General features: G+C 42.5%; 14 protein-coding genes and 2 non-coding genes across 39 annotated transcripts; 6 read left to right on the forward strand and 10 right to left on the reverse strand.

Moving 5' to 3' along the window:
- Positions 1-741: 741 nt before the first annotated feature.
- LOC128757794 (zinc finger homeobox protein 2-like) lies at positions 742-7,862 on the reverse strand. Its single transcript, XM_053863324.1, has 9 exons — positions 7,698-7,862; positions 5,900-6,459; positions 4,871-5,024; positions 4,689-4,795; positions 3,272-3,390; positions 2,870-3,003; positions 2,559-2,796; positions 1,925-2,181; positions 742-1,820 (listed from the first exon to the last, which is right to left on the reverse strand). The coding sequence occupies exons 1-9, from the start codon at positions 7,723-7,725 to the stop codon at positions 1,489-1,491; spliced, it is 1,929 nt and encodes a 642-aa protein (XP_053719299.1). The 5' UTR covers positions 7,726-7,862; the 3' UTR covers positions 742-1,488.
- A 3,818-nt stretch (positions 7,863-11,680) lies between these two features.
- On the reverse strand, positions 11,681-57,166 carry sdc3 (syndecan 3). 2 transcript variants are annotated; one of them, XM_053864188.1, is made up of 6 exons: positions 56,770-57,166; positions 25,411-25,501; positions 19,200-19,996; positions 17,576-17,777; positions 15,924-15,977; positions 11,681-14,019 (listed from the first exon to the last, which is right to left on the reverse strand). In XM_053864188.1, the coding sequence occupies exons 1-6, from the start codon at positions 56,821-56,823 to the stop codon at positions 13,853-13,855; spliced, it is 1,365 nt and encodes a 454-aa protein (XP_053720163.1). In that variant the 5' UTR covers positions 56,824-57,166; the 3' UTR covers positions 11,681-13,852. The 2 variants fall into 2 exon arrangements, with proteins under 2 accessions (XP_053720163.1, XP_053720164.1); XM_053864189.1 differs by lacking the exon at positions 15,924-15,977 and having other exon boundaries at positions 56,770-57,162.
- Positions 57,167-57,623: 457 nt separating this feature from the next.
- Positions 57,624-77,169, reverse strand: pum1 (pumilio RNA-binding family member 1). Of its 2 annotated transcripts, none has more exons than XM_053864187.1 (24): positions 77,078-77,169; positions 73,760-73,892; positions 72,309-72,481; positions 72,035-72,157; positions 71,813-71,881; positions 70,537-70,639; positions 70,018-70,211; positions 69,363-69,535; positions 69,023-69,284; positions 68,790-68,883; positions 68,612-68,710; positions 68,397-68,539; positions 67,984-68,122; positions 67,532-67,666; positions 67,157-67,456; positions 66,807-67,049; positions 66,242-66,512; positions 63,353-63,482; positions 63,138-63,272; positions 62,462-62,599; positions 61,388-61,513; positions 60,895-61,016; positions 60,616-60,808; positions 57,624-59,128 (listed from the first exon to the last, which is right to left on the reverse strand). In XM_053864187.1, the coding sequence occupies exons 3-24, from the start codon at positions 72,468-72,470 to the stop codon at positions 59,006-59,008; spliced, it is 3,477 nt and encodes a 1,158-aa protein (XP_053720162.1). In that variant the 5' UTR covers positions 72,471-72,481; positions 73,760-73,892; positions 77,078-77,169; the 3' UTR covers positions 57,624-59,005. The 2 variants fall into 2 exon arrangements, with proteins under 2 accessions (XP_053720162.1, XP_053720161.1); XM_053864186.1 differs by having other exon boundaries at positions 70,537-70,642.
- A 1,755-nt stretch (positions 77,170-78,924) lies between these two features.
- On the reverse strand, positions 78,925-86,445 carry nkain1 (sodium/potassium transporting ATPase interacting 1). Its single transcript, XM_053863967.1, has 8 exons — positions 86,280-86,445; positions 85,598-85,993; positions 83,948-84,085; positions 83,798-83,878; positions 82,642-82,839; positions 82,502-82,562; positions 80,970-81,051; positions 78,925-80,327 (listed from the first exon to the last, which is right to left on the reverse strand). The coding sequence occupies exons 2-8, from the start codon at positions 85,649-85,651 to the stop codon at positions 80,318-80,320; spliced, it is 624 nt and encodes a 207-aa protein (XP_053719942.1). The 5' UTR covers positions 85,652-85,993; positions 86,280-86,445; the 3' UTR covers positions 78,925-80,317.
- An 802-nt stretch (positions 86,446-87,247) lies between these two features.
- Positions 87,248-92,029, reverse strand: snrnp40 (small nuclear ribonucleoprotein 40 (U5)). Its single transcript, XM_053863966.1, has 10 exons — positions 91,815-92,029; positions 91,012-91,141; positions 90,710-90,803; positions 89,864-90,029; positions 89,671-89,793; positions 89,012-89,132; positions 88,652-88,734; positions 88,459-88,520; positions 88,096-88,199; positions 87,248-87,921 (listed from the first exon to the last, which is right to left on the reverse strand). Exons 1-10 carry the CDS (start codon positions 91,923-91,925, stop codon positions 87,872-87,874), a joined length of 1,044 nt encoding a protein of 347 aa, XP_053719941.1. The 5' UTR covers positions 91,926-92,029; the 3' UTR covers positions 87,248-87,871.
- Positions 92,030-92,145: 116 nt separating this feature from the next.
- zcchc17 (zinc finger, CCHC domain containing 17) lies at positions 92,146-95,216 on the forward strand. The gene is made up of 7 exons (XM_053862811.1): positions 92,146-92,179; positions 93,143-93,284; positions 94,163-94,263; positions 94,330-94,421; positions 94,493-94,593; positions 94,661-94,809; positions 94,888-95,216. Exons 2-7 carry the CDS (start codon positions 93,146-93,148, stop codon positions 95,056-95,058), a joined length of 753 nt encoding a protein of 250 aa, XP_053718786.1. The 5' UTR covers positions 92,146-92,179; positions 93,143-93,145; the 3' UTR covers positions 95,059-95,216.
- A 3,813-nt stretch (positions 95,217-99,029) lies between these two features.
- fabp3 (fatty acid binding protein 3, muscle and heart) lies at positions 99,030-101,525 on the reverse strand. Its single transcript, XM_053861985.1, has 4 exons — positions 101,347-101,525; positions 100,074-100,246; positions 99,459-99,560; positions 99,030-99,380 (listed from the first exon to the last, which is right to left on the reverse strand). Exons 1-4 carry the CDS (start codon positions 101,417-101,419, stop codon positions 99,327-99,329), a joined length of 402 nt encoding a protein of 133 aa, XP_053717960.1. The 5' UTR covers positions 101,420-101,525; the 3' UTR covers positions 99,030-99,326.
- Positions 101,526-108,531: 7,006 nt separating this feature from the next.
- Positions 108,532-114,600, forward strand: dclk3 (doublecortin-like kinase 3). Its single transcript, XM_053862292.1, has 7 exons — positions 108,532-108,671; positions 109,754-109,956; positions 110,249-110,380; positions 111,761-112,960; positions 113,078-113,210; positions 113,763-113,930; positions 114,008-114,600. The coding sequence occupies exons 1-7, from the start codon at positions 108,611-108,613 to the stop codon at positions 114,598-114,600; spliced, it is 2,490 nt and encodes an 829-aa protein (XP_053718267.1). The 5' UTR covers positions 108,532-108,610.
- A 3,334-nt stretch (positions 114,601-117,934) lies between these two features.
- zftraf1 (zinc finger TRAF-type containing 1) lies at positions 117,935-128,870 on the forward strand. 2 transcript variants are annotated; one of them, XM_053863942.1, is made up of 7 exons: positions 117,935-118,654; positions 118,887-119,164; positions 121,264-121,358; positions 121,990-122,133; positions 124,740-124,951; positions 125,056-125,234; positions 126,706-128,870. In XM_053863942.1, exons 2-7 carry the CDS (start codon positions 118,895-118,897, stop codon positions 126,916-126,918), a joined length of 1,113 nt encoding a protein of 370 aa, XP_053719917.1. In that variant the 5' UTR covers positions 117,935-118,654; positions 118,887-118,894; the 3' UTR covers positions 126,919-128,870. The 2 variants fall into 2 exon arrangements, with proteins under 2 accessions (XP_053719917.1, XP_053719915.1); XM_053863940.1 differs by having other exon boundaries at positions 117,936-118,654; positions 118,883-119,164; positions 126,706-128,868.
- A 713-nt stretch (positions 128,871-129,583) lies between these two features.
- On the reverse strand, positions 129,584-141,141 carry arpp21 (cAMP-regulated phosphoprotein, 21). Of its 6 annotated transcripts, XM_053863994.1 has the most exons (20): positions 141,042-141,141; positions 135,391-135,532; positions 134,705-134,849; positions 134,558-134,596; positions 134,415-134,480; positions 134,241-134,346; positions 134,024-134,162; positions 133,371-133,508; positions 133,196-133,295; positions 132,994-133,119; positions 132,637-132,671; positions 132,463-132,537; positions 131,814-132,004; positions 131,026-131,160; positions 130,887-130,969; positions 130,755-130,829; positions 130,522-130,683; positions 130,357-130,447; positions 130,043-130,137; positions 129,584-129,951 (listed from the first exon to the last, which is right to left on the reverse strand). In XM_053863994.1, the coding sequence occupies exons 3-20, from the start codon at positions 134,840-134,842 to the stop codon at positions 129,796-129,798; spliced, it is 1,950 nt and encodes a 649-aa protein (XP_053719969.1). In that variant the 5' UTR covers positions 134,843-134,849; positions 135,391-135,532; positions 141,042-141,141; the 3' UTR covers positions 129,584-129,795. The 6 variants fall into 6 exon arrangements, with proteins under 6 accessions (XP_053719969.1, XP_053719968.1, XP_053719966.1 ...); XM_053863993.1 differs by having other exon boundaries at positions 130,755-130,969; positions 133,024-133,119; XM_053863991.1 differs by having other exon boundaries at positions 130,043-130,134; positions 130,755-130,969.
- Positions 141,142-162,962: 21,821 nt separating this feature from the next.
- Positions 162,963-183,011, forward strand: dennd3a (DENN/MADD domain containing 3a). 2 transcript variants are annotated; one of them, XM_053863657.1, is made up of 30 exons: positions 162,963-163,128; positions 167,692-167,782; positions 167,884-168,042; positions 168,286-168,421; positions 168,651-168,766; positions 168,829-168,959; positions 169,051-169,156; positions 170,065-170,184; positions 170,449-170,547; positions 170,618-170,737; positions 170,857-170,972; positions 172,405-172,560; positions 172,640-172,736; positions 172,810-172,913; positions 174,252-174,454; positions 174,519-174,678; positions 174,874-175,030; positions 175,108-175,330; positions 175,760-175,839; positions 176,740-176,919; positions 176,993-177,163; positions 178,085-178,214; positions 178,426-178,533; positions 179,736-179,833; positions 180,292-180,446; positions 180,523-180,589; positions 180,698-180,770; positions 180,832-180,950; positions 181,424-181,561; positions 181,632-183,011. In XM_053863657.1, the coding sequence occupies exons 2-30, from the start codon at positions 167,702-167,704 to the stop codon at positions 181,824-181,826; spliced, it is 3,798 nt and encodes a 1,265-aa protein (XP_053719632.1). In that variant the 5' UTR covers positions 162,963-163,128; positions 167,692-167,701; the 3' UTR covers positions 181,827-183,011. The 2 variants fall into 2 exon arrangements, with proteins under 2 accessions (XP_053719632.1, XP_053719633.1); XM_053863658.1 differs by lacking the exon at positions 162,963-163,128 and adding an exon at positions 167,122-167,293.
- Positions 183,012-183,173: 162 nt separating this feature from the next.
- Positions 183,174-183,245, forward strand: trnah-gug (transfer RNA histidin (anticodon GUG)). The gene has a single exon. It is a non-coding gene; the product is annotated as a tRNA-His (tRNA).
- An 830-nt stretch (positions 183,246-184,075) lies between these two features.
- LOC128756812 (focal adhesion kinase 1-like) lies at positions 184,076-220,292 on the forward strand. 15 transcript variants are annotated; one of them, XM_053861510.1, is made up of 37 exons: positions 184,108-184,256; positions 188,401-188,519; positions 197,217-197,243; positions 199,776-200,020; positions 200,155-200,324; positions 200,946-201,033; positions 201,136-201,215; positions 201,615-201,677; positions 203,033-203,087; positions 206,361-206,501; positions 206,612-206,689; positions 206,761-206,868; positions 207,306-207,423; positions 207,687-207,717; positions 208,905-208,969; positions 209,184-209,270; positions 211,073-211,090; positions 212,487-212,543; positions 214,560-214,580; positions 215,041-215,138; positions 215,216-215,300; positions 215,372-215,472; positions 215,569-215,684; positions 215,826-215,926; positions 216,298-216,387; positions 216,450-216,654; positions 216,740-216,851; positions 216,929-217,003; positions 217,072-217,170; positions 217,246-217,350; positions 217,420-217,482; positions 217,570-217,609; positions 218,204-218,307; positions 218,980-219,135; positions 219,203-219,283; positions 219,378-219,463; positions 219,530-220,292. In XM_053861510.1, exons 4-37 carry the CDS (start codon positions 199,820-199,822, stop codon positions 219,648-219,650), a joined length of 3,219 nt encoding a protein of 1,072 aa, XP_053717485.1. In that variant the 5' UTR covers positions 184,108-184,256; positions 188,401-188,519; positions 197,217-197,243; positions 199,776-199,819; the 3' UTR covers positions 219,651-220,292. The 15 variants fall into 15 exon arrangements, with proteins under 15 accessions (XP_053717474.1, XP_053717476.1, XP_053717478.1 ...); XM_053861507.1 differs by lacking the exon at positions 188,401-188,519 and adding an exon at positions 190,941-191,155 and having other exon boundaries at positions 184,120-184,256; XM_053861513.1 differs by lacking the exon at positions 188,401-188,519 and adding an exon at positions 189,098-189,183 and having other exon boundaries at positions 184,238-184,256.
- A 190-nt stretch (positions 220,293-220,482) lies between these two features.
- Positions 220,483-220,555, reverse strand: trnav-cac (transfer RNA valine (anticodon CAC)). The gene has a single exon. It is a non-coding gene; the product is annotated as a tRNA-Val (tRNA).
- Positions 220,556-221,309: 754 nt separating this feature from the next.
- Positions 221,310-223,175, reverse strand: rplp1 (ribosomal protein, large, P1). Its single transcript, XM_053863268.1, has 4 exons — positions 222,966-223,175; positions 222,617-222,691; positions 221,510-221,621; positions 221,310-221,434 (listed from the first exon to the last, which is right to left on the reverse strand). The coding sequence occupies exons 1-4, from the start codon at positions 223,035-223,037 to the stop codon at positions 221,352-221,354; spliced, it is 342 nt and encodes a 113-aa protein (XP_053719243.1). The 5' UTR covers positions 223,038-223,175; the 3' UTR covers positions 221,310-221,351.
- A 239-nt stretch (positions 223,176-223,414) lies between these two features.
- clptm1l (CLPTM1 like) lies at positions 223,415-230,758 on the reverse strand. Its single transcript, XM_053862471.1, has 18 exons — positions 230,563-230,758; positions 229,633-229,848; positions 229,461-229,555; positions 228,694-228,883; positions 228,414-228,601; positions 228,163-228,241; positions 227,915-228,032; positions 227,750-227,844; positions 227,424-227,508; positions 227,018-227,121; positions 226,228-226,293; positions 226,016-226,066; positions 225,240-225,322; positions 225,137-225,171; positions 224,983-225,038; positions 224,598-224,642; positions 224,390-224,505; positions 223,415-224,315 (listed from the first exon to the last, which is right to left on the reverse strand). The coding sequence occupies exons 2-18, from the start codon at positions 229,795-229,797 to the stop codon at positions 224,231-224,233; spliced, it is 1,656 nt and encodes a 551-aa protein (XP_053718446.1). The 5' UTR covers positions 229,798-229,848; positions 230,563-230,758; the 3' UTR covers positions 223,415-224,230.
- Between the last annotated feature and the right edge of the window lie 55,368 nt (positions 230,759-286,126).

Raw genomic sequence — 286,126 nt, forward strand, 5'->3', positions numbered from 1 at the left:
GGTCATAAAAATCTGTAGTCAAAGGAATGTATGGAACATATTGTGTATAATGGATAAACGTGGTTGCTTCACAGCCCAGTGTGTCAAGGTGACGCTTGCTCTTGCTAATACAGTAGCTAGTAACTAAAAGCATAACAGAGCCCCTTTAATATGCAAGCAAAACAAACTATTTACTTCTGTTTAGTCTCATATTTTATGTCTTCGTAGTTCAGGCTGTACATTCAAAAGACGCCATTATTCATTATTCTGTCCGATGAGTAAGAAATGCTTAAACCTCATTCATCTACAGTGGATTTGTTTTCAGTAAACCTTAACAGCAGTGGCTGCCGTCACAACTTGACTCTGATTTTCTTCCCTCAGTCCCGTCCTGTCAGCAGGTATTGGTCCTTGTCAGCCTCCTGCTGAAACGTACCAAGAAAGGTTGGGCCGGTTTCAGCCATTGAGAACAATGGAAATGCCTTTATGTGGGTAACTGTCCCAAAATGCACTCTGAAACGTGCTGGTGTTTCATTTGGTGGTCTGCCTCTGCAACCCCTCCCACACGCTAGTTACCCCATATGGATGGTCCCACCATAGCGCTTCCTCTGGGGATAAGGCTGATGAGGCTACATGAAACAGAGTCCACATTTTCAGGTGCTGCTCATGGACTTTAGAGCAGGGGGTGTCATCTGCTGGAATCTCAAAATGAGGATACGCTTTCATGAAGCTTCACCAGCCCATCACCATCTTCCTCTACTTTATTGTGCTCCAGCTCATCAGTGAGCCAACTGTGACTTTCTACACTTTTGCTAATTTATCAGCCTTCATCATTCATTCTTCTGCTCACACCTAGTTAGCCCATCATCTCCGTCCAAGAAAGAACCATGGCGTCAGATTTAGACAAGCAGTAGTTTGCTACACATCTGCTGCATGCGTGGCCTCATTCATGATCTACTCCTGGATTGCTTTTCTCAACCGTACTTCAGTTTTGTAAAAAAGACTTTTGCTGTCTCCTCCGCCTTCATCACTCCCAGAATGAAGTTTAAATACCCAGTGGTGGTCAGTTCACTACACTGATGCAGCAGCTCCCTCTAGTGGCCGGTGTCAGAGAAAAGCCAACCCTTTCAACACTTCCACAAACATTTAATTGTTACCACGAAAACGTTTGGGATGGAGGGAAAGCTCTAGCACAGCAAAACTCAAACGACACGCACCAACACTGGAGTCATGTCTTCAACTCAAGACTCATCGATCATGATCACTTCTCTTGCTTCTAAAAATGTCCATGACCATTACGGTGTTACAGTTGGGAGAAACCTGCCAACTGTAGGGAGCGTTTAGGACTGTTGGAGTAGTGCTAAATAAAAGCACAAGACATAACATCCTGTTTAAGTCATCAGAAACAAATGAAAAAAAACAGTTCAACACAAACATTTGTGCAAAAGCAAACTGAACATGCGTGAACACGAACCAACACTTCTGTCTGTGAGACTCAGGACAGACATACATTCAAAAATGTATGTTGGACAACTCGCTCTGGAAGTGGCTGACGTACTCCATGTTGATGAAAGACGACGGAGACCCAGACAGGCTGACAGAATCGGCTGGAGTGAGAGGCAGCTCGGGGAGGAGGGGAGGCGTGTGCAGTGGCTTCGGGCTGGTGGGGCAGTCAGGGGGCAAGTCTGTCTGCATTTGTGAAGGAGCAACAGCTACACTGCCCAAGGTCAGCTGGAGATCCGGAGCCGCTCCAAAGTTGGCAGCGAAATTTGGTTGGTACTGTGAAGACTGCTGCATGTGGGGTTGACTCACCACACTTGAAAAGGTCTCTGTTGCGGGGTTACCTGAAAAGAGTTACTCACTTATCCATTGAACCAAGTACTAAACTGCTGCGACTGGCATCCATGTTTTTACGAATGTGGTCAAACCTACTGCTTCAGATACTTGCCTTGCTCTCCGGTTGGCTGCAGAGACATGGGGACCACTCTCTGGTTCTGGGCGCTTTCAATAGTGGACCCCTCGCTGCAGTATGTCATGTAAGTGCGGGGGCTGGCTGACGCTGGATTGAGGCACTGGTACTGAGATGCTGGAGGGTTTTCGTAAATCGGCCCGTTGGGGAAGAACATGGGCGGTGGGTAGAAGAGATTGTTGTTTTGCTGGCTGGGCACCACGGAGATGAAATTCTCCATGAAGTTAAATGGAAAACTGACAAGAAATGTTGAAGAGTTGGTAGAAAGATCAGCTCTGGCAATAAGGAAAATACTTTACGTTGAAAAATACAGGAGAAAACCGCAATGCTGCTTTATTATATTATGATAAACTCCTAGACTGAACATGATTTTAGTGTAGGGATTGTAGCTTAGAATACATATATAAAAGTCAGTATCATTTCATTGAATGTACTGAGGCACCTCTTCTCATTTGACTTCAAACATCAGGTCAAATTTGAGCTCAGTCAGAGCACAAAACAGGCCAGTCATGATAGTACGTTTTTGACATGCTGTTCCAGCTCAGGCTGCTGCCAAAGAAGATGCTAAATAAAGCAGCACAGGCCCAAAGCACTGGTGTAAGCGTGAGCTTACCTGGAGTATGCCTGCATGGTGAGCTCGTCGTGGTTATCTTTGGTGAACATGCCATCAGTAGGGTCCCCCACAAAAGGAGGGGTGAATTCTGCTGTGTTGAACGGAGGCGGAGGATTGTAAGAGGATGTGAGAAGTTGCAGAGCATTGGCTCTTCTGAGTGGCGGAGGGCTAATCCAGTTGCAGTGGTTGAACTTGGGCAAAATCTTAGGGCTAAAAGTGGGTGTGGACGTAGAGGGTGCTGTGAGAGCAAAATCATAGGTAAGAGACCGAAGTCAAGCGCTCAAAAACAACAGGCACAAATCGGGGGGAACCTGGATTGTTGAGGTCTGCTTGCATGTTGGGGTCAGAGAAGAACAGCTCAGCAGACTGGGCTGGAACAGAAGCTACTTCAGGGGAGGACTGGGGCAGAATCAGAGCGTAGGGACCAGAGAAGCTAGAGTTTGGCCTTAACAGTCAGGAGGAAACTATTATACACCCAGTTTACATATTAATAAAAACAAACACGTAGCTGGAGTAAGGGATGTGGAAAACCAGAAGAAAACAATCTTATAATATTCCAGGGCTCAACATTTACCCTCAAAGTATAGTTTTGCTGGCAACAATTCCTAAAACACACATTTTCGAAATGGCATACTGGAGTAGAGTTCGAGTCTTTGATTTGAAGTTTGCTAGAATAATAAATAGTAAACTGCCATGGTGGTGTGTTTACTGACCTTTGAGATGGAATTTCTGATCTCAGACTCGCTGCTGGCTGAGACCGTCTGCGCCGACCATCACCTCCATTTAAAGAATTGATCTTCTTATACTTGGCTCTGCGGTTCTGAAACCAAACCTGAAAAACAACACGAAATGATGCCCAACTATTCATTTAATAATAGTCTAACAATTGAACAATGAAATATGCTGTATTGCATTTACGTTTTATCAAGTAATATTACAGCTGGTGCCTGTCAGTGATCAAAAATGTCTGCAGTGAAACTATTACTATAGTTATAACTAATATGAATCTTCATGCACAACTGAACTATACCAACTATATAAAAAGACATTTTTCTCTTTGTGGATCACATCAGTGACACCTGTAACGTTTCAAAATGAGTAACCGTTTTCTTTGCTTTTCGCTCAGGACAGTAATTTTAGACTTAACTCAGGTACAGGTTAAATGGGGAAATGTGAAAGTTTGTTTGCTAAGATTATTACTGAATATATAAAAAACAGTGGCTCTCCAAAATCGCAACAAGACTTCACTGCAGATGAATGGAAATGTGCTCAACTGATGATGAACTTTCTGAAAGTCACCCTAAACCAGGGGAGGTCAATTGCTCATAAAAAAAAATAATTTCGAAGAATAGTTGTGAGGGAAGGAAAATGGGGGATGTAATGTGATGAACATCCGACTTACGACCTGCTCGACTTGCGTCCACCCGTACTTAAGACCAAGGCCAGCAGATGCTTTTTTTTTTTTTTTAATTCAATGTCTGGCACCGCAGCACGTAGCAGCTTGGCAACGCGTACGACAGTTACGGCAGCACAGTATCCCAGCATCTCACTCTCACACAGTGATCTACCACTACAGAAGCACCTATAACCCTCGCCTTGGCTATTTTGAGTGGCATTCGATTTACGTCCAATCTGACTTACGACCGGTTGGTTGGAACCGATCCCGATCGCAAGTCGGATGTTACCTGACAATTTAAATAGCAATGAAAAATGTAAAACTACCTTTAGTTTCGCTTTGACTTCATGGCAGCCACAAGTGGCCCTCAGGCCACACATTGCTCATGTCAGCCTGAGACCAATGACTCATATGGATATATATGGATAATTAGGTAAAATGAGTTTAAGCCAGAGGCTAAAAGGGCCTTGTACTGTTCTCTGATGTTGCAATCTCAGCCAATGGGCCACAATAGGCTACAGAGATCACAGGAATGGTCACGTGTTAGAGGGCAAAGATCACGAGTGGAGAAGCTACTATTATCATCAGTATTCTCAAAACACTACGAGGCAATTTTATTTTCATACGCAGTCAAGGTCGAGATGACAAATGAAAAGCAAGAAAATAAGTCAAGGCACCAAGGTGAAGGCATTTTGTTGTCAGTTTACTTTGAATTCTGGAGGTCAAAATCTCACCAAGACGCGTTGAGGAGTGACGCCGACTAACTGAGCCATGGCTTTCCTCCTCTCTGTGTCAGGGTACCGCTCCACCTCGAACATGGCCTCCAGCAACTCCAGCTGATCTGTGCAAACAAGCAGCGTGTCGTCAGGTCAAGTGAGTGAGACGTGCCGAGTGTTTACAGACGCTGCTCCCTCACCAGGGTTGTAAAGAGTGCGACACCGCTTTGGCGGCGGCGCCAGTTCCCCGAAGTCAATCGTGTCAAACTCCAGTTGCTGAGCCCCATTAATACCGGCGCCTTGATCGCCGGTGCAGTTGGTGCAGCTTTTAGTGAAGGTCCTGCTTCTCTTCGCCTGAAATGAAACGTTGCAGTGAATGATGTTAAAGCAGAGACAAATTATTCAGTTGAAATGGAGTGAGTGACACGTCATTTAGCTGTACTCCAAGACTGAACATCCTCAATACTCTGCCCTCTTCGGTCTCAGACCCATTTGAGACATGGACATCTGTGGCAACAGCACACTTACAGCAACTTTTTAATGCCGAGCCAACAATGCAAGTGAAGCAATGAGCTGTCCTGCACACAAAAACTGGAAAGAATGGGTGGAGAAGACCCTAAAAAAAGTGTAGCCAGCGAACGCAGCACAGTCTTACTCACTTTCTGCCTCAAAGTGGAAAGGTAAACTAGCATACTTCACCTTCATTTTTCATGTTCTTTAACTCGGCAAACATCAGACCTTTTCGATGTTTTGATTTTATTTTTGTGAGTCATGAAACACAATTGAAATGAAGCCACCAGACATTTTGACGCTTGTTGTGCGGTGCAACAACTCAAAGGAGGATTCATTAATTCACCACAACATGGGCAAACAGTTGAAAGCAAGTTTACCAAACAATTATTTCCAGGTCTTCTCAGAGTCGTGGAAATCATTAGTGATGAATCGGTCTAATTTCTAAAACGTTCTCTTCGAGATCAACCAAAAGGCTGCTGTTTGTGGGTACACAAAATCAGGAAATGAGTGAAGACCTTGGGATCATTCAGGAAATGAAGCAGTTATGAACAGACCACTGTATTGAGATGGAAGACATAAAACTAGTGAACAACAGTGAGAGATTATCTGTGTTTCCTTGTTGATTTGTGACATGATGGCAGCCTAACATATAAAATAAAAATAAATGCCTTGTAAATTTGAGACACTTAACATATAGTTCCAACAGTATTTCTTACCTTTGGTTGGGGGCAGTGCTGAGACCCGCTACAAGCTAAAATGGGTACTTTCCTTTTGGTCACATGACTGTGCGATGCTGGTGCCTGAGTGGGGGCCAAAGATGATAGATGGGCAGGTTGCTGGCAGGTGGAACAGATATGGTCCTCACTTGGGTTCATGTCGGGTCTGTTCACCAGGGCAGACTTGGAGAGACACGTGCTCTCCAAGCACAGGTGCTGACACTTGTCATTGCGGACTTCTGTGTGCTTCTCTTTCCTCATCCTCTTCCCACTTCTTTTAGGCTTCTCTTTCTGTTCCAAACTTTTCACTTGGTTCTCCTCTGTGGGTCTGACATTGTTCTCAGTCCTGCTCAACTCCTGAGGTCGCTCCAGCTGGTCATCCGCTGCATCACCCATCCTCTCTTCCTTTTCTGACCGGGCCAACAGCAAAGGCGAGGAGGACAGTGGGGCCTCACACCATCCTGAGCAGTCTCCAGCATTTTCATCCTCAACAGCAGACCGTTCTTCTTCTTGTCTTTTGTTTGGGTCACGCTCCAACTTGTTCGAGGAGTTTTGGTGGGCTAGAACAGGACAAGAAACGAGGACAATTCCAAGCACATCAATTTGTAAAACAAGTGAGATGATGTGTTGGGCACCAGCAGAGAATAGCAACTCAAAGTTTACATCAATTTGAAGGACATCAAAATAAAATTGAAGACTTTGTATGAAACTGTTGCATAATTTATCTGAAGGCTAAGTGCAGAAATATTTCCAAACAGCACGCAGGCAGCCCATTTTTAATGATTAATTATTGACCACAATTATTTCAGCAGGACGGTTGAGAGACTTACCTGAGTATGGAGAGTACCTTTTTGTTATCTATCACCAAATTAAAACTTTTGATTTTTACCACTGTTTGAAAAATAAGGAGCAAAATTCTAAATGGATTTCAAGTAAATTTCCAGGAAGCAGTATTTTTTTTAATTGTTGTTCTGAATAATTGTGTTTTTTAACAGTGATTGAAACTACACAGACTCAGGTCATGAACTTGGGGTTCACGGAGGTCGCCATCTTTGTTTTTCTAGTCCTGTACTTACAGTACCTGTTTTATTCGTCACTCTTCATACATAAGAGTACGGGTTTGTTTGTTTTTTAAGAATTATATTTATGTGCATGTTTGCAAATACAATGACAACCAACTATACCTAAACTGTGTCGTGAACTTCTGAAACACTAGAACAATATGGCTCGAAGGTGAAATGGTTTGCTCGTTGTTTCAGCAGCGACTTACAAAGGTTACCCACCGACAGCAAAAAAAATAATGCTGGTTAAAAAAAAAAATGGCTTCAACACCCAAACTACTGTTCCGTGAACAAAACACAGTCAGTCTCGCTTCAAGTCGCTGCACTTGTTCTTGCGCCGCCATTAGCATCATCCTGTTCCCAGCGAACTTTGGCCCAGACGAACGAAGAAAGTTTTGGAACATGACGCGGCAGTGTTGCGTTTATATATATATATATAAATATTAGAACACACTGGTGGGCCCATTAATCTCCGTCCACCGACGCACCTGACTGCTTATTAACCCAAACACGGGCCGCAGCTCACCTTTGAAAACACTTTGTCGCGAGCGTTAATTATAAACGTGAATCGTGTGGAGGAGGCTCGTCTCTCGAGGGAAACAGCGCTCTGCACAGGGATGGACGCGTCCAGATACAGTGGCGAGGCCGCCGCCACGGCTCCAACTCGGGCCCAGAGACGCTAATAAACTCATTATAAACACAATTACCGAGGCGATTAAGCTTAATTGTGGACCTACCCGAAGTGTCCGGCAACTGTTCGCTCATGGTTCGTTGCTACCGCCAGCAAAAGCGCCCTAATAGGGTGATTTAGTCGCTGATTACTGCGTTGTTCGCAGCTGCTGGAATTAAAAGGTGGAAAAAAGTCGATTCCTCCGAGAGATTCTGCTGCAGAGTGACAGCCAATTGGATGTGGCGGGACATTGCTGACTAGAAACGAGAGTTGTGTGTGTCACTTGACCAATCCTTGAGGATAATATTTGTGCTTAGATTCACTTTTTAGACACTTTTGTTCTACACAAAGTTGGTCAAACCTCTGTTATTACGAGTTGCACGTTTGTAAATAGCTAACTTCTCCGATATGTTGCAGGTTTCCGCACAATTTAAGGCTTTAAAATGGAACCAACCTGCGACTCGAACCTGTTACAGTACAGTTTCTGGTCATAATGCTGGGGGGAGATTAAGAAACTAACCTGCTTCTGTTACGCTTATTGTTTGATCGTGCAGAGGCAAATTCATGGCATATAAAAGATGCAAATAATAAGGTCACTGGGAAGGCGGATGCTGCTGCTGCTGCATGTGCTCAAACGGACCAGCAGGGGGCATCAGGGGCCAGTTATTTCAGTCACCTGGGAGGACAGCGCGTCATGTGAGGGCAGCTTCTTGTACCTGAAGTATGAGCGCAGGTTGAGCACATATTGTTGGTGAAGCATTTCATGACGCGTCATGACGCCAGGTTTAGCCTTAGATTGACTCCTTCTTTTCCGCCTCACTTTATGGACCAATTCAACTTCCCTTTTATCAACAAAAAATACACAAATAGCTCAGTTTGCTCAGCCTCACACCACTTGACATACATGAAGTTAATATTTATATACATTTGACCTTTAAAACTAGTCTTTCCTGTAGTCGTGTTCTCATGGTCCCCCAGCAGATGGTGCACTTACTTGATCCCCTGCTCTCCTTCTCCCTGCTCCCACACATTGTCCTCTTATTATGAGCCACATCAGCAGCCAGGGACGGCCTGTCTGAGCCTCCATGATCCAGCAAGAGACGTCTGCGGCTTCCTCCTCCAGCAGATCTCTTCCTCCTCCAGCAGATCTAAACAGCCATTTTAAATGGTTTCCCTCAAAATGACTTATGATCCATCATTGTGTGAGCGCTCAGATTTGTTTCCCTGGAGAGTGTGAAGAGTTCAGCCATGGCAGCTTCAGTCACATGTGTACAGTAGCAGCCTCTGATGTTGCACGGAGGAGAGTGGGCTGGAGTGTAATGTCCCCTGGTTAGAGTCGGTATGTAGGTCAAGCTCATGCTGGTGTGCGTGTGTGTGTGTGTTAACGCCACACTGAGACTCTGTGTCTGCATGTCTTTTCAACGTATGTTACTGAGGTGTATTCTATTTCGGTGTGCTGCTGCTGAGCTTGCAGAAAGGCTGTGAATGATTCCTGAGCATCAACGTTGCGCCCAACACCACTGGGGGAGATCAGTCGCGGGCCAGACTCAACATTTGGTTGCTCTGTTTAGCAGCACCATTAGTCAAGAAATCATCATTAATCCACAGGCTGGTGATGTTTCAGTGCTTTTCCTGGCTCGAAATGGAGCTATGATCAGGGTTCCAAAAAACAAGAGAGCAAATGGACTGTGACTTGTGATGCTTGAGGCTTAAAAAAAATAAATGTAAATAATTTAGCAGGGGAGTCTGGCTGCACAAGATCCACAGAAGTCACGGTGAACATCGGCTTCTGGACAGCTCCTGCATGGTGACGGCAGAGCAATGAACCATGTTCATCTCGACAGTGTAACAATCATTTTTAGGCACCTGCTTGTAACTTATGACTTTTTTAAATAATGTCCTCATGAGCGAGCAGCCTTTAGCTCTTCACTCACACCACAATGTTGGAGGCCGTGGTTTTGAATTGCAGAAGACTAACTCCTCCATCAAGTGGACAATTTAGGGAACCACAAGTGAGTAAACCATCCAGGACACTCAAGCCAATAAGCATCATAATAAAGTTCTCTCGCTCATGAACAAGACCTTGAGAATCTTGAACTCCTCTGTCCCCAGATACCTTCCTCTCCAACACTCTTTGTCCACTGTTGCTCCTCTGCTTCTGTCCTAACCTGTCAACGTTCATCTCCAAACTCCTCCACACACAGATATACTCTCTCAGACTCACTGCCAGTCCTTATGGCAGGCCTCATGACTATAAAGCTTCCTTTTCTCTCTACTCTTCAGTCGCAGCTCACCCACGTCAGTCGTCTCCACCACTCTGGCCTGCACCCTCCTCTTCACCTCCCTCACTAGAAGTCTATTGCTATGGATTAGTCACCAAGAGGACAAAATATTAAGGAAGTGAGAGAAACATTTTCATTTGCATCATAATGGAGGGGTTTAAATTCATGCACTTCCTGTTGGTCCAGGCACAGTTTATGTGTTTGGTCATTATATAAGATACTCTGCAAGAGTAGTCTTCAACTGTAAGTCAGAGTGTGGTGTATTTATAATGTAACAGCTGACAAAAAAACACATGTTCTCACAGGTCATGCAGCTATATCTAACATGTATATGATCGAATATGGCCATGGTTGTGTTTGCTGGCACATCATGTGTTGTTGCTTGAAGGTTGTCCGTGACATGCTTGTGCAACATAAGCGCAAAGGCGGTGCCTTCCTCGGACTAAAGCAATTATATCGCTGTTCTGAGCTTTGCCTTATGTCCTCCTCAGGCCACCATAGTTGGGAGAATTCTGACTGGAATACACATGATAAAAGGAACATAGTTCACAGAGTAAATTGTCCTCATATAGTGACTAAAGCAAGTGACATCAAATAGATACAGTATGCAGTTTGACTACATGTAGTTACTCCAACACTGCATATTATTGAGTTTTTTACCATGGAAAGTAGTGAATGTTTTCCGATTGTGCTCGAAGATCAGCCTTGTCCTCTTGTGATTAAACACAGTGAAAAGTCCTGCTGGCTGTACTCACGTGATCAAACCATGTGATCAACCTATTTACAGTCTGAAAGCAAGAAACTGTCTCACCACAGTGAATGTGAGGATCTAAAACAAAAAAAAAAACCACAAGAGAGTTTCATCCAATCAGGATTTCTTTTTAATTTGGAACAGAGTGGCAGATTAGTGACAGGGCGGTGGCGTGGAGGATCTGCCTCCCCTCACTCACTCAGCCGATGACAAAAACTCAGCCTTAAAAAATGCAAATGTATAAAAACAGGAATGGGAACAGCAAACATAGAGTAGTGTAGCCACCGATGGGCTTCACAGACTCACACATGTACAAATACTCTCTCTCAAACACACACACACACACACACACATCTTATTTGGCTACGCAGGCTTGAATGGGTACAAACGCACATGTTTATGCTTTTGACAGTCACTTTAGAAAAGACAGTACGTGTTGAGATCATTCCTGCCTGTGAGAAAGTGTCGGTCTGTCCTGCGGCACAGAGACAGACATGCAGACAGTGAGGAGACACAGTCAGTGTGTGTGAGAGCCACAGAGTGGGAGCGGATGCCCCACATTCAGCAGCCGACAGACGAAACACACGTCGACAGTCAGTGTACACAAGAGTCTGCTGTGAAATACCAAGATAAAGCACGCACACGCACACACACACACACACAGGTGATGGGTTTAGATGAGACACACACACACTTGCCCTTGCGAGGGGCCCGGCGACACACACACACACACAACAAGCACACACACACACAAGAGTGGAAGAGGTGTGTTACCCGTCTGTGGAAGAGCGTGAGAACTGCTGGAGGAGGTAAACACACACTCGACCACAGTACATTCCGACTTTAACTCACTTTCTCTCAAACACACACACACACACGGACGAGTATAATTTTGACTCCCATGCATTTTGATCTACAGTACTCAGTATAATAGACGCTACTAGCCCAGTCGCACTAGTGTGGTTATTGTTACAATCTTTTAGATAGAAGCACAGACACCCCACCCCCCACCCCAGGTCTAAACCCCACCCCAAATGAGTGTGACAATCGACCCCACAGGCTCCAAATTGAAGATAACCAATCAGAGTCAAATATTACGGACACAAATGACCATATCAACCAAATTAAGGCATATGGGATCCACATCCAGTTCAGATTCACACTCCTTTTTTTTGTGTTGGAGCCCCTCTCGCTCGCCAGAGGCCCCTTTTCTAGCAATCATGGTGGGATGGAAAAGAAAGCGAGGCATGCAACAAGTGTCCGGGGGAGACGCTGAGGACGATGGCTGGACACACGCTTGTGCTTTTACATAAACAGACCCAACTCTTAACCCACCACCAGCTGATCCATCAGCTCGCTGCTAACATGGACTGGACGGCAACTGAAGATGCGATTCACATTATAAAAAGTCTGTTGATCGTGTGTGTTGGTATGGAGTTGTCTTATTGACCCGGATTATTCCAAACTGCTCTAGAAACTCACACATTCTGTCCACACTGAAGACTTGCGTACACATTTCCTGACCAGCACAGGCTTAGCGCTGAAATGTTTTTTTGATAGCGATGAGGTGAACAATCTACTGACTTGAGACACAACCTCATTCAAGTACAAAAATCATTGTATTGTTTTGTACGCTCTCTTTTGTTTATTGCATGTAACGCTAGCAAAACGCTTGTTCAATGTAGCATTCTCCTCACGCGACCATCGTGTAAATTCTCATCAACATAAGGTGTTGCTTATAGCGATTTAAAAATAGAGTAATAAGAAACAAAGCCAAAATAAGAATTTAAAAGAGATTGACATAAAGTTGTAAAATCCCTAGCGCTAACTGCTAGCTCTTTACTTCTTGCTACATTATTCATCGTGTTCTTTAAGGTGAGCTCGGCTCGAAACAAACTTTTGTTGGATGAAATGTGAGTTCAGTCACTGGTGCCGAGACTGAAACGCAAAGGATTTCAGGAGCGAAGACAAACGTGTGGGCAGACAGCTGAGAGTACAAACTACAAACAAGGAACTGGCAATATAGCAATGTAGCACAGAGCCATGATCGCACAGTCATTAAAACAACTCCATATGTTTGAGTGTGTGTCGCTGGCGAGAGCGCAGCTCATCAGACGTGATGACAGATGTGACGAATAAAAACTCGGTCTCATGGTCATGCAGGTTAGTGACGCCAGAAAGAATATGCTGATATTTACATATAAACTTTTTTTTAAACTGCTAAATACACATCCTCCTTTATTATTATTATTATTATCATCATCATGGCATTATTATTATTATTCACCATCCAGCTGAACACATTGATATATTATTGATTATTATTACTATCGGTAACTAGTCTTTGTACAGCTGAGAGGAGCAGACGGCCGCCGGCTGTGTGTTTGAAGGGTCGAGCACCGTTTTCTGGTTGGCCGAGCACAGAGAGAGAGGTCAGAGCCACCGCCGGACAGCCGTATGTGTGTGTGTGTGTGTGTGTGTGCGCACGTCGGCATGACTGTGTGATTTCTCTGTGGGCGTGTGAATGTGTGTCTGTGAGCACCAGAGGGACGGAAGGCACAAAAGAGACCTTTCCTCTCACCTTTGACCCTGGGCTCTGTGTGACCAACCAGACGCTCTTTGTTTTCTTTTTTTTTTTTTAGATGGAGAGGAGGGGGGGCTGGTGAGGAATCAGCCCACCAACTTTTTGTGTTTGGCCCAGCCTGCCCCGCCCCCCTCCTCACCTCTTCCTTTTGTCACTCGCTCCATAAAACCAAGAAAAAAAAAAAAAAAATGTGCTGGAAAACTCAGGTTACGAGCTCGTGTTTTGTTTTGCTTAATTTTCTCTTTTTTTTCATTTTTTTTTTTACAAAATAACGTCATCACGTACAGAACAGGAGAATCTGTATTATATTAATAACAACATTTACTTTAAAAACAGCTCGTGTGTATGTGTTATTTTTTCTGAATATATTTGCTTGTTTTTTCTTTTTTTTGTCCTCTTTTTGTTTTCTTTGAAAAGACAGTTCCGAGTCCGCAGAGAGGAAGTCGCTCTCAAGTGTTTTGGAGACTAGAAGAGACAGGGATGAGGAGAGGAGAGCAGATGAAGGGGGGAGCGATGAGGAGGACGGGTTTTCGAGGCCTCTCTCTTCTCGCTCTCACTCTTTCTTGCCCTCTGGGTGCGCGTGGCGTCTCTCTGGCGATCGAGTATTACGCGTAGAACTCTTCCTGCTTGTCTGGTTTCTGGTAGGTGACGGTGGCCTGTTTGGGTTCCTCCAACGTATAGCTCCCCTCGTCCTTCTTCTTCATCCTGTAGACCAGCAGCATCACCAGGAAGGCGGCAAAGAGGGCGCCGACCACCCCGCCGACGATCACCGCTGAGGAAACACCGAGAAAATAATTGAAAAACTGATACAAAAGTGGACTGTAAAGCGGTTTGCATTGATAAATGAACTGGAAATTAAAATTAATTTAATTGACTGAAAATAAACTGAAAAAAAACATACAGGACAAACTAATAATCAGGGAACATTGCATGTTAGTGCCACTTAAATATAAAAAAAATAATTTAAAAAGATTTATAAAAAAAAAAAAGCTTTATCATTAAAAAAAAAAAGTGCAGCACAAGTTATTTTTCAAAGTTTGAAAGGTAACAAGACCAAATGGTACTTGTCTGTTAATGTTTGTGGTACACTAAAGTGTTATTGCCTTTTCACCAGATGGCTAACACCCAGACTTTTGTGGAGGTTGATGAGCTCGAATTCACATGACAGAATTGGCCTGGAATATTTGGTGCAATCGTCATCGTTTCACTCTTTATCATCATTGTTGCCGGTGAGCTCTGAGCTGATCACCACCGCTGGAGGTCAGGACAGAGGTTCCTCAAGCTGAATATAGACTTGGTATTTTGTCACCTTCCTCTGCTCATGAACCCCACGACACCATTTGTTTGTGTTCATCCAACAGCCAAAAACAAGGAGTATACGGTGCCAACAGCACAATTGAAGTTATTCCAAACTCTTGAGAAACATTTTGTTTGCATTCACTGAGTGGGAGGTGTTTGCTTTGTTCCAATTTTAGAGAGAAATTCTACAGCGAGCACTATTTGTTTCATGAGTTTCTCTTGCAGTTATAACCCTGTTTGAAATCAGTGCATCCACAACATGATAAGAAGGTTTTGCTGTAGCAGGAGTCACTGTGACGTTCGTATGGAAAACGCTAATTACAGTTCCCCCTGTTTTCCTCAGGCTGGATTCTAACTGGGGACTGGCTTTGAGGCAGCAGCACTAACCACTGCTCCACCTTCTGTCCTCACCATTACCGTAAATAAGAACTGTGGTGAGATGATTCCTTCCGTACGAAGCTTTGCTTTTAATTGGGAACATATGGGGAACGCAGCTTTCCTTCATCAGCGTTTGGAAAACAATAATTACGTGATAACAGCTCCAATGTAGAGCAAAACCTGTTGTTGTAAGATGACGACATCACACTTTATGATACAATGCATAGAGTTTATTAGAGATCTGAGTCCTTCACTGAGTAATATGTGGGGCGCCATATCTGAGAGTGAGGTTCCCCACTGGGGAATGTTTGAAACGTAAGCTGAGGTGACAGGTTCATGTCAATTTCACTCTTTTAGAATAGGTTTTGTTGTTGCAGGCTCCTTGCAAAGAAACACAGTTTACGTCTGTCAAGGAGGTTATTGAAATTTTTGTGGAATTTTTAGATAATAATTTTGGTGGGTGCTGTAAAATCTGAGTTCTGATTGGCAAATGCAACGCAGTTCTATTTTTTTTAAAACTTCAGCTTTTGCTGTGAGAAATGTGTCCTGAAACATGCACTTATCGCCCCAAACATGCTGCGCCCCCTGCTCCCATCTTGTGGCGCCACGGCTTGTCGCTCGTATTCGCAGCTGTGCTTTGACTTTATGTGTGCACGGCCTATACAACTCAGTGCTATTCCAAATGCTGTCGACATTTATAGATAAAATAAATGTTGGGCGATAACACAAATCACAATATGGTCGGCGCCATCTGAGGGCTTTTCCAGTACTGCAATTTAAATTGCTTTTCAGAGGGTGTGCAGGAGAGCAAGATAAACAAAGAGAGGCTGTAAAAACCCCAGCATTGTGCACTGAAAATAGCAACTTCAATTATCAGCCTGTCACCACACAGAGGGGACGTCTAAAGAAATATACGTGATTAATTAGTCAATACAATGACACGACTAGTTGGTCTCTATCACACATTCTAGTCTAAAATCTGTTGCCTCCTGCTTTTACCGATGACCAGGAAATCGGCGAAAACCAGGGCCAGTAGTCCACCAATGAGAACAGCTGAAGGAGAGACAGAGAGCCAGTCAGGTCAGACAAGTTGGCTGCTCCTTCACTTTCTACAACAGCTTTTTGGGAGGAGGAAAGAGGAAGGGTGCACTTGAGAGGAAATTGGATTCACCCGAAAGTGAAGAACATCGAAGGAGGGGCTGGAGAACCTAAGGAGAGGATTTCTCGTTCTCAGCGGGTCAGACTAGGCTAAGTAGTACATTCAGTTACCACGATAAAGGCAGGGTCAAGCTGGTTTATCTTTGCTATTCGGGAAAAATAGCAGGGAGTGAAACAGGAGGCAACCGGGGAATGTAATCTGCCGATCTACCAGGCGATTACCAGGGGTTTCATTAAAAAGAACAGCAGCGGGACACCATGGCGTATTGCATGGACACAGAGCTGGCTGACCACTAGGAATCCGTGTACCTGTCGTTCATTCTTTTTTTTTGTTTCAAAATAAAATCAAATAAACAAAGTATTGATTTGTTTTTTCGTTTTTCTGTTTTGAAAAAATATGGACAACAAAAACGTTATGTTTACAAGTTGAAACAGAAAAATGGAGTACGAAAAAAAAGCGAAATTATTTTAGTTTGTTCTGGTAATACTTCGCTCATGAATCGATCCGGAAACACAATCCAGGGACTCCTGCGGTGTTCTGTGATTTCCTGTGGAGTTGGTTAGCTTCTCGTCGGGAACAAACTGGAGTTGCGAGTGTGGATTAGTTCAGTCGACCATGGAGACATACATTCTGTTTAGAGGGAGTTTTCCCATTTTAAAAAGATTGTCTATCAGCTCATAGTATAGATGAAGTGTGGACGCCATAATGTTGCATTATTCAGGCTCACTTTCTCACTCCCTTTTCTACTTCCAGGTAAGTTGCAGCAATGGCCAAAATGTAGAAACAAATCAAAACTATTTCATGCTTTCGTTTTCTGTTCTTGAGTGCAAAACTGTTTTTTTTTAATTTTTTGTTTCAAAACGGAAAAACAAATCAAATTTTATTAGATTTTATTTTGAACCAAAAAAATGAATGAACGAAAGGTACTCGGATTACTAAGCACCATGTTTAAGTGAAACAGAACTACGAACTACAAAGATTGTAAATTGCAGCAGTAAAGAAATAAATAAACATTTCTAATCAACAGAACATTTTTTCAACTTTCAATTCAGACGCATCACAAGGTTCAACATCTGCTAAATCTTCTGAAACTGACCATGTTCAAGGGGGACTGACTTTTTTTTCTCCTCAAGGATTATCGGTTAGAATCCCTTTGGCGCCTCTTGATTGACACCTACTGTACAGTGCTGTAATAACACTGTCCAGTCATTTTGTCAGACCCAACCAAATGATGGTGATATAGCAGTCAAATTCATCTGTCATTTGCCGTGAGTCTCACAACAGTGAGTTATTCTTATGAATCCACAATTCCAGTTCCAGGGAGAGTCTGAAGGATGTGGCCTGGACTTATGATTTCATATAGTTGTCAGATCTGGACTGAAGTGGACTACACTACAATCCACACGTTAGTTGAGAAGACTATAAATATTTAAGATGTGATGTGACGCGCTAATGAGAAATAAGTGACATCCATAAATCATAAAAGACTCACCTATTAAAACCTCTTTCCTCTCCAGGATGTTCTTCTGTGGTAGCTGAGCAGCAGAACTTCCTCCGTCCACCGTGTTGCCAATCAGATCAGGATCCGCCGGCACCATTCCACGGCCCAGATCATTGCGCTGATCATCACGGATCTCGAAATCACCGCTTGGCCCGGAGGCTCCCACCTCATTGTTGGCTTCCTCTGCGCGACCCTGCAGAAGAGAGGGAGAAGGGACGATGTCAGAGCCAACACAAACCAAAACTTTCCACTTCACATTCACAACAATGAGCCTCTGTGAGTCCCGATCTGGAGAAGCGGAATTTTATCCATGACACACACTCATTTTTGTAAAAACTGCCAGCATAATTACACCGTGGAAAACCAGACAAACCTAAATGTTTGGAAGTGGTGCTGCAGCAAATAAACAAAAATCTTTCTTATGTGTGTAAATAATTAAAGTCTGGGAAAAGTAGGGCTGGAATTAAAACTCAGTATGAAACTGGTAGCAAACGAAATGTGAGCTTTAGCACCAAGATAGTGTGTCGCTGCCAAATTTGTTCTTTTGGAATTGTTCCCATTATGAATTGCACTTTCCCATGATATAAAGTTTATTTTTTATTTAGCCAGCAGTCTTGAGGGACTGCTTTTGTTTAGAAAACACACAGTCACGGAGCTGCTTCGATGTTATAATTAAAGTGGGCTCTCTATTTTAAACCAATACCACGTTCACCAGCCTGCTGCTGGAAACTGTGTGTGGAGGAAAGATTCTGGGTCCAAGGAACCCGCTTCAATGAAATCTCTGCCAGATGAAAAGTGCAGTAGTAACCGTGAGCAGCACAAAGACAAGACTGTTCGGAGAATGGGCCAAAACGGAAAGTAAGACAATAACTTTGTCTCTGGGTGAAATTTTCTTCATTATCTGAGTCTACTTTTGGGCGCAGTAGTCTTAGCACAAACTTCTACACTACACTGCGGGAAAACTGTTCCCGAAACAAACGAGGAACATAATCCCCCCCCAATCGTGTCCTGGGTCAGGGTCTCCTCGTGAATTGGACATGCCTGAGGTACCAAGGGAACAATCAACAATGTCTGGAAGTGGGTCACTGGAGCCTTGGAAGCAGGCCTGGGCAAGGGACTGGAGGGCAAGCTCCTTGTTTCTGTGGCCCAAACACCTTGTGGGGCATCAGTGACCCCATTTATGCTCAATGTTAGGTGCAGAGCCGGAAACGGACAGTGTCCGTGCTATGCGTTAATTTCAGTTCTAACACCATGTTATGTAAAGCCCTCACAAAGAGGCGTGAATAAAAGGCATAAGCTGGTGAAGGAGAGAGGAAACAGGTGACAACATATCTCTCCATGATGAACTGTGGCAGATGGACCTTCACCCAGAGACTCAGCACCCACAGGATCGAGACGAAGCGATTCAGCTGCGTCTCTGTTTACAAGCGTCAAGCCCTGTTCACCTTATGAGCCCATGTAACCTGTTTATCCAACTCTTTAACATCAAGTGAGGACACGATGAACTTTCAACATCAACTTGTAGGTATATTAATATATTTATCATAAACCTCCCAAAATGTAGTCTGTTTTCAAAGAAGTTTGCCATAGATATGTTCAGAGTTACGCAACTCACCTGTGTGGTCGTGGCCAGCTTCGTAGATGTGGGCTTCTCTGGTGGTGGTGTCTGAGTGGCTGTTGTCATGGGAACCCTCGGTCTGAACGGAACCCTGGGCTTGACCGGGGTAGTGACTACAGTGGTGGTGGTAGCTGGGGGTGTCGTAGGTCTTGTGGTGGGCTCTGTTGTCGTGGGTACGTCTTCCTTTGTTGTGGTCTCCATGTCAAAGCCCGGGTAGAAGGGTGAGGGTTCGGGCGATAGGTAGACGTCATCGTCTTCCTCTGTGGTGCTCAGGTCATCCGAGCCACCAGGGGGCTCTGTGGTCTCTACACCGCTACCTGAAGGGTAGGTGGTCAGGGAAGGAAGTGCAGTTGAGGTCCGGGGAGCAGCGGTGGTTTGGGCCGCAGCTGCAGCCCTGATTCTCTCCAGCTCCCGTTCTCTCTCTCTGACCCTCTCTCGCTCCCTTTCTTTCTCTCGTTCTCTCTCCCGTTCCCTCTCTCGTTCCCGCTCCTTCTCCCGCTCCCTCTCCATCTCTCGGACCCTCTCCCTCTCTCTTTCCCTCTCCAACTGCCTCTCTACCTCTCTCTGCCGGTCCCTCTCCTTCTCCCTTTCTCTTTCCCAGTACGCGCCGCTCTCTCCATCGGCTTCTGTCGGCAGGACGGTGGTGGAGGTGGTGGGGTCCGGGCTGGGTCTCGGCTCGGCTGCTGGTGAGGCAGAGGGGGCGGGGCCAGTGGCCTGGGTGGTAGAAAGGATCAGGGCTTCCTCTGTGGTGAATCTGACGACCACTGATGTCGGTCTCACACCAATATCTGGAACTAGAGAACACAGGATTCTAAATTAAAATCCAGCAACAGCATATCACCCTAAACCTATTCAAAATAAAGACCTGAGAATTCACTTCAAAAACTAAAAACCTTGACACTTTTCATCTCACTGGATGCACAAAGACTGCAACATATGGGCCACAGTTGGTGCACTATGGACATTACAATGTTAACTGGCCAGACCGACCTATAGTGCACAAGTTAGCTCTTTCACCTGACAACTTAGTGCCCATGCCACGGGTCTTTTCTGTCTAGAAAACTGACTGGATCCACTTCCTAGACTGACAAGGTGTCCGAGTGGCAACAATTATACCGCCACATACTTTATAGGTTGCGTTTAGAAGTGTAAATTTGCAATAAATTAAAATATAGTGATACTTGTTTGTGTGATGCCACATCGATATTTTGACTTCCCTACATCAATATGTGTTTTTAAGTTGTGTTAAGGCTTACTAACACTGGTTGGCAACAAACACTCAACAAACAGACAACAAGCTCTTGCAAGCATTTAAGCCTTTGTTGGAATGTCACCTTCAACTAACCGCTATGATGGCTGCATCTAAAGAACCAAGACTGACATGTGCGGCATTAAAAGGATAGCAATGACAGGAGACACTTTGTTTCCTGATGTTCCACGCCGGAGACCAATTCTCATGGAACACAATAAACTAGCTACCTCAGTGCTTCACCACTGTAGCATCACAGCTAACGGAAAGAGTAGGTGCAACTCAGACAACTATGTAATGAATATTGTTACTTTTCTGTATTGTATTTTCCCCCAAAAAACGAACACTCTTATTAGCTAATATGAAAATAGATTGCTAGGTAACGTGAGGCTGGCATTTTTGGTGGAACTATGGGATGGATTTTGCGGTGTGTGATGTAAAAAATGTTGGTTTTTACAGTGTTACGTGAAGGTCGAACAAGCTACTTACCAAGAAGCTATGGAGGACTAGGGTTCAATGCCAGATCAAGGCCAGACACTAGGGAGGCCTATGATCAACGAGAGGTGACAATGTTGTGTGATGGACAACTAAGGAAGTACTAGGGAGGAAGGCTTCCTGAGAGGAGAGTGGACGCAACCTGGATGAAACATTGCTGTGTACCTGCTCATCCACACACTATCAACCGAGGAGCTAAAAATATTGCACTATAAACCGTGACTCCAAAGAAATCAGCACAGAGACATTTGAAGAACACGAACACTCCCTTGGCAGGCTGCGTATACAGTATATTTATATTCATCCCCACACATCATTTGTTCTGTGGCGGCGTAATTATCATAAAACTTGTATTTGTTGACATCTCGGCGCTGCAATCTGAGTCTCAATCAGGCTTTTTTTTCTGCTCAATTAGCTCTCTGACAACAAAAAAAAACAAATATGTAAATCCAGTTTAATCTGTGTGAGACCATGACGAGGAGCGAGAAGGGGATCAAAAAGAACAACTGAGCCTCGTTTCGTAAAAGGTTCAAGTCAGTCGGTTCTACAGGGACGGCTTCAGCGAAATGAAGGGGACCATTAAAAAACGAACGATGAAACAGAATCCTATTTGATGGTTTTGAATTGGAAACCCAAGGTCAGATTACCGTTGAGGAACATGGTTTAGACAAGACAAACCTCTCAGAGCACTATATATATATATATATAAGAACAATATTCAGATGAGAAGATATCAAACACAACACCCAACGTTATCTATATTTTTCTGTTTCTCTAAAAATATCTTGGTTACAGTGAAATGAGAAAAAAAAAATTGGGTCATACTTCATGTTCTCTGTGGTGTACCAGGTCATTTCAGACAGTTATTTTACATTTTTAACATACAGTATTAGCCATTGCTTTCTCACACGATATGTACATGACAGTGGAAGTGCCAGCGAGTGTGTGTGTGTGTGTGTGTACTCTTGTCTGTTGGGACCACCATCGGGTCTTAATTGAAAATTAGCAGTCAATCAATAACCTGTTGTAACTGGACACAAAGCATGCGAGAACCTTGAAACTGGTTTACAATACCCCAGACAGGTCAACCCAAATACTCAACAGCCTTTGTGTGTTCCTAGCAGTCACCACGGCTGCCATGACTAGTGACCCAAATCAATAGTTTTGAAGTCATTTGGTTGACCTAGTTCAGTTGGCATGATCATTATGGTCGGGATCTGAAAATGCCCTCGAAGATAGTGCACAGAAACATTTGAAAAAGACGCTTTTGGAGGGAACCATGTAGCTTCTGGACTGGTTAGGTTAAATATAAAAACAGCAGCAGCCTTTCATAAAATATAAAATAATAAAATAAAGACTTTAATAAATTATTTGTTGACTGGTATTTTTCCTTTTATTAAAATTTATTAAAATGTTAGGCATCTTGAGTGTTCTCTATTGATTCGAAGACTTTGGATCTCAATTCTAGCAGCGGAGAACCCGTGTAGTTCGAAACAACAGGACATATATTCCTCTTAGGGGACGAGGGACGGCACCTAAAATGACATGAGGAAAATAAAAAAGGCCACTAACTAGTGCTCACTAGATTGTAGCGTTCTGTTCATCATCATGTTGAATTGTCTTGTTGAGGAAACAGTTACACAACAGAGTCAATTAAATGTACTATCCTCGTGTCGACAAGCCACTGCTTCATTCTAATTTTGGTTATGCTAAAACCAATTTGCATTACAAACTAACAGAATACATTGTGAGAATACATTTAGCCAACAACAGAATACATTTTGAATTTCAGCATTTCATTTTGTTTCTGCAAATTGCACATTCATTTTCGGCCGCTTCTTAATTTTACTGGGTCACGACTTGAGTCTGTCGCAGCACCAGATGCCGGGAGACGACCCAGACAGGCACATTAAGACACCCATTGGCACCTTATCATTTCTGTCGGGGCGATGCTGTTTTTGTATTGGTGACTCTATCTTGCCTCATTATGGAATAGTAGTTGTTTTCACAATTGCGCTTTGTTGTCGGCCACTCATTTACTCACATCAGATTTGAGTCACAGGTTGGCTGAGTCTGTATATTGGCTGATTCAACAGTTCCGATCCTGGCTGCGTCCCTTGGTGAGAATTCATACCTGACTTGTAAATGCCTATCTAAACAGCATCAGCATAAACTATGAATGGCTTCTCGGGCAATGCTGTGTCATGGTTAGACAGGAGGAGGAGGAGAAGAATTTAGATCAATGGATGTTTCCGCTCTTGTTTTTGCCCATGCAGCAATTACAATATTGTTTTTGTACTTAAATATGATGAATGGCAGGAAGGTAATGAGTTTCTTTCTCTTCTACGATAGTCCGCCTCTTCCCTTAAACCTGGCAATGGTTTTATTCCACCTTTTCCTTTGTTGCTGCGGTGAAGGTTGAAAGAGAAACAAATTGAATTTATAACGCTGAGTCTTGCGAGGAGACAACTGGAGCAGATTCATTTCATAACAGGGCCTTCAGAACAATGCAGCGGCTGTCGGAGACATGACGCTAAACTCTCAGGCAATAGCGAACATCTGTCTGCAGAAAAGGAAGCCTGTCCTTCACAATCTCAAAGATCCATATCACTGTTTGAGATAAAGCAATTTGCCAAGATGCAGCCGTAACCGCAGGAGGTCCTTCTGCTGCACCGACTTGCTCTGAATGGTAATTTACTGGGCGAGCGAGTCTCCTCCAGCGCTGAGCCTGAACTGAGGGCAGCCCTCAATGAGTCATGCCTAATAAGGAGTGCCCTGCTGAAGCATCGACAGCCAGATCAGAAAATTACGCCAAGGTGGTTTACGGTAAGTAGGTAATTCCTCCACACGCCAGACAGCCAGCTTCCTCACGAGCAGACAGGTGCACACCACTGCCGGTGTGCATGTGGCCATCTAATCTGTGTGGACGCTAATCTCATTACACTTAATACGGTTTTTGAGCTGGGTTACCTCTTGTTTGTGAGGCTGTGTGTCCGTGTTTAAAGGAGTTTTCTGCAGATCTGGATCACAGCAGTGTTCTCGGCCCCTTTGAGTGCTTTCAAGTCATGTGTTGTAACGCGTGTGAGGACGGGGCGAGGGGGCAGAGCGAGGTTTGGGGGTCTTCTGGGTGAGCAGATTGAAACTGAACAGCTGTCAAGGTTTTTAAGAGCACGGCATGCTCGCTCTCTTTCTATTGCAGATAAACAACTATTGTGTCACCAAGCGCCAATAACAGTTTTGCTAGACAGCTACCAAATACCATCATAATCGCTGCGTTTACATGGACCGCTCTTATCAGACAGAAAAGGCGGATTGGAATGAAACGCTGGCAATGGTCGCGCCATCGCTTAAATATGTGCTGCCACGCCATCAGAAAAATGATCTCTTTTTAAAGACAGAATCTCTTTCAGCAAAGTGGAAACATCAAAACAAATGCGTAACACATAACACATCATGGAAGTGGATGACGGATGTATGTTTTCCATGGAAAATTCCAGAAAGAAACATCACACTGACTGAAGTCTGTTGCTTGTGGAACTCAAGTCATGCATTCTGGCCAAAATATGAAGAGAGCGTGAGGATTTATTCTTCATAATATTATACCAGCATTTTTTTTATCGTCACCTATTCTTTCCCCTTTGCTCCATTTTTTCACTATGGCTTGTTGATTGGTGGTCAATAATGTAATACTATTATTTTTCTATTAATATTATTAAGAAGGGGCATGCTGCTAAGTAATGATTTGTTTCTTATTTTTATTTTATTTTATGATGTTTTTGTTCATGTTGGCACGTTATTCCAAAGCACTTTCCTAGTTGGTGGGATCCTCACTGACCATGGCAATAAAGTGGATTCTGATTCGGATTCTGAATGGATCAAGGAAGTGATGGAAGATTCTCATCTGAAGTGGATGGTATCGCTTAGTGTCAAGGAGACAACAACGGTATAATGTCCGTTCCCACTACATTCATTCGATTGACATTATCTCATGACATTATGTGGCTTTGTGAAAAATCAAGGTAAAAAAATCTATTTTCTGCAGGCGGAGGAGAGAGCAAAATATTTTCCTGAACAGCCAGCACATTAAAAATGTGAATTTTTGCTTTTAAGATTTGTTTCAATTAAACACCAACTGTTGTCTTTGTTTTCTGTTCACTCTTTGGAAGCCATTCATTTGGAGCTAATGGTTTCATTAATTACAAACTACTTCCACAGATTCCGTGAGCTAAATTCATGAAAAGATCATTTCCGGTGCCAATTTTATTCAGTTCAAATGGGCTGGAGAATATCCCAGCCATCGAGGGGGAAGGCCGGGGGACACCCTGGAAAGGTCACCAGTCCATCCTAACATCCTAGCACCTACCCAAAGACACTGACAGGACTGAAACTGTGTCCTAGCAATTCATTTCTTGTTATCGCTAGGTCATGGAGGTCAACGCTCCATCATGTTCTTCTTTCACTTACATCCAGAACCGGATCCAGAGTAGAGGTCGTCGTCATCAAAGTCATCTCTCGTCGAGCCTTCGTCATCGATGGGCGGCGACCAATTCTGTCCCTGAGAGAAGAGACAAACATGATTACTATTCCGGTCGGCATCTGTCTAATGCTTCATTGCAGAGACAAACCACTTTGACAGATTTTTGGGAAACGCCAGCATGCTAACCAGGAGCAGACAGCCAGAGAGCATTAATGTGGACAGAGGAACATCTGTCTGTCTCAAACTTCATGAAGAAGCATAATTAATGAACTGGTCAATGGCAGGGATTTTAGGCGAATGAGATCAAAGGCAGTTTTGTTTAGTCTCTGCATACGTGGAAATCATAAGTGATGAGAAGCTCCAAGAGATCTGCTTAACTTTTGAAGACAGAACCACAGAGCTAAACAATGGAGATTTATAATGGGACACTCTACCAACCCCCACCAAGCGCCCTGGCCTAGGGACAGAGCCACCCCCATACTTTTAAGTGGTAATAATTCACAGGAAATTCATTGTTCCTCAGAAGAATTGAGAGCAAGAGCGAAGCAGACCTCACGAATGTCCTCCGAGCTACACAACAGTGCTTTGTGAGGACCCTTGTGATCAGCATCATGAACTGATTAAGAGCAATTTCGTGGTCAATACAGTCAACAGCAGCCTTGTTTAGGCCGGATATTGACAAAACTGTAGCATCCTCAAATCATATTTTCCATCAATATAAACTTGACAACACAAAAGTAAAACATTGTACATAACCTACTACTCTCTACTACTCTCAACTGCTCAACTTTCCTCATGCTCATGGGAGTCAAACTCAATCACACAAGGGGCTGAAATGACAGCACACTTTTTTACAGTTTATCAACAGTATTTCTCCGATTATCAGAGCCAGGACGACATCAGTCTCTCGGTTGATCATTGTCCAACTTAAAGCTATGGTTCACCACAACACTGACTCGTAGCACGAGAGACATGGCATCCATGCTTGTTTTTTTTAAGTCTCCAAATTAGTTGTTGGTGGTCATAATCTCCACAAAAGCACGTCTTCAACACCTAAATATAGCACGGCAACTGGCATTTGACTAGGATTTTTATCATTGAGTGGCCCCTTCTTTTGCTGAGACACTGATGCCGCTAGTGCTGTTGGAGGCAAATTTTCACTCAACAAATGCAATATTCAACTTCACCATATTTACAAAGTGGCTGCTAATGCTTCTAAGCCACAAATGGTAAAAGTCCAGTGAGACGCAGGGGGAAACGTTGAGAGATTTCTATAAACTGACGACCATTCAGACGTCCAGAACTGATCATTTCTGTACTTCAGAATGACACTGGAAATGGCAATAAAATGGCAAACAGGTCCAGTTGTCAGAGTGAGTGCCAAACATATTTATTCTCCTTCTGATGATCAAAAACACTAGCATTGTTCCAGTCCAAACGACACTGCAACATAAATGTTTAAAGCCAATATTCCTTGTTGAAAATCACAATAGTATTTGGCTGATCTGCTGCAGCCTGTGTGCATAATTCCTGCACATAAGTCTGCAGAAATGTGGACTTATCCAAAGTGGACATAAGTCTTTAAGTGCGTTTTGTGCTCCACAGCACTAAGCCCCCAGAATTAGCGGGAACGTGCCTCAAATCTCAGACTGGAAACCAGCCTGCTCAGGGAAATACTGTAGGAGTGACCTCCATCTCTCCTGTATATCCTCATGCTGTAAAACGCTTTGGATGGTGTCACAGGGAGCCACAACCTGCCACAGTCCCACCAGCAGATGATGAGAGGGTCCAGGGGGATGAATCTAAACCCTAGTGTGGGATGTGAAACTCCCAACAGACGACATCATACCTCTGCAGAGGCAAAAGCCAGCGGAGCGGCAAATGTAGCATGATATGAATGTCATTATGTACTGCAACAATTGAAACAATAAAACATTGCAAGACGACAACAAGTTATAGTGGTAAAAACTGAGCAGAGGAAACTGAATAGTTGCGTGAGGTCGCATTGAGATGAGAATTTAGATTCTGTGTTTCTTATCTCACTCTGTCCTCACAAGTTGACACCATCCGCCTGACTCTTAAACTGAGAGCCAGAATGATAAAATAGAAGGAATAGCTAAATGTGCTCTGAAAACCTCCAGCGGTGGTCTCTGGGGCTCCCTTCCCTTGATCAGGAGTCCCCTTTAATCCTGGCCTTTTTAATGTATGTCTGTGAGAGGAAAGTGTCAGCGCCTCCGCTGACCTCTGTCAGGTAAGAGATTAGTCACGAGGGGTCGACGCTCTGAAGTGGATGACCTCAGTCTCCGGTCACTTAGCGGCTCATCTCTTCATTCGTCTCTGTCTTTCACTTGACCTAAATCCCACATCGCTGTGATGTTTAAACTCACACTTTAACACTCAGGAGGGGGTTTCCCAGAAAACAGCGTCAAGTACTCAACACAACCGCTCACATCAGCATACGCTCCGGGCGCTGAAGAGTTTACGCTGCTGACCGACATCAACGTGGCCGAAGGATGATGTTTTTAGATGACAGGACTTAAACTCTACAGAATATACATTTCAGATTCATTGGGTGGAAATTAGACTCACCCGAATTATGGTGAGGTTGGAAGTACAAGAACAATAATGTCTGCTAAAGCTACAAGGTCACAAGACACTAGGGGTGGAACATTCTCAAGACAGACAAATGTCTTACAAAATAGGATAATTTATTTATTTATAATTCTATCAGCGTTTCCATGACGAGAGCTGTACATGGAATTTTCCATTCTACAATTTGCTTGTACTATTTCACACCGCCTTTTAAAATTTTACTGGACAGTTTGTCATTTTAAATGGACCTTTTTACTCAATATATATCAACTAATAGAAATCACTTTGTCTCTCCCAAAACAAACACTATTCCAAATCTTTTAAAATGTTTGTTTTGTTTTACTTTAAATGTCCTCCTTCAAAATACATACCTCCATACTATGAGCAATATTAGGAGCAATATTAAAAAGCTAATATTGCTCTCAAGTGCAAGAGATAAAGTGCTTACTTTTATTCAGGATATTACAAGGGCATGACCAAACACGCCCTTAAAATGATTTGGATGCATAATCTTCTTCTGTTCTTGGTAAAAGCATGTGAGCCGCTCAGCATATCAAACTCACCCTATGACTTGTGCTAAGTCAACTTCCTCAGCACGCACTTCTCCATAAGTACCACAGTAAACAACTTAATCAAAAATGCTGTGAGAATTATGATGTGTTTACTGTAATGTCTTTCATGTTAAACACGTGAAGCCTTATTGATAAAGAGGCTGACGCTAGTTGCTAAAGGGCAAATATTTATTTATCAGTCAGTACTTTATTTATCAGACACTTGAACTGTAGATAAGGGCGCTAATGTAGCAGAGACTATATATATATATATATATATATATATATATATATATATACATTGTTGCTCTGTAGTACTGAAGAAATGTGAGCGAAAGCACCTAGTATTTTATATAAAGACAATGATTTGACGTCTTTGATCTTATTCCACAACTGTTCACTAAAAGTTTTAGCTGCACAGCATGAAAAGGTTCAGTTGCATATTGATATATTGAAGCTCAGAAAAATGTAGTGTGTTGCTTCGGAGAAACAGCTCACTGTAGATTATTTAAAAGTTGATAGAGTTGTTATGACCTCATTTTTCACACTAATACAAGTGTTGATTTTTCACAGTCCACCCTCTGGAGCGTCACCTAAGGTGTGGGGAAACAAAGCAGACCTATCTCCCGATCTAAATCTGGTCCTGGGGGCTGATGTAGCGAGTGGCTTCGCCCGGCTGTGAGATGCAAATGGCGCAGTCATGAAACAGAAGCTCCTCCCCGGCTCCAGACTGAGGAAACCTGATTCCTTTAAAAGCCAATAAAAGCATAATGGAATCTAGAAACCTGAGCAGCACAGTCCATCACATCCCAGCATGAGGTAGATCTGAAAGGCTATATGTTCCTTCTGAAATGCAATTGCCTCCGTTCGGAAGCGCGTAGCTTATAGACCTCACAAAGTGGGGGGACTTGAAAATGTAAATGTGTGTGGGCTGTGTGATGTGAAAACCTGAAAGTGTCTTAAAGTACTGAAAAGACATCTCAGTTCACTGCGTGTGAGGGTGTGTGTATTCCGAGGGTTTTACAATGGAGGCTGTTGCCATGGGCAACCTATGCCTTTCACAGAAATTCCAGTCACCCTGGGAGAAGCTAGCAGACACACACACAACTCCAAACCCTTAAAACACGCACGTTAGGAACGGAACTTCGTGAGGAAAGGTGTTACATAAACAACCTTAGAAAAACCATCAAAACAGTCTTCTCCTCCGACCCTCCGATATCGAGCCCCCTCGCTGGCTCTCTTCATCTCCCCTCACTGGATCCTAAAAACCTCCGCCAGTGTATCCCCATCCTTGCCCCATTTTCCTTTCATCTCCAACTCTGTTTCTTATCTTTAGGCTAGCCTCGCGCTCAATTCAACGCGACTCCAAAAAACAACACGCACTTAAATAAACACGACGCCCCCGGGGTGGATCTGACACCCACCTCGGGGGACACACATTTAAAACATTCAGGAGCTGCAGTTTGGGTGAGGTCATGTAACTGTATGACCATTTGTCTGCGTAGTACCACAGCAATTGCAGTGTATTACAGTATGGACGAGGAAAGCAATGACTGCTAGTTACATGTATTATCTTATTTAGGTATGAGCTCAGAGTTGTACGTCTCTTTAATTGCACGCTGCACATCTCGAAGGCTGTAATCGGGAATTTTAATTGCTGCGTTCAGCCACCGATACCCTTATCTGTGCGTTTTAGGTGAGTGGAATCCAGCCAGCTTTGCGTTTCGCTTCTGTTTCGGCAGCCACAGGAAGGCTTCTCCACATAGCTAACTAACCACAACGAGCTACCGCACGCATAACCGGGGGCCAAAATCATCTGTGTTGCCCTCAATTTCCCTGCACCGCTGCATTTTGTTTCCATTCGTTATAAAAGGAAGCGGCTGGATTTCATGCAGAGTCTATAAAGGAAACGCGATCCTGCTTTTTGGCAACATATGAATCCCAGTCATTGTGGTGCCAATTGGAGTCATTTTAAAAAGAAACAATCTGCCTGTGACTTTATAATTAGGTCTGACAAAATGAGAATGGGGGACATGACTGTTGGTCAGAGGGATTAAGATGTTGGGAAAAATACAGTCTGGAACATGTGAACAAAAAACAGATGACTACAGTGCGGTGGTATCGACATACCCACACAAACCAAACGCTGAGTCGCTGAGCAGGTATGAAATGGCTATGCAGCATTTCAGCTCTACTTCCTAAGAAAAAAAGACAAAACAATTTAACACATTTCATATTGAATGTGGCTGCCCTTCTTGTTAAGCCTTTGTTGATGATTTGACATTTAAAATGACCGTAACTCCGTGAATGCAATTGAGAAGACTCAAACACCAACAGAAGGCAGAGAACCCAGCTTTAGCACACAGATAACCGTCGTTCTGCTAGGAAGTTCTGCAAACAAAGAAGCCACTCGTGCTTCTCAGTACAATGAATCCTGGTTTCTGAAAGCAAAAAACAAAACCCACCATATGCTTGCAAGGACTACTGAGTTATGACGTCATTGCTGTCTGCACGTGCCTCTCCCAATTCACAGTGATGGGAGAAATGGTTGAGGGTCTGGGGCCACCTGAACCCAAAACGTCAAAAGAAGATTTTACGATGGACACATCAAAGACAAAAGACAGATGCAAAATTGGTATCTTAGATTTTGAGTAAATGAATATCAAATAAAAAGACAATTCAAATCAACACTGAACACTATACTGTGCAGCAAGAAGGCTATGGGTTTGACTCCCGGGTACCGGGAACCTTCTGCATGGAGATTGCATGTACGTTGGGTTTCTCTGGGTGCTTCATGTGGCCGTGTTTGTTCAAACATGTACCGGACAAATGCCAACCAGTTGACCAATCAAGGCGGTGATTTGACAGAGAAACATGGAAACACTAGTTTCTAATCATGAGAAGTAAATCGAATCTGCAGCCGTCCTCACTCGGTCCGTCTCTTCAGACGTCTGATGCGCGACTCAAGTTTAGCGAGCAAGAGACTTCTTCCAGTCATGTGTTTCTTTTTCAGGATATTTTAGGTTAAAACACCATCATGTCCATGTGTTGTGCTTTCCTTTTGATTCCATTATTCTGCATCATTTTGTCAGGCATGATCACCTTAGACAATTCTGAAGGCATGGTGCCTGTGGTGGTGCGCCACGATCGAAAACCTACGCTGGCTCATCGACTCCTCAAGGTGTCAATATCTCAAACAGACCTGATCAAGTCAGACCCTCAGGTCATGAGCGTTGGTAACGACTGCCGACACAAGGGGCTGAAATGGGTCTCCGCAGCACGAGTGAGAAACGGAGCCATTGGAGCGAGGCTGGAAGTAGAACGGCTGCTGAAGAGGCGGTTCAGGAATGCCTCCTCATGATTCCCCAACAAGAGCTGCAGGGGCTTTCTGGGGAAGTATTTGGGCCACTTCTCTTGAACTGCAGCTGCGGTGACACAAACTCAGACAAAGGAAGACAACAGATGGAAGGATGTGTCACATTGCTCCACGCTTCCAAGGAAGACTATTGCGTTTTGAAATCTGGTTCAGAATTTAGGAAACTTTTTCAGGTAAAATCACGGCAAGAGTTTCACAGATAGCCTGTCATTATTGTTTGATGGTTATGTTTCGCAGAATTCAGAAAGCATCTTAACTGGTTTGGATAGTTGGTTGGAAGGGATGGGAATATAATCCAACTGTATGAGGCAAGTTTGAACAACGACTGCCATGTTAAAACATGATTTCACAATGATATCACACCATTAGCTCAACAATAGCACATCACACACTTAACCTGTTAACAGTGATGCTAATACTGTACATAATATTAATTTCTGACTCCATAAGAAGTCAGGAACCTGTTTCCTCCCTGAACAAGTAGCAGCTTGTCGTGAAATCCAGCAATTGTGTCAGTTAAAGACATGAAAACAAAGCGTGTGCCCGAATGCACAATCATGGCGCAGTGGATAAAGACGGAGAAGAACACAAACACTGCTGGAAAATAAATAGTGTTTGTCGTTTCAAGTGGTGTCATGTTGTGACACAGCCGGCGCAGGTGCGTCCTGTAACATTTCCAATGACTCAGGTAGAAACCTGATATGAGCCTGACGCCACGCTGATCTCTGAGCGGGTAAACAGGCAGCAGCTCATTTCACAGATGCATGAAACCACGCACTAGACAGAAATTTAAATAAACACATGAGCTTGTCTCTGCTTATAAAGTGTAGCTGTATCTGGCATTACACTGACGTCAATGCACAAGTGCGATTATAGAAAGGCGTGTGGGTTCGGTTTGTGCGACAGTTAGCAGGACGTGGGAAAGAGGGGATATAACATGCAATATTTGCATTGATTTGTGTGTTTTGCCAGCAGGAGCCACTTGTGTGTGTGCAGGCTAGATAACAATGAGCGAGAGGAAGTAATACAGACACACAATACAGCGCGCACACACACACAGGGCCAGTAAAGGATTAGCGCGCAGATGTGTGTGATCCTCTGATTATTTTATTGCTGTCCTTTATTTTACGTTGATTATCTTAGCGGTCCAGTCGTGCTGTGAGGACGACCCCATTAGGAGGTAGAAGATATAAAGCTTCATTGTGAACAACTTCAAATGCCTTCCTGGGTAACAGCGAGTCGCTGAAACGATACTCTGATATGGAGGAAGAATCATTAACTAGGCTTCATAATAATCCAGATTTTTATCAGAGCCGATGTCCGCGACTGCTGCAGCACTTGTAGGCTCTCAAACTGTGAAGAATAATTTGGATACTGGCACCATCTGTGAGCCCAGAGCCTCCATTTACTGCATCAGTAGCACTGGGGGACGGAGGAAGGAGACGGAGGATAAGACGCCCAAAGAATCTTTCGTTTTTTTTTGGACATTTTTAGCGTTTTTTAAGATGGCAAACGGTCAATGCACTGCAGGATTTTGTGTACTGCAGTAAACTGAAAGTGGACAACTGGAAATGAAAGTGAAAATGGAGAAACAAGAAAATAACTAGAGTCTTCGGAAGTTCGCGATTATGCGAATCAACAAACAAACCCGTACAAACGCAACTCATTTTACTGCAGTTTCTATTGTGTCTCACAAGGTTGGCTTACTAGATGTTTTTGCCACTTCAATGGAGGACTTTACGAACAACAATGCATCGCAATAGTGGCAGTGAATTCTATTTAACTCTTTGATGAGTAACTTGTGAACAACTTGACGCGACCTCTGCCACTGAGGCGTGCAAGAGGCTCGGCGTGCAAATCTAGACGGACATGAACGATAATTGTGTGTTACAACTACATAGACTAGGAAGCAAAATGAGGACACTCTGTTGTGTTAGACACGACAAAATAATGAATAAGGAGATATTAATGCGAGCAAAATGTGAACTAGTCCAGCGATGATGATATTAAGCAACGCTAGGGGGAGGGCTATAATAATGTGGACAACTCCAATGAAGTTTAGGATGAGCGTCATTGTGAAAAAACAGCTGAGCTACAGCTCTAATATGGAGCTGGACTGTTAAAAATTGAAGGCGTCTATTCACCTGAAGCAGTGTTGTGCTGTGTAACTCAGCCTCAAACTACTGCCCAGATGTCAAACTCAAGGCCAGAGGGACAAATGCAGCCAGCCAAAGTCATTTTACAATTTTCAGGTTTCAATGTGTATTTCTTGGCTCAGATCGACTTTCAATAGTAACCTCAAAAGCCTCAAAAACTGGATCGCCTCCAAAGCATGTCGATATCGGGACCTACCAGGATTACTGTTCTGCAGCAGATATTCCACGTAAGAAACAAGTCTGAAATATCTGATGCAGATGGATGGAAATTTGTTGAAAGATAGGAACACAGTTTGTACTTCATGATGACACTAACCATGGACAAGAAAGAGGGGTGTCACATTCTTGTGTGAATGAGTTTGACCAACCATCTTGCCCATCACAGTCACCTGTTAAACCAGCCTGACATCAAACCAGCCACTAACCTCGAGAGGCTGTTTGAGTATGATTCAGAAACATGTGAAGCACCACTGATATATTACTCAAATACAGCAGCCCTATAAGCAAATGCCTTAACTATGATTTGCATTTCCAACGGTGCTGTGGATCAAATGACATGACAAAGGCTGAAGCTTTGATTGAGGTTATTGTTTGTGATGCAACCTCTCATCACCTCCTACCTGCCTCCTATCAAAACCGGACACACTTTCAGACATATAGAGTTGAACATTAGCTCGTATTTCTTCCTAGACTTGCAACTAATATCAGTGGATAAATCATCCTCTCCACAGGTAAACGCTGTCTTGTACTGCCTGCTGAGTCACACCATTTCTGCCTCCCTACAGAAACCTGTCTGACCCACGCAGATAAGACCGGAGCCGTTTCAGGCACCTGGCTCGCCAGCAGAGCTGCGACATTTTTGATCGGCACGATTACACTTCTCTGTTTATATTCCACACCCTTGCTTCTTTCCGAGGTAGATGCCGACCCTGTCAGTAGTGGGCTCTGATCTGCATCCAGCTGTGACTGTTCTGCTTGGTTTGGGTCACCACCCTGCTCTGTTGTGTTCTTGGACGGACGCTAACACGACTGCAGCCCGTCGAACAAGAAGGATGAAGAGTGTGTGAGTAGGTTAACAGGTGACGGCCTGGTTAGGACACCTGCCACAATCAGCCGAGATTAGCACAGAAAGCCGACACGCAGCACCTCACTCCTCTCGGTTACAGACGTTGTCGGGACAGGCGGGTGACGTCGGACACAGTCCTAACACCTGCAGATGACAGCCACTACAGTCTCCCTGTCATCTGCTGGTATCACAGTACACTCTGCCTTCAAGCCACAGATTCTCTTGGTCTTTGATCTCGGTCCTCTATAACCAGATAGTCTGGGGGGCACAAGTTCATCCAACATGAAAAATCAATGTGGGCCGACTCGCAACATTTCAGAAAACGAAAAATATGTTCATAAATGGAGTCTATCTTAAGTATGACATGTAAAACGGACAAAGAATTTTGTTACAGAAACCCAGTAGTTAAACATGATGTGGTGCAATAACAGATTTTACAGCGGGAGGGGGACGAAGTTACGGGCACAAGGGGCTCTTATTTATCCCTAGTCAAGGTGCAACAGACCGTGTCAGTTTCGTATCCACTTCATTAAATGGATGACAGCTTATAGAGGTAATTTATAGATCAAATACTGTCTGGGTTTTACAGATCTCAAGGCATTTCACGGTTGAAAAAGGCTCTAAAAGGGAAGGTCGCAGACCCCTGCTGAGGGAGTAGACTTAAATATTTTCTACAATTCAAAAGTACTGGAAGCATTGTGGCTCAAAAGTCCATCCAAGAAATAAAAAAAGTAAGTAAAATTCTGTTCTTAATTTGGAACACATGTTAAGAATCCAGTTTCTGCAAATTATATCCACAACTGAAGCGTTAAACACTAAACATGCATGTTCTCTAAATAGAGGGAGCCTTTCTCTCTTCACTATATTTAGGCTGATCAGTTTCCTGGTAGTGCTTTCCTGGCTGATCCGAATTCCCAGTGCAGAACCTGTGGGAGGATGGCATTTCACCGGCTCAAGCATGTTATTCCAGCTCACTCGGGGGCTAAAGTTGTCTCAGAGAAACCGCAGCTGACCAGAACTAATATTATCATACTAGTATTACAGCGCAAGTTAGAAGGACCCGGATAATCTCATTTGTCCTTCATCGTATTGTTCTGTGACACTGCTCCAGCGTAGGACAGGAAAATGTGACATGAAAGAGGTTCTCATAATGTAGTGACCTGTCATAGTGTTTCATATCAACAATGCAAACAAGCAATTGAATTATTTCCTGCCAGTGTGATCATCATCTATGACCTGGACACGCTTCAAAGGGGTTTGTTGTTAAGGACAGTCAAGTCAATCTCTACAATTTAAGAAAACTTTATTGGCAAACGCATTTTCATTTTCTTCCAGTTGGATTTTTCTATCCTGCAGTTTTTCTGAGCATAGGTCGGGTCTCTCTCCACCGGGGAAGATGTGACCCCAGAGCGCATCATACAACTTTAACAGACCTCCTTAACAAGGCAGCCCATCAGAAAACTCCCCCAAACTCAGTTTCTTGTTTGTAGATCCATGATATCAACATCCACTGTATGTGACCTAGTCCTTGGCGACACATTCTCACTCCTACGGTGCACCATGTTGACGATCATCAAGTGGACTGACCCAGTAGGCTTTTCAGTTCAATCTGTTTCCCCTCCCGCTGCATTTCCTGACCATAGAAAGCATTTCAAGGGCCTGTCCACACGTTAAAAGAATTATTGGAGTGAGGCTTCTTGGCTCTTGGAATATGATTTCGTGGCATCATGGTCACCTAATGTACTTGTTATTTCCATACAAGTTGGAAACCAAAATGCAAAAAGTACATTGATAGCAGCTTGTTTCGGTACCGGCAGTACTGAATATACGTGTTGATTGTTTGCCGAACCAACGGGGGCAGCATACATAGTGAATGGAATTACTACATTGGGGCGCATCTGACCCCTAGACCTTGAGTTTGACATACAATATGTGGGTTAATGTAGACTTGGAGGCAGTGGAAACTGTAGCATGTGACGACAAAAATATGATTTTATTCATTTTATTATGTTTAGGAAATGATCTATTGAGATTTTAAATATGATTCTTCTTTGTTATCAACTACAATTGTGATTTCAACTACTATTCTAGTGTATTTAAAGTGTAACTGATGATTCTGATAAAATCTATAGTGTAACTTGAGCATGATTCACACTGTAATGGAGAAACTTTGGGCTAATTATAAATCTGTTCAGGGCGACTCCTACATTACCAGTGACGCCAGCGCGGTCTGACTGACTTGAAGGTCATTAGCAGCCATATCTGAAAAACGCCAGCTTGGGGAGTCCGCGGCTGTTCGGCCAACAATAGCGTGATTCCCCAGTTAGACCATTTTAAACAACAAAGACAACCTTTGCTGAGTGATAGATTCCTGCTTTGGGTCCACAATATATCATGTACGTCGCTGTCTGAATCCCTACACGAATCACTAACTGAGCACTGAGCTCATGTTGTCTGAGCCCCTCAGTTATTCACCACCATCCTTCAATACCAGGGAAGAGTTGGCTGTGTTCAGCAACTCCACAAAACCCCTGATGGGAACTGCTGAAAGAAGAACCCTAGAAATACAAACAGAAATATATCTAGTGAGACAGTGATTTTAATGGACGAACAACAACTTGATTTGTATATCTGGTACATAACTTTTTTTAAACATAGTCTCAGTTTGTGCGTCGTTTGATTTTATAAACAATAAAAATGGCTTCCAACTATCCAGATGCAAGAATACAGATTTCTTTCGGTCTAAATGTCAGCCATTTCATCATACACCCTAAGAATATTGGACTTTGTGCAACAAACGCCTGGATACCACAACACATCAACCACTTTAGTAACATCAAAGTCACATGGACAGAAATGGTTTGACCACAAATAACAGATTTCAGCTCATTTTCTCGGCAGATTCCTCTATCAAGCAGGAACAAAGTTAATAAATAAATCCACAGAGTAGTGAAAGAAATAAACATTAAGTCAGTTCCTCTTATACATTTAAATCCAGTGCAAGTATGGCCACTTTTTAAAACCAGTGAAGCGCCCCCGAGCCAGCTCTGTGTGCAAAAATGGATTAATGGGAGGCAGAACGCACATCAGAAATACAGTGTGAAGCTCTTCTGTCAGGCTAAAGGTGCCGCTCTTCTGAGAGAAATCCATTCAAATGTGGATCTGTTGATACGGAAAATGTTCTCCTTCTACTGTGTCTGGCGAGAGCATGCAGCAATGCATCCGGAATTGGACCATAAAACAGACTTCGGAACCTCAGTGGCATCTTTAATGACTTGCTGGGACGCTGAGATTTTGCACATTTCCTTGCAATTCCGCTCATGTTTCCGAACAACATCAGACACACCAAAAAGGAAATATAAGAACCAGCATGAACTCTTGTCTGTGCGATCAAACATGTGACGGTGGTCACACACCAGCAGACTGATGGACCAAAGCTGACCACCGACGTCTCCAGCGCCTCGAGTACAGTAGTATGACAAGACTAGACGATGGAGGAGGGGTGACAGAGATGTATGTCTGCATGTAGCACCCAGCTGTTACTCTAATCTGACAATCCAACAGGATTATGGGCCACAAGTGAGGGCTGACAAACACACACACACACACACACACAAGCATGGATCTGTGCTCCATAATACATGATCTTATGAAACATAGATCTCCAAGTGTGTGTGTGTGTGTTGCTGTCCTTCACCCTGGCTGGAGAGTTTGACACAAATGCCTCTCCCACACTCCACAATAGACATTTGTGCGCATGTGCGTTTCACAAGTCTCGTTGGTGGAGATTAAGGCATATGCCGGTGGGTGTGTTGGTATTGGTATTTGCTTGGTGGGGAGGGGAACGATGCTGTTTGGCTCGTGGGTCAATGGCTGTGTGGCTCGGAAAAGAGAAGCGAAAGCTGTTTTTTTTTAGCTGAATGAGCCCGTTTCTGCCGGGCCAGTGGGAGGGCGTGGTGCCTGTGGCTGGGACTTTTGGGCCGTATCTAAGGAACTTTTATAACGGCCTGAGAAATGTGGCAGCGTGTGAGAGCAGGCGCCCCGCAGGTCCATGATGGCTTTGTATGGCGCAGAGAGCCCCGCGCTCAGACGCTAATCAGCGGTTCCGTCTCCACACACACACACACACACACACAAAAAACACACACAAACAGATGAGAATCACGTCTAAATCACATGGCGGCATCTGCGCGTGTGTTCCAATAATTATAGGTTCCATAAACAGGCTAATGACAATCAGGCGACTTTCGGGAATTCTTGAGAACGACAAGGAACAGAGAAGACGGAGAGAAAGAGGCGAACCGTCAAAATCAGTTTGCAGGCGAACACTGGGAGCCACAAGTCGAGTGCGATTCTAAGCAGAAGACACTGTGTTGCAACCTGCAACCCTCCACAGGAAAACCATTTGGCATTATCAACGCTTGTTGGGATTATTTATTCACTCGCATCCACTTTACACCTGAGAGACCTATGTTCTAAAGTATAACTGATCTAATCTCTTCGTGAAACAAAACCATGTAGACAATCTATTTTATGGGATTATACAATAATCCACTTGTGGTTAAAGATTATCATTGGTGAGAAATGGCTTATTGGGATAAGAAAGTTTGTTCATCGGATATTAATTAACATTTCCTTTTCTTAATTCCTTTTCATCCGCTTTGCTACCGCACGCTCATGTTTTGGGAGTTTCAAAGGCAGTGAACAAAACGGACGGACTCTTTTACACCCAACAAGCACCTGAGATGAGGGTTGCTTTTGTCGTAAATATTACGTATCCAGGAAAGAATATATGAGAAGTAAGAATTGTTGTTCACCTTACCGTCAAGTTTTTGTTGTATAGAGGACTGGACAAGTCAGAATAAAACCGTTACACTCTTGGGTAAGTTAGTTAGTGTGTTAGTTAGTGTTTTCATTGAGGAGCCGCAAAATAAAAGATAATAACAGGAGGATAAAAGTTAAATGTAATAGACAGTCAGTGAATCCACTTTTTGACGTTATCAACAGAATTTTTTTGTGGCTACAATTTTGATGTTATTTTAGAAGGTCTTGTTGTATTTAAATACCTTTTTAATTTGAATAAATAATAATATAATATATTTTTAAACTCAAATAAAAACTTAAAACCTAAAACCTGCCTCTCCATTCATCAAATCGCAGCTAACTCATGTGATTTGTTTACGATGAGTGCACTGGCAAACCAGTCATCTGAAAACTAGATGGGAAAGGCACGTTCCACCACAACCGAGAGAGAAACAAGCGGAGTGCAGCATCAAGAGCAAAGTGTTTTTGTCTTCAATCTGCTGCACAAAAATCCAATCACTCTTGACTAATTCAATCTGAAATAGAAAGATGCACCTTCGCGACTGTGTGCGCGGAGCATAATGCATATTATTATCATTTCAGACCTGGCAATAGACACACACACACCCACACTGAGGTAAACAAATTGCTGCTCCAGGGGCACCTGGATCCGCTGACCTTCCGCCCGCCCGCCCGCTCGCTTCGCACCTCCGATTGGCCAAAACCGATCGGCAGCCCAGCCAACACTTGGAGGCTGTTTTACTCCGTGTCGCCGGCCAACGGCTGCAGTCCAAGAAAGTGTCAGCACAAGCAGATAACTGATTGATCCCTAATGCATCATAACATCCCAGAATTACAAAGACACACGCTCAGATAAGCGTATGGTGGCTGCCTCAGTGGCCTGCGGAGAGAAAAGCTCGTGGCCAAATCAGATATTTATCACAAGACGCTGATGAACTAATAAGTCAGTGTCAGAAGACTGTGAATAATGAGCCAACGCTATAAAGCAACGACCCACTGTCCACATTTGTCTTCATTTCCCGCCCGATTGTTGCATTCACTCAAGAGAACTCATCGTAGTGTACATCCTCTTGGAAGTCTTTTGGGAGTCCAGCGGAGTGTTAACAAGACTCCTTCCCTAACTAATCCAAAATATTATTGGGCGATTAGAGATGCACAATTGATCCTCAAATCATTATCATAAAAGCTGCGACTAAGTTTACATTAGCGTAACCACATGTGAAACCCGCTGTGGCGCCTGATGGGGCGAGGGAAAGGAGATGAATAAAGCCCATAAACACGTTTAACTGGCATTTCATTTTACATACTTTCAGAGGGCCGTCAGTTTTTTTTTAAGGATCGGCACTGTTCACGTTAAAAACACAACAAAGCACTGACTCATCTTATTTTTATGATTTAACTAAAGTCATCCCACTGACGTCTGGGGCTTCTTTTCGCCAGTCATTCCCAACAGTGCATTGCACCTCAACGGTGATTTGTCATGTCAAACAGATGACTATAAGAGTCTGCTAAATGTGGTTGCAGCAACTCATTTTTGGGAGTTCTGGGCCGCTACTTATAGACACACACGCTCTACCCAACTGTACATGATAATTATCACATTAAAAGTCTATATTGTGAGGCATACATTCAAAATAAAAGCATAAAATAATGTGAAAAATAAATTTGAAGATTAGACAAAAGGTCAGGACTGTGATGGATTAAAAATCTTTTCAGAATAATTAAAAAAAAAAAGAGTAAGTAAGAGGATACTATTTTATTACATTCAAACAACATTCTGTAATGACTGTTCTAAGACGAAAATCATTACAGTTACAACAGTTACAATTCAAAACAGGAAACCAAACCAAAAAAATGTGAAAAGGACAACATGTCATGGCCAGTACTGAGTCGTTCTCAGTTGGAATAAGTGAAGCTAAATACCAAGAGTCCAACAGTAAGCTGCAAGTACAGACACTCACCAGGGTCTAAATGAGTCAAGGACAATGTGAATTCCAGAGGTCAAACCCATTTATTTAACTGTCTTTGATTGAGCCACAGTGTAGGAGTGATGCATCGGAATACAATTAAGCGGATATTTAGTGAAAAATAAATACGTGTTTTCAAGCAAACAATAAAAGCATCGCACGACTAAAACAAAATGTAACTAGAGCTAAAATCCCTAGCTCTGTAGAGGCACAGGAATCATATCTTAAATATACTTTCAGTGACATGTTAATGTTTGAATATAAATTTCTTATTCATATCATCTTATTTTGTCTCACATTTATACTACTTTACTACTTATATTGGCCTCACCATATTTCGCCCTCTTCAATGACTCACATAATTCCTAATAAATATTTCAGCAATTATGTCCTAAAATAAAACTTCTTAGCAGCTTACCATGAAACAAAAATTGTCTTTTTGTCTGCAAGTAGTTTGTTTCCCTCTCACAAATCGGATGATAGAACTATTATTTTACAGAACACAGTTCACCAATTTACCGTAATTGAACCGCAGCTAATAATTTTCGGTCTGCAGCTGGAGCCGCGTCCTCAGCGGCGAAGCCCGGTGTTTTGACTAACCTTACATTAGTCGTGCCGATGTGGCCTCCGCAGCGCCTCCCTCAGCGGAAGACTTGCTATTTAATTAAGAGGTGGATTTAAGTAACAAATGGCTGAAGAAATAATTGTCTAACACACAGATTAGTCCCTGAGTGCTTTGCATAACAATCGGAGAGCATTAGCCTGTTGGGTTGGTGTTTAATCAAAGCGGCAAAGTGGCTGAAGTGCCGCTCATTCAGCGCGAGCAGCCACAGTGGCAGGAGGGGAAATATATGGGCGATGATACAATCTTGCCCAGCTCTCCTCTTGTCTCGTGTAATCCTGTCCAGGTTGTTCTCCCCATCCAATCCGTCTCAGCTGTCCTAAGCTCTTTACAAGGCTGCACTAACCACCCGTCTCCCTCTCTTCTCTTCTTTACTGCTGCCGGCACAGCAAACCCACCATCCATCTCCTTTTCATTTTCTCCTTTTCGCCCTCATCAGCTGCTTTGCTCTCTCACGATTCTCCACCTAAAGCCAGTCCCTCCCTGTTCATTTCCTTTTTCTGATGAGCTATATTCTTTTACCTGCTTTGCATATTAAGAAAATCCATTCTCAATCTTAACTTCCTTTTGGACTTTTTAGTTTGATCCACCTCTTTCTTCTCTGCAGCCTCTCCTCCTAGAACATTACTTTTCGGATTGCTTCTGACCTTTTAGCCCCCCTTTCACTCGCCTTAAATTTCCTCTCCAACATCCCCGCTCAATATCTAATCGCCGTCATATCCTTCGCCACGCCTTTTTGCACCGAGCAATGTTGGATGGCAACAAACGATCCGAATTCGCTTAAGCTGAAATATGCTCCGCTTAAGCCGCGGGACAAACTCCATCACGGGAGGTATTTTAGGGACAGTCAGTGCTGCAGTCGACGTCACACTCGCCCTACGTGACACGTCATCTGTGCTCAACTTGATGTAGGCGACGTGCTAGCCATGGTTCTGCTAGTCTTTAAGACATTTTTCTCTTTCGAATTTCCCCATGGTTTCTTGCTGTGGCCTTGACTATGTCAACAAAATCATGCGACAAATGGTATTTTCTCATTATAGGAAATCTTCAACACCTCTTTAGTTAGCCAACACAATGCTAACAGAAACCAAAATAATACACTCGCACAGTCACAATTTGACCCCACGTTAAAGTAAATGCAGTGTGACGTCACAAAGTGAAAACTTCACTCCCAAATGCTCAACACAACCATCTGACATTTTCAGCGGAAAATCCTTCTTCTATGTTTTATAATTTCGCTACAATGTTAACAACAGAACAACATACAAAGACATAACAGTAGAATTAGTCAACGCAAATCAAATAATTTGAAGCAACAACAACTTCAGTGTCACTGACTGTGGGACGTTGAATGAGCCTCAGTGCTAGCGTTGGCGTAATTAGCATGAAGTGCTAACAGTGTGACCAGCTATGACGGCGAAACAAGACGCCACGAGCTAAACAATTGATCGCTATCCAACCATGCTTCAAACGCCTGGTATCTGATCATCTGGATCATCACACAGTGGCACGCTACAACAGTCAGAACAACTGCAATCGCCTCTCTATTTTTGCTTCTGCTTGGATGACAGGAAATCCGACAGCCTTTACAGTCGCCTCATGGAAGGCCTCATGTGTTCACCATTGCTTCCTTGACAATGTCCGGAAACCCAAGTGGAAGATAAGGTCACTGCTATCTCATCATCATGAGGTGGAATCGAGTGGAGTTCCTGGAATATGGCCGCCATCTGAAGGACTTCACAGGAAGAGATAACGCGTTTAATTTGATCACTGTTTATCTGGACACAAAGCTGGAATTTCTTTGATGTCGCTGCCCCAAAACAGACTGCTGTTCAGAAACTGCAGTATAGAATAAGAGATCACACTCCTGACTGGATAACACTTGCCCAAGGTGTTCATGATCAAAAAAAAAACTCTCTTGAGAGGTATAAAGTGATGAAGGACGAGCAAGCCACCTTTATAATCGATTTGATATCTCATTCAATCCCTGAATGGAGAGTTTGTGAATAAAACTACCCTGTGAAAACACAAGGTTTTACTCCAGCGTGCAGCACAAGATACTTTTTGTCAGGATGTCTTCTGGCTTGGCGTCATCGCGTTACATTAAAAAGCTCATTGCGAGGAAGATATGCAGGTCGCCAGGCTAGTGTTCGCAGAAGTTGATACCAAGGCGAAAACATAATAAGCACGGAACAGATTGAAACATATCACGTGTCGCGGTGAAGGTGGGCAAGCTAATTTGTAAATGTCACAGCAACAAATAGCACGAAGAGCGAGGAGAGTCGGGGTCTATCGGAGGCTCCTCCACCTGCTGCTGAGTATCATGTTTCTGTCAATCTGTCATCTGCCTCGGTCCGAGCCGCCGTCTCTGTGACAGAACCCCACACAAACAATTACCACACTGGCCACAAAACAATGCACCAAGAGGCTTTTCACAAACACACTCAAGTGTGTCAGTCATCCTTTCAGACCTGGGTCTCTGTTGGGCTGAGATTAGCGCTAATCCACAACTGTTGGAATGAAAGATTAAGAATGAATCACCTGCTGCTGCTGACGTGTGTTTGAGCGCCGGTGCGAGGCGGCGTTTGGAGAGAGGACCTATGGGACCTGGGGAACTCCTGCGCTCCCTCAGCAATATCATCCACACCTCATTAGCGTCAGCGACCGCTTCAGAGAGTCTGGGTTCAAATGTTTTCTGGAGAGGTTCCACACATCCCTGCACATGCACACAGAGGGTGTCAGCCTCTGTCTTTAATTGGATCAATGCTCCGGCCTCTGCCAATAACTGAGGGGACGTGAGTAACATGTGGGAAGCCTTTTGTTACACAGTTCCTGTTTATGAAGACACTGGGAATAAACGCTCTGCTGTGCCAGCGGAGCAGGACGAGCAGCGCACGGAGGAGGAGGAGGAAGAAGAGATGGATGGATGGAGAGAGGAAAAACGTTGCAGCAATGAGCTCCTGACCTCGTTCGCTCCTCTGTCGGGACGCTGGATAAATAATTCACGCGCAGTCACATGCCTTTCACACAGTGCTTCTTTGGTGTGCCGCTCCTTCTCCTCCTCCCTTTCACATGTAAACACACACACCTATATAAACCCTGCTCTGCGCGGCACTCAGGAAGTTCCTCGGATATGAAGCTGGCCGGACGGATCTATAAATACTTTACATCCAGAGTCCCTTCCTTCACCTCAACGCCAATTACACTCACAAGCTGTGTGCATCACTCATACACACTGCTGCGTGAGTTGATTTGAATAGAACCATAAATCATGTTTTGGCAAGAGGAAAACTCAGTTTTCTAAATGAAGACAACAGGAAATGGAAATTTGAGCGACAGAACTCGATTATATTTTTTTTTACCTCGGAAGTCAGTTCACCAAACGCTGTGCTTATGCAGAGTGTCGAACTCAAGGCCCGAGGGCTGACTCCAGATCACCACATCATTTTATGTGACAAGTGGGAGCAGAAAGTATGAATATCATAATACAGTTCTCTTCTCAGTTAAAGCAGTCATTGCCAGCTAGGCCTGTCGAGGTACTGACCCATGAGGTGAAACCCTACCTTCAACAGTCCCTTCATCCTTTTTGAATGTGGAAAGTCAAGAGAAAAAGAGATGCAAATGGAAAGCTAAATCTTTTTGTTACCATAAAACACGGAGACAACAAATCATACAAGAATTGAGAAAGACAAAATGATTTTGCACGTGATAGTTCATTCAATAAATATGAATTATCTTTCACGATGCATCGGTAGTTCAGCCAGTTCTTTTATAAGAAACCGATCTTCTCCACAGATCGCAACTTTCTCCAATAGATCTGAACGTCCGTCACTGACCCCAGGTGCTTGACAGTGAGAAGGAGCCCTGAGAGACCTACCGACCATGTTGTGTCTCTCTGCAGGCGCATGTTTCGATCACAATTTGCAATTCATCGACGGCTAAAACAAGATGTAGAAGGGCCAGAATGAAACCTCATTCACCATTCAAGAAACCACCAGCAGCGTTTGAAGTTAGGCTCAGGCTAAAGCTCAAGCTAACGTAAGCTGGAGGAAATTGCTAGCCTGCAATCTAGTTCTCTCTTTTAGCTTTGAAAGCGAGCGCCTGTTGGATCGGTATTAGCCAAACGTGGAATTTGCAGGTCAAGCTATAATAAAATCCGTGACTGGCCAGAAGATTGCGATCGACCCCGTTCTTCTCTCAGACCTGACTTGGCCAGCATCTACAGATCAAAATTTCCCTTCCCGTCCCATTTTGTTGGCAAGCAGTCTTTTTACAGTTGGTTAAAGAGTTTCATTCTGTTTTTCTCCCATCCCGAGGTATTCTTGTTCACGCAGATAAGTCAAATTAACTGAGCAGGAAATTCAATTTACGAAATTGGTATGACATGATGGCTGGAATGACTGTGGCCTGAGGAATGAAGCAAACTGGAGCCACTGGAAATGCTGCGCTGATTTGTCGGGCCCAGTCCATGTTTGGAAATTTCATTTATTTGAAGGTCATTTATTTGATCCCAATCACCATAGCGACGAGTCAGATGTCAGCGAGGCTAACCACACAAAAAAGACAGATTTTCAAAAGTCCGTTCTCTCAAACGGTGCAGCCCTAATGTGAATTAGACAAACAAATGAGCCGACAGATGGAGAGGGCACTCGGTGCTAGAGGTCAGGAGCAAACAAGTGACACGCAGGGCTAAGTCCAGACTTTCAATGACGACCTCAGCCTGACCCGACACCGTTCTTATCGGGCACTTGCCAGGAACTTCATCTTTGTTAACTCAATTATCATGTCTTCACTGGAAAAACCACGAGACACACACCAATATGCCAAAGTGAAGCATTAGGAAACACGCGCAGAGTGATGAAAATCCATTCTTAGATTCGATCTCGGACGGAAGTGTGGCCTTCTATCTGGGTTTCCCCCAGCCTTAAAGCAGCATGAGGCCACTCGCGCTGAGACTGTTCGGTGCTTGTGCAAAGATATGAATGACGCCAAACCACGTAGAGATGAGAGGAGAAGAAGATGGCCATGCCTTCGTCCCTGATGGTGTCAGACCCAGCCAGTAAGAAGCGACAGGCAGGACGACACAAGCCAATCCACTATTAGGCAGAAGGCAAAAACACCCATGGAAGATTTGCAATTACAGATAAACCAAACCCCCTTGAACAATGTTTTAAAGCTACTTTCGTCACACACAGAAAAAAAACATTTTTCCCTATTCAAGGTAAACGCAATATGCTTCAGCAGGTAGACGCACACAGGACTGAGCCACCGTCTCAAGCTGCCTCCACTCTGTACTTCAGTGTAGTGGAACAGATGGACACGAGGAGGAGGAGGAGGAGGAGGAGGAGGAGGGGAAGGAGGAGGAAAAGAAGAAGAAAGAGCCCAAGATAGGAAAAGTGAAGAGTCAGAAAATAGAGATGGAGCTATAAAAAGCAGTGAATGAGCAGCGACTGGGAGAACGACACAAACCAGTCTGGGAGATTTAGAGAGAGAGAGAGCGAGGGGCGATGAAGCTGTGACAGAGGCAGCCATGCTGGTTGTCATGACGACGGCCATGGAGAGCAGGTAGAGCACAGTCTCCTGGGACTGAGAGTGGGGAGCGCCTCCCTCCCCCACACGCTCTTTACTCTGCCTCGCTCCATCCCTTCCCTGTCATCCCCATCATCCGACACTCTCTCCCCGTCGACTCTGATCGCTCTCCATGCACCCAATCATCTTCTTTCCTCTCACTTTCTGGATCTCCCTCCGTCCTTCCCGGCCGTCTGCCTCACGCACGCTCCTCGTCCGGCATCTCACCGTCAGCTGAACTCTTTTTCCATCCTTACCTCTCTCCATTTTATCCCCTCCACTGCTTCTCCCCTCTTTCTCATTATCTTGTGGTCTCTCTTTTTCCATCGCTCTCGCCTCCCTCCCTCCTCTTGTCTCTATATTCATCTTACCCCCCCTCTTCCTCCAGAGACTACGCAAGTCTGCGCAGAGCTTCCCAATTACTGTGAGGGAAGCTGTGTGTGTTTAGAATCTGCTGGAGCTGAGTTTTGACCTACCTAAAACACCTCCAAGCGTTCTCCGTCTCCCTCTGACTCACAGAATCAACAAAAACGCTGCACACCATCACACTTCTCAGACAATGTGTTTAACAGCATCACTGTGTACAATAATAATATGGTAATGTTCATAATGGCGGCCTACATGTGCGGACTGCTACTGCACTGGCCCGCGGTGCCGATCGTGCCGTCTCCTTCTTTCATTACGGAGCCAGAGAAGTGTTCGTAATTATAGCGCCATTCTGTGATCATGGGGCCAGATTCTTTGATTCCAACAAGACGTGAACAGCGTTCACGCTCGCAGCCAAAGTCGTGAAACGTGAAAGGACAGGCAGAACGTGCTAGGTGAACCTTTTATGTAATATTAACTATTTAAAACAGGAAGCTGAAGAAGAACTTGATGTGACAGTACACCACTGGAAAGTACTATCCCTATGTGACTAGTTCAACAAACCTCAAGACTGCATCCATCTGGAACCTCCTGAAGCACATGTCAACATATCAAACTTCAGGTCCGAGGGCCACACCTGACCCACTAAAGAACTCTATATGGCTCATGACACAACCGACAATTTCTATTATTAATGCGGCACCAGACTACAAGTACCATAATGCACTGCAAAAGTGCACTAATAACAAGTGACAATATAAAAGGCATAACTAAAGCTAAGCTGTGTTGCTTGTTTAGCATCAGCTTCAGAAAACTTACTTGTGTGTGGACGACTTCTCCTCTTTAACAACATAGTATCGTCAACAGTTGCCATTTTCACCTGACATTTGCATTAGCAACTTCAAAGCTTCACTAGTCCCCGCCTCTTAAGCTACAGTAGCGTTTACCATTGACAGCGGGGCATTCTCACGCTAGTGTGAAGGTCTGGATCCATGCTTACATGGCAACAAACTCACTTAAATTGACTGTGGTGAGAAAATTCACAGGCCATTAAACTACACTGCGGCAGCATTGATCCACTCAGGTCGCAGTAGTTAGTTGCAATTTCACCTTTGAAGCATTTTCATTAAGAAGTCAAGAGAAATCACGCCTTTAAGTGTATCCACTTTACTTTTGTGTAAGGGCCACAACTAAAGGCTATTCATATGGCGCATATGGGTTGTAGCGTAGTAAATAGTAAATTGCTGAAAACACATGTTAAGTGAATGTTATTATATTTCAATTTTAATTCCTCATAATGGGATGATGAAAGGTAAAAGTCCTTGTTCAGGGCGGCGATGGTCACATGGCTTCTGCATATTGCGTCTTCACTGGTCGACTCATGAACCTGTTGGCGACTTATTTAATAGTCGATTACAGTCAACTATTTGTTGCAGCTCCACTTATGCATGCAGCACTCTCGAGAGTGCAGCATGAATGACACATTGGAGCTTGATTTATTCACTACAGCCACTGATGCAGCTCCAGCTAGTGTCTGTCAAGACCGGATTCGAGAGCACATTTTCAAGCTGTTGGTCTTGTCTCGGAATCGGCTGCATTCAGACTGTCGCGTCTCAGTTGCGGCCATGCTGGATTTCTTGACATTCTCTCGACATTGTGAGTGGGAGATATTGAGAGTCAAGTTAGCGCTAAACGCAACTTCAATGAAATGAGTGAGTGAAATTCAGTGTAACAGAATAACTCTATAAGGTATTTCAATAAAGCTTGAACCTTGAACTTTGACTGGGTGTCGCCCCCTCTAACTCGTGGTCTCATCTCGGCCTAGACACGGTTTTTGTCTGACAGGGGCACAGGTTGGGTGGCACCCCTTACAACTTTAGGTCGAACAATTTCTCTTACACATCTTGTTTACGCACTTGTATTGTTTTGAAATCTTTAAAACAAGCAAACATCACGGCACAAAATGGTCTACTGTCGTAAACAGGGTCTAACGCTCCATGCATTTGAGGCTGACCTCCCAACTGGCAGCAACTTGCCATCAGCAATGTCTCGCCGCTACAGTTCTAACTAGTTCTTGAACGCAGAGACGCTGATCCTCATGCCTCTCTCTACACTGATGTCAAACATTAAGTGAACACTTGATGGCCAAGCGAAGCAGACGGATGGCCAAGAGGATGTGATACTCTGGTTCTTCTGAGGCTCATGAACAAGTTGAGCTCAGGCATTTTGTTATAAATTAACTCAAAATAACACGGCAGGGTTATGAGTCTCGACAGCGTGGACTGGGCCCACAGCCAACCGTCAGGTCTCCCCGAGACGGATCACATTGCTGATCTGACTGGATTCATGCCTGAAGCTTGTTTTCCTGCGAGCGCGCGAGGTCAGGGAGCACAGCGCTCCGAATCAAACGGCTGGTTCTTCCACCAAGACCATCCGGAGATTACTTTTCAATATTGGCATCCACAAAATCAGCTTTTTACTTTGATAATAGCATTAGTTCTTCAATAGATTTGTCTAAATACAAGGCTTCACCCAACTGCGAATCAGGGTTGGGTGAGAAGAACCAGTCCAAACCTGTCCTGATCCGTTTCTAAAAGAGCATGTCGATGCCCCGCTTCCGTCCAATACTTGTGAAGCTCACTTCCGAGTGAAGTGAGAGGTTCTCAGTCTTGTCTTTTAAGCGACTGCCAGGACCTGCAACGGACCTTATGCAAGCGCTGAATTAGCCACACGGCATGCCAGCAAACCAGGAAGAGGTGATGCTCTGGTGTTCAGGATGGGCAGCGGCTGAAAGTGGAGTCCAATCTGGTGACGCATTTGTTTCATCACGATCAGTCTGGGATTTTTTTTCAAGGTTCTCTATTAGCACGACTGAGCAGAGAAAGTTAAAGATGGCTTTAACTGTAAAACTTTAATAGTCCAGCATATGGAGCACTGTGTCACAGAGTGGATTACCCTATTTTACCTCCACCGATTACCAAAACAACTTAGCAGAAAGTGATTTAAACATTGAACTTACGGCCTCAAGCCTTCGTAGCATTCGCTTCTTTGCTGCCTTGTTCCTTTCCCGATCCCATTTCATTGGTCAACATAAGGTAAGGTAAGGTAAGGTAAGTAAACACCGCTATCAATGGTGCCAATATCTGCATGCTACAGCCAGTCGAACAGCTAGTTTTCAGTAGCCTTTAAATTAGTATAGAATTTTGAAGCAACTATTTGGATGAACAGAACTTATGTGGACCACAACTATTTGGTGGGTCGGATGAGACTCCCAGTCCAAGAGTGTGACAATTGTTCTAATAAAAACGTGGTTTAATATTCAAAGTATCAGATGCTGTTTTTTTTGAAAACTCGCTACCCCTTATCAATGACAGCTCCTGTAATAATCCACCATATCGGACAACTTGATAGAAGCGTGTCGTCATCTTAAAGCAAACGTCGGGTGTAAAGCCATAAAGTGCTCTTTATTGAAGTGCAAAGATATGTTAGGATTGTTACTGAAGTGACATGGTGTGACTCATTCCCTTCTTTGAAATGCATTTCGCAATTGCTGCTTTCACTTTTCCCTCAAAAACAAAATGTTTTCCTGAGTTAAAGGTTTGTCTCGGTGCCACGCGAACATTTGGTTACTTTTAATAGCAAAGCTGAAGAACAGATGAGGCCGGACGAGGACACCAGATTGTCCTCATATTAAAGCTTGTCAACTTGCTAACAATACTTTGGGAGAACAACATCATATCCTGTAGAAGCAGAAATCCCCCTGTGTCTCCGACGACGCCAACTTTCTTCTAATGCCAGGCCTGTTCTTCCTCTGTAATGTGAAATGACTTGCAGAGATAAGTGTAAACATCCGGTGCTAATATTAAAAACTAAAGGGAGGAGATGTCTTCTTCTTCTTCCTGAAAGCGATCATTATTCTCTTAGGAACTCCGGATATGAACAGGGATCCCTTTCATTTCCTCTGCCCACAGTTAGCTGACCTGACGGCTGCACCCACATCTTCACACACACCTGAAATACCTCGGCTAGCCCCGCACTTCTACCTGCCAGCATGTTTGTGAAGGGACTTTGTCCTCCGGCCTGCTGAGAAAGACCCACTTCCTGTGTCAGATTGCCTCTCGCATTCCTCCCTCTGCTTATTTTGTCCACTTTCTTGCCCCTTCATCTCACCATGGGCGGCTTTGTCTGTGTCACAAAACCCTGATTCATTCCACCAGTTGAACGTGATCCTCAAAGAGCTCAAGACTTTTTCTCCCTCTCACGAGGAGCGAGGGCTGGTGAGAACAGTTTTTGGCTGCAAAGATTCACTATTCCGGAGCCCACACACAGACAGATGGACAGTCAATGCTCTGGTGAAGGCACATACATAGACACGCACGGGACACAACAGATGTCTGTGGGAAAATTAGTATCCAGCGAGGAATACACTCAGCCGGATGTGATGTCAAAGCAGGATGAGCAGGAAGTGCACACAGTCATCAGAGACCTCTTATCAGGACACGCAGGTCAGGAGATATGAGGCGGGGGTCACTTGGAGGGGCAGCGGGAATCAGAGCGTGATTAAAATTTACATTAAAATAAGCAAAGCAGTGTAAAAGTGGCATCAGCTGCTGAGCAAGAAGGTCCCAGAGTGAGGGCCAGAGGTCATTATGTGACGCTACGTCGTCTAGACATGCAAATGCGCGGGTTAGCTACGTAACGCCTAACTTCCTCTTGCCCTTGCTAGCTGTGACAGACACTACCCTCGCACAACCCTGCGACGATGACAGAGAACGACATTTCATTTGACACTAAGAGGAAATGATAAATAGAAGTGTTGTCTCTGGGAGGGAACTTGACATTGTGTTGTGATCAGTTGGCAGTTGTTGATAAATACTAAGGGCGTGACAGCACACGCAGGGGACAAGAGGAGATCACGAGAGAGTTTGGTATTCATTCATTCTCTCGTCACACCTCTAATAAATACACACTGGATTAGGAAGAGTCTTGTCCATGATGTTTAGTGACAACTTCTGACTGACAGCAGTTTAACAAGACTTCATCTGCTCACTGCTGTTTTCAAAGACTCTTGGCTCAGTCTTTCAGGTGTCCCACATCCACACCTTTAAGATCTGGCCAGCATGGCTTAGTTCACTAAATCCCTTAATGCACATGAGTCAAACTCAAGGCCTGGGGGCCAAATCTGGCCCGCCAAGTCACTTTATGTGCCCTGCATCAGCTAGGAAGCTGATTCAAAATTAAAAATGAATCACCTCCAATAGGAGGCAGAAATAGAACTTTATCGTCCGCACAGAGACAACTTCATTCGTAACAGCGCAAGTTCTGTATTGGACAGATCATTTCAGTCATGGATACTATGCTATGCTTTCAAATATAAAACACTCTGTCCGAGAAATGGCGCATCTTTGGACCTTTACGTTCTCTCGTTGTAGGCTAGTTATATAATCTTCAATTCGGTTCAACCCGTGACTTGGATTGTGTTTAAAACTTAGGCCCTTTGCTCGTGTGAGTCAGACTCCCCAGGCTTAACATACTAGTGTGGAACTTAGATTTCTACGTTGGAGTCGCGACACCACGGTGACTCAATGGTGACCTTAAAATACTGTTTTGTTTTTTTATTTTATTTTACTTCAGCCTAGGCTCAAGTACAGGCTACACTGGCCAATGATGAGGGCGTGTGCACATGTTCAAGAGTAAGACGCTAGAAGTGTGCAATTATACCTGTGTTGACGTGCAAGATATCCACAGCAGAAGAGTGTGTTTATGCTCCCTATGTGTGTCACACCTGCCTCCATCTGCACGGTTAGATCAAGTCAGCTCAGGGCCGATGATGTTTGGCAAGCGACTGACCCGCTAATAATCCAGTGTGAGTCTGCGAGCGCCGTTGAAAACCATCATCAGAGGGGAAGCAGCAAAGAGGTTAGACACTCAAAAGAAGTGGGCAGTTCAAACACCAGTGACGGAACGAAAGCGGACACTTTGCCGCAGGGCTCTGCGAAACTCTATTACTTCTAAGTTGATTTGGCTTCAGATTAAATTTGGATTATTTGATCATTTCTCATCAGATGTTTACCAGGATGTGCAGCCATTTAATACATGAAAGGATGCTAGATCAAACCCAGCGCCCTTGAGCTCAAACTCAAACCTTTAATTGTTGGGGACGAGCATGTCAGATGTGTCACTCTGGCGGAGGCGCACCAAGGCGAACCAGTGGTGCAAACTCTCAGACGATATATTGCCAAGTATTTACACTATTTTGATCTGCATTACAGAACAAATTCTTCAATACTGTTCAGTCATTTCTTTCACTCCTCTACTTCCTGAAGGGGCCTCCTCAGGATTTTTCCCAACAACCTATCAGTTGCCTTGAATCAAACCTACAACCCTCATGCTGTGGAGCAGCAGCACCAACCACCACTGAGCTGCCCAGAAGTGGTGACTTTCTAAACAATGTCTTCCATTCTGTCAAGAGAAGAAGCAGATGTACATGTCCTTGGGAATAAGATAAACACTATTGATGATTTTGTCTCTTTTAAATGTGAATGCTTTACATTTATATTCAAATTCCTGGAAGTTTCATTTCCTCACTCCTTTTCAGGTTTATTCTAATCTCATTCGTTGGCATTTACCTCTGTCGCACACAACGTGCACCCGCCATCGCATTTTATAGAGCAGAGCAGAGAGGGAAGAACAGTTCTTCAGAGTGCTGCTCCTTATCATCGTTTTTTCTTTTCTTTTTTCTTTTTTGACTTCCTTTATGTATTCATGTGCTGACATTCATGCTTTCCAGGCCTTTGAGGGTGTTTCTCTGCCCCAGTCTAGGAAGGTTTTGAATACCCTCACAACAGTCAGCTTTTTGATTTACACCTTGAAAACCCTGTGTAATTCAAACACACAGTCAAAATAATTTCCCTCTTCTTCTATGTTCCTCTTCATCCGACGCAACTTCAAATTGTATCCACGGTGCCCTGGTTTCTTCTAGCTCTACTACCTTATGATAGTTTGCACTCAAAAGACTTGAGAAATGTTCTCTTTGCTTTTACTTTTCCATAAAATAATGGAAGTTATAGCACTCCTGACTGAACTGAAGCCGTGTGGAGACCTAGGCTTGTGAACAAAAGGAAACTTCTGATTAATTTGACTCCGTCCCACTATGGTTTTTAAACTTACAAAAGGTCAATGTGACAGTTACAGATGGCCGATTTGTGATTCATCTTATAGTGCATAGTGAGATCATGGGTTCACCCACGTTCAGATGGTCTGATGAGATTCCAGTATGCAGATTAATGAAATGCACGCGACACACTCTGTAGCTTTTGCTGAAGACACTCGTATTCTGTCATAGAAATGAAGAGTCAAGTACACAACTCCAAGTGTCTGGCTGGGATTTGGTGTTGGATTGTGCCATTATTTTTGTCAGCAGCACCACAATCTCTCACGGAGAGCTCAGATACTGGAGTGAAACACACCTGAGCTAAAAATAGACCAACTATTGCCACCGTGTGCCAAGAGACTTAAAACCCTCAGCTCACTTCAAGACACGTGAAGATAAAAAAAAAACGACACACATCACAACTTTTTTTAAATTCTAATTTTAACCTAAGGTGAGTGTGTGTGTGTTTCCTTTTCTCTCAATGATGGTCCTCTCTCCTCCTCTTCATCACCTCCCTGGATCTATCAGGATTCATCGGTGGCGGAGGCGTGTGTTGGGGGGTGAGGTGTGTGTGCGCGCATCTCTAATCATCTCCACCAGCGGCGCGATTCCCGATGACATCATTCAACCGAACCTTCCGCATCGCCGTTAACCCCCCCACCGCCTCCCCCTCTCCCGTCACCCCACCCACCCACACACACCTCCACCGCTCACAGCATCTGGTGATGAGGCGAGTGTGCGTCCCAGGCTCGAGGTCGGAACCACGCGCGCATGATAAAGTGGTTCAAGCCGCAGTGAGGCTCGCGGACCCGGAATGCACGGCAGGATGTGACACCACACGCCGGGACACCCCGTCATCAAGCGCTATTAGAGCGCACCCGCTAATTACCCGCACACACACACACGCGCGCGCACACACCTCCTGACTCCGGGGGCTACAGAGGGATAAACCCCGAGACACAAAGGACTGAGCGCGTGAGGAGGGGCTGATATGTAGGTCGGGCGCAGGGTTTCCTTCCGATATCACTGTCGCACGCGCGCGCGCACACGCACACGCACAAAACAGCATGTCTGGAAGTCGCGTGAACAAAGAAGCGGCTCCTACCGTGGCGACGTGCGCCACCAACGCCGTCAGCGCGAACAGCCAGGGCAGCTTCATGGTCTGCGGTGGTGGCGGGCAACAGCCTCCCGGTGCCGCCGCTGCCTTCACGGGGGTTCGGGGAGCTGCGTTCGGAGGCGGGAGGTGGAAGCTCTCGGAGTCTCGCGCAGGTCCGTCCAACTTTAGAGCGCGCCGCCCGTCCCGACCATCCGGTGGTTAAATCCAAGTGACCACGCGGCTCCGGAGATGAGCTTCTCCTCTGAGAGTGTTCGCGTCAGTACCGGGAGCCGCCGGAGATGGTCTCACCCTCTCTCTGTTCTCTCTCTCTCCTCCCCCTCTCTGTTAAGGGCAGGATGTTCCGTATGGCGACGCTGTTTGGCCTGGGAGTCTGGCAGGAGGAGGTGTGTGTGTGTGTGTGTGGGGATCTCCAGGAGCAAAGAGGGGAAGCATTGCCCCCTGCAGCTCGCTTAGGCAGCCGCAGACGCAGACACCGCGGGGCGTTCACGGCCGCCAGTCACCTGGCTGGAGTCGCCGTCAGCACGTTTCTCATATGATAATCCGGCGATTACAATCAACATTCACCGACGACTCGATCAACAATTTAGGTCGCCTAGCAACCAGATTAGATTGAGTCGCAGATTATACACGGACAAACTGCTCCAAGCAGGGAGATGACCTCCAAAGCCTCCCGCTTAAATGTTTTGTTTTTTTTAAATATGATTATGTTTTTCTATTTACTTTCAGGATCAATTGTTGCCAGTGGGTCAAGAGGACAACATCATTGATCCACACAGCCTGCGTTAAACTGTGTCTCTATCTTCTGACTGCAACAGAAGAAAAAAGTCAGTCACATCGGCGATGTTTATGTTTTTTATTCTGTTTAATTTCAAAATAAAGGTCACACAATTGTTGAGACAATCTACAACAGTTGTTACAAAAAATAGTTGCCCAGGCAATAAGCATACACAGGTTCTGTTACCTATACACATATGGTTACAGGTGTGCTCGTAGTAAATATACACAAGGCTGTCTTAATGTACACCGCACTGTGGCGGGCGGCTTCTCTCACCGTAAAATAAAAAAAAAAAAAGGACAGAAACATTATGATACAGCACTTACAGCACAAGAGAAAATGCCAAATAATTTCAGCTGTACAATTCGCGGCAGTACCCCTTCGAAAGCGGCGAGCAGGACAAGTCCGGCCGGCGTGACTTTGAGAGGGTAAACATGAGTCCATAGAAAAGAGGTGAAATGAAACAGAAGTCAGGAGGGAACTTAAGATAAACGTCACTTAAGCAAAGTTGAGATAAAACTTGGCTGTAAGAGAAAAAAAAAAAACAAAAAAAAAAACGGACATTTGGGAGCAGAACACTTCCAGAGAGACTTAAGTTAAGCAGTGACGACATAAAACCCAGTGTGGCAAAACTTTGTACAAGCACTACGTTGTATAGAAAGGGCATTTTTAAACAAAACTTTTGATATTACAATTTACAATATACAACAACTCATGTCACAACCAAGTAGGTGAGAATATACACTGAAATAAAGATTGTTTTTTCCTAAAGAATTTTAAATTCAAAGTGAGAATTTCTTTGACTTTTTTTTTTCTTTCCTCATAATAAAAGGGTGGTAAAGCACATTTACATTACAAGGGTTTACAAATATACAATTATACAATCAAAGTATGTGGTCACTACTAGGATACATTATAGATACAGATTCAACATCAAAACCCAGAAAACTACAAAGTTTTATACACATATATATATGTATATTTATATATATGCAAGGTCTACACCAAGTATACACGTTATATTTATAGAAGCAAGACCAGAAAACAAATCTCATGCTAAATGATCCGTCTGCTGGTTAGCTGAAGCATGAGTGGGTCCATCTACAAGTGTGCGGCAGACTTCTCGTAGTGGTGAACGGCGGCGGGTGGAAGAAGCGGCTGTGGCCGGCATGAAAAATGATTCAACTTAAATAAAGAGGGTGAAATGCAGAAAAAGGCGAGTGTGAGGCGGTGAGTGGACTCTGAACAGGAGCTGTCCCAGGTAGGGGGAGGGGTGACCAAATTTTCAACTAAGGCTGCCTTGTAGCAACAGGCTCCTCCTGAAGGGTTGTCATGGAAACAGGGGTACAGGGGGTGCAGGGTGGCTTCCCAGCAAAAGACATTCAGTCAAATGAGGCCTTCAGAAGGGTCAGGGGGGTAAACATGTCTTGAGGGAGGAAGGGCTTCATTTCACATGATGCCATTCGGTGGGCCGCACAGAGGGCTCAGATCAACGCCGTAGAATTTCTCCAGCTTGGCCAGGATGTGTTTCCCATACGTGTACTTCCTCAGGGTGGAGATGTGAGGCCGGATCTGAAGAGGGGGAGGAGAGAAATGCATTTTCTAATCAATCAGCCATCCCTTTCAATATCAACGATCGCTCCAGCAGCTGCTCATGATGTTGCCTGGGAGATGGAGCTCACCAGCCTCCACTGTGACGGAGCCTCTTAGAGGCAGGAGGACAAAGAAATGCTGAGTCATGGTCACAAGACGAGGACAGCCCATTTCTGTCCTTGGAAACATTCATTTTGTTAACATTGGTTTACATTACTTCTTTTCCAAAATCAAACGGAGCAGACTGATATCAGTCACAACCCTCTCAGGGCCATCGATGTCCACTTCCTGCTGACTAACACAGGTGCAGCGCAAGTGTGGCCTCTCCCAGAACTGCGTCTGCATCGAGAGTACAGTCCACAGCAGGTCAACTAAGGACTGAAGTGGCTTGACTGAGAGTATGCTTTGTCGGACAGTGATCTTACAGTGGCTCTAGCAGTAGTAGTAGAAGCAGCAGCAAATACTTGTACACAGCTGTACTCGGGTTTAGATTACTTGCTCAAAACACCACGTAAAAACAGAGGTGTGAATTAGCGCAGCGAAACAAAGCCATCACATGCTCTAAAGACAGTGGTTGGTACCTGAGCTCTACTTTTGGAATCGATGGAAATAAAACAGCAACACACGCACTCCAGGTCCACTGCTGCACAATGAATCAAAGTTTCTTCACGATTTTGGTGTCTACGATTAAACTCCACAACCAATTTTGTGACCAAATATCGCGACATGCATGTAAACCTCAAACCTACTCATGCACGGTTGAACAGTCGCCCTGAGTTTTGATCATCATATTGCGGAAGAGTCTGGCTGACACCTGGCAATCACTGATCGTGTGACGTGTAAGTCGCAGCCTTCTAAAAATGCATCATGAAGAAGAACAAAACCTACTGACATACTGGACTATAAAGTCCTAAGTAGTTCCCCATTCCCCATTGGTCCCCACTTGTACTGTGACGAGGAGCAGAACCTCGCCAAGAAGCAAGCCGACTGAGAAACGAGGACGCCACAGGGGGAATACTTGACATTTACTTCACGGATGACAGTAAAAATACCAGCTTTAAATCATGAGAGGACAATAAATATCACTCATCTGAAGCTGCTCTCACCCGCTCTGTCACTTCCAGTGTCCAGGGCTTCACATGCGACACATTACTGTCATCTTATTAATGTTCCTTTCAGGATGGTCTTCCATTTAAAAGAACTTAAAACCACCATTATCATGTCCATTTTTATAGTGTTGTGCTGACACTTTATCATGCGTGACTACACGGAGAACATCCTTCTCTATCAGTGGTGGAACAGAATCCAAAGTAAGCTCCTTGGTCATGTCGGTCAGCGTGAAATAACAGTTAAAAACATGAAATTATATATGATGAGTTATACAAGATGCATGCTCAGTGGAAAAAACCTGCCACTTGTAGTCTGGAGAAACCAGATATTACGCTAGTAGATTTTGGTTGACTCACTTTGTGCATCACTATCTTCCGCTGCGTCGGCTCGGCCACGTCGATCATCTTCTGCACCACGTAGTTGGCGTACTGGTCCTTCATCATGGTGAATAAGGCACTGTGGGGGCCCTCAGTCAGGCTGCACACTTCCTCGATAAGTATCGCCCGCTCTCCCCTGGAAGCTCGCGTCACGCACTTCTCCACCACATTACTGGAAGACAGGAGCGAGAAAGAAGAGAAACAGTGAGACGACCAGCCGATTTTGAGGAGCAGGAGAGAAAAGAAAGGGGTTTGAACCTGGCAAACTTGTGCTGGCTCAGGCCCAGAACATTGCCCCTGATCTCCGCCACTATCTTGCTCTTGTCCTCTGCTCGGCCGTGCTCCAGCACGTGCTGGATCACGTAGTTGCCATATTGGTCCTGAGGAATTAAGAAACTTGTGAGCATTTGAGAAGAAAAAACACCAGAACATGAGGGTTCTGAGGAGTGGTGAAAGTAGAAACATGTCAAACAAAATAACATAAAATATGCTCTTACTTTGTATTATTCAATTTGGAATGTATGATTAATAGATTTTTGGCATGTTCCTTTTTCATACATAACGAAAATAAACCTTGAACAATTCAAGAACTAAGGGGGAACAACTGATTCAAAATCTAGTGTTTAGCACCTCAAACTTGGTGTACGGTCACGGGAGTGCTGAGGAAAGAACTTTGTGATCATTTGAGGGTTTCTGTTTATAAAAGTTAGTTATTCGTAAGTTATTTCTTTCAGGGACCACCTTTGAGTACCTGCACAAGCTGCTCGGTGTGTTGATGCAGCTCTTCGAGGATAGGCAGCGTCTGTTCAGGAAGGCAGTGTTCAAGAATGCGCTGGATGACTCGACAGCCGTAAGGGTGAGTGGAGAGGGCGAAGACCTGCAGGCCACACATAATTATTACTCATTAGTGACGAATGCTGAGCAGAACTCCCCCACCTCTCCTTAGTCACTTTTTTTTTGTTTTTAAACGGCACCGTTATCTAAACCAGAAACAAATGGTTTGTGGCACAACAGGCTTCACTATGATGCACTTCTGAAAGGTACAGGTCACACAGGAACTGCATACAAGTTCACGTCTGAGCAGCTGACTAACACACAGACAAGTGGAAAAGTCATGCAGACGCCTCAACAATATGTGCATCAGAAGTACTTGCAGAGGTGCTTCGGCTTCAGCTAAATCATCCCCAACATTCTTCCTCTCTTTTGATGACAAGTGTGAAAGTAACTGTCGTCATCATCAGTTTCATTCAAGACTGCATCAGCACAGACGTCAGAAATAATCAAAGATGCAACCAAGAACTAAAAAAAAAAAAAAGGATAGCGTTGATATACATTTTCACCGCCCTGCTCATTGCTCGGAAAGTGCCGTTAACAAGGCAACACTTTTTGTTGTTCGCTTCATTGCAGACAGACTTGGAAACACCAGGTCCACACCTGCAGGGAAGGTGAGATCAAATTCCTGACATGCTTTCAGCGCACGAACACCATGAGCTGAGCAAACTGTGAAGCAATTCTGATGCGGAGACAAAACGGAGCACATGTGTTTGCTTTGTTTTCAATTAAAGGTGTGTTCATACAGAGAGCAAAACCTCTAACACCTCATGTTAATGTGACATTTGGCGTTCAGGATAGAAGACGGCTGATTGTGACCGGCTAAAGTTTCTGTTGCCCTGGTGACACACAGCACCCTTGGAAAGGACAATGAACATGTGTCTGGTGACAATATCTGGTGTTAATGTGGATGTCGACCAAACACCGGCAGCCTTCATTGATCGGCGGGGGACATTTGTCATGAGTGCACAGAGGAGGGGGGGAGGGGGCCCACCTGTCCCTTAAAGGCGTCGATGATGAAGTGAAGCGCGTGAGGTTGGACGCACTCGATACACTTCTGCACTACATGGTTCCCGTTCTGATCCTTGACGCATTTCAGCACGTGGCCGTCCAGCTCTCGGACCATCTCGCTCTGCCGGGGGACAGGGGTGAGGTGGATGAGAGACAGAAATAGGAAGTGAGCGTGGAGTAACTGAGAAATCAAATATTGCCTGAAAGCATTTTTTCATACTCTGCCTCATTTTTCAAAGGAGCTCACTGTAACACAAGAGTTGCCTTGGAGAAATCTATTGCCGGCTATTAAAGAGAGATGGATGGATGCACACGCCCGCACACACACATCTTTAAATTTGTCTCAGCACCTGCTGATAGAATTATACATATTACATTTATGTATCACCATCATTACCTGCTGCGACACGCAGCAGCTCGACTATAAAAGCGTAATGCAAACGAAAATAACCATTACACAGCCACAGTAGAATCTTTTTATCATAGCTGTGATCATCCAGAGACCCTCATTTAGAGCCAAATAATACTTGAGGAATTGGAACACTGGGATGTTTTGTTTTTCGCAGTCCCAGCATTGAAATTACAGAGCCGTTTATTTGAACCTTCTCAGAGAATATAGGGCAGCGGATTGAGGGTGCAGGATGAACTCATGTACTCACTATGATCTGCTGGTCTGAGGGGATGAACTCCAGAGCTTTCTGAATGACCCTGCAGCCGTACATCTGTAGGGCCAGAGACAAAACATGGCCTCTGATCCTCTCGGCAAGTGCTAGCTTCTGGTCCAGACTGCCAAACTACAAAGCAAAAGAAGGGAAACCAGCTTGAGAATCCACTGAAAACTAAAGTGAAACTTCAAAAACCGACAGGTCCGAACCTCAAAAAACTTCTGGATGACGTAGTTTCCGAAGACGTCCACCATGAGCTGGTACGCAGCCTGCAGAATCTCACTGAACACGAGCTGGCGTTCGGCAGAAGTGGCTCGCTCCAACTTCAACTGAATGAACCTTTTGAGAGACAGCGGTAAATGAATCATCAGTGTGCGGAAAAGGTGATCGCTGTTGTCTCACAATAGGTTTGTTCCATTAGCGGTTCATTAGACCGGGTACTCCACTTTGAGAGGAGGACAAAGTGCCAGATCTGGACTATTGTCAGCAGTTATGAGGTTCTCGGGCCACATGTGACCCTGGGCCTGTAACTACCTCACACACATGACGTCAGTCGGAGACACTTGACACGCTATACTATATTCTGTTGTGACATTTATGCCGTTTAGGATTCAGAAATCATATTCATTCAACAGCTCAATTGCCTGGCAGCAGTTCAGAGCCTGCCCTGAATCACTTGCAAAGCTTTGTGGACATCTCACAGCTTCAATCTGCCTTCAGGGGTTAAACATTTGGCCACAGACAGACAAGAAGTGATGAAGCGCAATAGCAAAGACAGAGATGCTGTTGACAGAAGTGGACTTCTGAAGTGATAAACAAAACCATGAGATAAAAGAGACCGGAAGAGAGAATGTCTGGTATGTGCAGACTGAATATCACACAGTAAAAATAGATGTTTTTAGTGGAAAAGTCTTAGAGACAGCTGGCCCAATTTGATTTCTGCTAATAACGCTGGCTGACAACTCAACACCAACAAGAGTCCACAGAGCCGAGGACAGATTTGTTTGCATTAGAACTTTAATTTGTTTCTTGATATAGAGTTCTTGACTCACAGGAATTTTGCTCAAACTGGGGATGATAATGGAGAAAATGCATCTCCAAATATTTAGTCTGAATCGCTTAATGTTCAGAGGGTTTGGATATTCAAGTCCAACCTAATTACTGACTTGTTTACAATCTAATTTGACAAGAGAAAAAGCTTGACTTTATTTTGGGAACAAAGTGACAGAGATATAAAGAGAGGTTACAGTGTTGTCACCAAACAGGAGCACCAAAAGTTTTGGAAAGCCCAGTGGAGTAAATTCAAATATACATGCAGCATCATACTGACTTCATACTGAAGTTTCCACATGCAGTTTCTAAATGAATGTCCTCTCAACCAACTGAAGTTTAAGCTTTGCCACAGAGGGTGAACCAAATCCCCTACCATTAAAAAAATAACTTCTATTTTTTTCTAGTTCATAACACTAACCAGTGAGAAAGAAAACAAAGAGAAAAAATAAATCAAAAGAAAATGACAGCGTATTTTGAGGCGCGACGATTTTACCATTGCTAAAGAAACCTCTAATTTCTGCCACATAATTTTGAAACAGGACCGGAGAACGTCAACCTCATTAAGGAAAGATTAAATAAACTTGCTCACAAGCTTTACTCAGAAATTGATGACTGGTTCAGCAGTGATAGCGACAAATTAAAGTTTATGAGATGGCTCTGATAAGCCTGTCCAATAAGTAAACTTAGTATTCTTGTTTTAATTATAATCAGTCTCAGCTTGTGATGAACACTAAAAAAAACAATAGCCTCATAATTTAATGAAAAAAAAACCCCATCAAAAATGCTTTCCACATTCGGCCATATTTTCATTTTAATCTTGCAGGATGCGGCCCATTCATGCAGTTGTTAAAAGCATCTGACAGACAAAACAGATCAAGCCAGTCTCAACCTCTCTGTGAAATGTCACAGCAGCTCATACCGTTACTGCCCAATCCCTCAGAAAAGCAGTCAAGAGATTTGTAAATATTGTGCAAGACGTTCTGGTTCACTGGTTTGTAGTGTCACATGGACTGTGTACAAAAGCCTTTTCTGTCCATCAGCAGTGAGGACAGCAGCTGCCACGTAAATGTAATATCAGCTTTTTGGTGTATCAAAATTCTGAAGATGCAAAAGAGCAGTGTTTGAGAAACATTAAGCCACACATACAGTGCAACAGTTGCAGATGTTTTCAGTTGTTCTGAAACATGCTGGTACCCAGCATGACTGCAGAAATATTAACAACTTCATGTCTTTAACTTGCTTGAACACACCACAAGTATCCAGCACAATCACCATGATGCCACCAAGCGCATTTATCATTTGGGTCAAATATTGTTTTGACCAACACTGACTCGCCAACTTGATTGACATCAGTAAATATTTAAAGTTAATAACCACTCTCTGAGTAACCTCTGCTTCCATGTCACCATCAACAGAAATCTTTGCACAGATTGTGCTGAAAGCCTTTCATTCCAAACTGAAAGCCGTAGTTTATCAAATGTTCAATTCTCATTGCTGAGGAGTGGGTTGGGTTAGGTGACTCAGACAACAGGTAAATGTGTTTACTGAAGGAGTAGAGGCAGTCTTAGGTCTGAGAATGTTAATTCAAAAGATGATCTGGTTGAAGTTTAACTACAGCAGAATGCTTTCCATGCGGTCTGCTTACAGTGTGCACTTATAGTCTTTTATGCTGCTGTTAATACCCCTGATCAACGGCTGAAAGCTTTTGTTTGTGGGCCTTCGAACATCGTGTACAATGGAGCTTCTCCACCAGAATCCAATTAGCAATTGCAAGGAAAATGTGTAGCGGCGTGGTAACTGGGAGCCTTTAATGAGGCAAAACCGATAATGAAATGAAGTATCGATTTAGACAGCAGCAGCATTTTTGTTTACCGTCAAGGCATTAAGTTTTGAACTGAAACTGAGGTGTAGAGACCCTCTGAAGGTCAGGCTGTCGACGACAATTACCACGATCCTCGCAGCCAAACGTCTGATCTCACCACAATATTTTACTCTTCATATCTTCTAATAAACTATCTAAACAGCTCAGTCATTACATCAGTTACCTGCTGCCATGCTGATCCTGACTGAACTCCATAATGTGCCCGGCGATGTCTCGAAGCTGCAGGTTGGGGTAACGGTTGTTCCGAAAATCCTCCAGCAGGCGGCTTCGGCCTGAAGGCATCACGTCTGACATGCCGTAGCGAAGTCGCGACGATGGGAACAACTGGCTGCTGGGTGAGAAGAGTGAGGAGCCTGAACTGGTGGCACTACGGTACTTGGCTTCAGCTCCCGGCGCTGCAGAGATGAAGCGTCCACTACCGTTTGTCAGTCCTCCTGGAGAGCACAGGAAATAATGTGAGGGCAAAAACCCATCAGACATCATTACAAAGACAGTTTTGAAACACTTGAATCCACATGAACTTGATACCATTTACTGCAAACAAAATTCAAATGAACTGAATCATCAATAACTACAAAGCAAATTAGTTGTTTTTAAATTTTACAGAACAATTAGTATTAGCGGTCAGCAGAAGCACTGACATCATCATTCCTAAATGACCTAATCGCCATTAAAGGCCAGGTTCATAGTGACCCATATTCCAAAAGAATCCTGCTGCACCCACTTACCAAGATTTAGGTTTGATGAAGAGCTGTGATTGGACAACGAGGGTGGCGGTGTGAGTGAATGAGAGGGGCCCTGGTTTGGCAGGGGCATTCCCACAGGTCCTGGGGAGGGACTGAAGCCCAGGGTGCCGTTGTAGAAGCCTCCATGACCAATTGGGTTGAGACTTGAAGCTGTACGTTTGTATAACTCATTGTTCCCCGTCAAAGAATCTCGCCTTGAACCACTGCCACCACTGGAATTGGCCACTAGAGGGAGACAAAGACATTTATCAGCAAGGTGACGCGATTAGAGCTCAGATTAGATGTCCGTAACTGTTTAAGAGGTGAATTCACTGTTGGGTTTTCACGCTCACCTGCAGTACCGAAGCCACCCAGTGTGGCCCCAAGTGACGGCCCAAGTGATGATGAACCAGGCTGGCTAAAGCCCAATGAGGCAGAGCCAGGTCCCGGCTGAGCAGATCCCTGTGAGAAGAGAGATGAGCTCTGAGAGGACGAGCTCAGCGACGACGATCCATAGAAGGAGCTACCACCCAGGGCACCACCAGGGCCACCTTGCGGCTGACCCTGCTGAGAGGTCATGGCACGGAACGGACCATTGGCCCCACCACCAAGACCACCGTTGGCACCTCCAGCAGATGCTGCAGCTGCTGCGACTGCATGACAAGAACTAAGGTAAGTATTCAGATACAAGGTACAGTGGCAACCAATCAAAGTACGAGTTATGCGACCTGCTTGTGCAGCAGTGGGAGATATGATGACAGAGGCAGGTGCCATGAGGCGGACAGGGCCACTCCGTGCTCCCGTGTTAACCACCAGGGCCCCTGTCTGGTCATAGTATGCAGCAGGGGCCAGAACTGGATAACCTGGGAAGGGGAGTAAATAAATAAGCAATTGTTGAATAGTATTTAAGTGCTAAATATTGACATCAATCAAAAAAGAGCACCTAGTATGTTCATTCACCTTCACCAGGCAATACATCAGCTTATGAGAGCATCACAAGTAGAATTAGGGTATTATAAAGAGGATCACATGACAAAAAATAAATATATACAGAAAAATTATTCACTCCAAGCATTGCATGTAAATAGCTGTAAAATGGACAGACATTTGCAGGTTTTGTTCCACATGAATTAGGGGCCACAGAGTGGAGCCGTGAAGAAACAAGACATGTTGTGCTCACCAGGGACACCTGCTGTTAACCCCTGCCCAAAAGCAAGAGCTGAGTTCACAGCTGCTGCAGCAACCAGCTGGTCATTCTGCTGTCCCTGCTGACCTTGGCTGGGGGTCAGAGGTCGTTGGTTGCCCCCTGCACGCATTACCTAAGTAGACAGATTTCTTAAATTATTTCTGGCCAAAAAATAAAGAAATTAAAATAGATAGCTCAGTGCAAACACACAGCTTTCAAACCAAAATTCAAACAACACACTTGGTATCAAAGTGTGGACATTCTGAAAACAAAACTGTAAACAATAAAAAAAAAACTTGATTTGATTCAGAACCAGCGAGTAAGTATTTACTATATAAAGTGGGGAAAGCTATTAAAAGTCCAATTCCTGGTTGGTACGATTCAAGTTCATCAGACGATGCACCAACCTGCTGCTGGTTCTGCTGGCCTTGGTTTGCTGCTTGTTGATTGGCTGAGCTACTGGCAGCAGCTGCCTGCTGCTGGAAAAGGTTGGCAGGATAGACCCCCCAGGGAGTGACACCGTAGTACTGAGGAGGCATCACTGCTGGACCTGAGCACAAAGACAGTTTAATTAGTGAGGAACAAATCACTCAGATAATTACGCAATGTTTCAGTGTCCCACCTAACGTGGCTGCTGCTGCAAGTCCTGCAGCATAGGGGTCTGTACCAGGGGGCGCCGCACTGATGATGTAAGGGTTGGGTACAAATGCTGGAGCCAGACCTGGCAACAAATTAAGTTATGTGCAACTGAGCTTTAATACTCTTGATATCAATGTGTATTTTGGGAGAGACTGACATACCAATATGAGGTTGCTGTGCAGCTGCCAAGGCGTACTGCTGTTGTTGGGCTGCTGTTAACTGCTGCACCGCAAGAGCATTGTTTCTCTGGAACAGCTGCCAAGTGACAAATACGTCATCAACATCTTCACTTGTTGAAATGCATACGCCAGAGCCCTGACTCTGGATTTATCAACGCAATGAAATTTGGTCTAACAGTGAGAACAAACTAAAGGACTCTCAAGTGGGTCAGTACCTGCTGCTGGTTGGTGTAATCAAATAAGCCCACAGTCGGAGCAGAGTCCATCTGCATCTGGGAGTTGTAATCAAACTGAAGGGGTTCAATCACAGACTCCATGGGATCCATCGTGACACCGCCTTGGTCTACACCGGAGAAGTCATCAGGGGGTTTGGGACCTCCACCGCCCAGCGGGGTCATGCTATCAGGCCCAACAACCCCAGGAACTCCAAGCAGGTCCCCTTCAGGTCCAGGAGGTTGCATGTTGCCTGGGCCACGACTACAGCAGAAGGAAAACACATTTAACCATCATAGAAAAGTGACCACAACAAAGTATCCGCGTTGTCAGGTTTCATACCCAAATTCTTTGACATCGACATCGAGGCCATTCTGCACCGGTAATCCGTTTGGATTGATAACATCATTGATCACATCACTTTCACTTTCTGTCAATTCTTTGAGTTTTTCACCCTCAAATGCTGCTTTTGGCTTTTCTCTCTTCTCCTCCTCCACTTCGCCATCCCTCTGACCCTGAGTACAGGAGGAGACAAACAAAACTAAGAAAGAGTTTAACCAAAAACTGGACACTGCAGGGCAACAGATGACAGGTCACATTTGGGGGAAAAGTCAGAACTGCTGTCTTTCAAATGTTTTTTCTTGATATCATTCAGCAGGCAACAATGGAAAGACAAAAAAATCCAAGATAAAAAACTGAACTGGGGAAAAAAAAACGCAACAATTGAAATGATGAAGCCATTAAGATTGAGACCAATATCCAATCTAATTTCAACTTCCCACCAACATCTTCATTTCATTATTACTTTAAGTTGTGCATTCTAGCCATAAGATCTGATGGTTTAAAGTAGGCCTAACACCAATCCTTGTCCCCAAGTCTAATAAAAATACCCATCATCATCTCCAGAGCAACATTATGACAGCATGAATTCAACAGAGACGATGTGACTCACATGCATAAGGTGAGAACTTGAGAGGGGACACAGATGAATACTTACATAAGGTCCCTTCCGAAGACAGGAGTCCAGTTTGTCAGCTGGTGAGGAGGAGAGAACGTACTCCACCATGCTTACTCCGAGCCCACCACTCTCCGAGCGAGGTGACATCACAGAGCCCACACCCACTTCGCCACCACCGTGAAAACCCTGTCCTGGCCGCCGGGACACCATGATTGGTTGAGACACGGAATGGTCTGCAAAGGTAGGAAGAGGGGAAGTGAAACACTGACAATTGACTGTAAACGCATTGGGTTTTATCAGAAGAACATTAGGCAGTTGTATTTCAGAAAAGATTTGGTTGATCTCTCACAATTATCTGTGAGTGTTCTGTCATTTCATTTGTGGGAAACTGACCAAAGGATCAGGGAGAGTATTTGATAGCAGTGACACAAGCTTGTAAGGATCTAAATATAGTTTCTGCAGCATTACTATTCTGCTGAGTTTTTAGGTCATTGATTGGTTTGTTGCAAGACCGGAATCAAACATTGAACAAACCAAAAAAGAATGTTCGACTTGTACCTGAAGCCCCCCATGCACTGTCCCTCCATTGATCCAGGAAGATTCCTTTGGGTCCGTCCTTCCCGGAGTCATCAGTCTCCCAGAACTTCTTCCCAGTGAGCAGCTGCTGCAAAGCCGACAGCCAGAATAAGTCAGTAAAAAGAAATAGTTCAACATAACGGGCAAAACTACACTGATTCAGCACAAGATTATCTGTGGTGTTTAATCAGAGTTTTAGACCTGAAGCAAGGCAAGTGCGTGTGTGTCTCAGAGTGACGCCTTGCAATACAAGCTTTTGTATTTGTTGTGCTGCTAAAGTGCTTGACATTGGTTTTGCAATAGCTGCACATGGTTTACCTCGTGTCCAGCTCTGTGTTTTCGTAAAAACCAAAATAACGCTAAACTATAGCCTTTAGCGGAGGCAGAGCAGGTTGGAACACGTTCTCCGCCATCTTTCTTTTATGTGCGTGCATGTGTCCAGAAGGTTGCTCAAAGTTCCAAAATGGCAAAAAATTGTTTTAATTGATTTTGGGACATTGATTCTGAATCGTAGCAAATGAGACCGGCACAGGCCTAGTAGGGGTGCACAGACTCATCTGAGTCGATATGCGCATTTTAATATCACAATTTGGTAGAACTAGCTCATTAACCACAACACAGAAGCTACCCAGACTAATGCCAGCAAACATCCCAACTATGCTGCATTTACCCAAAAGTACAAGTGGTGGATGGAAAAGGAGCTGGCCCTAAGGTGAGAATGCAGAAATGCTTAGAGATAAACTCGCCAGTATTCAACAAATGATGTGTGAGTTTATTACTTAAATCAATGTTTACATTGCAGGATGTTTGATCATAATCTCTGAAAAACGAAGATGGTTTATTTGTTTTTTCTTGTTCCGTTTTGAGAAGATTCTCTGTTATTTGTTGATTTTTATATAAATGTTGAAAACTGAAATTGTCAAGAATTTCCTTGTTAGTTTTTCTGTCATATATAACAATAATATATGGAATTTATGTTTGTTATGTTGTCTGTGTAATTCAGATACACAAAGAGTGAACTGGGCAAAAATCAGCATCAGCCTGGTCTCTTAAAAATAAAATTTCAAAAAATAAATCACTGTGTAACACTGTGCCCTCGTCGAATGATGCACCATCAAGCGCTAATAGCCTAGAACAACTTGTGAGAGCCACAACTACATAACTCCATACCTGCCACAAACACTGAAACTGAATGCAAAATCATCTGAGTGGTGCCTATGTCAAACACAATGCTTGATGTGCCATGTTAAGCTCTTACCTCTCCCATAGTCCGTCCCTCCAAAGCCAGTGCCTGAAAGTCATGGTTCAGCTCGTCCATGGAGCGGACCTGCGGCGTATGACAACAATTTCATGCTAAATGCTTACTGTATCATTCACATACGGGGTGACTGAAACACTTTAGACAGCTCTGTGAAGCATGAATCCAAATATGCTTTCGAGAGTACTTTGGTGAAAAAATGAAAAAAGAAAGCTGACAAACCTGACTGTCATGGATGTTGTCTCCGGTGGGCCAGCGATGTTTGCCTGGCTGCTCTCCGTGCTGCCGCTGGAAGAAGTAATCCACCATGGCGTCATCCTGGGAACGTCCAGCACCAGCCACGCCCTGAGAGAACATAACCACATCACGGGAAATTGAGAAAAAGAATGTTGAATGAAGAGCAAAATATAAACCCGTGGTCATAATAAGAGTGACGTCAAAGGTCGTTGAAGAGGAAAATAAAGCAAACTGTGAATTTCGATTTGCTGAACGTCACCTGTTGGTTGGGTGGTGGGGCCTGAGGGGTCTGCCCATTTGGAGGGGCATGTGCTCCACTGCTCAGCACCACGGGCATGTTGTGAGATGTATTCCTACAGTGGGGACTGAATGGTTCCTGCCAGGGCAACGCTTTCCTCTTCAACACACTCACACTGCTCATTCCACCAGAGCCTGTTCAGAGAAATGGACACGACTGCAGTAGGTGTTTGTCACAGGGTAAACCATCAATCCTTCGTCACCATGTTATTTCTATGCTAAATTGGCCACGTTCCAAGCAAAACAGAGCGTGCTTTCGACAAGTTACCTCCGAGTCCCATAAACAATCTTGTCCTGACGGAAGCTTCTCGATTGAAAAGAGGGTTCCAGTTCACATCAACATTCATACTAGAAAGATTTTTTTAGATTAGATTAAAAAGACATTCTGGTAACGCTAAAACTAGTGACAATTCCTGATTTTTTTTTTCTAATACGCTGCCTGCTCCCTGATTAGGAATCAGGAGATGGGCAAAGTGTTTGACCTGCCTACTCCTTTTATGAGTTTATCTGATTAACGAATTGTCATTTATAAAGGAGCTGTGACATCAGAACATTGCCACATGCTCAGAAGTGATCCATACACTTTTTAAGCTACACACACTTTAAAAACTGCCAGGGTTTACTATTTTTCAAAGATTAAAGGCTCGCACATTCTGTCATAAAGTCTTCAGGCTTTGGTGTTAGGACACATCTTGTGTAGCGCGAAGTTCACTGGCAAAAACACCACCAAATCGAAGAGACATTTACAGGCGAGTCACCCTGAAGTGTGCACGCAGGTAAGCATGTAAAATAAAAGTATGACTCTTATTGATCATGAAGCGTATATGAACCAGCTAGTCTCATCACTCTCCGGCTGTTTTGCCAATACTCCACTGCCATGTGGATTTGTTTACAACCACGGCTTTGATAAATCGGCCTGTGGAGAAGCAACAGTGACTCTCACCTTGTGAATACATTTAAGTACTTTTTCACACCGCTCTGTGAGAGACACGTGTCCACACCGCAATCTTCAGTCTGTGTGACAGCGCTCGGACAACCTCAGGCAGGCACCACAATGTTCGCAATCTCCAGCCTTGTTATGCGTCTTTGTCAAAATGTATTTTCAATAGTGCAAATATGACATTAACATTTTTAACAAATTTTGTGGACCATAACTAGACAGTGACTAAAACAAATGAGATGACTAAATTGGGACTAAAACTAAATTTGCATTTTGCTATGCAACTACATTACTAACCGAGTCAAATTCTGCTGTCAAAATGAACACTGATCCCAAATCAGCCCAGACGCTGGCTAAAAACCCTCATGAAATTGATGATGAAGGGAACGAGAACACCGATAGGTGTGGCAGCACATAATGTATCTAAATTCAAAGTTTTTCACATTTTGGATAACATTGTGAAGGACATCTACCTGCAACGGGGGATTTCACACTTCACGGAGCCACTAGTAGTTTTCGGGACAGGCTCGCTTGTGGCTCGCACCAACGTTGGAACAGATGGAGATCGCTTTGCAGCGCATCGGTGTGCAGTGTCCTGCTCAGCATCTAGACAGAAAAGAGACAACACTTTAATACTTTGTGTTTTTGCAGTTAAAGTGGACCTTTCTAAGCTTTCTAAGTGGACCTTTCTTTCGTTTCCCAGTGGGAATTTACAATGAGCCATAAAACCGCTTGGCTGTAGTATGAGGGCATTTTTGAGGGTGCGAGAAACCATTTAATAAAAAAAAAATGTTTTCAAATGTAATTATAGGGAAAAAAAATGTACCATAACTCTAAGGCCCACTAAATGTTGCAAGAAATTAATCCAACCATTTATGCAGTATGCCTCATTTGAATGAAATTAATAAGAACCATCACAGATTTCTCAGATATTTCAGTGGCATAAGCTGCATTTGACACAGTGGGACTAATTCTCTTACAATAAACAAATTGAACCTTAATAGGACCAGGTGTAATATGCATTGATGATTATAATTTCCACTAGGGCATTCATCAATGAACTAGTATTTTATTTTTTAAAAGAGGACACACAAAAAAAATCTGCGAATGAAAGAGAATGGCTAAAATAATGAAAGAAAGCCTGATAGAAAAGCGAGAGGCTGTAATAACTAAACATATCAAATCTATTATTAGATGGAAGTTGTAATCGGAGCCTTCGTTTGTTAATTTTTAGCATGGAAACGATGAACTCATAAGTAATGCTTCAAAAACCACTTTGCTGTGAGAATTTCATAGGTGTCATACAGCATGTTATAGGATCTTAACATTGTTCAATCCCCAATATAATGAACACATCTCATTGTGCCAAGCTGAACTGCTTTAACCCTCATGCATCCTCTCACCACAGACGCAATTTCCAGAGCACATTCACATGACCAGTTCTTGGTTTTTTGTAACCCAGACAACTTTGAACAACACACAATTCTCAATCCAACACCAATACGGAAAATAATGATTTTTACAGTCAAACTTGAAAGAACCATTCAATACTTTGGTTTGAGTCTGACTTCCAAGTTTTTAATGGCTCTGCATCAAGTTAATTTATTACTGGGGAAAACATTGTCTTATTTTAGACACACACGTTATAGTTGAGAGGAAATAAATTATCAATAAACAGTTTGGGAGAAGCATCAGCCAAATCTACTTCTAAACCCAAGAAATAGCAGTATTTGGTAAATAAAAAGTCTGCCAAACCTTTGCATTTATTACAGCTTATACTGGGTTTGTTTACATGTACAAAGCTTGTAAACCTCCTCCACCCTGACTATGTACAGGCCTGCAAACATGCCAGTCCGAGCAGCGTAGCATCCAGGTAGGATTACATCTTACTGTGGGATATCTCAACGGCACTAGTGAGCAGTAAATAATAAACTCCATATTAATCCAGTTAGGTCATTAACTGAGCTGCAGTCACAGCCAAAAACCATTCAGTCACAAAAATCTGGTCTGAACAGGTTCACTGCTACAAACAAGGAGGGACTGCAAACACAGGATTGCTTCAGACTCACACACCTGATCTGAACAGGTCACGTCTGTGTGCAGTTTGCACCACCTCGCCAGCTGCCTCAACTCAAACTCCACGATTTCTGTAGTTGCTGAGCGAAAGTTATGAAAATAATAATCTTAGAAGGCATCCAAATTTATGTGAAGATGTTATTTGTCTTATTTAATTAAGTATGCTCAATAACTGTTGACAGAATCTGTCCATCCCCAGCCATTTCAAAGTAATTTATGGTAGTTCCTGGTAACAAACAAATATTTTCTTCTTTTTTTATATAGTTAAGGAAAATCTCAAACAGCAGTTGCACAGTAGAAGCCAGTTTCAGTTAACTTCCCAAGCACTAAACTTCTATCTCATAAGCACAACAAAAGTAAAATCAACACCATTGTCAGTATTTGGCTGCCCATATGTGATTTCAATCTAAACTGGAACAGTTGGTGTTCGACTTAAGACACCAGATTACAGTAGCAGAGACAATAACAGACGGACAGAAAAAGTTCCAGGCATGAGGAGGCACTGTGGGTTTGGGAAACAAAAACACTGAGGTTCAGTTCATGACAATCATCCCTATTAGGAGGTTCTGGAATAAAATAAATCTTTGAAACTGCATGCTGCATGTCCCTTTCAACACCAGTGAGGATACAACATTTAACCATCACAGGATGAAACCTGGATATTAATAAACAACTTGACTGTGTCATTTCATGACAAAGGTTGAGATGTTTTTATGGAGTTAATGTTCTACAATTTAGCATGAGTAACAAGTGATCAGGAGCTCGGCACTAGAGAGTCCATCCTCGTTCGCCGATCCTCTCTCTGCAGGACATATTCTCACCATAGGCTTCCACTCACATGTCTGCTGGAATCAACACACCCCCTCCACTCGGACAAAGACATGGACTGACAGGCTAAACGTTTATAAAACAGGGGCATGAGCCTGTGTTCACACATTCGCCGGACTGTTTAGGTCCGGAATCATTGTGGTTCCCAACTCGAATATGAATGACTCCAACGAAATGACAGGGACTGGTGGTCGGGGACAAAACACCCGGAAATAACAGCGGAGAGGACATGCTCCAAAGCAAAGCGCCCGGGTTGTTTGTGGTGCAAGTTTGCACGCACCTTATTTCATAGTCGCACCGGGTTAATCATTATATAGTAGCCGGGGTTCCAGCCGCGGCATACCGGGTACAGGCAGGGGCGTGACAGTTTACCTCACACAACACATGACATACACTAAGAATATGTTGGACGTTACACCGGGAAATCCCATGTGAGGGTCATTCCTGTAACCGCGGCTGCCACCGCCATGTAACAGCACCGGGTGACGCTGGTCCCTGGTCTGCTGGGAAGTTTACTACCCATGTCCACCAACAATAACACGGCCTTAAGCAGCGCTCCGGTGAACAACAAGTATGTGTTTCAGCCGTCATACCGCTCATATTCCTGCACACACAACACATGAACGAGCCACACGGACACGCACAACAAGCTCGCAGCCCCCTTGGGTACCTGTGATGGGGGTCTGAACAAAGGCCCGGGAGCTGTCTGGAGCGGAAGACCGACACAACGGGAGGAAGCAGGCAGGCGAGTAGAGAGAGCATCCGCTCCTGACGCGCCAAAACCTGCCTTTCTGTCCACCAGCTAGCCGGGTTTCACGAAATACACCCACTGGAAGGTGAATTAACATCGTCTCGAGTGCTGCAGGCGGTCAGAGCGTTATACCTACCGGTGAAGAGGGTGGATGGTCGTGGATTTTGGCCCCGGTTACCCTGAAACCCCAGGCTCTCACTCCGAAAACATGGCGGCTCGACGGTGGAGCAACCGAGAGCGGTGCATGACGGGATGCGGCGAGAGTGGTCCATTGTGAGGAAGCTGACAGCGACCGCGGCTTCCCTTTGCACCTTTTATAGATGATTCTAAAGTTACTGTCTTCGACCACAGTGTGTTTTGATTCGTTACGTTACAGCGGGAATGCTAGGAAACATTTGAGATCACGCAGGGATCGGTTTGTTCCGTTCACAAATGTATTCTTGGTCACTACGGTAACGCGGTGACTGGCAGCCATGGCAACGTGCTGCGACACACGGACCACCGCGGGATGCAGCCCGCTGGAATGTCTGCAGCCGGCGAGACTCCCTAAAATAGCAAATGTTGAAATGCAATAATGGCCAGTTAAAGCGCGACGCGCCTGAATTTATGTCAAATAACGCCCTATTTTTTATTTATAGTAGTCGACAACTATTTGCAATGAAATTCAGAGCAAATGATTCCATTCATTATATTCCATTTATTCCCTTTTCCTATTAGTATTTTTGTTGGGTTTCCGTAAGAACAAGTGTTAAATCATTTGCCTGCAAGTGACAGCAAACATAAATGGAGTTGTATGTGGATAGGACAAAGGCAAATACACTTATCATAGTAATTATGAGAGTATAAATATGTCAACTGATGTTGGCTCTTTCAATGTATTTGCTGTTTAAGGTGACATTTCCAGTTCATTATTAATATAATTTGTGATAGCGCTTACAATTTTCAACATGCTTTGTGATATGGTAACATGTTTGTCTTGTTTTTGTACTTGTTCAAATCAAATATCAGAAATGATTTTTTTCTTCCCAATAAAATTCACTTGAATCATTCATGTTTTTAGCTTTTTCTGACTTTAAATGGAACATTTTTCTGTACATGTTTTATGAACTGGCTACATTCATTTTCACTCTTAATTTTCTATTGTATTTCCTGAAGCAAGTAGTTTGCTGTGCTTCTAGTCCCTGCTTGACCGGAAAACTCTCCACTGAACGGACAGAATTGGTCCAACCACCTCTTCTAGCTCCTCTTATTTTGAAGCAACAATGTCTCTACTCCACACCTTCACACAGATGCATAGGCCCAGCACAACAAAAGCTATTACATTTGCATTTATCGGCTTGTTCTTTCCTTACTAGAGTCCATCGTATGCGACACGTTTCCCTCCCGGATCCTTGGCACGGCATGCTTCACATGACTATGCTACATCTTGTGCTCGACCATCTCTTGGGTCATTCACACTAATAAGTCTAAAAGGTCAATCATGTGAATCTGGTCTTCTAAAAGACGTCCAGTCATGTCACAGTTAAGGTCAATGAGACTTCAATGGCATTACAGTGTAATTGCTCAAAAGAACCCTTTTTCCCTTATACAAATGTTTAATTATTTACTTGCAGTAGTGAAGAAAAGAAGAATTTAGAGGATAAGAAAAAAAGGACTCCAGAGAATGGTGATGAAATGTGTAAAACAACTCTTCACAAAATAAATCCTGATTAAATTTAAACACAGAAAAAAATGCTTTGATTTATCCTCTTATCTTTAGCTAGGTAGAGTCACATGGCTTTACAAAATACATCATTTAATTATGTAAAAATATATTGATATGTCTGCAATGTCCAAGCCTAAACCAAACTAATCTGTAATTCCCTGCTTCATAATCCTATACTTAATACTATGTAATTTGGGAAATTGGACAAAAGCACTTAAGGTAATTAGTCATCGTGGCAGGCAGAAATGACAAAGGAACTGATTTTGTTTTACGTATAAAGTGTTTTTATTATTTCAAACCTCTCCTTAATCCCCATAAAGACATTCACCTCATACCCATTTCCTATTTTCACTCCTCCATCAGATTAGAAAACAAAAACATGCAAGTTGTTCACCAGGTGACTCTGCACAGGTGCAAATATTCAATTGAATCTCACAGGATGGAAAGAGAGGAGAAAAGGGTATGAAGAAAATCTCTTTCATTCTCACCCTAGCCCACTCCCCCCAGAGATGCACTCTCCTGTCCTAAATAAAATAGACAAAACAATCATTGGCTGGTTATTTACATGCACAGCATCCCATGACAGAACCCCCCTCCCCCACCGCCCCTTCCCAAAAGACAAATCGAAGCCAGATCCTAAAGCCACCTTCAAATCTGATCCAGAATGAGAAGTGAAAAGAGATAAACAGATTCATGGAGATGCAGGTTTAAGCCTGAGCCACCGAGCTTGAGGGAAGCACTTCACATCATATGGCCGTAAGAAAGATTCGTGGCTGTGCTTTAGTAGTACTATTATCGGTGCCGTCAGCAGGAAAATGAGCTGTGTTCAAAGATGAATATGATAGGAACGGTCCCGGCTCAAATCCTGTCAACATCTAGGGGCTACATTTAATTTTAAATACTTGGAGCTGCCTGAAGGCAGAGCCTGTCCTCAAAGGCACCACGATGTTATCATCCGTGCAAACATCACGCCAAAGAAGTTGGATCATCCAAGTTGTCAGTGCGTGCACCAAAATTACCCGCTCTGTAAATCACACCCTATGACAAGGTAATTGCATACTGAGGCGCTGGGAGTTTTATCGCCTGCTTCTATGACATTGCTGATACAAGTGAGCATGTTCCGAACACCTCTGTGAATTATAGCTACCAAGGATGATGGCTTTAGGATTTGGGATCAAACGACTGCTCTAGTTGACACCATCACATTCTAAAACAACAACAGGTACGAGCCGTGCCCCCCGCCCCCTCCCAGCATCCCACACGTAAGCGCCCCTTAAAAATGCACAGGGGCACCAAGTGGCCAGAGTTCATGGTGAAAAAAAAAAGCACCAGCTAGTCCTGTGAAGTCACACAGTTACACACACATATTACTCACACGCACACACAGACACACGTGTGGGAGTGTTGCGAGTTGGCAGTTTTGTGAATGTGCTATCTTTTATTACTCATTCTGCTTTCCTTTCATTCATCTCAGTTCTCCGTGCTGGTTCTTCATCGACCTGTACTCATTGGACTCTCGGGCACACACACACATCCACCCCTCGGGTTGGGGCTTCAAGTCCAGTCTTCAGCTAAACTGTGACACACAAAAGTGAGTGTTGTCGGGTCAACCGATGTTCCTCGTCCACAGTGACACTGTCAGGATTGGTGTGAAGAGGGCGCTACCAACCATTATCCAGCTCTGGAATACAAAAAAAGTGTTTTTATTATTACAATATCATATCATCGACATATAATTTGTACACAAGCACATTTATTATTGACATCAACTATTCTTTTCTAGACTGCATTCATTCAGATGTTTTCCATTATGATCATTTTGTAAAAATATAAACAATCTGTCATGTGGGTTGTTGTAGTAAACAAATGTTACATCATTGGCCACTCTTGTCTTGATAAAATCTTTGTTACATTCAGAACAGACACAAAATGCATGATTAATTTTCCATAATCGCAAGTTAACTCAGCTTCAGTGCGATTAATTGAGTTTAAAAATGTTAATCTAGTGACAATTTATGTGATCATCTATTAATGAAGTGAAATCATGTTGTTTTCCGGATGAGAAAATGCGAACAAATTCCATTTACTGAGTTAATACTGATACCGTATTAATAATGTGGGTATCTTTATTTTGAAGTTCGCCTTTCTATACACTGAGAGGGTTCGCGCTGCTTCCTCTCATAGATCCTCTGAACGATCCATCTTGCTCTTTTGCCACAAGCCCACTTCGACGATAATACCCATCCTGAGATAAATGATTCATCCAAGAATAAAAGCGACTCAAATAGAACAAGAATAAAGAGATGTTATATTTGAAACTCACGTGTAAAGAGGCTGCAGCTGCAGATGAGAGGACTTCTGAGGAGGCTGGTAGCCATATGAGTCGAACCCACCGATGAAATCGACTTCACAGAGGAAGAGATGAAAAGACAACTTAATGTAAAGTACTGATGCGGATATTCAGCAGGTTGCATTAATACACTTAAAGGTCAGGCTCTATTGTGCGGTGTTAAAATGATACCAAATGTATTTGTCCACGTTATTAACTCTCTTTCAAAGTGCAGACGCGCACGTTCTCCCCACTAGGAACCGTCACATCTAGATTGCAGAGATAAAGAGTTGCACATTACTTGAAGCCTCACTGAAAGCGCATGCTTTCTAAATGATCAAAATCCAATTTTCATTTCAATGAAAAAGGCTTTGACTGTCGGAGGCTGATGATGCTCCAGAGAGCCAGAACAAAGGGGCAGTTCAGGATACATGATTAGGTTCCATTACAACTTCGGATATGTTTTAAAAAAGCAATACACAAAAACAAATATGAATCTAAGGAACAGAAAATGTTCCTTTTCACTCCAAAAATATGAAGTGGACTTTGGAATGTACCTTTGAAGGTCCAACATAATGACTCTATCCCAGCCAACAACCACTGCCTTAAATGTTTAACTAAAGCAACTCAGATGAGGAGGGGGAATTATATAATGAGAGCAGAGCTTTGGGGATGAGACGATGCTTTGAAAGCAGCATTTAGCAAACTACCACGACACTAAAAGAAGTTTTCAAGGAACCAATCGAATGCTCAAGTTAACGTTACATTCTTTCATTTCATATGAGGTTATGTCCTGAAAGTGGTGCGTGCCAGAAATTAGACGCAAACAACAGCCCATATTGAGATGATTTAAAAAGCAAATCTGATCAAAGGCTCCTGTGTTATTTTTTTCATAGTATCTTCTCAGTTCCTTGAATGAACAAGATTCATTTAAGAGATTGTATTTTTTTTTTTGTAAAATGATGTAGAAAAGTACAAAAAATAACCCTGCTGCAAACTGCATGAGCAATTTAAGGAACATGGTAATTTCCAATATTATATGAGTAATGTTTATCTATGTTAATGTTCATGGCATTTTGCAGTGGCAGCACCCTTGCAAACAGTTGTAAGTGTGCACGCTGTGATGCCAGGCTGGATAACTGTGCCAGAACCAAAGACCAGCGCGACAGGGAGGAGAGCTGGCCGACAAAGCGATGGCATATTTCACCATGGCAGTGTGAAGTGACAGCAGCCAATAAATAGTGGAGTGTGGCTGCTCAATATTGTTTACACATTTTAGTAGATAACAAAATAACCATCGCAAAAACAAGCTAAGATCAGGTTTGCAATCTCACTGAACCACAAACCACAGGAGCAAAGTGCATTAGCATGAGAGGCCTAACAAGCACTGTTCTGAAGAGGGACGACCATTACTCAGCACAAGCACAGATGCACATCACCCACCCATACATTCTCATCACCATGGCATCGCCACCAAAGACAAACTGTGTTAAACAGTTGATTGCTATCTGCTGAAAGATACTTACAGCTATCCTCGTCATCCTGGAAGACTTTACTGACGTAGCAGGCGTACACAAAGCCAAACAGCTAAGAGGAGACAGCGGCCGATTAGAGATCAATATCGAAAGAACACTGTTAAAGTGTCCCATTGTTCGGGGTTACTCACAGCCAGCAGGACCTGGATGGCTGAGCTCAGCACCTCAATGTACTGGTAGTCAAGGAGACAGCCGGAGACACTGATGACATGGTGATCGTCAGGGGCCATGTGGGGTCCGGGCACCGCTGTCACCAGGCAACCGGGGCCATGCTCCATCCACCATGAACGGTGAAGAGAGGTGTTGAACGTCATCAGGAAGTCACGATCCTGGGTCAGCACAGGACAGCAAGCAAGTTCAGTTCCACATGGCAGTGTCTTCTTGGACATCTCTTTCTCCAGGCAACACAAACAGCACTGACTGAGGCTTCACAACACCTCCCAAAATACCTCCTGAGACCCAGTGTCCAACATCCATTTGGTTTCCTTTAAGCACCTATAACTCTGACCTATTAGGTCACATAACCTGCACCAAAAATAGATGAATGGAATGTCAGCAAAAGACTATAAAAACATTCCATTCCAATTTTCTGGTGGAAACCAGTCTTTTTATGAGCAGTAAAAATAAGTAGTAATAAGTCACTTGACAACATTCAAGGGCTAGCTAGCTGTGAGACAAAGCTTGTGTCTTACGCCTGTATTTATCCCACATAAAACTGAGACATTTAAAACAAAAGACACCCCACACAAAAGTTTAGTTTCACTGGCCATTTCAGTCACTTTACTTCTCTGAGTCAAGGACCAGTGACCCAACTCTTCATCTGCTCTTTTTGAGAAGTCAACCTCTGCTGAAGGGAAATCAATGAAACAAAATAAACCATCGCCTTGTAGTTCAACTCCAATTCATCACGGTGGAGCAGCTGAGGCTTCGCCACTCTCACTTGTTTGATTCTTGGAACAATCCATTGCATCATTTCTATTAATTAGGTCTCATTTTCCGCTGCATAAACCATCGACAGCATGAAGCTGTCAACCACACTTTGGAACTATGGACGATTATGAATCCTCACTTAATTGTTGTATGCTTTAAGACCATGGGAAGGAAAGCCAGGTAATATTCGAAGGCTGCACCTAACAGACAGAAACTCACTTCAAACCCAGAGGGTCCTGGCTGCAGCCTCCACATAACACCATGAAATATTTTCATGTATTAGCTTTTAGCTGTGACCTGACATCCCCGCTGCTAAACCGCAAGATAAAATGTTTGTGACTTGGTATCAACTCTCACCTGAGACAGGTTTCCGACCTCCAGGTAAAAACAGATGATGAAGGAGTTCCAGCCCACCCAGAGGACCAGCCATACTGCATACTGTCAAAACACACGGGCTTCAGTCGCCACGTACGACACAAAGTGCTTTGATCTTCAGCATGAACTTACAAAGATGAGGTATCTGAAACGGAACTGCACCGTGCCGAACATGCCCAGGATGACGGCCATTATGTGCAGGAAGTTGGCAAGGATCGGCGCCCATTGGTACCCGAGGAAATCAAACACCTGCCTCTGCAGCGCAGCCACCTGAGGGACAGAAGGTCGCGTGTAGGTAAGCATACAAACAAGCTCCACAAACACAAAAGCACCACCAGAGAGCCAGCGCACACACAAACCCAAGACAGCGACAGGGACAAGCGCATACATCTTCCTCTGTTGTTTCCATGGAAACTGCCTGGAGCACCACTCACTGAAAGAGGCACACCCCTGAAAAGCTCCCCCAAATTAATGAGGATCTTTGGGCTGATACCAGTATAGCGAGAAAACTCTCCAGCACTGCAGACCAAACCTGTGGACAACAAACCACTGCACTCCTCCATCACTTCAGGAGTCAGATTAATGACCTTTTAATGAGACGTTATATGAGACTCAACTGCCCCTCATAATGTCAGGGTGAAGGGAAACCTAAAGAGGCACAGCAATGATGCCTAGCCAAACTGACTGATGTCTTTTTCATTGCACTTCTTTATACTTCAGTTTATATATGTTCCAACTACACTCCCTGACAAGGTAAAAAAAACGTGTGTTTCATACTTCTGGATCAAATTTAAGAAATTGTAATATAATTGAAACGGTTCAACAGTCACCTTGCCACAGGGACATCGTGGCAAGTAAATCAGGTCTTGTGTTGCCCAGAAAAAATGCTGCATTTCACTCTGAAATATAGCCTCAACAAGTCAATAAGTCGCCTCACTGCTGGATGCAAGTTGGATCCTGAAGTAATGTGGGCGGAGTTGTTTTGAGACCCACAAACAAATGTTGGGTCTAAATTTGGACTCACTTCTGCAGACTCTTAATTGGAGGGACAATAGTGGCGACCACTTGATAGGCTGTTCCAGACATCACTATCAACCTTTAGTAGTTATTTTGTGTTTTGTATCAGTTGGAATTAGTTACAGTTAAGAATATGTTAAAACTCTTAAAAGGGGGGTCATGTTCTGACAATTATTTGTGTGTTTTATATTAAACTTGATGTGTGTTCCAACTAGTTGTATACATATATTTTCCTCTTTCGCAGAGGAGTTACATGGGCAATCTATGGTTGCTATTTCAATGTACTATCAAACCGAGAACTGATTTTAGTTGTCAGAATATGACGACAAATGGAAGATATTTCAGCAGTTTCTAAGAACAGTGATAATCCAATGCAGGTCATTTTTAAAAACATTTTTGTTCTGCACATTTACATTGTTATTATGTGTCACCAGTGAAATGAACACAAACATTTAACTAGGGAAGTTTTTTTTTCTTAACTTATTGTTGATATTTACATATAAATATCATCATGAGTTGACAAAACATATGTGAATAGAAGTGCAGATGCTGACGGGACTCAAAGTGAAGCCTGTACTCAGCCCTGCTCCCTGTGATCCCAAGCCCCACACCCCGGTGTGTAATGTGGCATGGCTCCCCGGCAGCTGCACCTCAAAGCCCGGACTGTGCAGCGAGGCTGGACGAAAATGCCTGATTATACCGTGCGGCTGTGGAGCGCACGCCGCTCTAATTATATCCCGCAGCTCTGACCCCTCACACACTCACCAGCTGCAGGGAACAGATCACAAGGAGGGTGCATCTCCCGTCGCAGCTCCCCATCTTGGAGGGCTCTGGACGCGGCTTGGAGCCGCGAAGGCTCCGGGGGAATGGCGAGTCCCCGTTCAGATCCAGACTGCCGGGCCGACGCTGCTCACACCATCCCTCGCTGAGTGGACTGGCCTGCTCCCGCAAGGCTTGGCCTGCCTGCCGCCTGTCCTCACTGTGGGCGACCCATCTCGGATGCTGGTTCTGTCGGTAATTACCAGTTGCGGGTAGTTTTTAGGGAGGAGAGCGGCGAGGGAGAAGAGGAGGTGGAGGAGGAGGGGGGGGGGGGCGTTCACTTCTCGCCGGCCTGCTGCGGTCAGACCTCCGCCGCCGACAACCGAAGCACCTCGGCCACACCTTCCGGAGAGGGGACGCACAAAGACACAAAGCGAGTGAGAAAAGTGCCATAATGTGCTCCGGGCCACAGAGGCAAATCAACATCATATGATAGCGGATCACACGAGGGGCGGCGGGGGGAGGAGACCGACCCCGCAGTGTCGCTCCTCCAAGCGCGGACACAAAGCAGCCCGTTGTGACTCGCAGTTTTTTCCCGGGGTAAGAGCCGCTCTCGGCCCCAAACGCTGGACTCGAGCGATGCTGTTGGTGGTGGAGCCGAGCCCACATAACGGAGCGATGTACTCACCGGAACCAGCGTTCAGGGGGTCCCAGAAGCGGCTCCTCCGCTCCGTCTTACAGCGTCTTTTGTCAACAATCGGGGCCGGGGCGTGCGCAGGAGGAGCCGGGGGTGAGCGAGGGAGAGAGAGAGGAGGGGGTGGGGGCTCTCAGTCGCCGCGACCCCCTCGAGGAAGAGCCACATACGTTCTGCAGACCTGCGTGCGTGTACGCGCGCGCTCGCAGAGGCACAAAAGAAAGGGCGCACCACGTCACGCACGGGACTTTATTTTGAAATCTGACACCGACAGCTGAAAGAAAAAAAATACTATGAACTGGAGTCGATTTTTGAAAATGTGTTTTTAGTTCTTAAGTGTAATATTTCTGTACGATTAATTCTTAAAGTTCATGAAGGTGACTTGGAGGTGACGTCAAGATGACATCACTCATTTATGACGTTGGTCAGTCCTGGCCTGAAACCTCCACTGGGGTTCACAGCCGGGTGGAATGTTCTGCCCAAAAGATGGCAATGAGAGGATGCAGGAGTCTCAGGGTCTTGTTCACCAGTGAGGGAAGGATGGAGCTGAGCAAAAGTCGCTTTCGATTTGAGGATCAATTTACAATCCCACTCTCAACTATGGAGGCTCAGGTGTCTTGACACCTCCCTGGTCAGGTGGTCTAGGCAAGTCCGACACGACTACTGTAGCAGACTCAGCATATAGGTTCTGTCTCTCGGGTGTAAACCGATGCTGGTGGAATGAACATTCACACCTCATGGATATCAATGCTAAGAAGAAAACAATTTGGAATTTTATTTTTTCATTCCCCCACAAATCAATTTAAATTATGCCGAAGTAACACACAAACAGCAGACTTAATAAGGACATGTTTATAATAATGCAGTGTAGAAAGACAGATATTGAATTAAATAAAACATTAAAACTATTCGTGTAAACAAACATCTTGTTGGCTACAAATAGTAGACAGCCATAGTGTTTTCAAATTGAAGTCGCAGTGATCAATGTGGTAGAGTTTACTATATATAATTTAGAAATAGGATCATTATATGTGATATTGAATTACATTTGGGGCTGTGTATTGGCAGGAATCTAGTGACAATGCATATCCCAATATGACAATGACACAGAAAAGTGCTACAGAAAAATAATCTAACAATATAAAAACCTTTTTGCAGTTTCAAATTCAACCATGGTAGTGGTTTAGCTTTGGCGACGTACTCACTCAGGCATGAATGCTTGAGATCTTGTCTATCACAAGGGTCAGAAGGGGAAAAGTTGACAAGAGAGAAGACTGTAACATCTGTGCCATCGAGCACCACTGCAGCTGTGACTGTATAATCGGGAGGAAATAAAGCGCACACCAAGATGACAAAGGGTCTTCAGAAAGCGAATCAAAGTGATGAAAGACACGCATGTAAGAACTTGATTATCCAGAGTGTTTTCAGATGTTAAAAAATTTATTAAAAAGTTACAAAATCAAAACTTTGGATGGTTGTCATGAATGAGCGGAGCGAACTGAAATTACTGAGTTTACAAATCACTCATCAGATTTCCAAGGATTCATTAAAAAAAAAAAAAAAACAGACACCACAGATCATACAGGCTACTGAATTTCTCCCATGTAGAGCCGCTTGTCACTGCCACCAGAGAGCACTGTTGAGACAACACAGTGGTCAACGTTAATACCACACACAACACAACGTCATGTGAAGACCTTCACATTCTAGATCATATATCATAAATTGGCTGATCTTTCCCAAAATAAAACCAGGAATAAACCATAATCTCAGATTTGAAGAGGAAAAATTGGGTGGACATTCTACTCACCGACTGGCTCATTTGGGTGAAAGACAACTTCGTTCACAGACCCAGCGTGGCCCGGAAGTTTGTAGAGAATTCTGCGAGATGTGGTGTCCCAAACATAGACAAATCTAGAAAGATGGACAATAGCATCATAGCAGGAAATAACAGTGTCTGAAAAAAACCCAAAATCGTAGTGCAACAATTATGTCCGATGGAAACAGCAATATTAAAAAACTAAAGGCTATAGGAAACATTGCTGATGTACATTTGGACCATCTGGAGTCACTTTAGTACAAGTTCGGCTCTTGTGCAGAAACGAAAGCGCAGTACTAAAATTTTTGAAAACACAATGTGCGTTCATCGGTCCACCATGTGACCACATCTCACCTGTCGGCAGAGCCTGCAGCCACCTTGCTCCCGTCAGTAGACCATGAGCATCGTAGTAAATTCTGTTATTTAAAAAAAACAAAACAAAAAAAACATAAAATCAGTGGATGAAGGTAAGACAACATTTGTGTCCCCTGTGAACCTGATATATGTTAGCAATAGTGAGTGAACCAGGCATGATTTCAACACTTACCTTTTCAAAGTTGTGGACATTTCCCTGGAAGATCTTCACACACCTTTCCTTGGGCGCGAACGGTCTGACGTCCCAGATACGCACTGCAGAGCATCAGACTTGACAGTCAAATATACGACTGCAAAATCTACTATTTGCTACAAATGATTCACATTAGTCATGACAATATGGTGGAGAGTTCAAGATGATAAGCAAACTGTCAATTGCAAACAAGCAACAGAAACAATATAATAAACATGAATTACTCAAAATTCTAGGTAAATTTATATTCTGTAATACTAGCTACAACTAAAGCAAAAAGTTGAACATCAAAGGTAAAAGGTATTTAATCCCTTGAAAAAAATGATTGAAGGGTGATACCTGTGTTATCCATGGAGTTGGAAAGAAGGTAGGAGCCCTCCGAGCTTAAACTGAGTCCCGTGACTGAGTCTCCATGTCCGTGCATATTATAGATGAGCTTGTTCTGCCTCAGGTCCCAGACCTCCACAACACAAAAAGCAACCGTGTTAATCAGAATCAAGCAGCTGGTTTGTTTCCCTAAAGCCATAATTATATCAAGCAATATCTTTCATCATTAAGACTGCGTTCATACTAAAGTCCAATTTGGCTTCAAAAGGGCAATTGTGTGTTTTAAATTAGATTTACTCTTGCTTCCGACGACGGGTTCCACTCAATTTATTATACAGTAAAAGGGTTTATGCTCCAGAACAGAACACACACAATATGGGAAAAATGTATTTCGTGCCTGTCTCAAAGATGAAGTCGCCGCGAAAAGTCATTCATTATGTCCAACTCTTTTGGGCAACAACATGCACATTTTAAGAACAAAATAAAGAAAAATTTAATTGAAAAAATGGCCCAATATAGAGAATTGTAGAGAAATGTATTAAGGGAGTAAAAGGTGAACTGCAACAAATACAATTGAGAAACATTCTCGATGCATAGATTCAGAGAAAATCTGCTATTGCAAGGCAACACTACATAAACCTCATATAAAGATGGTGAACCCATGCCGTTACCTTGATGTCATTGTCGATGCCTCCGGACAGAATCTGATCACTGGTGTCATTAAAGGTGACGGCGAGCACTTGGTAGGTGTTATGGAAAGTGTGAATGGCTCCTTTCTTCCTGATGTCCCAAAGCTGCAAAAAAGAAAGTGATATTTAATGGAGGTAAATTGGTGTGACTCTATGTGGTAGACAGACGTTTCACCTTGACAGTTCCGTCGTCACTCCCAGTACACACCAGCTGGGGGCCTCTGCGAGCTGGGTAGCAGGTGTTGACGAAAGAAGTGTGGCCCTTTAGACGCTTGACCCTCTCACCTGTTTCACTGTCCCACACACCAACAGTCTTGTCTGTGCTCGCAGAGAACAGTATACTGAAATGACCAAGGAGAATTGATTTGAAAAAAGATCACTTTATCAAACACTAAAAAGTATTAAGTTTAAGTTTTAAGACAGGTTACCTTAGGTTAATATAAATGGTTTTACTGTGTGTCAAATGTGGTCATCTTTTGTGCAGTATTCTGAAAATACTGTGGGACTAATAAAGGTCATCTAATCTAACCTAAATAAAGAGGCGCTGTAATGGAAATGGCAGGGACCAGGGGGTATATGCTAGGCCATGACATATTACGCTCCGAAACAATGAAGTGATATGGACACTGAATAAAATCATTGGAGACAAACCTAATGTGAGTCGAACAATTAATACTAGGGGCTAAGGTGTTTGAATGGGTCCTTGGGCGAGACACCAAACCCACCTTGCGTCGTGTTGTTGGATGGGGTGTTCAGCGCATATTGGCAGCCAGCTGTGGCTATTAATGTAGCCCACCACCACCGGTCTGACTGAGGTAGGAGTGGATAATGGTTTCCGTAAAGCACTTTGGGAGTCTTGAAAAGCGCTATACAAATCTAAGCTATTATTATTATGGACTGTATGCAAGATATGTGTGTGAATATCCTTGAGCAGTGTTTGGGGCTGAACAATGTAGTTTAACATCGACAATGTCCAGAACAATTAATGTAGCAAGCAAAGTGAGCAGTGTTCCGATCGCACCTTCCATCAGTGTTGTAATGCAGCTCCATCACTGCTCCACTGTGACCCTTGAGCGTGGCAAAATTTTCACAATCACCATACACGTTCCACATTACTAGAAAAAAAGCAGATGATACCATATGATTACTGGATGGTTGGAATGTTCAGATATTATAGAGAAACAACAAAAAAGGAAAAAAGTGTGATGTTTACAATGGTACTATTAAAGACTGACGTCCAAGTGAGAAATAGGATGATGAAGAGTGTTGAATAGAGCCTCTCAGGAGAGAACATTTGAATAAGACTTCATCAAAATAACTTACAAATAAGCCTGTCGAATCCCGATGAGGCCAGAGTTGCTCCGTTGGGATGGAATTTGCAGCAGTAGACCTCACCCTCATGGCCTGACATGAGCATGATGGGCGCTTGCAGGCTTGATGTGCGTGGTGGGCCCTGTAGGAGACAAGTCACAAGTTTGTTGCAGGCTAGGAATTTGTCATCATACTTGGGATGAATGATGATGAATTCAAGATAAAATAACTTTATATAGCTTTATAAAGAATTTTAACACACTTAAAAAGCCAGCAGACAGTAATTCAGTCTTGATATTTCATTCATAAAATAGTAAGGAATATTAAACTCTTATATTACATTAATCCAATGTTGTCAATGTCAATCCAATTAATGACAAAGCAAATAACATTTTGCATCGAAAACATAACAGAAGGTTACGCTTCCACAATCTTACTACATAGCAGAGACTTGTTTTGCAACGTCAGCCTCCCGCAGCTTGGCAACAAATGAACAGCAACGCCAGTCCTGATATTAACTTATAATGCACGTACTTATACGAGTGCCAGATTAAAATATAAAGGAAAAAATAATTTTTAAAGATGCAAACTTGAATAATCGTCGGAGTCTTGACTTAAGGGGACGTGGTGTTTAGAAGAGTCGTGTTGTATACATTTACATAAGACTCACTTCAGGAATTAAGTCATAAAGAAGGCTAAAAATATAATTGGAATATACGTGGGCAGGGTTGTACTCGTGTTCTTTATCACTTTCTGTACTTGAATGTCAGTTAACATACAGGAAACTTCGTGAACGATTTCATGATCTTTCCTACCGTAGCCACGAGTTGCTGTGTTTGAGCAGCGGCTATAAGCTCGGTCCGGGGCCGTTTCACATCAGCTGCTACAATGGCCATGTCGGCCGGTCTCTTCATTGGGTCCATCATTTCGACTTCTCGACTTGAAAGGCACGGTAGTTTGGCGTTTTGGCGTTAAAATCCAACAAAAATCCGGTGCATACGATGCTAACGTACAGAAAACGAATGAATGGAGCCACTGAAGCACAAAACAAGTGCTTCCGCCTGAGACTTGTACTGTGATTGGTCGACGTCGCTAGCTACTGCAGTGATTGGCTGGTTTTGTTACTGTCGCACTGCGTTGCACCGGAAGAGAAATAAGAGGTAGCAGCGCTAACCGTGAGGTAAGTGTATCTTTTTAATACAAAAGAAAACGGTCATTCATTCTATCGACTCACACGCGTGGAATAAAATTAAACTACTCCATTTCTGTGTCGGCCTTGTTTGATGCAATTATTAAACAAAATGGTATAGCACCGCTAACGCTGCTTGTATGCAAACGAATCCTTGCAACTATGGAAGGATGAGCCACTTTGGAGCGACGTATAAATGGCATGAATTGTTGCGGATGTAAGATCTAAGTAAACATTTCTGTTCATGCTATTCTGTAGCTAATACTATGGTCGTAGTGTTAATAACATGGAACACAATTACCAATTCCTTCGTTCAGCTGAACCATGATAATAATATTGCTTTTTTTTTAAATGGTAGTGGACATTTTGCTCTGAATAATATACTGTATACCAGGAAACCACCAATGCCATCTCCAAGTAATGATAATCTACACCACCATCGAATGAGCTGCAGTTGTGCGCGTTTCATTATTATTTTTTGTGATTTTTTTGGGGGGAGACTGTAACTATTACAACATAGCTTGTGGTGTTCCTAATACAAACCTTTGTCCTGTTGCCTTGTTATAATAATAATTGGTATTGGTTGTATGGCCATGAAGTCAGGGTTTTGACATGAAGGTGTGAGCTCATGTCACATTAGCGTTGTACAGCTCCTACCTGGTTCATCATTTAGGAAACCTGGTGCTCTAAACACAATTATTAGCGAGCAGATTCAATAGAAACCACATAAAGTCCAATTATTTAATATTTTAGAATATGTGGCGTTCACGAAATAAGTGTTGCATTGTATTTCTTGTTGCTAAAGGTTGTTTATTGCGCATTATTGTGAATTCGTTTTGCCATTTTTGCTTTTTTTTTGGACTACCTAATATTTAAAACTGGTGATGTGACTTTGCTGTTGTTATATCTGTAGCTATATTTGCTGAACAAACTGAACCAGTGAGCACTTTACAGACAATGTCTGGCAGTGATGGACCTGGACAAGAACCTGCTGGCCTGGACGGTTTGCCGCCAATATACTCTATTGCTAAAGGAGAGGTGGTCTCAGTGCAGACCTATGGCGCTTTTGTTCGATTGCCTGGATACAAGAAGGAAGGTTGGTAAAAGAGCTTTTGAAAATGTGTCACCCACCTACGTAAGAGAATACTTGTTGAAATATATTGTTCTTTTACTTGAACGTGTATCTCACATTTTTATTCAACTAAGCACATTTTGAGCATTCTTTTTCCCTACATTGAGAACTAACAAAGTGTGAGAAATTATTTTGACATTCATAATAAATACTCATCATTATCACACGTATATTTCCCACAACTTATCAAACTGTCAAAATTAATATCACTTTATTTCATCATCTTATAATACAATAATTACCACATTAATATTATTTTACTGAACAAGTGTAGAATCATTATTAAATGCAAATAAAAAGTATATTTTGCCATATATTTTCAGCAAAAACTGTGGTCATGATACACTTGACTGGATATATGCAGAACAATTTTTGCAGCCAAGTTGTTATTCGCACCAGAAGGTGAAGGTTTTCAGCCTCATTTCAAATTCTCATTGCTGTACTGAATGATGAATCATTGGGTCACCGGCAAGATGAACAAAGGGCATATCAACCTAACCCTGGCTTGAAGCGTGACAGTAGCACTGCCACCACTCGTGCTTGAGATGCGCACATAGCAGAATCAGGTGTTGCTGAGTAAAGAATTTCCTGGATTTGGTTGGCAGTTGTTTTAGGGATTATTTCCCTTTCAAGCCTTTTAAATCACTAATTTTAACAAGGAAACCATTATTTTGTGAATACTTTCCTTCAGTGTGGTGACGTTGACGTGACTGTTTTTTTTTGTCCTCCATTGCAAAGTTGAGCAGCTAGTTGTCGAAAAAAATATATATAGCGTTGTTCTTATATGGCTATTGTAATGCAAAGATGTTTCTATTTTTATGAATCATTCTCTACCTCCCCAGGCTTGGTACATGTGAGTGAAATGTCTGCCACTCGCGTTGAGAGCGCCTCTGACATTGTGGACGTCGGGGAAAAAGTATGGATTAAAGTCATTGGGAGAGAGGTATGCACACTCAAACATGTGCAGATATGATTCTGCTGGAAAACGACAATTGCCATGTGCCCTTAGATTCAAGGTGAAAAGGTGAAGTTGTCTTTCTCGATGAAATCCGTCAACCAGGGAACAGGGCGAGACCTGGACCCCAACAATGTCATGGCGGAGTATGTTGTGTATTTAACGGTTGCATTTCATACAGTATGTACGTATACATGTGCTGAGCGGCTGCTTGTAGGCAGGATGCAAGGAGGCGAAGGCTGTTCAAAGACCACACAGGCAACCGGATCACTCTGGAGGCTGTACTCAACACCACATGTGCAAAATGTGGCTGCAAAGGTGTGTAATAGGTAGCCACCAGAAATCTAGAACCCCTTCAATGATGTTTCTGTCTTCACTGAATTAGGTCACTTCACAAAGGATTGCTTCTCTGCTCCCGGCACGCAGTACGCACTGGTGCCTGAAGAGGACGTAGAAGAGCCACAGCAGCAGCCCAGCTCCACAACCAGACCACAGCCTGTTAGCGAGAAAAAGAAAAAGAAGGAACTTAAGAAGGTTCACTCGTGCATGCGGGAAACAAGTGTTAAAATGTCATGTGTTAAAATGAGGCAATGTCTCCTCCGTTTGCGACAGGACAAGAAGAAGAAGAAGAAGCGGAAGAGGAAACACGAGGAGTCAGGAAGTGACAGCAGCAGCGACAGTGGTGAATGCAAACCCAAGAGAAGTTGGCGCGAACACACCAGCGACAGAGACGATAAGAAGAGGAAGAAACACAAGAAGCACAAATCGCACAAGAACACCTGAGTGTAGCCAACACGCATTACAGCCCTTTCACTTGTCAAATAAAGTCTGTAAAGGAGAGCAAATTAGGATCATGTTGAACTGTCTTCTTAAAAAAAAAAACTCTAGCATGAGATTACTGCAGGCCTGCTGTGATATTTATGTTTTTAATAAACATTAAAGCTACACTGATAAGAATAATTTGTGCCTCTCTTCATACACGTCGAGTTTTCAGTGTCAGTGCTCTTCAGTTAAGCCAGAGGGATGTTTATACATTTATGCGTTTTTTGGTTCTCACTCACGTTGTTGACCTCAGAAATGAAACAAACAAACGTGTACTCAGAGCACAGATGGGTGTGAAAAAACATATATTTTCAAATGAACTGAAACATTGTCATATTTATTCCAAAATATCGATTCATGTACCTCCCGTTTAGATATATATTAAATGGAGAGATTCAATTCGATTAACGAATTACAGACAAAAAATATTCAAGCCAAATAGCCCAGATTAATAATTTATAAGATTTATTTTGCTTTGAACATCAATTCCAGGTGAACCACATCAAACAATGTGATGTCAGAAACAAATCATTCATGATGACTGAGACTAAAAGGGATTGTACTGATGGACGTTAAAGTTAAAGTTAAAAAGATTTTCCGGATCAAAGCACAAAAGATGTCGCTGTGTGGACTTGCAGCAAAGGGTTTGGTCCTCTCTGGACCACTGCTACCCTGATGTTAAGCTTTTGCAAAGAGATTCAACTTAAATTGGATCATTCTTTTTACTTTATATCTTTTTTTTATTGAAATTTTCCAGTTTGACAAAGTGCTGTCGTGACGGGACAATTTTACAACAGTTGTGGTCCACATCAGTAAATTGAGCAGTATATAGGTGTTTGAAAGAGAAACAAAAAGAGAAAATAAAATACAACAATCCCAAACAGACACAAACAAAACACAACCCTCCATTCATTGCCTCATGTTCATAAAGGTAAGTACCATTTAGGCACACAGACAGTCAGCCCTAGTAAATAGTCTGGAACATAACCAGGTCATATCTTTGTCTATGATGCGCTAAAAACGTTCAAAAAGGGACCCTACATTCGACCAAACTTCCCAGGTGATTGTTGGAGTGAGTATCTCATTTTCTCTAATTTTAAGGTGGTCATGACCTCCTGCAGCCAGTAATCATGAGTAGGAGATGAGTAGGACATCGGTCCACTTAAGCGTGAAAAGAGGCGACGGATTGAACGTTGACGTTCCAAGGATATTTGAGACCTTTTTATTAACACTTGATAGAACCTTCAACTCTTTATTGAAATAAAATCTTTTTTTTTTTTTTTTACAAAATCTCTGAAATGTCTCCACCCATTCAGTCTTGCTTTTACTCTTTCTGCACACACTTGCATAAAACCACAACTCAACAGCTCTCAAAAGTTTGACACTACCATCAATGAAACACACGAATCCGACTGCCAGTAGGTGGAGCATCCAAACCAAAATACTGTAGCAGATGCTCTCTTGTCCTGGAATAACCTTTTGCTCCCCTTTTTTTCTGGAGGAGTCGCCTGACTATGTGTAACCTGACACAAGTGGACGCAATATGGCAGGGAGTAACTGTCCCTTTCCAGATCCAGGCATTGTTTACAGATATCTGGTGTCTTCTTGCCAGGAATGACTCCTCCATGACAGTGAGGAACTTGCAGGACGTTATTACAACACAAACAGGAAGTGCCCTCGTGCTCTGATGACAGTAGTTCAACACCACGTGTGCTGATTGAACTTGCCTGGAAAGTCTTTGAGGCCCGACATTCATGTTTCCAAACCGCCAGCCATTAGTCTGTTCCACTGACCATGTGGTTTTCAAGAGTGCAGCCTTGACAAAGTTTGACCAACCATGTGTTTAGAATGCCACTTGGCTTGACCTCCCAAACGAAGGCCAGTCACCTTCTTCAGAAATGGTTAAGGTTATGATTCACAAGGTCAGAGGTTCATTGATGCCTTAAACCTGTTTATACAAAGGTAATGGGCCACTTTGAGTGCTCTGGCCTCACTTCCATCTGGCCTCACTTCCGAGTTTGGATCTTGGATTTGGATTTTCCACTTATCTGTTTCCAGCTGTAAATCCAGCTCAGTCAGTGCCAACGCCTAATAATTTCCGCCAATCACTTCCACCATTTGGAATGATGCGTTTTTATTGTAAAGTCACCAAATTATTACACATTAAAACAAACAATTTAGAAATACAATCCCATCGCTGCAATAATTTCGTGAGTCGAAATGAAGTCTTGATCCAGCTCAGAATTGACATTTTTATCGGCTGTGATTGGATCGTCTCAAAACAGTGAGATACTCAAAATGGTATTGCAAGCCTCTTCAATCATGAAAGTGAATTCCACTTGATTTACTTTTCCTAGTCAGCTGTGTTTAGAAGTACTTCAAATGAAAAGCTAATCAATGAATCCCTCTGACTCGGTGTCAAACAACCTTTCACACCATCACCCTACCTCCACTTGGCAAGCGGTCCAAACCGCGTGACCTCAATCCACTATGTGGAGCGAGTGATCTGAATTTAGAGAGCGCACTCATGTCCAACTCCAGCTTTCGTAAAAGTTTCCCCTCACATGACCAGAGCAAAGGCAACACACTCGTACGGGCTCACACACCGGCTATTATTAGACTCACTGTAAAAGTTGCAGTCACTGAGACTGTAAACGTCGAAAGACTGGAGTCTACGTGTGACTTTGTGGATGGTTTAAGTAATAAAGTGAGACCAGAGCCGAACAACCCATTCCTCAGCTCAGGCCGACCATAGTATGAGGGGGATTTTAAAAATGACCTGTGGCAAAGGCATGTAAGAGAGCAACACGAATTAAATTAATTAAATTAAATTTTGACATATTAACTCAAAAAAAGATGGACCTGTATAAAAGTCTTACTATCACATATCAGATGAAAGAACAAAATAAAATTCAACTCATCAATGATATATGTTTAAATATCTACATTTCAAGACAAATAAAACAAACAAAAGAGTCCCAGGATCTAGCAGAGTGTGAATGATCAGAAACAAGCAGGAATGTCTGGTAGCCTCCCTTCCGTTTTCCACCACCACGAGGGAAGGTTACGGTTTGACAATGGAATGACTCAGAATTCTGAGGTCTTTTAAGTATCAAATGGAACGGCTCAGTCAATCTGACTTATTCTCACTTTGCAATACCTCAACCATCCTGAACGCAGTGGCGACAGCCCCGCTTAGTTGCTTGTAATAGCACACAACTATGGACCAAAGTGTTTCATATGAATGATTCATCATTAAAGCAGGAAGCAGATAGATACTACCCAGGAAGTAAGTCGAAATAATCCACAGTGGTTTGGTTACTTTGTGGCTCCACCCATCCCTGTCTTTTTCTTCCATTGATTTTTAATAGCTTTTAAGCTAATATGGATATATTTGTCAATCCATCCATTAGTGTTAAAGCGCCTGCAGTCAACAGTATGTATCCGTCTAAAATTCCAAGCGTCTTCATCCACAAAAAGATCTGGCCCAGGAAAATGTGTTGCTTGTCGATGATTCATGGTGGTCACTGCAGTAGTGTTGGAGATTTTCGTTGAGCGGTGGTGACTTTCGGACTGAGAGCTGAGGTGGACAGGGCGGTGACATCATCGTTTTCATAAAATTCGGATCATAGGTATTGGATACGGTGGGAGAAAACAGCAGATTCATGTGGACGGACACGGCCAGACATGACAATGATGCCCCCGCAAAAGTCAAGCTGCAGTGGTAGAAGTTGCAGACTAGAAGATGCTCAGGTTTTCATTGGGCGAAACAAGTTACTCAAATGTTTGGGGATGAAGTTAGGGAGACCAGATACAGATTCAGACATGCGCTTAAGAGACGGTACGAATGATGTTTGTGTCTGTAGCAGAATGTTGAATAAAGCATAGTCTCCTCAGCCGCACTGTTGAAGAAAAATGGAAAAAGTGCAACAGACCTTCAAACCGTTTTTATTCACAGAACTCAGTAGTTTCAAATTCTTAACACTCTACTTGGTTTATCTTCGGCATCACAACATTCAAAACACAACAAAAATCAACAAATTGTTTGGGACAGAAGTCTGTGGTATGAACAAGCAAAGGATCTCAAATGTTCTTTATCACTGACTGTGGCCTATAAAGGTGAACCTTAACATCCATTTAAGGCATTTGCTAGACATGGGTTTGAGATGTTTTAGATGTTTCGGGATTCAGAGATGGGGACTGTGACAGGCGGACTTCACAATGGGGTTTTACTCAGCTTTCTCATAGCGACGTGTGCAAACAACAGCTCCAAGTGTAAGTGTCTGCAAGACAGGTATGATCATCAGTCCCACAGTCCAAAAAAAAAAAAAAAAACAAGAGGCAACTTTGGCAAATCTTACCAGGGTGAGGGCGTTTCCGTTGACTTCTCTCACTAGACTGGTTTCTTTGCCGTCCCATTTCTGAATGTGGACCATCTTCCCGTCCTCTATTGTCACTAAGGACTAAAAACAAGCACAAAAAGCAAACACAATCACTGACAGCTGGAATTCCATGTCATGACTTTTTCTTCTGTAACATGTTCAGTACTACGATGTTAAATATTGCTGTAATAACACTTTACCCTTAAGTAGTTTCTTAAAGTCAATTTCCTTAGTGGACTGAGTTAATGTTGTGATTTTCGACAAGATAAGCTCAGGATATTGGTGAGTAGAAGTCTGTCAGTCTCTAAACTCAACAGCCTGATGCATCTTGGGATAAGTCACGAGCACATTTCTGTTCCGCAGTTTATTTTTTTGACAAGAGTTGTGTTGTCCACTGGTTTCCCAACTGCACAAGTGGGTGACTCATGATCTTCCAAAAAACCTTACAGCACTAAATAGCTACAACCTAAATGGTGACTTGGTGAGTTTGTCATATTGGCTTCAGCTTTCAAAGTTGCTGGGTTCAAATATGTATCCAGGGAGAAAAACAAACAGAGAAATATATCTTTTTTTCCGTGAAAACAAATATCTCACCTTAACCTTCCTGTCATCGGCTGTGACCTCATCAAACTCCTCTCCAAGCGTGAAGCTCAGCTCTGTGTTTTTGATGGTACTCTGAGTCTTCACAGTCACCTTATCTCCATCCACCGAGATGATAGTTGTGGGTTTGGTCATGTTGCCCAATTTACGTGTGGCGAAACCCACGCCTGTTTCAGAGACACAAAGTTAGACTGTCAGAAGACAAGGGGCTAAACATGATCCACGGTCTCTTTCAACATGCAGACTGACTCCTTCTATTTGGCTCGCACACGGACCTGCCGCAGGTTCTGTAAACATCTTTGTGACCCGTCTGACCTGTGGGCTGGGCGCCCATGTGATTACGGGCTCAATGAGTCGAAGGGCGATTTCATTGGTTTACAGCATCACACCCTTTTTAAACACATCCAACCAGTTCTTTTCAAGGTCGGCAGTCAAGTTAGTGTTTGTGCAACGTATCCTTTTAGCATATACAATGCACCAGTCAATGGGGGGCACACCCCTGTTTAACCAGCAGTTTCATTCATAGCAAAAAATGCAAAAAAAAAAAAAAGACATATTTGAGAAACAAAAGTACACAACATTTATAACATGTAAACAAGAAAAACTGGATGAAAATTGCGACATATTACAAACATTCAGAGAGCTGTGCCTCCTCACCAAGAGTCTGTTTTTAACAGACACACTAATGGGAATGTAGCTTCGGGGCAGCTTGACCTCTGCCCTGTGCAGACACATCATTGATCTAGAGGAATGGGGTCATGGGTTATAGTCTCGGTACAAATTGGTGCAGACTGGTCAGTGGGTCTTGGGAGCAGAGATTTTTCTTGAACATAACCTGCAGATGTGCGAGACTTGGAGCCCATCCAAGACCTCAAAAGAATGTTTGCAACACGGCCCCTCAATAAACCCCCTCCCCCAGTCAAACAATGGGCAACTTTCAGTTAAGGTCACACATATTGTCCTCCAATCAGACTGTCGCTGACCATTCAACTTCTCGGTGGGGCTTTAGTGCCGTGGAGCCCCACCCACGCCAGCGCTCAAGGCCACGCGGTCGGCTATTCCCCCATTTTCTTCATCCTTAGTTGGCCTTTTACAATGCTCCCCACCCACCATCCCGACTGGACGCATTTGCCTCCTCTTTTATCTCGCTCGATCATACTCCCCATTCAACCGAAAAACGTGTACCTCACGCGGCACATTCTCCACATGTTCATACGATGCATCCTCAGCGCCACGCGCATGCGCACGACTCAATGGAAACCCTTACCCAGCTCCTTCATGTAGTCGTCGAATTTGTCGCTCTCCTTCATGTTCCATGTTCCAACAAACGCCTCGACCATGTTTGCAGCGGTGGGTGCGAGAAGAGGAGCGTGCGCGTGAGTGAGTCCGAGAGGCCGGAGAGGAGTGAGGGAAGAGGCAGACAGACGGAGGGAGAAGAGTCCGCGTCTCACGCGTTGCTGCGTTGTGACTGGCTGGATTGAGACCGGCTGTTCGTGACGTCACGGTTTTGGGTGTAGAGTGAGGTGAAAGGGGGCGACGAAACCGAGTTTGCTGCTCATCATCTGGTGATAATCCCGAGAGTCGGTCGGGATTACAGTGTTTACATAGCGCGTAAACTGCACCCCTTTCACAAACTGGGAAATTTTGTCGAAGAATTTTTTTTTTTTTTGTGGTGGTTCAAACTGGTTCAAACATAAATTTTATAGCACGCTCAGGATACAAAATTCACTATTCAACATTAAGATTTATAGCGATCATAAATGACAATATTTCACCTGCTGACCAAAACACTGGCAAAAACAGAAGGATAAAGGACGAGGAGAGATATGTTTTGATAGCCAGAGAGTCTCAGGTGGAGTCACTGGTGATTCATCTCAAAGATAAAATTATCATCCAATAAATAATCACTATTGTAGTATCGAATTTTATTTAACTCATGTAATATAATTACATTGCAATAAACCACTGCTTTTAACCTGCAGCACTGACTCTGTTTAACAAAATGCAGTAGTCGTAAAGCAGCTTGTGGTAATAAACAAAGTAATGCAAGAGGGCACTGCTGAAAAAGTAGCATTGTGCTTCACGTAGCTGAAGTATTTTTACAACATGTAATTGCATAATAGACTCAGTATAACTACAGCAGACTACTGCCTAGTCTGGGCTGGTGGATACTGAGTTTGGGCAAATAGAAAAGTCACAGCAACATTCACTCGATGGTCGATTTGGAATCAGCAAACAAGACACACATCAATTCAGACAATAGGCGGGCACCCGATCGTATAATGCAAATGACATGTAAAGTCAAAGCTACAACGCTTTTACTAAAACCTGGTTTAATGTAACACAAAATATCCAGAATATAAAAATGATCAGCAAATAGATTATCAGGGAAAGAATGCTGAAAAACATGCGCAAGTATGGGAAAAGGTCAAGGGTCAGAGAACTACGAGTCCAAAGAAAAGAGCTGGAAAGTGGAAAAAGAAAAAAAAAGAAGGGAGGGGTTGGCCAGATGAATAAGCCCCCGCTGTCCTGGGAGAAAGACATCCTCAAGAGGAGGGGAGAAGGGCGGCAGGGGTGATTGATCCTCTTGCAGAGGAGGGGGTGGCTCGCAAGTGTAACAGAAGACAACAAGGCTATCCATGCTGCTTTACTGCTTTGTCCATAGAAGATAGTGCATGGAGTTCACATCTGGGTTTACCCTCGATGAGCTGAACTCACTGTGACTATCCGAGGTGACAAAGTGATGTGTGTTGTGCACACACACGGACATGACGGCTGGCTGGGCAGATGGTGGTGTATTTTAAATGAAAATCTATTTTTTTTACCTTCCCTTTGACCTCTTGCAAAGAGCAGTGTATTTATTGTTCTTAGGTAGAAAATACATACGTCAAACATTGCTGTCAGTTAAAACCTGAGGTAGAGCGGAGAGTTTCTTGGATGATGACATCATCAGGTCCTGTTGCTGATGAGTGCCGCTCATCTTAAGCACCACTGATAAGCCTTTCTCTGGATTATTTAGCAGCAAACAAACAAAGGTCATCTATCTAGGGATGAAGGTCAAGAAAAGACAAATACATTACAGGTTTATCTTGAATTCATCAAGATGAATCACATTTTAAGATTCAACACCAGAACGATCACATTTAAGAGGAATCTATACACATACCCTAAAACATCTGTGTGAAAGTGGACTGAACCACCAGTTTTTACTTTTTAACTTTTTTTTTTTTACATTAATTTTCTCTTCATCTGCACATTCCTTTGACCATGGATGTCTTGCTTCAAGGACAGGCATGTAGTTAGTACAAATGACCTGAACTCATCTCTACAGCGGCAGATTAGGCTTCAGTAATGACGTAAATCCTACATTGAATAAACATAAATCAACCAGAGATTATTCAGAAATTGGCTGTGTTTTATCAGCAAATCAAATTGCATTAAAACCATAGACTATTAAAACAAGAGCTTCAACTGTTGCGCTGCAGTATGAGACTTGTGACCGTTTGTGTGGTCGGAGTACATTTTGCCAACAGCTGCTGACAACCTATCTTGTTTATATATATATATCTATATATATATATATAAAGAATGGTGAAAAACCTTTTCTTTTCTTTGGACTCTTTGACCCTTGACCTTTTCCCATACCAGCGCATGCTTTTCAGCATTCTTTCTCTCCTAATCTATTTGTTGATCATTTTTATATTCTGGATATTTTGTGTTACATTAAATCAGGTTTTAGTAAAAGCGTTGTAGCTTTGGCTTTACATGTCATTTGCATTATATGATGTGTGTCTTGTTTTGTTGTTCGGAGTGAATGTTGTTGTGACTTTTCTATTTGCCCAAGTTGGCATATATATATATATATATATATATATATATATATATATATATATATATATATAGAGAGAGAGAGAGAGAGAGAGAGAGAGAGAGAGAGAGAGAGAGATGGATAGTTGGGGGTTTTTTAAGGATTGAAAATGTGAAGATGAATAATTAACTGCCAATTTTTTACGTGAATTTATCATCGGTTATCAGACAGAGACCTATGAAGGCTCGAGTTCTGGGCACCACAAGTCAGTGGACAGAGCCAACAGGGCTTTGATAAATAGAGAAAAGCTGTTAAGGTATCCAAATAGTTGAAGCACACATGAAAGGCTTTGACAGCAGATATCAACACATGACAGGGTTCCCAGTAAAAATAAGGCAGACATACAGAGCATTTATTAGTTAATTGTCTTTTCAATACTTTATTCTCAATATTTGGCACTAAGTTCTTGCTCTTCACACCATGTCCCTCTACCATTGCACCCAATTTGCCCTCTTGTAAAGTAGCATGTGTGCGACGGCGACCGATATTTGACACAGACAGGTGCCAGAGAGACACTGGAGGAAGAGGGAAAGATAGAGAGGAGGTGAAAGGTCAAAATCATTTAGCTGCGGACTAGAATATCCCTGCATGTTTCTTGACACAGTGCAGCACATGTTTGTCAGCATGTGTTTGACTTACGCAACCCTATCATCCACTGTTCTGGAATTCCACTTCTAAATGATCACAATACGTTTGGGAAGGAAATCTCCAGCACACTCCCTTTCAGCAATACCCTCCACATGAATACATTCCATGGGAATTCCAGGCAAAACGTGCACCTGTGCCTTTGCATGAACCCACACAACTTTGTATAATGTGTTTGTGTGTGCTGGTCAGCACGAGGACGGCCATAAAAGCAGGAATGTTGATATCTATTCCAGCCCTCGCTCGCATTCTGCTGCAACCATAATGCAATTGGAAAAACATCTGGACAGCGTCACTCCCATCAGCGCTCCATCATGAATCTATTCATTGGTCACGCTTCCTCTGTGACCTCCCTCTCCACTCTAAGTGCACTCACTGTCCGCAACCATGTTGGGGAATAAAACAAAGGATCTACCTAGTAAACTGTTTCTGAGTTGCAGTCTAGAATTTTAAAAGCTCTGTGTCTCGCAGAAAACACGTGGATTCCCAAAATAATTGGCGCCATCCATGCACAGAACCACGCTCACAGTTATGACGCATTTTACTACACAACTCATCAGTTTTTGAAATCATGAAATGAAATGCACAAAACCCAGTCGTATTGGCAGCTAAACTTGGAGGTTATATAAACATGGGCTGTGGCGGGGAAATGTAAATAAGATAGTCGGCCTATTCATCACCAACAAGCGCCAACGCAAACCTCTGTCTACAGGCCATATCTGATCAATGAAACACAATGTAACTACCAGGAACAAAACCCTTTCCCCGGCACATACATGCCCACGGCAAAGAAAGGTCACATGATTACACATATTCACTTTGATTTTGGCACCAATTCAGTAAGTATCTGCAATGATACAAGACCTATTTTCACTTTTAGTTTTCACTAACATCTAGTCTCCTTCTCCAGTACATTCCAAAGATATTTATGGGGTTAAGGTTTGAACTCTGCTCTATCATCCATGTGAGAAAATTATAACTCATGCGCCGGTATTTCTCAATTTAAGGCTGAGGAATCCTGACAATGTTGTCTTGGAATACATCCTGGACATTCAGTGCATTCAGGTTGTCAGTTGACCTCATTCTAGGGGAGAGGAGACACATACCGTTTTGCCTAGTTTGATCAGGATGGTGAATTTTCACAATAGGAACTTTGATTTGGGTGCAGTCATAGATAAACAGGGAGCAGCAAGGAGGCTGAGAAGGCAGCCTTGGGGTCCCTCAGTGTTGATGATAATTTGGAGAAGGTGTGGTCTCCCATCTCAACCTGTTGGTAAGCGAATCACTGGCCCACAGACGGAGGAGCTGTGTGAATTTGTTGACTGGCTTGCCATGGCCGGTGCGACCAAAGGCTGAGCTGAGATCAACAAACAGCATCCTGGCGCAGAGTTATAGGGATTCCCAAGTGGGTGGGAGCTGTGTGAAGGGGTGTGTGAGATGACATAATCTGAGGATCAGTTGGAAGTGTATGCACACAGATGTGGATCTGGCTCAACACCAGATTTCTACTGCGGCTGTTTTGGATACAGAGATGGTGTTGGGAGTTTTCAGGCAGGTGAAACTGTGTATTTGTGAGGTGCTGATAACAATGTCAGGCTAACTGACTAGCACACACCTTCAATCCACCCATAACCCTGTCTGGTTCGAACACCGTGTTTCTGCCTGTTGAACCTCAGAGAGGTGAATGTGATGGCAGCTAATCTCTGGTAGTTGAATGGATGTGGCTGATGCAGCAAGTTGGCAAAGAAGAAGTTTATCTGGGAGGGAAATGTTGGTTTAGGAGACGATGTTGTGACTAAGCAGTCTTGTTTCCGCTACCTGATAATCGCTTGACAGTTATTATATCTTGTAAATACAGAATAAAATTCAACTACCATGCTAAAGTCCATGACATAATTCATGGTCAATTTAAGATTTAAGATAATAAAAACATTAGAAAAGTCATAGAACATAATGCAATGATCTATTCAGAGTGATATATTTAATAATCTAATTTTATTTGTCTCATCACTTTAAAACATGCCCCCCAATTATTTGTCTTTCTGGAACTTAATGATTGCTCTCTTATGTGAACATTTCAGTCACTTACATGTTCAATATTTCATACAACAGTTGTGGATTTAATGTATTAATTTGCTATTTTGATTTGTGTTGCTGGAAACTGTATTCAGTTTGTATTGTTTCCAGTTCTTGTTTAGGATTCCTCCGGGGACTCTGATTTCCTCCCAAAGTTCGAAATCATGCATGGGTCAGTTGATGTCCCAAGACATAAGATGTTAAGGCCTGTCCCAGGTGTCCCTTGCCTCCTACCGCCCTCAGTTACTGAGATAACCTACTGACCTCATGACCCCAGTGATGAAAACCATGTCACTAAACTAAGATGATAAGACATCACATTAATTAAACTCCAAAACTTTACACAATGAACAGTGGCAAACAGATGTACCGATGGTACTGAGGCAAGAAAACGATGTGTACTTACTTTAAAAATAAAGTTTGTAAACGAAGTTTACATTGGTGACATAAATTGCCAGCTATTCAGTTATACTAGCTCCGAACATATGGATTTCGACCTGAAATATTCAAATGACGAGGTCACTTAACTTTCACGTTTATATGGGTTAAGTTTCTCATAAACCTTTCAGGTTGGAATTGAAGCTTTCATATGTACGATAGTGCCCCCTGCTGGTCATAAATCGGCATATGATTTCATAACAAAGGCCCTGGCGACTCCTAGATTATCAATCAGGAAGCACATATTTGTTGTCTAGGAAAGCAAACTTTGGAAATCATAATGAAAAATTAGATGTACAAAAAAGTCTAAACCCCACAATAACAGACTGGGAACATATAAAGTGCCAGAACTAGTAACTAGAAAAGAAAAAAGTGAACTTGAGAACTGAAATTATTTACAAAACACTTCGAGACGCTCATCTCTTTTCCTCTGTTCCTTCTCTCAGACGTCCACCTGTGTGTTCACAGCTCCAGCAGACAAACAAGCACTGTTGGGGAGATTAGGATATGGAGGCGGAATAGGAGTTGGCACCTCCTGATTCAATATTAACACTCGCCCTGGAGACAGAACCATTCGGGGTAACACGTTGGATCAGCCATGTGTGAGTCAGTGTTTTGGCTTCCATCACTGAAACCATGGCAACAGGTCCTCCCTTCTGTCACTTGGATTTTATGCTTCAGATTCTAAACCGCAGTGTTCCATTGTTCATTTCAGACCTGCATTCACCATGAAAAAGCAACTTGATCATGCACGGTAAAAAAAAAAAAAGTCCCATTGTTGCTCCACCACATATATTGTAAGGCGTGGAAATACAGTAGACATCCATATTATATATAATATATTCAGGTATGTTGCTGTAATAATATATTCAGGTACGTTGCTGTGATCGGCATCATTGTTTGCACCTGAATTTAAGGACTGATAAAACAAAATACAGTCCAGAAACATACTGTACATAGCACATTATTGGCCACTTGGAAGGAAGAACTAGCTCGGAATAAGTAAAACGACTGAAAATGGAGGAGTATTATAATGTTGCCAATTATGTTTAGTCGATTCAATGAAATATATATTTAAGTTTCTTTTATATTCAAGAAGAGATAATGCATTTATTCATTTTCGGTGCATTAATGTAGAACAAAATGTGGTTTTGGTATAATTTAATGTTTTTCCAATGGAACCATGCTCAATTTATCCTCACTGAATTTATGGGACAACAACAGCACATCGGGTAAAATACTTAAATCATGACCGTCAAAAGAAATATTAATCCTGTTGTACGTATGTTTTTTACCCTATTTTATCGTAATTTACTCGCCTTTTTATTTTCATTCCGGGTAGAAACATTCAACTTCCGGTCGCTGCCCTCAGGTATCCATGGAAACCCAAGTACGCGATGTCCGAGTCAGTGTTGCACCTGTACATGGAGACGAGACGCGGTCGGAAACAGCAGAATAAAGGCTCGTTTCTTTGGGGGTCTTTACCCGGTGTTTGCGGACGGACATGTCGCCCCCACTGAGACCCCAGTACGGATGCGAAGCGTCACGGAAATGGAGACCGGCAGGTGAGTTCCGCGTGATTGACAGTTAAAGGAATTGTATAGAAATGGTTTAATGAGGTTCAGACGTGATTAAAAAGTACTTTATTTTCCAACAGACTTAATTTAACACTGAACATGTATCATTGTGTACAACATGTATCATATATATATATATATATATATATATATAGGAAAAGAAACAGAGAATATTGAGGTGTGTAAAAGAAATCATACTATACTGCATTCAACTATGTAAGTTGATTTGGTGTGTCTCCTGAGAGTGTGTGATGCTGCTCTCACAGGGAGGTGCTGGTTTCTTCTGAGAGTGTGGTGGTGGGGGGGATCCTTGTCATGCTGGAGGTTTGAGTTTCTGCCTGCTGCCCGGAATGGAGCTCACCAAGCAAACATCCCTCTGACTGGATTGATAGACAGCCTTCTGTCTGTGCCAGAAAGTGGAGCGTCAACAGTGCTGTGTGTGTGTGTGTGTGTGTGTGTGTGTGTGTGTGTGTGTGTGTGTGTGTGTGTGTGTGTGTGTGTGTGTGTGTGTGTGTGTGTGTGTGTGTGTGTGAGTGTGTCTGTGTGAGAGACTGCGTGATTCATATTACATGCAGATTCAGCTGCACTCTGTCTAAGCCAGGTCATCAAGCCTTTGTTTAAGTGTGTGTGTGTGTCCTTCCATGACTTAAGGAACCTTAAATTATTCATACGAGGAGCTTGAAGAATCTCAAATGACCCTCACACTCTGTGTGATGGAAACCATTCAAATCTGATCAGTGGGATTTGTTTACACTTGTGCTCCCATCACAGACACACAAGCGAAGACACTTTTTTAAATGTCTCTCAAAACACAATGATAGGGACACAATGCACACAATACATTACACATTACAAGTACAACTCTAAGATGAGGAAAGGCAGAAAACCTTTTGACATAGGGGTCTGGATTTTCTCGGTAGAACCCCTTTATTTTGTTATCGCTTTTCAAGGTAAAAACACTTGCAGGTACACTGTCATAGAAAAATTTACACAGACTCAAAACAATGACACAAAAAAGAATGAAATCCTTCTTCTCTTTTCTTCCCTTCTTTTCTCTAACCCTGTCACAGCGCCTCCAGCTGCGTTGGGGAAGCGCACTGGAGTGGCCCCACAGCCATGGCCCCTTCACAATCAGCCTTCCAGACACAACCCCAAGAGCCTCTGTGCTCCTCCGCATGTGTCCCGCTTCCACACTCGGTATGCGGAGGAGAGCGCAGAACGCCCCCATCTGGTCACTGTTGTCCGACCCTGTGGACAAAGCTCACTGCGGAAGGTAAACCTCTCATTTCTGCCTTCAAACTGAAGCACCTGAGTTCATCTGAAAGTCACATATGAAAGTAAGAAAGTAAAGAGCACTCCCACCAGTTACGCTAAAGTGCCATAATGCACTGCAACAGCTAGAGCTTTTCCCAACTGCTTCATCAATGGTGATTTCCTTCTGCAGCTATGTCACACCACCAGTAAAGGGGACGATCCAATAAATGCATCCATCTCCAAAATGCATTTCACTGACCTCATACAACAGACCCCAGTGCTAAAATAGATGTGTTTTCATGTGCTTGAAGGTGACGATACTGTTGAACCGTAGAGGCGTGGTGTCGCTGGAGCAGCTGTTATTGGACATCTCCGAGGCTTTGGGCTTCCCACGCTGGCACAGGTCCAGAGTCACACGTCTGTTCACAACATACGCTCGAGAGGTGAGGCTCAAGTCTTCATGTCGGCCATTTAAATCCCTTGTGCTCTGGTGTGAGGGGGGTATAACTGGAGGTGTCTGTCCTTTATGACTATGGTAAAAATAAATTTAAGATGATATTAATTATTGTGCTATGTTCCTGCTGCCTTGTTTTGGCCACTATTTGTTTTTCTGTCAGCAAAATTACTTCCCAACGGATTTGAATTGTGTTAATGTAGCGTCACCGACAGATACTTACCCTATGTTTAATGCAGACCGTCAAATGTACTTCTGGTAACAAATCTTGCAAAATAAGAGACAGACATTTAAATAAAAGTCTTTCACATTTGAATGTTTTACAGCTGAAAATGAACCGATAAATACATTGCACTGGATTCAGGCAAGTTCTTAAGGCATTGTCATTCACTTGAATAGATTCTAATTGCTGTTTCTCACCAACATTTTTCCGTCAGGAACTAGCGAAGAACCGGAAAAGCTGACTCCATGAAACTTTTTGCTATGAGCCAATGCAATTTTTGAATCATAGAAAGTTGTTTTGTTGATTCTATTAATGCTCTGTTTACAGTAATTGAAAATACAGTATGCCCCTACGTATGCAGTACCTTATTGCCTTTCTAGTTAAATGTTTTTATTATGTTATCAAGCATTATAGTCAACATTCTAGTCCAGAAGTGTTCCCTTAGCTCTGACAACTGGTTCTGTTGGTGCAGTATATTATGGAAATTCTGTACCCTGTTTTTATTTTTAGATTATATTAGTCTTTAGTTGGCCCACAGCGAGGAAATTAACAGTTATCAGTTTTATCATTATCTAAACCTTATTTTAAGGCACCCCTGGCATTGCTACCCCCCCCATTAGCTGGATGGTTTGATCTAAACTGGTAAGTGCCAGAACACCTGTCACTCACAGCTGCCACTACAAACAAAACATTGGAGTTGAAGCAAAGTAGCAGAGCTGTACTGAAGATTGAGGGGAGAAAGAAATAAAAAAACTGCCATCAAAATTATTATTTTGAAGACCCTATCTATGTTGGATTTATATCCACTAGTTCCAGTTTATATGCGCATAAATATTTATTTATAACTAAGTTAATAACGTTTTTTTTTTTTTAAGAAAATGTGTTATTTCTTCTATTTGTTGTTGATCTCTTGCTGAATTATTGCTTAATAATGACAATAATGCAATGTCTTACCATTACAAAGTTAAATACATCAGTGTTGATACAGATTTTTTAATTATTTATTAAGCTAGAAAACAATGAATTAGTGTGAAGAAGATCACTGCAACCTCAATATTCCTCTCTTTACCATCAGAATCAAAGATGGTCATTGCGATTCCTTCTGAAAAAAACCTTCAGTCAGGGCTTCTTTTTTTTAATCTCCAGGTGAAGAATGTGTGTGACTTCTTCCGTGGGGATCCAGCATTTCTAGCTTTTGGAAAGACTCGTCCGGAGCTGAGCAATGTTGAAGAAGCCCTTGAGGAGCTGTTCCCTGAGCACCTGCAGTACCGTGCCGATGTGCTGACCGTTTGGGAGAAGAAACTCCGGTCGGTCCAAAATAAAACATCGAAAGCAGACAGCGGCTACAGTGAAGGAACCGACTGCAGTGAGACTCACTGTAATGGAGACATGCACCTGGATAAAAACAAGCGTCAGAATAATCGCACAAGTGTCCCATCCTCTGAGGCCAGAATACCTTCACAAAAGGGCTGCTTGGCCAATAACAAGTTGAATACTGACCCATATAGATATGCAGCATACCTGCCGAATCACCTCCAGAGGCTGAGAGTAAAGGGTGAGATCAAGGAGTCAAAAACTTCTGCAGGCGTTTCTCCTTCAAAGCATGATTCAGATCTGAGAGACGTAAATGTTGCGTCTCCAACGTTGTGTCAGAACTGCATAACAACAAGAGTAAAACATGGCCCAGAACCCATCAACCGCCTGTCTGGGTGGGTGAAGCTTCCGCCCGTGGCAAGGAAGCAAAGAGGAAGCTCATCGACTGAACAGGATGAGAGGATACTGGACACCGGCCCTGCTGGATCGCCTGCCGGGAACAAAGAGACACTTAACTCTGCCTTGTTGCCTCCTTTAAATCCACTTCCAGCAGTTGGGGAAGTCAATAATAACATTCATGAGAGTTTGAACTTTGACCTCTTCTTGGGTGACTGTGAATTAACTCAATCTGATGTTGAGTCGTTGTATGTTTTTGGACGCGTAGTGGGTGATGGAAACTTTGCTGTAGTTCAGGAGTGCCGTCGTCGCAACGATGGACAAACCTTCGCCGTAAAGATAGTGGAGCGCTCTAAACTGATTGGTCGAGAGCATATGATGCAAAATGAGCTGAGCCTTCTGGGAAGCCTAAGCCACCCCCGCATTGTGCGCCTGTTTGCTCACCATCGCACTATGACACACTCGTACCTGGTGATGGAGTTGGTGAGCGGCGGGGATCTGTTTGAAGCCATCAGTGTGCGGGGAACGTTTTCCGAGGCCGAGTCGGGACTGATGGTGTCGGATGTGAGCGAGGCCCTCAACTACATCCACTGCAAGAGCATCGTCCACAGAGACATCAAACCAGAGAACCTTCTGGTGAGAAATGAATATTTTTACAAAACATATTAGCCAGCGGTCCTATCTCTTTAAGTGAGTCTCCATCTTGTGTAACTGAGGACATGAATATGGACATTCTCTGTCTCATCCGGTCAGATTGAACACACTGATGCTGGCGTCAACAGGCTGAAGTTGGGGGACTTCGGTCTGGCCATGGTTGTGACTGAGCCGGTCTTTACTATCTGTGGGACACCAACCTACGTGGCTCCAGAGATCCTCGCAGAGACAGGTTTGTCATGAAAGTCCATTTTCTGCTTTTCACTCCCAAAATTATAACCTCTATTTCACTGTCAGCCTTGCAGAACCTGCCTTGTCGCAGGTTATATAAAATGATTTGTTTCATTATTTATTATTGATAAACTTGTTTGGAAGTTGAAGCCTTTAGCACTGTGGTGGGCGAATCACTTTCCAAGGGAGCCATATTTTAGGATTAAAAATGTAATAGTGAAAAAGAATTACTCTGTTAATAGAGATAGCAATTTATATGATGTATATATATATATACATTTAGATAAGATAAGATTTTGATGGATTGTTAATATATTTGATTTACATCAATGTTGGGTAAAATATATGCAGAAAACAAATATTAGAACAAACATTTTTTTTGAAAATCCAACAAAAATTAAAATAATTAATATAATCAAAAGTTGCAATATTTGGATGTGACAAAGTACTTTTGAAATTGTTGGATCAATACAGGGTCACATGCGACCCCGGGGGGTGTGATTGGTTCATTTTGTGCCCAAAAGAAAACCAGGTATATTCACATATTACACAGGTTATGGGGTTGAAGTGGACGTCTGGGCCCTGGGCGTCATTCTCTACATCCTCCTTTGTGGTTTCCCTCCATTTCGAAGTCGGGATCGCAATCAGGACGAGCTATTCCAGATAATTAAACAAGCGCAGGTGCATTTCTTCTCTCCTTACTGGGACCCAATCTCAGCAGGTATGACGTACAGAACCTCATTGTTAAACAAGTGAGTATAGATTTTTGATCCATGTGTTGTTATTCTACTAAATCAGAAGCCAAAGGTCTGGTCAAAGCACTTCTGCAGCCTGACCCCACAGTCAGGTTAACTGCCGAGAAGACTTTGCTGCACCCCTGGGTGAAGGAGATGGCTTCTATCTGCAAGGAGAGGGCGCTAAAGGACAAGACTCGGACGAAACAGGACTCAGCTGTGAAGGACAGTCACATAGCACAATCTCATTCAGGGCCAGGAATAACAGCAGAAGACCAAAGCAGCAATGGACATCCTTTAAATGATGGCGAGAAGAAGGAAGAGGACAACGATGCAGCTCTGGGACAGAAACACACAGATGCTGTGGTGACATCTTTACACACCGCTTATGACTCAAACAGGCCTGTTGTTCAGGAGTCTGCTGTGTCAGACTCAAATCACCTCCTGGGCAGGTTGGACAGTGAGCCCATTGCTTCTGCTTCCCTGGAGCTACCCAGCACTTCACCCTCAGTGAAATCAAGTCTAAGCAGAGAGAAGCAAACTCCCAATTCTCTGTTTAAAAACCCAACTTCCAACCTCAAAGAAGAGTCAGAAACGGGCGCAGTCAAATGCCAAAACCATGAATTGAGAGCTGTCACTGAACCTGAAAATGAATGAGGCCTCAAAGACTTTTGGAGGTGTTTTTAGTCTGAGTATCTGAATATTTAACTTTATTATATATATATATATATATATATATATATATATATATATATATATATATATATATATATATATATATATATATATATATATATATATATATATATATATATATATATATATATATATATATTTGCAAGTCTCCTCTGTCCCTGTTGCATATTATCAATGATGAGTTTAATGTTTTGCAATTTTCTAATGCCTAAAAATGTATTGAATGGCTTCTCTCTATAGATCTTGTGTAAGACAACAAGAACATGCCTTGCTAGTCGGGAACAGCCTTGAACAGACCCATCCAGATTTCATGAACCAATCGTGCAAACTTATCACATATCTGCCCTGAATGCTTCAAACAGACGATGAGTTATACTAGTAGCCCACTGTGGTCGAATAAAAACAATGCAGAGAACCTTGTTGTTATAAACTTGAGCTGCTTTTCCATTTATAAAACAATATCAAAATGTGTCGAGTGTTAGATGTGCTTTGGCATGATAAGTGTATTAATAATCATCTTGAATGATCTTTGGCAGACATTATTCTTGTCGTAGTGGGTAATACAGGGTATGGAAATTGAAGGAGTGGGGCATCCTGGACAGGTCTACTGTCCATTGGAGGATGAAAATACATTTGCTCTGCCTGAATTTGCCTAAGAGATAAATCTCATTTTACTCCACAGAATGTAATAAATGAATGGGTTCTTTCAAATGCTTAAATGTTTGTTCCTAGGTGACTATTTTAGGGAGCCTGGAAGCATTTTATAAGTTGGCCGTTTTTTACATTGTACCATTAAACTACGACGATAGATAATCTTTTACACTTGTTTTGACTTTTTAGTCAGTCTCAAAAACACAGTTGGTATAGGCTGATTATAGCTGAATTTCCCATTTTGTTTGTAGAGTAGCGATGAGGTTACAGGCAGTGTGACAGGATTCATCAAGGAAGCCGAGGGGGGTGACATCTGGACGTGAGCGTGGGAAGATGGATGTTGGTTATAGCAGCATTCAATCTCACCAAGATGACAGCTGGAGGATGGTTTCCTGAATCCCATGTCATCTGATGATGCACAGAGGTCTTCATTGTTTTGGTCTTCAAAACATGACTACATTTGATGAATGGCATTCCACAAAGAGTTCTCCAGAAAAGTTGTGTGTGTGAGTTTTATCCCAAACCAATGACGAAAGTGCTTAACTCAAGCAGCCATTGCTTGTAAGGACCGAAAACCAGAAAGGTTGCCATGCATGAAGGAGAACATGCACTCACATGCACACGCATTCCACAGATGTGGGTATTATTAACTAAGGGACACGTCTCAGTAGGTTTTTGTGGTCTAGTTAAAATGATTCACAGCCAACTACTCGAGGGTCTGAGGCTGTGAGTTAAGGTGAACCTGACAAATAACCAGGGCAGAGTCAAATCAGAACTTAGGACACTCCAGTACTGACACACTTCAGTGCAATATATGACTTGGGTTGTGTGTATTTTCATTTCTAATCATCAAACTGAAGAGAGGGCAAATAGGTCACTGTCCAAATGAAAAGACCTTGTATGTCTCTGGTAACCATCTGAAGGTTGTTGCCAGGCCTGACCCAGCAGGCGACCATCAGCAGGCTGGCTTCCCAAAGGCATCCTGCCTCAGTGCAGCTGTTGCCTGGCAATTCCTGTCATATTTGAGGGGACCGTAAGAATAGTGCATCAGAAGGGTTTGGTTGAGGCTCCAGGCCAACCCTGGAAAAGGGCCGCCAGGGTTCTAAATAACCGACACAGGCGGGCAAGCCACCATGATGAATTTCTCACCTCATCACCTACTGAACGTGTCCTCTACTCCTCAGACACAGGAAGAAGAGACTCTGGTAGTGACTCTAAGGTGGCACTGAATTAACTATTCAGGGTTATGTGCTCTGGTGTGTACATTCACATGGGGACAATGAAGTAAAGCAAAAGACTTTTTCAAGCAAAAGAGTTTGTTTCTAAATTAAAACCAGTGCTGCTGAAGTATCAATTGCGTGAAAGGATGTTGGTAATCGTGAAATCAAAATCACACCCAGAGTATGATTTAAAAACTCTAGATCTTGCCCCACATCCACACTTGTTTTTAAACATGCATTTGTCAGTTTTGTCCTCTGAAAGTTTAATGAATTAAACAGAAGTGAAGGAAGCAAAACTATTTAAATTCCGTCTACTCAGCAATAGTATATGTTTTACTATATGTTGTGTGTTCTTGTTGTTGGATCTTCAGTTAATATGAATTAAAAGTGCTGCATTATAAACAACTGTAGTTTCTGCTAATCCGCATGACACAGCCGTCTCATACTTATTAAAAATAAAAACTCTTAATCTTAATGTGCAATTGGTGGGTTTGTTCTTTCATTAGAATTAGGTATGTGTATTCTATTTAGGTTATTCTACATGGTGCCAGGTGCATTACTAAGGATAGTCTTACGTTTACGCGGACTACATTGGGCATATCTGTTGGAGTCCAGCGGGAGTGGTTGTTAGATCACAGATAGCCGATATCCTGCCCCACCTACCCAAGCGCACACAAGTGTTGAGGAACCCTATCATCACACAAAATCCTGAAAAGTACACTGAATATTCGTAACACGTACGTGAAGATAAGGATGTTGGTGCTCACCCTGTTTTTCTTGTTTAACTCCTTGTGATTACTTCACACAATAAAAGGAGGAGGAAAACAGTAAAACCAGTTTGACCGATCGCTGTCTCAGGACCCTCAACTTACCACAGTATGTATGTTAATGGGTGATTGAATATTATGTGAGTTACTAGGCTGTTAAGATGAAATGTAGCAGGAGAAACATGTTTTTTGTTAGTATGATGGTTAACCATTAATTTCTATTATTGTTTTTTTTAACCATTAATTTCTATTATTGTTTTTTTTTTAAATAAGTAAATAAATGCTCAATGGATAAAGGTAAGTATCAGCAGCACTCCCAATGATCCAAAGAATTGATTTCAACTGCTTTAAACGGTAAAGAACATAAAAAATACAGAATCAAATCCAATTTCTTTATCAGCACACACATTGAAAACAGAACAAAATAAATATATTTCACACATTTGTAGGTGTGTCTTGGTCATATTTGAACTTTATATATCGGTTTTTCACCGGGCAAATGTTGATACAGATGAAGGGATTCAAAATTCTGAGGTCATGGTTTGTCACTTTATTACAAGGCCAGCACTGTTAGAAAAGACATGTTGCTTTACAGTGTATCAAAGGTACGCTGTTTAAAAATGCTCCGTTTTATGAGAAAACCCTAAACATGTCGGCGAACCGTTCTCTTTGCGTTTGAAACACGAGAACGATGACAAAACGGATAACACAGCAAGAAACACGGTTAAAGCCTGACACGGAATGTGCGTCTGGTTGAAAACGTGTCATCTTGTTTACAAGCACTGCAGGAATTTTTCGAAACAGACCGTGGATCTGTTCGAATGCGAGAAACTGGCCAACCTCTGACGCAGCCTGAACCCTGTCGCGCATGCGCACTGGGGGATTCTTTAAATACCCCCCAAGTCATCTGCCACAACAAAACATTCCGCTGTCAGCCAAGTCTGTGCCTCACTGATACTGGCTAACAGAGTTGGAAGAACCGCTGCCATTATATTGACGCGTTATCGCGCTACTTCTATTCTCAGAAACGGACGCCCATCTGACCGAAAAGACCGATTTTGACCCGGAGTCGTTGACTGTGCAGGTTAAACTCGGGGAGACGGACAGGGAGAAAAACAAAGATGGCTGTGTAGCCAGAGTGACGAGACCAAATAGAAGCTTCTTCTTATGAGCGTCCTTAGCTCGCCGAGGGGCCCCGTGGACAGACAGTAGGTATCGTAACGACAGCAGTAGAGGAGGAGCAGGACCGGACAGCACCGTCCCCGTCGCTGTCATCACCAATATCGGCGTCAAGAACACAACAACAGCTGAGACGACAGAGTTGTTTTGTTCTGCCTGGGCAGAGGGAGCCTGCGTAGCTAGTCTCCTAGCACCACTGTAAGTCTGCTGAACTAGAATGTCTCCATATAACTGATACCCGTGGTTGTATTCGGCTCTTGGTCCGGTTATTACACAGTCATTACCAAGTTCGGGACGTTGTGGTAGTAATTGCTTGGTCCTCAAGAGTGTGTCGCTGTGGCGTTAGCTTAGCTCGCTAGTTGTAGCTACCTGCTGCTATTCTCGACATCTTTCTGGTCGCGGCTGATACAATATAGATATTTCCAGGCAGTTTGAACCATGGCTTCACTGGACGAGAGGGAGGTGGGCATGGCCCCGGCACCTGGCTCCTCCTCGGCCGCCGTGGGAGTCGGTGATCCTGTGGCTGGGGTCGCAGCCATGCAGGATGAGGTCAACATACGGCGAGAAGGGCCCGAGAGTGACCTGGAGGAACCACCCAAGAAGAGGGCAAAAGTCACAGAGGAAGAGTCAGGAAAGCTGGAGGAGAGACTGTACTCGGTTCTGTGCTGCACCGTGTGCCGAGACTTGCCCAAGGCGTCAGTGTATCAGGTAAAAAAAAAAAAGAGTGTCAACCACAATCAGTAAAACCAGAAACCATCTTTAATGTAAAACTTCAAATGTGTGACCCCAAGTGTGCCCCGACACCCGAATACTGAGCGCCAACCTGTTGAATGTGGCCAGCTCCCCTTAAAGTGATACTTGATCCAACACAGGCCCAAGCCTCTCAGTCTGAGGGGACACTCCCAGGCCTAGTGGTGGTCAGCTGTGCTGGCTCAAGTTTCTCACATTATATTGTGAGTAGTTCTCCAATCATCAAAAGCAACACCTACCCTCACATCACAACAGCAGAATAGATAAACAACCTCTTACATGTCATTATACTTGAAAACCTTCCCATAAATCTACTCAGTGGCCACCATTTACACCCCTCAAGGTCACAGTCCCCATTTTACATAAATCTTTACTGACCCTGACTCACGTCGATCTAAAAATAGATTAATGTGGCCTACCAAAACTGTGAATTGATTGTAGCCTCTTATGGGTACACAATGAATGAAAAAACCACACAACAATTGAGTGACTTCTAAAGAAAAGCCTGTCACATGACAAGAAATTGATAGAGCAATACCAGTTAATTTCCTAAGACTCTTAGTTAGTTCAGTGATATTGAACCTTTTCACACCAAGATTGTATCAAACATATTGAGGGCAGTCACATCCCCAACCAACTAGGTGCCTTGTTTCTGATAAAATATCAATTGTACTCATATTTAGTGTCCAGCCCTGTTATTTAAAAATATTTGAAAGTATTATTGAAAAATTTGAACACAAAATGAACTAACATGGATGACTGCTCAATATTCTACATATATTTTAATATTCGGTTTTATAATATTTTATATTACATAATGACATTATTGTCATTAAGATAAAGAGTCCGTCTAACAGGTATTTGGCAATAACCCGGTATTACATCTGGATGAGTTGGAAGTCAACACATGATCACTTTATTGGACCAAACTAGATAATTAAAAACATGCATTTGGGAAATAATAATGAACAAATTCACAGATGACAATGTTTTAAAATTTCGACATACAAATGAACAATTGATAAGGATGCCCATCTGTAGATTATTATATTGAATATATAACATCCACATCAATAAACAACACTCTGTTGTGTCAACATATGAACTAGAATAAAGCAATTGCTTGTATTGATATTAAACAGGGTAAGATCCATTTGATAAATGTTCCTGGTGGCAGAGGATTCAGGTTCAATAAAAGAACTGAGAGCTTATGGTGTATAAAAACAAACTGGATGTTACTGTAGGGATGAAGGGGCTCCAGTGCTTTCACATTATGACGCATTATTAATGCTTGTTTTGCTTGCTGTACTCATCTGTCATCATCAGGGGAAAGTATTTACCGTTGTCTTTCCCTTTCAACACAATTGGTATAAAGAACGAAAAGAAAAAAATGTTGATTATTTTTACATCACCAACAACACAGATGTTGTGTGCCACATATGTAAATATATGGCACACATATATTTATATATATATGGCTCATCTGCCATATATGTAAAATATATGCCATATATGTAAATGAACATGAAAATAGAGCGGGACTGGGATTCTATATCTGTATCACTAAATTCCCTGTCCCTAAAAGTCCCTAAAAATCACAATTTCTATACGGCTGGAATTCCCTCCCAATGAATGTTAATATAAATGTACTTCACTTGTTGAGACTTTTAATCCAGTTACACTTTAGATTAGGGAGGATATATAAACATAGATTGACTACTAATGTGTATGTGTATTAGTAGGATATTTGCCAGTAATTAATTATTGTTAAGTTGTGATGAGTCTTGTTATACCTGACTCCATTTTACTCGGGGATGGTCACCCAAGTTTCACTCTAAATAACGCCATAATTATTGATTATTAAGAGTAAATATGTAATTACTTTATCAATGGCTCCCAATCTGAAGTGTTACTTTAAATCCTATTTAAATCCTAAATCATATTGTAATACAATTAAAGACCTCTTTAAAAACAAAAAAGAAAAGGACTTTACATCAAGGTTTCATGCAATCATAACCAAAAAACAATAACAATGTTTTTTTTTTCAACTCCACCAGTGCACCAACGGACACCTAATGTGTGCGGGCTGTTTTATCCATCTCTTGGCTGATGCACGCCTCAAAGAAGAGCAGGCCACGTGCCCCAACTGCAGGTACAAAGTCACTTTCAGTCTGTTGTATATATACATCTGTTGTAGCGAATTACACAGCTATGACTGTCCTCAGTTTATTTAAGGATATATGTGTGTGTGTGTTATTCAGCTTCGCATGTTTCAAGCAGTAATGTTCCGTCCCACTATATTTGGATAAAAATAGCTCAAGAATTAAATGATATCAAGCCATCTACACAAGCACACCCACTGAAGTGACTAAACCTCGTGCAGTACTGTGCAGCCTGACTCCCTTGTGTGGCTCATCTCAGACTTCAAGGATCAACCATCTCACCCCCCGGCGTTTTTCATCCCTGACCTTGACTGCATCATTCTGCTTTTCATCCCATCATGATGGTGTTTATGTCTGCGGACCCTGATCAGCTTCTGCCAGTTATGTCTTGGAACAACGGTCATAAACTCCTGGTTAGACATTTAAATGAGACTGCCTTTGCCCTTCCCATTATGTTGGGTACACAGGATCATCAGAAAAATACAAAAATAATTCAAGCACCTTTTGATTTTTATTTACTTTCAAACAAGTAGCTCTCCGAAAATAACACAAGGCAGGACTGTGTTCTGTACTGTGTATCAGTCTGGAGCTTTGATGGTTTGTTGTGCTGTTTTTGTGCAGGTGTGAGATCAGCAAGAACCTGTGCTGCAGGAACCTGGCAGTTGAGAATGCCGTCAGTGAGCTACCGACGGAATGCACCTTCTGTCTAAAACAGTTCCCTCGCTCTAGCTTAGAAAGACACCAGAAGGAAGAGTGCCAAGACAGGTACGACATACACACACACATGGTCACGGCCGAGAATGCATGATTCCACTGACAGAAAGTGCAACTTTGAAAGACTGAACTTTTCACAATGGAAGCTGAATAAAATCCACTATTGCTATTATTCCAGGTTTATTCATGTTTGCAATCTTTTTTTAAAAGTTCTAAAAAAGTAACATTACACCATCCACTCGACAGATTGCACATAAGCCACTTCTGTTGAATAATGTCTGATTTTCTGAATGGCCTGAAATTAGTGGAACTTGTTAATGATCCCTTGGAGCAGTGATTTAGCGAGACAGAGTCGAGGGATCGAAATTGAACAGGATGGGGAGCTGAGATGCTGTTATCCACTGTTCCATATGTGTAACGTGATGGTTGAAGCATGGCCTCGAGGCATGTTTTGAGCTAAGAGACGCGTCCCAAGTGACCTGTATCATTAGTTAAATATCACATGACTATAGACAAACGTGGCCCTGTTTCTGGGAGACCACATGTGACTGCCATGATGGTCTCGAGCAGCTTCAAATAACTGTGGCATGTTGAAAAATAGTTGAATAATTATATACAATGTGCACTTCTACATCCATCTACTCATCTCAACGTTATGAGTTGCCATTTTTTAGCTGCCTTTTGAGTTAAGAAACTCACTAGATCTCTATTGGCAAGCAACGTTTGTATATCATAATATAGACTTGTGGGTGAGCATCAGACCTGCAGATGTTTAGGAAAATTAATTTCCTTATATTTCTTTATTTTACCCAATAAATGTCACATGTTGCCTCGAGGTCCTGTTTAATGTGTTATTTGTATATTCACAAGACATTTTAATGCCTTCATTAAGCTATATAGAAAATGTTTAGAACGTTAATAATAATAATATTTCATTATAAATGCATTCTGTCCTCCACTTATAAATGCTGTATAAATCTTGTTATAGTTAGCATAGACGATTATAAATCTTCATGATGTTTTCTGTAAAGCCATTTAATTAAATTGAAATGTCCTATATATGTACTTTCAATCCATTAAAGGGCAAATTATTCTTTGCAGATATAGATTTATCGATGACCAATATTGAAACATTATCATCCATTCCAAATATGTTGCTTTGTGCAAACGTCCATAGCAAGTGAACATTTGCTTCCAAACAGACATTACGCACATGCATTGTTCGTGTCTTGGGGCATAAGCCAAGGACATTAAGATCTGTTAGAGGAGTGCTGCGCGTTACATGACCAGCAGATGTCACCAGCACCAAAAGATCGTTCAAATGGCGTCCGACAGATGCAATTGGCTGAAAAGATTTGACGCGTTCGTGGGGCTTCTGCTCGCCATCCTCACGTCATTCAAGCGTGTTCCTGGCCTCATATGGAGACTCTATTTAAACGCCTCACACCGTCATTAAATTGCCATTTTAGCTGTCGACAGATGCGACCTTGGATAGCATCATCGCATACAGGTATACTGGATGTACTTCTGTCTTCACATGCCACTCCTCTTTGAATTGACAGATAATGACAGGACTATTTTTTGCAACACGAGTGACCCATTAACTACGGATGGCTTGCTGGTCCACTGTCTTATTACTGAAGAGAAATATGGAAGAATATGTTGAAAAAAACATGATAATAAATTACATTTTTGTAGGGGAGGGTATTTCAATGATCTTTATAGGGACTTCATCTCAGGGGCTCAAAAAAGGAGCCTTGTAATAAGGTTCTTTTGATTATATTCACTTAATTTCTAATTATTTACAGGAGAAAATAACAGTCTTCTTTTCCAAGCACGGCGACTCACTCACACCACTATCATTGTTCTTGTATTAAAAATACATGTTCAATCATGGTTTTGAACCATCAAACTGACTCTCATCGCTTGCGTGAAGCAGAGTGGGCGGGATTGTTGCTTAGCAGCTCCATTGTGACGTCTCTGGAAGTCTACTCCGTCTTGTGGAGTCACTTTGGTGTCATGGCATGTGACCATATAAGATTTAGGAGCAGAATTAAAATGAAAACGGGAGTAAACATACATGTGTGAGACAAGTTGGCAATACCTGATTGGCTCCCGTAAACAGTTAGCCACTTGGACTTGTGTTTGGTTCTGTACTAAAGTTACTTTGGACAAGATTTTGATCTGCGCCTCCAACTATACTGGGGAAGTTTTTCTTCCACCGTGTGCTGCAATTACACCTCACACTTTTTCGACTAATTTAGCTGAATAAGTGCCATCTGGAATAAAACTTTAAATTGGTATGAAGATTGATTTCTATCTGAGCATTTTTAATTATCGCTTCACGTGCACAGCCAACAGACGCCTGCTGCATAGAACATTAACCGATAGGCAGGCAGTGATTAGAGCATCTACACCCACAACCTTCATTCATAATCATCTGCTTATTATAGCGTGGAAAGGTCTCTTGGTGGTGGCGCTAATCACAGCTGTCTGACATTAATTCTCTGAGCTATTGTTGCTGGTTCACAGCTTTGGTTTAATACCTGGTGGGCCGTTAGTAGCTGGGCTGTAGGGAACACCGAATGAAAAGGCTGATACTTGTCGGATGAAAGTGTGTGCTGGAGCTCACCTGTGTCCTGCTGCCGTGCTGTCAGGGTGACCCAGTGCAAGTACAAGCGGATCGGCTGCCCCTGGCAAGGTCCCTACCATGAACTGCCAGCACACGAGGGCGAGTGCTCCCACCCCACCAAAACTGGGACAGAGCTGATGGGAATACTGGGGGAGATGGACCAGAACCACCGCAGAGACATGCAGCTCTACAACAGCATTTTTAGCTTGCTGTGCTACGAGAAGATAGGATTTACAGGTACAGCCACGTCTTATGATAGAAATAAATCTTTACACATTTCAGTTAAAATCCTTTTAATTCCGCTGTCTTGATGTTTGCTTCCTTTTACTGTCCACATCCAGAGGTGCAGTTCAGGCCGTACCGCACGGACGACTTCATCACTCGCCTCTACTATGAAACTTCACGCTTTACTGTGCTCAATCAGACGTGGGTGCTGAAGGCCCGCGTCAATGACTCTGAGAGAAATCCAAACCTGTCCTGCAAGCGCACGCTGTCGTTTCAGCTCATCCTCAAAAGCAAGGTACAAGGCTCTATTGCTGTATCGACCAGTCATCACTATAAGCGTCCCTCTTCATACATATATTTGACCAAGACAACCTCTGGTTATGACGCTGAGCAGGTGCACTCAAGTTCCTTGGTCGACCAAGTCGAGGCCCACTCTCAGTGGAACTCAGCATGTTGCCTATCTCCTTATCTATTTTTGTATAGAGCAACACTTTTTTGTCTCACAGATCCTCAGGAAGTTCTTTGGCATAAGTTGCCATGTTGAACTTCCAGTGAGTGTGAACGCGATAACACCAAAACGAATCACCTGCTCCTCATTCGCACCTTGTAACACTAATGAGTCACGTAACACCGGAAATGGAAGATGGCTAATTGGGGCACAATTTTGATATTTTTCTTTCCCCTTTCTTGCCCGTGGTTGAGACATCAATGTCTCACAGGTCTCCTTAACTAAAATCAACACTCAGAAAAAAGTGCACAAAACCAAACCTGGACCAACTTGTAGCCATATATGGGAGAGTTACAGAATGGTATGTCACTCAAAGATTTAAACTTGTGTTATTGAGAAAACTATTTTTTACTCCATCATCTGTCAATTACAAATCTCTTTTTTTGCTCAATTTTGACATTTTGGTGACTTTCTAGGGTTTTAAAAGGTGTAGAATTCATTGAAAATGTCCGAATGACCATGTAGTAGGCAAACCCTTTGTTTTTTAAAGACTATCCCAAATAGTCCTAATCTCCATTAGAGAATATAGGTCAAAAACAAAGGCTGCAATGGCAGAATATGCAGCTAGTCATCTGTAGGATTAATATTTAGAGAATTTCTTATTTATTTGTGCAAGAATTATTAGAATATAGATTAGGCCTACTGGGGATAGGCTTTAAAAAAAGGGTTTGCCTACCTCATGGTCCTTTGGAAATGGCAAAAAAATGAATTCTGTAGCTCTGAAAATCCTAGAAAAGTAACAAAAATTGATCAAAAAATGAGATTTGTAATTGACAGATGATAAGTAAATAGAGCAAAATTCCAATTTTCTGAAAAAGTGTAAATCTTTGAATGACATACCATTGTTAAAACCTCACATTTATGGCTACATGTTTGGTGGTTTTTGTGCATTTTTTTCTGTGCGGCTGTAATATTTGCCAAACGCGTGTTGTGTACTCACTTCTGTGAGATGCTGTATGTAACTGTCTCTCAGCACCGTTTGAGGTCCTTCCATGCTGAGTGTTTGCATCAGCTGAGGAAAGGATCGGACAGCTCTGCTCCTCGCATGTCCTCACTTGCGTCTCAGTTTCCCCCTTCAGGCTTTGAAGCCAATGAAACACTTGTTTCTCAATCTAAATCTAGCCTCTGCATGGATGCAGTTTTGGGGAAAACCCTGCCACTCTTTATGAGGTGTGGTGATTTTGGTGATGAAAGTCCGGTCGTGGTGCCATGAAAATGATTCAAGTCCCGTGTGCTGACTAGCCTCCCTGTCCTGCAGGTGAACTCGGCCCTGGAGTGCTCCTTCCTGCTGCTGAAGGGGCCCTACGACGACGTCCGCATCAAACCCGTCATCAACCATCACTCCTTCAGCAACGACACCAATGAGACGGAGTACGTCCCTCTGCCCATCTCTGATTCAGTGGAATGCAACAAACTGCTGGCTGCCAAAAACATCAACCTACGCCTGTTCATCTTCCAAGTCCAGAAGTGAGACAGGACGGCGGTTAGGAGACAGACAAGGGTGTGAAGAGGACGATGAAAGAAGGACACCACTGAACCACTGATACCTCTTAACGGCGACACCCTTGCGCACGCAAACACACAGCACCGTCGCCCAGCGAGACGCCCGCTGGCCTGCGGCGTGCTGTTGTGTGTGCATGTGTTGGTGCGCAGGGCGTGGCTGTCTGCGTTTGGTAGGAACCGTGGCGACATTGTGTGACACCCCGCAGCCAAGGTAGCACACACCACACGTGCGTCTGTTGCATGCATGTGTGTGTATGAAAGTGTGACACGGTGAAGCCCCCCCGGAACCAAACTGTTCTCAGAATATCCCGAAGCATCATAATGTGAAAATAGTGTCTGAGCTTTTGTGGACATGTGAGGACCTTTGGGATGTGTGTGTGTGTGTGTGTGTGACTGTTCCTCTCCTCCATCACTTCCATTTCTTTTTCGTTCTAAAGGTAATTTATAGAGTTAGATTTTGAAGGTCACAATACTTTCCATCGGAAATTGTCTTTTACATTTGAGTCGCACAGTTATTTAACATTTAGACTCAGGATTTGGCAGTGTAATCTAAATCTAATCTGCTGTCAAATAAATAATTAATAAACATAAATGTTAAGTGAAACAGATCAAATTGTTATTTAAATCTACTAATGTTATTTTCAATTGATTTTTGGAGCAGACATACACGGCAAATATGATGATCTCGATTGTTCAGTGATTATTCACTCCAATATTTAATCTTTGTTTTACACCTATATATTATTTTAGTTTTTAGGTTGATCCCAAACCATATAGAGGCCCTGGATTGAGCTTTTAATTTGTGTCTCCTTTAATCCCTCAAAGTGTTGCTTCCAGCTGTCAAGGTTCTAAAAGTCTGTCGTGAGAAAAACTGATTTTATCATCCGAATCTTTTACCTCTGCGATCGGCAGCTTATTTAAACAGCAGCCTACAACACTGATATGTTACGACTCCATTTTCAGCCATATTTATACTCTTTTACTCGTGTTGTTTTTAATTAATCTTTAATATTTACGTAAAAACGGACCATTTTAAAATAATTTAGATTCGTTTTCCTGTTTCTTTTTGGGGTCTCCATCTTATTCTCTGACTTTTGGGTGAGATAGTGTCCAGATTTCCTGTAGATGGTGGGGTGACATGAACCAGGAGGAGGATCAAAGGTTGTCGCCTCCGTGTCTTGCCCCTGTTATGAGCACAAGTGGCCAAAAGGAGGGTCGTCTCCTCTGGTTTTTCACTTCATCAGACTGTAGAGATGCAGATCAGAACCCGTATTTGAGGTGGTGTCTCCCAACAAGAAGCTCAAAAGTTCTCCCAGATGAATGTGCTCGTGGGCCGACTAGATCGACGCTGTCAGCAGTGGGAGATTCAGATTTACAGACTTGCTAAGCTGCAATGACTCGGAGGGAGATGTTAAATCTCCACTCTGATGTGGGAACATTCCTTAGTCATATGGAGTAATGTGAGAAGTCTCATTGAATTTAAAGATATTAAAATTCCAATAGTGCATGACGATAAAAATCAATTCTAAACTGCGGCAGAGATGTGTCACATGCTATTGAAGTGAAGTTTGGACTGGGATCCTCACCCATCAACTGTGTGTGCGAGTGTGTGCGGGTGTGTGTCAGAGGGGTAACTTTGACAACAGTGTTAGTGTTAGACTTACTTGAAGAAGACAATGTCTCTCTGGTAGTTTGAACTGTGAAGCAGATAGACCTGTCTCTCTCTGTCTCCCTCCTCCTGACCTCTACTGTATTTCTGTGTCGACGCCGACGGACTTGACTCATCTCACTATGGCTGTACATGTGCCTTTTATTAAACATCATTGAAAGTGAGTGGCTGCTTGTCTGTCTGTGACCAAAAATAGAGGCGCTCAGGCCTTTCGCTCCGTATGAATTATTCAACCGGTGTCGCAGCTACGCAATGGCCAAATTTAATTCTGTGTGCGACGTGAGCGCTTCACTGAAATTGATGGTGGGAATGTGGTAAAAATGAACGCCGCCTGGACTGTTTGAATTATTCAGAGTTCATTTGTATGGACTGGAGTCATCACCTGGCCTCAAGCTTGACCTCAGAGCTGCACACATATCAACATTTTTTTAAATTTAATCTTCTTGTTCGTCGCAGGACTGGATAGCTGGATTCAAACTGAGGTGTAAAACTATAAAAAATAGACATCAAGGCGCATCAAGTCCGCTATAAAAGCAAATCCAATTGTGTTTTGTGATGTTGTTATGCGTAGAATAGGTGTTCTGATGCATGTAAGGAACACCTCCACATGCCGGACCTCAATCCTCACTGGCTGAGAAGAAGCACTGCTATCCGTTTTAAAGACGTAGACCAACTGAAGTAGGACCAAAATCTCTTCACGCGTCTTCTGCTTTTATTCATTTATTTCTTTATTGAAAAGTGGGAGGGAACCGCAGTGGCCAGAAGAAACCTGCATCGATTCCGACAGTGTAGCGAGAATACAATGCAGCAGGGGGCGCCAAAGTCACGTGGAAGTGATGAAGCTATTCCTGAAAAGCTCGTGGAAGCGAATGATGAAATAATTCCGGTGTTAAGGTCAAACTTACGACTGAAGTCAAAAAGGACACGCGGCAAAGAATCAGGAGCCAAAGTGAAACTTGGTGACCGTCAGCAGAGCCACAGCAGTTTATTCTCACACAGTGCATTTCCTAAAACACAATATATAATTCAATATAAAATCTCCATTTTGGTATATAAACTGTGCAATATGATATATATTTATATATTTATATATACTATGCTTTGGTACAGTGAAACATTGATGCATGTGGCACATGCTCAGAAATAAAACCTGTGGAAATAATGGGGAGTGACGCATCAGTACTGGGTGGCGCCCCACACTGGCACACCGTGGCTGCTGCAGCTGGGGGGTTGACAGGTGCCGTGGTGGGCTGGCGGGGGCACCACACAGCAGTAACCCGGCTCGCCGCCTGCCACGACCTTGCTTTGGGGGTACGACACAGAGACGCCTCCCTGCACGGAAGAAAGGGACAAATCAGATCAGCTGGGGAGGAGAAAGTCGCCGTGAAGCAGCGCTATGGAGTCGACTTTCTTTGTGGTTTACCTGAATCATGCTACACTGCGGCGCAGTCATGGCGGGGAACGCTCCCAGCACAGGCTGGGACGGCTGCTTCAGCCCCCCCACTGGAGTGTAACCTGCTGTGCACACATGACAGTATGAACCGCCATAAACGTAGTTGCTAACGTTCTGAGAAATTCTGCATGTTGAGCTCTGCGATGAAGAGAAGCAGCAGGAAAAGAGACCGGTTCACTGTGAGACCCTCAGACTACATCTCTGACAGTGTAACGGCCCCCTCCTCTACTGCCACCGTCACATCCTCACACACACACACACAGACAGACAGGGGACACGCCTACCTGCTGGTTGTGTTTGGCTGTGAGAGGGTGAGACATTTCTGCAGGGCAGCTGACTTGAGGTAGAATACTGGCTGTAGAAATAGACAGGCACCTGACGGGAAACATTTCAGACCACTTTATTGAAGAGACAGTGAAACTATGATGTGTGTGTGTGAGAGTGGTTACCTGCGGTGAGGGCTGGCAGAAGCTGGGGGGATTAGGCGGAGGGGGCGGGGCGGGGGGTGCTGCATAGACGTAATGCTGATTTCCTGGGTACTGGGTTGCCGCGTCTCCTTGTGACTGACAGTTGACCGTCACATGACTGAACTGCGACGACAGCTCTTCCATCTGCAGGAGGTTTTGCAGTCAGTGTGGGCACATGCAACAAAGCCCCCCCCCCCACACACAGTGGTACGTACTGTGGCGTACGACTGAGAGGAAGCGACAGGCAACATCTGTGGCGCGGTGTACGGCACAGGCGGGTACTGAATCACCTGAGAGACACGTGGAAAATGAGAAGCACAGCACCATCGTGGATGACGTCCTCCTACCTGCTGAGTCTGGCTCCTGACTGGCTGCTCACAGGGCGGGTTGTACACCACTGGGCTTCCGTCCGGGTTCAAGAAAGGCTGCCCTGCACAGGCCACAGGTTCAGACTTGAGCGTGGACTGGGACGGCCATGTGGCCTACCTGTGTGAGGATTCATGAGAATGCTTCCTGGCGGGATCCCGTTCTCCATGATGAAGTTGGGAGCAGGCTCCTCCATGATGGAAGGGGAGGCCGGATGAGGGCAGGGGGCGCTCACGCTGTACAGAGAGATGGAGCCTGTGCACCGAACAGAGAAGGGCGAGTCTGACGTCACCTCGCAAACCAACAGTTGTTATAATGATGCTGGGGCAAGTTCAGCAGGGAATTCCCCATGACTTGTTAGATTGTCGCACTAGTGAAGCATTGTGAAACAGTGTCCTCATTTTCAGAGTCCACTAGATGGCGCACTCTGCTCTAAAATCTTTGGCTTTGAGCTGCTATTTCAATGAAACCTAACATCATGTCTAAACCAAGAGTGCCACCTTCTGAGCTCTGAAAATGAGGACACTGTTTCATGAAGCCTCACTAGCTAGCACCAAAAACTTTCATTGCCCAGGGCGACTGGAACGCTGGAGAGGAGCGACTCGATGCAGGTCATGTGCAGACACCTGTTCTGGATGAGTGTGTTAACAAGCCGCCCCCACATGAGCTCACACACACACACACACACACACACACACACACACACACACACACACACACACACACACACACACACACACACACACAGGAGACTCATCCCCAACGACTGGAGGTGTTGTTTTAAATTAGCAGCTTTGGTGTGAAGAATCCCGGGTGACATTCGTATGCCAGATGAAATCCAACAGGGAGTACAAATCACCTTTCACGCAGAGGTGAGTTTAAAAAAACAAAAACAAATATACACTCACCTGCACTTCGAGCATCCCAGCTGTGAGCAGCAGGCTGTCTCGGTTTGGGGGCGGGGCTTGGCCACTGGAAGGAAGAATCCGAGTCGGTGCTGCTCCAAGGTCGGATATCGTTGGTATAGCAACAGTCGGTATCTGTGCTGCTCTGGCCGCTGCTGCCTGTCCAGCTGGAGCCTGAGCTGCCACGGCTCCCCCTGTGGTTTCAAACGGAAACTTACATTGGAGGTAGAACTCAGTAAAAAAAAAAATCTAAAAGTTTTGGAATTAAAATCAGACTTTAATATTTAACTCTTGAAGAAAACTTTGAACAGGACTTCTCTGTATTATTCGAATTGATCAATCGTTTAAAAGTTCTCACATAAAATTCATGAAAATTCAAAAGTGTTAATGGAGCAGTCTTTAACTCAGGCTGCAGGATGACAAGTGAGGCTGGTATGCTACTTCAAACAACTAGACCAACTATTGTTTAATATCACAGACTTTACACAGCACATGCTCGCACCACTTATACAGGACGATCTACTCAACTAACAATTAATAACGCTGGTGGTGAGCTACTCCACCAGTTCCGCTCGCAGCCCACCAACAATTGTCTTATTCATCACGGTCAGCGGGAGCCATGCAGACCAGGTCAGGATGATGAATGTCCTACCTGAATATCTGTCGCCTCCTCTGGGCAGCATCTGCATCAGCATATGGATTACACTCCTCCACAGCCCTGCTCCCACTGCGCACGCACATATATACATACATATATTAATTTTTTTTCAATCCAAATAGAGTTCACTGAAATGGATTGGAAGAAAGAGCCCGCAGGCAAGGTCACCTGCTTTGAGCCTGCGAGTTCTCCTGCGTGCACATCTGCAGAGGAGGAGAAGAATATACATTTAAAAAAAGGCTGTGAAATAATGTAGTTTTTAGGTATATTTTTGCAAGAAAATAACTGCACATTTTACGTTGACTGAGTGACTTTCATTTTTGACAGTCTGCTGAGAAAACTACAATAGTATGAAGATAAAAACATTTTTTTCTAAACCACGTTTTCACACTGAATGAAGAAAGTTTATCCTTGAAATACCTAAAAACTTTGATGATCAACCGTGTGCTAACATTCCACGAGCGTCTATGAAGGATTTCAGCTCATGATTCAGTAGCCAGTGACTTGCTCTCAGGTAACGCTTACTGTAGGTGCTTCTTCCTGTTGCTCTCGTACCTCCGATTTAAAAATTAGATCCCGCGCTCTTTGGTATTCCTCCTCCCGCTCCTCAAGTGACTTGCTTGGCTTCTCCCGAAATTTGTGCAGTCGACTCTGTGGGGCAGAGCATGTCGACATGCCGGTTAGCGAGTGAGCAGCGGAAGTAAGAGAAGGTCCTGGGGAGCCAGACCTGCTCCTCAAGGCTGTTGTTTCTCTTCAAAATGGATTTCCACTGCTGGATCTCGGCCATCTTGTCTTTGTGCACTTTGTCCAAAAAGCGCTGCTCAGGTCTGAGACAAACAAGAGTTATAGCTCAAGGCAAGTGTTTTCCGACTCGGACTCTTCGCACTCGAGGGCGAGCTCACATGCGCGTGCTGCTGGTGCAGTTGATGATGACAGACTTTCCCGTGTGGTCCACATTGTGCTCCATCCCAAAGTAGGCGGCGACCCGATGGACGAGCATGCGGTGGTAGGACGACATGTGGCGGAACTTTTTGAAAGGGCTAAAATAAGAACAGAGGAAGAGGAGTGGGTCACTTTTGGTATTGTAACCCTTCATTGATGAGCCAGTCACCCTCCACTGGGTTTGTTTTCTTTCAGTTTAGTCATATTGAAAGTGGGTCTCGCTAGACACCAGTGGCGGCCAGTTAGAGTGAGACCACCCGGGTGCTCATTCCTACCAACACCATCTACTTTATGGGAAGGAAAACTGAATGATAAAAGTCTAGGAGTGAAGGTTTGTTTTTTATAAACATGTAGAAAAAAATGATGGAATGTTATATTATTTGAGAATTATTACCATGTTATAAAGGTCAGATATCAATTGTTTTTTCCCCCCATTAAAAGTGTTATTACATTGAAGGGGAATAACTGCCAGACATTGAAAATGTAAACAACAATGTAACACTGAATCAACTCTACAATAATAAAATCAAAACTACTGACAGAGGTAATGACACCTTTTAAAAAAGGTGGAGGTTTTAAAATGCTGTTTTCATAACAGCACAGTGGGTGATACCTGTCGCCTTTGATGAAGTCTATCATGTCCTGCTCCAGCTTCAGCAGCATCATCCGGTCTCTGGGGTTGCTGTTGAGGGTCTCCACGATGAACTGATCCAGATCGATGCCGGTGGAATCCGTATACTCCACGCTGGACTCTGTGTGACCGGGTAACAACACTTGACAAGAGGATCCAGTTGAATCGCTTCAGAAAAAACAAAACAAAAAAAGGGCACCTTTGGACAGAGAGTTTGTCTTTGGATCCCTACTCTGCTCCTGTTCTCCCTCCTCGCAGGAAGCTCTCTGGTTGTCATGGCAGTTAGATGACAAAGTGACATCATTCTGGGAGGGTGACAACAGAGGAGTCAGATGCATCCGGCCATAAAACATGAGAAAGGAAGCAAAAGTACCTGTTGTTCTTCAAGTGGGTGATAATCCTCACACACAGCTGAACTGCGCATCAACTTTGCTCTATGCTGGAGGCACACACACACACACATATATATTACAGCTCAATAATCCCAGGCTGACCATGTAAAAGGACTTGACTCACCTTTACTTTTGTCTTTGGTTGCATCTGGTCACAGTGTTTCTGCGACACAACACATGAAGGGACGTTAGCGGAGGTTGCGTAATCTTCCGGCGGTATATTATTCATGCGGTGCGCCAAAGCTGCTGTGCTGAAACTTTTCTCTCCTACCTGCAGCTCCACCTTCTTGCCGTCAGTGGAGCCGGTCTCCTCCTTCTTGCTGCTGCCGAGGGAGGAACACGGTGGAGGGGAGCAGGAGGACGACTCACACCGCGGCTCTTCCTGGTCACTTCCTACGATCGCTTCCATCCTCTATCTGAGTGGGAGCATGCAGCATGGCATTAGAGATGTTAAGGATCATTTGTACCTGTATATGTGTGTACTTGTAAAGCTACCCTTGTGGGGACTGGGGACTTTCTGGACATTTTTTGCTGGTCCCCACAAGCCCAAGCCTCAATTTCAGGATGAGAAAGTCAAAATAACAGGGTGATATATCCATTTGCTTTGGATGGTACATGGTGAGATGGACAGCATTATGAGAGGTCCCCACAAGGATAGATACAATTGTTGCACGTGAGTGTTGTTGTACTTGTATCTTAGTGAGTTTTTATTCAACAGAGTGAGGACTTTTTGGCCCGGTCCTCCCCTTGCAAAGCCTCATTTTGAGGGTTATAACTACAAAATAGCTAGTTGTTATAAATGGGTTTCATTTTGGTTAAGAGTAAAGGTATTGTTTAGCTATTTGTTTTAGATGGTTAGGTTTAGGGTGAGAGGCTGGGGAAAGGGTTATGTCCATGACGGACCTCACTAAGATAGGAAGACAAATGTGTGTGTGTGTGTGTGTGTGTCATCCCCACCTATCTAAATGAGTTTACAGAAAAGCAACACAGGTGAGCGATGCCTTCGTATATCCCATGATCCCACGGGGCGGCGGGAAACACAATAAAGCCTCTCGCCTCAGCTGGAACTCTTCAGTCACACTCTTTAATGGGAAATATCCTGCAGAGATTTGAATAGAGAAGGGACAAACATGTAAGTCCCCCCACACACACACAGTATCAAATCTGGCAACCGTGCATCACCAGATTGAGCCGCGCACACCGTCACTATGGTGACCGCGCCAGAGTTAATCAAGACTTTCTTTCACCACAGGAATGAGCGTCATTAGTCGAATTTGACGAGAAGCAGAAATGAATCCGGGCAACATCATCAAGGGTGAAATAGGACCCCAAAAACATGGGCACCATTTGAAGCGTTTTTCTTTTGAGGAATTAAAACCGTGGCTTATAAGTCGCGGTGCGTTTTGACCTTTGATTCACCCCGTGACGCACTACTGGTTTCACACACAACTCAAATGACAGAAGTCAGTTTAAAAACAAGATTTTTTTTTTATATCAAAATGATGTGAGAAACCATAACCACACTTCAAATCCATCAATAGATTTATAGACTGCGCAACCTCTTGCTGCCATCAGCGATGAAAATGACCCGCAACGTGTGAAAAGAAATCACTATGATACAGCAAGATGTCACTCACGAGAGGATAAACACACTCGGGGGTCATAAATAAAGCGCTGACTCCGTCATAAACAACAAGTGTTGATCCCAGTCTTGCTTTGCCAGGAGCAGGTTTGACCCAGACAGGCCATGAAAAGCTCCACGTTTGTAAGTAAGCTGACCAGTCGGACAAGCATCGGCAGCCTGCGACAAATCGGTCAGAACTGCAACGGCCACAACTCCCAGCCAACATTCACAGTCGGTGAGAAGCATGTGAGACATGGCGGAGCCTCTGACCGTCCACTTGTCCCGGGCCTTCACTGACGCATGAAAGGACTCGCCTTACGTCTCCATCTAGACCGCTACAAAGAGCCGTCTGGCCACCGGGCTGACCCTCCGATATCAAACAGTTGGTCGAGGATGAAAGCTTCTGTAAATAACATCAAGCTGCGTGTGTGTGTGTGTGTGTGGCAGTATATATCTGTGTGTGTGTGTTAAGCTCCATCCGCACTTGAATGTTAATTGAGGTCTTAAATCTGTTACTGTAAGATTGCCTGTCCAACCTGCGCCTGGATGTGGCGTCTGCTAGTGTTTTGACATGTGTGAGTCTCATGTAAACGCATGTCTGGTGTGTGTGTCCCCAAGTTTTTCTTAGAAACAGCAGCTGTTGGAGGTATCATCTGATCTGCCAGCACTGATATTTCAAGAATGCCAAGCTGAGTCTTTGACCCCAGTGGTTAGAATATCTCCGGGTACAAAAGGCCCACACTGACGCACAAGAGGAAGTGGCATTCAACCATCTTCCCAAAAGCGCCAACTGCGTTCACCGGGGACAGATTCCACTGTTAGATGTCGCTCAAGGGGACGCTTTTTCCCGCCACACCTGAGACAGAATAATGAGCTCAGTGGATGCCGAGTCCCCTAACATGGTTATTTAACACTCCACTGGAGATAATAGCGCTCGGCAAAAAGCTGCAAGTGGCGTTTACATGCCATTCTAGCCTGAAAAAAAGACACGCACTGACAACAGATTCATTGTGTGTAGAGCAGACGTGCCAATCTCACTGTAATGACGCGGAATATGAATCAACTTCTCACACACACACAACCGAGTCATTAACAATACATCTATATTTTAATGACACCGGTAGAATCTGTTATTTGTCATCATTCAGCGGAGGACAATTTCAGTGTTCGAAAACTATAAAGACAATGACTGAATGTGTCTTTTCCTGCAGCCAAACAAACTGCATTTGTTCTAACTCTCAGGCAATAACACCAAACATGCGCTCCCTTCTCATGCCACCTCCTTCATATAAATATAATTAAATTATTAAAACAAATTTGCTGAACATTTTCTAGGTATATTGACAGAACAAAACTACTGATACTGGCAGTACTGGATTGCAGTTTTTTGTACCACATTTTAGCGACGTCAGTTACTCAGTAAAACGTTTTCTCTGAGGGTTTCCCGCAGTGCTATACAGTCGAGGCGGCTGGCTTGACAACAACTGCCCCCCGCCGACACCTCTGTGTTTAGCTAGAAGGAAGCTACAAATCGCTCAGGCACGGAACCTACTTCTCACACACCGTGCTACACATCCGCAATTTAGCACCAAGATGAAAGTGAAAGAACGAGACCTGACACACATGTTCCCACACAATCCTTGACTATTTCTTTCTTTTTTTTTTTTTCTTTTGCAGAAAACCCTGACTTTAACTAGGAACTATCACTCCCCAATTTGGTTGTCCTCAAATGTCACCATCCATGTGCCATTGTTGATATTGATTCAGGTGAGTAGTTGTTGACTCTTTAAAACACACCATGTTTAACTTAACCTGCCTGAAATATTTGGGTGCCAGGTACTGTTGCAGTGCATTGCGGGACCTTGGGGATGTACATGAAGTGGCTCGTTGTCCATCAGTTTGACGTGAAGAAAACATTTTCTCACTAAATACTTGACATCAGCAGTGAGAGATGTAGATTTAATATTAGTTCACAGCCCAGTTCCAAGTCAGGTGACTTGTCTACCAAGAGGTCACTAGTGGCCAAATCTGATGCCAGATAAGACTTAAGTCTCCTCAAGACGGTTCTCAGCTTTATGTAGCATCACTGACCAACCCCTTTGAAGGTTTCTACGTTCTTCCCTAGAAGCACATCAAAGCGCAGCAGATGTTCGTAGAAGTCTGGTGGCGAAGAGGATTTCGAGGAACAATCTCACAGCAGGAAACGGAACCCACCACTGATGTACCATATAAGAAAAGAAGATGTACGAGTTGAGGGGAACGGCGGATAGAGAGGGATGGGGGAGCAGTCTGCGGGGACTTGAGGGGTGAGGATTGGGGAACAGAGATGTGAAGAATTAGCGACAGAGAGGATTGCGGCAGAAAGTGTCTGCAGGCTTTGCAGCAGGCGGCCGTGAGAAAGGGATTTGAGCGGAGCAACCAGTTTTTGAGCTGAGCGTTGCAGAAGCGGCCGGCCGCCCGGGGAGAAGGTGTGACACGATCATTAGTGCGTGACGGATGGCGGCGGGAGGCAGAGAGCGCCAGCACCAGCTACATCATCATCCATCTGCTGCTCTTGCTGAAGCCTCCAGCCTCAGAGCTACTTACTCACCAGGACACCTTTCTTCTGCAGCCAAGTCAGTCGGGCCCCCGCGACAGCGACACGGAGAACATCCCAGCGGCTTCTACACACGATCTTTGTCAGCCCCAAACTATTATATTGAACAACACTAGAACGGTTGGAGCTAGCATCACCATTGTTTGTCACATGACAAACATGGTGGTTGGACCAACACCATCCTTTTGGAAGACCATGACCTTGTTTACTGGAATAAAATCCAAACAGCTGTTCATTTTTAATTTAATTCCCATGACATCTAAACTACTTGGGTCCTCCTGATAATACATTCACTCAAACACTGAATCTAAATGTTGAGAATCGAGCGACAGTAAGAGCAGCTGAAGACCGAGGTGAGCTGGGACGGTGAACATCATCCTCCTGCTTAACAAGGAAGATCTTGGCACATTTCTAAACCATCTCCTTCCAGCCTGTAATCATAGAGATGCACACACTGATCACTGCTTCCTTGGGACTGATGCTCCTCCATTTATATGTCCACATTTATATACGCTCTCATGTCTGGTTTGCTCTCATTTAAAGAAAAAAAAAAAAAAAGAATCCTTCCATCTCTCAAATACTGCTCCATTTTGCCTCCCAGTCCCAGAAGCTGCAGTTAAGGGACTTTCATGTTTCCTCTCTCTCATCTCTGATCTCACTCGGAAATGATTCAGTGAGAGCCAGGCGTCGGTTTTTCAAGTGATGGCAGAGGATTTCAACCACCCTTAGTGGCTTGTTTGTTCCACGCCATGACAGATCCCTCTTCTTACGTCCAGCTTCAGTAAAGGAAACATAAGCAACGACGCCTCATTAAAACTTTTCAACCTTTACTCATAATCATAAACAGCATTTGGAGTAAACAGAATCTTCTGACTCATAAACAGCAGCCCAGTGATGAACTCAATGGACTAATATTGATAGTTTCCTCAATAGAGATACCCATTCAAAACAGTAAATATCTGACAACCTGAAGCAGAGAGCCGGGGTTTGTTTACCACAGGTGCAGACATCAAACAGCCTCAGACTTATCAGGAAGCGAAAAGGAAGTCAGTAGAAGTTGCCCCTGCTTCAGTGCTGAGGAGTGTTCTGAAACTCAGACTAACTACAGAAGAACTGATCTTCTTGAAGCAGAGACGATTGATCAAACGCTTTCTCTTTCAAAATTCAAACTTGGACGTTCCAGCCTGGCGTGTGCAGGTAATACCCATCAGATTAAATCACCCATCACAATATTTGGTTCATGAGAAAATAGAGATGACTTGCCAAAGCGCCACCTGACTTGCACAGGAAGTGCTCTCAGACATGTGCGTGACAACTTTGCTGTTGAATTAAAATTCCAATATTCAATAGCCAAATGTATTTTTACACTAATAACTAAAAATACTATTTTGTATAAAGTCCAAGCATGACTTTTTTTTCTAAGTTTCATGTTGGGCACAAAAAAAAAGTCGAGATGTTATTCAGCTGTGTCACGTTTCATATGAAGCCAGATTTTGTCAAATCACGCCAAAGTGTCACCAAACCACCGACTTGTGGTCCCGAGTGCTGTCAGTAGTGTGTGAATGCAGAAGTCCTGTCATCGCACAACATGTCACTTGGGTGTCCTGAGCGTCATCTCCCCACACAGCTGTTGTGCTCCTCAACAAAGAAGAAGACTTGAAAACGTTATGTCATGAACAACAAACAGGTGTCACGCTCAACTTATTGACCCACATAAAGCGCAGATATGTAGCCGGAACATCATGCAAGCCAGTGTGTGTGTGTGTGTGTGTGTGTGTGTGTGTGTGTGTGTTTGTCCGCGACTAAGCTGACACACACGCACACACACACACACACACCACGCTATTTTTACTCAGAGGCGGGGAAATGGACCTGCTGCTCCGGGACTTCAGGCTTCTGTCAGTCGCATGTGGAGGGGCAGAGGACAGGAGCGAGTCCTAACCGTCCAAATCCCAGGGACTTCACCTTCTCAGTGCCGCGCGTTCCGCGGCCAGTTCGCGTTCAGCGCAAGTCCAACGCGCCGATGACGCGTTTGCGTGCAGTCAGATACGAATCCAATCATTCACGGAGAACCAAAAAAGTATGTTTCACACATTTCCTACACGACAACTGACACCTTTCAGTCTCATTATAAAGAAAAGACACGTCGGGCTGCGGGTGTGGAGGACACCCGGGTTCCACCGCGAGTCTCGAGCTCTCCAACGGGCGGCCGTTAGCTGGTCACACTTGTCTCTCTAAGCTCAATTCTTTAGGAGAACATGCGGCGTTACTTCGACAAAGGCAGCGCACGACCGATATCAGTGTCGATTCACAGACAGCGCCTGGAATTTGGACGTTTAAAAGGCCAGGGACGGTGTTATTGAATGCCGCATCGCTCGCGAGCCTTACCGTTGAAGATGCTCGCGCCTCCCCCGCGACTCCAGGATCCGGGGACTGCTGCTGATTGTGAGGTGCGATGGTGCTCTGCTGCCTTTAGCTGCGCTCCGTGAGATGGGAGGAGCTGAGGGAGACGGGGGGAGGGGGGGCGGCTGGAGTAGGAAGGGGAGTGATTTCTGGTCTGTGCGACACGTGCCAGCGCGCTCGTCTACGTCATGGCGTGTGTGTACTGTATGTTAACGGGAGACTGAAACCTTCTGACCCTGGATTTGTCCGGACTGGACTCTATTCAACTTCTCATGTCATCTTGGCTTGACCACATTGAACTCCATTGTACAGGACCAGGACGGTAGCTTCTGTATTTGATGTCTTTTCAAATGATAATCACACTAAATACATTTTTACTAAAATTTTCATTTCAATTGCGTGTTGTTGTCCACCCTTTCCAAACAGAATCAGAAAAACTTTATTAATCCCGAAGAGGGAAATTTTGTTTGTAACTTAACAGTCTCTGTAAACAACAAAATACTGAGAAAAAAATAGAGATAGAGGCGAGCTATGTACAATGTGCAAAAAATAAAAACAGATTAATAACATATAACAGATTAATAAGATATATTATAACATATAACAGATTAATAACAAATTCCAATCTTTTGCAGTAAATTTTACAGGATGAATTGTAGAGTTTTATCACCGCAGGAAGAAAGTACCTCCTGTGGCGCTCAAGCACATGACTTATTCCAGAATCACATCATCCGTACATTGCATTGTATTTCTTCCGCTTCGCAACAAAACAAAGCCATGTGTGGATACTCAACTATATCTTGTTTCCCATTCCATCCGAGGCACCTGAATGCATAAGCAGTGCTTTCAGTGTTAAACATAAAGTGCCGTTATACTCCCACTTGCAGTCCCACTTATTTCTCAGGTCTAACTTGCAATATATGGCTATGATTGTGTGTTTGACTTATATAAATAAATATTCGAAAATAAATACAAATCCATAACATCATCACAAACAACACTTACATTCAACAAAGTGCAATATAAAATCAAACAGAATGGGTGGACAGGCTTCTAACTGACTGCCGAAAGATTGTTGAATTTAACCTGTTCTCTCATAAAAACAAAACAAAAAAAACCCCAAAACATTTACATTCATTTATAGGACTACTACAACAAGTGCATGAAGATCAAATGGAACTGCTGAACGATATAACACTATTTTCTCTACGGGTCAAGATCATAGCCCTTTACCAAAACAAAAGATTCCTTTATTTCTACATCACTTCATAACACAGATCTAGTACAGTCACGGTCTGAGGAGCCGAATAGATCTCAGTAAAATGTGTGTTGACGGACTCTTAAAAAGCGCTTACTTGTTTTCATCCGATGGTCGGCTGCACCAACGTCAGCTACACATCAGAGGAGCCAGTCTCTGTTGTTAGCGGCAAGAAGACATGTCAAATATCTGCATTTTAACCCAGATACTTTGCCAGGATGCAAATGGACAGGACTTTATTTTTCTGCCGTGACTGATAGGAACCTCCCTCTCACTGAATTAACCAACATATTGAAAGCATATGCTTGTTGCAACAAGAAAACATCAATCATTCACAATCTGATCTGTTCCTTGGACCACTCTGTGTGAGGTTCAGTGGAGTAGATTTGAAAAATAAACATGAGGATATAGTCTTCTTGCAAGCACTCATTAAATATAGTTCACGGTAATGTCATCCCTTAAAGGGGGAAACACCACACACATCAGGATTTAAAAAATCGACAGCGATTTTTCTTTCATCGATACACATCAAAATAACAAGTCTACCCCATAGCCACTGAAGTAAGGATTCTGCCTCACCACGGAGAAGCTCGTCCTTGAAATCTCGCATGATCACACGTGAGCATGCTACATTCATTCCAAGTGTCACAGTTCAAGTTGGGAGCGATCATCTCTCCCCACACGCTTTTATAGCTGATTATTGGGACAAATTCACTCTTAACTCAGCCCAGACATAAATATTCTCCATAGAATAATCATAAAAGAGCTAAAATAATCTGGTGTTTGCCATCCTTGGTCAGGAAGGAGCAAAAACGGACGAATACAGTAGGATTTTTGGGTTTTTTTTTGGCCGGTTTAGGGGACTGCAGTGTCCCTCACCAATAGAATACAAGTCTCAACCATACATCCATTGCGGGTAGGAGAAACGTTCCTGTCCTTTCACGGGCTTGGCCATCGCTGGGATGTTCCTGAGCGTGTTGTGATAATGCCCACAACAATGATGTGCCTAGATGGCTCTATAGCTGTGAAAGTCTCCAAACTCTGCTGGATTACTGACCTCTCCCGTGGAGACACCAGATCACTGAGCCTTTTCTTACACACCCCTTAACTGGGTTTTATTCCCCATCACTGTTCCAACTGATGTGACCATTAGATGTAACTCAAGATCCTCGAAGGCATTTTGGCGCGTCCCGCTGTGTCATCTTGATCTGTTTATTTTGGTCTGAATTCACGGAGCAGTCCAAGTTTTTAAACCTCCCCCTCCCCCCTCCTTCGAGGTAGAAAATTACTCCACTGAAATATTTATCACACACTCTGTTACAACTCCATTGGACCCGTGTCAGTGATTATAAAACATCTACTTTGGGAGAGGATTTTGCCTTTGCTTTTGTCATGAAAGGAGAATGGGACTTCAGCTAGTAAACCCACACAGGGACATGCGACCAGGTACTCTTGTTGATACTTAAAACCAAGGAAGATTTGGGCTGTGGTGAGTGGACACAGAGGAACAGCTTTCAACGGATGCCAAACCGGTGCTTAGTCATGAGTAATACATAATTTAATAACATTCATTATTGACATTGCAGCCACTTCTAAAATATGATTGGGACCTGTGAATAGAAAAGTGAATCATGCCAGATTGTCCAATATATACAGTGACAACAAAGGTGACTGTGCTTGTAGGACAAATGAGTACTGATCTGGAAACAAATTCCCAGACAAATGAGACGCATTTCAAATTGCGTTCAAAGTGCACTGCGGCAGGAGCACACAGCTGTCCCGGGTATGGCTGGCATGTATGTGTGGAGGGCAGCGGCACGCTGGCACTCATTTCCCGTTTTCAACGTGCACAGAAATACCACCGATGTTGTGGCCGGTTATATAAACCGGCTTGATTAGAAAGTGCACAGCTGAGATTGTACTGGTATATGTGTGTGTGTGTGTCATAGGGTTACATCAGTCCCAGAGACTTGTTAAGGTCCGGAGACGGCTGCTGACGGACCTTACTGGCAGAGGAATTAAAGATCCGCAAAGGGACGGTGAATGAAAACCAACTGTGATGGACAAGTTGTCTCACTTTCTTTAAGTTTAGAGTGGCAACTGATTTAAAAATAAAACAAATCTAATGCATTTTGTTGTTTTATTTATTGGTATATATATTTATGAGTCGATATTTATTCAACAATATCTGCTCAACTCACCAAACTTTAGCAAAATAAAACATCAGTTTGGACTGACAAAGAATTTTGGAAGTTAATTCCAATGAAATATTTGTACTTGGGTTACAGTTTTGCTGAATTTATGAAATCCTGACTGTGGGCCTTCAAGAAACGTCTGTATTTCCACTGTTCGTACAACACCTTGCAAGACCTAATGCACGTGTTTCAGAGGCTTCTTTGTGGTTTGGCTGGGGAAAGCTTGTGTTGAGACACCTGCAAGTTAACTCAGACAGTTGTCTCAAGTTGTCTTGACAACTAGTAAACATTGGTGCAATGTTTAAAAAAATCAATAAATAAAAATTGTAATAAAATAACATGGGCCATCCAGGGAGCAGTTGCATCCATATGTCTCCAAGCATGGGAACATGGAGAAAAATTGCAAATAGTTTCTGACCAATTTTATTTTATTTTTTGCACGTGTGTCTCTTAGCAAAAACTAGTATGCTATATAGTATAAGTTCACTTTATTAAGTGTATAGACCAGACCAATGCTAGTAGTTTACTAAAAAGCATATTTAATTTTATACTTGTTTGGTCTAAATGGGAATATAAATAATATATAAATATATGTACAAGTATTCAGTAAGTATACAAGAAGTATTCTACTAGTGTATTATGTACTGAATGTACTTTTTATTTTCATGTAATTATTCAATGATCGTTTAAAGATCACATTATTTACAGACAAATACTCTGCACAATTGTCAATTGTACGTTCACCTGCTAGACATATACAGTTGATGATGTAGTTATAGTAAAGTAATGTGTATGTTTACTATATATATCGCCTGTGGTTGACGGCATAGGGTCATTCTCACAGTGGCAAACAATGATTTAGTAATTCAATGAAAGCAATGTTAAATAAAAACAAAACAATATCACTATCTAACAATAAAAAAATAATTTTTTTTCTACCTCCATTCAACCACTCCCATGATCCTTTGCGCAGTTTGCAGCTGGATGGCCTCAATAAGATACTTGAAATCTCTAAGAAAAAATAGAATACCTGAAGCTCATTTCATGAAGTACACTTGCGTATATGTATACTTCAGTGTGCTACTTGTAAGTATTTCAAATGTAGTATGATAAAAGTAAACGTCAAGTATACTTGCTCAGTTTTAGTGTAAAATAAAAAAAATATCCTTTGGCTAAGGGGGTATCCAAGGGTGCCGAGGGTTACTTGTCATTACATAAACCATCTTTTATCCAAATATATGTAGCCGTCTGATTTACTGAAACAACATCCCTCTGACTGTTGCCATCGATTCCGATTTGAACAGAAAAACTAATGTCCAGCATGCACAACCTTGATCAGCAGCTTGTGTAAATGTTTCCGTGTGAACAAGAGATCGAATGACGCCGCAACAAGTGAAGGTTATAAATATTAATGGCGGCCTCATGAATATTCAGAGGGTTGGGTTATGAATATTTAAAGAATGATGGAGCATGTGGCCGGGTGACTAGACAGGCGCAGACAAGAAACAGACAAATAGACCTCGGTGTCTCCACTGCAGTGGAGAGCCTTTCTTCTCAGGCTACTCATTCTTTCTAATTAAGAATACAAAATTTACATGGATTTGTTTTGAGCTATGGCTCTGGACAAGAATAATGGCCCTCATTATGTCTTCCAGCGTCTCTGAGGAAAACCTGCAGCTTTCCAAGCTGCACACAATTTTATTTAAAAGTGGCCCATATAAAGGTGTGCTACATACAGTGTTTTATCATCACTACTTTTAACAAGCCAGCTCCTCCAGCTCCCCCCCCACCCCCTCCCACCGCCTGTGATTTTCTTTCTTTCTTCCGTTCAGTATAAGTCTGTGGGAAAATGCATAGTCACTTTGGTTTTAACACAGATGGACCCTTGAGATCATACGTTGGAAGGGTTTTCAACTCCTGAGTGAGCACTGTTACCTGAATCACGTACTGAAAGATATAACTGCCATCTGCTGCTGGATTCACATCTAACCAGGACATGGCAACAGATAGTTCCAGTCTGAAGTGGACCAAAGATGGTACTGAAGTACTGCACTTTGAAATGTCTGCTGTAAACATCATGAGGATGTGAGTAAGGTCTGAAATAACTGACTCCGATAACAGTCCTCACATATCGCTAAATGAGTTCAGGTGTTCTGTGGAGGAAAGTAACTGGTGGAACTCGAGTCTTTGTCTCCTGGTCACCTACCTAAAACCCAGGGTGGATAAAGTTCATTCATGGGGAAATTGAGAGCTTTGACTTGACCAAGACCTAGACCAGGGGTCCCAAACTGATCCACTATGGGGGCGAAGTGAGTGAAGCTTTTTGTTCCAACCAAACAAGCACACACAGTTTAACCAGCTGAAACAAACCGCACAAGCTTCAACAGTTCTTCAGACACCTAAATAGTGAAAAGGGGACTGGTTGGAACAAAAACCTGCACCCACTGCAGCCCTTGAAGGACTAGTTTGAGGCCTCGGCATGGACACTCTACAGACCTGTCTTTGGGTTGTCCTTCCTTTATGAAAAAGACTCAAGTATACAAGAAATCCTCCACCAAATGAGAACCATGGCCTTGTACTTGGAGGAGCTGATCTGTATCCCAGCCATGTAGGCAACTTGAGTGGTAGAGCCAGCAGGATCATGTGATTTCCAAAGAGAAGAGATCTTCTGGTGACCAAACAGAAGACTCTTCCCACCCGACCCATTAAACTTAAGTGGAAACAAGGGTATCCTGGGTGGTTACCCAATGGGTATGAATGGACTTTGAGTATTGCCATAGTGGTAGTGTCCAGGTTTTTGTCTGTGGGTGGTGGGAACTCTTGCTTGTGTCATCTTCTCACAGATCCCCTTTTAATTTTCATGTCACCACATCTGCCTTCGGGCTGGAGTAGTCAGATTCTGCTGTGATGATTTCATATTTTCACAAGCAAATAAATCATAAATTACACAACAAATAAAGTCGAAACTTACATCATTATTTATCATGTAAATTGAGGTACACCATATGTGTGATCCAGGGCATGAGGCAAAGTGGACCAAAGACTTCCATTCATTTTCTTTCCAAGCTTAGGTGCCACGGCTCGACCAGACGTGACGGAGCCTTTGGCTCCCTATTGAGACACATCATCTGTGAAGAATAAGTTGGTCTGATTCGTTTCCATTGACTGAGACGTGGTCAGGGCTGAATGTTACAAGGCAGGGCAGGGCAAGCTGCAAAGGTCACATTGTTTTTAAGTTGCCTGTGCGCTGGATCTATCATGCAAACACTCAGACTGTCAGTACCAGACACCATTAGTTGCCCACTTGGTTGAAAGGTCTACGTTTGTACACTAGCACGATTCTCATTCCTCACCATTAACATGGCAAATTCACCTGCCTTACTTACTGTCGTCACTTCAAGTAAAAGGAGCTCAGAGATGTGTTCTCCTGATTTCTTGCAACAGTTCTGTTGTCTGTTCCTGCTCACTAAATATAGGTGTATTACTGGAAACACTTGAAAGAGCAATGGGAAATGAATAAGGAGACGTGTTCAAATAGTGCAATTCAGCATCACTACCACCGAGATCTGTATTCTCCCAGGATTTAGACAGGTGTCGTACTCTTTTCTGCACCATAAACAGAAAAATATGCTTATGAGCATATGGTGAAGTTGTTTACTCTGCCAAACAATGAAAGCTCTGGGTTTAGGGATCCGAAAAGAGGAAGTGCAGGTCCTTAAGGGTTTGCCATGCTAATTGAAGGCATCAGTCATTTCTTTATTACGTCGTAATTCATTGCCGTCCTCATTTTCTGTTGCAGTAAACCATTTTGTGATTTCATTTCTGTGCGCACAATAAGACAGCTGAGCGAAACTGGACATAGGTGTCCATGAAGTTGGACAGTTGCTTTACACATGTGTAAAGACAGGCAACACAGACAGTCTGGAAATAACTGTGATACAATGTGTTTTTGTTACTTCATTAATGTTGATGGGTTCTATCCATTTGCAGTATTTATTGGACTATAGTACATTCACATTCATTTAGAATTTGATAACTTGTTATATGTCTTTTTATTTGTTTGGGTTATTTATTCATCAGATGCTACAGGGACTATATGGACACCATGTCCTTCTAGAAAGGCTGTTTGAGCCACAATGTTTATTATTATTGTTTATCAGTCTGCCTATATATATATATATATATATATATATATATATATATATATATATATATATATATATATATATATATATATATATATATATATATATATATATATATATATATATATATATATATATATATATACACTTTAGAACTGTTTTTATTTTTTTATTTTATCTTCAATGCATTTTCCTTTTCCTCCGGCAAGATTTGTTTGCAAAATAATTGGTTCTAAACACTAATAAAGACTTCCAATAAAGAAATCTGGATAATAGATAATGTTGATAATAGGTAAAAGAACACATGAATGCATTTTGGTGAAATTTCATCTGAGGGAATCTTGTTTGGCCGCTCACATGATGCCCACCTTTGCTCAGAGAAACCTGTATGCAACACAGCAGGTGACTGAATCACAAAGATGTTTCAACTTCCATGAGACTATGGCGACAAAAGGTGATGTTATTGTTGCTAGGTAAGATGTGATGGAGATTTGAGGACTGCAGACTGAACGTCTTTGCTGGAATGGTGGTAAGGTCTCTCTGTTTTCATTCTGTTTTTTGAGGTAGTCAACATGATGAAGTTGTTTTATTGATTTAGCTGTATACTATGGTTTTATAAGGTCCTTTCACATGAACTGCTTTTCCCTAATTTATGTTGGACATTTGTATGAAATATGCTACATAAAAAGTTTCATTTCATTTCTATAATGAATTAATTCCATGTTGAATTCTTAGTGGGAACTAATTGTCTCAAAACAAACAAGCAACCAGTACTAGGAACCTTTTTTATTTATTTATTTTTCTTTTACTTCATACCCTAATGTGTCAATGTGAAGTCTGAGACACCACCAACGTTATTTCTTACAAGATGTTTATCGTCGTTTCCCTATCTGAGGTCAGCTGAGGGCAGAAGCCAAGCTTTTGCGCTCCAGAGAAACTGCGTCCAGCTATTCTGGGGTGATACAGAGGTGTTCCCATGACAACCAAGACAACCAGTGGTCCTGGATTTTTTTTTTCTTTTTCCTCGCCTATGGCTGACACATTGTGCAGAAAATACTGCACTGATCCATCTAACACTGCATCCTTCACTCACTTGTGAGTCCAAGACCCCGGGATTCTCATCCTTCTACGCTGGAGAATGATGGTGTTGGTCTCTTTCCAGCAGTTTTACACTCAACCCTGAATCATTTCAGTTACAGTTTGACGTCTCCTTTAAGGAGGCAACAGCATCATCATCCACAAAGAGATCCAAATCCCTCTCCATCTTGACAATAAGAATAGGTGGAATATTAACATCACAAATTTGTTTACCAACACAAAGCACTGAAAATTGTGCTGTTCGGTGAAGAACAGAAGACATCATGGAGTAGTGATGATGGTCTGCACAAAGCAGTTCTCATGTGTGAAGGTGTTCAGCAATGCCAAGATTGCCACCAGGGAAATGCAAAAGGGCCTTGGGCATGTTTGGGGTTGGCACATCATGCAGGATCACTGCCAGGCCATTTGGGAGCCATCATTCCACTGTCAACAGGTACCCTCAGACAGGAGCCAGTATCAAGGTCACATGCCTCCACCCCGTGCCATGATCTCGGTATTATGCTGTGCCATCACATGTTGCTGGCAACCGGAACTGTTGGAGATGTCAGAGGCTGACGCGGTTTTGTTCACTGCTTCTGTCGACAGGGATGGGCTGAATAGCATCACATGGTTTTTGAGACATTATCATGGTGTTTTGCTCGCCAATGGGTCACATTTTTACTTGTGAAATTTTGCCAGACAATGAAGGGAAGGGGCAAACCTTGTGCTGTGGAAACAGATGCTGGGGTGGAGGCAGCAGTAGATCGTAGGGTGGGATCGCTTACCATCAGAGAACTGCACTGACTGTCTGTCATGGACTATATTATAATGTTCAATGTTGTTCACTTCTGTCAACAGTGTCAAGATTAAGACACATTTCAGCAAGACAATGCTCAAGCATTGCATCCCTCTACATGAGTGGAATGCCATGCTTCAGGACGTTATTCAGACTTATCCATTCATTGGGGATTTATTGCTCAGCTTGTATTGCTGCTAACTGTGGTCCCACTGACTTCCCATTAGACCACATCTTTCTTTCATGGCCAGGTGCTTTAGATCTTCATTGTTCTTGCTATTTTGTTTTCTAAACCATTGGTCTACATATGTGAACAGTGCACCGTTTTAGCAGTAGAGTTCAGTATCATCAGAAGTAAAAACAGAGGCATCTCAAAATGAGACTATTACTATATAATACAGGGTGTCCTTGTTCTTGACAAGGCGGCCCACCTTAACAAGAACTGCTCCCCGCCTTTACTACCTTCTCCTTAAAAAAAACAACCATATAAACATAGTCACATCACAGTCCTTTAGCTGAGACGAAGCTACAAATAGCTCAGGCACAGTCTCTTGTTGTCACTCACAACCTCAAATTAAAACTGACAGAACAGTCAGTGATGTTACAAAGGCGACAACACATACTCCTCCCATTGTCGCTGCTGTTGTAGAAGTGGGTGTTGGCTCTCTGTTGTGGGTATGTGACAAGGACGAAGTCCAAAATAAATTAAAAAAATAGAACAAAAACAAACAAAAAAATATATGTATGTATGCGATCACTGTGGTTTATTGGTTCAGTTTCACTTTGTTGTTTCTCCTACTACAGTGTTTATAGGTTTGCAAGGATTTTGCTGCCATGCATGAGGTAAGTAATCGGGCATTTCCCAACATATAACACTCATTAATGCTCCAAGTTATTTGACTGCTCCACTATTTTCTTCTGAGATGTAACTGTAGGACACATGAAAAGCTTTATTATTTGGGGGGCACAGTCGAGTGACACATGAAAGGGGCAGGCCAAATGTTTAGTGGGGGAAAAAAAAGGATGGGGTTGCAGCTAGTTAGAAAGAAAGTGTGTGAAGAAGATGAAGTAAGGCCACCTGCTACGCCGGAGCTCTGAAGTGGCTCGATGATGCAAGTTTGTGGTCTTAAACGGATGTTTGACAGACTGATGAGCTCTGGCACTCGAACACCGTAGCCTCCGCACAAACTTCGCCGTCCTTGTCTCGTCTTCTACAGTGGGCGTCAAGACTCTTCATTCTCTTTCCTAAAAGCTGTCTCCCTTTGCTTCCTCCTCGTTCGGCTTCTATGCATGTTGTTTTTCGCTGATTGCAAGTCTGACAGGGTCTTCAGAGAAACACGGAGGGAGAAGAATCAAACAATCTCCTCAATTAGACAGCCCACACAGGCGTGCGTCTGAACTTGGTACAGTCTTCATCAGCCGTCGCCGTTTTTCATCTCTCAGTCTCAGACACCTTTGTTCCCAAACTGCAAACACACTGTTCACAACAAAGAGCGGGGGGGAAAAATAAACATTTAGCTTTGAAGGAAAGAAAATGAAAACCTCCGCCAGCTTTCAAGGTCTAGTCACGCCAAGGAAAGGGATTCCTTGTATTTTACTGTTTTAATTGACCCGTCGCTTTACCTGGAATTTGCGGTGAAGCGGCGGCATAAACTCATCTTTATTCGGATTTAATCCGTGCTCCAGCTAACAAGGGACTGTGAGGAAGCTGCCTCAATTATGCAGCAACACTTTGCCAACTGAAAAGACATTTAAGAAGGGAAGACGATTTAATATACGAAAAACCCTTCTGCAGAAGTGACACGCAGTTTTCAGCTGTCTGTTTTCATAAACCTAATTGCTGTGTAAGAGTTTTCTCCCCACATTCATGGTGCATTCAGTGATAAACTCTTTAGACAGAGGGTTGAAATGTAGTTTAAAATGAGAAGGAGTTTTGGAGGTCAACTGGCATCACGGAGGGTTCATCCTGTGTGGTGGTCACTGTCTTCACCACATGCTTCATTTCTCACCATCTCTGTCAAACAAACAGTTCTGAGAAGGCACTATTGGTTTCATCAGAAAGTTCTACCGTCGTACTGCGCTTACGTATTCTGCCCTGTATGCTCCCTGACACTCGCTCTCTGGATTGATGGCTGTAACGTCGGAGACTCTTTTTTTTTTTTAAGCATGTGCATTAACCAGAGAAAGTGAAAGTGAACTGTGGCAACCATGACACAAAGAAGAGTCCATACAAGACCAGTTCTCACTGATGGGATGTGTGTGTTGGGGAGTAAAGCTGTGGTGCAGTGCGGCATAACTGCAGGGCTCAGACCTGTTGATGTAATCAGTGGTGTCTCAAGTTTGTCTCCGCTCCCATCTGTCTGCTCTTCACTTGGCTGTCAACATCTTACTTGGCACACACATCTTTCAGTGCATTTCTATTCCTGACAAAAGAGGCAGTAAATTCACACTGGTTTCATCCTGCATTCTTCTTCTCCCCGTTCTCTCCAGGAAAACTGCACACTCTCAAACTGTGTATTAAGTACATTTTCCTCTCTTTTGTACCATCGTAATTAGATTTGCTTCATATCTCTCTCCACGTGTGAACGCTTTTTCCAAATCTTTTTGGCTATTTTGATGGAAAAGCATGGCTGTGTTCTATAGTAACAATATATGAACTCGTACTTTAGCTTCAATATCTTTAATAATGGAGGTTTGCATTCAAGAATCTACATGAGATTCAATGTTAGAATAACGCCTTTGCATACAACCATACCAGTTTTTGTTGGTAAAATAATATTTTTATTGTTAAGGATTGTCACAAGGATCTGCTGACAGAGGCACCCACACAACGTGTAGAAGGCTTGAGCGAATGAGTTCACTTTGAAGAGTCCGTCTGTCATTTAATGTTCGGTCACAATAACAATAATAAGATCAGTGCATTCTTGAATGCATGTCTTATCCATCACATTTACCGATTTAGTTATTGATATTGACATTAATTTGAAGGTTATACTATGACTAAAAAAATGCAGAAAAGAAGCAATAGCTGATGCAAATAACACAGATGAATCATGTTCAAGCTTTCTTCCTTTCACAGGAACATTGTATAATGCTGAGCATTTCACAATGTGACGTCATCATCTACACATCCATGATGAACAAAAGTGAGATTGTGCTGTTGGATAAAGAGCTGGTTTCTGTAGTGTTTGATGAAGGTACCGGATTTAGAAACTTGTGTCTCCCTCCTTTAGCCCCATGTAGCTGGGGTTAGCTGCCACCATGCTACTAAACAAATGGAAGAGATGGAATAAATGAGCATTCATTTTACATGGAACATTAAGATCAAACACATTTTAGGATAGAAAAAAATGAAGTCAAATCAGAGAAGCAATTCTGATCTTAAGAATTTCTTGTGTGAGATTTATCTGTAGATGGTGGGAACAATATCGGCTCAATTGCAATGAGAATTATAATATAATATGATGCAATTTAAAAAAATATATTGCTGAAACATTTATGCATCAAGATGAATATTCTTTAGTAGTAGCTGAAATGAATATTCCAAATTGAGCACCACGTTTGCAGATGAATATATGAGAGTCCATGTTTAATCATCTGAGCTGTGGGAGTGAGTTGGTAATCGAGACATGTCCCATCTATCATAGATTTGAAGAGACTTTTTAGGGTTCAGAGTGAAGCGTTCAAGGATTAGATGTTGTCATCTACGCATCACGCTTCAATAACTTAGGTTTAAGGTTCATTGAGTTTCTTTGAGAAACAAACATGCGCAGCGATGAAGTTCTCCATTGAAGGAATGGGCCATGACCGTATGACTATACAGAAATCATCGTCCCATTTTATATCCTCTTTCTCTTCTCCGCAGCGTTCTCCCCCTACTGTCCTGGACCCCTCAGCTCTGGGCTTCAGAACCATAAGCTTGGTTGCTCGGTTATTTATATTTGTTCCTAATGAGGTGAGATTTCTCTCCGCCATAGCAACGGTCTCTATGGATACCAGGCACTTGGATACCAGATCTCATCCTGCTCTAAATGTCTTATTATGGGCTGTGCCTTCCCACGAGGCTGGTTGCCTAATTAATTCTGAATTATCACTCGAGATCGTGTGAATGGGAGAGGAAAATCTCAAATTGTCACCGCGTTGATTAACAAAGAGTCAAGAACATCGCATGGCTGTGGAAGATGCTTTTGTGTGTTGCTCAGACGGTGGCGCTGGTATTATGCTCTGACCGCTGCAGCCATGACATGGAAACAAAAGTTAACAAATTCAAAGACGCTGCGATCCTTCGCCTGGTGGCTCCGACCTCGCTTGACCTGGGGATACCGGATAGAAGCTGCAGAAAATTGAATTAAATCTGAAGGGAGATCTGCAACCGTGCTTCCAAAAATCCCCTCAAACACTTGAATGACTGAGCCTTTGAGAATAGAGGTTTTCAGGAAGACATTTATTCAAATTCTCCTCAATCTTTATCATGGCTCCGACTGGATTTTGAGGTTAGTTTTGCCTGTGTGGCATCAGTAAATGGCTTTTTGGAAAATCCATTCCTCACATTTAACAAATGGTAAAGACAAACATCCCCAACTATCTGCACTATCTTCTTCTGGTCACTCATGTTTCCCGTCAGTCATCCTGCAAAGATTCCACGACTCCTCGGCTTAGAGGGTCATGAACATAAGCCAAGGTTTCCTTCCAGAGAGAGCAGCCTTTTATGTGAATTCTACAGCTTAATATTTTATCACTTTTGCTGCACTCGAATGCACCTTGTGCGTTTTTTATTGTCGAGACCAAAGAGGTTTTTTTTTTTTATTCATATTTTCTTGATCCCGCAAAATGTATTTCCTCTTCACTTGCACCGTGTATCTGAGTGCAAGTGCATTTATGAAGACGCAAATCTGCAGCTGCTTGAGATGATGTGTGGACCTGTCCGACTGATGGACTGCCTCTGGACCGGGTCAGGAGCACGAAGGAGAGCAGAAACAGCTGAGTTGGCATCATTAAGCAGTCGTCTGTGAATGAGGTCACACAGGTGTTGAGACCCATTGTCTCATTTCCTGACACTCGTCGGCAAAGCCAACCAACAAAGTGAAACTTGAGAAAGCCCCCCCGGTAGCGCAGGCCCACACACACTCGTGCACACACTCTCTGTATGTACAGTAGGTTTGCGTGCTTCTTCCTGGAGGCAGGCAGCTACACACACACAAACACACGCACACGTCCTGACAGCTGCTGCATTGTTATGGCATTTCCAACTCTGGGCGCTCGTCGGCCTGAGACCTCTCACCCATGCCATGACTCACAGACGGGGACATGAAAGAAGAGGAGCCGCAAATTTGGAAGTCTTGCATAATGGCACTGGAGTCGGCCGTCGAAAGGTTAAATAAATCTTCATATCATTTGCTCTGTGGCTCCCGCTGCAGTTGTGCAGTGTTGGTGATGAGCTTTCGACACAAAAACAAGAAGGGAGCAGCAAGTCGGCGCTCATGCCAAATGCAGTGCAAAAAGATGACGACTGTTAATAGTTTTAGTCTGATATTAGGATAAACTTACAAGTCTGTCGTGCCTTGGATGGTCAAGGACAAGAAAATTCAGTCTGATAGCTTGTGGTTTTCTCAGGCTGAAAACATTAGTAGACTTGAAGCAACATAATTTAACGTCTCATATGATGATAAATAAGCTTCTATTTTGTACAATAATTCAGTTTTCATTCATTTTATTTTCTTTAATTATGTTATGTACAGTGGAGAGTATTGAGATGCATCACCAAATATTAGAAACAATAAGGCTCTTTGAAGTGACGCACAGGCACCTTCATCAGACGAAGTACGGCCTGGGGGCCAAATGTGGTGCTTTCACTGTATTTATCTGCCCCCCCTGGAGTCAAACTATAAAACAGATCATGCCAGAATACTCTGGACAATTTTGTTTGTAGGGTATTATTTCTGTTCGTTATGAGTGCAACTGAAATATAACTTCCTTGTTTTTGTTTTTGTTTTTTGTTCGCCTTGACGATGTAAGTATTTCTTGTCCCTTAAAATAAATCAGAATTGAAGATAGATAGATAGATTTTGAAATGTAAAGGACATATCAATAATCTATAAATGGAATGTGTTTTAAATGAAATAAGACCCCACCAACCAACATGTTTTCACATATATTTTTCATAATAAAATGTCATAATTACATATAATATCCATTTTTACCATTTAGTTTTCTCATCATGTTATTCTTTTTTTCCTTCATGCCCCCTCTGAACAGTCACAGTATATAATGTGCCCACCTTTGACCTACAAGAATGCAATCCACAGCTGTCTATAATAGATACTTTAGCATGAAAACTCTCACATAAGAACTGGACGTCTCTTTTATAATGTCTATGATAGTCTTCAGTGAAAGCAAAAGCAGGCACGTGCACAGGCGTCAGTTTTTCTGCGGCTATAAACAAGGAAAAGGTGGAAAATGTGGCGTAAAATAATAAATATATAATTTATTATATATTATAATAAATAATAATTATATTAATTAAATAATATTCAATGTATCTCAATGAAGGTCAGGGAATGAGTCTCACAAAATCACAAATAAATGCCCCATCGGGCACCAAAATTCTGTACATTTGGGTGGAATTGATGAGAACAAGAGTAACTTTCTCTTAATAGTTTAAGAAAGAAGAAAACAATGGGCGCCAATAAAAAGGGCACTTCTCTCGTGCTCGGAAAAGTGGTTGTTTTACCTGTGTGAGTATACTGCACTATATTTTTACACTGAAATACAGCATATAGAATGATTGGGGGAGGTCTGCAAAATGAATGCAAAGATTATAGTGGTGCAATTTAAGACATTTTTATTGTGACCTCTTCCCTGTTCTGCATTTCCCATCAGGGGTTGCCACAGCAAGTCGATCTCCTCCAACTTTACCTGTGTGGATCAACCTCCCTGGTCACACGTGTCCCCTTCAAGTCCTCCTTTATCATTTCCATGAATCCTGTCTTCCTCCTTTTCTCTTCCCTGGCACTTCAGTTTCCTTGTCCAATATGTTCCCCGTTTCTCCTAACTTTATCTCCAAACACCTCCACATGAGCTCACCCTCTGACACTCCCTTCTAATCTTGTCCTTCGTGGTGACACCCAATGAAAACCTCTAAACCATACATCTTGGCAGGCCTATGTTGTTTATTGTAACTATCATATTTAATCCAAATACCTCAAAGCTTCATATCTGAGGGACGACATGAGTATTGTTTGGTATGGGGGCCACATGTGTCCCTATAACTACCCTTGTCTGGCGCCAGTCAGAAATAATAGCTGTGTCAATGTCTAAAAATACACCATTTTAATATCTTCATTTTCTCCTTTTCTTCCCTTAATCTCTCACTATTTACTTTCCTCACACAATCATACTGTTCATGAGCATTTGAGCTGAGCTGGTAATTATTTCCTGGTGGAGATTCATAAACAGCTCTGACCTCTGCGTGTTTGCATGTGTGTGAATGTGATTGGCTTCTGTTGTGTCAAAGCAGGTGGCATCAGTGACGTCTGTCTTTTTCCCAGCAGCGCACACACACACACACACACACTTTCTCTTCTCTGGTGTCACTAGATTCTCTTGCACTTGAAGTGTACTCATCATATCGGGTGGCCTCACTGTGCTGCCTGCTTGCATGCAAACACACCCACACAGCCAGAAACTCAGCACCCGTCCTGACTCGATTATGCAAGACGAGCTGCTCAACCTGAAAAAGCAACCAGCACCAAAAAGGAAACACAAAAATAATAAAAAGGCCCTTTTCCTTGGGTTGTATAAGCGTGTTTCATCCTCCCACCATCACCCCCACGCTCACCCACTCAGGGTTAGATCCAATAACTCATGCCAGGCCTCTCTTTCTAGCAACAAAAAAAAAAAAACATCTCTTTGTGAGGGAATATTGCAGTCAAGTTCTTGTTCATAATCTCTTCCCCTGACGCCCACTCATGCACATGGCAGGGGGCTGTGAGGAAGAAGAGCTGGTAAAGTGAAATAAGAAGAGGTGAGGGGGGCGGAGAGGAAGAGATGGAGACGAGTGCTCCGGAGAGCCAGGAGGTAGTTGTTATAGTAACTGCGTGTCTGGAGCTGCCAATCAAAGCTATTTCAGGCATCTGTGTTCTATGGGAAAAACAGAAAAACGCATAACATGTCCTGAACGTCGACACTCGCTGCTTCTGGGGCACACGCACACTGTCAATAAGAAACCAAGGCTGGATTCTTGTTTACCACAAATAATCTGGATCAAGTTCTAAATTCATTTATTCACTTTCAGCTGCTTCACTTCCAGGAGAGATTTCTATTATCGTGCCGCACCAACCAGGAATCCAGAGATGGCTGTGATCTTGTTGCTGACGGTTGCCCCTGCCGCTCCGCTCTGAAACAAAGCACACGCTTCCCACCGAGGAGTGGTGATGTCATCAGTTTAATCACAAACACGCCGCAGAAGTTATCAGCTGCAGTATTTTACCTCACCTCTCAATATATTCTGCAAAATTATGTGATACTCATTGTTCAGCAAAATAACGCTCACAGATGCCGATGAAATTTTCCAGAAATGGACAAGCGAAGTAAAACTTCGGACAACGAATCGCCATCCAGATACATGAACCATTTAAAGGTTTCATCATTTTGAGGATTTGAGTATTGCCACCTGCTGTCCAATTGAGCTCATTGCGATCAACAATGTTTCAAAAAGGGATTTATTCTATTGATAAAATAAATTCTGTTACATGTAGCCAAACCACAGGGAAATAAGAAATCCAAACAAAGGGTGAATCCAAGATGTGGTCTGACTAACAGGGAGGCAAAAGGTTCAAATTCAAGAGGGTGACACAGGGGCTCACACACCAGTGGCACTAAAAGCAAAGAAAACACACACAAAAAACGAAAACGAATGAAACTCATGATACAGATGTGATGAATGATCTTCCCATTCTACGTTCTGGTTTTCTTCTCGTGGACCTCAAAGATGTGTCGGCTCACATTCTCGTCACTTGACCATGGAAAACTTTTCATCTTGCTTACATGAGTGAGGAGTTTCAATGACATAAGATCTTGAAGTTCTAATGTTGAACATGTAAAGGCCAGCCGAGAATGTCTCCATTGTCACGTGGCGTTGACATAAACTGATAACTTAAGTATACAGCAGGCCAGCTATAGTGATAGGATGATGAGGCACAACAATGTCTTCCATGTCCCCAAGAGCTCAGAAGGTGGCGCTCTCTGCTTCAAAATGATGCTAAGTGTTGTTGACATAGTTGTCTGAAGCCAAAGCTCTTAGAGCAGAGAGTGCTATGTAGTGGGCTTTGAAAATAAGGATATGGTTTCATGGTGCTTCATGCATATTGACCCATAGAATGGGGCCATTCCATGGGTCAGAGGCACAGTAGGAGCCTACTGGACCATATGAGTGTATATTGGCAGTATTGTATTGTATAATGTTATCAATAATAAAATATAGATCGAATGCCCTTTTTGAATGGCATTCGATTTACGTCCAATCCGACTTACGACTGGTTGGTCGGAACCGATCCCGGTCGTAAGTCGGATGTTATTATTTTGCTTGAAATATTCACATCAGTACTGCTGTTACAACTTTGCTGTGATGTCATGGTCTGCTTGCTCTTGAATAATGATGGTTTAAATGAGGGAACTCTGGACTTGGATTTTGGGTCAAAGAACACGAATGGAGGGAGGAAAAAACTTGAAAACGGAGAAGACATGAAGATCCGAATCATGCAAAATCAAGAAACACTGAACGAGGTGAACAGAGAAGAACAACACATGGAGTGAAAAACACATAAACACATAAACCATAGAAAACAAGGCGGCAGAAGATAACGTAACCTTTTTGATCTTGGGGCCCACCCTTCCCAGAACAAATGGTTCCGGGGGCCATACAAGTTATAGAACTGATTCATGACTCTGGATTTCATTTGTGATCAATAACCCTATTTAATCTACTTTCACATACACAAACCAAAACCTTGGGAAATGGAATGAAACGATGTGATCATCAGAAAGATATGTATTTGTCTTCCAAGTCCATCCAACAGCAGGTGCAAGTCATATTCATCAAATTTACGAAAAAAAAAAACCCTGAAAAAAATACACATCATGTTGAGAAAATTGGAAAAACTGAAAAAAATCAGAATAAAAATAAATATGATAAAACCATCTCTAAATATCATAAAATAAAAATAATATATTTTATTTAAACTCCAAAGAAGATATAAGTGAAGTGTAAATGAAAGTACCGCCATAAAATGTTCTATTAATTTTCAAAACAGTTTTTACCGTTGGGGGCGCCATCACTTTCTTTATCATTTTTTCCTTTCTAGAGCTTCTCCATAGTTGTTAACTACCACAGGTTTGCAGCTGTCAAGTCAATTCAGTGACACACTACTGCCACCATACGTGGCTAATGTATTAGAGCTGTGCGTCTCGTGGCCCAAAGGTGTAAAACAAAAAACTTCTAGCGGCCCTCTAGGAGGCGCTCAGGGCCCAACCATGGGCTCTGGCCCTATGGTTAAGAATCACTGGTCTAGACACACTCATGGATAACAATATCATAACAGGAGATAACAAGGTGGTCGACACTCTCAAAACAGAATGAGGCAGACAGTGGTCAGAATGAACATACATATTGACTGTTGACTAAATGGGTTGACAGAGAGCTCAACATAGTGCCTGAGAATGGACGATTTCGCCAGCTGTGAAGCTAGAGAGGACAGGAAGGGAGAGAGGAAGTCGACAAAATAAAAGCAGACTGTGAAACTATCTCGATGGGAAAGTGAATGAATGAATGAATGGATGATTTATCTTCATACCTCTGCCGTCACATGCTCCCGTTATCAGGTTGAGTTCAGTCATATTTAAACTTTGCTCCCAAGAGTTGCGTGTGCCATGTGCAGCAAACTAACAATACCATGCTCTGTAGCAGGCACAGCAGGGGAAGTAATTATGATAATGAACTTACAGCAAAGCCTTGGTGGCGTCTGCATGCGTAATTGGTGAGGAGGAGAGAGGTGATATGAAGAACAGAGCGAGAGCGAAGTGTGAGGCGTGTGCTGAGTTTTGGAGCCATTATGCAGAATGTAATTAATACCTGTCATCGCCGCTCTCTGTTCGCTGCCTTTATTCCCTTTCAGACCAATTAAAATATAACACTCCTCCGCTGGAAGCGTCTTGTTAAAATTATGCACACAGACACCTCTGATAAACACGTCCACAAACACAATTGTCTTTGGCAGCAGCGACACGGAGAGATAGAGGAGACAGCAGTGTGTGTGTGTGTGTGTGTGTGAAATCTGATTAAAAGCGTCTCCTCCACTGTGAGGTAATACACAAACACAGACAGCCGCACACAAGGCTGATGTGATGCAGTGAGACAGTTATGAGCGGAGAGACACTGACCACTGCAGACAAGCGGCTGGTTTTTTATGCTTGGACGGAGGAGCGGTGAGCAAAGCAGCAGAGGAGAAGAGATCAGACGAGGACGGAACAATACAGATGGAAAGCAGCAGGAGCTCACGAGGAAAGAGATGATGGCGGTGGTGATGGAGAGCGTTTGAGAGGGTGATGAGGGATATAACAGTTGAGCTGTTAGGATCTCATGAAGACTGATTATAGATGGAGAAAAGAGGGAGAAATGGACAAAGTTGGAGTGATGGATGCAGGCAGGGGACCAGAAGCTCACTGCCAACATCTCCTCACATCCTTCCAGACATCACACTGAGCTGCCATCTGCCTCTCTCCTTCTCTCCCTCACACACACACACACACACACACACAGACACACACACAATTTGAAATCATTAGCGTCGCCTGACACTGAATAAATATCTGGGGATGAATCCGTCAGTGGATAAATCACCTGCAGGGAAATAGTTTGGATGAGATCAGGACCCCACTAGAGCATAATTTGCATGTCATCTAAATGGGATATGCCCCGAGTACTCACGAGGTTAAAAGGTCACTGATTTGTCCAATTGAACATCTCGAGCCCTGATAGGCTGAGCTATTAGAGAGGAGGAAACATGGATACTATTGACACCTTCTGCCCTCTGCTGGAGGGTCCGCAAGTCTCATATACAGGAATGTCGAAAAAAAAAAAAAAAAAGGTTAAACTATGTCCTCCGATTGGTCCATTAATGACTGAACCTTTTAAACGTAGTGTGTTGGGAAATTAAATTATCAATGTTTTTATTGTTTGCATAATGCTTCGATATCATCAGCGAAGTTATTGGAATACATTAAAAATGTTGATCTATATACAGTAATGTACATGTTAACGACGATAAAAGTACAGTAGATGGCGCTATTGGTTATTTTAACGCACCAACTACAGTTTCCGGAAATTGTTGGGTATCTTTTACTTTGAAGTGAGTGAAACCGGAAACTCTGGCACCATACTCGTTGATGCCGAACTCCAGCACTCTGCGAGCCTGCAACCCCAAAGTCCGACCCGGTTGAAATGTAGCGCTTATTTAATTTGCTTCAGAATGAGAGGCCTGGAGCTCACCGACCTGTTTTATGCGGAACTTTTTCGGCGCCAATGGACATGATCGTGTAACTTCAGGTCAGTCGCGATGTTCCAAGTCTCGCTCCCTCTTCACGAGCCTCAGTTTAGTCTGTTTTAGATGTGGTGTTTTTACCGTCAGCCCACCAGCTCCTAGTGACCACGCTGACAACTGTTGGCATGTGAAGTAAAACCTGACCCGTTGACGTGTCAAGAGAGGCTTTTCAGTCCACCATTCAGGTCGTCACTTCTCATGAAGAACGGAGAAAGTAATTGAATTCAATAGAAAACGCTGGTTTCCTGTCCCCCGTCAGCTCACTGAAAGAGACTGCATCTCTTTTGTCTCTTCGTTGCGCTCAATAAGAGCGAAAATGCCACGCATGCATGTGGTGTTTATGCAGGAAAACACGCTCCTGTTCTGCTTGTTTCTCGCGTTTTGCCGTTTAATTTAACTTGCTGGAGGTGGAAATTAATAACTCTCTTAGGAAGCAATGCAAATAAAACGTCCGTCTGTTTCTTGAGGACCTGTATTGCAAATTGTAGAAATAAGAAGTGGTTGGTTTCCTAATTCAGTCGTGTTTCACCAAACGTGATTGCAATATACTGCAGCCACTGTTTCAAGGAGCAGTCAGTTCTTCTTCATGGATCTATTTGCGTGATGTAGTGAAGCTGTCAAAAGGCCAATCTGTTGTGAAGCCCTCAAACACCATCACTTTGGAGACTAAACTGAGACCAAACTGACATAGTTTTAATGCTTGCTGAAAGAGAAACGGTCAGCATCTCTTCCAAAACCAACCAGTAACTGAAACGCTTTCATTGAAACAATCTGGTTTCTATTCTATTCTATTTAGTCTTGCCCCCCCCCCTCACTGGTCTTGATCTTGGTCTTGGTTTCGGTGGTCTTGACTCGAGACTCCAACATGGATGGCAAATGGCAGAAAAAGCTAAGATGTTTCATGAATTCTTGTCAACCACAAAATAGTGTACAAACTTGCTGTAGTACAGATATTAAAATGCAAACAAACTGCTGTAGTTATTTTGCATTAGGTAGAAAAACAAATCCACTCTGCTCACACATATAAACCAACCAGCATTTAGCATTTTTTTTTCAATTTTGTGAGGATGAGATCTGGGATTGTACCTACAAATTGGCCAATACATCATTGCTGGTGTAAGTAAAATGTTTTCTTGGGGTGGGGCTGTGTCACGGACACCAACGAGTGATAACGTCTGATACGTTTATTATTTTCCATATACATAAGAAAAAAAAAGAGTAGACATCCGTTGATGATCCGTTGGAGTGTAATTTATACACAAAAATGTAGTTAAAACATCTAGAAGTTTTCTCATGTCATGGTGCTATTCCAGTGATATCACCTGAAAAGGCACCAAGTCTGCCTTGCAGGAAACTAAATATGACATATTGCATTTATATATATTTATATTCATAAACACTTTCAAAACATGAACTTATAAATGTTTTGTTTACATTTTCGTGCATGTGCTATACCCCACACGGATGTGTGCTGCTGTTTTTTAAATGATAAAAAATAAACATATCAAAGGTCAGCAGTCATCTGTGGAAATACCCGGCGGCCCTGCCCTGAGAACATTTGACAGCTGAGGAAATATATTTCTTACACCGGTATGGGCCGATTGGCCTTTCATCTTGGTGGGTTACGACGATTATTTTTTTCCACCAAATCAATAAGAAAGTCACAGTCCCCTCTGTGAAGCAGCAAACATGAAATTTGCTTCAATGAAGTTAGCAGTGAAGGTGAACATATTTGATGGGTCACTGGCCCAGTAACAACAAGATGGAATATTATCAGGATGCAATCCAGGTTAGTGCTAGCTGGAGCAAACTTCCGCCATTATTTAATACCATTTGAAAAGGTGTGCCAGCTCTTTTTTGTACAGTGTTGGTATTATACAATGCTATTTAGTAGATTGGTTTAGTCAAACTTTGGAAAGTTATTTTGAGTGAGCACAATGAGCATTTTCAATGCGCAACAAATATTAAACTTGCTGTTGTTATTGAACTACACAGTCTCCCTTTTGCTTTCAATCGTCCACTTAGTCTTTCATCTGTTATAAGCCTCCATGTTAAGATGCTTGAAGTCAAACTGCCTTCAGTTACTATTTGATATGACTAGAGACCTGACCTGCGTTTGTTGAGCTGACTGTGAGGAGTTTCCTGTCTGCCTCATGTGCTTTTTATCATGTTGTTTACTCATAAAAATGCTCATAATGAGCTCATAAACCACCTCGATTGTGGATGTTGATGTGGGTTAACAAGCTCCATGATCACTTGAACTCGACCCACATGCATCAGAGCGGCCGGGGTTTTCTGGTAATAGCTGTTTCCATGACTCAGGGTGTAAGTTTGTCGAAGGTCCGGAATGGCCTGCAGGATAGTAGTGAGTGGATACAGTGATAAACATGAATGTGGGGGAGAAAAGTCTGGAATAACAAAATAGTGGAGCCCAAGTTGCAAGGAAGGAGGAGGTCCACAGACTGGAATCAGATTCCTTCATGACCTGTGTTGACAAGGGTGAAGTGTGAAGTCATGCACTTCATGGTCACATTATTAGAGTGCCAATATAGTGCAGTGAATGATTACCATATTGTAAAGCCACTGCTAACCCACTACAGTTTCACATTTACCTCTGGTATTCACTTGCCTTTTGTTTCTACTTTCACTTCCAACCACGGTTTTATGTCAGGATGCTCGAACTGAATGCGTCCTGCTCCTATGGGGAAATATCAAGGCATTTCCAGACCTTTAGGGTGTAGTCCCCTGCATGTCTTCAGTCCTCCCCAGGGCCTCCACAAACCCCTCCCCAGGCATTTGCCCCTCAGGGATCCTGACAAAATGCAATTGACTTCCCTCAATATAGAGAAGTAGTTTCACCCTGAGCTTTTTCAGGATGACTCAACTCCTCAGCATATTGATGAGGGACAGTCCAGTAGTCACTTTCCGCTGACTCAACCTACAGACTCACTGTGCCAAAGAATATAGCCACACTTTCACTGATCTTCAATAACATTCTGGTCTTACATCGATGACCTTGGTGTTGTGGTGTATTTAAAGCCAATGTTTTGTGATCGTTTTGCAACTTTATATTATGGTAATTGCGGTACCACTTTCACTAACCTCATTTATAAATTTATAAAACAAAAACAATTGTACTTGGATAATAAAGAAACATTTTTTTCCGGGCCCAACCTCATGTTTTATTGTGTTCACTACACAGCTTCCATTCTGTTCAGTGTTGATGTCGTCTTTGGACCTATTTTAACACCTAGTCTTCATGTTCTTGAGCAGTTGAAGGTGTGACTTTTCTGAATGACCTCTGGCCGTTGTGTAGTTGTAAATCTGGCTTAACTCACAATATCTTTGATTTGATTTATGGAATGTCAATCTTGTGTTGTATTTTGGATCAGATGAATGTAAGTGAGTAATTTATAATTTCATACAAACAACTTTTCTGCACTGCGAAGTATCAGAACTCACAATGGAGCTTCTCTGCGTGGAAGGGCGAGTCTCCAAACAGATGTTGAACTGAAAATCAGCTGAGACTGAAGGGCATTGTGGTTTTAGGTATGTTTGGTTTGTTAGCAGGTCCATGTTAACTCAGTGAAAGAGACACCAGTGGATTCCCACTAGTGCGGTGTAGCAGCCAAAGAACGGGGCATTCGAAGCGATATAATGTCACATCCCACAATGACACATTTGTGAGACATCGACATTTACTACAGTGGATGTTGGACGAGGTCTGCAACCCGACATTTTGCTTGTCGGAGAAGTCCTTTCTTGCTACTCCATTATTTGAGTACAGATTTGTTGGAGAGTTGCTTCACCACTGCCTTCCTCTTCTCCTTTCATTTCAAGTAACATGGCCACCTAGCTTTGGTGGTCTGGGGAATTAAATTGCTATTATATAGAATTGAAATCTATTTTTCTTGTCCATCTTCCTTCTGCTCCTCCCTTGTCCACCCCCTTCACCCAGTTTCTTTTCTTGAAAAAGCATCCAACGTGTCTCGTGACAAAGCCAAAACCTACATCAGTGTGAAACCAATCTGAAGAAAAGCTGGAGGATGTGTTCTCAGCTAACTGTGAGGTGTAATCTCCAGCACGTCGTGGGTCTGCCCCCAGGGCCCTGTCTCAGTTTCATCTCTGGCTTGTCCTGTGAAGTTTTCAGTTGCATTCATCTGCAGTGAGGTGAATATGACCCAGTAGCGGATAGACAAACCTGTGGACCGATTCTAACTCAGGCTGTGACACTGATTTAGCTTTTTTAAATTCACCATATGAAGGAAGGGGAAGCTAAACCTGCCATCCAGTCAGGCTACTCCTGAGAAACCAGGGTCATGAGAGATCCTGCGTGTTTCAGCGGAGTGTTTATTCTTAGTCCCTTGTGATTGACTGGCAGCCATGCCACCAGGGTGTACCCCACCTCTGTACTGTTCCAAAACGGCTTCAATTGTCTTCAACAACATGCAACACTGCCCTGCTTCAATAAAGCAGCTGAAGCAGTTTCAAGTGAAACTCAGTGGTAATGTCGCTCTTTGTTGTGTGACCTTTCTGAAAATGTATGTGATAAATTCTTTGGCTTCCAGTCTGGAGGTGATGGCTGAGCTCCCGTCTGGATTGTTGGAAGCGTGCCTCGTGGTGGGAGCCCCGAGTGATAAACTCAAGGACACATGCCAGGTGAAATCTGGATTAATAAACTAATGATCTGTTTGAGTTGCTGGAGTCAGGTGTGTGCTAATGTTTGCTTTACACCTCTGTGTATCAATCTTTTTATTCAGAACCTCAACCACTCTAGCCAGTCAGCAGAACTGCCCTTTTTGGAAGCTGAGGTGCTGCAGGTCCACATCCCACCGTTTGTATCCAAGGAGAGCAACGCGAACCATGTGATCGGTCCTGCCTTCAGCCGCGTACAGCGGCGGAGAAGTTTCATCAAGAAGGTATGGAAGCGAACTCTGCTAAACTGATACCAAATAATCTCCGAGCTGGTGATTCATATGCACGCAGATTATTTAACTTCATCTCATGTGTTGGCTAGTCACTGCTAATGTGCTGTAGGTGTGTCGTAGAAGGGAATCCCAAAGAAACCGGATTTGCAACTTCTGCAAATGGGTTTTACCCTTAATGGCTGAGACGATTTTGTTGGCTGGTTATCACGTGTAAGTATTTAACTGTCACTGCAGAAGAGGCGAGATCGCTCGACAGACACTCTAAAAAATGGGGAAACAGCCAGCCGTGCTGAAACCTCGGGAACGACGGAGGACATCAGTGTGCCGAAGGATCTGGACCTGATTGCTCTGCCTCAACTCTGTTTCCCTGGTTAGTCTTTTCTCCCTGAAGGAACTGAATTGGGCTTCGCACATGCACTGACAGACCCCAAGTGATGCTCTTGCTCCAGTCCTTTTTCCCTGCTTGAGAGAAGAGTCCCTTTTGCAGGGGCGTGTGTATTCAGAAAAAAAGTTGCACTGTGTTTTTCATCAATTTCTAATATATGACATTAGGACTCATTCATATAAATAACGCATTTGTTGCTATTTATTTTGCCAAGGTGGTCTTCAGTTGTCCAGGGAGCAGCGAGAGGACAGTTATCACTTCCTGGTCTTCACTGACCTGTTTGGTAATCGAACCCATGGAGTTGTGGCACAGTACTACAGAGCGGTGCAGGTGAGAGTGATGGATATCCTTAAAGCATTTGTATGCAGTGTGTGATTCCTCTTGTTGGTCAGACGTCCCCAGAAGTCTCCACCCACAATGGAAACCGATACAACTCATCAAAGAGTCGGCTCTTCGCGCCTTACGCTGTGTGTGTCATCTCCAAGTTCCCTTACTACAACGCTTTGAGAGACTGTTTGTCATGGTAATGATTGCAGTCGGACTTCCTGTCCTTTTGTCCTTGCTTACCAACTCATCCTCTTTCATAATCTCCGCCTGCATACCTTTTCTCTTAGTCTGCTCGTCCAGTTGCGGCCTGCAAGACAAGTGGAGGAGACAATAAAAGAGTTCTCAGCCAAGCTGTCCCTGGTCCCTCTGCCCCCACCCGGGCAACTACACGTGGTTAGTAATGTAGCCTCCTCCCCAGACTAGTATTCTAGTTGTTATTCTTCTGCTAAGAAACCATAATTGACACACTTAATATACACTTCAATAAGCTTTATTTAAGTGCTCTCACATGAGGAATTAATTTCTCTTTTTTAGATGTCTGTATACAGTATTTGTATGATATTTTTTAGAATGTTTGCCAATTTATGCACTTTTGTTATTTCATTTCATAATTTATGTAACCCTTGAACACTATCGCTAAGGTTAGTAACACCATCGCAAATGCCGGTTTATCCTCTGTAATGTAATAAAAAGTGCTTTTTATTGGGTAAAAGATTTTCTAGTCTAGTCAGTTCACAATGGACCAGTTAAATAAAACTGGGTGACAACGCTGCGACAGGATGTAGTCAAAGAAGGGGAAGTAAATTATGGTAATATGCAGCAAGTTGAATTCCCCTGAACAGTTTTTATGGGGTTATAACAGCAAATACATTTTATGTTATGTTTTCCTCACTTTCATAATTATTTAGTTACTGTTTCTAGTGTAAATGTGTTTAGATATTTTTTTACTCATATTTATAGGTGAAATCTATTTTTTCTCAAATTGCTGCCTTCCCTTTTCATGATTGTAAAAACAATGTTTATTGTGTATTTTTTTTAATTTATGCTAGTCAACCAAACATAACAACCTAAAACAAAAATCAAGTGTTAATAAGTTCTCTCTTTATAGCTTTATTTTCTCATTATTTCTTCTTGAGGAATCCGTTTTTTATAACAAATTGTCCCTTAACTGCTCTATACCCAGTTATTTCAGGGCTCCAGATTTTCTCACATCTTTGCAGTTCATCTTTTAAACATATATATGACTTGTTTTCTACGTATGTTGGCTTTACCTTAATACTTGAATTCTCATTCTCCTCAAGTCCTTTAGCCTCCGTCCACTACAGATCGTGCTTCCGTCCAAGGAAGACCAGGACAGTCCTGTGATTGACATCGACCTGCATCTTCCATTTCTGTGTTTCACCCACAAGGTCCTTTTACAGGTAATATTCTTGAAATTGCAGCTGCCAATACTCAATTTCAGATTCGTTTTTTCAAAGGTTCACTTTTATTTGGGTCATTTTGAAGCCTGTTGTTTTGTTGTTTTCCACCAGCTCTTTTTTACTTAGTTTTTACTGAGATTAGCAGAACCAGTCTATCAATGGCAGCACAATAGTTCTCACCATGAAGTTGAAATCAAATTCAAACGGAATGTACGTTTGACTGAAAGCCAAGGCTCACTGTTTCTCCTCTCTTCACCTCTGCAGATCCTGTCGAGCCTTCTCCAAGAACAGCGACTAGTTTTCTTCTCATCAGACTGGGCCAGGCTCACACTTGTGGCGGAAAGTCTGCTGCTGTATCTGCGGGTTTGTAACCGCTAAACTTTTCAGATGCAACTATAGAAGACCCTGAACAGTGTTTTGTTATCACTTCCAGCCGTTGAACTGGCAGCAGCCCTATGTTCCTGTGCTGTCGAGAGGAATGCTGGACTTCCTGATGGCTCCTACGGCCTTCCTGATGGGCTGTCACATCAGTCACTTTGAGGAAGTAGTAGCAGTGAGTACTGTCCTGCTATGTCTTTATATTTTGTGCTTGTTTTCAGCTGATAAGCTGTCCTCATGTCAGAAGATACAACTGTATTGTCTTTACTGGAACCAGCAACTCTCGCTCTTTAGGAAACAGAAGACCTAATTCTGGTGAATGTGGATGACGGCACGGTGATGTCATCATCCTATGAAGCTGTAAATATCCCTGCAATCCCACTGTCTGCTGCCGAGTGCCTCATTTCAAGGTACCACACTAACAATCAAATAATACCACACGTTTTGCAGTTTTTAACTTCTACAAAAGTAATATGATTAAAAACACTTCTACATCAGGAATTCAAATCTGTGACTCTACAGCTACTAACAAAGCAAATACTTTACTAACAACAAATGAAAACTTAAGAACTTTTATTACATGAACAAGTGAAAATGCTCAACCTATCTCAATAACTACCATAAAAAATACATTTTGTAGAGCAGTGACAATTACTACTTCTCCTAATAATAAGTATACTACACACTGAAATGATAACTGCTACTACACTACACATGTTAAAATGATCTATGCTACCATTATTTTTCTCTAAGCTACTCCTAGTGATGCAACCACAACTGCTACAGCTTGAGATGTCAATGCTCAGTTATTGTAACTCCTTCTACTGCTACTATCAATAATGCTATTCTAAGAATTAATAGAACTTTGTAACTCTACCATCTACAACAAACATCTCTGGAGCTGTTATCACTATCAAAACAAATAGAACTAGAAAAGCAGTGTGACAGCGCATGTTTCTGCCAAGGAGCTTGTTTCTTTACTTTACAAAAGCATGGCTTACACTCACAAAAGAAATTCCTTGAGGGGTGTAGGTACAGAGTGTGTTGGCTTATGGTCTCATGTCACACCTGGCAGTCAACATTGGACTTCCAAAAAACGTTTTAAATGTTTTTAATGTGTGAATGAAACTGCAAAAGAAGGATTCGATGGCTTCTACAAAACATTATAATAGCAAAAAACAATATTTTTGATCCTTTTCTGGATGACATGTACCGCATCACTGTCAGAAAAGGAAGGAGCCCCGGGCTCATTCTTTTAGGGTGAAAAGCTTGTTCATTGCAAAACTGATGCTGATACAAATGACGTATGATAGGAAGTGCCATCGAATACTTCATTTGAAGTTTCATTCGCTCATTATAACCGAAAGTCCGACTGCTGGACCTGACCTGACATCATCGTGGGCACACAAGCAGAGACATCTCGGGTGAAGACACAAATACGTTTACGCTATATAATCTAATCTTATCTAACTATACCATTTGAGACGTTATCTTTGCAATATTCAAGATCAGTCTTATATTATCTTACCTTACCATCTTTTCTTCATGTCAAATGAAGAATGTCTACACAATTTATCACATCAGTCACATGAAAGTTGATTTATTTTAGTGATTTGATTGCGTAATGTGTTTTTCATTTATTGGTAGCCATACAAGAGAATTATGAATCTTTGAAATAAATCTAAAATCCAGGTGGAACTCCAGAACACCACCAAAATGTTATCACCAGTCCCAGTCATACTATGCTAAATATGATCAGACAAAAACATAATCTCCTTGGCTGATGTGATCATAATGTTTGTAATTTCAATCAATTCATTATTTTTCCGTTTGTGTGAGTAGAGCTGAGAGTCTCCAGTGTCACTACGATTTGGAAATGTGTCACCTTGGGGTTGGCACTGATGTCAATACCTTGCGAAGTCACCGAAGAGATTGGCAGAACAGACTCAACAGGCAGATAAAAAACATCCTCCTGGAGCTGCTGGTCAACATCTTCCGGTGTGTACTTCTTCAAGAACATTGAGAAGACCACATTAAATAAACTGCTCCTTAATTCCTGTTTTTTTTTTTCTGTCAGAGACGTCCAAGACTTCCTTAACTATGAGCACCGCGTTTTTAACAGTGAGGAATTCTTGAGGACCAGGGAGCCGCAGGAGCAGTGTTTTTACAAGAAGGTCAACTTGGCTTAACTTCCCTTTGACACACTGGTTGCGAATGCTGCATGATTCTTTTTGTCGTCGTCCACAGGTGTTAGAGACACATATCTTTCACTCATTCCTGCGAGACAGGCTCAACAGGAAACAGGACAGCTTCAACCGCATGGAGCAGAACACGCGTCACCATGTACACAAGTAAGACACTGCTGCTATGACATCATCTTTGCTGCATAAGCTGCCGTTGATGTGTAATTGTTTAAACAAATGGAGAAGTTCTGTGGTCAGATTTATAAAAGTAGAAGTAGAAGTAAAAGTCAATATAGAACAGTGTGTCGTGTATAGGTTTTTTTTTATCATGGCCACTACTACAAAGCTGTAGCTTAGAGAGGAGGGTTCCTGACCTCCACTTGAACTCTGGACTCACACAACACACCAAAAAGAGCCTGTGGAATTATTTGCACCCAGATGTGAAGGTGCCAAGAAACACAAGTGTCAGGGGTGAGGGGAAAAATTGGTTTACATGGATTTTGTGAAGCTCAGGAGTGTGCAGTGTTGGACAAGAGTGCTGAACAACAAGCAGCCCTCTTGGTGCCCTGCTCCTGGGCACAAAGTTGAAGATAGGTGTCTCTCAGTATAAGCTTCTCTCCTATTCCATACGGAATGCTATTTTATTTTTGTTTGTTTTTTTATGTTTGTCACTTTTATTTATATAAGACAAATCTAGTATTCATTGACTGTATCTATGGGTGCATTTTACTTCCCTTATTGGATTACTTAAAATCACAAGATGTTGATTTGGATTAAATGATTTAGGTCAACTATGTTCTTATTTAAGACCTCACTAGATATATTTAACAAGTTACCACAGGTTTTTTTTTAAACATTTTCTTTATCTGCTGCATTTCTAACTTGCACCACAGCCACATTTTCTGACAGACGGGACACACTTTTTTTCATAAAAAAATGCGAATACTTTCCAGGTTTTTGAATAGATCAACGTAAAGCCAAAAGTCAGACTTTGCCTTGAGCAATGCCACTTAGTTCCCAACAATCTGTCATCTCGACAGCATTGACTTTACATCGCCTTTATATCGAAAGCCAATCTGAATCATACCCCATGCTCAAGTGCTGGTGTAGCAACTTGCCCTTCAGTTGCAGAAACTGTTGTTTCAAAGTTTTTTCAGCTCAGGCGTGTAGTTTGCCAGCAGCGAATGTTTGTGTGGAGAGTGGTCAGTTAGCCTGCTTTCTGCTTAAAATGTCGACCAGCTCAGTGCACCCTTGTTTGTGATGTCATACTTAGACAGGTAGAAATGTGATTTCACTTCTGACCTTTTGCTTGGACTCAAACCTTTTGGTCTGTGGTTTTTGTTCCCTTTAGCTTCTATCAAAGGTTTTTCTGTAACTTCCTGTCAGTGTATATTTGTTTTACTGTGTTTGAATATATGTTTATTGCCATTTCTCTCCATTGTAAAGTCCCAAAAGTAATTCTCCTGAATAAGTACCAATAATCTTTAAACCCCACCTCAACTTCAGGAATCGAGCAATGACCGAGTTGAGTCGACGGCCAGCCATGACGGATCTCTTCAGGAACGGCTACAGCAGCTACACAAGCCCAAACAGCCGACTGAGCAAGAAACTCGGTGCCAGCATGCCAAACCTGGATGTTGCTACCAATGATGTGATGCCTACCAATGTCACACGACCCACTTCTCTCAAGAAGATGACCCCAGATATCGGTCAGTCCTGTTATTCGCTCTCATTCCCACGCACAGGTTAGTCAAGCTCTCTTTTATATTTCAGGGTTGAAGTCCCCTCAGAAATCGGTGGTGGTCTTCCGGCTACCAGAATTCCCACCTCCACTGGCATATCATTACGTCCAGAACTACTATTCAGACATGGTGGCCTCTCTGGCCAGGGCCATTAATGTGACCCCCCCCGAGGAATCCGCTCTTCTCGCTAGGTAAAGCGGTCAAGTACTAGAAAAATATAAAATCACGTTTGACATCAGAACGATCAGATTTAAGTTAATGTTGGACATGTCTCATGTGAAGCTTCATTAAAATAGTTGGAATTGGAAGAAAATTGGAAGCCAAAGATTTTTGAGCACATGGATGGAAACATGGAAAACGTCAAATGTATCTTTGTTTCAATCTAGGTATCACTACCTGCGTGGTTTGGTGAACACAGTGTCTAACAAGCGTCTGGATGCACTAGAAGACTTCCAGAGTCTTTATAAAACCGACTCTGATATCTTCCCTTCCCAAATGGTGAAGTCGCTGGTGGACTCTTTGACCGAGGCTGAACGAATACAGGTGGGTCATAGTCATGTTGCAGGTCTGTTTTCCCCAACAGAAATATGTGACATTTTTATTCTTTAAAAAAAACAAAGGCTGGCAAACACACGGACGTCAAGCGGCTCATCAGTCGTGTCAAGAGGGACCAGGAGCGAGAGCGGATGCAGCCTGGCAGTGATAATTTAGACGGTGCAGTCAAGCGTTTCCAGCTGCCCAAGAGGTTCCTGCTGCTTGAGGACTTTGTGAAATGTATTCAGGAGTCTGGTATTGTCAAAGACCAAGGAACCATTCAGAGACTTTTTGATGCTCTCACTGTGGGTGAGTTCTTTATTGATGTTTGAAATGGGTGCTTTGAGAACAAATTCCATTTGGGATCGTCTTAATAAAAGAACATTCTTGACCTATTTGCAGATCTTCTATATGGGTTGATATAGAAAACCTCCTAGAATTTATCTCTATTAAACATTTACTTCCCCGGTTAACCATTAACTGCCACTCTTGAGGGAAGAATGAGTGAGTTCCTGTAGTTCTTCGTCACAGCTGCCCGAGCTCTTCCTCTGCAGACTTCTGATTGGTCTTGTGACGACATGTGGAGGCTGTTATTATATTATAATAGAGTTATAGTTGGGGGGAATATTATGAATATTAAGTATGTTAAAAATAATGATGTTCCAATAAGACAATTGATTCATATACAAATATATATGTAGTATAAATTGTTTTCTTATTTCCGTATTTTCACTGCAGGTCATCAAAAGCAGGTTGGTCCAGAATTGTTTAAGGATTTCTACACCATCTGGAAGGAGACAGAAACTGAGGCACAAGAGGTGTGAAGTCACTTTTTGGGAATTACCAGTAGCCTGTAATTTTAATGTCCTCCATAAAAGCATGTTTTTTATTGCATAGTCTTCTGTATAATTGTTTTATGGTCGTATGAAATAAGGGAGGATGATCAAAAGCTGTCACTACATCTGTTAGTGAGTGGACAACGGGCAAAATAAAGCACTAATAAAGTGACAAATCAAGTGTTAATGGACAATAATGAGTAGATTTTTATTTATGTCACTACCTGTTGTCAAAACTGAAATTAGAAAATGTGTGAGTTATATTATGGGTTTAGATTATTTTTCGCAAGAAAATATGAATATTTCATACGTTTATATTTATGTTTTGTGGTAAAATATGTGTAAACCGTGAATTTAACTGAGTGATTTGATAATACTTTTGATAGGAATATTCATGAATTGCATAGTTTCTAACTATGTATATGCATTGAAAATGGAAATATTAATTTTGACTTTTACATTATGTGCGTTTTCACCATAAACCTATAAACTGCTCATGATTTGTATTCTAAGCTATGTTTTATGAAAAGAGGACAGCCCTGAAATGTGAGGAGTAGTATCAGAAACTTGAGTTGGAAAAAAAAAAGTAAGATATTAATATTAAGTACATTAAAAATAATTATGTTCCAAGAGAGCAATTGATTCATCCTCTATAGCTATATAACATAGAAGCATAATTTCAGTGTGTAAGCTACATGGGAAATGTGTGTAAAGGATAAATATAAAGTGAAGCAATGTCATTACAAGAAAGATATAGTGGTCTATATTCATTTAAAAAAAAAGGTCTTGCGTATTAACCTGAAGAGGTACCATGAGAAGGCAGAGGCCTTGACTAAGTCTTAAAAGGATAATGAAAAGTTAAAAATGTTGACTATTTTCCAGGTGTTTTTACCACCTTCAGTTTTGGAGCACATTGAACAAAGCGAGTGCGTCTTCAAGCTGTCGTCTTCAGTCAAGACGAGTCGAGGTGTGGGGAAGATCGCCATGACGCAACGCAGGCTTTTCCTGCTCACCGATGGACGACCTGGTTACATTGAGGTGGCCCAGTACCGAGATTTGGAGGTGAGATTTTAGAGAGCTTGTATTCCATAGTGTACTCTTGGCGTGTCTAGCAAATGTCCACCTTTAATTGCAGGAAGTCAAGGTTTCCTCCACTCCCTTCCTTCTTTTGCGGATTCCCAGTCTGAAACTGCGTGTTCGAGGACGAAAAGATGCATTTGAGGCCAATTTGAAAACTGAAGCAGAGCTGTGGAACTTGATGGTCAGAGAGATGTGGGCAGGACGAAACATGGCAGACCAGCACAAGGTAAAGATTAGTCGAACTCTTATGGATTATATTGCCACCTCAGTCAAAAAGTCAGTCTTTATTACACGGTAATTGTTGCCAGGACTGCAAAAATGGCTGCAAAAACTTTTTCTGCAACTCTTTCTGGTTTCAACTTATGATAAATATCAATCGCCGGAGTATTTAGCAGCTTAAAAGGAACCGGTTTCTTAACAAAATAAAGCTGAGTCACGCATCGTGATATCTCGGAAATATGTCACTTACTACATTTTACCACATGAGCTTGAACCCCTGTGACGTCACAGTGACTCCCGATCGTGTTTATCTTATCTTTCTCTAGCATTCACTGCACTGCACACTTGTGACTACATTTTTCTTTGTTCAGTGACCCTCTCTCTAAAACAAAACAGAAAAATTACATAGGCCTGTTGTGGTATCCAAGTGACTGCTCCAGTTTGACTTGCACTGATAGCACAGCTTTGTCTGTGCCGACGAGATTGTGAGCGGAGCTAGCCATTTCATTAGCGGAGTGTGTACCAAAAATACATTTATCTGAAGAATAACAGACGTTTTCTTTTGTCCTGAAGACGTTAACCTTGACAATCTTCAGGACACAGTATTCTGCTCTGACTCCCTCTCAGAGGTTTTAAGCTGCAGTTTCACCCCTGCTGTTTTTTGTTTGTTTATTTTAGGCCATGCAGAATCTGAAATGTTATTAGTATCAAACATTCTCTAACTTTTATTTGAGGAGTGGCTGACCCACTTCTGGGACATGACTCTGTTGTAACAGCTGTGGTGATAAGCAGAAGCAGCCGCGGGAGCCATGATTATTGGCTCCACGTTAAACACACACTTTTTCAATGGTTTGTTTAAGGTTTACAATATGACTCTTTGTGGCCATTTCTCTGTGAATAAAATGAATACAAATCTTTTTTTACCCAGGATCCCCAGTACATGCAGCAGGCTCTCACCAATGCCTTGCTCATGGATGCGGTGGTTGGAAGCCTTCAGAGCAGCAAGGCCATTTATGCTGCATCAAAGCTGGCCCACTTTGACCGCATCAAGATGGAAGGTAGGGAGAGTCTTCACATATGTATAGCAAGATTAGCACAAACTGCTCATGGTAAACAGCTGTTGTGGTGAAGTTCAGTACATGGATGAGCCAGCAAGTGTTGATACACCAATGTCTGGGCTCATTCATCCTAAGTTGATCTTAGAGAACTGCTCTCCAGTCCAGTGTGTGGTCTTCACCTGTGAAAAGCTCCTCTCTGCTGTTTGTGTAGTGCCAACCACAGTTTCCAGGACGACGGTGGAGACACTCAAACACAAAATTAATCCTTGCCTGGAGCTCACTGCACCTCAGTCTGTGGATGTTCTCCTGTACACACCAGGTATCAACTGTCAAAGATTATTATTTATATATATATATATATATATATATATATATATGTCTGTCTGTCTGTCTGTCTGTCTGTCTGTCTGTCTGTCTGTCTGTCTGTCTGTCTGTCTGTCTGTCTGTCTGTCTGTCTGTCTGTCTGTCTGTCCGTCCGTCCGTATCTACGTATCTACGAATGAATTGCTCCTTGGATTTCCATATCCTCTTTTGCCATTTTGTACTGGCCTATCTTTTAAATACAACTCAGTCCGATTGGCAATTTATTGATCAGTCTATAACTGGCTCCTAGAGGAAGTACGAGTCTAAACAAAATACAATGCTGCTTTCTGTTCTAATTCTTGGAGTCTAGTTGTATCAAACCTCTGCATTTGTTCACAATCACACCAGAAACACTCCCTGACACTCCTTTTCTCCATGAAGTTCTTCATTTTATTGATGTTCCTTCCTTCGCTTGCTAGAACACAACATAAAATACGTGGTGCTATAGAGGATTCCAGAATAGTACATCCACAAGGCTGAAGCTCTGCTGAAGTGGTGGGCTGCAGGATTTCATGTTGTGGCTAAAGCGCAGCATCAGCATAAATTTGTACCCCTGCAGACTCCAGCACCTTCTCTGGATGTCACATATCTCATCCATCATACTTGTGGGTAACAAGCTTTCATGCTGTCAGATCACATGACACATTGAGAGAATCTGCAAAACAGATTTACTTTTTGTGGGTGAACTTCATTCCTTCATTATATGTTAAGGTGATGTTTCATTTTGCTAGCACTCGATTTGCCTCAACAGATGGAAGAGCGTAATAGGGCTCCTTTAAATATTACCAGCAATAAGTAACCAAGTTGTTGGTTATCAGCATAAAATAAGCACTTGTTTGCTTGGGATTGCTGCAGAAGTGTCACAAGCTAAATGATTCAAATGTCCACTCAAACTGCCTCGCTCTTTCTTCCCTCCTTCTGGTTTGAATATAGGTCATTGAGTGGAATTCCTGGCCCTCGTCCAGGCTACTCCCACCCTTTTCCATTCACTCACACTCTGTTTCTTCAAACCAACAGCACATGCAGTTATTGGTTGTACTGTGGGTGGAGTGTGTTGCAAAAAAAGTTTCAAAAATTCAAACACCGTGAGTGTGTGCACACCCAAGTGGTCAGTTACTGACAGGTTTCAACCTCTTTGTGGATGTGTGTGCTCTTCAGGTCTGCTGTGGGTCTCGCTGAGCAGCGGCAAAGTGATGGTGTTTGACGCCTCCAGCTGGTCACTTAAACACACTTTTCATGTTGGAAATGCAAGACTGGTAACTAATCTTACAGACACACACACACTTGCATTTCTAACCGTGTGGGGACGTTGTGATGTTTCTCATAGCCATACCTCATTCCCCAGCCCCTAACCCTAAACCTAACCATCCAAAACAAATGGTTAAACTTAGCCATGACTCTTCATTAAATTTAAACCCAATTGCAATCACCTACAGCTTGAGTTTGTGATGGCCGACCAAAAGGTCCTCACAAAGCTTGATCTTGTCATGTGCATGTGTTTTTCCAAGAATTGTCCTCACAATGGTATTTGTATCATCTTATTTCTACCCATAGTGTCCAAGATATTAGCCATCTTCCAATACTGATGATTTATACTGAGAATCTTTAAATAAAATCCATATAAAATCAAATAACAGATTTCAAGAATTTAATGTAACAGTTGTAATTTGGGTTTTTGATTCAAACCCACTTCTAACCAGTGGTGTGTTTCCAGAACTGTATGCTTGAAGTGGACAGAGACCAAGTGTGGATGGGCTCGGAAGACTGTGTCATCTACATCATCTCCGTGGTGGCCATGGTCTGCAACAGGCAGCTGACCGAGCACAGGGCAGAGGTCACCGGACTGGCGTTGGACGCAGAAAAATACAGGTTCATAGCATCACTGTTGGACCAATGTGCAAAACCCAGGATCATATTAGAGACCAAAGTTGGGTTGTTTTTGCAGTCAGAGGGTGGCGTACTCGTGCAGTGCAGAAGGAACCATCATGCTGTGGGATGTCTCAACCCTACAGGTCAGTTTTCTGCACCACTACAATACTTCCCTATCATTTTTAAAGGAAACTGCAGAAGTATCTTGATTATCAGTTTCCAGGCAGTGATTTTCTGTATCTTCCACCCAGGTAAAGAAGCATTTCCGTGTCTCCTGCGATCGTCTACAGTCCATCTCCGTCTGCTCTGGAATGCTGTGGTGCTGTAAGTGTTCACTGCTGATCGAGGAAATGATCCAGCAAATTGAGTCACTCTCTTCTCACAGGTTCGAGGGACAGCATCATGGAGCTGTGGAGAAACGGCTCATTGAAACATCGACTTAATCTGCCTGAGCAGCAAAAGGGATGCACGGTTACGTTCAGCGCTGTGCTCTTGTTAGCTGAGGTAACAGATGACGACACTCAACTGACACACGCTCACACAAATTCATGTCAAGCCACCTCACTGAGGGGTTCACCTCCAGCACATGTCAAACTCAAGGCATGTGGGGCCAGATATGGCTTGTCAGGTCATTTATTGTGGCAGTTTAAGGGTATAAGAATGTTGGCCCCAAGAAGCCACATTTTTAAATTTGAATGAATTTGGTATATTACTGAATCAAATGATGGACCCATACATACATTTAAACAACAAAATATTGTTTATATTGCATCAGTTTGACAATAGCACAATAAATCATGATGGTGGCTGTATTTAAGTTTGTGTATAAACAAACAAAAAGCAACAAAAAGTGAACAAAAAGCAAAAAGACTGCTTTTGTTTGTTTTTGTTCGGGGATACCTCCATATTTGTTGTTGTTATAAAATATAGGTAGAGCTCTGTGGAAACTATTGATGGCTTTGTCCTCATTTTTGCAGAGAGAGGAGCTGTGGAGTGTGTGTGTCGATTCTGCTGAAGTGTGTGTGTGGCACATTAAGGACAACACAAAACCCTTCCATCGGGTCACACTCCAGGACTGCTCCGGCTGCTACTGTATTCTACGTGTTAAAGAGCAGGTACCTATGGCACATTCACCCAGCCTCAGAGGCTGTACCGTCTTTAACTCTCACGTCTTTGTCTCTCCAGGTGTGGGTTGGAGGCTTAGGCAGAAGTTCTACCAAAGGGAAAGTGTATATCTTAGACATGGAGGACCACCAGGTGCTGAAAGAGCTTCACGGTCACAACGACAAGGTGACGGCGCTCTGCTCGGCTGAGGACCGTTACGTGCTCAGCGGCGCGGCCAAGCATGATGGGAAAATCGCCATCTGGAAGGTGGAGTAGCGATGAAGGAAACTGGACAAGTGGTATCATTTCACTGATGCACAGATGAAGGATGAGATTTGCTCATTGTTTACATTTGAACTATGAAGAGCTGGAACAAGTGAAGGTTGTGTTGAAGGCATTTTATCGGAAATGTTGTATTTTATTGAAGTTCTAAAATATGTTGTCTACTAATATGATCTGTATTGATGATTTCGGTTCTTCAGAAGGCATTCTCCGTACAAGACTATGTTATGCAGTGTTCATAGTTGTACATATGGATAACTTATTTGCCTTGTATGTATTGTAAATCCACACACATTGGCTGTCTCACACCGAATTAGTTACACTAAAGTCATCTGTCATGCAGAAGCACCTCACTGTTTCACTGTTTGGGAATGTTCACACAAACGGGGTGAGTTATCCACGAGTGTCAGAGGTTGGGTTCAGCGATCAAACTCATCTTTTTTCCACTGCAAAGTCATTTCTCTTAAAGAGTCTTTCACTTTGAACATCATTTGATATTTTTTTTCCCTTAATGTTCACTTGTAAATATGTCTTTTATCCAACAGTGCAATTATTTACGTTCAAATGTTCTGCGTTTCAACGTTCCTGAAGGATCCAAAATGTTATTCAAGTGTGGGAGCCACGATCAAACTGTTACTGTTGAAAGAAACTTTAGACTTTTTATGGTTTTTGATGAAGGCACAAGAAAGCATGACTTTTTACTGTTATTGAGCAACATGCAATGTCTTCACTTTACCTCACAGCTTGTATGTCAGGACATTCGGGCCTTTGAAGTTTGAAAATCATTTCTAAAAAATTGTGAAAATCATTAACTAGGTGCTGCTTTAGATGAAGTGCAAACATTTTTTTAATCCCCAATACATACCTGTTGCTGAGAGTTAGATCTGAACACCAGGAATAGCTTTTTAATCAGCTATCCCACAAACACGTGCCTTTTTGTTTATCTGAACTGTAACCGTTTGTTATGACAATTCAAGCGCAGAAAATGTCACTTTGTTGCGCATTATCTTTTCATTTTTGTGCCGTCACATGATGTCATCATCGAACACCGACTGATTCCTTTTTTTATTTGTAACAACTTTTGAAGAGAAGAAAGACGAATATTTTGGAATATTTTTCCTGTTAACGTGAGTAGCAATTACAAAATATATTTACTAACTGGAATGTTCAGAATTCTCATTGAAATAAAACAATGAAATAACGAGTTGAGCTTGTTTTCTTGTCTTCATATTACGACATGTCTCACAAAGCGTCACAACGAATGTGCTACAGATACACGCATGTATATATAGGTAGATGTACGCGTGCGTCCCTCATCCCGACTAGCTCAGTCGGTAACGCGCCGTGATCGTATAGTGGTTAGTACTCTGCGTTGTGGCCGCAGCAACCCCGGTTCGAATCCGGGTCACGGCATTTTTTGGTCAGCGTTTTCCTTTTGTCTTTTTTTGGACCGTAATGTGTCTTTAAGCATGTTATTTTCTATTTTGTATTTTGATCAATGTAGGCCGCGTTTCACGTGAATAAAGGTTTGAAATGAAAAAGGAATTGGCTTTTAAACATATGGTGTAATGACCAAAAGTGGCCGCCAGAGTGCATCCTTCAACTTGCCAACGTCTATCCAGCGGCGCACACGGAGCGATGTTTACCTTGAAACACAGTAGAGCAGCGCGATCGCCTGGATGAATCCCTGATCTGAGACGAAGCACACAAAACCATGACTGTACATTAAGTGAGACACACAAGAGACAGCAGGTTTGTCACAAGCGTAAATAGGTTTTACACAACAATCGCTGGTTCCCCACACGCAGAAACTGAAACTGTAAAGAGTTCTCCTCACCATTGGAAATCGAGTCTACATTTGTCATGATGGAGACACTTGTCTGGGTGAATCCTGAGAAACTAGGAGGAGTCCCCGGGGCAGACGCAAGACACAGCGGAGAGATCGGGAATGAAGGGAAATGAGAGAATCTCTTGTCCCACCTGGGGATGCTTTTTCAATGCTGCTGTCTGGGCCTCTTCACTTGACCTGCTGCCACCGCGACCCGACTTTGAAGGATTAAGCACTAAAATCCTAAAACTCAATGTGGTCGATGCCAGAAGTTTCTAATTGAGAACGATGTTGTCATCGTCCTGTTTTTCTCGTGTTACTGTCAATGACTTCAAAAAGCTGCAAACTTTTATTCTGTACCTGCGGCTGTTGGCGTGTGCGCGCGCCCGCAGCAGCAGCAGCCATATTGGAATGCTGGATGTGGAGACGGGAAGCAGGAACAGGAGACGGGACTGTGAGGGAAATAGAGGAGCTCTTGTGTGTACAACTCCCGCTGCTCACAAACTCCTCTAACGGACTACTTGACGAATATCCACTCGTTTCCGCCTCGCTAAAACCAACACAAACCACCGAAAAGTCCCCCGAAACACGTCAAGGTAAGCAGCATTCAGGTTTTGGGTGTTAAAGTCAGGAGGGAAGAAGAAGAGAGAAAGAGGTGCAACGTTCACAACTGGCTGGAAGTTAGCTTTTTTTGCTAATTTAATTGAGCCGCTTTATCGCTGACTTAGCGTCTTGAAGGTTCGGAAAAGTCATAAATATAGTTTGGATAAGTAACATTGAGTGAGCAGGGAAAGGTGAAGTGATCTCTGAGGCACCGCTACCAGACACATGAAGTGATTGAATGCTGGTAGGTTCACTTGCTAACCCGGATTAACCTACATTTGATTCCTCAATGGCTGTCACAAGTGTTCAGTCATTCTTTTATAATGGCTTCATAATAATATGCTGGGCTTGTTCTGACTGTATATACTGTATCTACTACTGTTAGTAGATTTGTTATTGTAAGTTACATGCGTGTGGTTATTATCACTGAGGAATAAAATAGTGCTTATAAATAAGTATACTGATGGTTACTGTCATTGCTATTAAATAACATTCCATTTTTACTTTTGGCTTATTTTATCTTTTTTATTTAGAGGTACTTAGACATGGTAGACATGAAATGGAATAGTCCTGTCTAGTTAACAGATGAACCTTCTCCTTCCCTGTAAATAAAGTCAAAACCTTTTGTGTAACCTCGTGCCATCTAAAAGGTTGTCATATTGCGCTATCAAGCAAAATATGAATTGATCTGCATCTGGGTTGCCGCATCCCAATGTGGGTGTTTTCACATGTGACTTTTGAAAAGCTGTGATAAAACACATTACTCAAAAAAAGGTTCATTTGTCGCCAGTCCTCGTTGGTGGGATGCATTGATGAATTTTGCCTCTTTTGAGCTCTGTTCAAGGCGCTTCAACAATAATAGATTTTTGCCTGTAGGTCATTCGTCTGTCAGTCCTTAAAAATGCATCAAGACTGCTCTCAATCAAACAAAGTAAGTCAGGTCCCGATCATGGTTTGAAGTTGTTGATGCTGGACAAACTGTTGCGGGGCAGATGTTGATATGGCTCTCTGACAGGTGTGTGACACAATTATAGTTGATATGACGCTCAAGTATATGGGTGACATACATACATACTGTACATATATCATCCTCACTACAAAAACATATTGAAATGATCGGTTGTAATATTTAATCAATTATCTATTTCTTTACAGAGTATATTAAATAATTTATTTACCTCTAAATACATTTTGACTGTACTTTTGTGTGCGTGCGTGCGTGTGTGTGTGTCTCCTCTGAGCAGAAACTTCAAGAGAACCAGACTCTGGGTGGAAGATCACTTATTAAGCTGTTGTAGCCAAGCCCAAAATAAATTAACTACTCCGGTCTTGCTTTACATTCTCCTTATTAGAATGGACATTGCTGTGTCAAATTCACCTCTGCTTTGTATTCTCAGCGCTGGAAAATGCTAATGAATTGCAGTGTCCTGAGGCCATGTAGGCTTGTGCGCACTGTATACTAATATGTGAGCGCCTCTGTACTTGAGTATGTGAGAGGTTCATTTGAAGTGCAAAACTGTACCTGGTGAATTCTGTTGAAATGTTTGGGTCAATCTTAAATCGTGTGTATTTGGTGACTTTTTAGTTCATCGGATTCTTGTATCCTGCTTTATCTTATGCTGAAAAATGTCCCTCATACAAAATGCTTGGATGCTAGTGGAATCATGATAATTCCATTCTTTACCACGTCAACATGCGGAGTCAAACTCACACATTTGCTGTAGCTACATTTTAACCGTCATCTTTATGATGGAGGAAACTGAAATGAGAAATGGTTGAGTTTGAAACATTGAGCGGGTAGAATCGATTTTGGGACTTGACTCTTCCTGCAGCTGGTCTGTCGTCCGCCACTGCAGGCGTGGCAATGCTGTGTGTGTGTGCGCGCTTGCCAGTGTGTGTAATTTGCAGAGCAGTGCAGGAGGTCTGTATTTATAGAAGCACTTGTCTACACTCACAGATCTTTGGGCGCTCTACTGCACACAGCAGTGTGTACTGTGAAATTCAAATTCATCTGCTATGTTGCATGGAAAAGGTATTTTTTATTTAGTTTCCTGCTCTATTTTGCATGATTTATCTCATTGAAATGTGCTTCTCCTTTAATCCTGATCCCACAGTAGTTCAACCAGTAACACATGCCTTTATTCTTAGTATTAATACAGATTTGGATGTAATTTACATAACTGAGGCTCTTTTTGTTGTTAAAAATGGAGCGTGTGCGTGTATATGCGTGTGACTGTGCATAGATAAATTAACTAGCTGTTGAGAGGAAAATCTAACAATAGTTATGTTGCTCTGCACTATGTTCTAACTCAGCAAACATTTCACAAGTTGTACGTTCCTCAGTAAGTGTTAGCAGCAGAACTTCAAATTGCACACACACACACACACACTCACACACACAAACTTGATGAAGACCAAGAGCTGCTGAAAGGAAGATAGGGTTTCCTCTCTACTCCTGAGGGATGAAACGTGTTTGAGGATGTACTGTAGTGTTTGTGTAGCTGTAGTGAGCGCTTAGCACACACAACAGGGTTGTTGCTGACATTTTGATTTAAGGTATCCAAGTTCATTTTATGGAAATCTTCTTACACTTTGAGATTGTCCCACATAATAAGCAATAAAATCACATTCCTTATTTACTGTGAAACAAATCAGTAATCCCGTGGATGATCAGTTCTGTGTGCACATGGACATGGATTTGTCCACTATGATGCTGGAATAAGTTATTCAGTCACAGAACGTGCTATGCATTGTTGTAAAGGCTCTAGAGCTCTACGATATTTCATTATATTCATTTAGTTGCAGTGGTTGTTGTAAAATATGTGTGCGCTGAACCATTGTGCTGCCATTTTGCACTAAACCTAGTTACAATGGCAGGAAGTGACATAGTTCATGTCCTGAATTTGCACACACTCGGACACTCGCACAGTGGGAACAATGTATTGGTTCATTCAGAAAGCTCATTCTGGCTTACCATTGTTTCCCCCCAAAACCTAAATCGTAAAAACACAGCTCAGATTGAAGCCTAAACTTAATTTGGTTGGTCATTGAAAAACCCATTACTCCCATTACTTTTTTTTTATTGGGGTTACACAGGTAGTGCTTATACATTCAATACCACATAATGAGAGATTGCATGGGCACAATGAAGAAAAAAAAAACACGTTGACATGCATATCAGCACGCCTAAACTTGTAGATTGGTTGAACTGTAATACTTGATATATTTTCCTTCCTTCCTTCCTTCCTTCTTCTACCGCTTATCCGGGGTCGGGTCGTGGAGGCAGCATTCGGAGCAAGGAAGCCCAAACTTCCCGGTCCGCACAAACCTCCTCCAGCTCCTCCCGGGGGATCCCCAGGCGTTCCCAGGCCAGACCAGAGACATAATCTCTCCAGCGAGTGCTGGGTCTTCCCCGGGGTCTCCTCCCGGTAGGACATGCCCGGAACACCTCCCCAGGGAGGCGTCCAGGGTTTTCCTCATAAAATAATTGAAGAAAGTGAAAGGTATAAAAGCAAATAAAAATGAAATAGATGAAAACAACACCAAAAAGAGTGGGGGATACAGGAAAAACTGTATACAATAACAACTATAAATAAAATAATCATGTCTGTTTCACTGCCACTGAAATTCTATCATACTAATTTTAGAACTTGGGTTCATAGATTATGCTGATTTATGTAGATTATGTCCATTGAGATTCACCAGTGACTCGATCATATACATATCTCTGTAGGATTTGGTTTTTGCCACAGCTGTACTTGTAAAATAGTGCCTCAGTTCCAACTAGAAAAGCACTCTGAGGGCAGCAACCCCCACTTAGCTGGTGATTTGCACCTGTATTGCGATTTATTGACACTATATTATTGCTGTGTTGATTTCATCTGAATAATTCATTTTTTTGCGTAAATAAATAAATATAATTGATTGCAATATTCTCAGTAAGGCAGGAGGTTGCAGTAGTGTTCTTGCATACGAAGGTACAAAGAAGAGACGCTGCAGCTCTTTCCACAGTGTATGACTAATCCATAAAAAATATTTTTTTGCTTAAGAATCTAATCTGAAGCACCACTAAAATTCATCGTCTTTGATTGCGTTACCAATGTATTGACTCCTAATATATTTGTAATTTTCTTGCAGTACTGGCAGTAGTACAGACAAGCAAAAGTATACGTCAGAAAAGTTGCCCCATATGTCGGTCTGTGTGCCTGCATGACCAGCCAGACGTTGCAGTGAGTCAGATGAGGAGAAAGAAAGAGGTAATTGTGTGTTGTCATATACTTGCAGAGTAAAAGAGAGACAGGGACTGTGGTGGGTGGTGCAAGTGGAACAAAAATAAACTTAGAGAGAAACAGACATGGACCAGAGAGTTGAATTATCTTTAAATGCATTGTGTCTGAATAGACTAAAATAGTCTAAAAATATAACTGCGTTGTTTTATGTCGTCACCAGGATGTTGATTTTCTTCTGTAGTGTTTGCTCATCTGATCCTCCTGCTGTTAAGGTTTATTGTTTGACTGAGAGTTCTTGATATAAATAAATGAGACTGTAAATCCGCACAATGATCTACTGGAACTTTCTTCGTCATAATTTAAGATGGTCCAATGGAATAAAAATGAGTAATATTTCGTCTCTCATCAAGAAAACTTTTCAAAACAAGATTAGGATACATTCCCACTACAAAATTCTGTTTATGTGGCGAGTCAATATTGAAAAACCTCTGTAATCAAGTGTTTGGAAAATGATATGTACTTAGCTTGACACTGATGAAGAAAGCAATGAGCTGTTGAGGCAGACATAAGTCGCTTAGTTTATGAGATCATGTCTTTCTTTCCAGGTATTTGCAGCCACATGCAGCTACAACATTGCAAGACTAAGATAGATTAGCTGTGACACATTGAAACACCTGGGAGAAAGCCGCAGGTAGTACACACACATTCACAGTTGGAAAAACTATTGTTAAGGTCAGATGTGGTTGTGATGTCTAAGTGTGTCACTGTGCAAGTCTGTCTGGACGATGACTCATCTGCAGGTTCAGATTTGAGACAGAGTGTTATGATAAAAATCATTTCTAGTCATCACATCCATATATGAGGTAGGAAGATAAAGAATTTTCCAAAACCTAAGACCTCTTTTCTTCAAGAATCGTATAGATTCAGCTGGATTTCAATTGGTAATTGTAGCCATGATTAAAATTTTACTCAGGACGTGGGATATTAATTTAACTATGATGGTGGCCAGCTTTCTTATTGAATGTTAAGCTAAGTAAATCTTGTGTAATGCAAACAAAGAAAAAAAAAATTTGGTTAATTAAATTAATGAATATGAATGAATAAATCTGTTAAATATAAAAGTATGACAACTGAGTCAGTTTTTTAACTGAATAATTATGGTTTATTCATTTATTAATATTATCTTGAGAATCTTATAGAAGCTCTTATATGTGTGACATATTAATTGATATATTAGTATTGTGTCTATAATAAACTATAAGCCGAGCGTTTGGAGCCCAGTGCCTCCTCTATAATATAATATTAATAGAATATTATAATACATTGGTGTCATGCTTAGCTGGTGTTGTAATACAGCAACCGTCCTCAGTGATGTATCTCTTCACATGCAGCTTTGATGATAAGCAAGTCTACAGTATAATGATTTATTCATGGCCTCTGCTGTAGTTAATATCTGGCACCACTGAAGGGCGACGTTAACCTCATCGGTGTTGGATGGGGGGTGGGTTCCTTTAATTTAACACTAGATAAGACAGACGTATACGGTGTGTGTATTTCAGCGTGTGTTTGTGTGGGTGAGTTGTCCTACTAATCCATTGGCCCATTAATCTGATTTACTCTTGAGCAACTCTTGTCCTGTCTGCTCTGTGCTTATGTTTGTGCGTTTGGGTTTAAGAGAGCAGCTCAGTATCATCAACCAAATTAGATGGAACATACAAGCTACAGTCAATGTTGAAGAGACTTGCTGCTCGTGTGGTCTATTTCTGTAGGCAGTGAATATGGTCGGAAAGACCAGCGTCTGTCGATTTGCCCTCAGGACACAAATTCTGCTGCTTAATGATTCCCATGACCGTTCAAAATTCAGTTGGACAGCTTGATGGAGCTACTTTTGAGGAAAAAAGAGACAAGAGAAAGTTGAGGTTCCCTATTGTAGTTTCCTGGATCAACTTCAAATTTGGAAATACAAGTTGGTTGTGGAAAATCAGTTTATAATAGTAGAGTTTGTGCTTGATTTGGAGGCTTAAAAGGTCTAGATCTGAAAAGTGGCAACGGAAACCATGAATCACAGTACATGGATAAGTAACTTTGCTCTGAAGTTTTTCCAACTGTGTGAAGTTTCTCATCGATTTATTACAAAGTTGTTTTCTGACTGTTGTTCTCTTGCTTTGTCTCTCCTCCAATTACAGTTTGATTTGTACATCTGGCTCCCCTCTCTCCCCCTCCATCCCTCTCAAGGGAGACAAAAGAGACTCCCTCCCTTCCTCTTCTGCCTCCCTTGCTCCCTCTCATCTCCCTCCCCCCGCTGTCACGGCTGGAGGCTTCTTATTGCCTCTCTGTCTTTTCCTCCTACTCGTGCCGCTCTCTGTGTGTGTTGGTGTAGTACTGGGAGTCGTGGTGGGATTAAGAGGAGAAGGCAGCGTTGTAAGCTGACGTTAGCCATCATTACAGAGTCACCCGGCCACTACATCACTACCAAGGACCACAGAAGCCTGGGATTTACTCTTTCCTTTACTCTTTCCTTTACTGCCTGTCACTCTTCTCTTCTCTTCTCTTCTCTTCTCTTCTCTTCTCTTCTCTTCTCTTCTCTTCTCTTCTCTTCTCTTCTCTTCTCTTCTCTTCTCTTCTCTTCTCTTCTCTTCTCTTCATGGATGGAATATATCATGGTAAGTGCTTATTAAAGAGGAGCAGTAGTATTGTTTGACAATGGAAAATCTATGAGTGTGCATCTGTGTTGCAGACAGTTGGAATTAAACCTGCTGCAAAATCTGAATGATAATATGTCTAGGATTGGTCATTTTATCTACTATTTACAGTGTTTGTTGCATTTGAGATATTGATGAATTAAAGTTCATATTGATTGTGCAAAGTATTTGCTTTGAGTTTGAAGTACATCATTTATTTGTGGAGTGTGATTTGTAGATGCAATCTGTTTAGTTACAATACTTTTAAATGCATTTTCATGTTAATTTGTATCTGCTTTCTTACTGCAAAATTTTGTTGCGTGTAGTGAAGGTTCAAGTAGGTAGGTCCTCTTTTTAGCTTCAAATTGGTCTGCTGTTCTAAAAATGACAACACAGAAAAAAAAACACTAATTGATTTTGTCTGTATAAAACAATCAGGATTGAAATCTATGATTACCTTTAAGATAGTGGCCCATTAAATCAACAATTTGTGTTGAAAGCTTCTGCTGCTGCCCCAGATAAAACACAGAGATTACAGAGATGCTTTGGCATTTGAATTCAAACAAGTGTCACTGCTGTTAATATAAAGTTTGAAGGTATCCTGCCATGAAAAATCCCTCAATGCATATGATGGCTGTCATAAAGGGAGCACATGTTGGTCATGGCAGATGGTCTTCATAATCTAGACTGTTCATATTTTACACTTACTGGAGCAAGACGTCGTCAGGGCCATATATAACGTTTAAAAATATGACAGATTTATAACTGAAAGCTTTTAAGTTTGACTGTGACCAAAAGAAAATTAAGCAGTGCACGTTCAGAGGAAGGGCTGCTTGTTGGAATATTTGGGAAACACACACCCCCACAGAGGATTTGGCCTCTTTACAGATGTTCCTGTGGCCCCTAAAACACATCTGCACACATTTTTATACAGGAAATAAGGAAAAAAAACATAAGTGCAAGCATGGAGTTATACATATTTTCTTCTTGCTAAAGTTGCACATTTTGGACGAAGAATTGCTGTTTTATTTTATATTGAATCATTGAAACACACCAGGTTGTTAGACCTTAATGAAATAAAGTTGTGACGTTCAACTTGAATATGCAAGAAACCTCACAGTCACCAAGATGGAACAAAATCCTCCTAATTTTGAATAGAGAGCTTGTGTGGTGCCGCAATCTCTCTTAAAGAGTGATTGCATGTTTGTGTGCCGAAAATATCTGTGGTACATTTGTAATTCATGTTTAGATTCAAGTGTACATCCTTCAGCTGAGTATTTTCCCACGTGCCCTTTGAGTGTAGGCAGTACTGTTTTATGATGTGGCTGCGTACAACTCTATTTTCTAAGTGAGATTCCAGCTGCGGCAGTTTCTGGGTTACATCATTTATATTTCAGAGATTTTTAATATTTTGATACTAGTACATTATTGATGGAAATTTGCTGAACATGAGGCAGAGCTTTCATGCTTGTTCACTCTCTTGTTCATGCTTTTTCAGACTCAGACGGATGTGATAGTCTTTTTCCTACATTTACCATGCATTAGTAAATATTTATCTTCTAGTAAAACTCTTCCCAATGTGTTTTTTCTGCTGTCTTTTCCAATTGGAAATGGCAGCTCATCAATTTTCATGGAGACCTTTTGCAATAGTGCAGACATTATTCAAGTCTTAAATTTCTCTTTAAGACTTGTTGTTAATTCCATTTGTGGTTTGCTTTCTGACCCTTGGATTTGGCATGAACATGGGAATGTTCGCGAGAAAGAAATCCTCTATATTGTTTAACAAAACCATAATGGATTGCTCATACACAATTCTCCTGACAATTGACATCAAACTGAAAAAAAATCCAAATGATTGTATTGGCTTTTTCATGTGTCACTTGCTGTTGGACTTTTCAACAAGTTATGACAAACAATATGGCGAAATGTAAGCAGTTATTTGGCAGCCTTATCTGGAAGTTCTGGAATATTTTTACTTCCAGTATACTTCCCCTCGGCTGTTCAGTGTGGTAATACCAAAACATCAGAATAACTTAGAGATATATGTAAGAAAGACGGGAATATAAAGATGTCACTTGAATGACCCTGTTATGATGGTGAATACTAAAGGAAGCCTGTGCTGAAGTGATGGTACTGCGTCACCACATATTCAAGAACTCATCAGACTGCTGTTTTGTGAGTTCAAAATGCAGATATTTTCCGGAACCTCTGCTGCTTTTGTAGACGATATGATGATGTGAATTCCTGATTGTCCTGGATGCTCATGAGCTCAACCCATTTTATTTGCCGCATGTTTTCCCCTGAATACGTTTTCTTGCTCTGATTCTGTAGTATTAAATTATGAATATTAGCTCTCTCCTAGTGCGCTGCTCCAATAAACCAGCAAGCTTTCCCCCTGCACCTCAACTCTGCACACTTGACTGAATGTGTGTGTCATAGTGTGTGCTTTGGCATATAAAAGTGAATAAGCACTCAAGCGTTTATGTGACCTTATTATGTGGTGTGCTTGTATTAAGCATGGTAGAGTGTGTTAGGTTGGTCCTACTGCATTTCATTTTACATTTTCAATAAAATTCAATTTTTGTGGTCATTATTCATGTTTTATCTTTAAATATGCACATGGTCTGTTGATGCTTAGCTTTATACATTTTGTACTGACACCTTGTCCAGTTGCTCCATCAGCACTGCTTTAAAGTTGGCTGCTGGATGCGAAGCAAACCATGGACAACATCTGGCAGCTCTTCAGATTAAATATATTTAATCCGACAGGATAGTTGCCTTATACTATGGTGTGAAGAGGCGCATCTTTCCCAGTCACTGTGATCCGTCATGCCTGCTTTCAGCAGCCTGCTTTAGCCAAAATCCTGTAAATGCAGCTTTTAGCTAGAAAGCCCTGCTGTGGTTGGTTTGGGTTGTAATCACAGAAAATTGTATCTTTTTGTTAATGCATTGGTTTTGGGCACATGAGAAAGCATAGTCACATTTTGAAGAGCCGGGGGAAGACAGGAATATTACGGTCACAAACAAAACCAGGTCATTACTTTTCTGTTTGTTCTTCTCAGTCTACAAACAAGCCTGTCTTGACTTGAAGTTATGTTCCACGGTTCTATCTCGCACTTAAATCCCCCTTTATTTGTGGCTACTAGTTAAGTCCTTTTGCTTTATGTGGATATATTCCGGGCAGATTTCAGATCATCCTCCGATCAAACTCCAGCTGTGAAGTCACCACTTCTCAGCAGTCTTTATCCTAATAGTTTTTTAAATTACAGCTGTGGTTTACCTGCAATTATGCACAGCCAAGGGGAAATGTGTCTGATGTGCCTCTTTATCTGGTATATATTTTTTAAACTTTCAACTGGAGTGACATGATGAAAAACGTGTCCTTGTAGCTTGCAGGTGGACATGCATGTTTTGGGGTTTTGAACCCTGTCTTTGTTGAGAGAAACCATTTAAAATGAGTATTAGGACGATTCAAGTCAGGCACCTGGGCTCTTTAAACTATTCCTGAGGCTTTCTTCACAACAAGGCCTCTGATGAATGATGAACTACACAAATGTGTCTACACATGTTTTTCAGGCAGCCAATTATGAACCCCACTGTGTAAATGGTGCTGTCATTTACTGTTATTTTGGATGTTGGACACAGCAAATATGAAACTCTGTATTTCTGCAGAACCTATGCGAGCAAGGTGGTGGACCGCGGCACTGTGGGAGCAGGTGTTCCAGGCCGCCCATTGTGTTCATGTTTTTGATGGAGGGGCATTGAATAGGCAATTAGTAATTAGCACCATGCTGGCAATCACTTCAATTCTCTAGAGGGGCATTTCTTTTATTGGAAAAACAATATGCACTTATATTGAAAAACACATCTTAGACATCTCTTTGAACCTGTGTGCAACTGTGAACCTCATTAAGCAAAATGGTGCTGTCTCTGTATAATGTGACCTTGGCAGCAGTTTGGAGATATTAAATTTGGTTTTGACTTATTTGGTATCCTTGTTCACTGAGTTGTATATTGATTTAACACGCTTTCAGGTCAATGGCAACATCTTCAACAACATCTTCACCAGCTCTCTTAGCTGGCAATTTTTTTAAGTTCGTTGTTGGAAATGTGTGGTTATTCGCTATCACAGTCGTTCCCCCTGGATGCTTCGCGAAAACATTGGTTCGCGATTGTTCTCTTGTCAAAAGTGATGGAAGAGCCAAGGACTCCTGGTCTCGGAATAACCTGTGTTGTCGCTTCTTAATGTTGGTAAATCATTGTCTATCAACTATTTTGCGTTCCATAATAAATTAATAATAATATGTCTTATTATCTGTGTGCTTACTGCTGTTACTCTTACAAGTTAATATTGTTATTGCTTTACGAGTATTCCGGCAATCTAGAACATGGCGGTGACAGAGATAATGTATTCTGAACCATTTTCACTGCCACTGTCATTATTACATTACATATTACTAGGACAAATGTTTTGATTCATCACTTGACTCACTGGATTGCCCCTATTGCTAATACTTCTCATCTCACTGCCACAATGAGAAAAACGGCACCTTTTACAGCAGCCTCTGATTCCAAACAGGATATTGGAAAACTCACACGTCAGGGATTATTAGTTACAAAGTGCCTCTTGTTTGTATCTTTCAACTCACATGGCCAAAAACCGTTGGTTTCATGTTGCAAACGGTCGATAGCACAGCATGAGTCACCTGACTGGTATTTCCTTTCTGTGGCCATTACATCATTAATGTTGATGGACTGTGCTGTCATTTTATGACCTCCAGCCACCTCCCCGTGTACCAGCTTGTGTGTTACTGTATGTGTGATTGCTTAGGCAGCAGTTGTGCGTCCACTAGGGTGTCTGGAACCACTTAAACTCCTGACCTCTGCCAATACACAGCCCAGTTCTTGTAATGAAGCTGCAGTCTTGTGGGGACTTGACACTCAGTAACTGGCCTCTTCCAGCTTCCTCTGGGAGCTTGATATGCGAAATTTTATCTTCCTCTGTAGATATACGGCTAATGAATTGTATCAGTGTGAAAACACGTATGGCATCGTCGAGTCAAGCTTAATTTTATCAGCCATTTAAAGCCACCATTCATAGAAGAAGAAGCTAACATGTGCAATGATGATACACAGGGATCACATCCAGATGTGAAATCAATAAGGTGGGTCCCTGAATGTTGAGATATGTTTGCTACTTTGTTGAGCCATCAAGTGACCTCAATGCTGGACAACATGATTTCTGCCTCTTATCCATCTGCCAATTGTGGGGAGCCTACATAATCAGAAAATGTGAAGATAAATAATGTATGGTAATAATTTAATATATGTTAGTGTCAACAAAAACAACACATATTATAGTTATTAAATAAAAAAAAGCTAAATGCATAATCTGATAGAAGAGAGCTGCAGTAAGGTGAAGGATTACAAAGTTCCTTTTGCTCATGTAAAACAAGTGCTTTCTTGTGTGACATGCCCACAAGTATGGACATCGAGCGGGGTGCATGCTCGTATGAGGTGCTATGTATACCAAGTGACATGACACTGAATGTACAGAGCGAAGGACTCCCACCCTAACTACCCTGACAACAACCTTTCTTTTGTGTGAGGTGCTGCATACAGCGTTAGAGAATGCAGATGAAAGCGAAAAACATGGTTACAGTGAACACCGAACACGTCAACATTCAACACTGACGGCTGACTTGAAAATAGTCACTTCTTGGCCCCCATGATTGAGAATGTGTTATCCCCAACTATAATGTTGAGGTCTTCTAAGACATGACCTAAAATCAAAAGTATACAACACAGCGCTGCACAGAACTGCAGACAGCCTTGCATGATTGTCTTGATCAAACATGAAACCCACTCATCTTTTTTATGCGTGTGGATTACCTTACATACTCTGCTTGTGCAATCTCATCAGGGTATGGATTTTTTGACCTCCCTTTAATCCTAAACCTTTCTAACGGTATTGTGACCTAATGGTTTCTGACAAGTGGGTCACTGTTAAATGTTAATGCAGTATCACTTTTCTGTCTTCCAGATATTTCCAGAATTGCCTTCTACACAGGTGAGACTTTATTTTTTTGATGTCTTGTCACTTATTGCTTGAAGAGCTCCATGCGACCCACGACCACTGGTCCCAGTATTACTATGCTCATATATTATCACCAAGATTTGGTTCAAGAGTGACTGCATGGTTGAAACGTAATGCAAAACAGAAACACCACGAATATTATGAATTTCAGTTCAGTAACTGTGTAATGGATTAAAACAGTTATTTGGACAAATGGCAAGTGTGACTTCTCCCTGTTCCTTGCTGACTTACACACGTAAAAGCGGGTGGGTGGGGTGTTGGCTCCATCCAAAAGAGCACTGCCCATCGTCCTGTGCTTCACAATAGCAGCACACTCACTAACACAGCTGTTCAGATACGAAGGTGCCCATAAAGGTTGGAGTGATGAATGGAGAGACTGGCATCTGCTCTTCAGGAAGGCACCAGTCTGTCACAGAGCATTTGTGACCGAGTTGGGGTGGGTACTGTTGCCACCTCTGCTTGAAAATGGTTGTAATTTACACCTTTAGGAAAATTTGTCTCTTCATCTGTGTTCCTTGTGGTTTCTTACTTGTGTCCGAAAAGGATTTTTGGTTATATGTATTTTTTTTTGTCATGACATATTCTAAACTCTTGGCTTTGGCACCCTAGTCTGGAAAAAATGTTTTCGGGACAAAATGTATTTCAATGTAAAAAGCTGTTCATCAAAAGACTTACAGACATGTTGGATAAGGTTTTGTTAAATAAATGTGACACTGTTTTCTTTTATTCTGTGAATGACATTTCTATTTTGTAGCATTTTCTTAGCCTATATTACTATTATTATTGAAAAGAAAAATGAATGAATGAAAAATGATCAATTGTGGAATCATATTTAAATGTATATGAATAACATAATAATGATTAATCCAATCCATTTTTGATTGGTTTACTCAAGAAAAATAATATATATGTAAATTTTTAATCTGCAGGGAATATGCGTAAGAATTCTCAAGCGCTTTAACAGAGAATGCCAATTATTAACTTTCATTCTGCATTGAGCTGTAGACCGTTAGAGGTATAAACAAAATCCTGATTTTGTTAGTAAAAAGAAAAAAATCTTTAATGGTGGCAGCTGATTTTAAAACCAAAAGTGAGGAAGTGTTAACTCTGTGGACCAGTGATTACCATAATAATAGTTCCAAGCTCCTCCCTCTTCCACACTTGCCCCTTCCCGTTTCACTTGTCCTCCACTCGACTGTCAGTGCTCTTGCTTTTCCTCCCATTCATCCTTTAACAATCGCTGCCTTCCCATGTGTCTTTTGCTGCGGTGTTGTCTGCTGCTTTTGTTTTCCTCACTCACTGTGGTTTCGGCTTTTGGATGTTTCCACTGATCGAACGTTCGGTCGATTCTGCCGCTGGATTTTCCTGAAGAGATTTTCGCGATGGGAATTGACTTGAGTTCTAACGTGAACAGGAGCTGTTTGACAGTGCCATGGCAACTTTGCAACTATGGAGTTCAGGCATGAGGCAGAAATCGGCCAATGAGCAGAGCCTGGTCATTAGAGAGGGGCCACTGGGAGCAAATTAGGGGAGAGGATTGTGGTGTCAACATATCTGGGAATCTTTCTGGAGTACAACCACAGAATCGACTCGCAAGGATGTACATTTGTAACAAGGAAATACCCATGATTTTGATTTTCCAGCTTCTTAAATAGCTTTAAATTTTATTTTGTCAGACTTCAGAATTTCCTTTGAGCTGATTTTCTGTTGATCATTTATGGAATAATTTTGAATAATGCGTGGGTGTGAAGCCACAAGTTGCCTGCCTGTGCTGACAACTGACAGTCATAGGAAGGGACAGAAATGTGTATCCATGGTCCCAAGTGGATGTAACCCTTTCCCAATGTGCTGGGACAGAGGTAATTCTCACTATCATACACACTATACGAGTATCATGAATATGTTGGTCCTGGCTACTTTTAAGACTACTATGCTTGTCATTCTTAATAGTACTTCAAATACTGAAAGGTATACATTAAAAATACTTTTATTTCACATGAAATTGTTAGTGTTTTCCCATGTCTTGGGATCTGCCTGCGTTAATGAGCTACGTGTTGATGGAAACCTCTTAGTTATTGTCCTTTTAAACATAGCATCAGACACACAGACACACAGAGGGATCACGACAAACATTTGGGATGTGAAAAGGAGTTACCAGCAATTGGCAGAAGGTATTATATAGTTTACTGTACTGTGGACAAGAAACTGAGGAAGACGAGATCATTTGCATTCCCAAAAGCTTGTTTTGAAGTTGGCGTGTGATTCCAGGATGTGCATCAACGTCACCATTCCTAGTAACGGAAATTTGGCTGCTGGAGATGCATTGTCTTTTATGTCGTATAATTGGTACTTAAAAGGAGAACCTTGACCTGAACTGCCACAATTTTGTTTTTTTGTTCATCTTTCTCTATTGTTTCATTGTTCATTGTTTTTTGTTTACTTCATAATCAGGTAGACGGATGCTGCTGACTTTAATTTAACATTTCTGTGGTCTGTGTTTTTCAGAATATGACAGACACATAGCAGGGGCTGTAACAGCAGGCAAAACCATGGCATCGCCATATCTGGAACCCAACCTCAACCATTCCCTACTTGGAGGCTCCAAGTCACGCCTTAGTGCGGGAGGGTCAGACCGAACCATCGGTAGCTCTGTGGACAGGGTTCTAAAAGTCTTTCATCACTTTGAGACAAACACAGAGCAAAGCTGCTGGTCATCCAACATCAGATATGGGGATGCAACCGACGTCAGAGTAAGTAAACAGTGGATGGATGGACACAAATGTGCAAAATCTCCATCATGCCTTTGTCCTGATCTCTCACTGACCTCTCAAGAAATACAAGTTGAAAAAATAAATACATTATCAAATTTAATGTGTGTTTTTAGGGAATCATCCAGAAGATACTGGACATCCATAAAGTGCGTTGGACGTCTTGTTTTGGTCTGCGTCTCACAAACAGCCAATCCAGAGACAAAGTCCACTGGCTTCACCCAGACTTGGGGGTGTCTCACATCAGAGAGATGTATGAACAGACGAGACCAAATGAGGAGTGGAGGCAAGTGTAAAGGCAGAGCTGCCTCATCTTTATCAACTTGTTCATATGCTGCTGCTGAATTTCCCGCGATTAAACAGATTTCACTCCCAAACTGCGTTTCGTAGGTTTCGTTCATTTAAAACTATGTTTCCCCATCTGCTGGACATGCCCATAGTCGTGTGTCTGTGTGTGCGGTTGCGGCTCATCTGGCAGTTAGAATGTTTATATACTAGATGGTCGTATATTCAGGTTTATTGTGGGGCTCCTGATGCAAATGCTTTTGTACGTTCAGGACCCTTAACACCATAGTTATAAAGGAAGAGAGCAAGCCAGATGCCTCCTTTGTCTACTAAGTCAACAGCTACTTTGGTCTCTAAGTCTAGAATCCTTCAGTGACACACATCTATTTTTGTTTTTCTCTGTTATCATATTCATCAGCTTTGCATTTCTGGTGTACGCATTTCTCAACATCCGCTTGTTCCTCATTTCATTTCAATCACTTTTTCAAATATCGGATGCTTCTGCAGTCCTGTTTTTCATATTATGTGGCATTGTGTGTTACTTTATCCACCTGGGAAGATAGATGCTCCTCGTTTTATACATTTTCTTTTTTTTACCTTTTATTTTTAATTTCCGCTGCAGGTATGAGTTGAGGATACGCTACCTTCCAAAAGGCTTTGTGCAGCAGTTCACGGAAGACAAACCAACACTCAGTTACTTCTATCACCAGGTAGTGACACAAATATCTTCACATATGTGATGTTGTCTGTTTTCTTTGACAAAATATTTTCTATTCTTTATTTACCATTTGTTTGTGTTCATGTTGTTCCAGGTAAAAAATGACTATATGATAGAAATTGGAGATCAAGTAGAGCAAGATGTGGCTCTTAAACTTGGCTGTCTAGAAATCAGGTACAATTTTTGATAGATATTTTTTCTAATTTTGCCTGTTATTTAGTTTCTCTTATGTCTAGAGATTTTAATCATTTGGAATGTTGTGACTCGTTGAAAAACATGTTTGTGTTGATTGTAGCATTTGTTTCATAGTTTGAATATTAGGGTCATATGGAAATAGATATTGTAAAATCACTGATAAAAAATGAGTGTCTAAAGTGGCTCTGCTTTCTTTGGAATGGATAGAATTTCTGGGACTTCTGCCTTATACTTTTTCAATTTATGGTCACTTAGTTCATCTAATCTAATGTAATCTAATAATGGCCTCTCTGTATGATGTGAATTAAATGTGTAGTTCCACACTTTAAGTGGAAAAAATGAAGCTGACCTTTCTCTCCATCTCTACAACCACTGCAGGAGGTTTTTCAAAGAGATGAGGGGAAATGCCCTGGATAAAAAGTCCAACTACGAACTACTGGAGTGAGTATTCCTTCACGTGGACTCACTAATGAGGATTCAAACCCTTTCAAATTCTTTATCTCTCTATCTTTTTTTCCCCCGTTCATGTGTGTGCCAGAGACACGATTAACAAAATCCTCTCAGCTGTCAGGACATGGTGTAGAGATGTCTGGCAGATTTGGAAGATAGAAATTCAACTAATTGCTATCTGTGGTGACCTTCAGCTCGACTGCTGTGGAGACTTTTTGATGCTTTTAAAAAATGCATGTCAAAGTTGACCTCATAGAAAAGTCAGACAAATCTGAATTACAGATTTCTGAATTAAAGATGTTTTAGGCGATAATTTATTTGCATGATTTAAACACATCTCTAGCAACTATTATGATGTTGTTAATGTCCGGCAGTTGTTGCTGGAGTTGTCTGTATTCACACTAAATCCACCGTAAAAGCCCCTTATTTATTAAATCCTGCTCATTCTGAATATTACTTTTTACCAGAAACGCACGAGGAGAATGACTAGAGGCACGTTTGGATGTTTGGATGTGTCATATCAATCATGCTGGCCATGAAAGACCCAAGTGTGGAGACTGTTCTCTTTTCTTCTTTCATGAAAGAAATTTCTTCATGATCAAAGTGAATGAATGCAGCTGATTTATTTAATTGAACTCTCGTCATCACCGCGTGCGATCATCCTGCAGTAGTTTGATGCCGGCTGAAAACCAAGCGTCAGCTTAACAAGCTCTGGCTCCAACCCAGTGCAACTGTAATGAGCCGCCCTGCTCAGGAGAAGTCTTTCTGTCTGCCAGCGATTCAGTTAGCTTTGTGGAATGTCCACGGTCTCATCTCTTACTACTTTTCTTGATAGATTTCTCTTCCAACACTTCATAACTAAATTGCTTATTTTTGTCTGTGTCCAGCAGTCCTGCTCATCCTGACAGGAAAAAAATGAAATTGGGAAACTGCAAGGGTCAATTGTCGCATATTATTGGGCCATTATTTAGTAATAATAATTCTCCATGTTTTTGTTTTCAGTCTGAACATATCCTGGTACAGTGTGCGTTTAGGATTTTCACTTTTCCTGTCTCCCTTTTGCTTTGTTGTTGCTCTCTCTTATCTGTTATTAGATTCTTTTGCTGCACACATTTTCCTGGTTAATGTGTTTGGTACCTTTTCATCGGATTGTTCCGTATCATCTTTCAAGGAATCAAATTAGTCCACTGTTAAACGTGTCGGTGTCTTTTCCCTGCTGGCAGCTTATGGCTGATTTCCTGGCTGAAGGAAAAAAAATGTTCCTTCACGATCAGATAACAAGAAAATGCTTTGAATTGACATTCCACGGTCTAATTGGTAACTCTGGTCTCTCTGTGTCTATTTAGGAAAGATGTTGGTTTGAGACGATTTTTCCCCAAAGAGCTGCTGGATTCAGTCAAGGTGAGTCGTTTTTCCTGATGTCACATTATCATGTGTGTTCAAGACTTAAATGATTTTACTTCAAATTAGTTTTAGTTAAATCCAAATGGAATGAAATCATATGAGTAAAAAGGAAATTTACTGGAAGGAAATGCAAAAGAGGGCATGGATATGTGTGTGCATGCTTGTATAATGGCTAGTGTCAGTGTCTGTGAAAAATTTACGGCACGCGTTGTCACACAGCAGGATCCTGCCCGTCTTTTTGTGTGTCTTTGAGTGTGTCTTTGAGTGTGTGTGTGTAAGGGTGTGTTTAGAGGGGCCTCCCGATCTGAAATGGTCTCTATTGCAGCAGACAGATGCTCTGCAGAAGTGAACGGAACTGCTCACGTGTGTGACCCCAAGGTCACGCCAGAACCCACTTTCTCTTTCACACAATGAGGAGGGAGGGGGGATGTGTCAATGTGTTCCACCTTCTGGGGTCCCCCTTCTGTCTGTGTGACAAGTCCTTCTGCTTCCCCCCTCATCAGCCGCTGCTCAACGGACCACCTTACCTCCAGTTTTGCTCTTTCTTCTGCTTTTTTCCACTTGTATTTTCACAAAATGTTGGACTCTGAAAGAAACCTAAATGGGATACGCTGACGTAAATGGTCACTGATGCAAAACGGCAGCCGAATTACACTAATACATTGGCACAAATCATCAACAACTCTATAGTCTGTGCTGGTTATTATTTAAAGCTCAGTAAGCAGGATTAGTGTAGTACCTACATACATCGGCCTCATCTGCCTGGACTTTCATGGATCAACCATCCATGAAGTCAGACATGTTTCGCTACAATAATGTGTGTCTCTCTCTCTGCATGTCTGTGTGCACAGCTGCCATTTCTGGCTGTCAGTCTCTTTAGTGAAAAGAGCAGTGGTCATTTAATGGGATTATTCTCACTCTATAGAGTCCACTTTGAACACACACACACACACACACACTCCCAAGCAGATGGTCATAGCAGTAAACAGTGACCCATGTTGCTGTGGTCAAACCTCTTTTTAAAAGATCATAGTCTGATCGTTAATATTGATGACGGACAGCAGATTGCGCTGAACTGCCTTTTGCTTCCGTTTGGTCTACTCCACAGAATGACATGACATTACACGATATGGTGTGCAGTGATTGAAATGGTAGTAATCTATCTCATATTCAATATGTTGGAAATAAATATCTTGATATTGATCAACAGCCAAAGTGGATTTATATGGTCTTAAGCTACAGATGTCTGGGATAATTAAGAGGAAAGCAACTGGATGATAGCTTTTTAAATATTCATTCACCGGCTTTAAATAATAATTACTACTGCACAAGTATGGGCTCCAGATTTCCACCATCTTTTCAGGCACTTTTTCCCACTTGAATGTCCTCGATAGGTTTTAATGAAAGCTTGACTTTGATGTAAAGGTGAGGTGGGCAGTTTCATTTCCTTAGGGATCACGTTATATAATAAGGCAGTTGTAAAGGGGTCTCAGGACAAACAAAAGGAATGAATGAAATAAGGCAATATTATGATCGGAAAACCTAAAAATACAGCGGCTTGACAAAAAAGCGTACTTATTTCATGGGGGAAAAAACATGGACAAGCAGCAACAATTTATCATTTATGTGGCGATTTATGCTTGGTTAATACATTTGTTATAAAAAATGTTAACGTGTACAAAAAGTACATCTAAACCCATGGTCACTTTTATCATTTTACTTACTTACAGGTGAAGGGATGCTTATGACCATCGATGCTGTTAAGGAATTATTGTTTTATATTTTCTTAGGATATGTTTTTTTATGTTTCCCAAAAGGTGTCATACTATGTTCCTTTTCCTCATTCCAAAAGAGGTTGAGAGGTACATATATTTGGATGAAAATATTATTTGAAAGGCATTGGTATTAAGTCGTACATGGATTTTAAAGCGTTTCAGGTCTTATTGAGGCCACCTGCGTCCATGACCATCCTTCTATATCTGTTTAGTGGTATCTTTCCGGCTTATGCTCACTAAAGCAACATGCCCAGAGTTCTGTTTACTGTCCCTTTAAAAAAACCCAAAATGCATAGGTGCATTATAGTGGCTCGCAGACATCTATATTGTTAACAGTAATGTTCTTCCACACAGAAACTTGATGTCTAAGTAGAGCTGCGTCAGATTTTCATGCAAAATGTACCACTATTTGGCAGAGCTCCTCTGAACCCTTCATGTTTTACTCTTCTCTGTACCCTCTTATCCCACTGAGGCCTCATGCAAAATCAACAATAACCGTGGTATTCACACATTTTGCTGCCGTGGCAGTGTTGTAAAGAAAAGTCCTTTTTGTAGCAGACTGAGCAGAATCTCTTCTGATCTTGATTTTAATCTATATATGGAGGGTTATTTATAGCGCAGGATTGTCTGTGGAGAGAGAATGTCTGTCTGGGTTAATGTGGATTTTCACTCTGCGTCCCTAGAACGTGAGACTTTGGATTACTCAAGTGGCTCACCGCGTTTTCACATTACTGATCTAGACATGAGATTGTTCACTGAACTTAAGATAAGGCTTAACAGATCAGAGTGGTCATTAGAAGGACTGGAATTCCCACTATTTAAATGCATTATGCCTTCGAGAGCGGCTTATGTATGCAGCCGTGATGAAGTCTAGAGGGGATTGTCATTGCTGGAATAAATGTTCTTGGCTTGTGAACTCAAAATGATTGACTGGCTTAGCAAAAAAAAAAATGTGAATTGTGATTAATGTTTGTGGGGGAGCCCATCTGAATTGTTTGAAAGAGAATGGAATGATCCAGATTATGCGCAAGCTTTATTAAAATATTGATCTGCTGCTGATTCAGAGGCAAGTAGCTGTCAATATGAGGAACATATGTCATTAATCTTCATGACAAGCACACACTTTCCTGATGCATACACACAAGTGCATACACCAAGATGTGGTGTTTATCATTAAACCACACTAATACTCAAACAGATTTTAATAAGATGTTGAATAAGAATGATGTTTCTGTGGTCTCACAATGAAACAATGCACAGTTAAAGTCACATTGTAGTGTGCACACAAACGTGTACGGATGGAGCATAATCAAAAGACACACATCTGTAGTATACATACATGAATGTGGACGTAGTACACTCCAAAAACACACACGTAAGATGGACGTTAGACCTGCTGCACCGTAGCTTTGTTTTCCTACACTTGGGTTCAGTAGTCATTAAAATGTTTGAGAAGAATAGTTAACAAATTCAACTTTTTTTTGTCTGTCTTTAGGCAAAAACTCTCCGAAAGCTGATTCAGCAGACCTTTAAGCAGGTAGCTAATCTGAACGACGAGCAGTGCATCCTCAAGTTTCTGGAAATACTTGCTCCAATCTCCCGCTATGACAAGGAGTGCTTCAAGTGTGCTCTTGGGGTAAGTGATTTCCCCAGCGCCCCTGACTCTATACTGTTTGGCAGCTTGCCCCCTGTTAAAGGCGCTGATTCATGACTTGCTTCTCCTAATCCGTCTGTGTCCTGCAACAGTCCAGCTGGGTTATCCAGGTGGAGCTGGCAATCGGACCAGAAGAAGGAATCAGCTACCTGACCGACAAGGGTGCTACTGTAAGGACAGCATGTGTCAATGTAGGGTCATTGTTGCAGCCTTTTTTGTCTAATTCTTTCAATGTTTTCAGCCAACCCATCTGGCCAACTTCAACAAAATTCAGTCCATCCAGTATTCTGCCGTGGAGGAGAAGGACCGGAAAGGCATGCTGCAGCTGAATGTAGCAGGAGCCCCTGAGGTACAAATAATAAGTCATGTTTTGTTGCCTCGCGATGCACAAACACAGAAACAAGTTGATTAACAGTGCAGAGTGCATTCCAATTTTAAAGTACAAAGAGCTGAAAATGCTTTCAACTTCAGGAAAAACACAATGATGCATGCGCATGCAGACACGCACACACACACACATATATATATGTATATATATATATATATATATATATATATATATATATGTGTGTGTGTGTGTGTATATATGGTATATGCTGACATTACAAGGGTTAAACTCTTGAACATTCAAATGCCACTTAACTGCAAAGCATCTAATGTTGTACGGGTTAAGTGGCAGATGGAAGCCCCCCCCCTGCACCATCCCACCAGTGAGGAATCCCTCTGTGACAGTGTGACTGATAATGGCTCTTTGTAACTGGACACTGTGTGTTTGTGTGTTTGCAGCCTCTAACTGTTACGACAGCCTCACTGACCATGGCAGAGAACTTGGCTGACTTGATTGATGGCTACTGTCGACTGGTCTCCATGGAAACCCACTCGTTCATTGTGAGAGTTCAAAAAGGTATGATACCTTTGGTTCCTTTGAGGTCGGTAAAGCAAAACACATGCAGTTATGTGTTGCATATTTTTGTATTGTGCTGTCCACTTATAACGGCACACATTTATTATCTGTTCTGCTGCTGTGCCAGTTGTATTGCTATCCACTTGGGTGATGAGGTTAATATTATTATGTTTATACTTTTAAGTAAAGTAAGTAAACTGAAATGAAAATGTCGACTGTCTTAAGCAAGTGTTACTAACGACGATGCGTTTTTCATCCTCTAGAGGGAGAGAGAGCACTGCCTTCCATTCCAAAGTAAGTATTGTTTTTTATTGGAATTGTCAGTAAAGGGTCAGTGAGACTAATGGGACAGAACAAGTCATGGAAACATTTTTTGCTATCTATGATGTGACTGAGCTGATTCATTTGAATAGTGACCTGTAGCATGTTGAAAATCTCATTAGCTGAATTTTTGTCACCTTTAAAGTGTGAGTTTACTGTATGATTGTGGTCATACTTTTTTGTTGTTCTCTATCCATTTCAGATTGTTTGGTTTTATATACTAAAGTTTGGTGTTTCTAAGTTGTAAACAACTACTATTGTATGACAAGTTAAGTATTACGCCTGTTGGCGGACTTCGATTTGGTTAAGGAGGTGCACAGGAGCACAAGAAGCCTAAACGAGGTATTATGTGCATGCTCAAAAAAAATTCAAATAAATAAATAAATAATTTGCGAACTACATCGTCCACAGAACCGATATCGCTGTTCAAGTGCGACTGACACATATGCTATCAACTGGCATCAGTAACCTGCACTCTCTACTGTAAAATGTTTTGGATGAATGAAACCACACATCATTTTTAAACTACTGAGCTCTGAAATGGAGAACACTGTTTCATGAAGCCTCACCACCCCAGCACTAGTCAGGGTGTCTGTACTACTACTACTACTACTACTACTACTACTACTACTACTACTACTACTACTACTACTACTGTGGCAGTGTCTTCATGTTTCAACATCCAAAGATTAAGTGAGAAGACAAGCTGGACCACCTGACCTCACAACTGCCTGTCTTGCACTGTGGTCTCTCCCTCTCCTTCTCTCTTTCTACGCTCTGCACAAATAAGGAGATATACGGAGGAGCCAAATATTTTCCACTTGGGTTTTCATACTGCAGTTGTGCAGTCTCCTCCTCCTCCTCCTCCTCCTCCACTACCACCAAGGCTCTTTTTCCTCCAACATTTCTGCCCCTTCTTTCTGTTGTGGTCTGAGATTTAAAGGGAGTTGTAAGACTCAGTTGAGTCAGAGAGGGAGAGCGGAGGAGAGAGAAGTAATTGAAACCTTAAGACTTTATTTAGTGTGTTTGGTTTATCTCCTGAAGACCGCTGTCCACATGCGGAGACAGCTTTATCTCAGTAAGATCTTTTGGCTTTCTACTCCTCTGTCAGTATTTCCTGTCTAAATGAAACTCTTTTGTTTGTTTTTTTTTTTTCACAGATTGTCTAACAATGAGAGAAAGTTGGAGGCTGTACGGAGTGGAGTGAGAACTATTTCAGTTTCAGGTAAGAAGGAACTCCAACATCTCTGAGAATACAAAGATCTCCTGTTATAAGTTCATTGATGTTCACCCAGTTCAATTTTGTTTCCTGCAGTATTTTACTGCTTTCTTCTGTCTTTATTTCTCCTACCATAATTGTCTCTAAACCTGTCATTTCAGTTTACCTTTTATTGTTTCTTCTTTTCTTGTTGACCCGTCTCCTGTCCTGATTGGCTTAGACATGGTGACATCGCCACCTCCAAAGCCAAACAAGGAGCGACGTTTCCTCCTTCCCTTTGTCTTCTGTTCTGATTCACCTCCCAATGGTATACCCACTGAGATTTAGTAGAGAAAATTTCTGGAATGGTTTTCTCAATATTGTCTGAATATTGCTGGTTTGTTGGTGTGACTTAGTTTGAGAGAATCGAATGATTAGAAACTCAGTTGTGGATGTGCGCTGCAGCTGTGTGAAGTCCCTCTGAACAGAGACCTGACATTTATTGACTGAAAATAACTTTGCGTTCCTCTTATTTGAAGTTGCTGACTTAAAGCATTTATCAAATGTATTAAAGAACATTAACAGTGTTTTGTCTTCTCCTCCCTGGAGCTCAATAAAGGTTTATTTTCAATTGATATATTTTGGTATTGAAAATAGAGGGCAGTGACATACTTATTTTCTCTAAACTCACGTTCTAAACTCATGTTTTTGGTCACTCCTTTGTCTCTCATTTAGGGAAATGTGGCGTGAACCTTACATCGAACCTACTTTTATATAACAATGCCGTTTTTGGTCAACCATAAGCTAAGTTTAGCAATGATGATCAAGATCAAAATGTATGTGAAAATGTATATTTTTGCTTGGAACAGCGATTGTAATTGGCTGTGTTCAAAGTAAGACATAAAAAATGTATTTGCTCTTCAGCAATGACCCAAGAATTGCAGTGTTACAGGTCAAAGCTAACCTGAGATTACTGTCAATGAAACTTTCCAACATTTATCATGTATCCAGTCAAACCAGAGCTGTTCATTTAAAATCATAGACCCTTATCTTAACTATTAAACTGATGCAATATTCAAGGCAGAAGGCACATGCAACACAGCTAGTAGGTGAGTTTGTCCACGTGGTCCAAGTGGCCCAGCCAGTCTTCATCTGGAGGTCAGACAGCTGCTTCTGGAATCAGGACAGTTTGAGAAATAGATCATAAATCTGGGCAACAGCTGCTTTGTTGTTGACACTTGAAAGGATGATCAGTCTTTTCAACACAGGAGTCCAAATGTGATACTAATTCAGAGCCCACGTTGCACATGGACCAAAAGAGACTTGTGTTTGGTGAAGCAGTTTTTGTCGTCGTGTAAGATCCTGAAGTGGTCACCCCAAACATTAGATTTGGGAAGGAGTGCTCTGATTTGTTCCTACCAATCCTTCCCTCTTTTATGTCTTTGTAATACCATCCATTGATTGATGTGATCTGCAGTCTTCAGACAGCTCATTTAGTCAGAAGCAATGCCGCTATTATATATTGGCTTGTTTCTGCAGTGGTGCTGTTGTACGAGCTGAATAATAAAGGCAGTCATCCTCAGTTTTCTTTGGAGCTATATGAAGAGAAAGACCAGATTGAGTGGGTCAGACAAAGCTGAAGAGCATTTTGAGGACCTTGATTCAACTGTACAAATACATAACTTCATGAACCTAATATCTGTAGGAAAGTGTAGGTCAAAAGGTGATGTGATAAACAAACGCATGTGTGTTTTTGTTTTCTAACGTCGATTCTAAATGGCAGATTAGGCTGCGAACATATCCACCACTGGAATGTCAAACCGCATCCTCTGTTGTTCCAACTTAAACACAAATATTTGTAGCTCGACAGAGATTAGACTTTTTTTCCCTTATTATTGTCCTTTTCTGTTTCTTGTCTCCCTGTCCTTGCACCGAATTTGTTTTTAACACTGCATATGTTGTGAGTTTTTTGACTAACTCCTCTCAAATGTTTGGCTTTGCAGATGTTACCACATCATGTTTCAAGACCTCTTATGCATTAACCTCCTTTCTCTCTGTCGCTTTCTCTCTTCCTGTCCATTGTGTCTCCTCTGCTGCTCTTCTGCCTGCATGCTCTCCTGGACCCTGCAGAAGATCTTAGTGGGGATGGTAAATCAATCTCAGTTATCAGACTAGAAAATTCACTGCATGCTTGCTAGATGTACAGTGGTGGAAAAAAAAAATCAGACTCTCATTCCACTTTATTTATTTTTTGTTTTGTTTTGAACACAGTCTGTTATTTGTTCATTTTGTGAACTGACAAATTAAAACAGTTAGAATTTTTATTTTCTCGTAAACAATATATTTATCATTTATATTTGTGCCTGTATAATGCAAGCAGAAAGATTTTTCCGATAATGTTTGAGAGGGTGTCTGAAAACCTTTTTTTTCCCCACTGTGCTTTGTGAGTTTGTTGTCAGTAGTGCTGCTGCAGTTTATTGTTACATGTTGCTATTCTGAATCATTTTCTTGTGGTCAAAACCATATTTTACTATGGGCCAAAAGTAAACTAATTTAAGTCTGACTGGTTTCATTTTCAATTTATGATAATTGATTATTGTTGCTTCTAGCATACGGTCCCAAAAAAAAAATCTAATTTACCACGAAAGATTTTTGACAAAGCACTGACCATAACCATAGCAGTAGCACAGACACACGTACGTGTGTTGAGTGTTTAGAAGTTAAAAAAAAACCCTCAATTTTTCTGTTTCAGTTCTTAAATACCATGATAAATTCCCTCCATATGTTTTTGTGCTCATCAAAAGCTGCAACACAGCAGCCTGAAACATTTCAAATATTTTCTTTGGACGGACATATTGTGTAGCAAAGAAAGTATCGTTGCCAAAGCAGCTCCTGTGTGTTTTTCAGAGGAGCAGATTAATAAAGATATTTAAGATCTGTTTTTGTAGCTCACCTACCAGCGCGTTTTTCATATAAGCAGACCTGGAGCTTTGGTGAGCGGTGTTTTATACATTTAAGGATATGTTCTCTATGAGCTCACATGAGAGCAGATGTTTAACTTCTACCCTGAACAGCTGAGTCTGCACGCTGATTTTATTTTAAACACCACCATCTGGCCAGGATAGACTTGACTCATCCTTTACTCCTTTTTTTTTCTTCCTGCTTGACTTGGATTTATTCACAAAGTAAACTGTGTCATGGGTTTAAATCACCGCTCAGTTCTGCTCTCTCATCTGTGGGCCTCCGTCTTTCATAAAAATGTTTTTCCTCTTCTGCATCATCACAGCGAGTGCCTGCAACTCAGCTGCTCGACTTTAGATATGCACGACACATGCTCAGGCGGCACACCAGACCAAATGTGTATGTGAGAGAGTGTGGAGTTTAGTAGGTAGTCCTAAGACCGAGAACAGAACCACCACCACTGTAGCTGCTGTAGCTTCTCTGTTTTGGTTTGTAGAAGTAGATGCATGGCTACGAGACTAGAAATCTAGGTCCCGCTTCTCATGGTCAGATTTAATCATAGTGTGTGTTTCTAATTTTGCAGAGACTGATGACTACGCTGAAATAGTTGATGAAGACGACGCATACACCATGCCCTCCAGTGAGTAACATTTTTCTTTCTTTTCAACAATTTGTGCATATAAAAACCTTTGTCTTACTTAATACAATTAATGAAATGAAAGATGGGACCAAGGAGAAATGTTATTTTGAAGTGATGGTAAACTAACTTTGAGACGTGTTGGTAAGCACATTAGAACGCGTGTATGGTTTTTAGTACTTTCAGAGTACTCAAATTTTGCTCTTCTCAATGAGGTCAATGGGAAAGCAGGTTTCAGTAGTGTTCCAGAAGCCATTCAGAGCAGGAGTAAGGTATATTTGAAGAACAGAGTTAGGGAGGCTGGATGGATGAATGCTTGGCGAGGTCAGGAAACATGTTGGATGAAAAGCAGGGAAGAAGACGAAGACAACCGTTTGAGGTTTGGATGTGATAAAGGAGGTATGAAGAGGAGGAGTGTGGCCAGGGTGGAGACATCAGATCGGTTCAGGAGACTGACACGCTGTGACAAACCCCTGACAAGAATTCCAGTTTGTGACCCAAATGGGCACCACGGTCACCCAAGCCCAAATTTGCTGACTTATATAAACAGTTGGCCGCTGGTCAGGCTGCACCGCTCTTCGACATAACATCCAAAAGTGGAGCAACATCTGTGAAACTTTAAAACCCTGACTGTATCAAGTTGCCTTTATATCAAAAAGTGTTGATGTTTTCTCAAAGGCAGAGTTTCTGATTGCATGTTGCTCGTGGTTTCTCTACTCTGTCTCTTCCCTGTCATTTGAATATGTTTCTCCGACTTCTCCTATTTTCGTCTGCTCTCTTTCTTCCTTTGCTTCCTCTAAACACATTTCTCCTGCTTATTATGACTTTGTATCTGTGTTCGTGTCAAGGCGCCTATTGAATGTGTAAATATTTAAAAGAAGCCGCGCATGTCACAGTTACACAACTCGTGGTTCCGACTTACTTTTCGGAGAAACCATGCGGTGCATGTCCTTGTTGTCGTCCACTTTGGTTAGCTGTTGGCTCTTAACAATATTTGTCTGTGCTGCTTTTGTTTGTGTTGTACCCTGCCAGAAGTTGTTGGGTTCATAAGTGCTTTGTGGAGACATTCATTTGAAGAAAATTAATTTGTGGTTTCCTTTTGATGCAAGACAGATGTGAGGAGCTCGAAGTTTAGATGTTTGTGGAATGTTGAGTCTGGAATATTTGAATTTGTGGTAAGATTGAGAAGATTTGGTTTGCTGCATTGGTTTTGCTGAGTGGACATACTCAAGAGTCTGGGGATTCTTTAGGGCAGTGGTGTTGAACTCTTTCACAGTGAAACCAAAAGAAAAAATACTGTTGGGTCAAACTAGTTTAACGTTTATTTAATTCTCAGAAACTTGTTTAATCAGGAGTACAAATTTTCTTTACTCTAGGACTTGACTGGGCCATTATAAAGAGACATTTTGTGTGTGAAAGTGTGTCGAGGACCCAATCGAATTGTATTGTGGGCTGTATGTGGCACGCAAGCCTGAGGTTTGACCCCATTCTGGGTATTCTGAGCAATTTATCTTAGCTTTATTACAGTGTGGTCAAAGGTACTATGACTTAAGATCTCTCTCACTCACACACACACGTGCATGCAGGTTCACTTGGGAAAACTTTTATTATATAAATATATATAAATTATTTTTTTTAAATACATAGTTTTGCTGTATGTACATGCCAACTTAACTATTTACTGCACCATTGTGTTATGCATTTTCAAATTTGATCGAATGTCTCTCCTCTTCTGCTGAAAAGACTGGTGCACCACTTAGGTGTTGGATGTGAGTTTTTTGGTATAGGAAGTATCTTTTTCTAAAAAAAACAACCTAACAAACCAAACAAAAAAAAGGCTTTGAATGTGTGTCGTGTGCACAAATGGCCAGTGAGAAACTGGGTCAGATGAGAAACGCCACATTTATCTGTATAAAGTTTCCAGGTTTTTTTTCCCCAAACTATTTTGATCACTGAGCAGCTGCTTGTCGCTTTGCTTTTTTCATCTTTCTTCCTCTTTTTCCCCTTCCGCAATCCCAGTGAGCTATGGAATAGTTGAAGGTAAAACTCCTTGACTTCTTCACGCTTCTGCACTGCAGTGCCTACTTGGTGATTGTGTTTTCCTGCAGCACTGAAAACATATTTTAAAGGGACCGTTCGACTGCTGCTGTATGTGTGTTGGAAAGAATTTGCGAGGAGACATCTGGAAATTGACTTGGAGGAGCCTGACAATAAAAATATGAAACAATATTGAAAAAATTTTCCAGTCTTCCTGCAACAAGTCTTTCGTTGCTAGTTATGTCTTCGATCATATGTCTGTGTCGCTGTGTTTTGCTTTACATAGGAATCATTTGCACTAAAAACTGTTTTTTATTTCTTCTCAATTCTTCATTTTAAGATCCCAAACAGCATATTGTAATATTTAACTTGCCAGTATGGTGTAAGAATGATCATGTGAATAGGTTTGAACACATGGTACATGGTTTCTTCATCCTTGTGCTGCGGTCTTTCTCCTCCTCAGCGCGGGACTATGAGATCCAGAGAGAGAGGATAGAGTTAGGTCGCTGCATCGGGGAGGGTCAGTTCGGAGATGTTCACCAAGGAGTCTACAACATCCCTGTAGGTGCAAGTTCAGAAGACGATTTGAAGGGATTGAAGTAGAAATCTGGTTTCAAATGTGCGCTGCTCTCCTCTAGGACAAACCTTCGTCACCTGTCGCCATTAAAACCTGCAAGAACTGCACTTCAGACAGCGTCAGAGAAAAGTTCCTCCAGGAAGCACGTAAGACCCAAACAAGTGACCCCTATCAACTCTGACCTCTTCATGCTCATCAACTCAAGTCTTTCCTCCAGTAACCATGCGTCAATTCGACCATCCTCACATCGTGAAACTGATCGGAGTGATCACAGAAAACCCTGTGTGGATCATCATGGAGCTGTGCACACTCGGGGAGGTTTGTATGGAACACATTTGCTTCAGTGAGACCAAAATAGAGAAGGTGGAAGTGTCATGCTTTTTCCCCCAACCTTCTGTCTTTCCTCTCGTAAAGTTGCGGTCCTTCCTTCAAGTGAGGAAGTACAGTCTGGACTTGGCCACTCTAATTTTGTATTCATACCAGCTGAGCACAGCGCTGGCTTACCTGGAGGGAAAACGCTTTGTGCACCGGTAGGTGAAGTTATGGTCACTAACCCGCCCTCCCCATTGGCATAGTAGTCGTAGTTATGACTGCAGTATTAAATAGTAAAGGTACATGAATGAACATGTTAATAATTGATTGACATTATTTGTCTCTGTGTTCATTGTCAGGGACATCGCAGCACGAAATGTGTTGGTGTCTTCAGTGGACTGTGTGATGCTGGGAGACTTTGGTTTGTCCAGATACATGGAGGACAGCTCCTACTATAAAGGTACTCTAACCAGGAAACCCTCATGAAAATGAGGTTTACTTTGTCTGTTAGAGAAGCGCTTTAGCACCTTCTACTGTTGAAAAGGTGCCGTCAGTTTGCTCTTTTCTGCCGTGAACATCAAGGAAGAATCACACTCGGTAGATAAAGCCATTAAAATAAGACTGGTGTGCGAGAGCAGGTAGTACACAAAGACGTTTTGACTTGAAAGTTTGCTACCCTTGACTTTGTTTATGTGATGGATGACGTGAATGTAACATCCCTAATTCTAGGGTCCATTGATAAAATGATGAACTAAAACTGTTGAAATGCAGTAACAGGTCAAAGAAGTGTGAGAAGGTGGTGAGTTATACAGTATCTTTCTCATCCCTCAGCCTCTAAAGGAAAACTGCCCATCAAGTGGATGGCTCCGGAGTCGATCAACTTCAGGAGGTTCACCTCTGCCAGCGACGTGTGGATGTTTGGTGAGTTGGTTCTGTCCCTCCATGTGGTTCTGAGTGTCACGTGTCTTTGCAAATGTGTGCAGGCGTCTGCATGTGGGAGATCCTGATGTATGGCATCAAGCCCTTCCAGGGGGTGAAAAACAACGACGTGATCGGCAGAATAGAGAACGGCGAGCGACTGGCCATGCCTCCCCAGTGCCCGCCCACCCTCTACAGCCTGATGACCAAGTGCTGGTCGTATGACCCCAGCAAACGACCCCGGTTTACCGAACTGAAGACGCAACTCAAGTAACTGAAGCTCATTGGATTCTAGTGCGTCATAAAAGGCGTGAAGTCACTGAACCTTTCTGCTCTTTGTGTTGTGTGTGTGTAGCACGATACTGGAGGAGGAGAAGCAGCAGCAGGAGGAGAGGCTGCGGATGGAGATGAGGAGACAAGTCACCGTGTCCTGGGACACCGGTGGTTCTGATGAAGCTCCACCTAAAGTACAAACAACAAGAGCTTTTTATGAGCCCAGACTGTCAGAAAAACCTTCATGGTCCTGTTCTTCTTCTGTTTGCAGCCCAGCAGACCAGGGTACCCCAGTCCTCGCTCAAGTGAAGGCTTCTTCTCCAGTCCCCAACACAACCACTTCCAGGTGAGTCCAGCATGCTATTGAGCTTGTATCAAGTGAGTCTAAAACTGACCTTTCCATTGCTGCTCCAGTCGTCTGCTCACGCTGGTGTTGGAAGCGTCTTCCCTCCTGCTGACGCCTGGAACCAGCTGAGGCCGGAGCACACGGCTCTGTGGAGCACTGACATGGAGGTGCTCACTCCCTTTACATTCCACTGTAAGGCATGTTGGTGGAACAGGAGCTTCACGCAGCACGTTTGTCCTCAGGAGGGTGTCAACGTCAGCCACCATCTCATCGAGGAGAGGCTGATGATGCAGCAGCAGCAGATGGAGGACGACCAGCGGTGGCTGGAGCAGGAGGAGAGTCTCATGGTAGATCATGTTCAGACCTTGGTCAAGTTACGGTGTTGTGACTTGCTTTAAAGTTCATCGACGTTTCAGAAGCCGGAGACCAGAAACAGCAGAGGAAGCATGGACAGGGAAGACGGCATGTTGCAAGCCCCGGTCAGTCAGTGGATTATTCTGGCCACCTTTAGGTCTTGGACCGCTCTGGAGTTGATGACCTTTGACCTGCTGTGTTTCCTTCCTCAGGGTGGTTCTCAACACATCTATCAGCCCATTGGAAAGCCAGGTGAGCAGTTGTTCAATAACCAGTGCCTTTGTCTCCATGTAGCTTCACTTTCTGGATTAAGAGATTCCCTAAGGTAGAAAGTCAGATGTTTTTAATATCATTGATTCCGTTTTTAACGTTACTGTTTTATGCCCTGACAGTGACAGCAGTGTGAAAAGTGCACCGTTTGAAATAAACCAAATTCATTGAAATACATTTGGTGAACTATCATTTTTGACTTGTTATTCGCACCAAAGACCTTTATGTGAAGGACTTTTGGCATCTCCCATTGGGCTAGATGTGAGCAGGGAGGTTCAGGTGAAGGAGGCCTTTCTCTCATGAGACCTGTGATGATCTGGTGAGCCTTTAAAGGGTGCTCATTTACAGAGCTCAGAAGGTGGCGCTCTTGCATTCAAAGTGTCGTGAGGTTTCATTAAAATAGTTGCTTGTAGCCAAAGATTTTTGAGCAGACAGCGCCATCTATTGAGCTCTGAAAATATGGACTCTTGATTCACGACGCTTAGGCTGGTTTCTGTAGGTCTGAGAACAAAGCAGAGTCATGTCTTAATATTGAATGTGCAGAGTCCTTTAAAAAGACTTTAATTTTTTTTCCAGAAATTGTTGCTCCTCCAAAGAAGCCTCCACGCCCCGGAGCTCCAGGTCACCTGGGCAACCTGACGTCCATCAGCTCCGTGGAGAGCTACAATGAAGGAGTGAAGGTACATTCACAATGGACAAATAGAGTTGTGCAGTCGCACACAGCTCCAGACAAAGAGCTACTCGCAGAATAACACGTTGTAACACATTCATCACAGACACACAAATACTTCTGTTACTTTTGTGTAAAATCCAAAACCTTTTACTGTTGCTCTCAACGGACACCCATTTAATATTAGCTGTAAAATCGGATGCATGCAGTGTCGCCCCCTTGTGTTTGGCTTTGGGTTAACGTTCTGTCCCTCTCCTTCATCCTCCTCTTCTGCTGGTATTAATTCTTCATGTCACACTCTCATCTGTCTTCCTATGTTCTTCATGACCTCTCCCCTCCCCCGGTAGCCGTGGCGGGTAAGCTACTCCGTGTCTGCGTTTCATGGTAGCGTAGCTGGCGTAGAGCGTTTTTCTTCACCAGAGACTGTTGACTCAACATAAACCCTGGTTTCAGTTCAACCGCGTCTCTGGCTATGAAAAACAAAGACTAGACTAGAAGCTCATGTAGTGTAGCGCTCGGTCATGATAGTGGAGTGTAGTATCTGGGGATTTGTGTATGAAAGTAATTCACTCAGTGTGTTGCTTCAGAAACTTGAGTTTGAATGTTTCAGTGGGGAGAAAGGGTAGCGTCCTCAGGTGCACTAACAGGATCAGGATGGTCACGGTGTTCCATGTCGCTGCAGTTGCAGCCTCAGGAGATCAGTCCGCCGCCCACAGCCAACCTGGATCGCTCCAACGACAAAGTCTACGAGAACGTGACGGGCTTGGTGAAGTCGGTGATCGAGATGTCCAACCGAATTCAGCCGGCAGCCCCGGAGGAGTACGTCCCCATGGTGAAGGTGGGAGCCGCACGCCACAGACCTCTGTGACGTCCAAGCACTGAGCTTCCTTCCTTGTGTTTGTCAGGAGGTGGGCCTGGCTCTGAGGACGCTGCTGGCTACTGTGGACGAGACCATACCTGTACTGCCGGCCAGCACTCACCGAGAGGTGAGGCAACACACACACGCTTCACTCTTCACTCTTCGGTCCAGTCATGTTATATAGGTGAAGATTTATAGTCCCCCGTGTGTCTTGACTGCAGATCGAAATGGCCCAGAAGCTGTTGAACTCCGACCTGGCTGAGCTGATCGCCAAAATGAAGCTGGCCCAGCAATACGTGATGACAAGGTGAGGCCCTCCAGATGCACCCGACAGTGTTCACTCCAGCAACTCTCGCTCTCTTCGTCCCCACAGTTTACAGAAAGACTACAAGAAGCAGATGCTCATGGCGGCTCACGCGCTCGCCGTCGACGCCAAGAACCTCCTGGATGTGATCGACCAAGCGCGACTCAAGATGATCACAAACCAGCATTAGCCCACGGAGGAGGTCTTCCAGCACCGGAACACGGTGCCGGTTATTGTATTTTACTTTTGTATCGCAACACACTACCCTCTGTCAGTACATATCTGAGCTCATAACATGTGTATAAAATCTATTTTATTTAAGTAGCAGTTCAGCGGCTCGTATGAAGGATGGACTTGTTCAGCAAAGCACAACTGGAACTGAGGAGCCGAGGCCAGGAGGGCCGTGAAGACCTTTTTGGCGGTGCATCGTTGTTTTTCCAGCTGTGTTATACAGTACTTACTCTCCTCACTATATCGTCTTCCAGATAAAACACAAGAAAAGAAATGTATCGTTTTAACAGAGTGTAAAAAAGACAAACGTATAAACTGAAATCCACTGATGAAAGTTGTGTATTGAATTTCGTCTGTTTTTATAATCTTCATGACATCCAACGCTCACAACTGAAATATCGCTGTGATATTTTTTCACTGAGAACTTTATAGTAACTCAACTGTACAAATTGTTATTAGCCAAATTTGTTATTTATGAGAACTTCGTATAAATGAGAGTTTTGTAGAAGTGTGTGAAGGTCTCAAGCCGCCGTCAGATCAGGAGCCATTTTGTCATAAACAAGTTTCCTCTCAGTGGTTTCCCTGGAAGGAATTTCACATGAACAAAATAAACATTTTTCAATAAATTACTTCTGCGTTTATTGTGAGTCTGTGTCCCATGTGCCTGTCCTGTTGCCATGACATGATCGCCAACTCTGTTTCTCCCCAGGGTTTTAATGTGTAGGTTCTCGTCACACACACCAGTTTGGTTATGTGACTGAAACCATCGAAAGAAATACGCAAAAAAACTTTGTTTCCGCCCGGTTTCGAACCGGGGACCTTTCGCGTGTGAGGCGAACGTGATAACCACTACACTACGGAAACCGCTGGTGGTAGACGGGGATGAACGCCATATATGAACAGATATTGAAGCACTGTCGACCCACAACAGTCGCTCACTTGCTCCAGAGCAGTTTATAGAATTATCAGCCGTTATATTTTACAGAAATGATGGCTTCAGACGCCAAGGGCGTCACGTGACCTTGTTCAAGATGGGACATTTCGTGTGTGAACCAAACCTTTGCCCACTATTACGCGATAACACGGCAGGGTTCTGTCAAACTGCATTATGAATTACAAAACAGACGTTGTAAAATCGCCGGTTACCGAGTGCCTTTTTATCTACTAACACGACAGCGCCATCAAGCGGCGGAACACGAGCCGTTAATTTTTCAACTACATTTCTCTGACCATCCAGAGTCCGGTTTGACCATCGCTCGCTCTGCTGATCACGTCACAGCGAGGTCCACACACACAGGGCACCAGGCCCAACACGTGTTGCCGGCCACATGGACTCAGGCCTTGTAGACCTCAGCAGAAGAGCAACAGGACTAACCGCCCGAGATGCTTGGTTTATATGGTTGCAGTAATTTGTGACAATGAATCCAGGGTTTCACACATCACTCGTGGCTGTCAGGACAAATTCATGATTTCAGACTCCATGTACCAGGATGACCTTTGAGTCCAGCCCATAAAACTAGCAATGCACATCTGCAAACTCCAACACTGTCTCAAACAGGAGAGAACAAAGTTCAGATCAAGATCAACTAGGAGATAATGAAAGACGCCAAGTCAGACACGATGTTTGTATTTTTTTTAATCTCTTTTCTAAGAAAACTCTTCACTCGAAGAGACCGAAGCCCATGTCGTCGTCGGACTCCTCAGACTCCTCCTTCTTGGCTTCCTCCTTGGCCTCTTCCTTGGCTGTGGACACGAGCACACATCGACGTCAGACCTCCAACGAGAAAACCCTTCGACTGGAGGGCGACAGATGTTTACCTGGTGCGCCACCAGCTGCAGGAGCAGCTCCACCGGCGGCAGCAGCAGGAGCAGCTCCACCTCCAGCTCCGACGTTGCAGATCAGCTGGCCGATGTCCACGCTGGACAGCGCCTGGTGGAGGAGGCAAAGACACCTTAGAGACGCATTGCTTGATCGAGTCAACACTGTACATCATGTGGCCAAATAAATTCAGACATTCAGATAACCCACAGTTGTTGGACCATTCTTCCTTGGTCTTCAGATGATGCTGCTGCTACCGCTTAAGTCACAGCTTATGTGCGTAGCCCCTAAGGGGACATGACCAAAAAAAAAGTGTTGCGAGATCTCGCAATACTGTGACGTTCTGGGTTTATGCTACTGTTCCTTTAAGAGCGAGATGCTGCGCTGGGGGTGAGACAGAGTTCTGTTTTTGGGGAGTTGAGGAGAGCAAGGAGCTGCAATTGTTTCCGTTTTCTGGAGACCACCATACAGTGTTTGAGTGAAGTCAAAAAAGAAACTAAACTACAGAACGGCTGTTTCCGCTACTACCAGCAGACGCTACAATACTTTTGCAACATCTCACGCCGTTCAAATGTATTGATTCAGCTGCAAGGAGGACTCATGGAGAATGATCAAAACCATGCTTGCGACAACACAGACTGTCCTCATATTTTAATCAAATTTTGAAATAAAATTCAATGAAACTTCACCACGGATGCTGACTCGCCATTGGTATGGTGGTTTGAACCGTCACTTCAAACTAGTACTGCAAGGAGTAACTTTTTTTTTTTGGTCATGTCCCCTTAGGGGCTCCGTACTTTTGAGTAACAGCCATAGTAATACAAAAATAATTCTATTATACGGTGATGCCAAAAAACAACCCGTCCAGATCCAATTGTTACTTGAAGTACATCATCGATATTAGGTGTTTGCACTGTATGACAGTGTCTGCTGCTGGTGACAGGTTGAATTTCACCATTGTAGAACTAAGATGTCACAGCATCTGCTCACCACAATGATAAACTGGAGCCAAAATCCGAGTCCCAGACACTGACTTCAATGGAACACAAGCATGTGGATCCTACATCACTATAACATTGTCATGGGTGAAGCCATGCAGGACCCACCTTGGCGAACAGACTGGGCCAGAAGGGCTCCACAGAGACTCCTGCAGCCTTGATCAGGGCGTTCAGCTTGTCCTCCTGCAAAAGAAAAAGAGCATTGAACTTGGAACACTTTCAACGGTCGCACGCATTCGGCGTCATAAGCAACGCGCGGCCTGCTACAGCGCACAGCCATGCTAGCCGGCGAAACCTCAACATTTAGCGCTCTATATTTGTAATATGTTCATGGAGGACCGCAGGCGACATTCGGTTCGGACACATAAGCCACACATTTGGGCCCATAACAGCATAAGCGGCACGGACGGTTTAGCCAACATTAGCGAAGAGCTAACGCTCAGCTGCGGCTACTCACAGTGACGGTGACTTCATCGTCGTGGAGGATCAAAGCAGAGTAAATACAGGCGAGCTCGGACACGGAGGCCATTTCAGAGGGTAGGTTTTATGCGTGTAGCGGCGGATGCCTAATACAAACGGTGCTAGTCGCCGGATTGAGGGCCTTAGCTTCGGAAGAAGAACCGAGCACCTTAGGCACGAGAGCTTGCTGACAGCGGGAAAGGGACAGGAGGAGGCGGGGCTTTAGTATTTATACCAAACGTCAGTGCGGGGCGTGACGTCATGACGCATGCGTCGCCATCACACACCAACACGCCTCAACTGGATTGTAAACATTTTCTGAATGAAATTTCACACTACGCGATTTACAATACAGGCCAATTTCTTCGGCGTCTTTCAGTTATTCTTGTTTACTGGGAAACGCTGTAACAACGTTATTTTACTGTACATAGAACCACAGACTTCAGTGTTTCCATTTTATTTCATCTCAATGAAAAAGACACGCAGAAGGTTAAAAAGATCTCAAGGCAGACTTCAGGCACATCGCTGCTGCATTCACAATATCCTCATGAACAACAATAATAATAATAAAAATTGACAATGAATCGGTTCACATGTGACAAGAGAGTGAATACTTTCAATTGAATGTCTGGGTAACATCAACGCTGAAGGTCTGGAACAGCCTCAACATTTGGCACCGTCGCATGACGCGTTCCTACAAAAAATCCGACAACAACATGATGCGCTTGTCACTTAAGTCACTCCGCTTCCTTCATATTGAAAAGTAAAACATTATTCTGCAGGATTTAACGCCACCAAGTCATTTTCCTAATTTACATTTAAAAGATGATCTCCAAAACACATCTCTGATGCGAGTCAAAGAATTACGTCTACAACCGAAACAAAACTGAAACGTGGCAGGTTCAAAAGTGATAGTAATCCTGGGTGAAGGATGTAGGCAACTGGACATCTTGGAACAAATAGTTCTCTTTATCTACGCCATTAACTTAATTGAACTCCATGAAAAAAAAAAACAACTATTCATTTCATTTCAACATTTGCATGGTTCAATAACAAATGGAATGTGAGCAACTTATAAAATACAATTAATGTAAAAAAACAAACAGTTTGAACTCTGTAGCATTTCAGTTTTTCCATTAAAAAAAAACAAACTTGTTTGATCTCTGAAAGTGAAAACCATGACGGACCACTCGCGCGGTTCTTGAAACAAGTACCACAGGTCGGAGGTCAGGCCCAGCAGATGAGTCAGGATGAGTTTCACCCTCAGTCCTTGTGAGGCTTCTTTTTGGGTTTGTCGTCGTAGGAAATGCCATATTCGTTCACTCTTGTCTTGTCCACGGGGTAGAGCCTGAAAAAAGGAGGGATGGTGCTGAAGTGATGACTCGGCAAGCATCACAGTCACCCAAGAGGAGAGCTGGTTACCATCTCTGATAGAGATAGATGAGGAAGACCACGTCGTCCCTGAAGCAGGCCAGTCTATGCGACGTGGGCATGGTGATGATGAAGGCAAACACGTCGTCAATAAATGTATTGAAAGCCTGCGGCAGAAGAAAAAACAAAACAAAACACATCCCATGACCAACACACACAACCAGCTGAAATATCCAGCAGCGTGGATGAGGACGTGTACCTTGTACATAAAAGCCTTCCAGGGCAGATGAGCCACAGATTTCAACTGTGGAATGAAGAAAAATGTTGAGCGTCAGTCAGGCAGAATAACAAAACAAAATACTGCCATCTGGTGGCGGCAAATCGACAACACACGCTTCGTTTCATTTTTATTTCAAGACACGCTCACGTTTTAAAGGCGTGAGCGCCACAAAAAATTCAACAATTGACTTGGCTTCTTTGTTATTCCTACTATCATTATAATATCAGAGTATATGTGCATCACAAAATAACTATCTGATAGCTTAGAAAAACACCCTCTTGTCACCGAAACCCATTTCTTTAAATTCAATAAACAACACTAAAGCGCTGGACATGTTAAAAAGAAGTCAAGTGTTTCCACACACCTTGTAGTTGACGAACAGCTGAGGCAGCATAAAAAGGAAGCCAAACGCATAAACACCTGGAACATGGAGAAACCGTCAGCACACCGTTCTCAGCAGAGTGGACCAAACTAAGTGTTGAAAGAACAGGTGGTAGAAAGAGTGGGATGTGACGTACCGTTCACTAAACTGTTGATCAACCAGGAGTACCAGCTGCAACACAGGGGAACAGAGGGGGTGAAATTCTGAAAGACATGGTGAGTCAGCATCTCTGAACGTACCTCTTGTAACGCAGGAAAATCAGGGCGTACAGAGCTCCGCCAATACACAGCGGGTAGAGGAGGTAGGACAGATACTTCATGGCCTGCAGGGACGCAACACAAAAACATACTTCGAATACAGCAAAACCATAGGGTGTATTTGACACCTGTTGTGACGCTCCAAAAAACATTTGTGTGTGTGGGCTTGTTTATCCTACTCAAAACACTATCCTTGTGAGGACCATATGACATTGTTGGGAAATTTGGCTGGACCCCATGAGGTTAAGCCACAATTTGAGGATGAAGACTTCAACATATCTGGTTCATTACTATAGGGTTTAAGTTTGGTTGGGAGTCCGGGTTAAGGTTAGCCATGTGTTTTGGATGGTTAGGTTTAGGGTGAGAGGCTGGGGAAAGGGTTATGGCAATGAGAAACATCACAATGTCACCACAAAGATGGCAATACAAATGTGTGTGTGTGTGGGGTCCTTGTAGATGCTATACTTATGGGGATCAATTCTTGGAAACACACCTACTTGTGGGGACCATAAGGATTTGTGGAGACATTTTGTCAGTTCTACAAGTTCAAGCCTCAATTTGAGGATGAAAACATCCAAATAACTGGCTCATGGTAATTGAATTTATGTTTGGTTCAGAGTCCTGTTTGTGTTCAGCCATTTGTTTTGGATGGTTAAGTTTAGGGTGAGAGGCTGGGGAAAGCATGCAAGTCATTGAAATGTCCCCACAAAGGATGAGAATAGACTGTGTGTGTGTGTGTGTGTGTGTGCGCAGCTTACCAGAGTGTCGTACTCTTCTGTTCTCCTCTCTGACTCATCTAATTTGCCAAACTGAAAAACCAGTAGACACAGGTGAGGCCACTGTTGACCAGTGACTCAACAGTAAACACAAAGACTTTATGGCTATAATGATCCTACAGACAATAGTGGTCTGGCAAAATATGCTCCTGAGATTTGAAGTGTGGTAACAGTCGGCGGTAACAGTGGCTCACCAGGAATGTTGGCTTTCCTGTTTTCCAGGACACCTGGATCTTGAATGCCTTCTTCACTTTCCAGACCTGCAATGACAACAAGCAGCACATCACTTATCCACAAACATCTATGGATGTTGAAACTCTCACAGCGTCACCCAAACGCTTCGCATCCTTCCCTTTAAACATGACTTCTTTTCTTGCTATTCTTCAATTGATTTCAACACTTTTTCACACTACAGGAACAAGAACAAGGCTTCGATCACGCTGCGCTGTGCTGTTTCGTGCCCAAACTGTATTATTATTTCAGCTTTCATTATAAAATGACACTTCACATTAAAGTTTCAAAGGTCTTAAATCATATGTACCAATTCTATCAACAAAAAAGAACCAGACTCCCTTTAAAAACAAGCTTGTCGCTTGTTGATGACATCACACTACACATGGCTCGGTGGTGGCCAGTACAGTACGGTCAGCAAGGATTTAGCCCATGTAATAACAGCACAGTCGAGGCATCATTTCATGTTGCTGGACTGAGCTGAACGTGTTGATGCCTGAAGTAGAACAACAGGGTTGTTGAGTTGAATTATCCAGTTCAGGCACCGCTGGGTTCAGTGTGTATTCAGCCGTTTCTTATACCTTAGAAGGTATAAAGTTACTTGTAACACAAGATGATGAAGGTTAGAGGTCTGGAGAGTGTAATGCTCTTGAGATATTTCTGTTTCAGTGATGTCAATGCAACATCCAGCAGGCCACCCATGCTCACAGGGTCCACCAACCCTCGCACAGTGACTCTGCCTCGTGCCCTCACCTCAATGATGGTGCCGATCCCTGCAGGTATGAGGACCAGCAGACTGGTTTGCTCATCGAAGAGATACAAGAAGATGACAATGGTGCTGAAGCATCGCCACAACACTGGAACACAAGCAAACAATGCGGTCAACTGTCACACGCGAGCTGAAACAAGCTGAAAACAGCAATCCTATCAGAGGGACTGGAACTGTCAGTCATCCATCTTTAAAATAGTTGTCATTGACTATACACCGAACACACAAGGACATTAATGTGATGTTTTTTTGGATGAATTTAATGAATTTATTGAAAAAAATGGTAAAATTAACAATGGAATTCAGTGTTCAACAATAAATATTTTTAGCACCACTAAAGTATCAAACAGTATTGAGGTCAGAACGGTGCCTACAGTAACCAAGAGCTACCTGCTTTGCTGGACATGCCCACCATGCTTTTCTTCTGCTTCCAGAAGCTGATGTCATTCTTAAAGGCCAGGAAGTCAAAGAGAAGCTGGGAAAAACACAGAACAGATTAGATACTAAATTGCAGAACATTCGGTATTTTTCAAAATTTCCTCAAAAGAATACGCAGTTTTGACTGTGTACATGAAAACAAGCTCAAGTATTGTAATGTATTCTTCTGATTTGGAAGGTCATTCAAAACATTGAACATTCTAATCTTTAATATATAGAAATAAATACAAAGTTGCACAGTGAAAAAGGCGACCAATGATTGAAATAATATGACTCACGTGGAAAGCTGCCACGAAGAAGGTCAAAGCCAGGAAGTACAGGTTTGTGTCAACGAAGATCCCTTTAATCTCATCTGCATCCTTCTCTGTGAAGCCTGCGGGCGAGTTGAAGCAAACATGGTTGAGTTCGTTGCGGCTCCACGTGAACTTGAGCCTTGATCGTACCGAATTGTTGCAGGGAGTAGACTGCATCCTGCATGTGGATCCAGAATCGGAGTCTTCCTAGAGAGATGGAGTCGTAGCTAATGGTCAGAGGGACTTCTGTCGAGGTGCTGTTGATCTCCTGGGAAAACAAAATCCATCGTTTTTTTAAAGATCGAAACCACACTTCAGTATGAATGGATCAAAACTGAAAGGAAAAAACAACCAAAAAATGGAACAATTCAGTAAAATAGATCTAAAAAAACATGTACCGCAAGATCCTTGACCCGGTTGCTGAGCTCATCTACGAACAGCAGAGGTAGGTAAACCATCTTCTTCCCATTTTGATAGCTGAAAGGAAGAAGTTTACTGTTAACAAATATGATATTTTGATCTCAGCTTCCAGTCCCTGCACAGACATTCCTCAGGTAATAAGGTCAGACTCTCAGCTCACGTGCCAGCGGTTTAAAAACACTACAGCCTGCAGGTTTCTTCTCCAGAGGGGCAGGTGAGTGGCTCTTACACTCTGAGGTATCTGTGCACGTCCGCAGGCAGGGATCCTTTATCAAAGACGAAGTGATCACTGACGATGTTCAGCGTCAGTCTGGATCGCCAGTGAGAAACCGGACGATCTAGAGCGCTTGCTCCGGCGCCACCTGAAGCTTTCGACTTCCCGTGACCAGCTTTCTTCAGCTGGGCTTCTGCCTGGCCCTGAGAGAGCAGAGACTGTCGTGAGTGCTGGGATGGAACCATGAGACAGAGACAGAGAGAGAGAGAAAGAGAGTGTGAGAGTCCCCACGAACCTCTGACTCCTCGTCCCCGGATATCAGGGAGATCTCGGGCGGTTTGGGAACCATGTAGGTGGTGAGCTGAGCCACCAAGTGGACCTGACGTGAATCCTGCCAGGGAGAGACTCCAGCTTGATGGAGGAAGATGATTGCATAGAGAGTTCCGTTGTTCCGGGTCTTCTTGGGGAGGGAGACGTTTATAATCCTGCGCAGAGGAGACGCTCGCTTCAATATTCCATTATAGTTATTGCTCGTACTTGGCACAAGACAAACACAAATGAAAAGAACGACTATTGTCCGATCGGTCTACAAGTGTCACATCCAAAATGATACTAAAACAAAACAATCATAAATCCATATCTTCCCTTTATTCCACCACCAATGTAGAGCAATGTATTTTGCACTATTATTAGAAACAGATGCGTTGCATCCTGTTGCACCATCCAAAACAAATCTTGCTCTCAGGTCTTGTCAAGTGGTCACACGGGAATGGTTTCGCAACCGTTCCTGCCATTTCTGCGGTGCCACCATTAGTAGCTGAAAATCGACGGTAGAGTAAGTCAATCATGTTTTTTAAACAGGTGCCAGCGCAGCAGTGGCCAGCAACCAGCAGGATGGAAAAAATTCGGCAACAACACCACAATGGCAAGACGTGAAAGCTTGGGAACAGTTCACCTCAAAACGTGTTAAATAAAACAGTTAATAATTGTTCCCCGATGGAAAGTGTCACCAATAAAACATATCTTAAGTCAGAGAACCTCAGGGAAGTCCGTCTCACAAACCTCTCAAACTTGCTCTCGATATCAAAGACCTCCTCTTTGTGGATCAGCGTGTGTCCTCCCTCTGCTTTCGGGTGCAACGAGCTGTAGATGCTCAACTGGAGCAGGAGAGAATAACGCATGATGAACAAACTTTGAACTGCAGGAGAGATCAAATAACTTAGTGGAAACTCACTTGTAATTTGGGGTTCCCTGCCAAAAAGGGTGTGATGCAACTCTCGCTCCTGGGGTCGTCACATGGCTTGGTGTAGACGATGCCGTACATCACCCAGCAGGTGTGCAGCACGTACACCACGAACACCCCGACGATGAGGGTGGTGAAGGACGTTTTCAGAAACATGGCGCCGACTGTCTTGTTTCACACAGGGAGACAGGAAGCTGAGCCATGCGCCTGCAGGGACCAAGAGGGGAAGAAAAAACCAGAGGTATGAATCAAAACACCTCCATATGCTGGGAAACAAACTCATCTCTGACACAGTCAGCATACAAGCAAAGTTGGTTTGGCAATGAAAACAAACAAGGGAAGAAAAAACTGATTTAACAGCTGCAATACAAATATTTTATCACCCAATATTTACCCGAATAAAATCCACACGCAACGTTTTGAAGACTAGATAAAAGCTATTTTAACTGAATTCAGCAAACATAACATGAAGGAAAGAACAGGTTAGATTTGATAGGCTTGAAAGTGAAGTGACTACTGTAACTAATACACACAAGTTAGGGTTGTTGACTTAATCTCAACTACACTCCACTGTGCAAAGGCCAGCACTTAAAAGATTTGTGGTTCACCACGAACAGTAATCCTGCTGTTCTGAATGAGCCACACTCACAACACTTAGCACGGGAGGTAGAGCCTATATAAACACGCTTGTAGACACGAATTGGGAGAATAGATATGAGGATATTTTGCTTATATAGCGACACGCTCGCATCACAACAGTCCAAAGATGAGACCCATTTAGGTGTTTATTCAGTGGTTATGAATCGGTTATGACATACTGTAGAGCAAAATAAAAAACATGGCAGTTGTTTCTAAGAGCTGTAACTAGTTTCGAGCAACAATGCTGTGAAGTAAAAGAGGAATTAACGGAGTGAAACTCACCGGTGCTGCCGGTGACAGAGTCAATCTCAGACGGCGCTGACTGTCAGACTCTGACGCGGAAGTGAAAGCGCTCTACGCATCTTGTCTTCTCTCGGTTTGTGAGCGAACAATTCCATCCATTAATCCGACGACATCACCATCCCGTGTGTTTACGGCCAGACTCAATTGAAGCAACAGGACGGCGAGGAACTTCCGCCCTCCACTTCCTGGTTTATGATTGAAACGAGATTTGGTGGCATGATCGCGCGAGAATAGAGCTCCTTCAATTACGTGTCAGTAAAATCGAAAGGAACGTTCGAAGTACGTTTATTATCAACGCCACGACAGCGAAATACATTTGCCTCAATAAACTAATTATTGTCATCTTTTTTTTACAATGTCATATACATTTGCTGTTCATTAGAAAAAACACCTCATGAAAAAAATAATTTATATGAATAAATGACGCTTTTGCACGCAATTCCATTATACTGTTTCCGGTACATTAGATACACAATAAGTGTCATTTCGTCACACATTTTTGAGAGATTTAAAAGAGTGAGCAGGTCTTGTAATTTCTTATTTTCTCTTTTTCATAGATGTTAATATTTCCTTTTGTGTCTGTGTCATGTTCCTCATGTTAAGTAGTGTGTAAGTCACTCAAAGTAGTTTCTTTTACCCCCCACAGATTATTTAAGATTTTCATTTTGTTTGGTAGTGAGTTCCTTTTTTTTTTTTTTACTTAGTATTCCTTCTCGGCCTTTTTGTTTTTGTAGTGTTCACATTTTTTTTTCTTCGCCCTACCTTCATAACTGTGCATGAAAGAAATTGTAAGTGATACGAACAGTTCAAGTGAAACATAACATTACGGGTATTTGGTAACAAAACGTCTAATCTAATATTAGTTAGAAGGAAGCACAAGTATAATTGTGATGCTCATATCAGCACTTACAAGACAATGGTGAGTGAATTATTTATTTTTTCATTTCACAATCCGTTCCAGACGGCTGTTCGAGAAGGGAATTGTTCGAAATCTGAATCGATTTTTCCCATTATAATGAATGGAAAAAGAAATAATGCGTTCCAAGCCTTAAAATAGTCTTTTGTAGGAGTGAATGTCGAGTGTCTGCTGCAGGTGCGCTGTTCATCTATGTGTGTGGCCGCTGCATGTGGGAGGGGTTGCCGAGTGAGTGACGTCTCTCCAGAAGTGAAGAGGTGCCCGGTGCGTGTCCAGCTCTGAATGTGCGCTTCTGTGCAGTTTGGCTGTGACAAAGTCATAAACCAAGTCACGCTCTGTCCCAGACTCGCCTCATCCCTGTCCCAGCTCCAGCCCACAACATCAAACCCTGGCGTGTGTTCTCCAGCCTCGGAGGTGTGGAGAGCGAGCACCTCCCCTGTGACACTCTACCACGGTCCAGTGTGGAGACAGGAAAGGTTTTACACCTCAATATGAAGAAAAAACAGTCAGTAAATGTAACGGGGCGCGTCTGCATACAGAGGCTGCGTTATACACAATAACAGAGCGCGCTGTGGGTCAGCTGATCGGTTCATGCACGTTATGTTTTTTCCGGGTTATTTCAGGGGTGTTTGAGTTCAGATTTTTCGTTTGAAATCCGAAGCAAAAAAATCTCTACATTTTTGTTCGAATTACAATTTGTTCGAATCCCGAGATGTTCGAAAAATGAGGTGCCACTGTATCTACTTTTTTTTACCCTTTGTAAGACTATTCAGAAATAAGTGCTTTTCTTTTAACAATCTGTGCACGCTTGAGGCTGTAATTCATGTTTGGAGGGCAGCAGGAACATGCAGAACCCAGTAAAAGCGTATCATTGCACCTTTTAAAAACATCCTGTACTTGAGGGCTATGAATGCGATGAAGAGGGTTTAAATATAGCAACGGAACTGAGGTTAGACCTTGTGCGACTCAATATTTTCCACGTGGTGAAGATGAGGTTGAAAGGATGCAGTGAGGGAATGGGACTTGAACACAACCGGTCGATAAAATTGCCATTACTTGATCAACATGATCTTCAACCATTTCATTGCTTTAAAATAGCTGTTCAACTTCACATTCCTATTATTAGATCCAAGCCTGACAAATTGAATAATGTAACATTTTCAAAGCGACTGCTTTAAAAGTGCAACTTTTTGATCCCTGGCACAGCCTGGTGTTGGCAGCAGGATTGACCGCCGAGTGGCTTTTATTTATTTTGGCGGCTGTGCTCAAATACCACTCATTCCCCAGGACAGCCAGGACGACCTTTACACAGATAGAGCCAGACTGATGAATGTGTCAATGCAGTCTCAGGAAGATTCGGATTTGCTCTGGGCTGAAATGATTTAACATCCATGTCAAGTTTCTTTTGCATAACCTGAGGCCCAGTGGAATATAGAGTTCAGAATTTTACCAGATGCAAATAAAAGCTTGTCATTTAGATGAAACAGTTGTGTGATTCTTTATTCAGCGCTGCCCTCATTACGCATCTCATGTCCCCGAATGACGTTGTATGCTACTTTACTCATACTCACATGACATTTATCAGTTGGTCAAGTCAACAGCACCATTTTACCAGACCTTTGGGAATTCCAATATTGCATGCGTGCCTTTTGATCCCCGACAGTTGGCCCATGAGAGAAATGAGACCAATGGTAACCAAGCAATATAATAGGTCCAGAAACAAAGTTTACTCCTCTGACCTTGCTATCTTTGAAGCAGAAACCTTGGGTTTAAGTCACTTTTTTTTAAGCATCATTCCCTGGAGAGAACCACTTAGCAAACCAGCTGAGATACTGTGTGACTGCTTCAAACTTTGACTCGGTTTGGTTACCTGAGAGATATTTGACCAGCTTCCCTTGACTCATTATCAAGATGTACCGCTTCTGAGGTTCAAACGGTATTTTGTCCAACTTTATAACGAAATTAAAATGTCGAAGAACCAACCCTAGAACACTCTTGTACATAAAACACTAAATCCCAATGCTCTCACATCATTGAGTGAGTCACTAAAGCACTGAGAGAGCACCTCTCACATGAATTGACTAAACATCAGCATGAAACTGCTTCCATGATTGGAGAATTGCACTCACAACCATCATTTTATTGGGAGGGCTTACGATAAAACATGCATCGACTCCAGAAGGTGTCATGTCCAGCTTTTATTTTGGCTTTATTTTGTAGTGCTTCCTGTTCCCTTTTTATCTCAGTGAGCGTCTCAGACCTGCTGCTCATGTTGGCAGATCGCCATTGTTTCTACCACACAGCGAGGCCTCTGTTTTTGTATCTTGGTGTCTGCCTTTGGCTTGTTCATGGTTTGTGTGTCATGACAACCACTTGTCTTTTTCTCTAAGTAACTCCCCTCTTTGGTTCTTGCTTGTTCCTGGTTGGATTCGTTTTGACATTTGGATGGCTCTAGAGCAGGGTTTCAGAATCAGAATCAGAATCAGAATAGAATTTCATTTCATGGTCAGTGGGGGTCCCACCAACTAGGAAAGTGCTTCAAAATAAAATAAAATAAAATAAAATAAAAACCACAAGCAACAAAGGCTGATCACGAATTCAACAGTCTGATGGCTGAGGGGAAGAAGCTGTTCCTGTGACGGGAGGTTCTGGTCTGTATGGACCGTAGCCTCCTGCCAGAGGGAAGAGGGACAAACAGTCCATGTCCAGGGTGAGAAGGGTCGGAGACATGGAGACATACAGGTCATGAAGAGGTGGCAGCCTTCTCAGCAGAACGTACGATGCGCTGCAGTCTGCTCTTGTCCCCGGAAGTGGAGCTGTTGTACCAGACAGTGATGGAGGAGGTGAGGACGGACTGGCCGAGTAGAACTCCACCAGCAACTAGTTTTCATATCTGCTTCAAGAAGAACATTATCTGCTGGGCCTTCCTGATGAGGGACCTGATGGTTGGCTCCCATTTGAGGTCCTCGGTGGTGGTGGTTCCCAGGAAGCAGAAGGAGTCTACAATAGGAATAGGTAAACCAGCCAACATGAGAGGGGACGGATAAACTGTTACACTCCTGAAGTCTATGACCATCTCCACTGTCTTCTGGACGTTGAGCTCCAGGTTGTTGTGGCTGCACCAGGACACCAGCCGCTCCACCTCCCTCCTGTAAGATGAAGCTTACAGGAGCTTCAGCTTCAGCTGACACCTGATTGGTTGACCAATATGTGCTTGCAGGGTTGGAACCAAAACCTGCATTTACTGCAGCCCTTTTGTGAACCAACAACTTAGCAGTTGAGTCAACCAACTTAGATTTGGACTTTTAAAAAAAAAAAAATTTTTTTATGTGAGTGAACCAGCTCCACAGAGGACACAATTTTAACAGGCGAAACACGACTTCCAATGAGGTTTTGACTGCATCCGACTAAATCAGGAGGCTTTGCAAACTGTAGTGATGGGTCCTGCAATACTGATGCGCCAGCGCGCGCGCCGAGCTCATAGAGCAGTCCCCGCATTGGTGCGCGAACCGCAAAAACAATCACGTGACTGTGTCGACTCTGCATAAACGCAGTCTGTTAGGTAGGTTGCCTGCAGGGATTATTAATGTCCACCATGTGTCAGTATTCAGTGACACAGAGTCAGCACAGTTTGTCAACGCTTTATTACGCCTCAGTCCACCCTACAACACAATCACACAATCTCTCAATGACAAAGAATCCTTATAGAATGCCAGAAATGCTCCTATCGCTGAATGTTCGATATGTCCTGAAAATGTCATCCAAATCCATCCTTAACCTTTCGATTGATTTTGGACACAAACCAACATGAAAACATGACCTGCTTGTGAGTTAATGACTGACTGGTGTCAACATGTTCAGCCAAATGTGAGCGTAAATCAAATGTTAGACGCTCTAAATAAACAAAGTGCATCAGTATTTTCCGAAGTAACACTCTGTGCGGCTCGCATTTTTCAGACGGAGCAGCGTGTTCCAAAGTGCGAGGCGACTAAAACGTGAAGAGAAATGGCTCCATCTCAAATGTATGAGCCGGAGAAGGGCAAAACTTTCCCTGATGCATTCGACGCCCATTTACTTGTCAAACGTGATTAAACGCGCTCAGCCCATCCCATCCCACAGTGATGTACTTGTTCCCTTCCCTCAGGAAACCCCAGTCACATACATTAGCTAAATTGCTGATTTTTTCTTTTTCTCCCCGAGAGCCAGAAAAGCAGACTTCTCTCCTCCGGTGGGCTTCACTAACAGTCTCTCTGCTACGCTGGGACGCCAGAGTTGACCAGAGATGGCTGCCACCGGCTCTTAAAAGCTTCTGTGGGATTTTTTTTATCCTCTGTAGTAACACTTGGCTTTTAAAACAGAAATACATCATCGCCAATTATCTTGGTAGTATTAGCCTTATGTCGCAAGATAGCGCCTCGGTGTGCTACTGACCTTCCTCCCGACTTGGGCTCCCATTAAACATCGAGAAAATGTTCATGTCCCATTCCCGCCAAGATCCCAACCTGCCCTTGAGCAAAGCTAAAATGAATTATCAGTTAAAATGAAATATTGAGCCCATCCTTCACAGACGTCTTTAAACTTTAAAACCCGAACCCGTCTTCAAATTCCGCATTTACGGCTGAGTTTTAATGCAGGTATGTGCTCCGCATGTGTTATTTTTAACACTGGTGAAAATGTTCGCAGCAGCTGTGCTACTGGCTCTGCACCACTTAGCGGCACAACAGCTCCAGCACAAAAAGCTAGAAACTAAAAAAAGGTGCACGTAAACTTCAGCATCAAGCCTCCAATTGGTCCTTTCTCTGTTTCCATTTGTCTGCCTTTGCTCTGTCACTACACTCCCTGATGATCCGTAATCACCACCCTGTGTGTCTCCATCAAAATCCATCACTCTGCAGGGAGTGTGACGGAGCAAAGGTGAGAGAAGATGAGGGAGAGTGAGAGAGAGAGCGAGAGATCCCAGTCTGTTGCGAGGACAAGGCTACTCAGCTCTCCATTTTCAAATGACCTCCCAAATGGAATGACTGTGTCCCCGTCCGCACATTTCCAATTGCTGCCACCTTTCGCCCATCACTCTGCAGAGACTTGCTGACCTACTTGTAATTCACCTCATACAGTTCCAGAAATATCACCTTACCTTTCCAGACTCAAATGTACCTGTCTCAGTGCCTATATTTCAGACTTCTGACTGACGTTTGCTTTCCTGTAAACAAGAAGGAGTGAAAAATGTTTGTGCAAATGCTCAACACCTGTAAATCCCAAATATAATCTCATGAGCAAACTAGTTTTACTTGTTCAGTATACTCACAAAAAGCCACAATACTGCTTCCAGTCTTTGAATTATTGCTATTAAGACCTCAGTCTTTCAAATGATTTATAGTCATGTACTCCAAGTTGCGGGAGAAGATGTCTCCGGAGCACAGTTTGAGTGAGACACTGTGCTTCTTTTGAGACTGAAACCGAGACATATGCAATACCAGTTTTCATTGACATGATTTAGGTGCTGGAAAAGGAGAAGAGATAGTGATCATGGAATGCCTTCCTGCCACGGCTTTATTGGTTTCAATGTCAGGATAACATGTGCAGGTGAGTAGACAGCAGGTAAAGGTGGGTCCCTGGTGGAAGTGTGTGCTGTGGATATCACAGAGCCTGGAGTTTTACAGCACTGAGAGGTTGCCAGTTCAGCTTCTGATGTGTTTGTCGTGTCCCTGAGCGAGATACTTTGGTTCCTCCTGTGTCGCAGTCTATTGCCTCCAGTGTGTGATTGTGTGCGTGAATGTGTGACACAAGTGTAAAGCGCAATGGTTGCTGCGTAAGCTGGAAAGCCCCATACAAGTAAGAATCATTTGCAACTACTAGCATGGGCGCCAGAGTCGTAGAGATGGAAGCGAACGTTAGACACTTTAATGCACGCAAATACTCAGGCAATAGACCAACAATAAGCAGATCCTAGTGCGTCATTGATCTGTGTGTACAACACAAAACACAGAAACGGACGGCAGTGATCACACAATGCAAAATATAGTCTTGCTTCCAAGATGTCTAATAGACTACAGACTACCTGTATTTTTCAGTGCAATTTTAAGTCCAATGTTGATGCCGTAGTCTGCCTTCCACGTTGACGCATTTGGTGTTCAGTTGACCCACATGTTCACCTTCTGCGGCATATTCTGATGTCGTGAGTTGCAAGTCGTGTAAAAGCAAGACAGTTTGGGATAGCACCCCTCACAGTTTGTATACTCAAATGTGTTGCTTGTCGCTTAGAATATAAAGCACTACAAATCTCCATAGTAGTAGTGATAATGGCTCCCTATTGTCACCCCTTATGGAACGTCAACACAGGAAGGTTTTAATCCACTGAAGGCTGACTTGGTCGTCAACATAGGCCCAAAGGTAGACGTGAAAACATTCGGTTGTTTATGCCTTGAGAGTGAGAATGGGTTCCACAAACAAACACAAGTCATCAAACACACGGAACAATTATATGAAGCAGAACACAAGGAAACATGGAGGTCAGAACAAACATGGCGCTGTGTTTGTCCTGCACCCTGAAGATCAATGTATTAATGTAACATAGTTCGAACAGGTTCCTATCAGGGGATGATGCTTCAACAAACTCACTTCTCCTACTTTTGGTTCTAGATAGTCTCCTATCTCTCACCCAGTTTGGGAGGAATCAGGTCCTGTTAGGTGCTTATTGGACAGGAAAGAGAAGAGGCATTTAATTCTCCATCTAAGTTGTAAAACAAACATCATCTCGTCTTAATATTTATTTGGGTTTTTCTGCTGTGTAAACTGGATTGTTTGACTGAAATATAAAGCGAATAATCATGCCCAGTTATTCATTATGTAACACTGAATTCATTTCATCCTCTGAGTGCAAAGGCGTGCGATTTCAACTTAGTTTCAGGGAGTTAAAATTCTGTCTGTCACAGTTCGTTTTGTGTTTGTGAGAATGTAAAAATGGGTTAAACATGACAGCGGGAGTCTTAGATCCAGGATCCAAAATTGTGACATCTACATAAGTCCCAAGCACCAGAAAGCACATTCATCAAGAGTCTGTTTTATAGAAAACGTTACACTTAGGGCGGCGTGCCGCAGCTGGAGACTGCTGTTTTGTCATAAGTCAAAAAGAAAGTTGTCAAAGTTTGCTACATTTTTAATGATTTTCTTGGAGGAAAGAAGACAAATGGTGAGGAAATCTGCTGGTTCTGCGGTTAGTATTCTCCTGTGGAGGAAACAGAGGAGCCACAGCGCCACAAGATACAGTGTCCTGCCAAGTGTTCAGGTGCATTTAAGTATTTTTCAGTGACACTTACACTGGTGAGATAAGGTTGGGAATCATTGGAGTGCTGCTTTACTCCTGACAGGTTATATCCGTCACGGCAAAACATTGTTTCATCGGGTTGTGAGCAGCGTCTGGGAGAGTGTGCAATTGGGTCAATGAAGCAGAGATGTTTCCAAACAAGTACCGTGGTAAATAAAACTTGCCTCCTGCAAGACTAGAATTCTTTAAATGAAAGGGTGCACTGATGGGCTGATAAAGATCCATGGAGCGGTGTCCATATTTTCCGAGGGCAGTTGGTGGCGCTCTGTGTTCTAAAACTGAGGAGACGCTTCATCAACATACTTGTTCCGCTTCATCAGCCGCGCGATGCTCATGAAATGTTATTGTTTGTGATGGACTGGTGAGGCTTCATCACCGGTCTCATTTTCAGAGCCCTATAGATGGCGCTCTGCTATAAAAGTATTTCAATGACACCAACCTGTTACTGTTTGTCATCCAATTTTGCAACAGTTGTTGCTAATATTTACATTTAAAAATGGCTTATAATTTCAACATATGCAGCATTTTCATTTGAAAACATTGTTTTACTTGACCGCCACTACTATCTACTATCACCTTCGCCAATCGAGAAACAGACTGAATTATGACTCTGAAGAAATGTCTTTGTCTGAGCCTGAAGCATTAATGTTTTAATGACTGGACTTATAAAAATATATATATAAAAAAATCCAATAAACCATTTCAATTTTTCAAGTAAAACGATGTTGTCCAGTTTGATGTTGAAGGACAGCGGGAGGTTGCCCGAGTGACTTTTTTTTTAAAGTCACTCCGTCTCACAGAAGCGTGACAGTCAGACTGAAGGAGAAAGATGGAGCAAGACAGACGGGGAGTGACTCTGAGAAGGAGGGCTGATACGGAGGATGGCACAGGGAGACGGATGGAAAAAGGTTAAAGATTCAGATCGACTTTCAATTCTCTTCAGATTCTCCAGAAGCGGATGGAGGAAACCATGAAGAAAAGAGACAGCCAACAGGCTGCTTTGGGAGAATGAGATGAAATTATTGTGGACAAATGGCAGCAGATGGAAAGGTCACAGGTTGTTTGCTGCAAACCAGTTTGGTGACAAACAATGATCAACGACAACAAGGGCGATGTAAATACTTGTGAACCCATTCCAAGCTGTGCTATCAAACACAGAAGATGCCAAGCATCATTTGAATGACATGCACAAACACATTTTGTTACTTGTAAATGCTTGTACAAAATTGATTTGGTGGACCTTCGTTCATCGTCATTGAAGGTGTGAAGTTCGGTAATAGTAGCATAAGAAGTTAAATGTTATGTTCTGTGTTTTTCTTGTGCTTTTATTTTGTTATTTCCTGTCTGTTTTTTCCTTTTTCTTTGTTCCCCCCGGCTTCATGGCAGCGCACCTGGAGCTCATCCGATGATCAAGCTGTGCTGATTTCTACACCTGGGTTCCAGTCGACGCTGCCAGATGGTTGTTCCAAGTCCTCCTTGAAATTTGCTCTTTGAAATGTATCTATTGTGCGTGTCATTTCTGCCGCTTCCTTGTTTGTTATTCTAGTTGTTGCGCTCTGCGAGAGTTGTTCTTACTTTTCTTTTTTTCTCTTGTTGGCACTTACTTGCGTGCGTATTTGAGCGTTTTTTGTTGTTTGGGCCTCGTATGTATCTGAGTGTGGTTTTGGTCGTCCCTGTTAGTGGGCTTGTTAGTAATTTGCCTCCTTTCTGTTCTCAGGTTTTTCGCCGTCCTTGAGTGTTTCCCTCGCTCCGTGTTTTTGATAGTGTCGTCTTTAGTTCTTTGTTTCCTGTCTGTGCCCTGTTATTTTCTTTATTGTATATTAAATATTGTTACAACTTGATCTCGTCTGTCGAGTCTTCTGTGTGCCGGCTACCATTTAGCTCTTGGTTCTGTTCAGCTGAGCCAACCATGACATTAAAATGTGGACCTTTAACAGGTTCAGCACTACATTCCTTAAATGTGGCATCCTTGAATCACGCCGACTGACCCAGTCTACAACCCAATCACCACCTTTCTGTCCCTGAAATCTTCTTTGTGGCAGCAATCTTTACAAGCAAACTTGATTTCAAAACATCCCATCTTGGTACAACACAAGTCCAGCACGCCACAGACTTAAAAAAGAAGAAATTACCTGATATTGGAATACCTTTCAGCAGAAAACCTGAATCCATTTGTCACAATCCCATGCTGGAAAAGGACATGGGAATGGAGACAAAAACCAGATGGTCATTGTTGAGAATAAATCATCCATGCAAACAAAGGGTGTCAAGGTTCCAAAGAAATGGAAAAGCTTCAAACATTCAGGTGTGTTTCTCTGAATACAACAATAAAGGCGAGTGGCCACCATAGCTTACATGTCTTGAGTGGATCAGTGACAGAGCAGCTGCTGAGACTGACCACCTGACATGGTTCCGATTCGAATGCAGGGACATTACAATATCTAGTCTTTGTGCTTTTTGAACGTACAGTATTGGGGCTGTTTTACTCACATTTTTGTGTGAACTAAAACAAGTGAGTTATCAAGGCAGCACTATAGTTTCAGATGTATTTATTCACAACTGGCCGTCTGATTTAGTAGTAGTAGTAGTTCCATTTTTAGGATGTTCTGAAGGCACATACAGTAACAACAAGTGCCATCGTTACTACTGTAGAGGTCCTGTAAGAGCTGATATGGGTGAACTTTGGTAAATGTGGGGTTGTAAAGCAAATGTTTATTGTGAGTGTGGTGGTGCAGAGATTGGTGCACACCACGCTGGGCATCTATCAGAGAACAGCTGTGGTGACTGTGTGAAGGAAAGCAGGGTTAGGGACAATTTTGTACTGAGAAGATTGTGTATCTCTCACCTCGCTGCGGCCCCGGCTTTAGGCGCATCGGCAAAAGGGATCTCCATTGCGATGCGCCTGGTAAAATGAGTTCCGGCAGTGTCTGGAATTTTTTTTTTTTTTAAGTTAGTCCATCTGTTATTCTATGTTATGAGTGAGGTTTGTGGTGCGTGACACCACTCATGGAATATTTTGATTGAAGAAGCTGGCTATACTAGGTAAGAGAGGTTCCAGTCAACCATCATCATGTACCCTGATCTTGTGTAAGGTACATAACACCGCACCCTACGTTACGCCGCGATATTGTATTTTTGTAAATCTGTTATGACGACTACCTGTGTGCACTAACCATTTACTTATTTCTGTTCTTAAGAGCCTCTGTCATGGTAAATTTCTCCTTCGTGAGATCAATAAAGTCTATCTTATTGAGCAGACCTGGGCAAAAGTGCGGCCTGTGGCCCATATGCGGCCCAATGCCTGTATTTTTGTGGCCCGTTTGACATCAGACTAAAACTAAAACTAATTTGTCGAATATTTTTCTGCCTTTTTTTTGTTCTCTCTTTTAGTCACCACCACAACAAAAACGTTTTTCTTGTTCCTCAAAATACATCAAAGGAACACTGAAAATACATTTTAAAATAAATTGCCTTTTTATCTTGAACGTCTAGTCTTGTCCTTGTTTACTAACATATAATACGTACCTAGTTACTTAAGCATATATTTAAGATATTTTTCCATCATGTTTTGATGTCATCGCTGTCTTTCTTTTGGCATGATGGCCCCTCACAACTGTTACAGTTTCTAATGTGGCCCTTTAGGAAATTGAATTGCCCACCTCTATTATAGAGGATGAGAAGAAAAGAGGGAACTCCATGTGTTGGATCATCCCGCTACTCTGCCAATTTCTTTGTTATTTTGTCTATGCCTTTCGTCAACAAAGGTGTATCGGCTCCTCTTTAGCTTAAAGGTACCTTCATCCAAGCAGCGATGAGTAGCTATAGCTCTATTTTCATTGTCTTTTCAGTGGGATGTTGTTGTGCACCGTGAATAATTTGCTTATTGACAGTGTTCATAGCAGCTGTACCTCGGTCCTTTGTTGTGCAGGTTGGAGTCATGCGTCTCTCCCGACACACAATCTTTGATTTAAGCAAGCTTGCCTTCAAGGCTCCTGTAAATGTGACACAGTTCCACCCTCCTCACAAAAGTCATGCTATCCTGCATGTCTCAGTTAATCTGAACCCGTTGAGAGAGTAACTTCAACAAAATATCCTGAATATATGTGGGTCCCCTTTCAAATCTCATTTCTCCGATGACACATTTCCATTGCGCACGGTTGACAGGGAAATGGACCGATCTTTAATTGGAAAGGATTTAACTGCTGTGCAAGGTCACTGGCTGATGATGTGTCCATTAACTGTCACGAGGCTCAGCGAGATTGTGGATGATGTGTGAAAGGTTGGCTCGGTTTGACTTAGCAGCTCATGGATATTAATGAAGCTCTATTTTACCTTCTCAATGTCAGTTTCCAGTCTTTTAAAGACCATATTGTAGCATCAAAAATGTGAATCACAGACTTGAGAGTTGTTAGACTCCACACAGCTCCATCCCATCCTCCTGTTTTGCGCTCTGCCATGGCTTCACACAGATGCCGCCACTTTCCTCAGCAAAGTGCAACGCGTCTGTGGTTTCTCCACCCCGTGATCGCCTGCCATCCCGCACTATCATTTCCCCGCTCTTCTTTCTTACGCAACTCCAACTTCCAATTCTCTCCCCTCCTCCTACAATCTGTTCATTTTGACGCGTGAGTCTTGGGAGACGGCAGATCATGGAGGGAGGGCACCAGTCCCGGGCTGAGGGCGACAGATGACACAGGATGGGACGGGAGGAAGACGGAGCGACAGCTGATGTTTACTCGCTGGGGCAGCCATGAGTTTAGTGACAATCTGTAAACACACACACAAGTACAGTTGGGAGATGAACACAGGGGAAATTTGTACTATCAGGAAAAAAAATCACCCCGGCAGGAAATTGGTTTTTGCTTTGTGTGCAAATTTGACTGTAACTCCTATGACAAATAACACGGCGATGATAGTTGGGACTTATCTAGAAGATGGTTGTTGCAACACTTCACAGATGAAAGGCATAATTTAGACAACCACCCGAGACAATATTTCACTACTGCTCAACAGGGATGTCTGCAAACACATGACCAGAGAACAGTATCGAAGTTCTCTTCCCCTCTATCTACCCGGAGAGCACGGTGTACCACCATCATTGCTCTGAAATGGTGCTGAAATATCGCTGGAAGCGTTCTTGTTTCGAGCCTCTAGCCTCTCTCCTGCCATATTTGATGTTCCCTTGCAGCAGCAACTACTATGTTGCGCTGTACTTACCCAACTGACCCAGGTCCCGACAGGCGTGATATGGTGGGCAGGGCAAGCAAATAGACATCAACTGAAGGAAGACAGATTTTCATCCTCAGTGGCCACAGGTGGAAAACTCAGTTTTCTCAGTGAGTAAATAGCCTGCCAAGCATTTTATTAGCCAGGTGTTTTGTGGCTGTTTCACTCTTCAGGCACCTGTCTGCTTCTGGATATGAGGGCGAAACTAAAAGAATGGAAGGGCTTTTGCTCAGTTTAATCACCTCTGTCAGCGACTACACTGTTGCTCTCGCAGCACATGTCAGGATTTTATCCAAACTTTTTACAACAGCTAAGTCAAACCACTGAACACCAGAAGGCAACTTATCCATCCTGGACTTGACAATAATAAGGTTTCCCAGTTGAGACCCCGCAGCTGACTGATCCAGTCGGAGCAAAAGGTCACCACATGATGAAGCTCAACATTGCTGAGAAGATATGAGGTCGTTGTTTTTTCACTAACCAGAAACAAATACAAAACTAACTCTGAGGCCAGCACTGTTGCAAACTTCCACACGATCTTGACGTATTCGTAGCACAACCTTAACCCTTATGGAGTGTTCCCTCTGGTTGTGTCATCTCAAACTGAACTCCTTTTGAGGGCAGTACCTGCTTCAACAGACTTTCCACATGGCTGAAAAGGTCAGACTTCACCTCACTGTAGTGAAGTTTTGTAGCATTTTGGTTTCACCGTGGTTGATCCATTTAAAAAAGTAGTAGTAGTAAGAGTCTTTAATATATATATATATATATATATATATATATATATATATATATATATATATATATATATATATATATATATATATAAGCAACGTACATAAAGTGCAACTTGCCATGTTTATTTTCATGGATTTGATTTGTTGCAAGTGACTCCTCTGTTCATTGATAGGCTGTGGGGGACGCGGCTTAGCGTAGGAGATTAAGGGTCTATAGTACCATCGCTGTGGCAAGCAGAAGTTACGAAGCGCACAAGATAAGTGTATAGTAAAAATACTTATGGTTTGTATAGCTTGGATTGTAAGTGTTTCTCATCAGCTACAGAGTGGAAAAACAGACTTTTAAAGTGGATTCGGAATCTTGGAGTTGCTCTGCTCCAACGGGGCAAAAGACGATTTTTCTTCGTCTGTCTGCGATGGAGAACTGCGAGTGGAAAGGAGATTTCCGTTGTCGGGGAGTATGTTTAAATAGAAGTGCTTAGAACGTAACTTAAAAGAAATCCAAGTTTACTAACCTAAGGTGCTACGTAGTAGATAAGGTAAAGTACACACACATATCCAACATAAAAAATGAAGTTGCCAAAAATCCTTGTAAGTTGCTAGAACAATATCAATGTGTGGTGTAATGTATAACTGTCTTCAGTCCAAATGCCTCGACGGGATGAGACTCAGTGATTCTGTGCAGTGCTGCAGCAGTTACTTATTTCTACTGTGAACCTCGCAGATCGAACGAGTGTCTTCTCAGATCAGTTCAGACACGGCCAGATCAGGAAGCCCTTTGCAGTGCTGATAAGGCCGCTTGCGTCTTCAGAGGTGACGGTGTGTTTCTTCAGAAGCCGGGGACAGTATTAGACCCGATGTCTGCGCAGCTGTCCGTGGTCGACTCCCCAGGCTCTTCTCTGATGGACCACTACTGCATGCTGTGGAGATGAAAGGGATGCTGGGAACTCATCTCACGCTATGAATCATGGGTAAGTAGCGTGTTATGTGAGCACAGTCTCATCACTCAGTGAAAGAAGGCTTTCATCCCTTTATCCACCCTCTGTATCAATATCCCCCTTTCTGTCAGCTCACTCCATTTCTTTCTTCTCTTTGTCCTTTTTGCTTTTTTTTTCCCTTTCTTCTATTGTCTTGCCCTACTTTTTATTTTTCCTTCTCGTTTCCTTTGTGCACTCATATTTCTCACAAGGCGTTTTTGATCTGGTTTCCACATTCTCAACCACCACAGGCTCCAAAATACTGCACCAAAAGTTGTTGCTTAATTTTCTCTTATTTTCCTCCACCTACTTCGAAACTTCTAATCCTTTTGCATGGATCATTTCCATCGATTTCGCTTGAACTCAGCCAGTCTTTGTTTTCATTTGCTTCCTTTTTTTTTCCTCGTCACTTTCTCCAGCAAACTTCTTTTTCTTCTCCCCTCCACCCATCTCATTTACCCTCCTGTGAGCTTAAAATGATCAAAGTGCCCATTCCATCCATGACAGTTCAATTTCACCATCGCTCATGTGTGTTGGCTCATGCTCCGACGCACACACCTGCACGTGAGCACACACTTTTCAAAGGGCGCCAGTGCAGTTTGTATGTCTGCAGATGTCAAGGTTTCCAATTTTGCACGCATTACGCTGAAGTTATTTCCAAAACCACTTCGCATAAAGTTGTAAATCGACTGTGGACCAACTTGGAACTTATCCAGGAAAGAAAAAAGAAGAATTTGTAAAACTTAAATTCACATGACTTCTGTTGCGTGATGTTACTTTTAAACCACCAACAGCTGATGCATTGAGTCAACAATGACTCCCTGCACAAGACTCCCACATATAGCGCTTCTGAGATGAGTGTGAAAAGGAGTCAGCTGATGCCATCCTCCAGTTATTGCTATGCTGAGGTCACATGTACCACCATGACCTCAACCCTAGACGTCAAACTGTTGTCAGAAAACCAAAACAGAGCAATACATATTTATCTATATGTATCTCAATGTTCAATCTTTTTGCATTTGAGATGCCTCATGTCTACAATGAGGTTGTATACCTCTGAGTTTATTGGATTATTGGTCAGATTCTCATTGATATAAGGCTTACAGGGGTGTTGCTGCAGATCTCCCACATCATCGTCATGTTCAGTCACATCTCCATGAACTATGTTTGCTTTTTGATGGAGGATTGCTCAGATCCAAACGACGTATGAAGACATATGAAGAGATGGACCGTGTGAGGAGTGCTGTGGACTGGAGAGAAGTGTAGTTCTCATGTTTAAAAAAAGCATTTTATATTGTCACCAATTCAGTGAACATCAAAAACTTTCATTGTTCATGTTTAAAATTAATCCTTGGCAGAAACCCTGGGAATAGCTGGCTATTTCCCAAGGTGGATCTAACCATACCATTGTATGTTCCAGAGCATAGTGACGTCTGTAGACGCAGCTTGCTGTTTAGTGCACCAACATTTAGCAGCATTGGGCTGAAGCCTCTTTCACAAACATGCCATCTTCATTTGCTCCAGGTATATTAGATTAAACTTGTTTTTGTCAGAATTATCAGCTTGGCTCCTCCTACTACTCCCACTACAAATGCTTGTTTTCATTTGCATTATTTTATGTCGTCTCACTCCTTAGTTAAAGTGAGTGTTAAAGTGACTCCCAATACAAAAGCCAAGCAATACGACAGCCTCTTCTCGACAGAGGGCAGGCGAGGGGCAGACCAGCTGTGAATGTAATTGTAATATTACAAACGAAAACTGCATAGTTTCACTGCTTTAGGGTTTTTATGTCTAAGAAATGTGATGTCAGTAAAACAGTTGGATGGTATTGTGATGTGTATTGATATGTTTGGGTATTGAGAAATAAATGATGAATGAAAAATTATTATTATGTAACAAATTAATATTTTTTACTACAAAAGTACTGTTGAGGACGACTACCGATTCCCAGGTTCCTTACTCTAGCCCTATGGGGTCAAATTTGAAAGGTACCATCCCTACTCATGACGTCATGTTTAAGCCCAGCCCACTTCCTGAGATGTACACGACAACCGCTGAGAAGGAAATGACTTGTCTGGAATCCCAGGACCATGTGAACATCAAGAAAATGAATTGATTAAATACAAAAGTCTTATTTTTGTCCTGACACAAGTATGTAACACCCCCCCATCAAAAATACCAATAAATGTTTTTTTTTCAAAAGTAAAAATGTGGCTTAAAAACAGCTTGTCTGGAATCCTTGAGTAACCAACAAGAAAAGCAAAGAAATTGATAAAATGCAAACAATGAGGCGCACATTTAAAACTTCATGTATTAGCCAGACCATCTTAATCCATCTTCAATATATATATAGATATGAGCTTAAATGGAGCTACTAGTGCCCGTCACTCCAGTGCTCTGGTTAGCTTCCTATACATATGCATACGCAGAGCTTTACTTTGGAACCACCGCACAAGCGTAAAACAGGACTTAGAATAATCCATGTGCTCATACTTTGTTCAATGATGGCTGTTGGTTGTACATCAGAACGTAATGTGAGACCCAACTTTCCCCCCGACTCTGTCTCTCATTGCTGTGTTTGTCTTCTCTCCAGTCCTCCATTCTTTGTTTTTTGTTCCCTCACACTTCCCATCTCCCTTCTTCATCCTGCTCCTTCACCTCTCCAGAGTGCTCTTCTTTCCATCTGTTTCATTACCGAGATTTATCTTCTCTTGTAATTACAGCGCACACGTGCAGACGCAGACGCGCTGCAGTTCCGGGGTCTTCACCAGCCAGTGGCACTGTGGCACTGCTGAGGAGTGAGGGATATAGAGAGGAGAGGCAGGCAGTGTGTGTGTGTGTGTGTGTGTGTGTGTGTGCAGGGAGCCTATTACAGTCGTCTACACTGTGCGTGTGAGTCGTGATGACACAGCCAGATACCAGGCTGACATTGAGGAGGCAGCTTGATCCAATCGTGCTGACATTATATGACACAGACACACTGCGGTAATAACTGGATATCATGTGGAAAAGAAAAAATCTTTTATTTCTCACTTCATTACTGTTTAAATCGGCACCGCCGCCTCACGCTGGCTTGTATTTACTCGGAAGGAAACAGCACCAAGGTCCTTTTGTACTTAAAATTCTGTCAACAGAGTTTGCGGCGGCAAATATTAGCACAGCTAGATGAGCTGGATGAGATGTAAATGGAGGCACTCTTCAAAAGTTCAACGTTAATTTGTCTCTGATATCACAAGGCTTCCACAGTAACAGGCCAAAGAGCCGACAGGCTGCTGAGTGATGTCAGCTTCCCCTGCTTCAGGGTGCGAGCAATGACGGAGCGACTGACAGAAAGGTTGACAAAGGGAGCGCGAGTGTCTTCAATCACTCCACTGATTCTGACCCAGCCGCAGTCCTGATGAGGATCAAATGAATGATGCATGATGGATCCGTCCCTGATCCTTTGTAAAGCATTCCCACCTCTGAAGTGGGGAAATGGGATCGTACCTTTATGTGTTATTGCTTTGATAAAAAAAGTTATTTTGCTGAACTGACACTGCCATATAATCTAACACAGCTTGTAATGAAATGCATTTTCAGAGGTTTTAAACTTTAAGCTGCCACAGAAATACAGCCAGTCATGGAGCTGCTGACATTTGAATTGGCTTTTGCATCTTAAATATTCAATCCAACTTCTGAATTGTTTCCACGGATGAAGAGTTCATACACTCTATCACCAAAAGCATTTGCTCCCTGATCCAAATGTTCAGAATCAGGTGTCCTTATCGCTGGACCTGGCCACTGGTGTATAGAACCAAGCACCGTGGCCTGCAGACAGTTTTGACAAACATTTGTGAAAGTATTTGTGAGGCGCTCTCAGGAACTCAGTGAATTCCGGCGTGAAACTGACACAGGATGCCACCTGTCCAACAAATCCAGTCGTGAAGTTTCCTCGCTCCTGAAGCCACAGCTTTAGTATAAGAACATGGAAGAGTTTGGGAACAACAGCAACTCAGCCATGTAAACTGACGGAGAGGAGGCAGCGGATGCTGAGGCACATAGTACAAAGAGGTTGCTCTGCACAGTCAGTTGCTACAGAGCTCCAAACTTCATGTGGCCTTCAGATGAGCCCAGGCACAGTACGCAGAGAGCTTCATGGAATGAGGTTTCCATGGCCGAGCAGCTGCATCCAAGTCAGACATCATCAAGTGCAATGCAGAGCGCCAGATGCTGTGGTCCTTTTTCAGATGCCATTGTGCCACGTGTGAAATTTGGTGGAGGAGGAATGATGGTGTGGGGTTGTTGTTCAGGAGTTGGGCTTAGCCCCTCACCTCCAGTGAAAGGAACTTTGAATGCTTCAGGACAGCGAAACATTTTGGACAATTCCATGCTCCCAACCTTGAGGGAACAGTTTGGAGCGTCCCCTTCCTCTTCAAACATGACTGTGCACCAGTGCACAAAGCAAGGTCCATAAAGACACGGATGACAGAGTCTAGTGTGGATGAACTGGACTGACCTGCACCTGAGTCCTGACCTGAACCTGATAGAACACCGAGAGGAGACTGAGAACCAGGCCTTCACCAACATCACTGTGAGACCTCACCAATACGCTTTTGGAAGAATGGTCCAAAATTCCTATCACCACACTCCTCAACCTTGTGGACAGTCTTCCCAGAAGAGCTGAAGCTGTAATAGCTGCCAGTGGAGGGCCGGCGTCATACTGAACATGAACAAACCAAGAGGGATCCTGGCCCGAGTCCAGCTTGATGCAACCATTGGTTTCTGGTACACAAAATACCAAATGACTCATTTGCATGCCAGATGAGTTGTTTTTAAATCATTTTTTGACTTTTGAAAAAATTGCATTTTTTGGCAACAATTTTTCAAAAATCGCCAAAATTTGACTGTTGCATTTGAATAAATGTAGTTGCTTTTCTTGATGTTCGCATGGTCCAAGGACGCCTGACAGGTTTTTTTTAAAGTCATTTTTTGACTTTTGAAAATGTCTTTTTTTGCCATTTTGAATATAACCTTGTGTCTCAGAATCAATTTCTCCAAAAACAAATAAAATGTCAAAAATCAACTTTTGCATTTTTAGAATGTAGTTGACAAGTTGTTTGAAAGCATTTTTTAATGTAATTTTTTTTTGGCATTTTGGATATTGGAGGAGTGTTATATGTGTCAGGACCAATAAAAAGTAAATAAATAAAATAAAAATTCGACCTTTACATTTTCATCAATTTATTTGCTTTTCTTGACGTTCACATGATCCAAGGATGTCAGAGTTGTTTAGAAGTCATTTTTGAACTTTAAAAAAAAATCATTTTTTGGCACTTTAATTAGTATCAAACATTTTAGTGGATAAGTGGTGATATTGGCCAAATTCATAGGTGTGTTAAGACCGATTTCGTTCCGTGAGTGTTGCTGTTTTGATGAGTGCATCATTGTGTGTGTTTCTCAAGTGTTGCGCAATGGCATGTGTCATCTTCTGAAGCCAGAAGTGTACTGTCACCTCCTGCCCCTTCATGCCATTTGTATCGTTTCAACGAATGCACACACAAATACACACGCAGTAGCAGATGTCCACCTTGTCAAGCGAGCAGAGCAAGAAGCGTGAACATGAGAATGTGTGTGTGTGCGCGTGTGACTGATTTTTGGAGGTTGTGCTCGGGCAAAGGTGTGTGTCGGTTGATAAAGTTTATCAGCTTGGGGCACATTGCTGACGGAAAAGACTGTTGCGAAAGGAAGAGGCCAAACAGACAAGGTCGCTTTAGCTGTGTGCACCTGAACATGTGGAAGAGCGCGCTCTGATATTGGAAAGTGCTGATAACGTAAAAAAAAAAAAACGGAACAAAAATCTCAACTAACTAAAACACATTTTGGGTTTGGTAGATTAAATCAGTGTTTACACATTTTTTTTCTAGTATAAAAAGAATCGAGCCAATTTCATCCCACTATTGTTGAAATCTATTAATATGTTATGCTGAGTTAGATCTTGCGCTGAATTAGAGAAATACATTTCCAAAAAGGTCTGTCACATGCGTGACTGTCTACTCTGAAAATATTCTGAAGCATATATGTGTAGGAGATTTGAGAATATGATTCTTATTCATCTTATTTACGTTGGTTTGTGATTTATTTTTCACCGTTCACCTGAAATACTTATGACCTTGAGACAAGCTTGTGGGCACCTGTGGCTTCATGATGGGTGGACGGTGAAAACAATAGAGTGCCGTCAGTGCACAAAATATAGCTCTGATTTTTTGCATGTGGTGCCACATCCTCTCGTGCCTGTTGTGATGACTCGCCGACCTCCAACAGCCTGCTCCCCGAATGGAGATCGCCTGTTCAGAAATGTGGCTACTTAGAACGCTTTGAATTTGTGATAAGTAGATGATCAAGAAACAGTAGTGCAGGGTTGATGAAGCAGTGTCTTCATTTTAAGGGCCACTAGATGGTGCTCTGGGTTTAGAAATGATGTGAGGTTTCATTGAATGAGTTGTCCAAGTCCTAACAGTGACATCTGGTGGCCTCTGAAAATCAGGACACTGTTTCATGACACTGCTATAGATGAATGCAATGTTCATCTGGCTTGAGGTGGAGGTGGACCTCGGAGCTCAGTCACTCGGCTGCTCAAAGACTTTGAGACTTCGATTGAATTTAAAACTGGAGCCCACCATTGTTTAGCGCTGGATAAAGAATTTTGGTTATGGAACTACATACTACTATTCATTATTACGTAGGACTTAGAGGTCACACCGACCACACATACCGTCTTCTATAGCGTGGCTAAAATACCAGCATAGTGGATACAATGACAAAAAAAAATGTATCTAACATATATCTAATCGATAATTATTGATGGTGATCTGAATGACTTTCTTGGTCACATTTATGTACCCAGAAGGTCACCTCACCCCCACCTGTTGACCCACGGAGCTCACTGCCATATTTCAAAAAGGCACCACATGATGTACTGTTGATGAAAATAATGTCATCATATCGACGATGAAAAACACAAACCACAGAGATCTGCGCTCTTTTTTTACTGACACAAATTGTAGACACTTATCAAATTGGAACGTTATTTCTTGTATATGCTTATTTACTGGGATGAATCCACTTTCCAGACATGGCGGCTTCAACCTCTGGTCCAGTTTCTAGAGGAAAGTGTGCCAGTATGTTTGCCAGTGTGACTGCTTGACCTTTCCACCGTGACTGGAGTGCCTCTAGGCCAGGCACTTGACCTTCAAGAACTATGACTGTGCTGGGTAAAGGAGTGTGTCAATCTTGGGCAGCATCCAGCTGAGCGTCAGAAAAACATGTGACCCTGCTCACTTGCCGCGCATGAGGTCATGTCCCTTCCATTGCTTTGGGTTGTAAGTTATGGCTATATCATTTACAACATCAACATTTTGCAACTTGTGTTGAACTCTATCTCTCAAACTCTGTCTAAATCACTGACTAAATCACTGTCTTCTCTTCTTGTGTAATGTTATTATAGTTCCTCTGTGGTGTGAATGCTTGTCATTCTCTGACCTACGAACCAGAATTCCCAAGATATTGCAGGTTTTGTGCCAAAATTTTGCAAATGAAAATGAATGGTAGACAAGAAACTTCAGAATTCAGCCATGACAAACTCCGGTAAAAGCTTAAAACATAGCCGTACTCAGTCGCCCCAAGATTAAAATTCCGAGCCAACTCGTATAGTTCGTCATAAAATCGTCTTTAAGTGACCATTTGGCAAAAAACACAAAGTTAGTGTGGGTAATGAAACTGGCTTGATGAAGCAGAGCAGAAAACGAATGGCAAATAAAACACATTTTCGTTCCACAACTGTGACCAAACGGTGCACCGCAGAAACATGAAAATCTGCAGTTTTGTAGTCACACTTGTCCTCTCTCGTATCATAAGCTCAGAAATACTGTTGCACTTTCTGAATTTGTGTGAGACTCTAAAACGCCAGCCAAACCCATTTTTTTCTGTCCTATTTACTTCCATTATAAACGGAGAAGCACCTACGAGTGAAGTCGCGGCAAAGTTACTCATTTTGAACTTGCCATCCTGCACAAACTGTTGACTGTAAATACATGAAAGTGGGTCAGTTAGAGAAGACAGCCTCATGGTTCTCCTGGTGTGCTTATTTTTTCGCTATCCCTCAATGTGGAGAAGCAGCGGCTCTACTCCGAGCCTCTCCCGAGTGACAGAACTTCTCACCCTATCTCTGAGGGAGACGCCTGCCACCCTTCGGAGAAAACCCATTTCAGACGCTTGTATCCGGGACCTTGCTCCAAAGCTCATGACCGTAGGTGAGGGTCGGGGCGAAAATTGATCGGTATATAGAGAGCTTTGCCTTCTGGCTCAGCTCTCTCTTATGGACAACAGTGCGGCAAAGGGATTGCAATACCTTCCCTGCTGCCCCAATTCGCTGACCAATCTCCAAATCCCTTATCCCCTCACATGAGAACAACACCCCGAGATACTTAAACTTCTCCACTTGAGTCAAGATCCCAGTCCCTATCTGGAGAACCATGGTCTCGGACTTAGAGGTGCTGATCCTCATCCCAGCCGCTTCATACTCAGACGCAAACCGATCCAGCGTGAGCCTCCATAAACTTCCACTGGAGATAGTGCCAAACTTATAAATTGCTGTGTAAAGTGAACCATTTTTAATCACTGCTGGGGAGTTCCCCACTATCATAGTAAACTTGATGTAGCATGTCTACACTTTTTATTTATTTATTTCTTTGTAATTTTGCCCACCGACTTCTTCTAGAGGGGTGAACTGAATAAATCTGAATCTGAAACTGAATCTGAACTGAATATATCATTTCATCACTGCTCAACCACCAGTGTCTCAGGCAGATGTCAGGCGACTGAATACATACGCTGATGCCTGAGAATGTGACAATACAATGGGATGGAAAAAATGAGGCAACTTTTACAGTCCTCACTGATTCCACAACTAGTTAGTTTCAGTTCATGTTTTGAAAACACGGCAGCTCATGTAAATAACTGTATAAAGCATGCAGCATGTCAAAGTCTTGACTTGGAATATTTTTCCTAAATCTGTTTGATGCTGAGCAGTTTACTTTTGCAGAAACTAATGACCGCCCCCTTCATACTTTCTAACCAATATATATTTCAAGCTGCTGAGACTGACTTAAAATTAATGTTCAAATATAAGAAGAGGAAGAAAAGTACAAAGTTAATCGCCAATAATAAAATGTGCAAGGTGGATTTATTTTCTCAAAGACTGGGTCTAATAAACTGGGGAGATCAGGCTGCTGTCCTTGAGAGAAGTTCTTATACTTTAATAACAGATATATTACCGTACAGTGCTCCCTCCACTGATTTTCTTTATTAATACATTCATTTTTGATGAACTCTTGTATGAGATTCTGGAGCAGAAGCTCATATAGCTATTGTTATTTTGGAAAACCAGTGTGTTTTAAAAGGTGAACATATTTTTCTACTCTTCATGAAGTAAACACTTTAAATATTCAAATACAAATATTAAAGTAAACATACGAATAAATCTGCCTAAATAAATGATCTGAAGTTTGTACTTGTCTGTGTGCAAAACCAAACTTTAAATTAAATGATTTGTCTGACATGAAAGACTGTCATATCAAATTTTAATTTTAGTGTATTTTAGTGGAGTGAATATCTCATCCGAAGATTGCACCGAAACAACATCAGCGGGGTTGTTGAGAGAGTGCGGTTCCCAAAACTGCACGAGCCTGTTGCCTGTAACTTTATATTAATATTCAATATTGTGCAGAAGCAGCGAAGGAACATGAAAAATGCATCAGCCTCACGACCAGAAGATTGATGATGAAACTGAAATATGGAGTCGAACGCTGTATTTATATTGGTAATGGCCTCATCATTATTCTGAGACAATTGACTGCCGGGGTTTTAAGGTTGTCAGGAGCTGTTGCATGTGGTGAAGTATTCCATAGAGGTTACTCATGATGTTACTCATGCCGTTCACACATTTGATCAGTCTCCATGCAATATGCATTAATGACCAAAACCTTTCTGGAGGCTGCATATCTTCGACTCAGTTTCAACTACAGTTTCATGGTTTGATGATATGAAAGCGTGACTAGTGTTAAAAGTTTATTTATTTATTTATTTTAAATTCAGTCGGACACGGCTACATGGTGTAAAAGGTTCCCAAGGTCAAACAATTCTTATCGATTGTTATTTTCTGTCTGTTTAAAAGCAACTATGTATATACTTGAACAGTCAACCTTTGGATTAGATTCAAAACAATTGGAAACTGTTATTTAATTTTAATATTTATTTTTTTGATTATTATTATTATTATTATTATTTTTTTTTTTTTGCAGACGAAAAATTCCATTAAGCAAGAAGTTCACTGTTGAATACTTCAGTTCAGGGAAATTAGAAAGTTAAATTTGACGGCACAGAAATCTTAATGAAATCATGAAAGGAATGCCAAAATGAAAACAAAAATAAAATTTAACGTCTAAAAACAAAGTGCTGAAAAGAGGTAGCACCCAAGTGACAGCCTGGTCTGTACTTCCAATGAGACCTTCCTAAATACTTGTAGGTGTGATGTGTCAAACCACAGGCTCGTGGGCCTTCATAGCACAGTGACGAATGTGACGGCGTGGATGGGTACTTTTAAAATGTCGTGTTAAAGGTGTTCTTGGAGTGGCTTTCAAGTAATGTGTGTGGGCAACTGAAAAACTGAAGGCCGCTCTTGCTGCGGACGCCCCTACTTGAGTCATCGCAGTGACACTGAGATGGAAGAGAAAGCTGAGGGATGGTGGGGGGACACTTGGCTTCAGGTTAGGACTCAGCAGGTAGTGCCCTTTTGAAAATTAACAAATCCACAGGATTTGTCATTGACTCATTCTAGCCCTGGGAGATTGACGCTGTTTCTTAGCATCCAGCGTCCAAAACTAAAGGCAGCAGCACTGGCATTAACGTGCGACGCGGCTGTTTCAGTGCAGGAAATCTGATCGTGAGAATGGAAAAATAAATAAAACACAGCTTCTTTTCAGTCTTTACAGCATTAAAATACAAGGGTTTCATAGTTTAATATTTATTTTAGGACATCAAACTCTAGAATGACAAATGAGGATAATTTTTAGGTCATACAGCTCAACTTTATTGAGCAAAACGACTCTAAAACCACTGAAAATGCAGTTCAACTTCTGATGGCTTGTCGTGAGTGTTCTGTGCAGAAATGTTATGGTAAAATATGTCTGACTGTGAATATGATTATATTTTATATACATTTTTCTTACATACATTTCTTGACGCTAAAAGGAAAACATGGTCATGTATGGATCGTGTGGAGATAAGACACGCTGTGATGGTGGAGACTTAACTTGGAGACTTGGAGAACCTCAGCAGCTGTAATGTGCTTGAGAAGTGTTTAACAATATACATACGGATTCCATCTGGATGTCAACTCTGTGACTGAGTTTTACTCTTTCATCATCGACATATAACATTTCCAGATCAACATACACAAGTCATTGCTGTGGTTTGAGAGCATCTCGTATGAGAGCAAACCAAAAGCTCCAGTGCTTGCTGTTGCAGTTCCACGCACCAGTCATGTGACTTTCATACAATATAAGTCTGATGAACAACCACAGCGAGTTAGTGCCTGTCTCACAGCCACACAGGGGTTCAGTCGCCACTAGATGGCACTGTTGCTGTATCTTCTGTTGGCGGCACCTTGGGAACAGTGTGGGACTGAAAAGTGAACGGCTTCTTCTCGTCGATTCTCTTTCATGCCGTATTTATCCAAGTCTTCTGTGACACATAATTAATGTGTGGCGTGATCACCACATTCAAACACCCTGGGAATCAGACGGATCGAAGGGCTGACCGTCATGCGACTGTACCAGATCCAGCACAGACTGTTGGGTGGAGTGTTTGCTGGTGAGCTCTTCAGTGGAGTGGATTAGTTCAGTCCACAGTGTATTGGGGCTGTGGGGGTTTAAAGTGTCGTCGGGATGGTCGCTGAACCTCTTATCATCTTTTCAGGAGGCTGTCACTGAGCTCCCGGCTGCAGCGTGAAACAATTTTGGTTCCTTCATGGTGTCATGGAACTCAGAGCAAAGTGAGTTTGGCTGCAGGAGTGGAGCTAAACAAACCTGACCTTCACTTCAAAGGAACTCGCTCTATGTGATCGGAAAAGACTGAGGACCTGAAATCAAACGCTGAATGCATGGTGAAGATGCATATCACGCTCAAAATACATTATTAAATCCACATTTAAACATGATATTACATACAGTTATTACAGTAACTTCATGGCTGGTAATAATTTCATGGTGATGCAGTTGCGATTTAAGTCTGAAAAGCCAGTGAAGATTCAGAATACAATGGTTTGTCAACAAGAACAGAGTCAGACGGTGAGCACTGGGCTTCTGGCTAGTTTTTCTCAGAAGGATTCCCAGTCTCAGTAGAACAATGAAGGAGGAAATGGTTCAAAGAAAAATTCCGGAGGTAATTACAGGGGCATGACTGACATCTTTTCCTGTTGCACCCTTGAAGAAATGATGCCAGTCTTCTTTCTTATCTTAGCAATGTGTGCTTCTTTACACTTCTCAGCATCAGCAGTGGAGCTGGGGAAACACAGTCATGTCCATATCACACCTGCTTTTGCGGATGATGTCATTCTATCGACTCCACCAACTGTCTTTAGATCAGGAGTCTCAAAGTGGTCCAACCAAACAGGCTTAGCTCAAACAGCCAGGTCTCAGCTGAACCAAACAGCACCAGGCTTACATTGAACTGTGACCGAAAAAGTGAAAGACTGGAACAAAAAACTGCACCCACTGTGGCCCTTTGAGGACCGTTTTTTTACACCCCGGCTTTAAACCGATTTTGTGAACGAGTGAGTCAAGGAGTCAGCTCCTCAGAATTCAATGCTGTGACACTCACTTGGTAAAGGGTGGAATGTCCTTTCTAGGTGGGTAAAAGGATGTTTGGTATTATGTGCAGGAAAGACATGATGGTCAGAGCAGTGCAGTGCCTCCTGTTTTGAGGATAATCGACACCTATTGTGACACCCATCATCACAAGCGTATTGCAAGCTACTGCAAATAGTGATAGGGATGTGAAAATATTGCTATGCTGTAGGGCTACAATGACTTGTCAAGATAGTAAACTATAATCGCAAGAGGAAAAATGACTGACCACTGCGACTCAAAACATTGAAAGTTTAGTGTCATTTAACAAAGGACACATCAAAGGACGTATGGCCTTAACACCACATTTTTAGCAATTCAAATTAAAATATACAGTTTCAAAACAGCATTGAACACTACTTAAGTCTTTACATTTTACATACATTTTTTTTTATTTATGACTGACTGGGGAAGGAAAAAAATATGATGCTCCCCTAGGCCTGGTCATATTCATATACATTTTCATTACATTACGTTTCTTGACGCTAAAAGGAAAACATGGTCATGAATGGATGGTCTAGAGATTAGACACTGTGATGGTGGAGACTTAACTTGGAGACTTGGAGAACCTCAGCAACTGTAATGTGCTAGAAACATTGAAGGTTTAGGGTCATTTAACAAAGGACACATGGCTTTAACACTACATTTTCAGCAATTCAAATTAAAATATACAGTTTCAAAACAGCACTGAACACTACACAAGTCTTTACATTTTACTTTTTTATTTATATTCAACTGTATTTGCAACATTACAACCAGCCGTGTTGGCTTGTTTGACCACCTGTACGTGTCGTATGCCAGCTAGTGGAATGATCTGAATAAAAGTCACTGACAAGTTGACAAGTCGAGTCGTATTTTAATTTATTTATTCTTTCAGAAAATAATGCCTCCAGCAAAAAAAAAAAAAGACAATATATGGCTGCACTATATCACAGTCGGACTCACAGTGTGTATGGACTCTCTCTGAGGTTTGTCACCCATGAGGGATTCAGCAAAGCACAATAGGTCCATGACATCGAAACAAGGCAGTTGAGGTATCTCAGGCCACGTCCTATTTGGATGTGTTTCAGATGCTTCTTTGGTGAGAAACTTTTAAGAGGAGACCCAGGACAGACACTTGGGAGCCATTTTATCCAATATTGAAAAGATTTACCAGCCGCGCCATGTGTCAAAACAGTCTACCAGTCCTTTATAGAACTTACTGTATGTTTCTATAGCAACAACAGTGGTGATGGCTTTGTGTTAGGAAGCATGAGGACCAGTGAGCTGCTTCTGATGGACACTTTTTTCAACACTGTTGACAATTAACTCAATATTCTTCCGCTCCAACTGCTTCCGTTTGATTGAATTTTATTCATTATTTTCTGTGAACGCAGCCAGCCGTGTTTGTATATGACAGACAGGAGTACGTGACCGTACGAGAGGAGGACATATCAATGTTAGTCACGTTAATAACGGCAGCCCTGCATTCATCAGCCAAATTTCAATTGTGACCTCTGCTCATCTGCATCAGTGCGCCAGCGCAGCAGTAAAACAAACATGCCCTTATGCGGAGCTGACAGTTAAAACACAGTGTTGCTTGCCAAGAAAACTGAATATTGTAGCGAGTCAATCAGCAAAGAGGCAGATTTAAAAAAAGAAAAAAAAAGAAGAAAAAAATCTGTGACAACAGTGGGAAAGAAATTGAGCTGAAAGCAGCCTTTCTATGCGTGTGTGGGTGTTCAGGGAAGAGTTGGACAGTGTGAGTGACTGGATAATAACAGATGCATAAAATGGCTTCAGAGTTTGGCCACCTGATTTGACACAAACTGATTTTTGGAAGATCATTTCGGTATCTGTGGGAGCCTTCGGAGCTGGCAGGAGAACGACGGCATCTACTGCATCAGAAGATTGCAATGGCACTTCATTCTTGGAATCTTAAATAGGAGAATAACATCCCTGCACACGAAGTTCACATTTTGCCTCAGAATTAGGGCTGTATATCAGCAGGAATCTCTACAATACAAATCCTGAAGCAGGAATGGCTGTCATGTTTCTCTAGCTGTGCTTTTATTTTGGCACGTTTTTCTGTTTCCTGTCAGCTTCACAGCAACACAGCTGGGACCAATCCTGCAATCAAGCCTTGCTGAGTTCAACAGCTTGGTTCCAGACTGTGTGGCCAGATGGTTACTTGGTGTCCACTGGTAAAGTGCGTCCTCTCGCGCAATTGTTTCCTGTGTGACTGATATATTTGGGTTGTGCGTGTGCTTTTATTATCTACCGCCTTCTAAGCTCATTCCTCGTATTGTTTTTTGCATTTTGATGTTTGCTGCGTGTCAATGTTTTGCTTCTCACCTTTTGTTTTCTCTAGTTAGTTTTCTCCCTGGTGTGTGTGTAAATCCACCACTGAGCGCTTTTTGTTCTTTGGGCCTCGTGAGTAATTCCGAGTGTTTTTGTTGTCCCTGTTATTTAAGGCCTGACTTTGATAGCCCTATTTTCTGTTTCAGGTTTTTCCCCATCCTCTGTTGAGTGGCTGGTCCTCCTGAGCCACCATGACAATGGCGACTCGGTACATTGTGCTGTATTGCAACATTGTAAGTATGAGACATGGCAACATATTGCAATGTTTTATACCAACACAAGTACAGTTGGAACTTCACTAATATGCTGCATAAAACTACTATTGTGACAGTATCTTGTGATTTGTGTATCATAACACCATAGAGCAGGGGTTGGCAAACTGGTCCTCAAAGGGCTGGGTTGAGGCAGGTTTTTGTTCCAAACCAACGAGCACACACAGCTTTACCAATCTGCTCTTTGAACACTCTGGACTGATATATTTTTTTCTACATCCAACCCCAGTCAGGTCAGAGGTCATGAATGAGGTAAAAACAGTGATGCGGTGTTGCAATAATCCTCCTCATTCACCGGTCATCCATGCTCAAAGGTTTGTCTTTTCAGAGTGTGGATTTTTCCATCTGGTCTTTTGTCAACTCTGTACATTCGTCTCAAGGAAACCACATGGTGGCATCCGACCTACCACTATATGGCTGAGCATCATTGAGCATCTGCATCAATGGCACCATCACTGTTCCATTTCATATCTAAATACATAAAAAAATATGTATGGTGTCACCCACAATAATCGAGTTTTTACGAACCCATTTTATTTCATAATTATAACTATTATATAGATGAATGCGTGTGTGTATATATGTAAATGCTTTTTCCCAATTTAGTAATGTGAAGAAACAGAGTTTTAGTCTATCATTTCTTTTTATTTGATCAAAGTTAGGTGGAGAACACTATTGGGATTAGCTGTTTAGATTCCCCATTCCCTTCTGATGGTAATGTCTATTTTAAGAAGTGTTTAAAAAGTGTCATTCAAGAATGAGCTGCCTGGACGCTTGCAGTTGTGGCATACAGCAGCGCCTTTGTCCCTTCTGACCATTTGACTTTCAACACTGGCACGTAAAACTACTTTCTTACATCGTCTATTTGAACTTGCATGGTTACTTCAATGAAGTCTGTTAATGTTTTTGCAATTAAATATTTGATTTGATTTTTTTATTTTGCACAATTTAATTATTTGCCAAGAGATTTGAATCTAAATGAACCAGAAAATAAACAAATTAAACTCCATTTCTCTCTTATAACAAGCTGAAGCTAATACAGTTCTATTATATATTATGAATATAATTTTATTATACTGAGTGAAGTGCATTTTGTATTAAAGTAGTGGCACTCATTTCTCTAATTAGAATTTATATATTGAGTTTCTGGAAGTGAGTGATCTGCAACTATCGTGGTCCAGCTAACATTCACTACAATGAGTGCAAGCAATGTCAATATCTGAGTGGAATATCAATATTTCCCGCCCGTCGTACTCATCTTTTTTCTCTTTTGCAATGCGGCCATGTCACACTGTTCTTCAGAAACAAATGGCATTATTGACTCAGACTTTTTTGTTGTCTTGAAGCGATTCAAATAGGCCTTGAAGCGCCGGCCTCTGAGCTGAAATGAAAAATTCTTACATCAAATTTGTAAATGGCTGCTTTGTTCCTGAGTCCCAGAAATCAATATTGCGCTTAAAAATGAATGGATGAAATCCATCTGTCTCAGCAATGACATTTTGTATGTGCATTCTGCAGAAGCGGAATTCTGATGAATATGCAATGCAAGATAAGACAAAAAAAAACTAAATCACTGCATTCTGAAGACACATGGAACAAGATCAAAAGTGTGGTCCAGTGAAAGGAGCGAACAGGAGCTGTGATTGAATAGTCCGGACAAACAGCCAGCTGGAAACAAAGACATGCAGATTGAGAAGTTTTGCCATTTTGGTTCCTTCCACAGAGCAGGCAGCAGATGGTGAGCAGTGCGAGAAAAGGAAGTGAAAAACATAGCAAGACAGTTGTCAACACACAGCCACTTCCTCTGCTAAATTCTGTCTTTCTTCATTTCTCGCCCCAGTGTCAGAGGAGTGGGCGGCCGGCCCTGTCTGGGGAGACCACACAGGCACAAACCTCGCCTTGAGAAAATGAGGCCGGGCAATGCTACTGGGAATCACCATCACTGTCTGTCCGTCGCTCAAATGTTTTTGGTCCAGACTGACAAATTTGCAGAAATACACCCATGTTGGTCCCTGAACAGGGACGCGAGGTACCTTTTCTCAGGCATAGGTTTCAGGATTTACATCTTTGAAACAACCGCCTTCTTGCTAGAAGTATTTACCAACAAATGTATTTTTATATTTCTGTTTATTGATAGATTAATTTAGTGTATTACCTAGGTTCTCTGTGACATCTGTTCTTATACCCCGTGCTGCCAACATTTGCAGACTATTGTATTGCTCTCTACTTGAAGGGTCTGTTCATGGGGACAGTGGTGAAGGTAAAGAAGCCTAGAAATGTCTCTCTTCTTGGGTGATTCTGACTCCAGCCACACGATAACAATGGGCATGTCACGAATCAAGGGAACGAGGAGCGAATGTCACGTGTCAAGGACGTGGAGTGGGACCCAAGTGCAAGTGGTGAAGGCCACAATGAGGCAGGAGCGAGTTAGAAATAATACAACAAAAACACAATAGAAAGCGTCACCGAACCGGGAGAAAACCAACTTAAACCACAGGGAACTAGGAGAGACGAAAGCACAATGGACCAAGAAGAAACAAAACACTAAACTCAGGCACCAGGGTTTAACACTGTAATCAAAAACAAGCTAGCTCACAGCACGAGAGACCAAACAAGGAGAGCCAAGAGAACGAAGAAAGTAAGCTAGCGCACAGAAAGAGAGACCGAAACAAGGAGAGCCACGAGAACCAGGAGTTACCACGGGGAACAAGAAGAGTCCAAATCTCAGGAACTAGAGGAGCAATCACTGGGAAAGGGAAACAATGGGAGAAACGCAGGAACTGGAAGACGATCTGGCACACGTTGCTGGAGTCCAGGTGTTTTTGTAATTGGGTGATCAGGGAATTGGCTCCAGCCATGTGCCACACAAACAGGAAGGGAGGCGGGAGAAACCAAACATAACTCAAGGGACAAAATAAAAGCAGGATCATGACAGGGCAGGCTCAAGTTAAAGGAGGAGGTCAAATAATCTGTATATAGGAGACCTTTACGCCAGTAAACAGAAAGGCCTCTGGAACCAGGCTGTCTCTTCAACATCTCTCCATAGAACTACTAACAGAAACTAGGTTCGCTCGGTCGGCGCCAAACGTTTGATAAAAGTCTGGCGAAAACCACAGACTGAATTTTCTTTGGATGAAAGCATTTGGTAGTTATTTTATAAAGTGTTGCTGATGTATCTCTCTTATGCATCTATTTTGTGGCACAGACAAAAACTCAAGTTGTGCTGAAGAGTCAATACAAAAATGTTATGATATATATAGCTGAACAGTTTACAAGAATTTGTTTGAGGCGTCGCTCTCAACGGGAGCCAAAATAAACATCCTATACGTTGTACATTTCTCACCAAATGTAACCTGTCTTTGCCTTAAATAGCTATGTTTTAAACAAGAGGTTTGACAAAAAAAGTTGAACACCCAGTGCTGAAGAAATGCCAGCGTGGGGGTGAAATCCCGGCATAGAGGGTCGCTTTCCTGCTAAAGCTATTGTTGGCTGAATAATGGGCTATTTTGAGAAATACATTTCTCCAAGAAAGCTCAAAAGAAAAGACAATGTGTTCTTGTCACACTCAAAAATGATGTGAGGTTGTTCAAATCTAAGGATTTTAGTGCCACCTAGTGGGTTCTGAAAATGAAGACACTGTTTCATGAAGCCTCACCAGGCCATCAGTGACTTATTTGGTGCTGAGACTCTAGCTGGTGCTGAGAAGAGGGGAAAAAAATGACAGCTGTCAGTGAACTAGGACGTAATATTAAGACTGACAGATGCATGTGCTGGTGAAACCAACCAACTGGCTGGCGTCTTTGACCTCACAACTCGGCCAACTTGATGGTATTTTGGCTAAGAAACCACAAGAAAGTGTCTTTTTCTTTCAGAGGACAGTCCCACTTTGTTGATCACACAGCCTCTTCAAGGACAAAGAAACAGATACATATGAAAGCGTCCATGAGTTTAGAGGCAGGCAGTGTTTGTGGTGTTGTTATAACTCAGTGTTGCAGACAGATCTGCACAGATGGCACCAGCCCCTGCTCTAAATATACACATTTTAACACAATTAGTATGTGCAGAGCTGTTAAACAAATCTTTGCGTGGCAGAAATGCACAACTACTCAATTACGTTTGCTATTGTTGATTTAATTATCCTGAACATTAAATATGTATTACTGTATGTCGCAGTAATTATGAGAATAAACACAAGTTATAGCTTAAAATTTGATATTTCCTCGCTGGATTTTCTGCAACACAATGTGATTCAGTTGGTTGTGCAATTGTGGCCATGTTTTCAGATGAAAAAGAGCTCAACATGGTGGAAGGTCCTTACATTAAGCCGTTCATGCTAAATATATAAAAAAATAAAAAAGAAATAAAACAAGGAAAAAATTGAATTGAAAACAAAGACCTCGGCGAAACACTTCATTGAAGGTTATTTGAAATATAGGAGAAGGACGGGGAATACAATTCATGTACGTGGGCTGGAAAAGAAAAGCAAAACGCACAAATGAGGACAGAAAAGCGGACTGAAAGAATCCACTGAACAATGTTGAGACCTTGCAATTTCTTTTGGACACGAGGCTTCATTTTCCTGCTTCTATTGTGAAAAAAAAATGTATCGCAGCCTGGCTGAGCTCAGTTTGGCATTTACTCAAACTTGTTTTTTTTCTTTTCTTTCCCCCCCAAGAGGGCCAGATCTGAACAGGTAGAAAGCGTGGGACAACTGTTCATTCTTTGAACTTTTTATCAAATTCATCTCATCATATTCATATCCTGTATTTGCAACAAAACTGCCTCGGCAAAATCTTATGTCAATATACATAGCATATATGCAACACTGCTTTTGGCTCAGTATTTTAAATAAATTTGTTTTTAATCAAATAATTTTGACTTTGTTCTTTCAGTTTTGTCTAATTTCTTTTAACTGTGTAGGATATGCTATAAGTTATTGTTAGGTTATTAAAACAAGCATGCAATGAATAATTACTTTTTTTTAATCTCCCCTAAAAAATGCAAAGGACACCCTTTACCTAATTATTGTTTTCAGCTAAATTTCTGACATTATTGTGGTAAAAAGTGTATAAACAAATGGTTATCAATGTATTTCCCTTGGTGTACAGCCTCAACACACGAGACTCCTCCCCCCGAAGAATGCATTCACGATAGATTAACTTAAAAAAAAAGAAAAAACATAAAAGATGTCTGTCTCCCCATTTTGTATCAATTCAACAGCCGTAATACTACCGCATTGTGACCCACATTGTGACCCACATTGTGACGCGTATCACAAGGTCACACCACGCTGAATATTATTTAAATGAATCATTCATAAATGTGGAAGACAAGGTCACGGTAAAAAAAAAAGGATGACACAAATGTATTGTCTGTCTGTTGGCAAAATAACTCAAAATGTATGATCACATTTCAATTGAATTTTGTGGTCGAGTTCTGAATTACCATCTGGATCCACAAATCTTTTGAAGGTTTTGTCCCTATAGCTAGGGCAGGGTGCTAAAATGGTTCAGGACACAGTTTCACCAGTCGGGTGTCTGAAGATCATTCTGGTGCTTCTTGTTTGGTTGGAAAGAAAAACTGTGCCCACATTGGTCCTTTACTGGATCAGTTTGAGACCCCTGGTCACTGCTCTTTCTGTATGTGTTGTGCAATGCTCTTCCACATTATCGCAATTCAAATGGTTTCTCATTATGTAGACAAAATGTATTTTCTGCATGTTGTGTATTTAGTTTTGCGCCGTAGCATCAGCACTAAATAGAAAAAAAATCCATTTGAATTTGAATCGATATTGAATCCTCTTATCGTAGCAGAGTTGGGGTGAACCCAAATAAAGCAGGTCATCTTCGAGGCCCTCACTGAAGTGGAGCTCTGTGAAGTGTCACAGGAAGTCGATTTTCCACTCCAGGTAGTGCAGCTGATTGGACTTCGACTTACCTGAGACCAATTAAGTACCAGTGCACAGACTGTGTGGCCGGCCGCTCTTTCAAGAGACCCGGGAGAATGTTAGCTTCCAGTGTTCACCCGGTTCTTCTGAGGAAGATCACATGACTAACTAGTTTGATGAGCACTTGTGAAACTTCATATTACTTTCCAGATCTTCACCGCTAAAAGCTGTGATTTGCTTTTCAAACTAGCTTTTCCTCCTCTCTGCAACATGCTAACAAGAGCGAGTCGACTGAGTGCGCAACAGGAAAAGTAGATAAGCTTTTTATCATGGTGAGGATTGGATCATTTAGAACATAACCGACGTGTACAGTGAAAATAGCTATAAAAAAAAAAAAAAAACAGCATTGATGTAAAGCCATGCATCCCATCACAGAATATGGCAGTGCACACCAATGCTGCAGCTGAATATCTGATCCTGATCCATGAGGTCACCTTCCTAAGACCTCACAGAAGCATATGGCCGCTGAAACGTGTTTCGAAACCAAATGGGTCTATACACTTGTTTGGTGTGTGCTGAGTGCAGCTATTGCAAAAGCACATCTTAAAAAAAGAAGCAAAAGGAGACAATGCATTTTTCCCCACTCATCTTTATGCTAAAATATATTTAAAAAAAATGAATTATGATAGAAGAAAGGATAAAGGGAGCAGCAGTTTTGGTCTTTTGTCTGTCAGAGTTAGCAGTGTAAAAGTTGGTTAGTGCCTAGATAAACCAGCGTTAATTTCAACTGGATATTCTGATTCAGTCTTTTATCCTCTTTAGTTTTGAGGCCCATTTATGCTCCCTTTACGTATGAAATTGTACCCGTCTGTTTCAATCGTTGTTACCGTCACTGACCACTTACTTCATTGCGTTCTTTGCATTATTGCTGTTCACCAATATATCCACCGGGGGAGCAGCCTAGAGTTGAAAGTTAAAACGACAAACATGAGGCAGCATTGTAGGAGGCAATGGTTGTTGAGCGGTGTTGAGTACTGTATCGGGACTGGAACACAGAATTTCCACCCTTGTTATGTCTTTGTGTTTCATCAGAGCTACGTATTGCGTAGTTACAGCAACACTGCCCTCACGGTTTCTGGTGGTCCTGCTCCGTTTGGTCCATATCCGTAAGCTTTGTGGAAACAAGCAGAAATACGGATGAAACGAACACAGAGCACGGACAGAAGGCTCTGTCCATATCCGGGTTTGTACGTAACATTGAGCATAAATGGACCTTGACACTCATTTTAGAGGGAAGAGTTCCGGGCGACTGATCTAGTGTGTGGCCAACTGAATGTATCACCAAAGTTTCCAGTCATTGGAGATAAACAAAGAAAGGGGTCGTAGTTCTCTGTATGTATTTCTGTTTTATTTTATGGCATAGAAAATAAAGTGAAACTCAAACATTATTGGGAGGAAATGAGCCGCTGACTTCTGTAATCTCCGTGCAAACAACACACAAGAAACACAAAGAAAAACACATCACTCAGCACTAAAAATAAAGGCAAAAAATCTTGAGATTTCATTGAGAACTTGAGAGGAAAAAACACACTTTTAATGTGCCTCACAAGTAACGCTCCAGTAAGACGCATTTCGTTCCATGTCAGTGTTCCACACAGAGTAATTGTATTTGTTGAGGGGTTTTAACTGCACCTCCTACTGTTGTGTTTCCTCTGCCATTGGTCTCTTCAGTCCAACTTCATAACTCAAAGACAGTGCAGTTCATGTCAGATTCAGTTGATGGCCCCATGATTCACTGTCACACGTGACACCACTTTTGGCCCTTTTTTAATAGAGTGTGACACCACTTCTGTCAGCACACAGTCATCCGTGTCACAGAGTACCTGACTAAATCCGGAGTACCTTAGTGATGGGTTGAACTGTGTATTTCATGGTCAGAGCAAATTTATGACAGAACAGTTTTCGTGTTGAAGGACATCTTGCCGTTTAGCTCTGAGTGGGGGATCCTGAGACGTGCCCCTGTTTTCAGCCAGTGCTTCAGTTGTTCAGTAGCTCTAGTCCTGGTTCTGATTTATTTTTTTTATGACTGTTAATTGTTAACCAACTAAAAATACACAGTTTTTGTGTTTTTTCACCCATTATAAACATGAATGAATGACGACAGCTGCTGTTGGGTGTGTGTACACCGCTGTGTCTTCACTATGTATCCTGCAGTATTGAGCCCACCCCCCCACGCTCGTACCTGGGGTGCGTTATTGAGGTGCTGAGTTTTTTAGGTTTGCTCAGAGCCGGCAGATATTTTTGTCATCTGGTCGAGAGCATGTTGATTCACACAGTTGCCTTAAACACGCACGGCCTGTTCTGTAAGGAAGCAAGTAATGTCGGCCCTGAAGTTGCTCGTGTCGCTGCGGTGCTCGAGTTTCCTAAGGAAACATCGACAGATGGTGTGCATTTTGTGGAGATGTGTGGCGACGATGACGATATTATAATGCAAGGTTTCATCATTTTACGTTTCGACAACATTGCGATCCATCGTTTATTTGTTCATTTTCACAACCCTGAACAAGAGCGCCTCTAGATTTCAATTGCCAGAGGTGGGAAAATGTCATTAGATTGAGACGCCTGAGAGGTCAACATCACACCTTCACACCGTCAACGCTGCAACGAACAACTGTCGGCATGTTACATTGTAGGAGTGAGAATGAGTGTTGATCAGGTAGAAGGGACAGAGATCACGTCAGTAGTATAAAAATAATACAGATGGGCCAATCATCCGTCTCCATTTGAAATACTGCCAACATTGCGCAATCACCCAGAGAGAAGAACAAAGTACAGAGCTACAGCTCGAACAACTCTTGAGTCTTGGAAGCCGTTTTGTCGATTGGATTTGAAATGAGCTCCTCGGCAGATGTCTGTGCTGTCCTTACTTTTTCTAGGATGTATTTGATATGTGTACAACATTTATTTCTTGCATATGAAATGAACAACAAGGCAAAAGGCAGAGACAAACATTTAAAGTGTCAATTTCTTCAAGTCCAAAAGTGACTCCATTTCGGTCCAGCGGAGGCTGTTTCATTGTACAACCCAGCATATTTCATGGCAGCAGTGCCAGAATGACTCTCTAGCGCTTCCTTTCCTCCTTTGCCGTGGCTCAGAATTTAAATAACGTTTAGTAGATTTGATGGTTTAGCCACAGAATTCCCCCTCAAAGATGGAAGCACTCTGTTGATTAAAAAAAAAGTGTATTTAATCTGCGCTCTCTAAAGTGGACAGATCTCTAAAGCATTGTCGTTTTATGAGCGGCTCACCGGCCAGGAGAGTGTGGGCACCCCTGTTTTAAATGCCTTTGTCCTGGTCTTGAAGTCCCATTTGACAAGAACAGGGAAGTATTGTTTGCAATAGTCATTTAAATAATGTTTAAAAAAAAGATTCTACTACTTTTCTGAGAGTTTCAGTTGACACTTGTTCCAGCACTGTTCACACGAGCATTCAGCCAAATGTGCGGGAACAAACCCAGAGTTTCTTATTAACTTAGACTTTTAAAAGTCTTGTCTCTGCTCAGTTGTTCTGTTTTGATCTCAGTTTGAACATATGCTTTGACATTAAAACACACAGATGCATAATGTAACAGCTTTTTACAATAGTAGGTGATTTGTAATTTGATGTAACATCTGCAGCATCCCTTTACACAGAGGAACTCAGAGATTTAAAGGTGTCGAGTTGTCGCCTCCTATCTCCATCCCTTCCTTTTTCCATTCGTCCCCCCTCCCTCCTGCCACCAGGCTTTTGGCAAAACCGCCCGATCGCCCACCTTCTCTTAGCAGGTTGCTGTGTGTGCACGTGTGTGTGTGTAGCAGCAGTCTAGACGTGGTTTCCTCCCTGGTGTTTGTCTTTCTCCTCGGGCCAGCTGATCTGTTCAGCCAGGAATGTTACTGCCACACAGTTAACACACACTCGCTGTTTCTCTCCACTCACCCGCTTTATCTCCGAGAACGCTTCTTATATTTCCCTCTATCTGCACTCATCTGCCATCTAGCCTTACTCCCCCCCTCCTCTTTCCCGTACGGACCTTCATATCTCATATTTTCTATACGAGTCCCGCAATCTTCCTTAAACGCAGATCTTAAATCACTTATCAGCGTTTTTTTCCTTGAGCCTCTCCTGCTCTCTCCGCAGACAGAGTCTCCTTTCATTGGACGTCTGCTGGCGAGCGACCAGAACACCTTGGCATGGATATTTCTATAAGTCCTTCTGTGTATCCTTGGTGTTTCCAAATGAGTGTTTGATATTGGGCGAAAAAAGACAGAAATTGTGTGGAAGATCTGACCGACTTCACAGTACATGCTAGTAAAGCAGCCGTGAGAATCTACAGACTGTATGTTGTGATTGTGCTGACTCGGGAATCTATGCAGTGGCAAAAGAAAAGCAGAGGGGTGAAATGCTCTTTAAAGGATTGTTTCCAGCATAACATGGATACATTCTTGCAAACATTTATGTCACTTTTGTATGAAGAAGTGATGAAGCACCATTATGACGCTGTTTTTTCCTTCACAAAAACAGTGTATTTTACAGCAACACAGTTTTCCTTAGTGAATGATGGGCAGATTTCTCGCAGCGAACAAGTCAGGACCAGTGTTGTTCAGCAGCATTGTAAACAGATATGATGCAGGAAATAGAGGGAAGTTTTTAATTCATGCTTTTTTTTGTGCTCCAGCTACTTATTGAAACGCACATTCTCTTGAGAATAGACCATCTGCTCCCTTTCAGGATGCGACTGACTTCGTTTTCGCAGAGATACGTTATGATTTGAAAAAAAATTGTATTGTCTTGGCAACTCTTTCAGCTAAAGTTTGGCAGACTTTGACCGAGGATTTTTGTGAAATTGGCTCGCAATTTCTAGCAGTAGACAAATTGAACAGAAGCATGACGCTAGCCAACTTAAACAGAAGTGTATTCTGCAGGTAGGTTGAATATATTGTTACATGAGGATTGAATTGCACTACAATGGCCACATAATTTCCATATGTCTAGTATTTATGAGCCACTGATAAAACTCACTCAAGTCCCCTTATGCACTGCACAAAATGTTGAAATCCTATTCCCGATTAAGCACAGTCGGTTTCAGAGAATGCCATAAACTGTTTGACTTGGATTTTATTTGTGTATTTTTGGGGTTTGAGTTCGACACGTCTGAAACTTGGATGTGTCAGATGCCGTGTCAAGCTCACTCAAACTTAACAGAAGTGTTTCTACTGTGGATTTTTTTTTTTTTTTACCAATTTTCACTTTGTTTGTCAGCACCTCCCATCAGATGTAGCCACAGCACATCAGCTTCCTCTACCTTCACTAATCCTGATCATCACCCTCATCTATCCTCCTCATGTCCTCCCTTATCTGAGCAACGGTTGTCTTCCTCATCATTTCCCTGTTGCCTCCGTCCCCATCATTCTTCATCTGTTCCCTGTCTCTCCTCTGTCTAAAGTCCCAGAGTCCGGCCTCCCTAACTTTGTCTTCTGATATACTGCTTTCTAATCTTGTTCTTCCTAGTCACTCCTGAGCATCTTCAACTCTAACCTTTCTGCTCTGCTTCTTTGTGTCTGAGCTGCTGTCTTAGTTGTCTTTCTAGTCCTAGAAGGTATTTTACTACATTTCCAGCGTAAAGTAGAACTGCATCCGTACTGCAATTTCTGTCAAGTAAAACTAGACTGAAAGAGCCAAGACATGTATTTAGTCGACTGAAGCTGGATGAAAATAGAGATTGGACGTGACTAAAACCAATAAAAACTAAAATGACAGCATGATGCAAAGACTAAAGTAAAGCTAGAATTTAAACAGGCTACCAAAGGTAACACGACTTGCATAAAAAAAAAGCTTTGTTAAATCCGATAAAGGAAAAATCAAAGAACACACATCCAACTGTGTTAGTTTTATTCCTTTTTTTGTTTAGATTAGACTGATGTTTAGGTCCAAATTTATTAGTTCTGTGGTCACAGTTGAAATTTACAATGCAAATAGCTTTGAGGTATGTATGAATATGATGGAAAATGTTTTCCAACTTGTATGCTTTTATTTAACTAACAAACTGCTGATGTGAACACATTGTTAACTTTAGCAAAAAAAAACTGCAAATAACCTTCCATGTTCTTTCCTGACGTGTTTCTTCACTTTCAAATTTCAGATAAAAAAAATTCAGTGCCTGTTTGGTCTTGATAAAACATTGACATGCACACTCATCAGTACGTACACACAGAAACACACACGCACACACACACACACGCATATTCTAAGTCCCTCAACATCTGGTTAACTTATCAGTTCACTCCGGTATGATCGCCATGGCAACCACCGCAAACCAAAACCACAGTCGGCGCATAAGTACAATGCCCCTCTGTTTTCTCCCCCTCCGTCTTCTGTCTCCCTTTCGCTCACTGAGTCTGTCTAGTGGTCACTCCCATGACCCATCACACCTTCTGGGGATCATTTCATCTCGCTGCGCCTCTGTACTCGCACACTTCTCACCCTCACTGCTCGCATCTGCCTTTTCTTCTCCGCCGTTTCAACCCAGGCACGATCTTTCCGTCTCGCTTTCTTTCCTAGTTAACTTTCATTTCTGCTTTGCGTCCACTGTGTGCTTCTACCTTTAACTCTGCAGCTCTTATTATCCTTTTATTTAAACTTTAGACTTTCCATTTCTCAGCCTCGGGCAACTCAGTCAACCAGACAAGTAAATTGCATTTCTGTTCCTGCTTTCTACTTGAAATGGACATAGTTATATTTTTTCCCAAGCAAGTGTAACACAATGGACGTGTGCAAGCAACTGTGGCTGTTCTGTGAATCCACGATTTGTTTACCAAAGAAGTTCGAGCCTGCGTGGGAATTTTGAACAATGTTTCGTGCTGTCTTAAACGCCAAGGATGTTTATTAATGCCTGCTCAATTTTTAATTGTTTCAAGGCTGCATATTATTTATTTAAAGGACGGCAGATGGATAGAATAATACGATAAACACCCTGGCACATAATTTCATCCAATTTGTCTCATCGTTTCAAGTCCTTACGAATTCTATAAATGTTTGCGTTAAGATGATACAGAGGGGAATTCAACTGCAGTTATAAGACACAAAACCTTTAAAATACAGAGATAAAAGAAATAAAGTTTATAAATCCAGACTTCTCAGAGCAGAATATGAAGGAGGATAAAATATGAGAAGTCAATATAGAAGACTTAAGCAGTCATGATCATACTGAAGATTAGCTATTGCTGACAGTCCACAGCCGCTTTCCTTTGTAAGGCGTGGCTGTTACAAAGATTTGCCAATGCCATTGAGTTGATGTTTATATAGTCATATATTCAACACTTTCAGTCCTACTCGTTTCCTCTGGTTCTAAATGATATTTATGCCTTATTGTCTTACCTGAAGTAAATAAGTTGGACTGGGGCCGACAAGTCGATAATAAAAATGTTTTATTGTTAGAAACTGGTCGACGTGAAAACTAGATGACAAAGGTTTTCACCTGGTTTGGGTTAGGGTCATTTTTCTTTTTTCTTTTCTTTTTTTTTGTTGACTGCACTTTATTCCCATGCACTTTCCGAGTTGGTGGGATCCCCACTGACATAGCAATAAAGCTGATTCTGATTTAGTTGTTTATGATGTGGAACATCAATGAGGACCATTGTAAAAAGGGGAGTATATCAAAAAAGGCTGACTTTAAGCAAGCAAAGCAAATTGAATTGTAGTTGTACCCCTTGTGTTTAGATGCTTGTGGAGTTGGCCTGTCCTCTTTTTGCAGCATATCAATAGTTTATGAAGTTGGCACTGTGTTATGCAACGCTGATGGATCTATTGATAACGGTGGTTTACTAAAGGTCACCAACCCAACTGGCACCTGAACAGTCACTGGTGTGACTACAGTGGTGGCTCAAGATATTCGGAAGTCAACGTGACGAACTGGAGAGGAAGAATTTTTGTCTTTTATCTTCTGTGGAAGTAGATGGACGTGGCCATCGCTGGTCCATCAGGTCAATGAGATTCGCGATCAGCTTGGTGAGTTGTGAATTCCAGCAGCTGCTATGATCAGCTTTGCTTCCATTTCTCATTGTTGTCTTGTTAAGGTTTTTCAGCGTTTAATGTGAGAGATGATGCCTAGAGCTAACCGAAAACTACTTCAAATCTGTCGTCCCAAACCAACCCAAGGTTTCCGCTAAATGACTGTAGCGCATCGACAGAGTTTCACTTGATTTAACTCATTTAAACACAGTGGAAACATTGAAACAAGATAACACATAACTCATCATTGGGGTGGACATGAACATGATGGTTTTTGGCGTGTTTTTCAAGACAAAATCCCGAAAGAAACATCACAAGTCTGTTCCTCACGGAACTCAAGTCTCACATTCCGACTGGACATATGAAAAGACGGAGCGCGTGATTGAAGAGCCATTTACTTTTTTGTCACCAATTGAGTTCACCTTTGCTTCATTGTTTCACTTCTTGACTGGCTGCGTTCCCTCGTTTTTTTTTGTTTGTTTGTTTTCCCCTGGGTTTCAAAAAAATCCTGGCGGAAACCCTACCGTCGTATCCCACCTACCCATATTGTGACTGTACTGTACGGTTTGTTTTGCGTAATTGCGCCTCTACATTGACTTAACATGTAAATCAGTCGCATACATAGATTATGCTTTGTGTGAACAGACCAGTTGAAGTTGATCTTATAATCTTTCTTGGATCTCCTCTCCACTTTCATTACAAAATGCGTTGATGCTAAACTTATAAAAACTCAGTGGGAATTAATAGCCAGTCACAAGGAAAAACTATTAATAGAATTGAATTTCACTCCAAGCAATAAAAGCCTTTAAGAGAACGGCAAAATCAGCCAACATTATGTCGAAAGTTTTCCACTCGGCGCCGTGACATCCCTCTGACTGAGTGCGTCTCATTTGAAACTGCATAGCACCAATGGAAGAGGTCAAGGTCTCGGAATAGCTGTGAAATGCTTTTGTGAAATTGCCAGTCAGAGCATGAACATGGCTGCAATGCACCAGCGTGTTTTGCATATTTGCATGTGCGCGTGGCCCTCGCCTGAGCTGCCCTTGCCTGAAGGCAGCGTACGGGTGTCTGTGCGTGCGTGTGGGTGATGGATGTCTTAGGTGAGCAGGTTAATCTCTTGCTAATGTAGACGAATTGTCCGCAGCACATGTTACACAAAAAGGGAGCACAAACCCATTATCCCAAATCGCAGAGAACATTATACCCGCTCATCCACGTTCGCTGTGAAAGGATTGGAGTAGAGCTTTGCTCGGTGCGAGGCGGGGTCAAGGGCAGTGGACAACCAGCTATATATCTGTGATTCTGCTGACATATCAGGAATTTGTTTTTTTAACTTCTGGTACTGCTTTTTTCTCACTCACATGCTCCCAGATCTAAATCCAATATGGGGTTTCATGTATAGACCAAACACTGTTGAGAAGTCCTACATGAAAAATGATGGTCAACAGCAGAAAAACGTCCTACTTGATGGACTATGCGGATGTGGCTCTGACATCTGATGCCCAGGATGGCAAGTGATGGCATTCGCTATAGGCTATAATCCTGCAGAGTATTTCCTTTTCATGTTTTTTCCTCATGGAAAATAGAATGAATTGAATCAGAGCGCACCAAATCTGCTGCCACCGCGCTAGAATATAGATTGAATCGGTCATGTCGTAGTTGAGAGGGTCGTTTGTGCTGAAAAAAACATCGATAAAAGTGAAGTGCATCCAGTAAACTTCCAAAATAAATATTTGTTGACCTCCAATCACATTCTATTCTAGAAGCGCTTTGCCGGCAGCACTGGCTCCAGTCCAGACCGTCAGATCAGATGCATGTAACAGTGACACCACAGACAATGAGCAACGCCATTTCGTCTGGGTAACTGAAGTGTCCGACATTAATAACATACATTTAACATGGAAAATTCAAGCAAACAAGAAAGCATTTTAATACATTTGCATGAGAAAGTCTGAATAACCAAGTTTTCCTGGGACGTCTGACTCTCGAAATGTGTGTGAAATGTGTGTTTAAGTCACAGCTTTGCAAGACACGATGCGAATGTATCGTATTTTCTGACCACATTTGGTGTGTTAGTCAGAGGTCATTCGGATATTCCGTTTTCTGTTTTCGCACTTAACTTACTTGCACTTACTTTACACTCCTAATAATAGTTTTGCGCTCATTAGTACTTTATTATTGTTTGAACCGGAAGCCAAGCAACAACATTTCATTGCCGCTGCTGTGTCTCACTACTGTGTTTTCTTGTGCAATGACAATTTAAGGAAGTCCAAGTCTCTAGTGTTGCAGCAGTGATGGACAAAGCACTGTCATGTACAACAAAACTAGTCACCAAGAACGTCTGGCTGATCATTGTGCTAATAATAATCTGGCAGGTTTTGTCCCAATTTTGCTCCTTCCCAACCAAGTATAAACACCTGGTTATCGTACGTCCTATAAGATTATCTGATGGGAAAATCATTTAGTCTGGTGTGTTTTAAGAGTGAATTTGTTCCGATAATCGGAAATCGTAAACTGTCAGTGCGGACAATTGTTAATGTTAAACGCTGAGTTGATCGGTCCTGACCTGAGCAAAAAGGGCGTTTTGAGTTTTATTGAAAGTGATGGCCATAATGCTGCTAGTTTTCAAATCTCACTTCAGTTGTATTAAACAAAAATCACTTGAAAATCCAAATGTGTGGGGCCCCCTTAACCTGACAAAGTGTCTGACATTACTGACATTTAAAAAGCCGACTGTGGTCCCAAAAGAAGGTCCCAGGAAGCTTAACAAGTTTCTTTCGAGAAGGACATATTTCGTAATAAATAAATAAAAATAAACCCCCATCATTTCCTTCGCTGCAGGATTTATATGCATATATGCTTTAGTAAAATGTAACCCAAATAAATGAATGAGTCTGCGAGCTGGCAGAAAGATTCATTGTTCTTCTACACACTCTCAGGGTGATTCTGAACCAATTCCAAATTCCCCAGAAAATTTATGATACACTTCTCTTTATCGATTAAACCAGTGAACACACACTTTGCAGAATGAAAAGCTCTGCCTTTTCTGGTTTATTAATTATTTTGTCCCTTTCCTGTCTCATAGAGGGTGTTCTATTTCCTCCTTCTCTTATTATTAACTGCTTTCACTTTTAGAAGAGTATCTGCTTGTTCTGGCAGTTTTAAAAAAGCGTCATGAAAAATGCAAGACGCACAAATCATAAAACAACTCTGTGACTCACTGAAACATATTTAAATGCAAACGCTGAGGTGAGTGTTTTTGATCTTATGTAAATCAGCTTATGAAATGTTCAGGGTGATGCTTGAAATTGAGACTTTGGATGATCGAAAGAATTTAGCTCATAGCATTACCCTGAATTTACTTGGATTTATGGGCTATTTGCATTCTGATAGATAACCTTAAGGATGGACAATATATATACTCATGCAATATTACGGATGAGCTGCTGTCATATTGGATCAGAGCTTGACCAGTTCTGGACTGGAACAGTCTAAGAAACTAGGGCAGAAAAAAAAAAAAAAAAAATCAATTTCATTCACGGTTTTCTTTTACTCAAGCGATTTAATATTTGCATTGTACTACATAAAAAATATATATATTTAACATCATATACTATATCATAAACTGTATTGAAATATAACACCATGAAGGCAAGAGCAAACCAATTTCAACTATATGTAAAGATTGAATGGGCACATCTCAAAATGCCATTTGTTTACATCTGAGGTTGACACTGCCTCTCTTTCTATGTTGCTCATGCACAGCGACAGCGAATCTCAAGATCAGGCTATTTTGAAATAGCAATTTCAGATGGAAAATGATGAACCGTACATCCATAAATGTAACACACAATCTTCTATTTAAATAAGCATGTCTCTACTTCCCAATTCTATTTCCACCTGTTTTCAATTCCTCACATGATCTCATTCTGTATTATAAGCCCGAAATTTGAGAATGAGATAAAAGTTGCAGAATCCTTGCTTAATATCAACTCAGACAAGATTTATTTTCTAACTCTAATCTGATGTGAAGAGATGAAATATCATTTCATGTATTTTGTCTTGTTTTTGCACAGACTAGTTTCAATTGTGACTTGTTTTCGGGCCGTCTAACAAGTTGAACCAGGAGTGCTGGCTTCATCTGAGCTACCTATTTTTATTGCTTTTGGTCCTGTTTATAATAATATGGAAAGGCATTCTGTGCCTTCAGAGAAGATCCTTTTACTGTAGGTCTCTAAATTGTGAGAAATTTGAAACCAACTCTGGATCGAGACTTAACCGAAAAAGTCAAGAAGATCGAAAGGCATTTCAAGCGGGATGGTTATTTTTGTTGCTTTTGGACGACAGGGCGCAAGACTTGCAGGCTGTTTTGTTGAAAATATTTGGAGACAAGTCGTCCTCTTTAGTCAGCAGCGGCTTTCTCTGTCAGATTAGACCAAGTCACCCCATTGCCATCGAGGTTCTCTGACCACCTGCAAGCATCGGTGAGACTGCAAACTTTTGGGGACACTCCAATCGATCCACAGCTCATGACCACTCACAGCAACAAGGTTAAACCAAGTAGAGATCCTGAAACGCCTCATCGATGTTGTCACAATTTTAAATCTCAATAAGATCTGTGATTCATCTAACTTTGAGGTTGTGATCTCATGGTGCTGTTCATGAGTTTGATCTGATCCTTTGGCGGTCAGGAGAAACATGACAGATTCCGCCATTTCGTTACCCTGCTGATGGCTTGGTCCGAGGATATTGCAGAGAATGTTGTTAAGCTCTTTCATTGTTCTGATGATTTTTGCCTTGGCAGTGATGGTTCAGGCCCATCTGTATAGGTTTCCCACTGGTGTATATTATACTGAAATACTTACAGCACGGTATATGTTGATGAATTTGGCAAGGATGAAAGGGGGGTGCACAAAACGGTGGTCAGGCCAGCAATGTTGTATGGTTTGGAAACAGCGGCACTGAGGAAAAGACAGGAGGCAGAGCTGGAGGTAGCAGAGATGAAGATGCTGAGCTTCTCTCTGAGAGTGAGCAGGGTGGATAGGATCAGGAAGCAGTAGATCAGAGGGACAGCACATGTCAGGCGTTTAGGAGACAAAGTCAGAGAGGCTAGATGGAGATGGTTTGGACAGAGAGCCAGTACATTGGTAGGAAAATGTTGAGGTTGGACCTGCCAGGCAGAAGGTGGAGAGGAAGGTCAAAGAGGAGATTCATGGAGGTGGTGAAGGAGGAGAGGAGGTCTGTAGGTTTGAGAGAAGAGGAAGCAGGGGACAGGGTGAGATGGAGGAAGATGATCCGCTCCTGAAGGGAGAAGCCAAAAGGAAAAGAAGAAGAAGAAGGTATATGTTGATGAATAGGTGCAGCCATGCAACAGATGGCACAGCATGTAACACAACATGAGCTGAAATATCAAGATGGGAAAAGTTGTGTTTGATTCAGATCTTGCCTGTGTGAAGCTCAAACATTGCCAAACAAACACTGACAAACATTCTGAACAACGTTGTTCTCAATTTTGAGTCAAGATCCCTCCATTGAGGCCGGTAATCGGCCGTGTGTGTACACCAGATGATTTCCCCAGAGACACACTCATGTATTAAAGAGAGGCGGTATTCATGAAGACGTGACATGAGCCCCCCCGGGACCAGACATAAACAAAATAAACTGAATAAACAGAAAATAAACAAAACTTCAGGTAACGTTCAGGTTATTAACATGTGTGTCGCCGCATGAAATTCCTCCTGATCCTGTGCTATCAAGCCCATAAATATCTGCAAGCCTTTAATGACAAGAGGGGCGAGTACATAATAATATAATTCCCTTAATGCTGCGCTTTCTTTGCAATAATGAGCTTGTATCATTAAAAGTATAATAAGCACATTTCATGAAAGTCCCTGTAGTTTTTATTCATTGCATGCGGTCTTCTATATGTTGCTGCAGATGACAGTGATAAGACCTATCTGGAGCCCTATGTCCATGAACAGAAATATCAAAAGTTAATTCGAAAATATTTGTATTTTTCTGTGCTGTACCTTAAATACTTGCTTATTTACTGTTAATAATCAGTAATTGTACTGGTGGACTCCCCCTGGAACTGCAACCTTATCGTGGTGGGGGAGTTTGTGTACCTTGAATGATCCTAGGAGCTATGTTGTCGGGGGCGTTATGCTCCTGGTAGGGTCTCCCATGGCAAACAGGTCCGAGGTGACGGGTCAGACTAAGAGCAGTTCAGAAGCCAAAAAACTAAAAAACACCAAGGACCGTGACGTCGCCTGGCATGGCGCAGCCGGGGCCCCACCCTGGAGCCAGGCCTGGGGTTGGGGCTCGAATGCGAGCGCCTGGTGGCCGGGCCTCTGCCCATGGGGCCCGGCCGGGCCAAGCCCGAACGAATGACATGGGCCGTCCCTCCTGCGGACCCACCACCCACAGAGGGAGTCATAGGGGTCGGGTGCAAAGAGAACTAGGTGGCAGTCGAGGCTGGGGGGCCCGACGACCTGGTTCGTGTGGACATTCACCGTCGTGGTGAAGAGAGAGCTGAGTCACAAGACAAAGCTCTCGATTTACCGATCGATCTACGTTCCCACCCTCACCTATGGTCACGAGCTTTGGGTAATGACCGAAAGGATAAGATCGCGGATACAAGCGGCTGAGATGAGTTTCCTCCGCAGGGTGGCTGGGCGCACCCTTAGAGATAGGGTGAGGAGTTCGGTCATCCGGGAGGAGCTCGGGGTGGAGCCGCTGCTCCTCCACATCGAGAGGAACCAGCTGAGGTGGCTCGGGCATCTGATCCGGATGCCCCCTGGACGCCTCCCTGGGGAGGTGTTCCGGGCATGTCCTACCGGGAGGAGACCCCGGGGAAGACCCAGGACTCGCTGGAGAGATGATGTCTCCGGTCTGGCCTGGGAACGCCTCGGGATCCCCCGGGAGGAGCTGGAGGAGGTTTGTGCGGACCGGGAAGTTTGGGCTTCCCTGCTCCGAATGCTGCCTCCGCGACCCCACCCCGGATAAGCGGCAGAAGAAGGTGAAGGTGAAGGTGTACTGGTGGATAGTTGATGAACCATTCCAGGGTGAAGTATACGTTGTAAGGATTCATTATATAGTGCTGATGCAGTACACGCATTAATAACTTGTTTAGTTATGATATATGTTCCCTGATCTAGAGTCACCAGAGATTTTTGCAACTTTATCATTTTTTATATTTATATAAATCTGTCTTTGCTTTTTCTAATGTCCTTATTTATTTTTAACATCGTAGACTTTATTATCTTATCTAGCTACAGTATCAAATAAGCTACCAGAGGCGAAGACTCTTGGTGAGACTGAACCACATGTCATTTTTTGCATGTGAATAAAAATGTTTAGATTATTAACAAAAAGCCACTCTTCTAATTCCATTAGAAATACAGTTGTTTTTTAAATCCACTGAAATGTTGGAATGCAAGCCTCAAAAAAAAGTAAGCAGTTATGGGGCACTCACACAGGCTGCAGCAGCAGTTCAGAGTCAGAAGGAATCATACCTGTGAACAAGTAATCGAGGCAGGCAAAACTCTTTAGTTATTGTTTCATGAGAATTGACTTCATGATTTTCGTGACAGGCCTACTTGGTGCGAGTCTTGTTGTTGTTCAGTCTGCTTGTCTGGAGATGTCTCAGCATGCACTGCAGGACTGACTCACCAAATCATCGTGTCAAAAATCACATTTAGTAATATTTGTGTTTTGATGATGAATAAAAACTGTAGGTAAGACTGGGGCCAGCTTCACTTAGCAAGCTTCATTGCAGCAATGAATCCTTCTGCCAAACATATGAAACAAAATAATAAATTCTATTGGAATACAGTGGAACCTCGGTTTTTGAACCAAAATCCAAAACTCGAACGCCCCCGAAAAACGGAAAAAACATAATGTGCGCGGACCGACCAGCTGACCCACGACGCGCTTTGTTATTGTGTATAACGCAGCCTCTGTATGCAGACATGTCCCGTAAGCTACATTTACTGACTGTTTTTTCTTCATATTGAGGTGTAAAACCTTTCCTGTCTCCACACTGGACCGTGGTAGAGTGTCACAGGGGAGGGGCTCGCTCTCCACACCTCCACTCCAGGGTTTGATGTCCTGTTGTGGGCTGGAGCTGGGACAGGGATGAGGCGAGTCTGGGACAGAGCTAAGTTACTTGGTTTATGACTTTGTCACAGCCAAACTGCACAGAAGCGCACATTCAGAGCTGGACACGCACCGGGCACCTCTTCACTTCTGGAGAGACGTCACTCACTCGGCAACCCCTCCCACATGCAGCGGCCACACACATAGAGGAACAGCGCACCTGCAGCAGACACTTTACATTCACTCCTACAAAAGACTATTTTAAGGCTTGGAACGCATTATTTCTTTTTCCAGTCATTGTAATGGGAAAAATCGATTCAGATTTCAAACAAATTTTAATTTATTTTTTCTTTAAAATTTGCTCATCACCATCATCATGTTTCTACCTTAAACAAATATCATGGAATTTGTCATGTTTGTCAGGTTGTATTTGTAAACATGACTTTACCATTGGATCCAAAACACTAAAGATACAAGTGTCTCCTGAGTGTACGGGACCAAATTGAAAATGCGATCGTATCCTGGAGAACCACTGGGCACTAAAATGCTCATCTGGCGTCAGCTTGTCAGTTAATAGTCGTACGTGCGTTAAAGAGCACTTTGTTGAACATCCCCTGATTAAAACTGGCTGCAGACAAATTGACTTCATTTTCTCACTTTCAAACTGTTTATTTTTAACTCCACATTCTGACACTAAACACAGGGAGAATAATGAAAAGCCATTAGCTTGATGGTGGGTAGTAGGGAAAATGAAATTAAAATTTCATGAGTGATCATTCTTTCTCAATGATCAGCTCCATATTTCAGTGAAGTCGGAAAAATATATGATTAAGACTGGGACGTTTTTTTCTTATGGAGGGAATTGAAATAGTTTTCTTTCTCGTCACGCCATGTCGCCTCACATATGCAGCCGGGAGTCTGCCTCCCAGAGAATCAATTATCTTGCTTCATTTATCTGTAAAGCTGAGAAAGCAACGAGGACCGATTGTCCCGCACAATGTTCGCAAAACATCATCCAAGTCGTCCAATTTACTTTTCTGAGCTCAGTGTTTTCCTCGCAGTGCAGAACTGACCCGTGACTAAAGTCGGCAAGAGCTTTTATAGACGTGCTCACCTTTAGACGGCGACAAAAATATCGGTCTACTCATTATCTAACACTTTATGATTGAATAAAAAACAGAATTCATAAAAAAAACAGAAACAAAAGTGATTTGAAAAACTACGAGAGTCCTCTGAAAATTGTTAGCTGATAGTCCTTGGCTACTGTTGGATCACAGAGAGCATACATTAATGTTAAAGGCACTTATTTGTCTTCATTTTTGGCAAAAATAGTGAATCTGCTGCAGGGTTTGGCTGTAAGTAATGCTACATGCAAATGTAGCTGCACATTTTCCTTTCGTTTTCCGCCCTGGTTTCGAAACAAAGCATGTGTCAGGACTGTCGAGGCGCTGGAATACTCTTGCAACAAGCATAAACAAATTGATCCATTAGAGACATTGGCGTTTACGGACGACAGGGTTGAGTTTCAATTGGAGTCAACACTGAACTACAAATCATCAGAGGGAAGACAGAGTGGCCGGCGACACAAGCTTGCGAGTGTTTTTAGCAGTTCTGTGGTCACCTGCACACCACAGGTTGTAATCGGCTTGAATTTCACTTCCATAAGTGCTTGTTTGGTCATGGTTTGAGATTATAAACATTTGGTCCAAACATTGCACTGGTGTTTTTGGAAACTGTGTGGACGAAAGGCCTATCCGACACAGAACCACCGGCTCAGTCTTGGTGTGGACTGGGCCTAAAGAGTTATTATTTTTGCAACCACCCTGAGGTCCCCCTGGAAGACTGAGTTTGACTGTCTGGGTGAGGCCTGCTAGAGAAAGGGAGCAAAGAGCTGGTCGAACGCCTCAGGCAGGACAGACGGCAAGGATGTGCCCAACAAGGCTAGGAGCGGAGGGTGGACAGGGAAATCACTCAACAAAACCTTGAGTGCAAAAGGCAGGGGTGAGGAGAAAAGTCAACAACGAGGAAGCAGGGAAAGCCACATATCAGCTCAGGATTGGGAGAGGAAATTCACGGGGAGTGTAGGCAAAGCCATCCATCCATCCATCGTCAGTTAGCCAGTCCTGTTGAGGGTGGCGGGGAGAGCTGGAGCCTATCCCGGCGGTCATTGGGCGAGAGCCAGGAATACACCCTGGACAGCTCACCAGTCCATCGCAGTGTAGTGAAAGCCACCTGAACCAAATTTGGCTGTTGAGGGTGCCTGATGGTGAAATACCAGGGGAGCCCAGATGATGATGTGTTCAGGAGCATCCACAAAATGGATTCTGGGAATGGATGGAGCAACTCCTCGATGAAGTTTAGAATGAAATCTTGATCATTTTTCTCTCAAGAAGTCACCACTCACTCATTGGTGATGTGATATCACTGACCACCTTCATTTTTACCAATCGGCAGGTTTCTCGTCCGTTTTAAAGACACAAAACATATGAAAATGTCACGTCATCACTTATGTTCTTTGAGACCAAGCTGAAATCTTCACACAGAAATGGCACAGTTCCACTGATAGAGCAGCTTCAAACCGACTTGCCTTTAAAACGTGTCTGGAGAGGTAACATACCCGACACTCGTCCATGTGACTGGGTTCTATACCAAAGATTTGAGTGAGATGCCAGCTGCCCCCTCCCCTGATACATTGAGTTACAGTGCCATGAAGTCCTGTCTGTAAAAATCCCCAAGCGGTAAAACCTTGGCGCAGTCCAGCCACCACACATTATTCTCAT

This window comes from Synchiropus splendidus, chromosome 4, assembly GCF_027744825.2.
Source record: "Synchiropus splendidus isolate RoL2022-P1 chromosome 4, RoL_Sspl_1.0, whole genome shotgun sequence".
Classification (NCBI taxonomy): Eukaryota; Metazoa; Chordata; class Actinopteri; order Syngnathiformes; family Callionymidae; genus Synchiropus; species Synchiropus splendidus.

What these genes read in the sequence shown, in the direction of transcription:
- LOC128757794 (XM_053863324.1), bottom strand. Translation starts at nt 7,725, where the DNA reads ATGAGCGAACAGTTGCCGGACACTTCGG. An exon ending in ACAGTTGCCGGACACTTCGG is followed by an intron (nt 6,460 to 7,697) that starts GTAGGTCCACAA and finishes GTCCTGTTCTAG; the next exon opens with CCCACCAAAACTCCTCGAAC. An exon ending in GCAGCCAACCGGAGAGCAAG is followed by an intron (nt 1,821 to 1,924) that starts GCAAGTATCTGA and finishes AACTCTTTTCAG; the next exon opens with GTAACCCCGCAACAGAGACC.
- sdc3 (XM_053864188.1), bottom strand. Translation starts at nt 56,823, where the DNA reads ATGAAGCTGCCCTGGCTGTTCGCGCTGACGGCGTTGGTGGCGCACGTC. An exon ending in GAGGAAAGAGGTTTTAATAG is followed by an intron (nt 15,978 to 17,575) that starts GTGAGTCTTTTA and finishes TCTCTCCTTCAG; the next exon opens with CTGTTCTCATTGGTGGACTA. An exon ending in CGCCGATTTCCTGGTCATCG is followed by an intron (nt 14,020 to 15,923) that starts GTAAAAGCAGGA and finishes GTGTTTCCTCAG; the next exon opens with CGGTGATCGTCGGCGGGGTG.
- pum1 (XM_053864186.1), bottom strand. Translation starts at nt 72,470, where the DNA reads ATGAGCAGTGTGAGTGTGTTGAAGAGGAAAGCGTTGCCCTGGCAGGAA. An exon ending in GTCTTCGGAAGGGACCTTAT is followed by an intron (nt 69,536 to 70,017) that starts GTAAGTATTCAT and finishes TCCTGTACTCAG; the next exon opens with GGTCAGAGGGATGGCGAAGT. An exon ending in GTTAACAGCAGGTGTCCCTG is followed by an intron (nt 67,667 to 67,983) that starts GTGAGCACAACA and finishes TCCCCTTCCCAG; the next exon opens with GTTATCCAGTTCTGGCCCCT.
- nkain1 (XM_053863967.1), bottom strand. Translation starts at nt 85,651, where the DNA reads ATGGGGAGCTGCGACGGGAGATGCACCCTCCTTGTGATCTGTTCCCTG. An exon ending in AGGTCGGAAACCTGTCTCAG is followed by an intron (nt 82,840 to 83,797) that starts GTGAGAGTTGAT and finishes GTGCTGACCCAG; the next exon opens with GATCGTGACTTCCTGATGAC. An exon ending in CCATCCAGGTCCTGCTGGCT is followed by an intron (nt 82,563 to 82,641) that starts GTGAGTAACCCC and finishes GTCTCCTCTTAG; the next exon opens with CTGTTTGGCTTTGTGTACGC.
- snrnp40 (XM_053863966.1), bottom strand. Translation starts at nt 91,925, where the DNA reads ATGATGGACCCAATGAAGAGACCGGCCGACATGGCCATTGTAGCAGCT. An exon ending in CACAGCAACTCGTGGCTACG is followed by an intron (nt 91,142 to 91,814) that starts GTAGGAAAGATC and finishes TGTCTCCTACAG; the next exon opens with GGCCCACCACGCACATCAAG. An exon ending in ATGTCCACAACTTTGAAAAG is followed by an intron (nt 88,521 to 88,651) that starts GTAAGTGTTGAA and finishes TTTAAATAACAG; the next exon opens with AATTTACTACGATGCTCATG.
- zcchc17 (XM_053862811.1), top strand. Translation starts at nt 93,146, where the DNA reads ATGTCTGGCAGTGATGGACCTGGACAAGAACCTGCTGGCCTGGACGGT. An exon ending in TTAAAGTCATTGGGAGAGAG is followed by an intron (nt 94,264 to 94,329) that starts GTATGCACACTC and finishes ATGTGCCCTTAG; the next exon opens with ATTCAAGGTGAAAAGGTGAA. An exon ending in CCCAACAATGTCATGGCGGA is followed by an intron (nt 94,422 to 94,492) that starts GTATGTTGTGTA and finishes GGCTGCTTGTAG; the next exon opens with GCAGGATGCAAGGAGGCGAA.
- fabp3 (XM_053861985.1), bottom strand. Translation starts at nt 101,419, where the DNA reads ATGGTCGAGGCGTTTGTTGGAACATGGAACATGAAGGAGAGCGACAAA. An exon ending in CGACTACATGAAGGAGCTGG is followed by an intron (nt 100,247 to 101,346) that starts GTAAGGGTTTCC and finishes TCTCTGAAACAG; the next exon opens with GCGTGGGTTTCGCCACACGT. An exon ending in ACGGAAACGCCCTCACCCTG is followed by an intron (nt 99,381 to 99,458) that starts GTAAGATTTGCC and finishes CCTGTCTTGCAG; the next exon opens with ACACTTACACTTGGAGCTGT.
- dclk3 (XM_053862292.1), top strand. Translation starts at nt 108,611, where the DNA reads ATGTCGCCCCCACTGAGACCCCAGTACGGATGCGAAGCGTCACGGAAA. An exon ending in AGAGATCCTCGCAGAGACAG is followed by an intron (nt 113,211 to 113,762) that starts GTTTGTCATGAA and finishes CATATTACACAG; the next exon opens with GTTATGGGGTTGAAGTGGAC. An exon ending in CTGGGACCCAATCTCAGCAG is followed by an intron (nt 113,931 to 114,007) that starts GTATGACGTACA and finishes CTACTAAATCAG; the next exon opens with AAGCCAAAGGTCTGGTCAAA.
- zftraf1 (XM_053863942.1), top strand. Translation starts at nt 118,895, where the DNA reads ATGGCTTCACTGGACGAGAGGGAGGTGGGCATGGCCCCGGCACCTGGC. An exon ending in GCCACGTGCCCCAACTGCAG is followed by an intron (nt 121,359 to 121,989) that starts GTACAAAGTCAC and finishes GTTTTTGTGCAG; the next exon opens with GTGTGAGATCAGCAAGAACC. An exon ending in AGCTCATCCTCAAAAGCAAG is followed by an intron (nt 125,235 to 126,705) that starts GTACAAGGCTCT and finishes CCTGTCCTGCAG; the next exon opens with GTGAACTCGGCCCTGGAGTG.
- arpp21 (XM_053863988.1), bottom strand. Translation starts at nt 134,842, where the DNA reads ATGGAAGCGATCGTAGGAAGTGACCAGGAAGAGCCGCGGTGTGAGTCG. An exon ending in ACCCACTTGAAGAACAACAG is followed by an intron (nt 134,347 to 134,414) that starts GTACTTTTGCTT and finishes TCACCCTCCCAG; the next exon opens with AATGATGTCACTTTGTCATC. An exon ending in AGGAGGCGACAGATATTCAG is followed by an intron (nt 132,005 to 132,462) that starts GTAGGACATTCA and finishes TTGAAACCACAG; the next exon opens with GGGGAGCCGTGGCAGCTCAG.
- dennd3a (XM_053863657.1), top strand. Translation starts at nt 167,702, where the DNA reads ATGGCTGAGCTCCCGTCTGGATTGTTGGAAGCGTGCCTCGTGGTGGGA. An exon ending in CCCACAAGGTCCTTTTACAG is followed by an intron (nt 170,185 to 170,448) that starts GTAATATTCTTG and finishes TCACCTCTGCAG; the next exon opens with ATCCTGTCGAGCCTTCTCCA. An exon ending in AGCAGTGTTTTTACAAGAAG is followed by an intron (nt 172,737 to 172,809) that starts GTCAACTTGGCT and finishes CGTCGTCCACAG; the next exon opens with GTGTTAGAGACACATATCTT.
- LOC128756812 (XM_053861499.1), top strand. Translation starts at nt 184,079, where the DNA reads ATGTGGAGACGGGAAGCAGGAACAGGAGACGGGACTGTGAGGGAAATA. An exon ending in AAAGTTCCTCCAGGAAGCAC is followed by an intron (nt 215,301 to 215,371) that starts GTAAGACCCAAA and finishes TCTTTCCTCCAG; the next exon opens with TAACCATGCGTCAATTCGAC. An exon ending in GCTACAATGAAGGAGTGAAG is followed by an intron (nt 218,308 to 218,979) that starts GTACATTCACAA and finishes ATGTCGCTGCAG; the next exon opens with TTGCAGCCTCAGGAGATCAG.
- rplp1 (XM_053863268.1), bottom strand. Translation starts at nt 223,037, where the DNA reads ATGGCCTCCGTGTCCGAGCTCGCCTGTATTTACTCTGCTTTGATCCTC. An exon ending in GGCCCAGTCTGTTCGCCAAG is followed by an intron (nt 221,622 to 222,616) that starts GTGGGTCCTGCA and finishes CTCCTCCACCAG; the next exon opens with GCGCTGTCCAGCGTGGACAT. An exon ending in TGCAGCTGGTGGCGCACCAG is followed by an intron (nt 221,435 to 221,509) that starts GTAAACATCTGT and finishes TCGTGTCCACAG; the next exon opens with CCAAGGAAGAGGCCAAGGAG.
- clptm1l (XM_053862471.1), bottom strand. Translation starts at nt 229,797, where the DNA reads ATGTTTCTGAAAACGTCCTTCACCACCCTCATCGTCGGGGTGTTCGTG. An exon ending in GTGCACAGATACCTCAGAGT is followed by an intron (nt 228,242 to 228,413) that starts GTAAGAGCCACT and finishes TCTTCCTTTCAG; the next exon opens with CTATCAAAATGGGAAGAAGA. An exon ending in CAGGAAAGCCAACATTCCTG is followed by an intron (nt 226,067 to 226,227) that starts GTGAGCCACTGT and finishes CTGGTTTTTCAG; the next exon opens with TTTGGCAAATTAGATGAGTC.